We start from the raw sequence: 288,358 nt of genomic DNA, 5'->3' as shown, positions 1-288,358 counted from the left end.
TGTTTGTCAAAAATTCTCATGAATTCGTTTAATATCGTTAATAGCTGAAAACAAAATGTATTCCATTTATATCAATAGCTATCGATATACTAACAGACAGTCTGACAATCGATATATCCAATGCGACCGCCAAAAATCAAATCTGCAAAAGCTTAATTTTTGGATAACACAACGTTGATTTAAATTTCAATACATAGAATGTTTAGAAATAAGTTTGGCAGGCAATACAGCAAAAAGTGTGAATTCAAAATTTTCATTTTACAAAGTTTGCGCAATTAATTAATTTCAAAATTCAAGACACATTACATGAAACCAAATAATGAGAGCGGCAGTATCTTTGCTGCGTAACCGCTTCGGATCTGCGCGAATGCATGCGAAAGCTTTACCGTGGGATCAGTTGAAAATCAATGCTTCCGAATCAATTATCTCATCCGGGCTGGACGAATTTGATATTCCAAAAGGTCGCTTTATACAGTACATGCGGTCGGGCAATGCCACCAAACGTCTTGGTATGGTCTCGGAAAACGGTTCCAAAATGATTGAACTGTCGAGTAGAACCTGTGCCTCTCCTGATATGGTCCAGTTTATACAGCAAAGGTACTGCATGAGTAGTCTGCTCGACAGCATTCAATTTATGGATGTGGACAATGTGAGTCCGGATCTAATACTACTACCTCCAATACATTCGCCGGGCAAGATTATTGGTGTCAGTTGCAATTACTATGACAGCTGTTCGGAGCGACGCGAATGTGTACCCAAGGAGCCCGTTTTTTTTGTCAAATTTAATACTGCCATCACAGGTGCTATGGATAATATACGTGCCCATCAAATAGCCAAGGTAACCACCACGAATCCAATATATTATAATTATATATTTATATATATATGTATATATGCATGTATACACATGGGCAGCGCATTGATTACGGCTGCGAGTTGGCCGTGGTAATTGGCAAGAAATGTCGCCACGTCTCTCGGGAAGCGGCAATGAGCTGTGTGTTTGGTTATATGATTGCTCAGGATATTACCGCACGCGACTGGAATGTCCTGCTCGGCGGGCAGACTTTATTGGGAAAGTCTCTGGATACGTTCTGTCCTTTAGGACCGGTCCTTGTACACAAATGCCATGTGCCAGATGTGGATAACTTGTGGATTACGACGATCGTTAATGGTGAAGAGCGCCAAAGCGGCAACACAGAAAATATGATCTTCAAAATAGACTACTTAATAAATCGACTCTCTCAGTAAGTGTATTGCATAGTTACAATTTTCATTCTCATTTAATGATCATATATTTAACTCAGATTCATGACTCTTTGCCCGGGAGATATAATTTTAACTGGAACTCCAGCTGGCACTGGCGCCTATCGCCATCCATCAAGTTATCTTAAGCCCGGCGATCTTGTCGAAAGTGAAATACAAAAATTAGGCAAGTTGAGAAATAAAGTCGTAAATCCTTATGCGTAAAAGTACTTTCATTGCCGTTTCAGACCTCTATATTTGTAATTTGTATAATTGCTTCTAAAACAAAATTTCACAATCAATGCCCTTTTTTAAGTAAGTTCTCGTGATTGACTCTCAGCGGGTAAAATCAAAAACAAACTGTTGAAAACTAAACCGGGGACACAATGGGAGACATAATTTACAAATACATTAAGCCGCTAGCTGCGGCATGAGCCATCAGCGTGTTGGCCGCCTGTTGTGTCTCCAGCATTAGACGAGCCTCCTTCATCCAGTCGCTGGCAACTTCACGAGGCGCACCTTGTAGTAGGTTTAAGTATTTTAGCGCTTGGAGGAAATCAGCACGATCCACATGGTACCTGACAAAAACCAAAACCAAAATCCCGTCTTGCATTCACAAATTTCATATAATAACTGCTCAGTGCGCGTACCTGGCTCTATTCAAAATATCATAGGTGTCCAATTTGCTATAGTCGAAAGGCTTGTTTTCTAGTTCATCCTTGGAGACGGGACTATCCGGTCGCATGATGAAAATCGATTGCAGAAATGAAAGGAAATAAATGGGCAGGCTGCCACCATTTTCGGGTACCATCGCCAAACGACGAGCAATGCGTTCCACATTCAAAAAACGTTCACGCAATGCATCTTCAGGAAAGACACCACGCTCCTGGGCCTCTTTGGGCATGTTTTCCAAGACCGCGATAACCAGTTCGTCGCCCTCTGCACAAAACAATCACAAATATTAGCATTAATTAAACACGCTATCAATTTCAGTTGCAACTCACCAGCAACCTTAGCGATGGCTTTTATCTCATTCTTGAGGGGTCGCAACTTATCCTTGTAGTGCACACCGGGCGTGGCTGTGCGTACCGATGCCCAAAGAGCCTGGCAGGCAGCCCACAAGGCCTGTGCCTGGTTGGCCGTGCGCTCCGTTTCGGCCCGCTCTATGAAGGGTTAAACAAAATATTGGTTAAATAACAGTTAAATGATGCTTGAACAGAGTATTAAAAGCTCGGGTTATACCTTGAAACTTGTCCTCTATTTCTAAGCAAGCAGCATAGGAAAGCAATTTGGGTGTTTATAATATTTAAATACTAGCCAGAGTACTAAGTATCTATTTTTATAGCTGGAAAACGATCGGTGCCCTTCAAATGTTAAAATGCTATTCTATTTTAAATATAGAAGTGTGTCAGTTTCATACATTTTATATGAGTAAAATTATTACGAACGATTTGTGCATCGTAATCGGAATCATAGAAAATCTGAGACTTTAAGCAATCCAATATTATTAATAAACATTAAAAGATTCTACTGATAGTTTTCCAGCTACTCGTGTCGTTGTCAACTAAATAAAAATGAAGTCCATAGAAAATGTAATTCACTTACCAGCCAGTGCAGCATCCATGCCGCGTAGCTTGCCCAGCATAGCAGCCAGCTGAAGTTTGTAGTTGGCCTTCTCGGCGGCCAACTTGTCGTCCAACTCGCGCTTGAAGGAGCGCGTCAGTTCCGTTTCCCGCTGCGCCACAACATCCTTGATGTGGTCGACGTGAGCTTCGGCCTGCTTTTTGAGCTGCAAGCGCAATTGCTTGTCGGCTTCGGCATGGATTTGGAATATCCTTTTCTGATTTTCCACGGCCAGCTTGCGCTTCTCCGCCTCCAAATGAAAGTCTAGTTGGGCGCGAAGCGCTTCGGAGCTATTGTCGCCACGCAATGAATCGATGGCACGCTTCAGACGCAGCTCGCCGTCGGTTTGCAGGCGCTGCAGCTCCTTTTGGTAGGCGACAACGTGCGAGTAGGCGTGCAGTATGAACAAATCCAGATCCTCTTTGGATAGGCTCAATTTCTTTTCAGAAAGATTGATGCCAGGAAAGATGGACTCGATTTCATCGATGAAATAGTTGCGTGCCTGCTCAACACTGCGCCAATATTTATCGGATACACTCGCCGTATCCTTATGTCTATACAGATCATCCTTGACTTGGCTAATATGCGAAACCATCTTCTTAATTTTGTTGCGCAACTCCTCCACCTGTTCATGGTTTTTCGCTGTGGCCGCTTTGCTTAATGCAACTTCACAGCGCTCTGCAATCAAAATGTAGGGATTGGAATGACCATTAAAAGGAATGATGATCTCTGATGAAGAGGACTAACCGATCTTCTCCTGTGCTTCACGTGCGGCACGCTCTGCCGTCGCAACGGCTGAGTCGCGTGCACTCGCCCGATTCTTCAGCGTTGCCCAGAGCGAGTTCTCGCCATGCTCGACAGCCTTGTCCACAACTCGTCGCACATCTTCATTGAAACTGTATTATGAAAGGTGTGTGTAAATATCGAAATATTGATGGAATATATCTATTATTATTAGGCACCCCTTTAAAATGGCAATAGCTGCATTGTATTCCTTGATCGCCAGCTGCGCCGACAACTCTATTGCCTTCTCCAGGTCCACAACCTCTTTTGGCAATGGTTCCACCTTCGGTGGTGGTTTTGGTGCCGACGGCGCTGCTGTGGCCAATTTGGTGGCAGTTTTCTGTTCACTCTTCGCAACGGCGGCAGTGGTGGGTTTGGTCTTAGCGGCTTCCGATTGCTTGGGTTCCTTGACTTCGATTGGTTTGGCTGCACCAGAGGGTTTTACATCGGGCGCGCTGTTGCCGCCGAAGAAGCCTGTCACTGTGCTGGTGACTGAGCTCACCGAGTCGGAAACGCTGTTGAATGTCGATTTGACTTTGTCGAATTGATCGTTCACATTTTTGGTTATACCCTGGAAAGGTGCTTCCTCTTGCAGCGCAACCTTAATGATCGATTCAGCACCGGGCACATTCTTCTCAACCATTTGACGGAAATCTTTGTTGTATCTGCAAATCGAAGCAAAGTATACACAAGGAAATAGATAATTGGCAGATACATAAAATAGTGGGCACCTATGATACTGGTCAGGAGTGTGGAGAACTTCAACTGCCTGCCAGTGACTTACTTGGAATAGGTAATAACGCCGCCGACTGCAGCCAGTGGTGTCAGCAGGACCATCACTTTGCCAAAGCCAGCTTCTCGCATGTTCGGCGGTGGAGGCAGGCTACTTTTTTGCCAATGTTGTTCTCGTTGTTGCTTTCCACCATTTCCGTTGTTGTTGCTTCTGTTGTTATTGTTACTGCTGCTGTACTGTCTGCTGCTCGTTGGAGGCAGTGTGCGCTAGAAAGAGACAATCGAGAGGATTCTAATTGGAAATGGGAAGGCATTCCCAGTGTCTGACTGGAATTTTGGATCATTTTTTTGCTTATTAACTGCATTTGCTAGATGACATAACACACAAGCGCTCTGTTTTTTGCACTTGGTTTTGTTTGTGGGCGCGTGCGGGGCGAGCGACGTCACCGACACACAATTGATTTTCACGCGACGATTGCCGCACACACGTTTCGTATTTAATACCTGCATCGCACTTTTGCACTCGAAAGCTGCTAGCCGATACATGATGTAGCCACAGAATTTTGATAATTTAACTTGATGGTGCCTGCTGCAGATTTGAACCGGCGGCGAGAATAGTTTTCCTGCCCAATTTCTCTCCAACGACAAATACTGGCTGCTGTTTGTTCGTCGCTGGCCGTCGACGTTATTTGTACGTTCACAAACGAATGGCAATCGATTGCTGGCAGCTTCTCCCATTCGTGCAGTAAGTGGCTACGACAGATAAATGAAATGTGTGCTTAATATTAAATCAACATAAATTTCCAACATTCATTTGAGACAATTTTATAATATTTACAAATCTAGTGGTAAAAATAAAAATTCATGAAGTTTATAAATTGTGTTTTTAAAATGTGCGCACACTGTCGCCGTAAAATGGGAATGGCATCTCAGAGCATGTGTTAATGTCAAACAGCTGATCTCCGCTGTTACGCGACTGAATAAAAGTTTTGATATCATTGTGGTTTATTAAAACTAATAATAATAATATGCTGCGTACGCTAGTGAATAATGGTAAGCCTTAAATACCTATGTAAATATATAATATTTCTAAATACGTATTTTTGACAGCGCTACGCAGTGTGTGCCGTGTGCAGCCGGCATTCAGCGTACAACAAACTCAACGTGCATTTTTTGGCCATTTGATTTCCGCATCTGCTCCTGCCCAGCGCCAGATAAATCTTTTACCCGCCAACAGCCTGACGCCGATGCCGACACCGAAACTCTTACAGCTACCAGCTACAACAGCACAATGCTCCGCTCGCAGCGTCACCAAGTTCTCGCTAATCAAAGGCAAACGCAAATCCGTCAAGGCGGTGCTGAAGCGTTTCAAACGCCTGGATTGGGGCGCCTGGATTCGCACACATTCAGGCCGGCAGAAGAAACTGTTTAAGAAGTCCGCCGAGTTGCGCCGCCGTCTGCGTCAACACGTCTTCACAAATGCCACACAGAGCTGGCTGCTGGACAAGATGGTCACCAGCTACTGGCGTCGCCCCAAGCACTATATCGATGATCCCTATGCTCCTTACCACAAACGCGACGAGTACTTTGCCACCAAATCGAAGACGTTCAAAGTCTAATTAAATGCGAAACGTTTTTGCGTTTACTTCAAAAATAACATGGATAACAATTTTTTGAATGCATTGCTTAGGGTGCAATAACATTGTTGATCATTGTGCCCAGGCCAACAATCTCCGTCTTGATCACATCGCCGGCCTTCAGAAACTCCGGCGGACTGCGATGCATGCCCACGCCCTTGGGTGTGCCCGTCAAGATGATGTCGCCCGGCAGCAGAGTTATTGTCCTGAAAATGAAGATGAAGTTAGAATCAAATGTAAAATTTACGTGGGACTTGTAACTCACTCTGTCAGCCTGTTGATGACATCATCAATTTTATAGATCATATTGCTCGTATTGCCATTTTGCTTCTCAACGCCATTTATCCATGTCTTGAGCGGCAGATCGTAGACATCCTTGATCAGGCTCTTGTGCACTACAGCTGGACCCAGTGGACAAAAGGTGTCCATTGATTTGCCCAGCAAGAATTGGCCACCATTGCGCTCCTTTTGCCAGTCGCGTGCCGAAATGTCCTGGGCAACGCTGTAACCAAAGACATAGTCGAACGCCTCCTCCTTGGCCACATGGCGAGCAACCTTGCCAATAACCACAACCAATTCTACCTCCCAGTCGAGTTTCTAAGGAGAGACGAGAATTGGCTCTTGATCTCTGTGAATAATGTATTTAGCTGAGTCATACCTTGGTGGCCTTGTGAGCTATCACATTGTCGTGGGGACCGACCAAAGTATTGTTGTACTTGCTGAAGAACATGGGCTCTTTCGGCGCCGGCTTGTTCTGCTCGTCGCAGTGATCCTTATAGTTGAGGCCTATGCAAATGATCTTGCCCGGCTCGCTGAGTGGAGGCAGCAGTGTGATGTCATCGTTCAAGGCCAGCTTCGGCTGCTTTTGAGCCTTTTGCGCAAGCTCCTCCAAATTGGGATTCTGCGCTATCAAAGTTTTCAAGTCACTTGGCACACCCTCGACACCGCTCAGCTCAACCACGGACTTCTGATCGTCGACCAGCAGGCCGAGACGCTTGGCGAGATCGCCCTTACGCAAATATTGCACGAAACGCATTCTTGCAGCCAACATTTATTACTGATCGATCGGCAAACTGATCCACCTAAGGCTTTAGCGTAATTGTCAGTGATGATGTTACGTGACGTAAATGCGCCAATAAATGGAGACAAAATCTGACCAACACTGTCATATTACAGTTTGGCACGCTCTGAATGGAATTTTTCTCCAGAGGGGCAATCACGTTAGAGATGGACACATTTCGTGCTTGACACGCGGTGTGCGCCCATTTGAAATTTGAATTTGTTTCAGCACAAAACCTACAACACTTTGCTGAACTGTAATGCTAAAATATATTTAATATTATTTGTTTGTGCATTGTATGTATGTATTCATTTTTATGCGAATTAAGCAATTACAGATCTGTTCGATAGGTGGAGGCACGAAATTTGCTAGGAATTATCAGCGACACGTTAGCGAATTCCAGTGGCAATCAAACCCTTGGCCAGTGTTTTTCTCATGTAGAATTATGAGTTGCTTTTCATTTATTTGATCATTAAATAGGAGTAATCGCAGACATTGCCCAAACTGAGCAGCACGAGTCTTTAATAAATAAACAGTATTCATCATTAATATTAATTTAAACACGAAATAATGTGTTAATTGCAGCACTTTAATGGCAACAATGCAACTCAAACTGTATATCTTTGTTTTGTCGCTTTCGATAATAACTTAAAACAGATTTTGTACAATGGCCGATAGAAGTGCTATTCGCTGCCAGCAGTCACTTTGCTGTTGACGCCCAGCTTCTCTGTTATTTCGAATCTCCAGCGCATATACGCGACTCGCATACGATCCCAAACATTGTCCACAGAATCCATAGCTGGACGCACATCCAGCAACGCAAATCGGTAATCCTTGTCAATAACGCCGCCGTCGTAGTAGTCAATCACATAGCGCACATCCTTGCCACAGCGATCCACAATCCAGTCGTGTCTGTCGAAGGGCAGCTCATAGCTGCAAAAATGAAATAAGAATTAATATTATATTATAAATAATATTATATTATAAACAGCAATCGTTTGAAAAATAAACGTTCAAATCACATTTATACTTAAATTGTAGAACTTTTATATAAATTTATATTTTTTAAAATATTAAAAGGCGGAAAATAATATAAAAAGATTTACCAAAAAGAATTTTAATTTCTTAAAGATCCCACATTCTTAAAGAAATATTTTTTCACATTTAAAAGATTAAGAGGGAATTGTAAATTTCGACTTTCAGCACATGATAAAATATTCAATCTATTAATAATCGTTAACAAAATAATCAATAATAATTAAAAAACAATTTACAAATTAAAAAATATGCGATTTAAGACGATTTAATAGATATAGAAAGCAAACAAAATATGTACCACGTTTTTACTTTTTGGATCGATCGATTACTGTTTAAATATATATATATATTTTTTATAACTAAAAACTTACCCCAGCCAGCTGCGAAAACGGGCTCGCGGACTGAAATCCTTGGCCTTGCCGCCAAAGCTCTTGAGACGTGGATTGCCGCACTCCTTGGCGTGGAGCGCCTCCCATTTGAGGACCTCCTGCCAGGCCTGTTCATTGTTGGCATTGTGAATGCGGATTATGTCGCCCATATCCTTCTGGGAGATGTCCTCATTCTTCCAGCGCCAGCCCTTACGCAACATGGCGTTCCAGAACATTTGTTGACTGGGATATTGCCAGAACTGAGCGCTGCCATCCTCGGTCACCTTGGGTATGGACGATGTCTGACGATCTGTGGGCAGTGGAAACGGTTGATCCGGCGCCGGGTTCTGATTAGCCGGCGGCATCATATTCAATGGATTGACATCGGCGCTGTCATGCTTCACAGGGCACTCGGAGGCCTGCATCTTTGGATGTGGGGGCACAGCAGATGCGGACGACTGATTATCGCCCTGCTTCTGGTGCATGGGACATTCTGGTGGTGGTGCTGCTGCTCCAGCATTTGTCATATATTTGGCATGGTCAGCTGGCATAGCTTTAGCAGCCTCCATGTGGACTTTGGAATACGCCGAGTTGCCCATTCTTCAACTATTGCTACAAAAGCAAACAAACAAACAAGGATAATAAAAATTTGTGTCACGCGTAAAATTGTTTCAGTTGCGTAACTGCTCAAAAATTGCGAGTGTTTGCAACCGAAGGATGTGGTCCATGTGCAACTTACTTGTATTTTTGATTCGATTGCGTTACAAAATGATGCGTTTTTAAATTACAAGTAAGCAAAATATTTTAATTGATGCTTTTACATTTCATTGCGAGCTCCAGTTGCGAGCAGATAATTCTTCAAGTGCAGCGAGGTTAAGCACAGGGCTGTCACAGCATCTCATAAATAACTAAACTAAATTTGCAGATCCAAATGATTGACATTATATCGAATTCAATAATAATGTACAAAATTGAAAAATTATGCAAGGGACACTTTTACTATAGGGAATATTTCCAAAAATTATAAAATTAAACGATAATTATTCAGAGAGCATGTCAACTCAGTTCTTAGTGTTGGGTGACGCCGCAAACGTTGATCGCTTACCAACACCAAACGCATAGGCCGAAGTTGTTATTGGCTAAATATTAGGTTTTTGCTTTAAAAGTGAGTAAATCAACTGGCAAATTCAACGATTTAACACATTTAGTAAATGTTTAGTATACAATATAGATAATTAAATGCAGTCGGGCTTTTAATGTCGCTTTGCTGGACAATTGTAAATGCAAAATGCAGAATCGCTTGCATAGCTCGTGTGATGTAACAACATTTCCCGACAATACTCGAGCAAATTAATAATTAATATTTATTTTTATGTTTATTGATTGTGTGGTGTTTTCTGTGTGATTGCAGCATGACTGCCGTGTTTCGTGTTGGCCTGGTGCGGCTAGCCAGCCGCGGCGCCACTGCGCCCGCCACTCTGCTGCAGGCGCAGACGAATGCTTTGCCCGCCGCCTTCATGCAAAAATGCAACATCTCCGGAAAGACGATGCGTGGAGGTCCACGCGTACCCAAAGTAGCTCCATATCCGTACAAGACGAAGAAGTACAACTGGTTCAGCGCCGTCTTTGACAAGACCTCCAAGCGCTTCGATGAGAACTCGAAAGTAATTTGCGTTGAGGGTCCGATTGCGGCGGGCAAAACGAAGTTCGCTCAAGAACTGGCTGCTGAACTGGATATGCAGTACTATCCGGCCGTTGACCTGGATCTTATTTACATCAATCCGTATGGCTATGATATGCGCAAATTAGATCCGGAGTTGCCGCCCAGCTGCCGCAGCTATGACGTTCGCGATTTCTGCAAGAATCCCAATCATGATCTGGCTGCTCTGTTCCAGATACGCATGTACATGCTGCGCTACTCGCAGTATGTCGATGCTCTCCAGCACATTCTGTCCACCGGGCAGGGCGTTGTCCTCGAGCGCAGTCCCTACTCCGATTTTGTCTTCATGGAGGCCATGTTCCGTCAGGGGTATATCTCGCGCGGTGCTCGTTCCGTGTACAACGAACTGCGCCAGAACACCATTGGTGAGCTGCTGAAACCGCATTTGGTCATCTACCTGGACCAGCCCATCGAGGCCGTCCAGCGGCAAATCAAGACGCGCAACTTGGAACACGAAGTCAAATCGAAAGTGTTCAGCGAGGCATATTTGCGGGATTTGGAGTCGCTGTACAAGCAGCAGTATCTCAAAGATATCGTCGGACATGCAGAGTTGCTCATCTACGACTGGACTGCCGGTGGCGAAACTGAGGTCGTCGTTGAGGATATCGAACGCATCGATTTCCAGCAGCACGAATCAGATCCTCACAACAAGAAACAGCTCGACTGGCGCTTCCCGCTCGAGACCGAGTGGTGCGAGGCGCGCATTAAGTACTGCCACGAGAAGCCCGATCTAATGAATTACTTCAATGTGCCACGTTACGATGTGCCCGAGCTGCTGCGCAGCGCCGACGACAGCAAAGTCTGGCGTGACGTCTGGTTCAATGTGAGTCCACTGTTAACACTTAATCCAATACCCAATCTTATAAATCGTATTCGTATTTTAAAGGCGCCCGGCATGAAGTTTCGTCCCGGCTACAACGCAGATGTGGGTGACAGCGGTCTGTTGACCAAAAACAAGATGGGCATTAACGAGGTCTTCTAGACGGGCCATTTGTTCGCATTATAATTCAACTGGCAAAATGTGTTAATTGTGTAATAAACAATCTAGAAAAATAACGATCATCTTGTCATCTTAGTTTGGAAATTAATTAAATTGTGGAAAATGAACTTTTGTTAAAAGTTAACTTTTTGATCTTGGCTTTTCCTGAATCTACTTCATATTCGAAAAGTATTTTAAGTGGAGAATGTGTTCCATTCTGCAATTATGAAGAGTCAAGTGTAGACATAATTATATTTTACAAAACACAAACAGATAGTTTACCAATTAAGTTTACTTCAAATATATGTAGGTAAGGGGAAATTGAAAACGCTGGGTTCAATGCTATACTTGTAGAATAAGTAATTTGTTCAGTAATGTAGCGTTGTTGTTTGGGTTTCGCCACCTGTGGAACATTAACGCTTAAATTACGATACGTTCAAACAATTGTTGTTAATCGCTGTCGTAGTCATTTTTGCCAGCGCCACCCACAGAGGTGAGGGGACGTCGCGACTCCTCGTCGGAGCCGTAGACAACATCCTCATCGGAATCGTCAATCATTGAAATGGCCGGATTATCCTTGGTTACAGCCAAATCAGCCTGGGCAAAGCGACCATCGGGCGAATACACATACGCCATGGTGTACAGATAGAAATTTAATAGCCCGTAGAAACACATAAACTGGGCCGAACTCCGATAAGTGGTGTTCAGTGTGGCCACAAAGTTATCCTCCAGTATGCCAAAGCCAAAGCGAGAAGTTGTCACCGTTATCGAAATGGACAACACAAAGAGCATCAGCAGCGTGAGAAACTTTAACCGTATGTCTGAAAGAGTAAAAAATGTGGGTTTATAGTCTGGAGGAGTAACATAAAAGGGGATGGAATGGATGGAATGGATTTCTACATAAATAAAGCCCCTTGATTTCTATTCCAAAAAGTTGCTTTTTCGAATGGTCCAAAACTTTCAACTGCCATAACTTAAACAAAAGTAAACCAATTTTCAACAACAATGGTGTATTGGTCATGGTTATGCCTGAATATTAATATCTGATTTACTTTAATAATAATTAATAGAATTTTGACATGTTTTGTTCTCGAAACCCATATTTCAATCAAGATCAAATATACAACTCTACTTTCTATAATTTATGATTTATATAGATCAGAATCAGTGGGTTATTAAATATTTGTATTTAAAGGGAAGGTCAGCAAATTGTTTCTCATGGCGATCAATGCTTGGTGATCTCTATTTATAATTTAAATATGTTTATACTCCAATATATTTCGAATCACGATGGGAGCCAGAGAAAAACAAAGCTTTCAATTATGATAAATATTTAAAAACAGTTTTTATATTATTATACAGATAATGCTGTACAGAAATGTATTAGAAATCTGCAAAAGCTTACCAAAGTAGGGCATGGAACGGAGTTCTGTGTAGGCACGTAGCAGCAGCAGGCCCAGATAAATCACATACATGCAGCAGGCAATGTAGAAGAACATCTTGAGGCCCTGCAAAGGATTGATGATATGATTAGGATGAGCATGCAAAGTACGCATTTCAACTGCACTCACATTGTAGTTCTTAGTGTCCACAAAGTGACTGTATGTGGGATCACGCAGCTCGTTGCACTTCTCCCAGGTGGCGAGCACAATGGCGCACAGCCAAATGGGCAGGACGACAATGATCTTGACCAGATAGAAGCTAACGAAGCGTCGCTCATTCTGTCGTAAGCCGTGATAGATGCACAGCCAGAACATGAGCAGGGCGCAAAGGAATGTCGCCTGCAGCACCGCATCCAGCATGCCAGGCAGCCACGAGTTCATCAGGAAGATCAACGGAAAGAACGGATCTGCAGAATGCTCATATATCAGAGTAATTCATTCACATATAGTAGATTTAAATGATACTCACTATCGTAGAGCAGCAGAAGGGGCAGCAGCAAGGATATCCATCTCTGCTCAATGGACCAGTCGTAGACAGGATACTTGCGCAGAGTGTGTGCATACCAGCACTATAAAGCACCAAGGAGCAATGTTAATGTGAATGTTAATTTAAAAAACTTAAACTTACTATAACGATAAAGGTGAAGAGCAGAAAGATGAACCGAAACCAGATCTCAATCTGTGTAAATTCCGGACTATATGTCTTGAACTAAAAGAAAGTGTTAGTTTAAGTAAATTGCACATTAAAACGTTTTACCTTAAAGTTTGAATTAAGATAAAAAATAAAAAAATACTTGAATAATATTAAATTAAATTGTTTTATGTAAAATCCCAACTAGCTTCAAAGTTTAATAATAATTTAATAAAGTTACAAAAAGTTACTCACATAAAAGGTTATGGCCCTGATATTGTACTTCTGATGGAACGATTCGAGGCCCATGAAACGCACCGTGATGATGTAGTGGGCATAGTCCAGGAAGCCCAAATGCATCACAGTAAACTCCTCGCAATCGTTGCGCACGCAGAGCAAGTGCCTCGTCCGATTGTGAGCCGTGCTGGCTCCCAGCACAGTCAGCGGTTTGTGCTGCTCGTTGATGCCATCGATGGTGACGCTAATTTGGAAACTCTTGTCATAGCGCTCATCTGGACGGGAAAGAACACTGAGCAATGGTCTTTAAATGGAGAAGCGATTCGTACTAACCATCATTGTTGTCGGTGACCAGCTTGGCAATTAGCCACATCTGCTGCGAATAAGTCGTCATCAGGGGGGATTTCATGGCAAAGGGACCGGTGGCCAGCACCGTTTTACTCATTGCCAGCGTTGTATTGGCCAGAATCTGTTGGGCGGTCAGAGCATCTGTTGTGGTTATTGGCGGCCCAGTTAGACCGATAATAATGCCCAAACCGAAGCAGGTAAAGAAGCCGAGGAAGACCATCACGAATTCGCGCTTGTGCATGGAATACATGCGCATGTGGACGGATCGCTCGCAGCGGTCGTGAAAGAAGGCAGGTGAAATGTATTTGTTGAACTCGCTGAATAAGTCGCTAAACTGCGATAACGAATTCTTGAGGCGCAACAAAAGGCCCCCGGATGGCAGATGGTAAGCATAGCCCAAGCCCGAGGTGTCCGTCGGTGGCTTGGACATGGTGCTCTCTTTCTAAATTGAAAGTGTTCGTCTCTGCTAGCTGCTCTTCTTGTTGTTGGTTAAATAATCTTTTGCTTAAAATTGCGCTTTACGCATTATTCCAATGGCATCTAAACTGTAGGCTGCAATTTGCATCTATTTGCATCGGCTTAAATTAAGTTTTGTGCAATTGTTTTTGAGTTTTTAATGAACATACACAGTTACTGCGTTGTTTGGCTGGTCTTGTGAAAAAGTATTGATTTTAGCTGGCAATCGCATATGTTTTGCGCCCAATTTGGTGGTGGACCCATATTGTACAGTTTGGCGGCCACTGCGCATGCTCCATTCTTATCAGCAACCAACAAACAGCAACCCGAATGTAAACAAAGACAGATTGTGTGGATATATGTTGTAGAAAGGAGTAAAGGATTAAACGTTCTTGTTGTTGTTGCTCGTCAATTGATTACACTACATCGTACATGTACTGCTTAAAAACCTAATATATCAATATATCTCTATTTTGGTAGGCATTCTCAATCCCAATATTTAATCTGGCCATCCCAGCCGGCGGTGACCAGTTTACTGGCCTCATGTGGATGCCATAGGGCACTGATGCAAACGCCCTCGTGCGCCTGCCACTTCTTGTACATTTTCGTCGTCTTCCAGTCCCAAATGTAGCACTTGCCATCGCCATCGCCCGACACCAGGTAACTCATGTCCGGCGAGAAATCCAGCTGGCAGGCATAGCCGGAGACCATGTGCCCGGTGAAGGTCTTCTTGCGGTTCATCTTGAAACGATTGAGGGCGGAGAATATGACGATTTTGTTGTCCAGCGACTGGCAGGCCATCCACTTGCCATTGGGTGCCAGAGTAACGGCCGGCATGGAATGCATCGTTGGATCCGCAATGTACTTCATATCGACGGGTATGTCCCACTCCCAGATGCGCATCGATTTGTCATCCGAAGTCGTCACAAATCTCCGATTGTCATCCACAAAAGTGATGGTGCTAACTGAACCCAAATGACGATCATATTCCTGTACAATATCTCCACTGCGAGTGTCCCACTGTGGATCAGATAAAGCTTTAGTAAAAGTCCACAAATTCAAATGCACAACTTACACAAATGATCTTCTTGTCGGAGGTGCCGGCGACAAAGAGATGCTGCTTGCTGTTATCCGGATGGAACTTGACGCAGAAGGGCATTTTGCGAGTGGTGAACCGAGAGACAACATCGCCCGTCTCCGCATCCCACAGTTTTATGTAGCGATCATAGGAGGCGGAGAGAAAATGTGTTCCCTTATTGTTCCACGCAATATCCTTGATGGCCTGCCGATGGCCAGAGAAGGTGCGCACACAGCGCCGATCGCCATAAACCTCCCACAGCTTAACACGGCAATCCATCGAGCCGGAGAGCAGCAGATGTGCCGTCTTAGGAAACCAGCGTATCGAGGAGATGCCCTTGTTGTGACCCGTCCACGTGTGTATGTGCGCCTTGGGCAGAAAACACTTTGGTGGCGGCGCATTCGAGCGCAAATTCACGCCCAGATCGTGCGGAGCATGCAAATAAGATCGGCCCTGATAATCGTAGGCATCCTTGACTGCAATTTAAAAGTTCATTCTTAATTTATCTGCTAACAATTTAATAGTTTTTTATGCTTACTGTGCAAAGTGGATTTTTCCTCCAGTGGCTTATCCTCGGGAATGCGTCCGCGCTTGTGTCGCTTGGAGAGCAGCTCATCCAGCTCGGCGCGTTCCTGTTCATTTGGCTTGGCGACGGTTATCTCGTTTTCGAATCTGCCCCATGGTCCGAGGAAGCCCTCCACATCCTCGGGATTATCGTTTTTATCCTGCTTGCGCAATTTCTTCGGCTTGGGCGCCTCGAAAACCGTTTTCCCATTGTCATCGTAGGCGGACTGGAGATCACCCACATAAGATTGCCCATCGGCTGTAGCATCCACAGTGGGATCCAGGGCATATCCGTAGGTGTGAAATGTGCGACGTTGATTCTCAAACTCGAAGGCATTGATGTGCGCCTTCTCCACATAGCCGGCGAGGGTGTTTCTCGGCGCCCGCTGCTGCATCGTCAGATTGGGATGCTCCGGTCCTAGGACGGGTGCGTACATCTCTTCGTAGCGTGGATTGTAGGCGACTTCCTTGAGCGTTGGGTCGAGTGATCGCTCAACGGCTGCGGCGCCCATCGGCACTACATCGGGCGCCGCAACAATCGCCAGGGATTTGGACAACGAATGGGTTTTGTCCAGCGGCTGCAGATGCAAAGTTTGCTCCGCATTTGGGTTTTGCTCGTTGTCCGAGGCGTCGGAGTCGGAGGAGCTGGCGTAGGATTGCAGTCCCAGCATGCTTACTCGAACATGCGCACAAACTCCGCGTATCTGTTGACAAAGTGTTGCAAATAAAGAATCAAAAATGTGTAAAAAATGAAAATGAGAACGTCTATAGAAATTTCCATCAAGTTGGCGTTTGATGCGAAATTACCAGTTCGTTGTGACTGGCAAATCAATGGGCATGCCAACTGTCGTCAATTATGTCTTTGTACAGTTATCGAATGTGTGAACGTTATCGATATTTGCACTCACAGCTGAATATGTGAATATTTGCACGCACAGCTGTTTTGCATTTGTCGCCTTTTCGATGTGAATGGCAATATCGTGGACTTCAACACGTGCGAGCTTCTTTTACTATACATTTTTGTACATTTTTGTTTTATATCTGTTTAAGGAGTGCAATAGCTTAAAATGTCAATACGCGAGAAATTGCTGATGAAGAAAATAGTGAAGCGCGAAAAGATGAAGAAGGAACTCTCGCAGAAGAAGGGCAAAGGCAAATATACAGCCCCTCAGCCGGAGCCACCAAGAAAAGCAGGCCAAAGCAAAGGGATGAATCCGAAAAAGCAGCCAGCAAAGCGACCTGTTCTGGATGAAGAAGGTATGTTCATGAATTAATAATAACTTCTAAAAAACTAAATATATAATATGATTAGCAGATGATCTGGATGATGATTTCCAGCAACAGCCGCAACTGAAAACAAAGCAACAGCAAAAGCAAAAGAAAAAGAAGCCACAAATTCAGGTGGCAAATTCGGATTCAGATTCCGATGAAGATGAAGAAGACTTAAACGAAGAAGAGATGGACAGCGAAGCTGAGGAGGATGATCAAGAGGACGATGAAGAGATCGATAGTGAAGGTTTGTGCACAATTGTGATAAGATGCGTGTGCTCACTTTTATACAGGGCATAAACTAGTCGAGCATAACCCAGTAAACTTCACTTGCTGAATGATGATTTAAAGGCGAATTTGATGTTCACTCGTGCAACGCGTTAATGTTGCTTCGTGCAGAAATGAGATCAATCTAAACAAATAACTGAATCCCAAAGTGTTGCTTTCATTTGTTTAATTTGTAGAATTCCTTTTTAATATATTTAAAACATTTTGCAGCTGCAGATTCACCCGAATCGGAGGAAGATGTCGAGGATGATGAACCAGCGCCCGCCAAGAAATCCAAACTGCAAAAGACAAAAGCAGCGAAAAAGGCTGCAGCAACAAATGGAAATTCGGCAAATGACGTTGAAACAGCATTTTCACTGGAATCTTCGTTGTCGGCATTGGATCAACGGGATTCGGATGATCGCAGCTTTGCCTCATTAAAGGGCGCCGTTTCGGAGGCAACCTTGCGTGCAATCGCCGAAATGGGCTTCAGCGAGATGACCGAAATTCAGTCGAAATCGTTGACGCCCTTGCTAAAGGGTCGGGATCTGGTGGGCGCTGCTCAAACGGGTTCAGGCAAAACGCTTGCCTTCCTCATTCCTGCCGTGGAGCTAATCAATAAGCTGCATTTTATGCCACGCAACGGCACCGGCGTCATTATCATCTCGCCCACGCGGGAGTTGTCGATGCAAACGTTTGGTGTGCTCAAGGAGCTGATGGCGCATCATCATCACACCTACGGCTTGGTTATGGGCGGCTCCAATCGTCAGGTGGAGAGCGAGAAACTGGGCAGGGGCATCAACATTCTGGTGGCGACGCCAGGACGTCTCTTGGATCATCTACAGAACTCGCCAGATTTCCTCTACAAGAACTTGCAGTGTCTGATTATTGACGAAGTGGATCGCATACTGGAAATCGGTTTCGAGGAGGAGCTCAAGCAAATCATTAATCTGTTGCCAAGTAAGACTTCTCTACGATTTCTTTTGGATACAGCATGGTAATATATTATCACCTTTATTCGTTTAGAACGCCGCCAGACCATGTTATTCTCGGCCACACAAACGGACCGCATCGATGCTCTGTCGAAGCTGGCGCTAAAGAAGGAACCCATCTATGTGGGTGTGCATGATAGTCAGGAGACGGCGACCGTTGATGGATTGGAGCAGGGTTATATTGTGTGTCCATCGGAGAAGCGTTTGCTGGTCCTCTTCACGTTCCTCAAGAAGAATCGCAAGAAGAAGGTGATGGTCTTCTTCTCGTCGTGCATGTCGGTCAAGTATCATCACGAGCTCTTCAACTACATCGATCTGCCCGTGACTTCCATCCATGGCAAACAGAAGCAAACGAAACGCACAACAACATTCTTCCAATTTTGCAATGCCGAGTCTGGCATTCTACTCTGCACAGATGTCGCGGCTCGTGGCTTGGATATACCCCAAGTGGATTGGATTGTGCAGTACGATCCGCCAGATGATCCACGCGAGTATATACATCGTGTTGGTCGTACGGCCCGCGGCTCGGGCACTTCGGGTCATGCGCTACTCATGCTGCGTCCAGAGGAGTTGGGTTTCTTGCGCTACCTAAAAGCAGCCAAAGTGCCGCTCAACGAATTCGAGTTCTCGTGGCAAAAGATTGCCGATATACAGCTGCAGGTGTGTGCATTGAGAGAATATATATATAAACCGAGATTTAACATTTATCTTTCTCTCCCGAGCAGCTGGAGAAATTGATAGCGAAAAACTATTTCCTCAATCAGTCGGCCAAGGAGGCGTTTAAGTCGTATGTGCGCGCCTACGATTCGCATCAGTTGAAACAGATCTTCAATGTGAACACGCTCGATCTGCAGGCGGTGTCCAAGAGTTTTGGGTTTCTGGTGCCGCCCGTTGTTGACCTCAAGGTTGGTGCTGCCAAGCGAGAGCGCCCCGAGAAGCGTGTGGGCGGCGGCGGTTTCGGTTACTACAAGCAAATGAACGACAACAGCTCCAAGCAGCGCGTGTTCAAGCAGATCAATCGCGATCAGGCCAAGAAATTTATGCGTTAATTCTTTTACTTTAAGCCATGTATTCTTCTATATATAAACCACTATATATGTGTTTACATGTAGCAAATGTGTACATAAGTCTCTTCATTTCACAAATTTAGTTCAACTCTTTGGATTCGACTCGTCATCCCCATCCCATAAGAGGTTCCATCCGCCCACACGGATGTCGGCCTGCCTTATTCGTCTGTTGTTTGCTTCAAATATTTATCGCCGACTTATTTTCTTTTTTTTTAATGAGTATTTAGCGAGGCTTGCCCAATATGGAAAATGTGTGTTTTTTTGTTTTTTGGCCAAATATACATTTATTTTTTTTGTTATTCATTTTATTGTTCCAGTTTGTTGGCGGTCATGTGATTTGGCAATGCCAGCAAAACTGTGGCTACAGTTTGAGAAGTGTGCGCTGCCCAAAAATTGAACTCAATTGAGTAATGATCACAGTGACTTATTATTGGCGCCCACTAATAATGTTTGCAGTAAATTGAAACAACATTGAAACGGCCTGTAAACAATTTTCTAATAAAACTCGTTTAAGCCACGACACCCACAACGCGCAGTTAGTTTTTTCTTTTGGCTGGGCCAACGCAACAGCCAAAGGCAGGCATCAAGAAATTAATGCGCAGCCTAATCAAACCAGCCAACCATGCTGGGCTGGATAGCAACAAATTAATAGTGGCTTATAATATGTGGGTAGGCGAGCAAAGTGCCGAAAAATACTCAAACACGCCCACTGGCATTACTAGTTGCAGCACTTGTTACGACGTATCCAATCAATCCAGCGAATCCAATGCTTGTGAATGAAATCAAAGTCGTTGCTAATATTAAACCAGATTCATTTTCATTCATGCGTCGCTATTCATAAATGCATGACTGCCGTCATGTGTATAATGAGTTCGTGCATGTGAAAATACACATTTTTCTTGAATGGAAATTGAAGCGGAGGAAAAGTTTGTGACTCTCTTCAATATATATTTCCGCAAAATTTTGGTGGAAAGCCTGTAAAACAGATTTATACGATTTAGAAGAAGTTGTGGGAATTTGCGAATTTCAGTTTCCAAAATTACATTTTTTAAATTTTTATTGTGCAAGGTATAAAGTATAAATACATATAATATGTATATATATGAATATATATAGATAATTAACAAATGCTGATGGTTATTCATTCATATTTTACTCGCCTTGACTATTAAAGTTTTAGTTTGGTGAAATGGAAAGACGACTACCACCTTGAGGATTTTAATATTAAGACCTTCAAGCAGTCATGTTTTGTTCTGATAATATAATTCATATATACTTTGCAATATGTTATAATAAAGTATTTTCACTCATTAATTGCTAAATGATTTTTGATCAAGTTATAAGATTTCTTTATATTTCTTATATCGTCATTGCAATTTAATTTTGTTGAAATTGTTTTTCCCTTTCACGAAGCCCACTGCATATAAAAACAAAAATAAATGCTGAGTAATAGATGCATTCTTTTAAATAATCATTATATCAATAAAATTCTAGCGACTGAGTATACAAATGAATAATTCTAAAATTATAGAGAAGATAAGTAATTGGCTCAGGAAACGTCATTTTGAGTTAGTAAACAATTTCGTCAACAAGCAAAAATAACGCTTCAAATAACTAAAAATATACCGACTATTCTACGAGTGTTATTCAACCAGCAATATTTAAGCATGTGTATGGGTATGAGTATGCATATGAGTATTGAATATTCATTCATGTAGAAATACGACTACCTGTCCAGAGCTGAGGAGAGATGTGTGTGTGTGTGTGTGTGGGCGTGTGTGAATCTGGTTTTATTTGGCTCATAGCATTTGTCTTCGCCTACGCAACAGTTGCATGCGTAATGAAAGCCACTGCAAGTCGTCGGTTTAATGGCTAACAAGTTGGCTTTTAACCAACATGTCGCCGCTAATTATACAAAGGGGCCAAACACACGAAGTGCACAATTTGTGTGTCAATTGCACAGCAAGTGCATAATTTGTCGGTTATCGTCAAACCCAAAATTGATGCCATCAATGATGCCCCTCTCTGGAAATTTGTATACAAAATTGGATTTGGATTTTGCCGGACTAAAATCGAGCGTAAAATAATGATTCTATGGACAACTGATAGCAGTTGCAAAAACGAGAAACCAAGTGAAAAATGATTAAAATTGAGAAAGAATAGTGCTTGTTAAGATTCGTAAAAATATTGAATTGAATAAACACAGGAGATTAATATTATTTTTTAATATAAGCCTAAACATTTTAGTATCCTTAAACATTTTCATTGGCTTAAATCTATTTTTGTATTGGTCACCAGAAAAGTAAACATTTTACCCTTTTCAATTTGGTTTTATTCTCTATTTTTTCTTTTTTAAATTGTAAAGAATACCTTTCTATTATTGTATTTGTATGTATTTTGAATCACTTGTATTGGGACAAAATTGACAATCTCTCTGTTGCTGGGTATTTATTTATTATCAATGCACCTTTCGTCTAGGTCTTGCTCTTTGGCTACCCAATTTGTCGAAATAAATAACTAAGTAGTCCGTCTATGATTTCCAAGGGTTACCTCGATTTAATATGAGTTTTTACTTTTTTTTGTCAATATTATGCCTAGACAAATGAATAATAAGTCGTTGGTCCAATTTCGGTCCTTCAATTCATTGCATTAAATTTCAGCTACACCACCAAATAGTGAGTGGTGGATGGTTGGTGTTTAAAGTGCTAACTTTTTAATTTTGTTTTGCAATCGGCTGTGAAGCGTTTCCATAATTTGAAAACTGAAAGTGCTACCCAAATGGACCAAATACACAAAATTGTGCCCTAAAGATTAGCGGCCCACGGCTGAATGATGATGTGTCTCTTTATCCAGTGTTTATTGTGTGTAGCTCTTGTGTAGGTGTCAACATCGAAATAGGCTTTACACTGGCTGTAAATCGAAAAGCCATAATCATAATACAATGTCTAAATCTGTGACACATATTCCGCATATATTTCCAATGGTAATAAAATGTACATAATGTGACTTTATAGTTATGCCGGCTTCGGCCCACTCACACACACACACACACACACACTCATACACACCCAAGGTGTAGAGTGAAGTTGCTGGTCAGGTCGGTGGGCGCCTGCTTTCCACTGTGGCTGTGATTGAAAACTTTCACGACTTTTTTTTTTAGGTGCATGCGGGTGCTGTAAGTGTATAGCGGTCTTTGCTGGCGATGCCGTTTTGTGGCATACAAGGAAGCCCAAAGCAGAAAACTACACTTGGCAAAAAAAAAAACGCGTTTGTTTTAAATTTGCAAAAATTAATGTTGACTTTATTTTCAAAAATAAACATATACCTTTTGTTATGTTGTAAAACAAAGTGTTTATCTTAGGGCATTATATATTACTTAGGAGTTTAAAAAAATTTGAACTTAAAGCTCTAAGAAAAACTTATATTTCTACTTTTGAGAAAATGTTACAAAATGTGGTGAATTGAAATCTAAGAAATCTACTGAACATTAAAAATGTATATCACAAAATTTAAAATAATTGTTTCTGTTGTTGACACCGACTTTGATTTAAGGTAATTTTTCCTCATTCAAGGACATATAAGTTTTCCTGAGTGTAGTACAAATGAAACGCATTTGCAATGGAAAGTAAAAGTTGTTGCTGTCCAGGGCAGCTTATATGGTGCGCAATGTGAATACGAATACGAATGCGAATGCCAATTTTCCCACATACATTTTTGAGTGCCAGGTATTTGAAGGCGAGTTTAACACCAACATTTGGTGGCTTTTGGCCGCACATTTCCATCTCGGTGAGCAGTGCCCGGTTAGTACGGGCGCAATTTGCATAGGCTTTTGGCCAAATGCCCACATATCTAACACAACAACACACAGTACATATATTTGGTTCTAATCGTATTCGAATTCGCATTCGCATTGGTTGCCTGCTAACAATTTCCGTACGTAATAAATGCCTCCGCGCTGAGTTCCATAATTTAAATTGACGCCAACGCGCCAAATATGCTTAGACAAACGAGTGCAAGGGAGATGGCTTCTGTGGGCAGCGCATGATTGACAGACTTAGTGCTGCCACATAGCCTCAAATATTTTGTGTAAGTATTAATCACACATTTTCTACGCATTAAAAGTGCCAAACTAAACCAAAACTTGTTATATTCAACAAATATCGTTATGTATACTGAACTATTCACGGAAAAACTCAACTTTTAAGCTAAAAATCTATGATATGCCAAACAGCTGCGCCATAGCTTAAGTGTGGCAACGCTGTTAACTGATCTTTAACGCTGTTAATGCACTGTTATACTCAAAATGGCATGCTGGCTCTCTTCTTTTCTTTTTCTTTCGTCAGTTCGCTTTGCGATCAGTTTCTTTTTCTCTGTCTTTGCGTGCGGTTCAGTTTTAGAAGTAGAAAGAATCGTTCAAGTAGAGGCGAGATCCGTGCGTTTTCCTTTTACCCGACTCGAATACAAATTTTAAACAAAACAAAAAAAAAGGAATTCCCAAATAGTTATCAAATGCAGTGTGCAACAAATGCAAATGTATGCAAAATTTTAAAACGCTCTCAATGTGAAAACCTAACTGAAAGCAATAAACCCCGCTCAAAAAGTATAGCAACAACAACAAATAAAATATAATCAGCGACAACAGTAAATTGTGCATATTTATTTCATGCGAATTTTTCAACGTTTTGCAATGGCTGCTGCAGCTATTTAGTTGTGGCACTGAGCAAGTTGAATTCCAAAATATATTTAACGTAATGCTCAAGCGATTCGCATTAATTTCGCTGCAAATAAGAAATATGTTAATTTGCATATTAAAATTAATTTCTTTCTTTTTTGTTGTACTTCTTGGGGCTGCAGCAGCAGCAGCCACACAGAGGGAACCAGAAAGAGAGAGAGAGCAAATGAACGAACGATCGAATGAGCAGCTATTTTGACATTCTGCTTTCATTCATCTCCGTTGCTCACGATTACGCTCCCAGCCACACACACACACACAGACACACTCACACACAAGTACAAATAAACTGTCGCTGTGTGCGTGTGTATATATGGCAAAACGTTGACAGCGACTGCGCCGTCTGTCTGCTCTTCCTCTTGCCCCGATCAGAAGCAGCCGTTTGCTGCGCTGAGGAATTTTTTCAGTCTTCATTTTCAATTTACTCTCTCATTGGTTTTGCTTTTGTTGTTGTTGTGTTTTTCGTTTCGTTTCTTCTCTAAATTATTTTTTTTTGGGTGGAGTTGTTTTCAATCGGTTTTTCTGTATTGCGCTCTCGCCTACGATTTTTATAGAGAATTCCGCTCGTAACGAAAACAATATTCTGCTTTCATTTTGCAGTAACTATAAACTATACAAAAACAACAACAACAACTATAGCCTTTTGTGTGTAGCAATTGTGCAATACGTAAAATAAAAAAAAACAGAACAGATAAACAGTCGAAAAAGTTAAATACGCAACGTAAAAAAGAATCTCAACAACAACAAAAACATTGTGAAACAAAGTAAACAATTGTTAAAGCTTAAAAAAAAACAAAAAAAAAGTAAAATTAAAAAAACACATACATACATACACACAACAACATGAGTATATGTGAGAATAAGACCGTTGTGCAACAGCAGTTGCAACAACAAGCGGCCGCTGCCGTTGCGGCTGCCGCAGTCGCTGCTGTTCAGCAGCAGCAGCAGCAACAACAGCAACAACAACAGCAACAGCAGCAACAACAACAGCCCCCGCAAGTGGTGCCACAGCCACAGCACATGACGCCCCAACAACAACAGCAGAGCACACAAAGCATCGCCGACTATTTGGCACAATTGCTAAAGGATCGCAAGCAGTTGGCCGCCTTCCCAAATGTTTTTACGCATGTCGAACGCCTGCTGGACGAAGGTAAGTCATAATTACAAATATAAAAAGAAAAAAATATGTATTTTTTCTCAAATTACGACCCTCTTGTGTTGTGTGTAGGAGGTGCGTGCATCTCTCTCTCTTTCGCTCCCCCAATAATCGTTACTTTGTTGCTCTCTTTGCTGATGTTGTTTTTCTTTCTATATTTAAAGTCGCTTCTCTACTTGATCTTGAGTTCATTCCACCTTGCACAGAGAGAGAGCGAGAGAGCCCAAAGTCAGCACTGCCAGCGTCGCTGTCGACGTCAGTTGTTTGTTATTTTTAGTTACTTCCTTTTTGTGTGCCACTTCGTCTTCTCTGCCTCTCTTTCTGTCATTGAGGAGGAGCGCTTAAACTTGTGTTTTGCCTGTTGCTGCTATATTGTTGTTGTTATGTTACTTTACAATTCACGCTCCGCTTTGTCTTCTACTGCTAACAACGGGACCCCCACGCATGTGTTTTTTCGGGTTTCTTATGTTTTATTGTTCACTGGATCAATTGCAGTTTAACGATTTTTGTTAAGAACATTGGTAAATTTTTTGTCATACTATTTGATGAATGCATTAAATATTAAATATAGCTTAACATAATTTTTTAATATTCATAATCTGATTAAGCAGGACACAGAAGATCTTCTATATGATCATTTATAATTTGGCTTACAAATAATTATTATTGCACAGTTTAGAATCCAGTCTATTGTCGCAGCGCTCTTCCAAAATCCGTTCACAGTAAAAAACAGAATTTAAATGAGACGCATTCATTCAGTCATATTGCCTGTCTGCCTGCCTGCCAGCACCGTCCCGCCCCGCATTGCCCTAGTTCCTCCTTTCCGCCTGCCCACGCCCGTATGCCGCCTTAGAAAAAGGCAAACACTTCACACAAAATTTGAAAAAGAGCCGAAAAATCAGCACGCAGCAGTCAACAGAGCGGGGGGCGTGGTGCAGGATCAGCAAAGAGAGCTGACTACGACTACCTGGACGCAGCAAACAGTTCATAGCTCGTAGCACACAGCTCGAAGTCAGACGCGCTCGCTTTGATTCACGTTGTTGTTGTTTACTTAACATCTGTTGGCCATATGCATATATGCATGAATCTGTATCGGTGTCTGTGTCGTATGTGACGCCCTGCTGCTGCTCGGGTAATGACAAAATTATGTTGCACAGCTCGGTAGATACTTAGATACAACTCAGAGCAACGTACATTAACGTAGCTAACTGCAAACTAGTTTTTTGTCTACAAATCGTATTTGCCAAAAGCAAAGCAAAAGCGTTGACAATTTGTAAAACTCGTTCGACCAGCTACAAGAAAAATCTGTGTGAATGTGTTGTTTTTTTTTTCTAACCGCCTTTTGCCACCACACACGCAACACACACACCCACCCGCAACGTTATCAGTAGATGTGGGCGTTGAGGAGACGGCGGAGGAGGTTGAAACATATACTAGATACACATGTTCAGTGTAAATGCAAAGATCAGCTTAGCTCTCTTTTTTACACTCGAACTCTAAATCTAACTGTAACTCTGAGTCGCAGCAGCAGCAGCAGGGTTTGTGGGTTGAGTTGTTGACGGCTTTCGACTGCGCTCAACTTGCTAGAAGTTTTTTGGTTTTTGTTTTTGTCGCATTTGCAACTTTCTCTTTTCAATTGCTTTTTTGTTATGGCGGTAGAGTGTCGGCTTTTTACATGCGGTCTGCTGGCCAACTTCCCAGTGTTGAAGAGCCCCACGTTCTTAATATTTTATGGCCTTTTTTATATGTGGCTTTGTAGCACACAAAATGCATTGCATATATATGCATATTTATGTTCGGCATATTATTAACATTTACAATTAGCTTTTTGGGTTGACTCTGTGAGCCAATTAAAAAAATAGGATTTGGCAAACTTGAGATAAAAAATAAAATAGAATTCATTCCAATGAACAAAATCTATTTATTATTTATTTGATTTGTCATGCCATTAAATGCCATTTTGAACCAGTTGATTTTGGTTTATCGTAAAATGTTTTTTCGTGCTACAGAGCACGATTCCCTAGCACATCGCTACAGATGGGAATATACTTTGAGCTCATCGCTGTTGCAACCTGTTGGACGTTCATTTGTATTGCATAAATGTGTACAACGTACTCGTGCCTCCAACACACCACAAATACAAATAAAAAATACATGCCAACATGCAAAGCATACCAATACTAATAGCGTATGAGTATTTTTCACGGCTTTTGTTATTTTCTGTACGTTTGCCTCTTTCTCATTTAGAATTTCGTATTTATTTATTTGCCGCTTGTTTTTATTGTCTCTATTCGCCCGTCGCTTTTGGCACTGCTGACATAAATTTAGTTTCTTCTTTTTTTTCTTTTTGATTTTTGTTGTTGGGGCTAGTGACTCATGTCTAAAAAAAAAAGAAAGAAAGAAAGACGAAATAATGAAATTAAGCAGCAAAAATTCAGAAGAAGATATTGTGCGTATTATCAACAGCAGCAGCAACAGCGTTTATTGTATCTGTTAGATACATATGACACATGCCGTCCGAGCACGTTTCTAGCGATGTTTTTTTTTTTTTTTTTTTGTATCTTGATGCATGCTGAGCAATTTGCACAGTTGAAGTGTGCCTAGACTGTGGAAAGACGTCGGCAACGACGACTACGTCAAGAAGACGCTGTGTGCTCGGATTACGGCGACGCAGTCCAAGCATAACTTCACGTACTTTATATCTGCGAGATACATATAGTTGAAATACAAATATATAACCCGAGATGATCTTCCGTATGACGTCTGACGTTCAACGGCTAGATTTGTATCTCTTGATACCTGCATCTGTAAATGTATCTTCATGTTCAGCTATATCTGATGTACCTGCACCTGTAAAAGTTTCTTCATCTTTATTTGTATGTGTATTTGTATCTGTTTCTGCATCTGATGTCTACATCAAAGCAGACGGCAACAACGCACCACCTCTAATCAAATTATTATTTAAAGGTGTATTTATGCCCACGCATTGGCCGAAATAAACACAGCAACAACAACAAAAAACAACAATTCTAATATCAAAGTTTCGTTTGTTCCTCTGTTTCGTTGTATCTGTGCTGTGGCACGCAACGCAGCAGCGCGATCTTCTAGATACACGAACTGTTGTGTGTGTATCTTGCGTTGTGCATTTAAAAAATCAAATTACGCTTCGGACTACACCCGCTACGGAATATATCGCGCAAATGTTTATGTAGTCACCCGGCTATATATAAGAAACTTTTATGCATGTATATGTATTGGGGGGCCATATATATGTAGATATCTATGTTTATATGTATATATACTTGGCATTACTCTTGGATACATACACGCAGCAAAATTTTCAACGCTCGACATTTATTTATTTTGTTTCTTTTTTCATGAAAAATTTGAAATGTGTTTCATTTCGTCTAAATTTAGATGATTGGAAATGGTTTTTCGGCCTGAGTGCGCCCGCCTGTGGAATTTCTGCTCTCTATTTGACCGTTTTTGGGGCGTTGTTTGCTTATAGATTTAGACTTGGCTTTCGTGCGCACAAAACAAGCAAAGCAATCCTAAAATGCATACACACATATATCGGACGCTTCATCGATCGTTCATTTGCAAACCAATTTAATTTTAAATTAAAAATCAACAACAACAACAGTGCGCAATGAGCGCTTTTGAATTTCAATTTCATATTAGTGCTCAGGCGCAAGTCCGGCCAGTTCCCAGTACCCAGTTTCCAACCCGGAGCACAGAGGCAATGTTTTTAGTAGTTGAATTGACGTCGTGCTCATAAATTTGTTGACAATTGTTATGCGGAACGCGTGGGCACAGCTGGCAAACCCTCTGCAAGGGGATAGGGTAAGGGGAGGGGGAGGAAACCTATCTACACGTTCCATTGCGTTTTTCAAATTCAATTAAAATCTTTTGTCATGGCAAACCATTTTGCTGTTTTGATTTGTTGCTGTTGTTTCTGCTGCTGTTGTTGTTGTTCATGCCCATGCGTTTTATATGATGTTGGCTAACTTGAATTATGGGCGCTACCCAAAAAAAGAAGCAGCCAAGCGTTGGCCACCATCGGCACATGTTGACCATGGCCAGGAGCTGGCTAACTGCTAACTGCTTGCCTGCGTGTGCATTATTGGCTATTGAATAATTGTGCAGCAAATGAAGCAATTCCTCATTCAATCAAACAATTGAAAAAGGGCATTGATCGTCGTTGGTCGCTGGTCTATCGTTGATCGCTAATCGCTGACAGGCGAAAGTTGCAAACTAAACTTTGATTGGTTTTGTCTCGATGGTTAGCCAGCATGGAAAGTGGGGATGGTCAATTGTTGCTAATTATCGTAAATTATAAGGCAAAGGGCTATATTTATTACCCTTGATGCATTTTTATAACTTGACTATTTATTGATCATAAATCTTAGCTCATAAGGTAAAGTAATCAAAATACAATTAACTTTATATAAAAACAGTAAATAAAATAGAAGTAGAAAAATAAAAAATAAGAAGAAATCCCTTTAAACCCGAAGTCACAATCCCGACACTTGAAATTTCGATTCTAGTAAGTCTAAACGGTTTCTACCTGCTGTAAAAAGACGGATGTATAATAAGAAATCAACTAAATATATGTATATTAAGCAAATATAAATTTAGAGCAAATATGCATATGTGCTGACCAATTTTGCTACAATTACAAATTGAGAACTCATACTCTGCAATGTACTTTGAATACTGCCACATTTCTTGTGTGCAAACATTTGTGAACCTTTTAGCCAAATGTTTTTAGAGACTAGGCCATCAATTAGCACGTTTTTGTTTTGTTGTTGTTTCAACCAACTTTCAACCAACCGACCGGAGGAGATTTCATAGAAATGCGCTCATCTCGACTGCCAAACTTGATATCGCCCAACGAGGCAGGAATGACTCAGCACATGGCAATCCCAGAGATACAAAAAGCCATGTGTGTGTGTGCGTGTTTGTATCTTCAGCCTTCAATTAGCATTTTCAAGTGCCATTCCAGTGACTTCAATTTCCCTTGCCCCCTTCGACGCTGCCGTCTAAAATTTTAGATTGCGTCATTTGACATTTGATACAGACACAGGCTGCAACAATATTGTTGAAGAGAACACAAAAACAAAACACACAGAAATTTTGACAAAAATAGCGAAAAATGCTGAACAAAATGCTTGTAATTAAAACATGTTTCGCGTGCTCATATTCAACGCGCGCACACACACACACATTCATTCTGTTGAGTCCCCATTCCCCAGCCTCCATGCTTCCATGCCATGGCACGCGACCACCAGCAGCAGCCGCTTCTCGCTTCGGATCTCAACAGCAACAAGCAGCAGCAGCAGCAGCAGCAGCAGCAACAGCGACAGCCATGTGGCATTAGACAATTGCTTTAATATGCCAGCCAGCAGACAGTTGTTGCCGCACAAATTGAACAATTTGATAACAAAGCGCAATACTTGAGAGTGCGAGAGATGCAAAAGGCAATAAATTTCGCTTTGAAGTTTGTGCCATATGGTCGGTCGTCGGCTCGCAACTTTAACTTAAACTTTAACTCGAACTGCCTGATTGTGTTTGAGTTCTCTATATATGGGCAGGCTGACTGGCTGGCAGGCAGCCGATGGCACTTGAGGCAAGCTGTGGCAAGTGAATCACTTTTATTGTGCAATGCAACGATATCGATTTTCGTGGCTGATCAATTGTATTTTTCAATTGCCAAGCGCCAAAAACTGTGCGTGAGACTGAAAAGTGAAAAACAAGAAAACTAAGTCTAACTCTCGTGTGAAATGCGGGCCGAACAGAGAAAATGAAAGAGAGGTAGAGAGAGAGAGAGAGAAGAGAGAGGGAGGTAGACACCCCTAGAACCATTGCAATTTAATTGGTAGATCATTATTATAGATACCTATAGAACTGGGTGGCAGATGAGGGATGTCGGCTGGCTGCCACATTGAAAATAAACTTGAACGAATGTGCCGCAGATGCATAATAAATATAATACACAGACGCGTCATTTATGCAACGCACAATCAATTTAAAAGCGCTGCCAAAAAGTTTAAATGCTTCATTTGAGATACACCGATTTTAATTATTATTCTCCATTAAATTTCGATTGAAATTAAATAGGTTTCTTCTGGCTTTTTGTATTTTGTTTTTTGATTCGTCGTTAGGAAGAGATTCAGTCAGCTGCGGAGTCAGAATATTTATTTATTTAGTACGCAATCGATGCATTAAGCTGGCTGTTTGTTTACTATATCATTGGATTACTCTGGCAATGCCAGACGATATAACCACATAATTCTTGAAAATTTTCATTGACAGTTCCCAAATCTGGACAGTTTTCAGATTCCAAGCAGCCACTGATTTTTTTCTTCTCTTAATTTTGTTGTAGTTATTTATTTGTCGCTGTCATTTAGAACGATAAACAGCTATGTAAGCTATGATATTTATCTAACAGATACAAATGAGTGAACATAATAGATCGTGCGAGGCATATACGGCGAGTACTAATGTCAGCAGCTGATAATTAAAACGTGGCATAAACATAACATTACATATCCACCAACTACCAACAGCTCTCAGCTGGCTGCTTTTATAGCTTTTGTATCTTTTATCTGTCTGCAATTGAGAAATGTAAGCGAATGACGCGTATTTACTTGTGCAGCATGAATGAATGTTGTTGTCGTCGTCAGCGTCAACGTCGAAGTCGACGTCGTTGTCACGTCGTTTTACAATGTGTGTGTGTGTGCGTGTGAGTTGGCATTTTGGTATTGGTCGCCAGCCGTTTGAGTTTTGCGCTATTTTCGCATTTCGGCTGCAGCGAATTTCACGCACTTTCTTCTCGTTCAACTGTTTCGATTGAAAGTCTTTAGTATTGCCTAAAATTTGGCAGCAAATACGCCCCATTGACGCCGTAATTATTGCATTTGCCATCAGCTGTTGCGCTTCAGGCGGCTGTGCGTGTGTTTGTTTGTCTGTTGCATGTTGCTTTTGTCTTTGGCTTATGTTGTTTATATTCATTATGGCACTTTTTTGAATTGACATACAAATTGAATTTCGTGCGGACACGTTTTATATTTTGTTCATCTGCGGATTTGGGTTAAATGGCAATTTTTTGTTTTGTTTTGTTGTTATGGTCGCTCCAATCGTTAAGTGCGTGGGTGGCAGCAAATTGCCATATGCGGCAACAAATGATTAGCAAGCCAAATAAACAGTAACAGGATATATTATGCAAGCTAAGCTTAAAATACTGCGTTTTTCATTTAAATCCATTTGAAAATAGTTTAATACAAATTTAGTTGATTTCAGAGAAGGGTAGAATTTATTCTAATACAACTAAGCTGACATTATCTGCAACATTTTAGACGCGTTGCTTTCTGGGCATAATAGGCCACAGAAAAAACATAATGAACTTTTTGTCAATTTGACGTCTTGTATTGTCTGCTAAGTATTTATTTGCATTTTAGTTAAATATACAAGCCCTTAGATCTGTTAAAATGAAATCTTATTACAAATATTGCTTCCGAAATTCAGTAAAATATATTATTTTTATGGAGCTTCATACAGTCGGACTTATTTTGATTTATGGCGCTTCTTTCTGAACCTGAGCCAAATAAATCAATCAATTAATCACCATCATCATCAATCTTGCACGACTTCAAGAATTTTCGTCGGCTTGAGGGTTTCTACTTCTTTGCAGTTGATAACATGTTTCCCTAAGATACAATAATTTATTCTTCTGGCTAAGGCGATGTAAGCTCAAAATTGTTAACATTCTGTTAACACTGTTAACATTCGGCTAAGGCTGTTAACATTCTGTTAACACTGTTAACATTCGATGCTACAAACCCCATTCAAAAGCATATATTCTATTTGATCATTTCAAAAGTAAATAATAAAAATATATCGCTATGGAACATCAAATATGTCTGTTTTTGATAGTTTCACGTTTAAAACGAACTACAGCAACAATATCATTATGCACAGCATCTATTTACATTTAGCAATGCCATTTAAATTCCGCTTCACTTTCGAATAGTCAGCTAGCTTCCCACTCGCTGTGAGAGCTCATTGCATCTCAAGGACATCTTGCGGCTTATCAGATGGAGTGACAGTTGGATGAATGTCATTGGCATAGGCGATGGCCATATAAACGAGTGCACTTGCATTTTCTAAAAAGCCAGTTGGACAGCCGAACAGCTTTCGGTCAGCTCATATAGACGTAGGCTTTTCCGGTTTTCCACGCACAAGCCCACACCAAAAACAAATTTCTTGTATTTTGTCATACAAAGCGACAACAACAAAGAGACAGCTAAAGGTAGAAACAAGGTGGGAGCGAGAGACAGATCGCTGTTGCCAGTTGGTGCCAGTTGTTGCTGCCTGCCGCCTTTTCACTAAAAATAAACGAAATATGTGGGCGCCCAAAGGTGTTAAGAACAAGTTGCACAAGATACTTGTAATATATAAAAATAAATACTAATAAATACTCGTGCAGGCGGCAATAGTCGACACTGAGTTACCCAGTGTCTCTATTTATTTGACAATTTCTAAGATTAAAATGAGCTTTACAAATTATGACGCATTTAAATAATGTCATTAACTCAACTGGCGAATTACTTGGCTATAAGTCAATCGTATTTGCTTAGCCAATTTGCATGCCTGCTACTCAAATACGGAATGTTAAAGTAATAACATTTAAAAGTTATGTCAAATGTGTTATCAACGTCAAACACCCTTGAGCTTATTGACACACGCACACACACACACAGAGTACAATTGGAAAAGCAAAAGCGGTAACTCCTCGACTTTTGTTTGAAAACGAGTTGTTGTATTGGACACTTCAGTCTTGGTTTTGGTTTTGGTTTTGGTCAAGCATATTACGCTACATATATATATGTATAATTATGCAGATACGTTAAAAGTGCGCATGTACTCTGCGTACATACATAAATGAATATGTACATAAACAAAAACGTATGTATTTGCGTCGTAGTTTTGGTAACAAAAGATATATAGACGGTGACAGTAGTGGGTAGGTGGACAAGTAAGTGGTAGGCAGTTAAGCCAAGACGGGCTCTGGTAATAATTTATAGCAGCGAGAGCTCTTCATGTATTGTCTTTGGCTTTGGCTTTGCTTTGGTTTGGTTTGTCTTTGTTTTGCGCCCTGTTGCTGCCACACAAATGTATGTGGGGGCCCTGTACGAAGTGCGTCACGTTGCGTATGTGCGATAAAAACATTAATTATACGCCAAGTAAAAGGCAACACGATCAAGTGACATGCTGCTGCGTACCTACAAATAATGCATGGCCCATTTAAAGCGCTTAAGACGCCCACAGCTCACATACATATTACCTTCTCTCACACATACAAATATATACATATAAAGATGTGTGTGTGTGTGTATTTATGTTATTTCGAAATCTATGTTGGTAATGAATTTCGTTAGCCTTTTTTGTATGTCGCTGCGATTTGTTCGCTATTAAATTAACATTATATAGCCAAATAGAGACGTTACGAGTATCTTGATATTTTAGCTAATTATAGTAAAAACATGTGACATAAGCGACAACAACTCTTGCTAGTCGAGGATGTTCCCAACTCTGGCAAATGCAACTTTCTCCCAGCTACAAGCACACATAACATACCGAAAATAAAAACAATATTTAATTGTTTGTTTAGGCATTTGAAACCAAAATGCTGTACACAGAAAGGTGTACATAAGTGTACTTATGCATATAGAAGTATTTTTAATTTCCGCTAGACCACGCGCACCATTCTCGAAACTAATAACAGCTGTAAGATTTCAAACAAAAATAAGAATATATTTTTCTTAAATGGAAACAATGCTAAGGCGTCTGATGAAGCACAGGCTTTAGAGTAAATTTGTTTACAGCTTAAGCAAACTTTCGCAATCTCATCGACCAAAACAATTTTAATACGATATATTTACAAAATTTCAACACCATATCTTTTTGCGCGTCATATTTGAAAGCCATTTAAGCTAACGATATACAATATATATAGATATTTTGATATGGATCCAGATAGAACTCGAACAGTATCGAGGCATCGCTGAAATTTAACTAGGAAATAAAAGAACGCTAAAGGTCATGAACCTTGCGGTTCGTTTGGCTCTCCTCTCCTCTCCGCACAGACACCGTCTCACCGCACTGTATTCAATTTGGTGCGTGATTTGTGGGATTTGGTCTTCTGCTTTTTAGTTGTTGTTTTTCTTGTTGTTGTTGTTGTTTGGTCGTCGTGGCCGGGCAGCGTCTGTTTATGTTCCACACACGTAGCAGGGGCTCCGGAAAAGTCATTCGGCTACTCCAGAAATAAACAAGCGTTCGCTCACTGGCAGCGTGGCAACAACAGCATTGCCTTCCCGACGTTTGCTGCTTCTGCTGCTGCTGGGGCCTGACAGAAATTGTATCTTTTGGATTTGTTTAAAAATAGCTAGCGGGCACAAAAAAAAGATAACCTAAAAAAATTAGAGAAAACTAAAATATATAAACCCTCAAATATTGAATGCTGGTGCAAGCCGCTTTTCAGTTATAAAAGAGAACCGCCGCAGAGAATGCAAGGTTTGGCCCCACACGTGTTGATTGAGCTGCTCTGAAATCAAGTATGTGTGAGCAATGAGTCTTTCAAGTTTCTATTTGAAAAACAAAAATTATTCCATTTCTAATTCCATTGCACAGCTGCAGTCAATTCTTACGAGAAGTCTTTATACAAGTTTCCGATGAAATCGACTGATAGTAACTAATTGAATCGATCAAAAATAACTCATTCTAAACAGCAAATTTTTGCAGAAATTAAAATTATTTGCAATTTTAAAGCTTTTAGCACCGGGAAAGAAAAAAATATTACTAAATATTCAGTTTTGTAACGAAATGTCAAAAACAAGAATAATTGACGCTTATATTCTTTATAAATTACGATTTTAATTTCTGGATTATTATAATTTCTGAAAGTCTTTATTTCTGTCGCTCGCCTTCGCTGTACTGTTATTTATATTATGGTCCACATATTTATGCACGTTTATCAATTTTAGTGTTGCTAGAACTTTATCTTTTGTATATTTTAAAAACTGGTTATCTAAACTTGACTGAAGATTGCACGAGCTAAAGATCTGGGTATTTTTCTTATGCCTTTTGTCCAATTTGAACTTGCTGTTCATAAATTACAATACGTTTAATTCGAGAACGTAAACGAATTCAAACGAAACGAACCAAAACAAACCGAATCATTTGTATTTTCAAGTAATCTTATCTTTTCTACCTGTCTTGCTCTTGTTTCAGGTGAGTGTTTGCCCAAGAGGTTATCAGTAATGCGATAGCGATAAAACGGTAGCTGCTGTCCATTGGTAATGCCGACAACTGTTGAATACTGTTGCACAAAATGCCGTCGGCGCTGCTGGGCCAAAGTAACCTGATTGGCTGAGTACACTAATTGTCTATTAGCTATACTATATATGATGTTAATTTTTAATTGGCTTAAGCAGCCATCGCTATAAACTGAAAACTGAGCACAGAGCACTTAACAAATTAAACAGCACGCCAAGAGAGCATATCAGAGAGGGAAATATAGAGAGAGCGAGGGAGAGAGAGAGAGAGAGAGAGAGAGAGCCATAGAGTGAGAAAGGCGTCTCATCGATAGAGTCGAGCGTTCAGTTTATTTAGGTGGGCTATAAAATAAGCTCAGTTACTCAGTGTCTGACTGACCCAACTGGCTAACGGCCTGATTGACTCACTGAACGATTCTAAATACGGTGGCCCAAAGCTAACAATTTATGCATTTTCCTTGTTTTCAATGGGACCCTTCGCTCCCATTGCGCCCCTGCGCCGCCGTTAGATCCTCTACTAGCTTCATTGTGTGAATCTTAATTAATTTTGAAGTATTGACATAATACGCAAAACGAGGCGTCGCGACGCGTCGTGACGGTTTTTTTTTTTCTCTTGTTTTGTTATTATTATTTTGTTGAAGTTTGTTTTGGCTCAGTTAGGTTTCAGTCGGTTCGGTGGTTTGGGGTGTGGCTTCCTGCCTTTCATCTTGCCATTGTTTTTAGACTCATTAGGAGCACTTTTTGTTTGTCTGCGCGTTCGTCCAAGATTTTCCACAATTTCACAAAATGTAAGCATTAAATGCGTTAGTTGACGTTTTGGGTTTGGGTTTTTCTTGCCGATTTTTTCTTAGTGCGTTGGCATTTTGTGCGAAATTGCGCACATGGGAACTGTTTGATTTGCGGCCAATTTTGTTTGGCTCGATGCCTTGCGCCACTTTGCCCACAGCGACAACAAAAACAACAACAACAGTAGCAGAAGCAACTACAACAACTGTTAAACTGTGTACAACGACATTTGCAACGATTTTTGGCAATGACATGTTGCGAAAAACTTTTTTTTTTGGAAAAATTGGCTTACAATTTACGAACTTGTTTGCAATTTTCAAACATGTTTCGTTTGCTTTTTGTGTGTAATTATAGCCAGTTTTTACCTTTGGCTATAGAAAACAACGATTTGTCATTTCGCTCAGTACTTATTTTCATTATATATATATTATAAGTGGCTATCCTTAATGAGTGTGTGAATATATTTATAAAATCGAAGTGTCGGATGTAATTCAATTATACATACATTCGAGAGTTCAAAGTTTGCAGACGAATATCGAAAAGCGAAATCGAATATTTATTTAATGAGACAATTGCTCGTTTGTCATTTTTCTATTTTTAAACTGAGAAATATTCTCAAATTTCAGCAGCCGCAAAAGAGACTCAAATATTGGTCAAGTACGAGCCAAAATTCCAAGGGTAGAGCTGTAGCATTTCCAAAAAGTATATCTTGTTACTTGTTAATTGCTTGCATTACTGTCGCTCTGACAGTAATTTGTTGTTATTTTGATGTGGCTTGTTAAGCCACGCAAATTGACGCGCCTCCATCGAGCTTTGTGGTTGCGTCGGCTCCCGTTGGAGTCGTTGCTATTATGTTGTTATTGTTGTTGTTTTTCTAATCTGAAAGCTTAATGTCAAGTTGCAAGGTCTGAGACTGTGCTGCATATGGTTATACAGTTATTTGTTTTTATTGTGTGCGTGTGAAAAATTGTCGTAATGCTGTTAATGCCATTGCTGCTGTGGTTGTTTTTGTTGCTGCCACCCACACGCAAAACATGTCACATTAAAACATCATTTGCATTTTCATTTCATTTGTGGTCTCAATGTGTGTGTTTTTGTAATTTTATTTGTCTTTTAGATGCTTCGAGCTCTCGGTGTGCCACTTGTTGGCAGCAACTAGCGTGGCTGGCTTTCCATTTTGGCCATTGTTGAAACTGAAAGTTTAACAAATTCACGCCGCGTTGCCTTCCACATTTCACTTCCTTTCTTCAACGCCCTTAAGACAATAAGCCAGCCAGCGTCAAGATCAAATAAGATTCATGTGTAGCTGCCTTTTTGTTTTGCGAAGGCATTCTGGCGTGTCGACCACCTTCACTTTATGTACTTCTGCGAGAGTGTTTGGATATAGTATGTGAAAAATAATATATGTATCCACATTTGTGTCGCATTGTTTTCTCACCAACGTTGACACATTTTCATTTGCTATTTTGTGAGATTTTTGACCCACTGGCATATTCTTGTTGCCAGTTGAATCGCAAACAGCTGGTGTGTGGCATGAGTTTAATATGCCTTTGTTTTGTTGTTCGGCGGGTCATTCGTCAGAAAATAAAGCTGACTGAGTTGCTAAGCAATCTTCTGGTGGTGCTGGGCGTCCCTTAAAATTATCTCATTAACGTTTTAATACATAATTTTTTTTGTTGACCACCGCTTGTAATATTTTTTGTGGCTTATTAACTGAAATCGGCTAATAAAAATGACAATAAAATGTGCTAAGAACCGAAACGAAATTAGTCACGATTTTCAAGGGGGGCTATTTGAGTGAGGGACAAAGTACAGCGATTTATAATTTGGCTTGTACAACAACGTGTTTGCTTATTTAATTTGCAACAAATTTAATTTAATTGAAATACATTTTATTGTCAAATTAACGAGTATCATTTGCTTGTTATCGCCGACAGTTTTTCATTAAAATACTCTTGCCTCTAAGCTTGAGTTTCTGTCAGTTTTAATATAATTTAAAATTTATTGAAGCATCTGTGAATGACTAATTTTTATTATTTCAACTTGACGGGTAGTCTAATAATAAAACATATTACTTCATCTATAAATTGATATGCGTCAAAAGAGATATTACCACTTAATGAATATCTGTGTACATATTTGCATGCTTTTAATGAGAAAATTATACAAATTATGGCATAGTTGCATTGATCTGTCATTCTGTACATCTATTTATTGTGCACATTTAATTAATTTGAAACTATGCAGCATTTTCTGGCAAACGCAATATGATTGTTTGGATTATTTTGTTTCTATTATTTTTTCCGGTAATGCAAAATTTGCTGCAAAAAGTGGAAAGTTGTGTTTGTTTAACTCACACAAAATAGATTATTCTGTGTTATTCTACGCTTAGTATGCACATTTGTAGCATTTATACAGTTGTTTATACGGCAGCCCAGTGAAAGAAGGCAGACAGCGTGCCAGGTGTGTTTCATTATTGCGTGTTTTTTTTTTTACCTTTTGATTATGGGCACGTAGCTGTGATTTGCAGCAAGTTGAATTTATATATCTTATTCAAATGAACAAATATATTAATACATTCCATATGCAAATAACAGCTCTTATGTGTTATGCCCATGGCTGGTAACAATTAGGCAATATAGGTTTTAATTCGCTAATGGACTCTAAGCCCCGAAATTTGTACTTAATACGGGCAATAAGCAGTTTAGTATTGTAATATGATTTCAATCTACTAAAATGTGCTACACAGTAGCTCCTAGTCGATCACTATCGGTAGCAGAAGTTTTGCTTGTTATTACTTTTGAGTCAGTAATAATTTTCGAGTTTTTCACTTGTATTGCTTCAGGCTTGTTCTGACCCAAATTTATGAATTAATGTGAATCCATATGTTCGCATATATATACTATATATACGGGTATATAACAAAGTTGACCAGAATAATATCCCAATAATAATATCTTCCCAAATATAAATATGTATTTTATAACATGTGAGAATAGATTCCTTTTGTACAACATTTTTAGGAAACTTTTTGTGTAGTAGAGAAAAGAATCAGCTTATTAATACAAGCAGCTTGTTGATTTCACTCAAAAGCTGTTTACGCGGAATCGCCTCGTCTTGCACTCTTAACTGAATTTAACTTTTTTAGTGGGTACAAAAAAAGAAAGTCGCCTGCGCTTGCATATTTTGAAGTGCATATTTCGTAAAACGAGCAGTAACATTTAACGCATATTTTTCTTTATCATATACATATAGAATAGTGTGTGTGTTGATTGCCATTATTATGTTAAGCACTTTTATATCTTAAATAAACATGCTGATATTATTATTGCTGTGAAGCGTGTGAAATAACATGTTAATGACAGCGTTATGATATGAGAATATTTTATCAAATAAATTCAAGCGTCATATTAAGCAGTCTTTATTTGGTATGCGGTAAAGAAAGCAAGCACTGACAAAATACATATAACATATTTATTTTATTTTCATATCAATGCGGCTGGCTGACCGCAGAATACATATGCAAAATTTAAACAAGTAAATGAACTTATTTGAATGAATATATATGCATATATATATACATATATACAAAACAGAACGCAAAGTGATTTAGTACGAATTCTCAAGGCCGGCCAAGGCATTTGTGGAGTTCATGCCAAATGTGCTTGCATTTGGTTTATTGCCGGAGGCGAACGACTTAATTGCAATGGCTGTGGATACCAAACAACCAACATTCGAGCTAAGCTTTAAGCGATTTTTTTTTTTTTTTTTAGCATTTGTCATTGGTGTGACAATTTGTTAAACTCGGCTCTTGTCACCCACACGATCAGCTTTTTGGCATTGTTAAGGCCAAAACGCTGACAACACCCACGCCACCGAGCCTCCGTCGGAACTCACAGCGAGTCATCTAATTCGTGTCATGAATGCCTTTGCATTCATAAATTAGCTGCCACATACTTACACATTTTATGTAGCGCAGTTGAAACCGAGTCGTGATCCAATGCAAATTACTGCGCCCCATCGCAGCAATCAATCAGCTGAGTTTGAGCTTGAGCTTCCCGCATTAGCCAAGATGTGAGCTGAACTGAGCTTGTTATTCATTTGGTAAAAGTGTCAACTGGCCTACCTGATTGCCTGCTGCTGCTTATAAGATTGACAAGCTCAGATTAGATATTTGGCGTGAACAAGGTTGTCTGCGGTTTTGTGGAAGCAGCAAATAACGTGTTTCCACATTAATCAAATGCACCCGAATCTTTAAGAAAACACAAATTAAATTTTATATGTAGAATATGAGCTACACAACTCAACACAATCTTTACAAATGTATAGGAACGTGCTCTATTTAAAATCAAGCCAATTTCAAATACAATTTCTAAGTATTTTGTATTTTTGACATTTTACTTAATTGAACTTTATGTTCATCTGAGCAACGCCTTTGTCATCAGCGCCTATATAAATTGCATGCAGAAAAATCATACGTTAATTTCCCAACAAAAAAGCAGCCGAAATGAAGTGAAAAGTCTTGCGAGTCTTTTAAAATGTTGCACATATTTTAATTTGCCTGGCAGCGGAGAAAAAAAGCAAGCTATTTTTGCTGCTAAGAAGAAGCAAGAAAAAATTAAGCGAAACAAACAACAAGACAACATAACATGGCTTGTTCGAGCTGTCCAAGCACATCAAGAGTCGGCCAAAGAACTCATTAAGAGGCGACGCGAGTGAAAACTGAAATATTGAATACAGCATGGAAATTGTCGCAATAAACAAGCACAAAATATGAGGTGGCAATTTGTGTTTGCTTCAATGTGCTTCTTGTGCGTTGATTTTAATAGATGTTCAAGACGAAATTAAGGGCAGTTCGGCGAAAAGCTTTTCATTTAGTCGCAAAATCAAAAAAAAATAGCTTGGGGCATGCAACTGAAAATTCTTTGACCTCAATTGCAATCATGAAATCTGCGCTTCAGATCTTTTCGAGCATAAATGCAATCATGACAGCTGTCAATTTTAATCGGTCAAATGTCAAGCGGACTGGCAACGTGACTGATGTGCGCCACACGACGATTGAGGCAGATTAGATGAATAAGCCGAGCCGAATTTGTGGAAAATTGTGTTGCATTTGCATATGACGAAGCCATAGTTGGCTCAAGGCGTGGCTATTATCATCAACATCATCATCATCGAATCGGATTAGTCACTGGCACAACTCTAAATTGATAGGAGCATTTAGATAAATTACAATAATTAAGCCAGCCAAATGCGCAGGCGGCTTAATTAATAGCTAGCCTGTTTTGTCTATCTGTCTTTCTCTTCACATCTACATATCTGTATCTACATCTATATCCATTTTGTATTCAGTATTTAGTATATATGTGCTGCGTCAATCTTCTATATATAATTAAACCCCATGTCCGTTGCCAGCTGACCATTTAAGGGTATTCGCTGAGTTGGCGGGCAGGTTGAGCGAGGCTCGTCTATCTATTATGTAGGTGGCGAGCAGCGTTGAGCGCGGCTTTTGCCAATCTAATAATTATCAATGAAAGATCTTTTTTATTCATTAACAAGTTCTCGGTATCTTGTGCTTATAAGGCAGTCAGTCAGTTTTACTTTTGTGTGTGTGTGTGTAACGCTCATTCATTCAAATGCCGCCTCAGTTAATGCAAGTCAAGTTTTAGTCATAATTTACATGTGTATGCTTATGACTTTATCTAAGAAATTCAAATATGCGAACTTCTAAATATGGCACAAGCACTGCTGCCAAATTTGGCGTCAAGAACTTTTTTGCAACAAAGAACTTGACGTGCTCTTGCGTGTGTGGGCACGCACACTGTACGATTATTATTATATACGTATATATATATACATATTTTGTAAAATTTTATAGCCAACCCCCGCGTGCTGGACTTAAGTGCTTTTGCTTATTGGGTTTTAAAACAACTTAGAACAGTTGAGCTTGTCGATATAAGATAACCCCAAAAGTCAACAAATCTTATGAATACTCTCTGACAGGGTCGACTTTCAAGGGATTTGTCACATTTTTGTGATGGGTTTGTGTTTGTTTTTTGTGCCTCTGTCTCATAAAGTTTTTGCATGTTAGGCAGATGGTTGCCGCCTGCACAACATCATAGAAATAGAGACAAACCGCCTGCCTTTTTGACTACTTATATATCTAACACTTTGCGCACATAATTTGACGGCTTTATGCCCCTCTAGGTTTACGTTCAGTTGCCGTTCACTGTCCGTGCAACATTTTAAATTTAGATTTGTGTACTTTTGCAGCGTTGCTGCACTTTATGGGCAGCAACAGAGCGTCAATAAATTGTCAAATTTTATGCATTGCGATTTTGTATTTGGCAGGGATTTCACATTTGCCAGCCAGCGACGGGCCGTCCACAAGGGACAAGTGGGCCAACAAGTTTAAAGGAAGCTGTGGCAACAGATAATGGCTGGCGCTATAAGTTGAGCTCGAGGCTGAAAAATTATGCAAATTTAAGTCTCAATTAAACACAAGTGTATTTAATAGCTTGCTATTCAATGTTAAATTTCTTAGAAAGTTTCCATAGCTTTTCAGTAACTTTATGCAACATCCTACCTTCACTTTCAATTCCGTTTATTCTCCGAAATATGCGTTTGAAATGCACACGCTTCAAGTGTTTATTATGAGGAAACAGAAAATTCAATTCTTAGAATCAAATATAAGTAAATGAAAATATTGCATTTGGTAGAAGAACAACGTACGAATCTATACAATAATGTTTGCTAGGCAGGCAACTCAGCTCAAATTGATGACATAGCCTCCACTGACTGACGAGATGTGCACAACAGTAGCAGTTTCTTAAGTCATTCGAATGACATGTGCCTAGCACACTCCCACAGATATACCAATTTTCATATATATCACATCTCCCTATCATTCTGGTGACAAATTATCGGCAGCCATTGTGTGAGGCAGCTAGACGGGCACATTTCAAAAGGCAAACAATGCAATTCAACAAAGCGAAAAAAAAAAAACAAAGAATCCAACAACCAACAACAACAGCAACAAAATGTTGATCATATCAATTGTAAAGGCGCTGTCAACTGGCACAGCTGGGGAGAGACAGTTAGTTGCAGTTGTCTACGCGGTAGTCCAAACGGCAAATGTGTGAATTATGACCGACAATGAGGCGTATGAGCAGTTTGGCATTGCTTTATTGCACATATGTACATACCACATACAGCGCACAGCTCCTCGTTCCTGCCCTCTCTCCTGGCAAAAGCATGCCATAATTCGTTTATATATAAACCAAATGATTTCATTAGGTGGAAAAAGCGTTGGGAGGCCTCACGAATAACCAACCTGTCGAGTTTTTTTTTTTGCATTTAATAAATTAGCGGCATTTATTTAAAGTAAATATTCACATGCTTTTAATGGCATATGCTAGCACAATTGTTGCCGCCATTAGCCGGAGTTACGAGTCAAATGAAATGTAATTTAACCAAATAACAGCTTGCAATTGCGGCCGAGATTGATGATTATCGGAGGCGCCACTTGACAACAGCATTTAAAATAGATCCAGGATTGCATTATTGTTATCAATATATGAAATACAATTATTTGCATTTGATTAGATAACGTGAGACTTAAAATCTCCAACTAATTGTATTTTTTGGAGCATACTTTCAATTTAAATGGATATTTTTATGCCAAGACGAATCAATACCATTTTAGTTTTTCTTCTTGACTGTTTTATTTTAACAGAAGCTTGACTCAGAAGGGGATCCAATAGATCAAATTAGGTCGAATTGTATATATCGCCTGCAATAATCATAAATTTAGAAGAGTTTATTGTTATATATTTTTTAATTATTTTTTTTTACTCTTATTATTTTTGGTAATTATATATTATTTTAATGCATTAATAATATTTATTTATTTTGATAATTGTATGCTTACAGAAATTGCACGAGTGCGCGCCTCCCTGTTCCAAATCAATGGCGTTAAGAAGGAGCCGCTAACGCTGCCCGAGCCAGAAGGCGCCATGGTTACGCTGAATGAGAAGGTTTATGTGCCAGTGCGCGAGCATCCAGATGTAAGTACATATAGATAGATCGATAGATGTATGTTATGTATGTAATAAATTGCCGATGATCTAATTTATGAATCGAAGCACATTTGAAGCGCTTCCGCTAATTAGAATTGACAGCACGGCCTGCCCAATGAGCCCCAATGAGCAACTGGTACACCGGAAATCGCTTTAAGGTGCGCCCTCTAACAGCCCGCAAAGAATACGAGGCACTGTTTCTGTTGCTGCTGCTGCTGCTGCTGCAACAAATGGGCGGTTAGGCAACACACTTACATATAGATAGTGTAACACACCTTTAGACAGCTGATGGAATCAGTCGGCTGTTAAGTTGTCGAAAAGACATGGCAAATGCTTCAGAAACGGGGCTCGCCTTAAGACTTGCCAAATGCAAAATGCGTACCAGTTGCTGCTGCTGCTATTGCGTCTGCGCTGCCCCTCGATCTTAGCGATACACATACATATACCCGTATATATATTATATGGGTTAGACAAAATCAGTGAAGCGTTTTAGGAAGTCGCTTGACGTTGTCGTCGTTGCGTTGTTGTAGGCGTTTTGTTTTGCCGCCTAGCCAAACGCCATGGCAAATTAGAATTTCATTTAATTTTATGCAATTTAAAATTTGGATTTTCACTATTATCTTTTTTTTGTGTTTTTATTTTTCAAGTTTCTGCTCTTTTTTTTTAAATGTTTAGGCGTTGTTTGGCCTTATTTATCGCTGACAGCAAACTTATTTCATTGCTTGACACAATTAACGTTTATGTCGCTCCCTCTCGCATTTGATATATATATACTTATATATATATATACACATTAGGGATTGAGTGCTCCAGTTAAATGCATAAATTTAAATGCATTGGGGCTAAGATGAAAGCAGTTGCAGCACAGCTGTTCAAATATTTTGGCTTGGCAAATGGCGCCAGCTATTTGCGGTGACAAGATGACATTTGTTATATTTTTTTTAATGATCAAAACTCCAATTTAAATTGGTGAAGTTTTTTCAACTTTCATTCCATTTAAGTATTTATTGCCTTGGACCAAGCTTTGCTATCACTTTGGGCTCTTAATATGCAAATTCACTAGAAGCTAATTAGCTGAGCTCGCATAGATTTGTGGCAATTTCTACCTAGGGAACAGAATCAGTAGGCATTTGATGTCAATAACTGGACTATGCAATACCCTGTAAATGCAAATCATAACATTAAATTGGAATTTAATACAACAAATTTTTAGACAAGCTCTATATTTGCCTTTGATAATATACGATATACGAATTAGTTATAAAACAAGCTACAAAATTGGTCATCAACGTCATTCAGCTAATTAATAACTACTATAGCATTGCATAAGTCTTAAACGCTGAGCCAGAAAGTCGAAGCAGCTATGCGGAGGAGCATTAGCATAAAGTTTGAATTTATTAAGGCTGCGCTTGTCAAATGTTTGACTCCCTCTCCTGCAAAGAGCAAAGCGAAATGAATCTAAAAGAGTTGCGTCATAAACTAAAATGAAAATAATTTGACTCTGAAACAGAGCACAAACTGAGACAAATCTGATTTTGATTTTGCTGCTGTTCTTTCGGATGATTTCCAAATGGAAATTGCCACCGAACAGTTAAGATTTACGACCATAGGGTAAGGTTTTTATAGTTGTTTCAAAACAAATACATCGAGAATATTTTTATTTAATTATTTTTATTTTTTTTAATTTTGTTGTTGGCTTTTGATATTTCAGGTGTTCTGAGTATTTGGGCTATTTTTATTCGTGAGAAAAATGATTCGGGTTTCGCTGCTTTTCTTTTCGAGCGCGCGGGCGTTTTCATCATGACAATAAATCATTTCATTTAATTGCAATATTTCTAGCTCGATAGCAAACACGAAAAATCGCCGAGCATTTCTGACATTTTCATGCCGTATGGCAAAAGCCAAATGGTTATAAGTAAGACAAATTGCGTTTCAAATCGGCAAGCGTACGCAAGAAAATGCAACCAGTTTGCACAATGTTTATTGTTCACAAGATACTTATACACAAAATATATATATAAATATATATATGCGTATAAATCCACCGATTTATGTTTGCTGGTGCCTTTTGAGCAGCCTCGTCATTGGCCATTAATATCCCAGGCATTATAGCCGATTTGACTCTGAATCTGACTCTGACGCAGCAACAGCAACAGCATTAGACAAAATGTATAATAGCAGTACATTATTTATACCATATTCAACAGTGTAAATAATGATTTGTCAGCTGGCTGACAACCATGCCATGTAAATAGACAACAATTTGTCAACACTGGGTATGGAGCTATGGGTAGAGAGACAGGGAGGAAGGGGAGACGTCAGTTAGAGGGGAAAGTGTATTGCAATGCAACGCAACGCATCGCATGGCTTCAAGACCACAAACGCAGCCTTTAAATGCGCTCAATTGCAGCTAGTTGCTGTTGTTGTTTTGGCTGTTGCTGATGTGGTTGTTGTTGCTGTGTCCAAAACATAAATACAACTTAATTAAAGTCAACATCTGTTGCAGAAACTGACACAACAACAATATCACTTAACAGTTAACTATTAATTACTGTGCAACTATTAACTCGCGTAGCTTCATTTAGCTGCCCAGCAGCATTGCCACAATGTTCATTTCAAACAGATATTTGTCTGCCTCTCATAATCTATCTTTGTGTCTCTTTTATTGTTGCTTGTTGTTGACACATTGCTCATACGCCCTGTGGTGTGAGCATCACACATGTTGCGCATTTGACCCACTGGACTGAACTCCGAGTAATCTATTGATATTTGTTTTTAATTTGTATCAATAGATCAAATATGAAACAATTGCGTAATTGTTCTCATTTTTGTTGGCTATTTCTAATAGTTGTTTGAAATAGGTACAAAAGTAATTCATTCATAGCTCTTACCTAAATACCATACAAAGTTGGATTATTACACAGATGAATTGATTGGTTAAACACAAATTACCTAGCTGCTGTGATTAAGTAATGTATAAGAGGATGAATGTAGATCAAAAGTTTATAGAACCGCTTATGTGTCACTTCGATCGTGTTTAGATTACGAAATACTCATTATGAATGTGGATCTTAAAATATTTGAAACTGAGTACTTTCAAATGTGCAATTTTTATTTAGAATTTAAAAACCTGCTTAGTAGTTGTAATTTATTATTATATAAATAATATAATATTATATAAATCAGCAATTTTAAAACACTAACACCAATCGCACAAAAAATGTACAAAGCAGAACAGCGCTTTAACAGCCTGTTAGAGGGGCCTTCAATATTGGAGTCCATTGGCGTTGAACAATACTAACTGCTGAAATACTTATGCTAAATTGTTTTGAACTACAAAAGCAACAACAACAACAACGGAGAATACCTCCACTTGTCGCAACATTTTGCACATTTTATGTGTTGTGTGTGTCATAAATAAAGTGGCAATTAATCTGAGAACTGCAGCGAATCGGTCATGAACATAAAATGCTAATTACGTGCAGCTAAAATGCTCATTTTGTCTATTGAGTTATTTAATAAGTGCTGTAAAAAACAAAAACAACTGCGAATGACTGTTTGCTTTTTTGTGTAAAATGTCAAATTGTGATTTATTTTTCCGCGAAATAGACACACTTTTTGTGTTTCATTTGCCCGTAACTACATACATACACATAATACAGATACAGATATGTATATATATATATATATATAAGATGTATATGTATGTATATGTGTACGGGATGTATGCATGAGTATATTGAATGTACATATCTGTAATCTATTTGATCTGCGCCGACTGTTGCTTAGTTTTGCATTTTTCTACTTAACTGGCGGCTAATATGAAAAGATGTTCTGCTGTTAAAAACTATGTGTACAATTTTGTGTTCATTGCCACCAGTTATCTTTGAAATAAAATATGTACTGTAATGATGGTAGACAGTACCTCTGCAGTAGCTTGACTTTTATGTCTAAAATCTTTGCAATGAAAAATCGCCACGTGTTCATAAGCGGCTTTTTGGCATGGTAACCAATTTCCATTGAATTTTTCATCAACAACTTATGATATGGGTTATTCTTCCTGTCTTTGAGGCCTTCTGACTTTTAAACTGCCTTTTGTTTGACTTCAGCTGGCTTATCAATCGCTTCTGCCTTTTTGTTGTTAAAGAAAAATACTTACAAATTGATATATGTAAAGTACATGAGCTAATTTTGTAGTGTGCGAGTGCGTTCTTATCGCTGCTCACAATCTGTAATATAAGCCAGCAGCCCCAACACAAGTAGCTAGTTGTAGCTTCCATTTCTATCCTCTCATTTCTCTGGCCTCGTCTTTTGTATGTTAACAGCAAATTTTGCTCAAGTGCAGCAGCTGCCTGTAAACAACAACAACAATAAACAAATTGTTTACTTTTTATCATCGTTGCGGCATTGCGGGGTCTGTCTTTAATGGCACGCGTTCCACTTGACTCGCATAATTGCTGCGGCAAACACTTCAAAATTGAATTCCAATAATGATAAAAAATAAACCAACATTTTGAAATGAAAATCATTTATAAACGATTTGACTACCCATCTTTATTTGCCATCATTAAATATTTATGCGTGCCACAATGTGGTCTGTGAATTCCATTTCCGTTGCAGAAACACACACACACTCACACATACATGTATATATGTTTGGTGACATTAAGTGAGCTTGGGCTGCTTTTAATTAATATTCTCTGACCAAAGATCAATAAATGCAAATAGTTTTCAGTTGAGAACACTTTTCAAGAAGCATAAATTGAGAACTGGATGCGTACAAGCTTTTGTCATAAACTGCAATAGCCACTATTGGCTTGGCTTCATTTGGAAACCATCTAAGGAATTATTATTATTTTTTGGTTTTATCAAAATTTAATTAAAATTCTTCGGCAGCCATTAAACAACTAACTGCATGTGGGCATCTGCAACAATTTTTAATTACCGAGAAATCTAAACGAAGCTCAAACCCTAACATATATAGGTACAGATATAGATATAGATAAAAATAGAGATTGTTACGTAGATGCCAACAACAAGGAGTGCTGCTGTTGTAGTTGCTGCTGCCGCAACAACAACAACACAATCACATCATCGGTTTTGAATAGAATTTTTCCTATTTTTTCTCTTACCACCCCTCCAGCCCGGAAAAAACAAAAAGACAAGCTGGTGGGTGGTCGCCTCTGGACAAGCGTCGAACTAGTTTGCACAGTCATTTACAATATAAGATACATATAATTCAGGGGAAAAATTGTTTTGATATGTGCCCCATAAATCTACAATTTTATCAGCTAATTTATGAGCAGCGAATTACGCTTGAGGGCGGGCGTAGTTAAAAAAAAAAATGGCAGCAATATATGGTAATTGGTCACCCCATCAATTACAAAACTGTTGGCCAACTGGTCAGCTTCCATCACTGTGCTATCACTGACTTGCTATTAGGCATCCCCCTCTGCATCCCCTCCACCAAAAACAAAAAAAAATAATAATAATAACAGTTTTGAATGTATTGCAAATGGCTTTGACTGTCGCCGCCGGTTGACGGCTGGCTGCTGCAGTTGGCAATCTGCTTGAGTATCTGGCTGATTGGTTTATCGTGCCAAATTCAGGCGTGTCGCCTTAGGTCATATTACGTTTCTGTCCGGTTGTGCACTCGCTATTGTGATTTGAAAACTACGATGAGAGGGGGAGGGGGAGGGGTCCCAACAATATAATAATTTTGACTTTGAAAGAATGTTTTGTGCATTGAATGATTTGGTCCATGAGTCAACCTTCTCATTTGTTTGGCATTAATGCGATTTAAATTTTCATCAAATCAACTTTGGCATTAAGATTTTACTTAATTTGCTATGTTATTTAATAATAATTGTTGCTCATTTCCTGTGATTTCTTCGACATATCCATTTCAGTTCAACTTTGTTGGTCGCATTTTGGGACCACGCGGCATGACTGCCAAACAATTAGAACAAGAGACTGGCTGTAAGATAATGGTACGCGGCAAGGGCTCTATGCGTGACAAGAAGAAGGTAAGTAATGCTTATATATAATATAATAAATATGTATATGTAAATGAAATTAAATCCATTTGGCTAGGAAAGCTGCGCAAATCACAAAACCATTTTCAAGCATATCAACAATTTTGTTTCATTAGCACATCAAATACCAATCAGCAGTCGTCATTCCAATGCTCTGCATACTTTGCATTCCATGCTAAGAGCCCCCAAAAAACAAGAACAACCACACACCCAAAACACACACACACACATACTGACGCCACTTACATTTAACTAGACAAAAACTAAACCGCAAACTATTTGGTATCCAATTTACTAAAAGCTTTTACGTTAAACTAAAGTGTCGGTTGACATTCGATTGCCCTGTCAACATGAAAATTATTGTCAATTAAAGAGGGTAATTTAAATTCATATTTAAACGTCACAAAAAGTTTTGTCGTATAATGTTTTGTATTTAAGTCGCCTGAATCCATTTTGTATATATTTGACAAGATGAATCGTCACTTCTTAATATATTTTGGTAATATCTTTAGATCTTTCTATTATATGGGTAATCCGATTAATATAGTTGATTGGCTGCAAGAGTGTTTAGTATTCGGCATGCCAGAATAAGCTTCTGATTTATATTGGATTTATGTTTTATATATATTTTGGTTATATACATCAGTATGACTACATATATGATATATCAAAATCTTGGCACTCCAACACTCATGATCATTTAATTTGGCGTGAGGCAAACAAACAAAAAGCAGAGCTAAGATGATTAAGTGTATTTTCGTAAATTGCCAAAAGTGTAGCGAACATTTGAACGGCAGCATGACAGACAAACAAGACATATAAAAATGTTCACTTTTATAGCGTTGCAATATTATGATAATTTAGTAGCCGTGCTACAAAGACCCGACACCCACTCAGGTGCTCTGGAATAACGTCAGCCATAAATGTCGTGAGTCATTTCATAAGATTTTTGCTTTTGTTGCTGAAGCAAATGACAAGCGTAAGACCAGAGCACAACCAAACGTAAATGTTTACTTGCATGCAGGCCAGGCAAGCAACAGATAATTATATTGAGACAAAAATATGTATATGTTAGTCATAGTTGCTAGAAAGAACCTTATTAGTGCCGTTGGGGTCCATGCAGTGGGCACACAGAGCTATTTACACTACATGGCTCACTGCCTGGTTGACAGTTCTTAATTTGACAAGTGGTGTCTCGGAATTAGCCAATTTGGACGCTGACGAGGCAACTTCAAAAGCCAACGAAACTGACAGTTCTTCTGCCACTTTTAGCTTAATTGATTAGCAAATTCAACGAAATTATATTTAAACGTTAAAATAAATATATATATATATATATATATATAAATGTTTTGTTTGTTTTTTTGGGTCAAAAGTTAATGCGTTGACCGCCCCCACAGCACTTGACTCACACAGCCTTGGGCCTCCATAAATATTAAGTATTTTCCCATATTTTCATCGAGCGTGACAGCCAAAAGTGCTTTCGGGTTTTTGGTGTGGTCAAAAAAGTAACAGCTAAAGCGGAATTCTGAAATTACAAAAGTGCATTCCGTGTTGCAGCAAAACGCCCACATTTAATTGTTTGCGGCCATTAGCAAACACGCGCAATGAAATGTCGTCTTACAACTTGCATTCCTAAGCATTTTGCTGCCCCTTATTTTTATAGCCTCCCAATGGCGAAATGAAAGAAGAAGAAGGACTGGGGTGAAGTGAATATAGGGTAGTGCGCAATTTTATTGGCATTCACGTTTGGTTGGCTCTGTTATTACGCGCATCATCAATAAAATGTTGCAGTCATGAAATATGTACCGTATTTAAATACTTGTGTAAGTCATATGTATACGGAGAAGAAAATGAAATTACTTAAAGCACACCTTGAAACCTTGAATATTGGTACAAGTTGCACTTACTTATCCCTTCGTCTATGTCTAACCTCATCTAATAATAGTATATTTATATTTCTATTGTCATCCACAGGAGGATGCTAATCGTGGCAAACCAAACTGGGAGCACTTGTCGGATGATCTGCATGTCCTGATCACTGTCGAGGATACTGAGAATCGCGCCAAAGTCAAACTGGCCCAGGCTGTTGCCGAAGTGCAAAAGTTGCTTGTGCCGGTAAGTCAACAATACGTTTTCGCAATAATATACATATATGTATGATAGTCTGTCAGTCCCTTAAATGCGTTTCAATCCCTACTTTAAATAAAAAATTATTGTATTAATGCCAAAAAATATACAAACACAATCAAAAACTCATCACTGCATCATCGACGAGAGCAGTAAAACGTGTGAGAAAAAGAAATAGCAATTTCGACTCGCATTAAATGCCAATTTACCACCTTTATGAATATTAAACAATCACAATTAAACAAAAATGTGTGCGAAAAGATGCGTTTGCTGTATCTATATCTATATCTGTTTAAAATATGTAAAATACAAATCGCATTGCTAAAATTGTTAACCTCAATATTAATAATGATTTTCTTTATATTACTTTCATTTCTCTTACCAATCTAATATGCTTTAATGTGTTTTGTTTAATACATTGAACAAAAACTGTACTACTACTACTACACAAACAACACACACACATACACACACACACACACACATGCGTGTGCGTACTCGTACTAACAGCAAGCCGAAGGCGAAGATGAACTAAAGAAACGTCAACTTATGGAATTAGCCATTATTAACGGCACTTATAGGGACACAACAGCGAAATCAGTCGCAGGTATGTCTATAAAGCTCTCTACCTATCTAAATTCAATAAATTCATTTTTACTCAACTCATAAACAACACAGAAAAAATATACCAAAATATTTGTCTAAACCAACAGCTAATCCCAGTACTGACTAAAATCACCCGGCTCTGAAAGCAAAAGCAAAAGCAAAAAAAAAAAATAAAAACGAAAGCAATTCAAGATCTAATACATCTAACCAATAATGATATAATGAATGTTTTCTTTGAATTTACATGGATTTTCTATACGGACAGCTTTCTCATGCGTTGGTTCTCCTTCTGCTTCTGTTCTGTATCCCGCAGTGTGCGAAGAGGACTGGCGCCGTTTGGTTGCTGCATCGGATAATCGCCTGCTGACGCCGACACTGTCCGGACTGTCCCAGATACGCACATCCGCCAACGCACCACTGGGCGCCCCCTTGATACTTAATCCACGCATGACCGTGCCCACAACAGCGGCCAGTATACTGTCCGCCCAGGCAGCGCCGACAGCTGCCTTCGATCAGACTGCACATGGCATGATCTTTGCGCCGTATGGAGACTACGCGAATTATGCAGCACTGGCCAATCCTCTGCTGCAGGATTATGCTGATCATAGCGGTGGGTTGTTTGCTAGATAAACTTACTTACATACATAATGCATATACAAACCAAAATATTTAAACATACATACGTACAATCTATAATCTATAATCTATATAACTACAAACTATGATTTTCGATCAGCTAAATATTGATTCGATTCGATATACTCTTTAACTATATATGCGCCATAACTGTTGACACAAGCAAAACACATGCACATACACACACACACACACACCATCTCAATATCGTTTCACGTTCTGAAATTACACCAAACAAAAAAAAAAAACAAACAAGCTAAATATCAGTATATAATAAGCCAGTTTATGAGGCGAGTTATCGATCAGTTGAGTTCTGGTTAGCCATTTTTTTTTTACTTTTGTTGGCGTGCCAAATTACGAGCAATAATACTTAGGAACACTACTTACAAACACTTACAACATACATTTTGGGTTTTTCTTTTTAATAGGTCCCTTAACGGTTAAAAAACAATTTTAATGTCTTACCTACATTATATAGGAGGTATTTTTCTCAACGTTAAGACACCTGATTGAAAAAAAAACCACTTTAGTTATACCTATTATATTTGCGACAGCACTTTGAATAATTTACGTAGTATTTTGCTTAAAAATAATTTAGTTTTGTGTTATAATTCAATTCCAAGCTTATTAACCACACATGCGCATTTATTTTATATACCCTTGCAGAGGGTCATAAAAGCATTTTCCTGCTAAAACTAGTCGAGTCAATTTCCGGTCATTTGTCTGTTTCTCGGTTTTTTAACCTGTATAAATCGTTACCAATCTTTTCTTTCATTAGATCGAACCGGATCTGTATACCCCAAAGTTTGCTGGACCGGTTTCGAGTATGTTAGATTTTGATGAAAATAAGAAAACTGTATAAACCTGTAAGGGTATTCTTCTCATCGGCATGCCGAAGAAAGCGCTTTCTGTTTTGATTTGATTATTATTTCTGCAGTGCCATAAAGTATGCAACACAAATTTGATTAATGCACGCTTTTAACCCTTGACTGGCCTCGCATGCTTAATTTTTCTCCATGCCATTCACAGCTAACGATAAATTCTTAACACTTACTGTATTGTTTCATAAAAATATATATTTCTTAAATTTTCTTTGTCTTTTTTTACAAATAATTTTATCTGAAATCTCATATATAAACAAATATTTCCAGTTGGTCGATATTTGCATGCCGGCTCCGTCTTTTGAACTTTTTTTTGTTTGAGTGCACCAAGAATTTATTGAAGTCCATAAATTGTTAGTTTTAGTTCCAGTTAAATGCAGTCTGCCGTTGACAGTGCACAACACAGAACAATCTTAAACATATTTAATTATAGATACATACATAAAACAAAAAAACATATATATATATATATATAGATATATATTTATTTAGCAACAACAAATGCAAAATGGCACAACAACAACAAAAAGAACAGCAACAACAAATACTCAAATACAAAACTGCAGCTTTTGAAAGCTAAACAAATGATAAACAAAAAATACATAATTAAAAATAATTATTGCTCGTCAAAGTTTTTGTTAGTTCATAGGTCGCAAACATTTCTACAAACTGGAAAACTGGTCGTAACCGTTTCAAATAAGTGATTCTTAGGCGTTTGGACGCAAATTCGTGTTTACAATTTTATTTAATTTTATTTTTCGGGTGTGTTTTGAGCTTTTTAACCAATTGCAAATTTTCTACTTTTGAACATGAGTATATTCTAGTTGACAACAACAACAATACAGCGGAGACAACAATGACAGCAACTGCCTGGGCAATTTGTTGGTTGTTGTTTGGGAACGATGAGTATTCTACTTACATAAATAAATACATACATATTACTTAAAGCCTTCAACATAGTTGTGGAGTTATCTAGCAAGTTATAGTAGTGTATTTACTTTGTCTATGTTTTCTAGTTTTCTATATTTATACAAATACTCTACGCTTAGGAACTTAAATAACTTGTGTTATTTATTTTATTTTATTTCATTATGGTGTGGGTCGCTGTTTATTTTATTTAGAGTGTATTTTTTTGTTGTGTTTATTCTATTTAAGTGCAATGTTTAGCTGATAGCTAATTAGTTTTGTGTAGCAGTTAAGCGCAGTATTTATGCACAAATGTACCTTACGACAAGTTCATTTGATTTCCGTACCGTTTGATTTTTTTTCCAGCCAGTGCCATTTTTGAGCAATTAGCAATCGCCTCACTTTTTGTAGCATTTTAATAAAATAATAAAATATATAGTATCTTATTATAATTAGATGGAGCCTTGAATCGAGTTGGTGCTTAAAACATTTGTAGACCTAAGTTAGTTGAGGTTCAGGCAGCCGTCCAACAATTTCTTGCACAACTAGTCAGCAGAAGCGAACATCAAATGTTTGACAGACAGACCAGACAGACACTGAGACAGACAGCTGGAAGAATGCTAAAGAACTACTACTACACTAAAGTTATGAAAAAGCATATTTACATACTTATATACCATTATACATTTAAACAAACATAGTTGTTTAAATTAAATGTTAGGCTAGTTTGAGCTGCTTAAAGATCACTTATTTCGACAACGGCATCCTCCAGTACCAATCAATAAGCAATCATATATACGACTCATTCCAAAGAAACAGAATTTAAATGTAAATCAACATGCAATCGCAATTAATTATTAACATTTTATATTTTTTAAATATACATATATATATAATGAAATTGGTAATTAGCGAAAACAGTGTCAGTGTTCCAACAGCAGTAAAAAAAATTGTGTATTGTTTACTACAACAAAAGCAAAAGAGCAAGCATAAATATATATTTCATTTTATTAGCATATAAGTATTGTAGACAATACACATATATGTATATATACACTTATCTATATATGCATATATATGTGTATATTTATTGCCTTGAATATATAATCTATATACCAATACATATATATATACTTCAACTTTATATGCACATATCTACATGTATCGTATCGTATATTTTAGTAGGCGCCCTTAAGCAGCAACGTCGTTTGGCGGCTAACAGAGAACACCCATATCAGCGTACAACGGTCGGAGTGCCAGCCAAGCCGGCGGGTTTCATTGAGATACAGTAAATGCCACATGCGACATGAATTTCGTTTCCCTAAGAAACAGAACGTTTACCCAACAACATCATTTTATTTATCTATCTAAAGCAAATTATTCAATTTTTTTCAAAATGTTAAAAAAAAAAAAATTAGAGAGAACGATGATCGTTATCGTTTATCTTGCACACACAATTATGTGGATTATTCAATTTAGTTCAATTATGCTAACGATTTTGTATTTATTTGTTTTGCATTCTATATAAAATTTATTTCATTCTATACTTGTTTAAAACGTCTTGTACCAATTGCCGCTGCTGTGTATACAATGAAACCCTGCCAGTCCAGTTGGCCAGGCCGGTCTGTGCAGCTCCGTAACTCAGTTAACTCAGTCCAATATATAAATCAAGCGCCTCACAGGTTAGTTGTGTTTCTACTCATCTATAAATTTCCTTTTTTTTTTTTATTACTTTTATTTGTTTCACATGAAGTGCAGCTGCAATTTCAATCACAATAAATGGTAGCTGCATTCCATTTGTGAATTTTGGTTAATTGACCAACACTCACAAAAAAAAAAAAGAAGAAAAGAGAAAATAAAATGAAAATTTAAAAATACATCAACACTGACAGACACATGCTGCAAAATACTAGTGCAATAGAAACAGAAAAGCCGCTTAAAGCTGCTTAATTTAAAAAAAAATCAACTTGTTTTTATATATTTTTTGTTCGTTTATTTTATTTCTTTGTTGAAGACGTTGACTTGTGCCTTTAATGTTTTACAAAAACATACAAAAAAAAAAACATTAAAAAAATTACAAAAAAAAAATAGGTAAGAAATTCGATAATCAATTTCTACTGCAAACTCGAAAGCAAAAGCAATTTAGTACTTTTTGTATTACTTTTTCTTAAGCCATTTAATTATTATTATTATACATTATTATCTATGAATTATGAAATATGAATTTTATATGTGTATTTAGAACTTAAGGCCCTGTTAGTCTGTAACGTTTACCTTGTATATCATATAAATGTATGTTGCAATTGAACCGAAAGTGTACCAGAATAAAGATCAATGACTTTTGTTGAAGTGCAATCCAAACACAGAAAACAAAAACCAACAAACAGCATACCAAGTCTTATGATTAAACTTCAAAAGTATGTGCGAATGCGTTGGACATTCGACATCTTTCAACTTCTTTCAGTCGTTTGAACCTAACGCTTTCTGAATTTAACCCAAAACTTCTCCTACGTCTCACATAACTCATTGATCACCTCAGAGAAAAAAAAAAAACAATAAATACATATTATATAATATAAAAAAAAAAAAAAACGAAAAAAACACTTAACTTTTGTTTGCAACTCTTAATTTAAGAATTTAACGTTAGTTCTAAGCTCTGTGTACGCACACACTCGTAGCCAACGTGGGGCCTGATGTACTACTACTACTACTACCACTACCACTACTACTACCAAAAACCACCACCAAACCACAGCCACTACCACACCTAAGTCCGGGGCATAACTCTATGCTTAACGTCTGTTTCACCCACCACCCAATACTCGTACATAATACACAAACACCAACAAAACAATATTTTAATAGTATTTTAATTGATAATAATGCCTTGTCGCGTCCAAAACAGTTACATCATCAAATGAGAATATATCAAAACCACCTACTTACCACGTATACATATTTATACCTAAAAAAAAAAACAAATCTTGATGTGTATTTAACAGACTTACTCCTTAAGCTTATTGGTTCTGGTATCAGTAATACATATGTTTAATATCTCTCTAGCCTAGTAAGATAAATACTTGTGTAATGTTCTATAAAATTGCATTTGCATTTGCTTACAACTCCTGTAATACTTACGCGCACACTACAATACATACACAACCAAATATATACACACACACACACACACATTTACAAAGAAACGAATACATCAATACATTTACAATCCACTCGTAAACAGACTTATACAAATACAATTACTAAATTGATTCTAATGCCATGCTGAAGAATGTCTGATTTTGATATTAAAATTTAACTCGTGATATGCACAAAAAAAAAATCCCTTTGGCTCATGCTAAAAAACAAATACACAATTTGTATGTAAACAGAAACAATGTAAATAACGCTTTACCTTGGCATTTTCGTAAAGTTATTATTTAAACAATTGACAGCCAATGCACTTGCAATTTTATTTTTTTATATTTTCTCTAATCTCGAAATTTGATACTCTATAGCATTTACATATGTATAAAAACCATATAAATATCAAATGATATGTGATGTAATATTATTGCTAATTTTAACTAACCAAAGGCCAAGTTAACTAAACAAAGAAACAAAAGTAAAAACAAAACAAAACCAAAAAAAGAAAACAAGCAAAACTAGTAATTAAATAATCAATTTTTTTTACATTTTGTAAATTACTCGAAAAATTCCTGAAATGATTTCAATAACCAATAAATGTTTCTTTAATAACGTATTAAACAGTTTGACATATACAAATCTATAAACATTTAATATACATATACTTAGATTTGCACTATCTACGATTTTTATTACGTATGTGTTTGTAATTTTCAACTCAAATGTTGTAATTAAGTACAAACGCTTTTTTTCTTTTCATTTTATATTTTTTTTTATTAAAATTTATTTTCTTCATTTTTGTCAAATTTGCCAAATTTTTGGATAGTTTTTTTTTGTATATTCGAAAAAGAAAAGTTACTAAAAGTCTGTGAGCTATTGAAATCTTGGCCTGCATGTCGTGTGCCCTGCTCATAACTATTTATTGATTGTGTTCACATTGCATACATAAATAAGTACATACATATATTATATATGCCCGCTTTCATTTAGTAACTTTTTGTGCTCATAAATCGCATATTAAAACTTCAGTGTTACTGCTAGGTATTCAAAATGAAATGAAACAAGAAAAATAAATAACTAACTTCTAACCTTTTAATAAAACTCAATTTCCATTTCTATGACTCTTTTTTATTTACATGCTAACCTAAAAAAACAAAAAACAAAATATAAAATCTAAAAAAAATCTTCCAACAACACATCTCAAATACACATCAAAAATGCATTTCAAAACAACCACAAACTCCACAATAAATCCTTTAACCAACGCTTGCCCGTTTACCGACTGCGTTACGGTAGAAGACCATGAATTTGGGACACAGCCAGGAAACAGCAGAAAGAGATTCGCATATGATGTTCAGAGCTCCCCGTGCAGTAGCAGCCGCAACAGCAGCATGACTGCAACACCAACAACAGCAGCGGCAACAGGAGTCGGAGCAGTGTGGCAGTGGCAATAGACGTGCATTATGCGCCACTTTGAGCGGAATGTGAAAACTGTGAAATGATTGTTAATAGTAGCAAGTAAAGCAACCAAACCACCAACACTTGTCACTGACAACTACTAAAACCACAACAAATATATCTCACACACACCACTGTCTCTTACACACACACTTACACACCACGTTTATGGCCTGTTAACTGTGTGCCTGCAATTCTCATCAATGCATCAAACAGCGAGTGCAATTTATGCACTGCAGCCTGCAACATAAAAAAAAAAAACAAACAAACATGAAGAAAATAATGTATTGAATTTTGTGGCCATCTCTGTTGCGTTTTGCCAGCCAGCAAACAAAACAAAACAAACAATTACAATAACAAATCAAACATAGTTTCTAAATTAAATTAAAACATAATTATTACGCACTTTTAAGTTATAGAGCATAGTAAAAAGTTCAGCGAACAAACATTACTTAATTCAAATTCAGCGGCTTGCATACAAATCATATGCATATCAGTTTCTCTACATATGCCGTGAGAGCCATTAGTTTATATTTTTATTATTTTTTTTTTTGCAAAACAACGACAAAAAGGAAAAAAAAATAAAAACATGAAATCAGAACGAAAGAATATCATATTTTTTAGAATCTCATCCAGAAACTGCTAAATATTTTAATCACATTATATTTTTTCTCCAATGCAAAGATGAATCTTTTTGTAGTTTGTAAGCTTAAACAATTGTTTCAACTGTGTAATAACAAAAGCGTAGGCATATATACACACACGCCCACACACACACACAAACACATCCCCTCATTATGCAGCAATCTGCAAATGTTTTTAGTTTAAAGCAAAATATTCATCATACGAGTATATATATATATATATTATTTTGTTAAATTGACGAAAATTCTTGTTAATGAAGTATTTCGATTATGATTATGTTATATACTGTATACACTCAAAAGAACCCACAATCACACACCGCACACACACACATCAATATTAAGTATATAGAAATCGCGACGCGTTTTCGTGCAGATTGTGAGTTAACGCAAAAAACGCGTGTGCTAAATAAACGATATTCTTAAAAATAATACAAAATACAAGTAACAGCCATATTTAGTTAATGAAAACTAACGAATATCATGCATTAATAATGTACAAGCTAAACATAAATAATTTTAATAATTAATTTTAATATTGAGCTCATGCACAATGTATTATACACAAATAAAATAAAAAAAAAATTAAATTGAAAAAAAACACGAATTAAAAGATGTTTGAACACACAAATATTTGACAAAATTATCAAACTAAAACTGAAATAAAATTCTTTAATTTAAAATAAATGTTTCAAGTTATAGAACGCAGGATTGTGTATAATTTTTATACTTTTTGTTTTAACACGAAATCATACGAAAAAAAACTCGCTTATACATTTTGTTTTTTACCAATTAGCAGCTATCTATCATATATGTATGATATTTCAACGAAATGCATATAATAAATACAGTAAATGTAAAATCGAATAAAAATTGCATTTAAATTATGGTACAAAAGAAAAACCGCTACATTATTTTAAATTAAAGAATTTTCCTTAATGCAGCTGAGCTTTATATAAAGCTATCAATAAATTATGCTTACGATAAACCAATTGAAACTAATATGTTATTAGTGTGCCTTTCAAACATTGCATCTAAGTTAAATGTTAAATTAATTTATAACGGCACAAATCAAAAAAAAGAAAAAGAAGAAAAATATTGAAATTTCCAAAATCATTGGAGACCAAGCTAAGGAATTAAGCATTAACTAGGCAGCAGCCAGTACAGTTTGAAATTATAATATAAATCATACTCATACCTACAACAAATTATATAATTAAATTATCTATTAAATGATTATAATATTTTAAATAATATTTATGATAGAAACGGCAATCGTGCAATCGTAGCAATGAGCACCGCCAAAATTTTCAAATCTTTTGGTGTGCTGCCTGAAAAATAATACTTTTTGATGATAATTGATTTCGTGTTCAATTTCGAAATTCAATTCAATTGATGATTGTGAGTAACGTAAAAAAAAACACTATTTAACATGTAGTGCATAGTAATTAGCTTAAGCACATGGCAAATATTGAATGTTGTATGTATTGTGTTAATGGGAAACATTTATTTCAAACAATATTCGTTCATTCAACATCATATATAAAATATAATTGCAGATTCGTTGAATTCTTGCAAGTCTATCCACATATGTTCAAATATAAAATATATACGCAACTGTAAAAAAAATCAAACTAAATTATGTACAAGTTTTTGCATAAAATAAATGTTTATATAAAACCAAAAATTAAATGTTTCAATCATATAATCTTTATTTAATTTATCTAAGCAGAGGCGTACATAACATGTACCCATACACAGCATTGAAAACATGAATAGCTAAATATATTCATTATTAAAAAAAAAAAGACAATTGATGGCAGATGTACTGCTTCCATCGTGTTACAGATCTGTATGCTTGTAACAATGGATGTGTATACGAATAACAAATCCAAAGCCACTTGTGGATGAGGAACAAGGACTTGCTGTTAATTACGTATCTATGCAGCTTTATCCGGGTTTCTTGGAAATCATAATCTGCAATGAATGCATAATGAAAATGAAATAATACAATAATGTTGACTTCATTGACAAAATATGTTGGTAGAACAAAGCATTTCTCCAAAGGTTCATAGCAAAGCTACGTTGAATAAAAGTCGAAAACGACTAATGAATGCTGGTGGACTTTATTTATAATATTTGTACTTATATAAGATTGCATGGGTAGTCTTTAAAGTTGTGCAAATTAAGTTTGAGGTTAGAATCTCAGGTTATTTTAGTGCATTTGGTGTATAAGTTAATTAAATGCTAATCCTACAATTCTAGGAGTATATTAATGAATATGAATATACTTCACTTCGCAAAAAGGACCATGGCCTTCCGTCAACCTTATAAGCAAAGCGAAGTACACGTGCAGTTGGCGTCAAGGCGCATGTGCAGTAACTAAAAGCGATTTAACAGCCCGCTGTTAGGCAGCAATAAAAGCAGTAAACATTGCCGAAACCAGTTCAGTTCTTTGGTAACAGGCGACTTGCAAGGATTAAAAGTGTGCGAGAATCGAAGTCGATTGTGCGATTGAATACGGCTTCGTAGCAACAAGTGTATCTAAGTTAAACAGTTGAAAATGTGTACGGCAAAAATATTTCTGTCTGTGTGCTGCTTTTGTGCGTTACTTGTTGCCATGGTTGATTCACGAAATGAATCCGAGCAGCTGCCACCGCCATCTTTGGCTCATATGGATAAATGCGGCAGCACCGAAAAGATGGTGGACGAATGTTTTAAGGATTTACCGCCACATCTAATGGAGTTTTTACAGAGCACCAAGATTGTGATAAGCAAGCAGGACATCATAGCCAAGTGCAAGTAAGTCTCTTCTAGATCTCAAGCTAAATCATGCATCACATCGCGTGAATGCCGTTGCTATAAATAAAACACCTGGGCATTAAATGCCAACTAAGAAGTTGTATACATTATTGATTACCCATCCATCAATCATGGCATGGATACAGACTGGCGTCACCTTTGGGATGCTTAGAGTTCATAATTAATAAGTGTCTGCGTTTTCTCTTTATTGGGCTTAAGTGCTAAAAACAAAGTTTTCTGCCTTTTTTTCAAAGAGTTTTCTCAATCATCAAATTGCGTTAAATTAAACAAAAAAGTGCAAAGTAAACAGAAACTTTTTACTTATATATACATTCGTATATATACCTTTCGCATTATTCTCCTCCAATACTGCGTAATTTGATAACCAATTAAAAGTTAAATCTGTTATTGCGAATCTTTGAAAGTCCACAAAGTTAGTTAGTAGAAATAAAAATTGTCAGTGAAATTGATATGGTGATAGTAAAAAAAGACCATCAAAGGCGTTTTTTCTTAATTTAATAAAAATACCTGAACATTTTTTTGTTGTCTGTGCTTGCTTGCTATGTGCCTTATTTACCAATATAATTTTTTTAGTGTTTTCAATCGCGGAATGCGATGCTTTGATGCCTACTCAGCTCGTTGTCTACAAAACCGAAAGCTTGGCATGTTTAAAAATAATGTGGACGGCGCTCGCAAATTTTTCAAAAAGTTTTGTGCCGATGAGGATTTTCAACGAGGTAAGAGAGAATCGAAATGACGAAAGACTTAAAAAATACAAATAAAATGGCAAAATAAAATGTATGACAGCAAAATAGTTTTGAAATTCCTGTTAAACGGTTGAGTGCCTGGTATTCATCATAGCATGGTCCTCGTTAATTAAATTGTTTTCAGGCTAACTTCCTAGAGTTGCATAATTTAAAAACAAGCTTTAATAAATATTTTCTTCCTAATTAAAATAAGTAAATATACATAAAAACATTAATTAACGATGGATTAAGTTACATTTTCAACTCATATTTCGTGTACCCAAGCTCATAATCTGTTATGTAATCTGCATCAAGTTTTAATGGCAATCAAACAAAAAGTTGTATCCGCTAACGTGGTAGATATTTAAAATTATTTACTCTCTCTTTACTAATTATTTACATTAAAATTTATGTACTCGAAATTAAATATTCAAATTAAAGTTTCAAAAACACTAAAGAGAGCTTAACAAATATATGATTTTTAGATCTGAGTGTTCCACTGTGCTCTACTTTTTGGACTTAAGGCAGATTATCTTATTATTATGGCACGTATCCATTTTAGATTATCTGCGTCACAAGGATTGCTTCACATATATACAGGAAGATTGGATTAGCTGTACGACTTACTTCGAAAACATACTCACAGATGACTTGCACGATAGCACGCGCAATGTGAGCGATAAATTCATGGAATTTTGTTGGTAAGCTTCTTTTCAGCTGGGTGGATTTAAATAAAAAATTAATTTTTAAATTTTCCTTGCCAATTGGTTGCAGCGCAAGGTATGCATATGAGAACTGCATCTACAATAGCGCACGGTACAAATGCTACAAACACTCGGCAGAATTTGCACGGGAAACAGCGAAAATGCTATCAGATGAGAAGCACTTCAGCAACTGCCGACATCTGGAACATATATGTGCGAACTCGGTGCGCATTGTCTGGATGCGAAGCAGTTTGCTTCCCTTGGCTGCGGTGCTGGGACTGCGATTTTTGCGGTATATCGTTAGACCGTGAAATTGCACCGACCTTGGTAGGTTGTGTGGTTTGGATGTCCAATTGAAAATGCATAGCATTGAGCTTTCCGTATGGGCGTGTGATTCTCTTTCGGGTGGGTACTGGGTCGGACAGCGACACTTGCTAGACTTTAAGTTGAATATAATAAATTTCTATGTATATTTGTGTTTTTAATAAACTTAACTGTAGTTGTGCAATATTCGTTAAATTGGCACGCGAAACATAACCCATATATGTACACATTATGAATGAATGCTATAAATAAGAAAAGGTAAGTCTCGTCTCGTGTGCAAAAACTTTGAATTTATAAGTTTTCCAGATGCTTTTTTCCCAAGAATTTTGTTTGGTTTTTGTTTCTTTTTACATTCCATTTGAAGTCTGACGGCAAACTTTTCGCTTAACAAGCTGTGTGTTTGCCAGATGAGAAGCTTAAGCCAGTGAATGTTTGCACATACATAACAAATAACACGTGCATACATAAATGCTTTATAAGTGTCCTCTTAAATATCTCGTATAAAAAAGTTTATACCAAGTAAACTTAACTAAACTTTCATGCGGTAAATGCTTCTTGTTTATTTTTCCATATTTTTTCTTTCAATATAGATCAATATTTATTTTGTTGGCTCGCTTTTAATGCAATTTAAGACAAATTAATTTTGCCTTGAATATAACAAAGGCAAATTTGAGCTGCACTCCACATAATAGTCATTTTGCAAGAGAGCGCAAATTTAAAACTTATTTAACCTTTCCCTTACAGAAATGCCATCTTAGGCATTTACTTGAATTGTTCATGAGTTAGGCGAAAATTCAATAAAGGTGCCCCTTACAATTTCAAATTTCTCCAACAAGTATGCAATATATTTATGCGAAATTGCCCTAAATATAGGCTTTATATTATTTCTTTCACCGATCCCAAAGTTCATTTAAATTCAACTTCAAAGGTAAAATTTAATCCATTATATTGTTTGCCGTGAAATACAAAATCACCACATATATTGTTAACATGCCAGTTGCCGGATGATTGAACTGCAAAAGCAAATTAAATGCTGCTGAAAACACAAAATTTCCATTGAAAATAAGGCTTACGAGCATAAAAATCATTGGTATCTATAGCAGATTGGAAACATAATATGTACACCAGAATTTTTAATGTTTATTTAATTGCATTAAAAAAAGTGTAATGAAATTATAACAACAATTTAAAGGTAAAGTTAAATGTAAATACTTTAATTAAATACGAATACAGTAGCCAATTACAAATTCATTTTGTTAAATTGTGTTTGTATATACTATCGTTTTAAGTTCAATCAATTAAATGCCCAAGTTCCATAATTAAAAGAGTTCCATGTATGTTTGGTGACTTAATAATCTCAATAATCCGCTTGCTCTTCAAGTCTGAATTTAATTGGACATAGTCTTGATGCTCCTCATACTATGAATGCATGGAAATAAATATGTTGTGCTATTTTTGGAACACACGATTTATTTTGAAGTAACCCAAGTTTATTTGCATTCATAAGCGAGTTGCATAACTGCACAACGAGGCTTATGCATTTCTCATTGCTCATTGAAATTTGCTAACGAATATTAGTTTTCATTGAAACTCAAACGCTTGACAATGCCTTGTTCGAAATGTGTAGACTAGCCAGATAGTTGCCATTAAATTTGTTAATTGAAGTATGAGCATCTTCAATGCCGAACGAATTTTATAAATCGAAAGCAGCTTATAGAAAAGATACCACCATTCATAACAATACCAAAACAATATTTTCCGTCTTTCAATGAAAGTTTCATGAACCTAAAGCAATGAGGTGCAGTTGCACTAAATAAAAAATAGATTGGAAATTCAGTTAAGAAAAGGGTATTATTGAGAGGACCACATGTATAGCTATAATATCAAGGGGGTTTTAATATAATAATATTAAACAAAACTATTGGCAAGCTGAGCTCACTGAGAACAAATTCGTGTATGAAATGCCCTCTACACAAATCTAATCTAAATGCCGAAGCTATACTATATTTTAACGCGAAATGTGTAACGCATTGAATGAGGCATCCACAAAGTTTCTATATTCTTGATCAGCGTCAATAGTCGACTCGAGATAGCCATTTCCCTTCCATTGTTTCTGTGAATATTTGTATTTACATATTTCCCCATATAATAGGCTCAAATTAATACAAATATGCTTATGATCACAGGGTATTGAAAGTGCATTTACTTATCTCTTATATCAAAAAGCTTAATTGCGACATTCCGAGTATGTATGAGAGAACGTAGATTAAAATGGTAGACAACAATTAACCTCAGGGGTAAAAGCCCCACCTTATGTAAAGAAAACAAAACAAAGCTGTTGAAATTTTGCGTTGGTCACTATTTTGTTTTGTTGTTTTTTTTTTTTTTTTGCTTACAAGTGTAGTTCATGGAGCAAACACTTTGTAATGCTTTTCAAGGTCAATGTTGTAGTCGCAAAAGTTCTAGTTGCGATGCGAATGAGCAATGTATATACTTCACTTTGAGAGCGTACTTAAAACTCATGTTATTTGTGTTACTTTGTTTTTATATTTTTTTTTTGTATTTATTTACTTTTTGTTTTTGTTTTTGACAACTAAACGACGATTAGCCGCTTATGATTTGCGTGAGCCCAGTATCATAATCCGCACCGCCACCGCCACCGTAGCCACCGCCACGGTAGCCACCGCCACCTCGTCTACCGCCACCTCCACTATAGCCATTTGGTCCAAAGTTTCCTGAGTAGACCGGACGTCCGCCCCCGCCTCCATTATAATAGCTTCCGCCTCCTCCTCCTCCTCCTCCTCCTCCTCCTGCTAATCTGCCACCGCCACCGCCGTTAAGGCCTGTATACACTCCTCGTGCTTGACCACCGGGCGGATTACCTGTGAATGCCGTTAGTTATTTGTTATTATTTTGCATCGAGCATCTTATTTGCGTTCGAATCTCTTACAGTCATAACATCCGCCGCCAATATATACAGCCGCCTGTGATATTGCCAACGCGCTTAGCATGAAAACCGCAAAAGCCACACTAAAATTTGCCATGTTGCTATTGCTATTCCTGTTGTTATTGTTCGACGTTCAGTTTAGTTGTTGGCGTGTTAAGGTGCAAAACTGGAATGGCTTGTTGCTTCAGCCTGTTGCGACTTTTATACATCGATTGTTCGATGTCTGTTGCTGTCTCTGCCATTCCATGATCATCATCTCTCTCAAACTCATATACAGATAGTGCTATACGCATATACTATATGTACTATATGTACATAAGCGTCAGGAATTAATCAAAGTGGGGAAATACCCAGCCTCAAACATATATATATGTATAACCAAGCAAAAACCTACTCTGTATGTGAAGTGTTCATTGTTGGTGGTGATTTGCACTACGTCGAGAGTTGTGTGAATGTTTTGACAGTCACGACAATTGACTCGAAAGTGATTTGCCTGCCTTTTTATTTTAACTTTAGAATGGGAAACTGTGACTTCGTTGGAATTACAATAATCATTCATGTTCATAAACAACGATTTCGAGTATTAATTATGTAGATTCACTTTTCAGTTGAATTTTATAGACTTGTTTGTCATTCACTTTTATTTGTGGGAGAGTCGTCGTTGTTGTCATAAATCAACATACGAGTATACCATTTTGGATTATTTTCATTAGTGTTTGATTATATAGTTATCAATGTGTGGGGTTTTCCTAATGCGCACTCTACTAAGTTTAATATACGGCCAAATACATATGCTTGATTCTCTACGAACAATACTATATTCAGGTTTTAAATTTAACAATAAATAGCTAGTCATCTAATATTAAAGTCTCAGTAGCGCATTTTATAGCCGGTGCATTGTTATCATGACTGAAATGCGCACCTATTGAACCGTTAGCGATAACATTTAGTACATACTATATATGCAAATTGTTTTTGATTTATATGGCATATATAAAATCTGTTTAAGCGTTGAATGCTTTTATAGTTCACTGCAGCTGAGATGAAGTACTTGACGTGTGCATTGCTCTTGTTCGGATTGTTGCCGATGTTGATCAGCGGTTAGCCTTTACAGCGATTACTTTCTGATTAAACCTAATTAACCGCATTGAGTGTGCTCAATTTACAGCTTACCCCAGCACTGTTGTGGTGAATGGCGTATGTTTGACTTGTAAGTATCAGATGCATTCTTGCCGTTAGTCTTAATGCACTCATGAAACGCTCCAATAGGTCCCAATCCAAACGGGGAACCGGTGTACATAAATGGCCAGGAATACCGCAGTTTTTCAGGTTCAGGTTCAGGTTCCAACGGTAACGTCGTTGTCACTCGTCCGGGCTATAATAACGGACGTGGTACGATTATAAGGCGAGGTGGTAGCACTATCGTCAACGGCAACTGTGAGATATGCAATGTGGATGTTTAAGTATCGACTTAATTTTCAATAAAGTGCTCTAGCAGCGTTTCAGAATGCATTAATTATATCTAAAAAAAAATATTCATGAAAGCACTAACAAAAGTTAACAAATGCTGTTCCACTTAAAAAGCTTTGACAGATCTCTCAACTAGTTTCCAGTGCCTGTAAACTCAAATAAACACAAGTAAATACAAATAAACCCAAGAAAACACAGTGAAATATTTAAGTCAATAAAATATTCAAGATGTACACATGTTTTTTTACCCATCATATACCAACAACAAATACCAACACAGATATCCTATCACACATTTCAGTTTTGTCTACATCGATTTGCACAAATTGTTTTTGTGGCCAAAAATTGCATTTTAAGCGAATAACAATGGCGGGTTTGGGTTTTTTTTTTGTTTTGTTGAAGTAGGTTTTCCAGTTGAACCGGATGCCTTTGTATTTGATTTTGCGGAAATTCAACTGACATCGTTATTTGAGGAGAAATAAAAATGCTGCCGTCGAGAGCAGATGACTGCTCTATACTCTGTTCCCGGAGCAGCTCAAAGTATATTGTTATAAATACGATTCACAGTGTTGTTGGTCCCATACAGCAATAGTCAATAGTTTTTAAATGAAACGAACTTTACTTGCCGATTATATTAGCAATAATAATAATACAAAAATCTTTATCTTCATCTATAATGATATTGATTAGTAGTGGCAAACATCAAGTAAATTGGGTAAATTTAGTTTTCGCATTGTGAAAACTTTAAGCAAATTTCTATGATTTTCTCAGAAACAGAAAACTAAATAAATATAATTTGGATATTTAAGGATTTCAGAAAAAATAAAATTAAAAAAAATATACTTTATTTCACTTTGGGTACAGAGCATACACACACAACAAGCTATAAAATAAATAATACAAATATTGACAAGGTAATAAAATAAAAAAATCGCAACGAAAGGAGCCCATTGAAGAAATTGGTTTGATATTTTAAAAGTGTCGCAACGCAATACCTTTGTAACAATACAAGAGTCAAAGGTAACCGGATACTGCTGAAAAGTAAAAGCTGGATAATATATTTTGGTACTAGTCACACGTACGCATATACACACAGACATGCAGACATATGTACATACGTACGTACCGTTAGCAGGCAATCATGTGCGTATGTTTAATTATGCATGCAGCTGATCATATGTACGTACATATACGAACATTGCAATTATTAGTTGGTAAACATGTTGTTTGGTAAATTTTAAATTTGAAATTCCTTGGTGCAACTTTGATATTTATTGCGCACATAATATTTGTGTCTTAATTTGGTTGTCAAAAAAACACAAATACAGTTTAATTATAATTATTTTGCTCTTGATTTCATTTGCAATTATTAGTTAATTTACACATTTATTTGGGCTTGGGCCAACACAGCTTGGATGTTAGAATTTCATGTCATGTAAAGGTTTCTCTTTTTTTTATATATATAATTTGTTTGGTATTTAAATTGCGCTGTGGCAACATTGGGGGTTGGATTTTTTGTTGGCTTTGCCGAATTCAACTGAAAGTATACTCTGATTTACTGTCGTTAATTCATTTTGAATAAAGTGTGGGTAAGGTTAATGCTAATACAGTCACGATTTTGATATCCTTGTCCTACTGTGAACTCAATTTAATTTAATAGCAGAACACAGTTGGTATGAGCATGATTAATTTATTGCCATTCGTTGATTTCAAGTATTCGTATTAAAGTTGTTTAAAGGGCTTGTGCAAAGTACAATTAAAATGCAGATGACAGCATGTCAATAAAACGTGGTTACATTTTTCTATATATGTATATATATATTAAAATAACTTTCTTTGATTTCTGTGGTTTCTGAAAAATGGTTCATACATGTCTCGGGTTGATAAAAAATCTCACCACAAAAATCATTTCATGTGAAAGACAATTTAAACAGGAGACGTGAAAATACTAATTTCCTACAAAATACGATACTGTAATTTGATAAATCTTTTCCTGCTTATTGCTTTGGGATATATGAATGAATGTTTTTCCTTTATATCTAAACTAAATTCAGCACATTATTAGTTAAGGTCACAATACAACTGAAATGTAAAGGAATATGTAAAACTAGTTGGCAGGTCATGAACTGGCCTTGATGAGCAATTGTTTTACCCACAATATGAGCGACACAATGCAAATGAGATTTATGTAAGCTTAGACAAGGACAACAATTTTCACTATTCATGTTACAGAGACAATAAAAAAAAAAAAAACCTGAAGAAAACGTCACCGACCCCAATTTTTGTTTATTTTTTTTTATTTATTTATAAATTTTGGATTGCAATAAGAAATAATAATAATGTATTTAAAACAAACAAATATTTTCATTTTCAATTATTTCCCTGCAGCTTTTAGCATTGGGAATTATTTGTTTTCTGGTTGGTTACAAATGTTGACGAGTTGCTTTGGGAACTATGGAGTGCACACTTGGCTTGGAAGCTGTGGTTGCCCTTTGGCTTTACTTCTTTTAACCAAACCATTTGTAGCGTACTTCATTAACGAAGGCATTTGATGTATTTTGCTATGTGTTTATCTCTTAAGTTTCGCGGAAAGCCTTAAGCTAAGTCCCTTTCTTCCTACACAACAGCGTCGAGGTCTAATTAAATAAATCGTTGGCAAAAATAATAGCCAGAAATTTATTTATACAAGTATTTAAAGCTCTTTGATTAAACAATCAGAGTGAATAATTTCTTAAAATAAATTAAATTTTGGTTTGGTGCTGTATCGAATGTCTGCTGTAAAGTTTTAATGCTTCTAAATTGACTTTCGATCAATGACGTAAAAGTTACTTTAAAATAGACTTACAATTTCGCTAGACCATATGAAAGTCAAGAATCATTTTAAGAGTCATCGCAACGTAAAATTCTTAGCTCATTAAATTTTGTTCAACTTGAGTGGCTTTTCATCTACCTTATTTTATTTTATCAACGCTAAAAGAATTCGCCATCTCAACATTCTGTACGAGCGCCTAAGCCCTCCTCACATTGCTTCTGGCCATGTCCTGTTGGTCTTTTGTGAAGTGTAATCACTGCTGCGAAGAAGGACATTCTAACACTTAACGACAGAATTTAGTGACTATAGTATTTCCGTGTCATGTTTAAGTGTTTGGTTAATTTGTCAATTTATGTACCGAAATATAATCTCAAAGCAAAAACATTTCTTACCTGAAATCCCTTGCCAATCTATTTAACATTAAGCATTAAATTTGTTAAATAATGCTTATATGTACTTAAGATTCATTTTCTATTGGTCGCGTACAATGCGGGTATGCATAATTTAAGTGACTGCATTCTGATGATTAAGAATTAATAATGTGGCCTTAAGTGAGTATCAAATTAGCTGTCCATGATACAGTTTTCTCTGTCTTCTGTTCAATATGTAATTACCAAGATGATTGTGGCGACTCTAACGCGCAGAATACAATCTGCAATCAATCTGTGTCAAGAGCAGCAGTCTATTAAGTCCATCTACTTAATTATTATGTTTTCTAGTTATTTATGAAGCACATGGACATGCTGGTTGCTGGTGTCTTTGCGCTAATATGGCTATTAAATGATTTTGCATACATATATTGTCACACAACAATACTTACTCCTTATGCCTGCTTCTGTTTTTAATTAGTTTTCGTTTTCAGTCACTGCTCGCTGCTTACAAATAACAAAAATATGGACAGTTGTGATGAGACCTGTGCGCGACCTGTGTCAAAGTTATTCAATTATTTCCCTAATGTCAATGAACAGTGTGTGTGTGTGATGTTGAGAGTGTGCTTGTGTCTGTATGTGATGCCAAGTTGTGGGCTTTAACCTGCTGCCAATGACCTGCCCTGTTCCTATCTGCATCACATTGGCAGACGCATTTGTTTTACAATTAATAGCCTGACAGCAAACTGGGGCAGACACTCATTTCAAAGCAAAAGCAGCTAATTCATAATTGTCTATGTGATTCAGAATCAAATGATGCGAATATAAATCAATTTGTTATGTTGACCATATGAGTGTTTTATTTGATTAATTAACATTTAATGCGAGACTGAATATCCAGTCAGTGGACTTGAGTTGAACTTCTGTTGTGACAGGGTGAATGAAATCAATAGATTCAATTGATTTAACAGGTGTGCCCAGGAGATAGATGTCTGTACGTGCTTTGCTTTATTTTGTGTGTATTGTGTTTATATCATGGCTACAAAAGGCAAAACGTGTAAGTGCTCTGATTGACCAAAATATAGTCTACGGCCAAAAAGAAGAAGCTTCTATTCAAAGCGAGGAATGCTGAAGACATAGAAAGCCACCTGCTTCAGTTAGTTGCCAACTGCAGGTTCTTAAGTATTAAAAAACTTAACTTAAAATTGAATTCAAGTTTCGTGTTATCAACTACTTAACTTTAACATCTTGAGTGCAAACAATTTCTGAAATAACTTTTGCTAACCAGTTTGCTCCACCATCCAACTTTTGACAGTGCATTTTAAGTTATTACCAGGTCTAGGAGATAAAGTGCTGCATATTTAGTTGGTCGTAGCTAGTTGAATGTATGGCATCGGACAGACTTTTGATATGCTTCACTTACTGTTACATTTAACAGCCAGTCAACGAAATTAAAACGTCAACCGTTTTACCTCTTTATGGTCGCCAAGTCAGTAATCATGCTCATGTGTATTGCGCTATACGATGTCTATATATTTATTTATAAATCTCTGGCTTACCACTGCCATGTGCCACATTACGCAGAGCCATATATGTAGGTGTACTTAGTTATCTATACGTACTTACACCCGGAGAAATATGTTTGCTTGCATTTTCCACTGCCTTAACTTTGTCACAACCCAACTGATTTTCGTGACTCTATCCCAATATATTTAGACAACTCGATTTTCGTTGTCAGCTTCGATTCGTCTACCACTGAGATGGTATTTGTTCGAGTGTAGGTTAAAATGTTTATTGCTTCAACACTTTAACTCGCACTCCACTTGTGGGTTGTTGTGGCGCATATGTTGCGCAGAGAAGCTCTTTTGATATGTGAAAGCAGGCATGCATATATCATTAATTTGTTAGAGCTATAAAACAAATGGAAACAGGACCGTTTGCAATATGTTGATTACGTTTAGAATACCATGCAATCTATTTTGCACAGGTGCATAGACAACACACATAAAAAACGAGCCGTATCGCCAGCAATTGTCAGTGTTATTATGTTAATATTATTAGTGTACGGAAAGGGACTCTCATCCTCCTTTGGGATGTTGAAGCAATGTTGGCGCACACAAGCCAACCTTACTAATGAAGTTTACCAGTTTCTTGCCAGCCTGTGTGAATGTGAAATGAGTGAACTCGATGTCTGGGAATATTATGCTTCCGCTGAGCTCAAAAAGTTAATCAAAGTGCACTTTAATGTGCTTGCCTGGCACAGTTTTCAGTTAACCTTTGGCAGGTCTGGCTGAAATGTGTGTAGAGAAAAAACGTGATTCATTTTAGCTGATTTTGTTTATGAATTCCACTTAATTATTTAAGTTGCGAGTACTTTACTCGCATCGAATAAACAAACATTAATTGCAGTCCTTTGTAAACTTGTATTTATAGCACAACAAATTATCTGTAAATCCTTTGACTATGGAGCTTAAATAAGATGAGAGTTGTGTGTTTAACTTAAATACAAATAGAGAATCGGATACAACCAATACACTTTTCAATTTGAACTTTAATGATGTGCAGGCAAGTGTAAATATTTAAAAAATGAGGAAGAAGAGTAATTTAATCTGTCATTCGGGGGTTGTTAATAAACCGTCTGCGAATTTATATTCGTTTCCTGTCAAAACAAGGCAATGTTTGATGACAGCCCGCTTTTTCTGGCTGCCTCTTATTAACATACTAACGTGGTCCTCTAATCGATAAGTCTGCCAATTCCGGTGAAAGCGCACAGTGCTACACATCCAAAGGAGGCAGTACATTCAATAACATTGCATATATTTGTGCGCCGCAAAAGGCTCTGGTTGTTTGCTGGACTTGTGCGGTTTATTGGTGAACAGAGTCTTTAATGTATGACGTCAATAATCACGCAATTAGTCTTTCGCACATAATTTCACTTTAAACGGAGCACCCTTGAACCATCTTGCGTTGGGCTGTTCGTGTTTCTGTTTGCATTGGTGTAGGCTCCTTATGTATACAATATGGTCAATGCCAATGCCTCGTGGCTTTGAGTGTTCTTGTTAGTGGTTGGGCATTCTGTATTTTGGCATTCGCTATACTCTGTTCGGAGAAAGCGGAGAAAGCTGCAGGTGGTTTGTGGTTCAGGGTGCTAGTGGAAGGACTCTTATGCCATGCATAGTTTAATAATGGACTTTTAACAACTTTGTCTGCCAGGCAACAAGCAAAACTTTCGTTTCGATAGCTTTTCACTAAATGAGTTTGAAGTTTAGTCTTTAATTGACTACTCAGAATGTAATTGCGAATTTTATAGAAAAGCATGCTATTAATTATTTTAACAATCAAATTATACATTTAATTCAGTTTTGAAATGGAAATTTACTGTATGTACTGTAAATGTAGTCGTAATTTCTAATACCCGTCATAAATTATTATATATCATAATATTGGTCGAATTGGTCGGATATTTAGTCATGTAAAATATATGTTTCTTTGCCGACCTTTATGAAATTTGTTTCATAATTGGAATACATATATAAATGTTGAAATTGTTATTATATTTGTTGTATTGATTTTATAAAAGATTCGATACACTCAGTTATTCCACATAAATAAGTTGAATTTACATTATTGAAAGTTTTTCCTTAACACAATTGAAAGTAAGGAATAGTAATTATAATTAACAATCATATCACGTACGTGTATGTATATAGTTTATTGAAAGTGTCTTTGCTAAGTTGAGGAGCAGCTTACATAAAACTTGAAATAGAATTCGTTAACTTATGGTACATGCACTCACTTTAGGTACTTTCGTTAAGTGTGGAGTGCACTTCGTTGAATCGGGACTCTGGAATCCAGAACAACTAAATGTAGTCAATACCCAAACCTGGCAGTACGCTTAACAGAGTAGACGCTAGGTGTCGACAGCACACGCTGCTCTTTGGCGCTAATTTTGTTCATTCTAAATAAAAACAGGTATGAGCGTTTTTTTTTAGACGGCAGACATATTTTGTTTAGCAAAGCAGACCATTTCATACATGGCCCATGACCCACCACAAATTGACGGAAAGTGACCGACCCGCTAAGCCAACTGGCAGAGTTGTTGTCGAGAGTTGGATTCGTAGGACTAGCGAGTTGGCGCTTTTGTGTGACACTACAAAGGCTGCAAAACTGCATGCGCCGTCCGAGGAATGTGGGCTGTGGGCTGTGGGCATTGGCAGAAGGGGGAGGGAGCTCCTGTTGTATTGCAGTCAACGCCTTTGATTTGATTAATTGATGCATTAAGCTCATTTACGCATAATTAATGCCACTTAAATGAGAATTTGAATTTGTATTTTGATAACCATAAATTTCTTTTTTTTTTACACATTTTCATGCCCCGATGCGGCATAATCATAAATTCAACTCGTACGACAAATCAGCAGCGGAGACAAAAAAAAAAAAAGATGAGAAGAAAGGAAAAAAATTATTTGCTGGCCTCCGGCGCTGCCAAAGAAGCGGAAGTACAAATTCAACTGCATATGTTTGTGTTTGACATGTGTATGTGTGTGTGTGTGTGAGAGAGAGATATGGTTGCAGATAGCATGTACAAGAAAAATATGCTGCATACACACACATACACACGCACGCACCTGGGTGTGGCTGCAGCTACGTGATTGCTTGACAAGAAATACCAAAACTGAAATAAATGTCGATTTCTTGAAGTTTGCCACAAAAACTAAAGGCAAAGTGACAGAAACAGAACTTGCCGCATGCTAATGCAAAAAGTTTTTAGCCAAGCCAAGCCAAGCCAAGCCTAATTTGGGTCATTTCCTTAAAGTGCAGCAGCAACGGGCAAAGATGCCAGCCGACAGCCCCTTGAGAAAGCATATTTGTCGCTTGTTTTGTGCCAAAAAGCAATTACAGATAAGATCGACTCATTTCAGTTCGGGCGGCTCGCTGGCTCTGTTTGCCAACTGTCTTAAGAATTTCGCTTTTCACACTCTAAGCTATGCAGATAGCCATCATTAGGCTGCATTGCATTGAGTTTCGCTTTCCGTTTGTGTTGTACACTGACACACTTTGATCACAATTCGCAGATAGCTCTCAAATTTGCGTCATAATTTTCGTCTCTCTCTCTCTCTGTTTTTTTTTTTTTTTGCATCTATTGACCAGAGATCCCTAAGGTTCGAAAACAGGAAGTGCAAGGCTCAAGGTGCAGTCGTTGAACTCGAGCAAGCAAACACATTCATATTAATTAGTTGATGTACACAGTTATTAAATACAATTAACATAAACTAAACAAAACTGCTTGTGAATTTCAGCCATGTTCGCTGCTGTGTGGCCTGAAACGACAGCATCAACTTTCAGCTTGGCGACCACAAAACTCAAAGCCAACACCAAACTACTACCGAAAACATCCACCCTTACACTTCTAGCTCTTTGCCAGCTCTGCTGTGAAGTGCACATTGCATTTCGCTGATGAGGGTAATTAAAAAGTTTGAGACTCAACCAAAAAGTGCTGTTGAATTGGATGGGCTTGGAGTGTGTACGGGGGGTTGTTGGGGACTGTAATGCATAAATCAGAAATCATTTCAAAATCAAAAATGTGGAAGTGAAGAAAAATCGACATGCATCATGCCAAGCATAAATAAGACACATTAACTTGGCTTGTTTGCCAGCTGTCTTATTATTTGATTTTTGGCTAATAGAGTTTTTGCCAAACCAGAAACATCCACAACTTTTTCTGTCTGTCAAAAGTTTTGTGACAGATTTTTGTGATTATGCGTGCCGAGCTTGCTCTTTAGATATCCGCAAGAAAACTGCTGAAATGTTTTTGTGTGCGTTCAAAGTTGAGATGCAAATTAGATTTTAAATAGTTTTTTTCTTTTTTAGCTTGATTGCGTTGGCATGGATCAAATATCTAATGGCAAACCATTTCAATTTGACTAATTTGAAATGCTTTCTGCGCATTGCTTTAATCTGTTTTGCAACCCTTATGACAAACTTCCCCCTCCCCCCCATCCCCCGCAATTGCAATTGCAGCTGCTCCTCCTGCGCTCCCAAAGATGTTCGCTCAAGCTACCACAAAGGCAACTAATTAAGGAAATTAAAATAAATAAAAAAAATATGCCAAAATAAAAAAAAAAACAATCTGGAAATAAAGGTTAAAATAAGAATGCAAGGGGAAATGCACTTTTCATGCCAATTTTATAAAAAATTAAGCAACAACAAATAGTATGCAGCATGACGGCTGCTGCCGCTAAAAAGTGCAACTCTTGCAAAAACGCCTAAAAGCCGGCAACGTGCAACGCGCAACGTGCAACGCAGAAGGTAGCAAAGCAAACGGCAAACGGCAGACTGACCCCACCAACAAAATGATGACAATGACAAAAACAAAAAAGAAAAAAAGATTTGCTATAGGTAAAAGCAACCTTTAAGCAGTCGGGGTGCCAGAACAAAGGCCAGCAAGCCCCATACCCCTCCGCAGGCTACATAGCCAAAAACATCGCATCAACGACAAATTGCAAACAAAATCCCCCACAGTTGCCGGCAAACGGTTAACTGCAGTGCAATGCAACGGAAATGTGAATGCACCGTAAAGTGAAGTGGAAATTTGTACTTGAATTTTTCTATTTTCCAAAACTGTTTTAATCGTTCCCTTTTTGCATTTTTATTTTATTTTTTTTTGTTTATTGTAATTTTTGAAGGCCGAAAAAAGACTAAAAAATAGAAATGGAAATTAAAATGAGAGCTCAGGCTGCAAACAAGGGACAACTCAAACATCATAATTTCTAGCTGCGCCTGAGGCAAGGTGGGGCGTGGCATGTGCATCCGTAGCACCAGCAGCAACGACAACAACAACAACAACAACAACAGCAACAAGGACAACAAGAAGGACAACAACAACAATGTACGCGCCCACGTACCAACACCAACGCTGAAAGGTGCATCAGTTCGCAAGGTGCTGCCGAATAGGGGGGCAAGTGGCACGGGGCAAGTGGAGAATGCTGTCGACTTGTTAGCGTGCCGCTTGTTCATGTTCATCAACAATGCGGCGCTGACGTCGCTGACGCTATCGTCTTGCAGGAAAATTTCATTTCCAGTGAGGGTTGCGCAAATATACAAGCAACAGCATCAACAGCATCAACAACAACAACAATAATAACGACGACAGCTTTCAGCAGGCAACTCCTGGATTTTTCTTTAATTTTTCTCTCGTTGCTTTTTTTTCTCTGCTACTGCCCAAAAAAAAAAAAACAAAAAACAAGCTCAAAAAATTAAAAGAATTTTTGTTAAAAAGCGTTTCAAGTGGGTACTGCGATGTCGTCGCCATCGTCGTAGTCATTCCTATGTGTGTGTCTCTCCAGTGGGCGTGTTTACATGTGTGTGTGTGTGTGTGTGTGTGTATGGTACAAAACACCTCATGTGTGCCAACAAGCACACGTTGTTGGGTGCAGTGACACGGCGACAGCGACCGACAACGTCGCGCATTTTGGCTTTTGACGCTGACGCTGACGTCGAGTTTGGCGCTTGATTTTTAGCAGCAGCTTTTAATTTTTATTTTCATTTTTAATATGCACATTTTTTGATAGCTATGCGGCAAGAATATATTAATTTTATTGGAGTGTTTGTGACACGTCAGTTTTCCATAATCTCCTTGCCAATAATCACAAATATCGAGTGCAGTAATTTGATGATAGTTTGCTAGTATTCATTTAAGCATAACAACATTTTTAAATTAGTTTATCCTCAGTTTTGAAATTACTTGGATCTTTTCAACTTGGAGGGCTCTAACATGAATGTGAAGCATGCTGATGGTGAATCATTTTTAACTACAACTTTACACATAGTCAAATATTAGATATTTGTTTTGACTTTAAAGTTTTGAGTGCTTTTGTAAAATATTCCAACTAGTTTTGAAATGATTGACAAACAGACTTAAAATACATGGAGATAATTTATCTCTTTGCCTCAAATAATCCGATTACTGCCGATTTATAGTCTAAATTGAATCGAGTTTCAAATGCATGTAGCTGGCAATATAAATGGAGACAGATTCACATATTTCAAATATACCCTACAAATTCATGCTGGTTATCTGTGCACAGAGTATATTATTCAGATTACTATAAGATTAGGCTGGGCTAGCCCGTACGAGTAGGCACTAACTAATTGGTTTCGGAGTTGAACCGAAACTTGGAACGCTGATGGTTGAAAGTGAATTATGATCTTAGAGCTTATGCAAAGGCCTGTAGTTATGCGATCTGTATCTTTATCTATTTAACTATATTTTGGTTTTGAAATTTTAACAGATACGTTTTACCCATTTTGTAATCACATACATAGAGTATACAAATGTGCTATGCTTGTGAAATGAATATCACTTTTTGTTTTTTATTTCACTCCACTTTATTCCATTTTATTTTATTTTATTTTATTTTTATGTGGCTTGTACTTGGCTTTTATATGCACAGACATCCGCAGTCGCGTGTGTGTGCCCCTTTTTTTTAGGCGCAGTGGTGGTGCTGGTGGTGTTGCTGCTGATGCTGGTGCTAGCTGGCTTAGCATTTTGCGATGCATAATTAATCTGTGTGGCCGGGATGCCCCGTACTCCCCATTTACTTTGACAGCCACCTTGGCACTTCAATAAAATTTTCTTTATTTTATTTTTAGTGGAGCTTTTGAAAAAAATGTTTTCATGTATCTGATGTAACTTTTGGGCGCCACGGGGAACTTGGCCACATAAAAGACAAAAAGTGCAAAAATGTGACAGGCACGCTTGAGTGCAGCCAAACGCTACCACGCCCCTGCCAGCAATGCCTACTGTGTGTCCTTGTGTGTGTGTGTGGGTTTCGGTATTGTTGCTCAAACGACTTGACGCTACCTCAACCACTGCAAAATGCCGGCTCCAAAATGGGGGTAATGACTTATGGCTACCTGTTGGAAGGGGACTTGAGTTGACTGCGCCCACAAGAGTTTAACGCAGCAGCATTTTCTTTTTTTTGGCACTTGGCGAGCATCTTAGAGCATAACAGATGTGGCTCATTATGAACCCTTTTTTCTATTGTTGTTGTATTTTGTGGCTAAGTCGCCGAATCGTTGAGCTACTGCTAAGCCATGCATGGACGGTCGCCTTGGCCATTGTTGCGTGGCCTTTTTAATTGGCCAGCTTCCGCAGCTACCAAAAATTCGCATTTAATTATGTGCAAAAAAAAAAAATAAAAAAAAAATAGAAGAGAACGCATTACATTTTTAATTTCAAGCAGCCCAAAAACAAAGCAAAATAAATACACAAACACGCAAAAAAAAAAATGAAAAAAAACTGCTTAATTTTAGCGAGTGTTTGCTTAGATTATTTCATTAAATTGAGCGGGGCGACAAAAGGCGGGTTGAGCGCTTGGCCTTTGTGCCGAACAATGAAGACACACAAAAGTGTTGAAACTAAGGAGCCCCGAACTAGACGTCTGCCATAAACGGACAGCAGCAGCTGCTCCTTTGCCTTTGCCATCATCGTCTTTGGCATTGCCTTCGCCTTTGCTTGCGTAGTGGGAACGTGCACTTAATTAAAGATAAGAATTAACTGCTGATTAGTAGTTCTTCTTTACACTTGACACTGTGTAGTGGCCAGCCAAGCCAGTCAAGGCAGCCAAGCAGCCAAGACAGCCAGCCAGCGAGTCAGCAGCAGTGGCCAAAGTCCAAGCACGTAGTCACCATTGAGTCCAAAGCAGGAGCAAAGCAGAAGCAGCACGACTTGCTGTATTAACGAGTTTTTATTTTTGTTTGCCAGTGCTGGCCCCCAAAAGTTTTGCGCTAAATGTAGCCAAATGATTTATGTACGCCCGCACTCACACACACACACACACACACACTCCCACATGTTTGCGTAAATTCAGCTAATGAATACAGATGCCGCCTAAAATGCTGCAATATTTTTACAACATTTTATGAGGTTTTGTAATTTTGTCGCGAAGTTTGCAACGCACTTAATAAGGGATGATCGCTTAAATAGGCTTTCACATGATCCACATTAATAATCTAGTTGATTTAGAAGTGCTCTAATTCAATGTTAACTTGCCTTGATGAAACTTGTATTCCAAGTTCCTCATTTTATTACAAGTAGCCGAAATCGAACAGATCACATTTAAGTAGTCGAAATCGAATAGATCAAACCACGAGACGATCAACAAATTATATTTATTTCTTCGAAATCTTTGCTGCAAAGAGTATTCAAACTTCGATATTTTACTGGAGAAGAATGCACGCTTTTCATATACGTTAATTGATGTGGCTAAAATGCGCTTCTAGGCCTTGGCTTGTTTTATAATTTAATGTGTCTACGTGTTAATCATAGCCATTAATGAACGACCTGGCGAGCTGCCATGTTCCTCGACATAGATAGCTGCAAATACAGATTCAGATACATATACAGATGCAATCAAAGACACTGTTTGAAGTGGGGTTGGAGTCAGAGACAGACAACCATAAATATCCAAATGCTGGCTGGGCACGTTCGTCTAGTGGCTTGGGGCAAAAGTTGGCTGGCACTCAGCTTAAATGCCTCATTTTCCAGTCATTAAATTTTGGTTTGTGCCCGCTGACCAATTTGGGGGCGCCATACGAGCTTATATATATATATTTGTATATATAGTTTCGATGGTCGAAAACTACAATATGTAGTCAAGATTCACACAGCTTATTATTGAGTCTCAGGCGGCTTGAAATATGTTGACAATGGCGCCAGCAGACGTACAGCAGCCCAAGCTCTGCCCCCTACCAGCAATATGCCCCCTGCCTGCTTAAGTAACTTGACTTTAGCCATGATTTTTTCTCTGTTCAACCCCTCGCGGCATTTGAGTTCTTGACTTGCCTTGCGCTTTCTTTTTTTTTTTTTTTTTGCTTATTTTTGAGCAAATCAGCAAAAGTTTTGCTCTTTGGCTTTAGTTTCTTTTTCAGTTTGTAATATTCTGTATGTTTGTTGCTTTTTTTATTTCCTGAGGGGCGAGGGCGACAAATCAAAGCGTAACAAAGGACACGCAACATGGCAGTGCAGCATTTGACAATTTATTATGTGCTTTTGACTTGTCGCTTGCTGCTGCTGCCTGCTGCTGCCTGCTGCTGCCTGCTGCTTGCTACTTGCTGCGGAAATGTTAAATATTTGTTATTGCAGTCAAATGTCTTCCTGTTGGTCTAAGACAAAAATGTTGTTGGCATTGAAAACTATTAGCTGGCTGCCATAAATCTCTAACGTTGGCGATATGAAATCTGTACGCACAATAAAGCGAGCCGCAGCAGTTGTTGAATGCAGCCACCAGCAATAGCAACAACAACAATAACAACATAAACAACAAATAGAAGATGAAGTAGAAGAAGAACTGTAACCACATGCACGCCCAGACATGCCACAATTATGACAATTTCTGATGCATAACGTTGAACGACGCTTTTAATGCAATAAACCAGCGGCTGCAACATAGTCATTAACACTGACAGCCAAGGGGAATGGGATAAAGTGGGTGTGGAGAGGAGGCGTTTGATAGTCAGCCTTTGTCGTGCACTAATTGTGTGGCTGTGTGGCCAAAATGTGCATTGCATGCAATGCTCCAATTCAGGTGTGTGTCAGTTGGTCGCCCCAACACCGCAAAACACTTTGCACAGGCAATTGTCAGTTTGCCCCGTGTTGCGTTGCACACTTAACAGCTGACAGTGACAAGTAGCGGGTAAGGGTGCCAAGGGGGGTGGGTGGGGTCAGTGAATGGGTCCATTTAGTAACTGACAAACGCTTTTGCAGTTGCCTAAGCAACTCTGTCACTTGCGGTTGCAGCCCGAAGCCGGTTGACTGGTTGGTTGGCTGCTACTGCTCTTGCTGGTCTTGCGGCAGGCAGTTGGCGTTGACTTTTCGGTGTCTCAGCTTATGATGGTTGAAAGCGAAAAACATTGCATTTGCAGCAATAGGCGTGAGTGTGCGCCGGAAATCAATTAGCGCAATAAAATTGCAAATCAAACATCGCAATGTCCTTTGGGAATATGCAATATCAGCAGCCGCAGCAGCAGCAGCAGCAGCAACAGCCGCAGCAGCAGACGGAGGCGGAGCAACAACAACAACATCCGCTGCTGTCAGCCATTTCCGGAAATAATTATGCGTAAGCAAAATGACAGCGCGAGATTTATGCGACACAACAAAAGCAAAGAGACTCATGCCTCTTGCCTCATACCCGATACCTCTCTAACTATGTATTTACCTGGCTGGCACTTTGGCCTAGTCCTTGTTGTTTGTTGCACTTACTCACACTCTGCTCTCGGCTGTGATTTGAATTCCAGGAGTGAAACGCAGAGAGCCCATTACCCATGGCAGCATCAGCTACACCAGAATCCCTATCTGCATTATGAACGACCACTGATGGGCGTTGCGAGCAACCACAACGGTGCTTATGCCAGCGCCAGCAGCGGTCACTCCGGGTATGGGTAAGTTCAAAATCTAAACCAATCCAGCCATCCATTCTGTTGACCAACGCTAATGCAACTTTAAATTAACAGCATGGATCCATCGATGGAGTACGAGACGCCATCGTCTGGCAGCTATTCCTCGTATCATCCGAGTGGTGGCAGTGCGCCCGCCTATCCACCGCATCCCCCACATCCTCAAACTCAGCCTCAGCATCCGCCCCAATATCATGCGCCCAAGCCGCCACCCACAAAGCCAGCACCGAAGAAGAAAAAGAGCAGTGGCTCCGTCATGTCGGCGCTGACGCTGCTCTCGTTCTTCTTTTTCGTAAACATGCTGCAGAGCTGCATCAAGGAGCACATCTCTGACATGAACCCCACCGTGATGGTGCTTACGGCGGTCGGCAGTCGCAATCGCTTCAATAAATTAGCTGAAATGAACTCACGTGAACAAACCTCTACAACAACATCCGAGTCACAAGCAACGGCAGCAGCCGCAGCAGCCGCAGCTGCAGCAGCAGCAGCAGCAGCATCTTGGCAGCAGGCATCATTGGTGCCAGCACCCAGTACCGCCGTAGTTCCCGTTATTGTTACGCCATCTGTGACTTTGCATACGCCATATAGCAGTGGATTGGTGACTAATAAGCCAGCCTCGCATGTCCAGTCGTATCAGCCGTCACAGACGCCACATCATCAGCATCACCATCACCATCACCAGCACAATGATGCTGACGATGATGGTGATTATTATAATGGGCAACGCGACCCCTCATCACACCCTGATTTCTATCCTAATCGCACACACATTGACCAGTCGCAGTCGGTTGGCAGCGACTCGGACTACTATTATCAGCATCAGTACTACCCAGAAAGGAAGCGACATCATCGTCATCATTACATGGACAGCGGCAGTAACGTCGAACCTGGTTGGGCGTATGGTAACTTGCATTCACAGTCAGAGTCACATCCACATCCACATTCAAATCTGCATCGAGAGTCGTATGCAGCTGGCAACAAACGTTACTCATCTTCAGCTTCGTTGGGCGCTCAGTCGGGCGTGAGCTCTTACACGGATAATGCGCGGTCCAGGCATGTCGATGATGGTGATGATGATGACTTTGATAATGGTGATTATGAGCAGCGCTACAAAAATCGACATCATAATGGCGATGAAGCTGATGCGCATGCTGACCGTGGTCCACAACGACGCACTGGCGATTCCTTCTACACGCATAATAATTGAATGCAAAAACACAAAAAAAAAAAAAAAAAATGCAACGCAGAATTGTATACTATATTTTTCATATTTCTTTTTATGACATTTAAAGGCCTTAAGCTTTTAGCCCATTGATTACACTTTACAATACAGTATTAAAGGCAGCAAGAAAAACGTTTAAAATAACATGTTTTAACTGAATTAGTGCTAAATTGAATTTAAAAGAGTGCAAAAAAGTTCGTAACAAGAAAATAGAAAAACTTTTCATTCATATTCAATATGCAATAAATGCAATAATATGAATGACTTTTATTTTAAACAGAATGCAATAGTTGACATTTAAAGTAAATATTTTGTAATTGACTCTATTTAAATAAGTCCTTAATTAAACTGTCCCATCGAAAGACTTCTTGTAGTTGATGTATATAAAGTTGTCTCAAAGATTTTGCTTCTAGAAAATCAATAGCCAATTTAAATTATTTTGAACAGTCGAAGATATTTGACGGGATTTGGGTAAAGATCAATCAATTTAATTAAATAGCGGATATAGTTTAAGACATGTCATCAAAAATATAGTTTCTGGTTAATTTCAAATCGTTTGCAACAGATTCAAAATATTTTGAGAGTTTAAATGGGTTTCCAAGGATGTAAACATATCTTTTCTTGTAATTAAGGGCAAAAATTGAACCATGTATTGCACACAAAAGGATGAAGAAAAAAAAAACTGGCAAGCTGAAACTCTAATGAAAATAAATGCTAATTTGTTGCACAACAAATTAAATGTGGCAAGTTCTGTGAACTGGGAGCTTAGACTTTATTTTATTGCCTGACACAACTAAGTTGCAATGTGCGCTGTGTGGCAAGCAACAGCCATGGCAACGTTTACCTTTTGCTCTACACCTTCTACACTTGCCACAGATTGGCTAATGCAAAGCTGTTGCACTTGCAGCGCCTGCTACAACTCCAGCTTATTTATATATTTATGGCTTTTCCCCTGGGAATGGCAAAATAATTATTTCTAATAACAACACACGCCTGTGTGTGTGTGTGTGTATGTGTGAGAAAAGGACATTGAGCCTTAATTAACACAATTTTGCGCACTTTAAAATGCAGCACGCAATATATGCGGCAAGTAAACAATGCTATCAATTTCAACAACTTTGATTAAACGTCATTTACAGCTGCCGCATGCATCAGCTGAGATTTGGAATTCGAGTTCCGAGATGTCTGTGAGTAGTGTTTTGTTGTTGTTGTTGTTGCTGCTTCATTTGCAATTAAATGCATGATAAAAAGCCAACATACAGAAACTGCAAATGCAACTGCAACAGCAGCTGCAGCTGCTGCTGCTGCATTTCGGCATCGATGCCACTCGCATCGCCACTTAAAAGCGTAATTTAAAATTCTCTTCGCTGCCATTTGGACCGTGGACGAGCCAATCCCGCATGCCCCGCCCCGTACTGCCACATTACCTTTCTTTGGTCGGCGTCAGTCATATGCCTGTTGGAAACTTGGTGCTGCCGACACGCGCCGAGACTCCTGCGTGAGTCCTTACCGCTGCGGTTGCACACGGTGCGTGTGAGTTATGCCACGACTGCGTGGCAGCCAGCACAAAATGAAGTTAATATAAATTTTACTTTACAGCGCCGCCCATCGCATACACACACACACACACATATATATATATGTCTGTACGTGTGCGACTTATACATAAACATTTATTGTAAAGGGCTCTTCCCCCATTTATTTGAATAAATTTATGACTTTAAGTGCAAACTGGCAGCTAATGCGTGATTTTTGGAGTTTTAACGAGCCAAACGCCTGGCGGCGATGCTGCAACACACACGTGGCTTGCAGAACCATTTGCGTTGCATTCACAGAATATCTAAAACCCAACAGAAAGCAGCTGATATAAAAGTAGAAAGCAACTGACATTAAAGCAGTACAAGCTTGTCAACGAGATAATGCATTTGAGCAGCTTGTGATATGAAACATGAATAACATTGAAGGTATCTCATGTTAAAAACGAGAAAATTGTTGATTGGCAATTTCTGATTTAACAGAAATGCTTTACTCTGTTTCTTTCTCTGTTGCTTTAAATATTTAAAAGTATGAAACACCATCTTAATTCATATTGCGTTTATAATAATGTGTTTAATCGGAATTCAGAATCGGAATCGATATTAGAAGCTACATTTAAAATTTTCTTAAAATCGAAAAATACCGAAAAGGGATTTGAAATGCTTTCTTCAACAAGATTATATCAGAATGCCCTATTAATTAATTTTCAATGGGTTTTGAATATAAAAAGAAGAACACTTGCAGACCAGAGTCACTTTAATTTCATTATAAAACCAAGCAATCGACCAAGTTTTATAATCTAAGTATTTGTTCAATGTTGATACGTAACCGAATACCGTAAAAAAGCTTGGAAAAATATCGGAATTCTTTACCAGAATCGTAACTGAAATTCGTATTGGCTTTAACTATACTGGCATTAAATTCTTTGCTTTCACGGCTCTAATCACCACAATCATTATTCAATCCTGTAAATTTTGTACCTTAATTTGAGCAGCTATTATTATTGTTTGTATTTACAAATTGGAAATAGTAAGCTGAAAGGGAAAATATTAATTGTACGCTGTTGGCTGAAAGCATATCAAATGTCCTGACTTGTGGCGGAGAGACATTATTATGCGTATTACACATGCAATAAATTCACTTGAAACACGCATAAATTCATAGTGAGAGGCATTGTCTCTTTTTTTTAAACATTTTTTTTATGCTTGTACTTCATTAAAAAATAATTAAAAACTTTACATCGACGTACAATTTGTGCCTGCCTTTGCGCAATTATTTATGCCGACATAAAGCACAAAATTAAACGGCAATAATTTGCTCGTGTCAACTATAAGTGTACAGTAGATAAATTAAAATATAAAATAAGTAAAAAAAATATGCGCAAGCTCATTTTTAAAGTACATTTAAAGTTTTAGTTGTGCGCAGTGCGAAAAAAAAGTGAAATTCTTTTTTTGCATTGCGACAGCTGGCAAAACCGAAAATGTACAAAAAGCTATAAGAACTGCCAAAACAACAAAAATAGCTACAGCAACAACATCAACAACAACAAGAACAACAACAACAATCACAACACAAAGCACAGAAACAACTGTCTCGATTTACGCTCAACGCCTTCACTACAGTTTTATATGGTGAACAATTACGGTAAGTAATTTATTTCTGCTCAACTGAATTAGAAATCTCTTAGCACTAAGCCAATGCCAAAGCATTTGCTGAGACAGTCGGTCCCACAGGGGTTGTCTCATTCTTAGTGTGTGTGTGTGTGTGTGTAGGTGTGTGTGTGTGTGTATGTCTGTGTGTCTGTATGTGTGGGTGGGTGGGTGGTTGGCTTGGTGTGTGCGTGTCTGTTTATGAAGATACTATAAGATATGCAAGAAAATTAATAGTACTACATTTTTTACAACACGTTTGTCTCGGCTACAGCGGCGCTGCTACTGCGATAATTCATTGCTTGCTTCTGCTTCTGTTTCTGTTTCTTCGGCTCCTTCTCCTTCTTCAATGTTTTCTGCCTGCCACGCACTTCCTGCCAGACAGCCAGCCATCCTCTGACCGGCTCGACTACTGCCTCGCCTCACCCCTCTCCAACACTTACTTTCGTTATATTCGTGCTATAATCGGCTTAGTGTACGCTTACGGTTTGCTTTTTGCATTGCCTGCGCATTTGTATGTGCGAGCATACTAGTTCCCCCCTATCGTCTCTTTCTCTTTCCCCTTTCCCACTCTCTCTCTCTCTCTCTCTCTCTCTAACTCCCTCTCTTTAGCTTTTTCTTTAGCTCCTCCCCATTCTGTTTATTTGCCCCGAAGGTGTTAAGTTGTTATTTTATTGCAATTCATTTCATTTAGCTGAGAGCCATTTATATGAGCAAAGACTTTGATTGGGACTTTCTTTAATAATTTTCTAAGTTATTGCAATCAAAAATCATGAAATAAAGTATTACCAACCAAAATGTTCATTTCTCTTATCATTCTTTGAGATTATTTAATATTAATCAGATTTCAATACAGAATATGTTGTCAAAACTAAACTGCTTTGCTTCAGTTATTCATTTATTATAATTTGTATTCTTTTATGAAATGTACACGAATTTTCTAGTTGTTGCTACCAAAAATTGTATTATTCACATTCTTTATTATAAAACGAATTTCAATACAGACTATTTTTTATTTTTTATTATTATTATATTATTTATTTATATTATTATTTTTAATGAATATCCAAAAATATTTTGAATTCTGTAATTGGGGCTGCAACATTTTGAAAATATTTCAATATAAATAAAATTATATTTAAATATAAATTAGTACAGGCTCTTTTGAGGAACTAACTTGCAATTAAAAGCAATTCGTTCTATTTTGTTTGCAGACTTGGAAGTCACTGTTACAACTTCATCAAACCAATGCAATGGCGTCAGACCACAACAAGGAACGCGTAAAGTTTAGACTGGAAACTGCTTGTAATTTCGATTAGATTAATGTACAAATTGATCTGAGTGTAAAATACTGGCAAAGCTACAGTTAAGCAAGTTATCCACACTTGACCGACAATGCTCCTATACCTGACTTCTGCTGCTGCTGCTCCTAACTACTTATTTATATACACCAATATTCATCATAATCTGGTTGCACAGTGCACCATCAAAACTTGGAGAGCATCTCTGAATAGTCAAAGAGAAAGCAGGCACCAATAACATTGCCAATATATTGGTTTTTCACTCAACATCGCATTTCAAAGATTCGATTTTTGTATATCGTCTACAGCCATATCTGATGCAAATTTGAATGAATGAGAAATCTTTCCCAAGATGTGACTTAAGTTTAATGGAAAGATGGCTGATAGTTTACCAGATTTATAAAATCTATATTGCTTATCTGACAGTTTTATTCTTGAGTTTTTAAAGCAGCGTAATGCGATGACTGTATTAATAAATATATAAAAAAGTTACACTTAATTCGTGAACATTATATCTAAAACGTTGCATAAGCATTATATATTGTCGTTGTGCTCTCTCAATGAATGTTAACAAGAAGAAACAGATGAATTCATGGACTTAATCATATCTCACAAACCTCAGTTATTAGAAAAGCTTTAATATTCTTGAAGTTGTCAATTTTATACTGTTCGTTCTTCAATTCTAATTTTCTTTTAAATCTAATGGGAATGTCAACACTTTATGAAATATTTCATCAGTACATTAACAGTCGACACCTGCATAGTATTTAGATTGCAAACCACGATATAGATACGCATTAGCGCAATTAGAATAATGTACAAATTAATAAGAGTACAAAATGGCAAAGCTACAGTTCAGTCAGTCTTCTACACTTGGCTCACAATGTTGGCCTTCTATTCGATTCTGGTTTTGCTGTCTCTGCTACCAGTTGGTTTCCAATTGGACACTTATCTAACACCAACACCACAAGAGGCTGGACCTTCACAAATAATCGTTGTCAATGATATCATTAAGAAAGTTCACAAGGAAAGAGTCATCGAGATGCTGTTGGTAATGAATCGACGCCAGGACATCAATTGTCCCTTAAGAGATATCAATCCGTTGGAGCTACCAACTCTACGCCTGGATGAAGAACGCAATATAACCATAAAGAGGCACTTCAATAGAAAAATACTCGCTTTAGTTTGTTTATCTGAGCTACCAGATACCAGACTGCTGAGTGCCCTGGCAGATAATCTTCATCGGATGAGAGAGACTCCAATTATAATCTTGTTAAATAGTGTGGCGTCAAATCTAACAAAGGACCTGCAAATAATTTGTGAAACTACTGCGAACTATAACTTCATCCATTTAATTGTTCTACACTTAACGTCGAACCGTATCGAAGAATCGATTGTAACATATCGATTGCAACCATTTCCGAGTCCAACTTTAGAGCGCATCCGAAATATAAGTGACGGACACATATTTCCCAAGATGTGGTTAAATTTTAAGGGGAAAACGGCATTGTTTTTACCAGATCTTTCTATGCCTCGCAGTATGTTGGCAACTGATCCACGTACTGGAGAGCAAAAGCTTTGTGGCTCCTCTGACAGACTGATCCTTGAGTTTGTAAAAGCACGTAATATTCAGCTACAATTTCTGAGGCCATTGGAAAATTTGACGAAAATTGATAATACTGAGATCCTTAACTTGACATCAAGTGGCAAAATTGACATATCCCCCAAACCATATACACTTTCGATAAAGGAAATATCCTCAAAAGTCGAACCTACACATTTTACAGGGTTTGTAGATGTTTTAATTTTAGTTCCATGTGGTCAAGAAATGAGCATAAGAGATGTCTACACAGGCCTGAAGACCTATTCCATAATAGTTCTGGGAGCATATTTTATCTTTGCGGTAATTGAAACCTTAATTGTAGCTTCGATTAATTGGATTTTTCGACGTAGACCTTATTTAATATATTCCCCCTTAGTTTTGAACATGCGAGCATTTGCTGGGGTCTTGGGATTACCAATGCCTCCAAGAAGGAATAGAACCAGTTTATCACTACAACAGATCGTAATCATTATGAGCATATTTAGTTTAGTTTTCTCCTGTTTTTTTAATGCCAATTTGAGCACTTTATTAACAAAACATCCTCAGAATAAACAGATTCAGAACTTAAAAGAGCTGAGGGATAGTGGACTACCAATTAAAACTGATAAGAGTGCGAAAATGAATATGGAAAATGCAATCAATGCTGAGTTTTTAAAAAATGTTTTACCCAATTCTGAATATCTGTCGAACAAAGAATTTCGAAAACTACTTTTCACTTTAAATTCTAGCTACGGCTATCAAACATTTACAACTGCATGGAATGTCATTGACAAATATCAGAGGTATCGTCAACAAAATGTTCTTTGTACATCTAGTGGCCTACACGTATCTAAAAATATTCCAACGGCTTACGTGTTGAAGAAAAATTCCATTTTTCGCCAGGCATTCGATGATTTTATTAATTTAACTTGGAGCTACGGACTTATCAATTACTGGATAGAGCAGGCAAAGGAAATTATGATTCATTTGGCTTTCGCCAAGGAAACTACACCAAACAATCAAGAATCAAAAATCACACCATTAAATATTGAGGATTTAAAATGGCTATGGAAATTGCTTGGTGTTTGCTATAGTTTAGCAGGTTTGGTTTTCATGGTGGAAAAATGTGTAGCATACTTGCAACGTAAACGATTTAATAGGAAAATCTATCCAAATGTATGAATCGTTTTTAAATATTTATTAATTTACTGCTAAAAATCTATCATAAATTACTCACGAATTTGCTTCTATTTGATCGACGATGCCTTGTCATTTTGTGATCCTTGTCATTTTGTGATCCCAATGTTAAATCTAAATGTATTTGTACTGCAATGAATTCATAATCAAATCTTAAAATTATGTGTTGTGAAAATAAATAAAAGTTGTGTGTATTTTTATGACTTTTATTGAAAGACTTAAGGCTAAAGTTTGGAGCAGCAGCAGCTCTTCTGTGCCCTTGCCTGATGTGTTTCATTTGTCATAGATGTAGATTTAAATGTGTCAACTGCTGCTGCTGCTGCTGCTGGTGGTGCTTGAAAAGGCATAACTCATAGACAAGACACTCGAGTGTTGACCAGTGCAATTCGTTGGTCACATAACTGTCACAGCATGTGGCGTGAATGTGTTGCAAATGTGTTGAAATTGGGCCGCAAATAAACACGTCACAAACTGTTAGCAATGCGTTCAAGTGCAGCCGATTGTATATATGCAACATTCACGATTCAATTACCGAGTACGCAAAAAAAAAAAAACAAAATAAGAAGATGAAGAAGAAGAAGAAGAGGTTGGAAATAATAGTATCAGCAGCATCGCACACAAAATATCTATTAATGCTCATATATATCTAGCTGGGTTCTTAAGCTTGCTACAAATATTCAATGTGTGCACACAATTCAGTGCCAAATGGGATTTTGGGCTAACAGTAGCAACAGCAACAGCAACAGCAACAACAGCGACAACAACAACATCAACAACAAGAACAGCATCAGGAAGAAGGAAAAAAGTAGCAACAAAAATTGTACAAAATCGACTAAACTTTATGTGCATGTTAGGAAAAGTGCTGGAAAACAGCAGCCATGCAGCAGTAGCTACTGCCAACACACGGAAGTGAAAACGTTTCACACTCCAATTGCTCTATTTACCCACCCAGCACCTCAGCTCGTTGCATATCCCCTCTCGCCACTGCCTTCAATCCTTTTGGCTGTTGCAATTCTTGCAAAAGTTTACGTTGGAGCAGGCGGCACATAAAATAGTTTTAAATAAGAAAGGCGAAGGCAAATAAACAATTCTATTTTTCTTGCTGGCCAGCACTAGGGCGCAAGGGGCGAAACATTTTCGGGGACGTGACAAGGACAGTGTGCAATAAATGTAAAGCTGCTGGGCGCATGAAACTGAAAATTTCCAGTAGCATACTTTGCGGCAACAGCCGCATGCATTGGCACACTAACACACAGCGCATGGCAGTGTGTGTGTGAGTGTGTGTGTGTGTGTGTGGGAGTGTGTATGTGTGTGTATGGGTATCGCGGTTTCCGTTTAGTTGGCCGTGTGAACTATTTACATGCACATGCACACACAAACACAAAGTCGCATGCCATTTTTAAAGGCATTTAAAGCTTTTATTTCATGCGGCACGAGTATATGCGTAGCGGCAACTGACATTGTAAATCACACACACCCGCCCACACACACACACACCACACACGCACACACGCACACATTTGACCAGTTGATTTAAATTTAAATACGCTGTTTGTAATTAAATTGACTTTTCCATGTTTGGCCTTTTGTTGTTCACAGTGGAAACTCAAATACCAAAAAATATGCAACACATGCGAGTGCGCAAACAGCTGTTGACATATTCCGCCAGCGGCCATTTCATAGCCCGCAAAACAGCAAAAGTGCAGAAATTATAAAAGAGATATACATATATATATATAATATATAAGAAGTGAGGAAGTGAGAAAGAGATAGATGCCATTGATATGTGCATTTTTAACACTTGAGCGCACAAAATGGGCACAGGTAATGCAAAATAGCATTGGACGCATTCGAACTCCAAATAGCTTATGACAACATTTTAATATGATGTCAAACATGGTTTGCACACTGCCAAATTCAATTTCATAACCAATAATGAATTCCTCATATAGCGCAAGAACTTTTGCCTGCCTTTTATGCATTTATTTGCCTATTTTTGGGGCAATGTTTTGGGGATTTTTAAGAGCGTTATTTTAGCCACAAAATGGTTTATTATAACGCCGCCGCCATGACTGTTGTTGAATTCTGCGGTTGCCATCGTGCCACACACGCACCCACAAAAACGTTAAAAAAAATGGAAAAAAAATGAGAGCGCTAGCGACAGGCTGCCATTTGCATTGGTCCATGGATGCTTTGGTTCAGTTTGGTTATAGGCATAAATTCTATTATAAATACCATTTAGCGCATGGGAGTTTTGCAACTGTCAGCAATGGAAATTGGAAAAAATGAATATTGAGAAATATATACACATATATATATATATATATATATATATATATAAACTTCTGTATATGACTATTGGAGGACAAAAGCTGGTTGCAAAACCAATATTTGTGGTTTGTGGATTGAAAATAGTGCCACATACATATATGCTATTGGAATGTATGTTGTGTGCATCTGACGCATAATCAGATTTGAAATTAAATTTGTGGTTTTTGATTTTAAGATATACTTGGCAGTTATCCAGTGCCTCTAAAATGTCCAGCAGTAAATTAATCCACATGGTTAATAAACAAAGAGCTTAGCTGAGCATCGTGGCTTATATAAAATAAGTGAAATTAAAAAAAAAGAAGATTTATGCCTTCTGTATTGCTATTTGTATCTATTTAAAAGCAACTGAATAAGAGTTTTGTTTTAATAGGTATTTTGGGAAGCCAAAAGAAGCTATATGTTTTTGTTTAGTAAGCTAAGCGGATTTGAATATAATCCAAGTAGGTCATTAAAGTTATTTTGAATTTAAATTTACTATAAATGACGCTAAATGTGATATCGATGCAATGGGGAACATATCCAGTAGATAAAGAAATGCGCATTTCAATCATTCATTTTCTGTAATCGGTCTGGCCGTTTGTAAAATCTCACGGATTTCAGATACTATAGGAGCAACAGTCTTCAAATTTGGATTATAAGTTCTCGTATACCCCGCGCCGATCAAGTTTATGTATTTTTTTCGACATTTGCTCCTATTTCCCAAATATCGATATATACCGATGTCCGATAATAATAAAATCCACAATTTTATGTTAACAGGTTTCCGAATTATATATAATATATCATTATATACTATGGATCAACTGTAAAGATGTAATCCAGATCGGATAAGAAATTCTCATATTGAGTTCAAAAAAGCGCGAATAATGCGCAAATTTTTGTCGGGTTAAGGATTTCAATGTCATCTGAGCTTAAGTCAGGATACTGTATCATCTTCTGGCCAAGGTGGCACAATCCACTCTGCAGTGCTTTGAGTATACCTGCCATTGATTATAAATAGTTCAGATTTGTAACCCCAAAAGACCGGTGAGTATTGCAAGTTGTTTTCAACCTAAACAATATATAAATATACTCGATAAATTTGAAAGCCATGGATTTAAATGCATTGAAATTGAGTACGGCACTTAGCAATTTTAATTTGCTTAGGTCATATTTAAATTTGAAATTACTGCTTTAATATTTATGCAATGTATGCCATGAAAATCGCTCGAGCAGGCATTCGCCTTCAAGATGTCCTCATCTCTAGGGTCGTAACGACATTCCGCAATTGATGGCACGCTCAATCAGCATAATGAAAAGGACGTGCTTGTTCAATTAACTTGGCTTGACGACAATAACAAGCTTTAATTAAGGTTTAATAAACAGCTGAAGCGCGCGTATTACATACATTACACATCCGACACGTGTGACTGTTAGTGTGTGCGGCTGTGGGCATTGCAAATTAATCAAATTAGCATCGTTAGGACTTGGCATGAGTCTTGTAATTGTCTTGAGGTACAAAATATCTAAAACAACAACGGCATATCATCTATGATTATTTACACAAGCGCATGGGGGATTGAAAATGCATTAAAAAAAACTTGCTAAATTTATATTGAAAATCGGCGCCGCTTGTTAAGATTAATCAACATGATATATATTTGGTTGTTTTCGCAATTCGTTTCAGTTTTGGCTTTGGCAAAACAAAAGCATTTTCGTGGAATTCAACTGGTCATTAAAACACATTGTTTATAAATTAGATGCATGTTTTTACGGATCAGTTGCCGCTCCAGCTGTGTGAATTAATTATTTGTTTTTTAAACAATTAACATTTTAAATAACAAATAGCAAATGCCTTCGAGCACATAACTATCATGCATATCATATTAAAAAAAAATTCAAAATTCAATGAATATTTAAGACTTATAATTATAATAAAGAAAATAACAATTATTAATTTAATTTTTTTTTATATATATATTAGTATACTTGCGTAAATACTGTAGGAGTTATAAGAACACATAAATAAACGCTAACAAGTATCTAAATCTAACAACGTATTAACATTTAACAGAGCAATTAGTGAAAACTAATTAATTTAAAATATATCTTGATGAAGCTCCATCACAAATAATCAATATAATCATAAAATTATCAAGTGCACTTATCACCAGCAGTCAAATGTTAGGGAGCTCATTTAAAGGAATGTTAAAATTAATAAGATTAATTAATGATATGGCCAAACTAGAGCTCAGTTAGTCAGCCATCTTCGCCTGCTTCTGCTTCTCTTTTCCCAGTTTCAGGGAGGCCTATCCAACATTATTAGAGGAAAGAGGAAAGACGCCGATTGTTTTACCAGATTTGGTGTCACCTCGGAGTTTCGTGGGAAGGGAGAGCAAAAAGCTATATAGTTCCTCTGACGTATTTAACTTCGAGTTGGCAAAGGAACACAATATTTGATTACGTTGGCTGCGATCATTAAATGAACTGAACTGGAAAATTGATGAACTTTTAAGATTGACAGAAAATGGAGTGATTGACATATCTAGCCAACCTTTCCCAAATAGGTGGAGGTATTTGAGTACACATATAAACTATAATTTTTTATTGAATGGTCTTATGGCTTTGTTCTTGTTCCCGCTTGAAGGGAAATGAGCTTCGGAGATGTGTTCACGGGCTTAGGAACCTATTCTACGATAGTTTTGGAAGCATATTTGATTTTCGTAGTTATTGAAACTTTAATTGTAGCTTCGACTAATTGGATTTTTCAACGTAGACTTTATTTAATATATTCCCCCTCAAATCCTCAGAATAGACAGATTTGAAATTTTGAGGAGTTACGTTATAGTGAATTAAAGGTTTTGTTTCCTTAGTTGCTTAAATTAGATAATGAATTCGGACATTCAGCAAATGCTGAATTTGTGTCAGATGAGAAATATATGAATATGATATATACTAGTACTGCTTCTCAATCATTGCCGAATTTGTGGAAAATCGTGGACATTTATCAGAAGTTTCGTAAGTTTGTAAGTCTCGGATTAATACTGTCAAGTAGGACTCAAATAGGGCTTATCTTAAATAAAAATTCAATGTGTAGAGAGACTTTACAGGATTTATTCATTTGACTAAGAGCTTTGGCTTTGACATCTATTGTACGGATTAATCTAAAACGATGTAACAAAAGAATCATGCAGTCAGTTTGACATCCAAAAATAATAATTAAAATGTGGAGATCACCTGGTGAGTGCTAAGGTTAAAGCCTCAATAGACGACTTAAGAGTACAATATATATATACTTATATTATCTCAAATGTATAATTAAATAATTCGTTAAATAACTATTAACTAATAACACAAAAGTTTATTAACAACAAAATGAAATGAAGATCACTCGCCGTATCTTAAAGCTTAGTGGGAATTTCAGGAAACTTATAAGTTCAATATATATACTCGAATGATCACACATATACATATATTTAACATCATTACTTGAATAACAAATCACTTATGTGATGTAATAAAACTAAGTAATCGGAGAAGTTTGTGCTTTACGTCATAATAGGAACAACAAATAAAATGCTCAGAATAAATTCCTAAACGAAGCATTAAAAAAATGTTTGATGTGTTGGCGCCATAAAAGTATTCCAACGATTTTGATTACCCCAAGACTATCATGCTATTAAATGGAGTCTATTGCGGTCCATTCGGGTTTCGTCTTTGTGCCTATCGATATGCGATTGTTGTGCCACCGAATTTCACTTGCACGACAAATTTTCACGTCGCGACGTCGACAGCGCTGAGCAGCTGGCTTTTCAGTCGTGAAAAGTTTGTTGCGCCGCTTGGAACGAGCGCCGTGCGCTTTTATTGTGTGGTAAAAATGGTTTTTCGACGTTTATTCGTTCGTTGCGCATACGCCGCATGCGCCGAGTGTTTTCTGAGCGTTTAACAAGTGTTTTCGTGTCTAGTGACAGTTGATAAATGTATCAAATTGTAAAGGGCAGCCCAGATGTGCGCGCCTAAAATGCTAACAGAAATGACAAATATTTGAATAATATGTATTATCAAAATAAAATTGTAAAATAAATAATATGTGTTGTATTTAAGCAAATCAATGCTGAAAGTGTGTGTTAATTATTATTGGTGACTAAAACTATCCAACGTTCGTTGTGCTCCTTACAGGTTGATTATTGTTTTTAAATACTTTGCCTAGGGCAATTAATTTGTCTTTGTCTGCGCTTCAGTCGAATGCTCTATTAATTAATTTACTCAACACCTTTAAAGCAGTTTAATGCCGCATGTCGCAATAATTTAGATGCTGTCACACGCTTTAATAGTCTCAAATGTGTTTCACTAATTTTTCCAACAATTTATGCCAGTCACAATGCCTGCCTGCTCTTCACCGGTCCCCGTCATGCTTTACAAATCTGTTTGCTACGCATTCATAATTCAGACGACAATTTTTGATTACCTTTGTGGGGCCATCTTCATCTTTATTTAGCTACAAATGATATGTAAAGCTGGAAAGCGCACCGAAATTGTTTATAAAATCACAATATGCTAAGCGCTAAGAGCTTAACAAAAGTCAACAGAATAACATTAACCCACACATGCCGCCAAACATCAGATCATCTGATGGAACTCGAAGAACTCATAGAATTCTGCCTGACTAGATGCCTGCCTGACTTGGCTATTTGGCTGTTTGGCTGTTTTGCTGGCTAACGGGTCTCGGTTGAGTCTGGCATCAGTCAATGTCAGTTGGCCCGCTGCCAAATCGGCGGGGGCGTACATAGACAAATAAAAGGGAAAGTGTGCGACGACATGGACCATGGACTGCAGCCGTGTGGATGAGGAGTGAAGTGGAAATTTTTAGATGCGCTACATAGTAACGGCAAAGTTGCTCAACGCAACTAGAAAAAAAAGAACTTTTCCAAGCAATTTTCAATTGTTTTTCTTTTTTTTTTTGGGTTTTGTCTGTTTTTCCATGTGTCAAGTACGAGTATCAAGTGGCAGGCCACAATTATGGCAGATGAATATACTCTGCTGATATTGAAAACATATGTTGAGCAACAAATATTTCTCAAGCTATATTTCATCTTTTATTTTAATAATTATTTTTAATAATTTCTCTTCTTTATCACATTTTTTAAATACTTATGCCTACTTAGGCTGGTATGGCATTGAACGAAGTGCAAAATTTATTGCTCCATTAATATATTGGACGTTTTTTTTGTATTCACTCGTAAATACTTATGAAATCTTTTTGGAATTGTGCAACAATTGGCATTGATTTACTGTCTTCTTTTGTAAATAAAACTTATTTATTCACTACAAATTATGTTGATGGCATCTGCCGAAGGCTGTAAACTTGAACGTCTTTAAAATGTGGGTCAGCGGTTGCTTGGACTATCGTTGGATTCCATAAGCCACAGCTGCACATCCATAATTCTTAAATTATTTACATATTTGTATATTGTATACATATCTTTAGATCTTCTAATCCGAACAGATTGCTATTATATTGTTGCTGCATCATTTCCGGTTGTCGGCTTTGCTTATCTTCAATTTAATGCCAAAAACCTAGCCAAAAAAAAAAATTAAATAAAATCCCATTCTCCTTTTACCTCTTCATGTCTTTTACTTGTTGTCGGCCGTTTGACGTTTTCCAAATTTTGCGCAAATTACGTGCAATGAGTATTTTTAGCATTTATCTATTTTCAAAATAAATAAAATTCAATGGAAGACGTAAATTGCGCCGCAAAGTTCGCGAAAATTCACAGGCCCCATCAATTAGGGGCACAATCAAATGCAACGGGTCTGGACACATCTTGTCTGCCTCCTGCTTGTTGTTGTTATTGTTGTTGTTGTTATTGTTATTGTTGTTGTATCTACTTATAACACGCGCACGCTGCCGTTTCGCATCATTTATGGTGACGTCAATGTGTTTCCCCTTGAGTAATGGGCCCTACAAAATACAATTCGTATTCTCGAATCTGGCTCTAATTTTAGCGATATATTCTCTGTCTTTCCTTGGAGGAACGTTGCCATTTTCATTGCTGCCTATAATTGGTCTGTTTATGTGCAGAGGCTTTCGCGCCCTGAACTTGAAACTCTTTAATGTTGTGGCCACATTCGAGTTGGATTGGAGTTAACTCTTTCCTATGCCTGAGAGCATGAGTGCTGTAGTTGTTTTTTCTGGAATTATGATGTTGTACATCAGGGCACACTGATTAGTTTATTTTTGTTATGCTGCTGCAATTTGAACTTTTGGCGGAGTGTTCAAGTGCCAGCTGACTCAGTGCACTGGAAAAAATATCAAGCAATTGCCTGTAATCGAGTAGTTTTCTATTAACATATATAAAGAGTAGAAATTTAACAGGCACTTTAAATCAATTCATAGAAATAGACAGTGTTAAAGCGTAGAGAATATTATTGTATTATAGTTAATTATTAAAATCGTCTTTTTCTGATAATAATAATAATAATATATTATATATATTTAAGTTGTGAGAAAAAGCGTAATACATTATTGTATTTTGAAGTTCAGGTCGTCAAATTTACATACTTATTGTAGAAAAATGCATAAAAATATAGCTTTTACTATCAGCGAGTTGCAAAATAAAAAATTAATAATTATACTCTGATTAAGTATTGTTAGAGATAGGAGAAAAAGAGTAAAGTAATCCTTAATCTTTCATTGGTGCATATTTATATATAATATATATATTCTATTTTATATTAGATATTAAATAAATATAAACTATTCTGAAAATTATTAAATTTGTAGTTGCTATACTTATTTGCTTGACTACTAAGTGGCCTTTGTGTCGAGTCAACTTTTACTTTCCAAATTGAATCGTCTTCAGTTTATCAATTGCGAACACAAGTGAAATATGCATAGCTAAATGGGCAATGAGTAAAGCTGAAGCAATTGTCGCTGATGTTCTGATGACACATAATGGCCTGCCACACATCAATTAATATTCATAAGCAGACACACACACACACACACACACACACACAGACATGCATTTGAGAAGCGCTTAATCTAAACCGCTGGCCGGCTTACCATCAGCAATATATATGTATAGATACATATATATATATATATATGTGTATGTGCCTAGATATGTATCTGAACAATAGAATCACAATTAAAATTAATTATGCCATGTGTCTTTTTGTCAAGTGTAGTTAGCGAGTGTTGCTCATATTTGTCCAGTGTTTTGTCATCGCATCGGAGCAATCGCATTTCCAGTTCCAGTTCCAGGCCAGCCGTCAGCCCGATCGCAGCACTGAGCTCGTCGAAGATTAGTGGCTGTAAGTAAACTAAAAATAATAATGCTAATTAGCTATATATAGCTGAACATGAACTCTGTCATCATCGGCAAATGTCATATGTAGATGCAAACTAAATGATTATATTGTGTATTTATCAACAGGTTAAATGCGATCAGATGTGTTAACACTGAAATAAGCGATAAAAACGATTTGTTTATAAACGAAAAACAAACGAAACAGAGCAAAAGTGAAAAGCTGTAAAAACATTAAGAGCTGACAGCAACAGCAACAGCAGCAACAGCAGCAACAGCAACAGCAGCAGCAACAGCAGCAGCAACAACAAAGATGCATATGCAAACAGATGATATATAAAATTAAATATATACTGCATATGTGTGTATAACTAAAACATCGAAAAGAAATTAAGAAAAATGTTTAATTTGCTGCGACGCACGCGACAGAGAAAAGCGCATAAAAACAGAAACTACGATGTGAGTGACGATGAGGAGAAGGAGAAGACGACAGCAACAGCAACAGCAACACCAACAGCAACAGCAACAATTTCAAGGAGCGCTCCGAGTACGGGCAGCAGTAATAGCAACAATGAGAACCGTTGCGTATTCAGCGCCAGAGCGAACAGCGACCAGTGCCAAAGAGATTGTGAGCAACTGAGGAGAGCTGATCGCTTGCCGCGACGCGCTGTCATCGAAGAGTTGGAGGACTTTGGCAGCGACGCCAGCGAACTAGACGAAGAGTGGCAATGTGTAAATTTAGCAAAAACAGCTGCTGTTGCTCCGACTGCTCAGAGTGCTCCGACTGTTGCTGCTGCTGCTAATGGCCATTCAGCAATCTGTTGGCGGTCGGAGAATATGTTGAATATAAATAACATGGGCGCAGGCAATGGGGCGACAGCGACAGGGAGGACAACGACGACTGTTGTTAGTGGGACGGCGGCTGCTGGGCATCTTTCTGTGGCGGGCAGTCAAAACGAGGCAAACAACGGAGGCGGTCATTGGCTAATTGGCAGCAGCAATAGCAACGGCAGCAATAGCAGCAATAGCAGCAGAGGCCAAACGAATTGCGACAACAACAATATCGATGGCAATGCTCAACAGCTCAGGCAACAACAAACACAAAACGCTGGCACGGTAATTAATGTAGAAACGGATAATAAGGTGACTTATCGCCAGCAATCGAAGCAATCGAACGAACAGAAACGACAATCGCGTCTATCGCTTGGCAATTTAGCGCTGCATTTGGGTGGCAATCGGGAAGGCGGTGCCGAGACGACTGCAACCGCAGAGTCCGAGGAGTCTGTCGTGTCGTCCAAGAAGCGTAAAACACTGCAAAAGAGTCGCGATTTTTTGAGTGAAATTTTCATGGCGCGTGGACGTAATCATCATCAACGGAATCAACAGCAACATCAGCAGCAGCAGCAGCAGCAACACCGCCATCAACAGCAGCAGCAACAGCAACAACAGTTAAAATCGAAAAACGCTAACGACGTTAACGTAATCAGTGTTGGACAGGCGCTGGCAGCACGACCAGCGGCGCTGGCATCCGCACACCTTGAAACGAACTCCGACCCCGCCGCGACCGCGTCCACAAATAGTTATCAAATGACGATGTCTAATAATAGCGCACAGAGTAAAGAGCGAGAGAGCGAACGCGATCGAGAGAGGAGCAATAGCAGCAGTAGCCGCAGCAGCAGTAATTCAGCTGGAGCAATGCGTCAGCAGGAGCAACAGCAACATCAGCATCAGCCAGAGAGTGAGAGAGATGTGCGACGAGAAGATGAGCAGATGAACAACAGAGCAGCAACAGCAGCAGCGAGTGCCAATTTTATTCAAGCGGCAAACGTCGAACTGTGCACTGTCGCGGCAGATCAGCAAAGCGATGCAACTCTGCAGCGCAACAGCCACAACAACAGCAGCAGCAACAACAACAGCAACACTGGTGACATAACCAACAACATAACAACAGCAGCAGCAACAACAACAACAACAAGAACAACAGCAATCAGCATGGGCCAAACGAGCGCCAAACCCAACGAATGCTCGCAATCGGCGGACAGCTCACGAGCCAGCACGCCGCGTGATTTTCGTGAGTCAGTCGTGAGCGAGCCGGAAGAGCAAAGTGTGCCCATAGCGCCGCCACGACAACAGAAACAGCAACAACAGCAGCAGCAACAGCAGCAACAACAACAACAGCAACAACAACAACAGCAACAACAGCAGCAGCAACAGCAGCAGCAGCAACAGCAACAGTTGCCCAAAATTACAGTCGTAGACTGCAGCCTTGAGCAAAGTCGCAGTCGGAGTCCAGATCAAGCGGAGATATTCTACGAGAGCAACGAGTTGAATATTGAGGAATTGAATGAGGCGCATGTGGAGACACTCGAGGATGAGGTGTTTGCTGCGGATATACCCACAACTGTCTATCAGCAGGCAAATGCCGGAATTGGCGGCCGACCTTGGACACGTCTAACCAATGTCAAGCTGGAGAATGTGCTGGAGGAGGAGGAGGAGGAGGAGGAGGGCGAGGAGGAGAATGAGGATGAGGATGAGGACGCCGAACCCGAACCGGAAGATGATGAACTGGATGAGGCATTGGATTTGGATCATGATGAGCTGCACGATTCGCGGCAATCGGCGAGCAGCGAGCGCAGCGCTCTGAAAAGCGATTCCAATTTAAGCAGCAGCTATGCGGATTCCGGCATTGGAATGAGCATGGGAATGGGACAACAGCAACAGCAACAACAACAGCAACAACAACAACAACAGCAAACGATGCGCTGCTCATCAACGGTTCCGTTGCGCTCGCCCTTCATCCGTGATGGCAAGTCAACGTCAACGGACTGCGACTGCGACGGAGATGAGTTGTTGCTGCTTCAGTGCGACGAACTCGATGATCATCATCAGCTTTTTAGTGAGCAGCGTTTGGTGTGCATCGAGAGCATTAGCCTGCCCGATGTTGTTGTCGAGTCAACGTCCGCGACAACGGCAACAACAACAGCGGCAATAAATGCCAGCAACAGTGGAACTGCCAACAGTAACAACAACAACAACAGCAACAACAACGATGATGGACATCTCAATATCAATATACAAAATGGCGCCTCAGGCAATTCCTTGGGCAATGTGCATTTTATACCCATTCACATAGAGGGAGCTGGCTCGCCGCGCAGTCGCAGCAGCAGTCCCAAGCAGCGCAGTCAGGACGATAGCTGTTTGGGGCGCAACGTCGAAATTGTTGAGGATGGCAGTGTATTGAATAATGCGGCTGCACAGGATCGCGACGAGGCGACGCTGGAGCTCAAGTAACGTATACGCCACATATGCCCCGCAATCCAGCAGCTAAACAAAAGCGATGATCTAATGCCTGATTTAGATTCTTTTTTTTTGTCTGACTCAACTGCTCAACCAGCTTTGGCCTCTTTTGTTTATTGTTTATTGTGTGTGGCGCAATATTTGTGTGTATTGTTGCAATTGAAGTTTTCTCCTTTGTGCAACGCATTCGCTTAATTAATCCGTTTGGCCACACAATTTTCCATGTCATTTTCTTCGTTCATTCATTTAAATCTTTTGTCTTTTTTTCCATTTTATCCCTCACTCATTTATACATTTTATGTGTACATTTTGTGGCATTATTCCAGCGAAGGCGCCTATTTTTAACAGAAAGAAAACCACATTTTTTATAGCTTGTATTTCATCTGCAAATATGTATTGCTCATTAAAATTTTCCTTTTTATTTTCTTTATTTTTTTTTTGCATTTTCATATGCCAATCAAAATTTCATACACAGAATATTATACATGGAAATCAAGCCTTGAAATTATGCTCAGCATATGTTAAAAGTGCATAAATATTGACAACTACAAGCTACAAAAAACTTATCAAAAATATTCATATGGAAGCATTTAGCAATTGTTTTTTATTTTCTTATGTATTTTCGCTTGTTACTTGAAAGTATATTTTTAATTTACTAATTGAACTTTATACTGTAGTCTAATTTTGTGAATTGAAAGCTGGCCATGAACCAATATTTAGGCACTTATTTGTTTTCTTTTGGTATTTACTCACTTGTCTTCCCTCCTTTAAGCAATTCTTTACCTAAGTACTTAAGTTTTTTGTGTATTTTCTCTGTCAGTCATCCAAAATACTAGAATCATTTATCTAAATACTAAGCACACATTCTGTTCAACTTTCACTATGCTCGCTCTTCAATCACTTTTGTTCTTTTCTTTTTTTTTTTTTGCATATATAATTATTTGTATTTTAAATGCACTCATTATGCATACGCAACATTTAAGCAATGTATTTGTATTTGTGTATACACATTGTATGTATCAAATACCATATACCAAATACCACTTGACCATTGTTTGGCCTTCAAAAATGATGATGGATTGTGACAGCCGGTCGACAAGTGTCTCCGCCCCAACTATATATGTATATCTATATATATATATATAAATATTTACATATTTATCCGGCCACTAATTATTCACAGACATATTTATATACAGTTATTTAACATTTAACAAGCAATCCAATTGAACGCCATTCAGTGGCCTGGCAGAAACATTTCCATTTTGGTCATTTTCACGATGCACGTAAATCATCTGAAAATAAATTCGCAATCGTCATTTCTTGGCAACATGTTCGTTCGCATTTTTCCCACGCCAGTTTTTCAATAAGTTTCATGTTTTCATATATTCACGTCGTTTTCAAAAATATGCATAGAACACGAACCGACTCTGCTCTACTTTTTCCGGTTTATTTTAGCTGTATTATCATTATTTTTTTTTTTTGCCTTTGCCACCGGACGCCAAAATGCAAAAGTTTCAAAATTAGACATGTCGAAGCACTTTTGTTGTGGCTGCACTTGAGTTAACAGATTGGCGCATGGAAATATGGCCAAGTAAACATTATTTTGGCCCATCAATTGCTTGGCAATCTTCAAATGTTTACACTTTGCTCAGCACAATGGGGCGTATGCGTAATCTCTTTAATGTGCATATAACTTATGTGTGTTGTTTAGTTAACTAAATTCATGAACAACTTGAGCATAAACAAACGCAGCACACTAAAAAAGCATTCTGCGCCCAGCAACAAACTTATGCCAAAATAATTGAAATAACTTTGCAAGATACATTTTTCTATGTGTGTGTGTGTGTGTGTGTGTATCTTTGTATATTGTAACTGACAACGAAGAATCGCGTGTCCGAATTTTGATAAATCTGTCGCTGATTGTCGCCAGTGTCGAGTATCTTTAACACTTGCCAAAAGTGCCCAGCGTTTCTCATTTAAAAATAGCTGGGCAACAAAATCAAAATGAGTTACATTCAATTAAAGCGTATTTTATTTTGCGTTTAAACAAAAGCAAATATTAAATAAGTGCGCATGTCTTTGACTACGTCGCCAGCGAATTATGGCATGAGGAAGACATTCCCAGCATGCTCTTTTTCAGTTTTGGCATTTTCTTGCACCTCATTTTCATTTTACGAGTCTTTCGATTCAAGTGCGTCAAACCGTTTGCATATATACAAATATATATAAATATATATGTGTTTACATAGTATTTGTGTGAATGTCTGCTTTGGATAGGTGTGTTGTTCAATTCAAATACGCTATATCAATTGAAAGTGATTGACAAGCAGCTCATAACTGAAAGTGAACAGGCATCTCTGCATATTCTTCAATATCCTCCTCAACATCAAAAGGACAATCGATCGAACTATGCTCGTCACTCTGTCTTCCTGTCTGTTCATCTATTTGTGCTCAGAATATCATTTATATTTGTTAAATATTCTATCGCAGATCCAACTCTATTGTTGCTTTTTTTTAATACTTTCCCAAATCGATTTAAGTGTATTTCTCGAATGAGATCAAATTCAAAGATCATTTCTGTTTCAAAAATCGATTAATATGAATTTGTAGTCAGAAATATCTTAAAAATTACTAGATACTTAAACTATAAAATTCTGTGTAAAATAAAACAAAGAGCACTGCAATTATAAAAGTCACACTTTATCTATTTGATGGTTCCAAAATATAAGCAAGTCTAAATTAAATTTTAAACGTGACTTGAATTTCATTGTTTTCTCTGTTATATTGCAATTAACAGATGAAAAAGTCACATTTATCGCATTAAAAAATATTATTTCATAATTAAGAAACGATTCTTGATCAGTTTATTGATAGATATGCTCAATTTTTCACCAAATCATTTACCATTATTTTTTGAGTAAATCTGTCTTTGTGTTTTCCCACTTTCCGCCGCTAAGCCTTTCGAGACTAGTGTACAGGGTATCTGTCCCACTTGCCACACTTGTTTATTATTTTTTTCTCTATTTATTTATTTATTTATGTTGTAGCTTAGTACAAGAAATCTAGCATAAGACATCAGTGCGTGTGCTGCTCACGTCTGCTCACGCCTGCTCTCGTCGCTGAGTCATTTTGTTTTCTAAAAAGATTTGTTGTCCAATTATATACTATATACATGTGTGTGTATATGCTCTGAAATGTATAGAATATTTTTGTGTCTTGTCTCTTAATATCCGAAGAGCTATGGCTTCACAAAATGATTAATAACGAACTACAATTTGTTTTAAATATAAATTACAGAAAAGAGCTCAAGCTGCAAAAGACGCGTTTCAATACACAGCTCGAGAATGCGCACAAAAATCTTCAAAGTCTGGAGGCCAAAGCGAGTGATATGCAGGTAAAGATACAAAATCTGGAAAAGGAACTATCGGTTAAACAATGGAATGTGGATAGTAAGTGACGTGAAGAGATGTGAAGACAAGCGTCAAAAATGTTCACTTTATATTTTTGAATTCTAGGACTCCAAGGTGAACTGACGGCGGCCCAAAAGGATGATGAGTTTGTGCGCAAAAGGCTGAAGCTGCTCGAGGATGAAAAAATAAATTTACGTCACAAATACAGCGACGATGAGGATGAATTCCGACGCAAATACAGTGAGTTCTCCGAGCTTCTACTTGGCCATTCAGTCAAAATGAAAACAACTCTTTTCAGACGGACTGGAGGCGGAGTACACCGAACTAACCGAAAAGTACAAAGAGACACAGAGTTTGGCAAGCCACCTGCACACTCAGGTGGCAGATGCTCAGATTGAGGCGGAGGCGTGGCGCAAGGAGGTGACCACGATACGCGCTGAACTGGAGGAGCAAGTACGCATCCTCAAGAATGCGTTCGACAATTCGGAAGCGGAGCGAAAAATCTGCGAGGATAAATGGCAGAAGGAGTTTGAAATGCTGCGCACCCAAAATCGAGGTGAGTGCAACCTACACACACAGACACACACACACACACACACACACAGATGCACACACACATTGTAATAGAAAACACATAAACACATCCGTTCATCTGTTTTGATTGACAGAACGCGAGGACAACTTGATGATGGACTGCGAGTGGCAGATGCGTCAAATGCAGCGCCAGTGCAAGGACAAACTTGACAAATCCAATTACGAACGCAAACAGGCATCGGCCAAGGCTGAGGAACTGGATCTGGAGCTGCAGTCGCGACGCAAGGAGGCAGAAAGCTTGCGCATTTGCCAGGCACAGGTGAAGTCCTTGAGTGGTGTTGTCAGCGAACAGGAGCGCTCCATAGAAACGCTGATGCAACGCATCGATAATCTGAAAAGTGAGCTCGAAACGGCCAACAGCAATCTGGAGACCCAGATCGAGGCTGTGCACAAGATTAAATATCAGTGTGATAAGTAAGTGTCACAACTTTATTTTGTTATATATTTCGATTGAATTCGAACGGTTCTCAAATGCCAATTGCAGCGCCATTTATGATAAGGAGCGTCAAATGATCTATCGCATCGATGAGGTGCGCAACGAAGCTGCCGCCTTTTGGGAGAATAAACTTTAGTAAGTGATAAACATTTAGAATGAGAGAATATATACTTAAAAATATATGCAAACCGTTTGAATTTGGAATATTCTATATCTATTTATCAATATATGCACATCTTTATATAGATGCAAACAAAAGTTTTCCTTGCTATAATTATTGAACTTTGGTAAATTCGATTTGACAAAGTTTTAATGAAGTTATGAAAGTTTAAAGTGAATTTCTAGAAACATGGAAAGTCAACAGACAAAAGCTAAACACTTTCACAGTAGTCATTCCTATTTGCTGAATTTTTTACTTTTAGAAATATTTTCTATTATTAATAAATAGATATATAAAAAATAGAAAAGAAGTCTTTCTAATTTTAAGAAATTTTTTTATTTATTATTATTGTTATTATTATTATTATTATTATTATCATTATTATTATTATTATTATTATTATTATTATTATTATTATTATTATTATTATTATTATTATTATTATTATTATTATTATTATTATTATTATTATTATTATTATTATTATTATTATTATTATTATTATTATTATTATTATTATTATTATTATTATCATTATTATTATTATTATTATTTATATTATTATTATTATTATTATTATTATTATTATTATTATTATTATTATTATTATTATTATTATTATTATTATTATTATATTTATTAGAAAAGTACAATTTTTACTAGAGCAAAATAAGTCGACAACTGATTGCTAAGATTATGAGAAATAAATACAAAATGTTAACTCAGCTATAATACATATTGACATTCCCATTTATTATATTCACAGCACAGAGATGACAAGACTGACTAATGAACTGGAATCCGTTTATGTGGATGAGCGTCGCGATGCTCTAGATAAGCTGCAGGCGGAGCACATTGAGGAGTTGCGTGCGCTGACCAATCGCTACACGGCCAACGAGGAGGAGCTGCGTGCCGAGGTTGTCCACAATATATATATATATATATATATATATGTTTGTTAAAGCTCCATTAACACTCATTGAAATTGCAGATCGAGGAGCTGACTGAGAATCTGGAGCTAAAGAAACAGGACTTTCTAACGCTGCGCGAACGCTCCGACAATGCGCTGCTGCAGACGCGAATGCATCTGGATCGGGCAGATCGGGAGTATCAGAATGCGATGTGCCGCGAGGAGGATCGTCGCTTGGAGCTGGAGACGAAATACAAACAAGAGTTTGAGGAAGAGAAACAGGAAATGGAGGAGAAATTCTGTGAGCGTTTGGGTCAAGTCAAGGAGGAGTTTGCCAAGGAGCTGCAATTGTCCACGCAAGAAATGGTAGAGACGCATCGCAAGGACATGGGTAGGCGAAACAAAGACAGAAAGAGAGAGAGAGAGAGAGAGATAGAGATACATCTATAAAAGAAACAATAAGCTCACAATTTGATTTGCTTATAGAAATCCAGAAGGCGAAGCTGCAATCCGAAAAGGAGGAAGCTCTCCAGGAGCTGGTCGAGCGACATCGCGCCAAAATGGCTGCTGCCGAGGAACAAATCAAGTGAGTGGCTCTAAATAATGCCTGCACCCTGTAACTGTACCTGTACCTGTACCTGTTTACCTCAACCATAGCCAACTGTAATAAAGCTAATCATTTTTATGTAGTGCCTGTTCGCAAGCTCTAATTAAAATATGCCCTTCATACCAAATTCAGAAAATCGCCCTAAAACTTCAAGCGTCATTATCAATTTTTCATTTAAAAATATATTTTCAATTTTTTTTCATAAAATATCTTTCTCATCTTTCCATTACTTGAAATTTTTACGATTTTAATTTGCATCCTAAATTAAACAAAAACATTTCTTGCATATCGATAAACTTGACGCTAATCGATAATCGAAATCTCGCAAAATAATAGTAGCAAACTTAAATATTTTTAAAATTCTTCAAAATTAGTTGAAATTTTTAAAAATGTTTAAAAGTGATGAAAATTGTATTTGAAAACAAACAATTAAATCTGATAATAAGTAAACATTTAAAGATGGGCAACATATTTTTTCAAATTTAAAAAGTTCCAATTTTTGAGTAATATTTTTCTGGAAATTAGAAACCCAAAAAATTAAAAAAAAACAGTAAAATTAGAAAAATTCTAAGAAATAACTTTATTGCTAAATTAACTTCAACAGCTTAAGACAAAATACCTCAAATAAATCTGATTTTTAGGACAAACTGAAGCTGTTTAGAAATGAATATTTTGAAAAGATTTTCTGAGTTTGAGGGCATGTTTTTAGCCGAGTGTAGAGCCTAGAGTTGTCCTCTTGTTGTTGTTGAATGCCACCTCATTTCATTCATATATTGCCTGCATCGATTCACTTCATTTACTTGTATTTTGTTCTCTTTTCTATATATTATTACGTTCAGCTGCATTGGTTTAGTTGGTTCGAGGACAACGCCTCTATTTACCACCGCCTTGTGTGTGCTTGCGAAGGGGGCGTGTCCGTATATGCCCACACTATATGTGCTATATCTGACAATGTCGCCACTGATTGCATTAGCATGTTTAGTGTTCAATATTATCGCTGTGCTCTATATCAAATATCGTCATCTGTTGCGCGATTGAGTGAATCATTTACAGTAGACTTAAGTTTTATCAAAATATAGCAATGTGTTAATCAATCAATCAATCAATCAAACAAACAAACAATCAATGCCTGCTTTGCTACCAACAATATATAGTTATATATATATATATATCTTATACTTACTTTCTCTTTTTCGCTATATACCTACGCAATCTCTCTTTCTCTATATATGTATTTGTATGTCTGTGCTTGTGTACAACCTCAACCCAACCCTAACACCCAAATCAATCAACAGCGATGTAGAGCTTCGGCATCAGCGCCACCTGAAGGATCTGAAGGCGGCCTACGATGCCGAGAAGGCGGCGCTGGACAAACGCGACATTAGCAATGCCAACGAGATCGAGCAACTGCATCGCAAATGCCGCTGCCTGACCAATCTGTAAGTCCATTACACTCAACCACAACAACCACAACAACAACCACAACAACAAAAACAGTAGAGAATTTCGCATTCAAGGCAAGTGCACTGGCAGAAATACAGCATCCAGCATCGAATTTATTGACCAACCATGATGTGAGATGGCATCAATTAAGATACGATGCATCTCAAAGATGTTGAAGAAATTTTTAAATTAATAGTTCAAGTGCTTGAAGTAAGATATACTCAATGAATTCCGATATCATGTTAAGATCTCTTTGAAGTTAAGCATTTGAGTTAACAAATTCTTGCTCAATTGTTATTAATTTATATAATTTTGAATTCATTTATAAATTGTATTCTTTGCCGCTGGTACTTGCCTTTAGAAGAGCGTTTCTCTCTGAGTGTATAATCTATCTACCCCAATCTGAGATTTATCTAATCCCAAAATATATCCTGTCGTTGCTTAGCCATGTTGTAAATGTTGTTCGCTAAGCTTTGTGCCAGTTCTGAGTTGCTTTCAACTAATCAAAACCCTCTCGAAAACTCCACTTACAGTTTCGAGGAGATGAGAATGCGCTATGAGCGACGTGATCCGCGTGCCGAGGATTTGCGTGAGATTTCGGAGCTGCGGACGCGCTGTGATAGCCAGGAGCGGGATCTGTTTGTGCTCACCGATCGGCTGCGCGAGATGCAAATCCAAATGTCCGAGCTGCAGCAGAATGGCGATGGAGCGCCACGGAACAAGACCGTGAAGAAGCCACCGCCCAAAGCGATAGCCACCAGCTGTGATGTCATCTACGAGGAGAACGAGGAGCGCGAATCGCCCGAGCACGGTTCGAGCTCAGCCTCATCCAGTCAGGACGATACCGAGGAGGATGCGGAGGAGGGGGAGCAGGGCGAACAGGAGCCCAGCGATACCGAATCGAATCACACAATTGAGGTCAACGGCAAATGCAACAAGGATCGCATCAACGAGGACGATGCCCACATGATCTCCACTGTGTGAGCTCCACAATTACGGATCTTCTCCTAGAGATCTACGATCTGGCTGTTTTCTTATTTCTATCTAACAAAATCAGGCTCGAGGCAGCTGACGAGCTGAGTTGAATACTTTGCCGCAACTGCTCAGCTGATCTTTTGTCCTTTTATTGCAACATTGATTGAGACACCTAAAAAAAGAAGAAAAAACTAAATACATAAAAATTGTAAAACACATGCAATGTAATTGGTTTATAAAACCGTCTAAGCAAAATTAAAAAAATAAGAACGAAATAAATGTAAATATTTTTAACGAAGTTTTAAACTGAGTTTTTTTTTATTGAGAGTTTTCAAAACACATGCAAAACACCTAAAAAAAAAAACTAAGCTTATAAATTGTAAAACAAATGCAATGAAAATTAACAAATAAGAACGAAATAAATGTAAATATTATTAACAAAACGTTAAACTGTGTTTTTTTATGCTAAATAAAATCCAAAGTCGACTGATCTGAACAGATTCTTTAGAATCTTTATCTATTTATTTAGTTGCATAAATTTACTCATCCTTCGACAAGGCCTAAACCAATCATTTGAAACTATTAAAATGATAATAATGATGATATCAGTAATAGTTTTTTGGGCCACTGCAAAAACATCACCGATACTCATTTACTTGCCACAGGGCAACACATGCCACACAGAACGGAGAGTATTCAAAGTGATTTGTGGCAATTCGAATATGCATCGGCAAATCCATTTCACCATTCGAAACCATTTGCAGGATTATCCAGTTTATTCACATGGCCATCCCAAGGACTGTTGACCTGTTAGCTGGTTGGTGGTCAAATAACTGCCAAATTTTGTTAACGCTTTTTTTGTTCTGAAAATTCTGCCAGATTCGTGGAAAGATTTCGACGCCTTTCACATGATTGCAAACCAGTTAGGAATCGTAGAACTCTGCTATATAAAATAAAGCCAGGACCTCGTTATTGTGTAGCTCCTTCAGGGATATGTTGGTGTCCTCGTCGAGACCCAGAGTTGGTGTTCCAATCAAATTGATGTCCTTCAGCAGGCAATTTAACCCCCCCTTCTTTACAACCTTAAAAACAACCGGCCAAGAATATGCGGACTTATGGCTATCTGCTATGCTCCAAGTTCAATGACGAACTGCATTCAGGAGAATTGCCATTTTACACTTTCATTAATTTCTACTCTAAAATAATTGTCAAATTTAGATATATGCAGATAAATACAGTTAGAAAAAATTGTTGTAACTAAAGAGAAAATTAATTTTTCTTAACTGTTTGCAGTTATTCCTACATCGAACTTAAAAAAAATGGCTAAAAAGAATACGATGAAGTTGTGTAAGAGGTAAAAATCTTCCATCTTCTTTAAAGTAGATAAAGCCAAAATTCTTTTATCAAGTACGATTATAGCCATATCAATCCCTCTGAAATTACCCAATTTAAGGCACTTCAAGAGCCAGCGATTTAAATTTTTAATGTTACTAATAACTTTGCTCGGTTTGTCATATATCGATAAAAATCGATTACCAATGCCATGAAAATACATACAACTAGGTATCAATATTCCATAATATACATTATTGATTAACTGTAGAAATCACATTAAGATTGAATAAAAAATATCTCCAGGGTATCTCCTAGTCCGGCTCTCTCGTCTTTTCTGATTAAAAAAGTGTCTTGAAAACTCATTTGTCTAAGAGCAAGAGAAGAAAGTAAAAATTACTGCATGTTAAATTTTAATTTTCTTAATTTTAGTCTGTCTGGAAAGACTTTCTGTCTTTTTTTTATTATATTTTTATTTATTATATTTGTTGCCCAAATGGAAATATTCAAAATTTTATTTATTTTAACTTGAGCAGTCCGTTTGTTATTATATATCATGAGTACTTAATTAAAATAGTATTTATTCAATTTATGAGTGAAAAAAGGGAAAGAATAATTTTGAAACCAAATCGTTCAAAAGTTAAAATACAATCTATGATTATTAAATGAATTCCTTTCCAAGTCAGTTAAGTTTTCTTTTCTTAATTCAGTTCAGTTTATTAGTATAAATTTTAATTTTATTACATATGAATGAGTTATGATCAGTGTAATTAATTGTGACAACAGGTGATCAAATTTATCGGTCTGAGATTAAAACATTTGTGTCTTAAATCACCTGTGTGAAATATTTCGTTCAGTGTTTGCATATTTTTGGCTTCGTTGAGTTTTCTCTTAGTTTCAATTCACTGTGTTTCGTTCAGTTTGCCTGCGCGCTCAGTTCGCTTTGGTCTTACTCTTCGGCTCTCTTTTGTTTCGTTTGGCTCAATTTATCCCCTGGTTTTGTTCAGTTCCATGCCGTTCGTTTCGTTGCGTCTCGTTTCATTTCTTTCATCTGTTTGGGGTTTGTTTCACGGCTGTTTCAAGTTGCGTTGCTGTTGCCGAGCAACTCTTGATGAGAGCGGACGTGTGTTTTCTCGCAACGGCAACGAAACTAAAAACAGGCGATAAAATACAAAACTCGCCAACGCTGGATAAAACAAATTATAAATAAATACATCTCTCTCAATATCAATTCAATACTTTCTTAGAACGGACGAGTTGTTTTGGTTATTGCGTTGCATTTAATAAGAAGTGATAAAAATCGGTCATCCTTTTAAATCTTTTGTGGTGCATCTTTTTTTCGTTCAGCTCGGTTTCAAATTTTTGGGTTCAGTTAAAAATGTTGAAAATGCAATTGAAGCCAGCAACAACTAATTTAACGGTGCGCGCGTGTGTTAAATGATAATAAAAACAAAAGAAAAGCAGAATCAGAAGCAGAAGAAGAGGCAACGACAATCAAATAATTATAATATGACAAGCTTGAGAGCTTCCCGTGCAGCATATTAAATGAAATCGTGATAACACACACAAACACACACATACAGCATCATAAGCAGAAGACGAAGAAGAAGAAGTAAAAACAACAACAGCAAAAGTATTTTGTCTTGTTGTTGTTCTTGTCGTGTGCACGCTGAAAAATCGCCGTTAACATCGTGTGTGTTCCCCACAGCAGCAGGAGCAGCATCTGAGCATCAACAGCAGCAGCATCATCAGAACGCAGTAGTAGCAACAAAAACAAACGAGCAATTTTCGTTGCGTCGACGGCGCTGCTGCCGGCGCTGCCTGCAATTATGTTAGCAACAGCGACGTTTTAAATGAAAGGTAGACAGCAACAACAATAACAACAACAGCAGCAGCAGCGACGCAGGCAGAAGCTGTTGGCTTTCCTTGCATGCAATTAATGTACACAGTTCTTTTTGCATACATAAATAACAGCAACAACAACAGCAGCGTTTACAATTTGTGTGTGTGTGTGTTTGCCGGCAGACGCCGCCCCAAAGGTCGTTGGCGTTAAGGTCACACTCGCCAGAGCGAGACAGGGATAGATGGATAGATAGAGAGTGTGTACGAATTTTTTGGTGCAAGTGTTTTTGCAAGCTTTACGACTTTTGTCGCGCCATCAAACGGTAAATCCTCAATACGCGCGAGTGTTTCAAAGTTTTTTTGTGTTAACAATCAACAACGACAACAACAGCAATCAGCAGTAGCAGCAGCAGCAGTAAGCAGAAGGAGAAACAGCAGGAGAAGAAGGAGAAGCAGCAGCAGCAGCATCAGCAGTTGGAGCTACAAAAATCGAATGTAAGTGCCGTTACTTTTATTTCCCTTTTGCCTTTGATGCCCATTCGCATTAGTTGTTGTTATTGTAAATGTTTTGCAGTCCCACCTTCAACGCTGCCTAATGCTCTGCGTCTGCCTATCTCTCTCTTTCTCTCTCCCAATCTTCAACTGTTCGCCTCATTCTCACTCTCTACTCTCTCACACTCACTCTATTGCGCTCGCAGCATTCTTGAGAGCGGCGCATTTAAGGATATTCCTAATCCGTTTTATTGATTGCAGCCAGCACAGCTGGAGTGCTCGGTGTTCGTGCGTGTGTGTGTGTCCTGTTGTTGTTGTTAGTGCTGCTGGCAATCTGTGTTGCCCTTTTTTGTTTTTTGTTTTTTATGTTTTTACTTCTTCTTTAGCCACTACTCATTTGGAGTTGTTGCTGTTGTTGTTGTTGTGCGCCTGCTGCGCTGCTCAGTTGCTGACTTTGCTTTTCCGAGTTTTGTCATTCCATGTTATTTTTATCAGCTGCCATCGTTTTGTTGGCTGAATTTGCCGGCTTAAAGCGCTGATAAGCCTCATCTAATACATATCAAGATAGTTGTAGTGAACAACACGAGAATTGGCCTCTAATTATAGTTTACACAAAAATAAAATATTTTATAGATTTTGAAGAAACAATTAATTCAAATAAGAGTTTCAAATGCACCACAATTTTAAATGTAAGAAGCAAATTGTTATTTTTAGTTATATTTTCTAATTCTAATTTATAAAAGCTAGTTTTTGTCAAATCAAAGTTTGAATATTTAATTCAATATGTACTAAATTTTTTGGTTAACAGAAAATAATCAGATACATATTTTGAAACCTTCGAATTTTTTATTAAAATTGGGGGGAAAAAAATGGGAATTTCAAATTCCAGGCATCTTATCACTTTTTTTTTTGATTTGTTGCTGCTGACACATAAATATTGTGAGAAAACGAGCTCATATTTCTCGAAAAAGAAAAAAACAAATACAGAACAATTTGATGAAAAAATTAAGAGAAATATGCGAAGAAGCTGCCCCCGTTGGGCATAACTCAATAATCACATCAAATGTCTCACTAACCGCATCGGCAGCAACATCAGTGGCAACACCTTTTCCAGTGGCACACACAATGTAGCTGGAGGTGTGTCCTCAATGGACGTGGCATCCACTGGATGCGGTGGCTCCTCCCTGGCCTCTTGGCTTCTTGGCTGGTTGGCTTCTTGGCCAAGCTAATGCCGCACAGCTGCGCGCCATTTAAGTCGCTGACAAGTGTTTTGCCGGCATGTCCGGAATGCGTCTGCAACAGCAGCAGCATCTGCGGCAAAAAGTGGCAGCAAACATTGCTACCAATTATGCGATAAGCAGTCGCCTGCCTTTCGGCCAACTCGGGGCGCACTTTAACCATGGCCTACACAAAATAAAAAACAAAACAACAAAAAGCAAGTCAAGAAGTTAAAGTCTCAACAAATACTTCTCGCAAGCCAGCGAGCATAAAATTGTGAGTGCAATGAATACAAATAAAAATACTAAACTCAAATATTTAGCAAATGCTGGAAGCAAACAATTGATCAACTTTGAATACCCTTTGCAAATTTTGTGCATTTTGTGTCTCAAATTATTTAATGTGCATTTTGCATGCGCTTGAAATTTACTCAAAAGTTTCTATATTATTATGGTACAAATTTTGTAAGGGTATTAAAACAGATTATAAGAAAATTCTTTCACTTCATTTACCATGGTTATTAAAATAATCGCTTTTAAAGCCTAAAGTTCAATAAAGCCCAAATCGAAAAGTTTTGAAACAAATTATAAAAAACATGTTATTTATATCTTGTATATTTTTATATATAATAAGATTCAAGTGTAAATATTTATATTTATATTATACAGCAACCAGCTGCAAAGAGAATATAAATTAGCGTTTAAAGTAAATGACTTAACTGCAAGTGTAATATTAAAGTAATTGGGCCACATTTGCGAAGGGTATATATACATGTGGGGTTGTATGTGTGTGTGTATGTACAAATAAATAATAAAAATAGCAATAATAATGAAAATGTGCCTCGGAAAAACTAACAAAAGACCGCGTGCGCGCGGCCATCAAACGAAACGAAAAGCGTGCAGGCGCGGCAACAGCAACAAGGAGTAACAACTTGCAACAACAGCAACAACAACAAGAACCGGGAGTAACAAGAGCAAAGGGAATGACCTTATGCATTGCAAAACTGCAACGCAAACAAAGAGCCGCTAATGGGAGGGTGGTAAGGAGGCAGGCAAGAGGGAGGCAGAGGCGCTGAGAGATCAGCTTGCTCCGCGAAACCGGTCGCCAGTGCCTCAGCCGACTGGGCTACTGCGGGGCAATTGGGCCAAAAGCATAAAAATCAGTCAAGAGTCGCCTCCGCGCTGCGAACATTAAAAGCGACAAACAAACAAACAGACATACAGGTCCTGCCTGGCAACCAAGCAGCCAGGGGAGAAATCGGGGTAAGCGCAACTCACTGCGGCTGCGAAACCCAAAGCGTGCAGCAGCAGCAGAAATCGATTTTCTCGCAAAAACTTGGCCAGAACACAGGGGCAGCGTGGCACAAGGGGACAGACGAGGCAAGGCAGCCGCAGGGCTCGAAACGCGCGCATTTTTCGGCCTGCTCTTCAACGCGGCCCATATCCCATTTTGAGCTCGAGCTCGTGCAGTAATGGATACGGGTAGTCCACTCTGCTCCACTCCACTCCACACCAGGCCAGCCCAGGCCATCCCAGTTCCAATCCACAACCACGTCGACGTTTCAGGTCCAGGTCCAGATGATGCTGCAAGTCAAACTGTCGTCGCTTGGGCGTTGTTTAGTTGTTTTATGCCACGCTGCTGCGCCACGGCCATCAGTAATTGCAATTGCAATTTGGCCAAAGCCACAGCCAAACACAACAACAACAACAACCGTCCAGTTGGCCAAATCAGCCAGCTAGCCAGCTCAGTTGGCCACTTGGCAGATGAGTTTTGTGTGCGCTTAGTAAATCTGCAAATTGCATTCGTTGTTGCTGTTGTTGCTGTTGCTGCTGTTGTTGCTGTTCTTGCCCCAAACGGTGACTCGCGAATTGGATTATTTAATTTGTGTTATAAATAAATTTGTTAATGCTATAATTCCAAAGCAATGCTCTCTATCTAAACCCTTGCCTCCCTCTGCTCTACCGCCCGGCTCTCGTTCGCTCTGTTTATCTCTTGGGGATTTGCTGATTTATCACTAATTGAAATCATCTCAACTGAAGCCAAGCCCTAAGCAGCAACAAACAACAACAGTCAGTGCATATTGCAGTCGACCGAGCGATACTCTGTTCAAGAGCGCCACTCTCTTAAGAGATTGTACTGGCAATAAGTTTACATCATTTTGGATTAAGCTGGGTGAAACATAGCTAGCATATATTTATAGCTAATTATATTATAATTTATGGCATCTTTGAACCTTAGGAGGAGGAAACGCTGTTTTGATGGACAGGTTACCTTCTTCTTGTACTCCTTACCGGATGTTATCGGCTTCTCGGATTCAGTCAGATTGGATCATACTTAATGAGCTCCATCCTTGGCCGCCTTTCTGGCATCATCTTGTAGAGATTTCTCAAAATCTCTTCAAAATGAATTATATATTCGTAGCAACGTTTTTTTACTCCAATAAATCATATTCTATGATCATAGCCAAAACTTTAAAAAAGAATGCTAATACATATTTTTTTATTATTCATTTTGATCTTTGGAATAAATTAAATTTGACGAAAACAGTTTTTTTTTAGCCAAGAATAAATCAGGTTGTCAAACTAGAATCAGACACGGAACCGCTATAAGCATGCGGTCTTAAACCGGAACTGATATTATTGTATAAAATCTTAGCAAAGTACTTAATATTAATGAAACATGATTTACTCCAAGCCTTAATTCAAAAGCCTTACTGTTAATATATTAACTCTATAATATTAAATAATAAATATGTATAATAAGCGTAGATATCAATATATTTCTAAAATATAACGCAATTAAAATTAATTAAAAGATATTAAAAAAACAGATTCAAAATCATTTACGAGTAATCCCCATATACCTGATTTAAGTTTACGAGCAGCGAATGTGAAAACAACTAAATTCTGAAAGAGTACAACATAATTCGAAAACTCAAACTGAAATGCTGATGTGAGAGGAGGAAAGGGGGAGGGGCGAATGGGGGCTAGACAGTCAGTTTTAAGAAATATATGGATGTATGTGTATAAAGGAGGCCTAGACACGCAAAGGCAAAATTTGCATGGACGTAGACCGTTCAGCAATTACCGCTGCTACTGCGGGGCACATCAATTGCTGTTGTTGTAAGCAATTGTTGTTGTTGCTGTGTTGCTGTGTTGCTTGCAGCCTTTGCCACCTGCTTGTCTGGGAAAACTGTTTGGCCAAAACTGCGTGTGTGTTCCGCTGGCTAAAATGATGTGACTGTCAATTGAGGGGCCGCTAGCTCAGCAACATTTGGGGGGGCAGATTCCACTTCTGTTGCAGTCTGTCTTTGCTTATTTTTTTCGTTCAAGTAGTCTACAGCGACACCCAACCAGTTGACGGGTTCTGGAGGATTCTTGCCGTGGCTTGTACTCAACTTTTGCTCTGATTTATTTTTTTTTTTTGCTGCTGCTGCCTTGGCTCATCAGCAAAAACAACAAGTCAACGCAGCGGCATCAATGGCAAACAACAACAACAACAAGAGCAAGAACAACAAACGACAACTGGAACGACATGATTTTGTTGCAAGGGGTATCCATCCATCCGTCCACCCATCCGTCCGTCCATCAGACGCATATCATCCATTCAAAGTTTGAGGAGCTGCTGCATTTTTGCCATGTTGTTTCCTTCTTGTTGTGTCCTCATTTTGTTCTTTTCTTCTTGTTATTGCTGTTGATTTCGCTTTAATTATTGTTCCGTTTCGTCTGTCATTTGCAGCACTTTGTATCTGTGTGCTTGTGTGTGTGTGTGTGAATTTCCATTTGTCTTATTATGTTTTTCAATTGGTTTCAGTTTTATCTTTTTCAATACGCGCAATAAATTATTGAAATCATTCACAATAGTTATTAGGTGAAGAGCTTTATAATATTACAATGTAAAAACATTCAACATTAAAAGATGAAAAACTAAGAAAATCACTTTCGGAAAACTCTTAATGTTAAGAATATAATAAATAAAGAACTAAATACATTTTTTTATTCAAAGATAAAATCAAAATTCCTACTTTGAAAAAAGGTAGCTGAATGAATTTTTTTATGATCTTACATTTTGTAACAGTATGTGTTTTTTTTTAAATTACTATTTAAGAAAAAAATAATCAGACTACATAAATTTGCAATGTTGCCAAAAAAATAAAATGCTTTAAATTTTAGCTGGTTTCAGTTCAGAGTACAGCTCAATATAAATGAATATTTTTGTATTTTAGCTACACTTTCTCTTCTGAAATACTTCCATTATAATATTTATATGTTTTTTACTTTTGTTGCTTCTAATTTGATTGCCATAACAAGCCATTCTCCCAGTACTGATTGTTGTTCTTGTTGTTGTGGCTTGGCAATTGCAATTTCATAAATTCCATACAGATATTTTTCCAACTTGCATTTCACTTTCTTTTGTACCGATGCCCACTCCAAAAAAATAACTAAAAAAAAAATAAATCCTTTCGAAAAGTTCACAAAAAGGCAATTCTAACGCAAAAACAAAAACAAAATCGAGAAATATGCGGCATGCAGCCTAGACAAGCTTCAGGAGTCGGCTGCAATGTTCTAGATATTTTTTATTTCGTATTTTTTTGTATATTTTGTTTTTTAGTCGTTTTGGTGGGACTTAAATTGCATTTTATTTCTGCAACGTTGCAAAACATTTATTTACTTTCATGGTTTGTTGAGTATTTGCGAAGCCACAAGGAGCCCCGGCAAGTTGCAAACTGGCAACACAGCAGCAGCGTCGCCATGGAGGTAACAACGACGAGCCATGAAAATCGCTGAGAATGGATGACGACGCGTCGTCGCTGAGTTTTCCCAAGCTGAAGCTGTTGACTGCTTTTGAACTTGTCTGTAAATGTGTGCGCGTGTCGCATCCTTAGACTCAAGAAAACAACTGAGAATCCTCGTGTCGAGCGAGCTTGACTAGCAAGTACCCTACATTCCAAGCATTTCCCAATCAATAAGCCGTACACATCTTAGATAATCAGATAAAAACACCGAATGCGCTTACACTCATTGTGTGTAGGTGTGTTTTTGTGTGTATGTGTGTGTACATGCATACAGAAAATGCTTGCCTTTGTTTGTAGATATGAAAAACCGATTTTGTTGCGTGTTGCTCAAAAAAGTCTTATGTAATTTTCACAGATGTTCAATATTAAGTCAAGGTAAATACAAATCCGATTGGAAACATTTACCACAAAAATGGTAGCATTTGTGCACTATCGGTGAGCGATTCTGATCGTTAAAGTGAACAATATTGATCTGCTTATTATATACGAGTACTTATATTACAAATTAGAGTTATCTATCTATTACAATCTCTCACATCGGCCACACGGACTTGGCTGAATCGACGATCAAGAATATATACTTGGGACTTGCACTGTAGAACCTTTGTCACAGCTTCATTATGCAAATTTTCAGGGTATACAAAGGAACACAATAATAGATAAGAAAAACAGGGAAATACTAGCGTTACATGCCGGCAAGGAATGGGGGATAAGTGATGGGGTATGAGGGAGAGGGAGAGGGGTCTTGGCAGACATTTTGACATACGTTGACATTTGTGGGGCTGCTGCTGCTTCTGCTGCTTTCTTTCGCTAAGTAGCAACGGGATTAAGTCCAAAAGCTTTGTCTTTGTCAGTAATAACGAGTGAGCTGAGGTCGCTGCAATTATGCGCTAATTAAATGCTACATAATTTTTCGAATGCCGAAGACAGCTAAAAAATGCATAACATATGTTGCACAGTCCCCAGCCGAGTGGAGAGGTTAACGTATATCAGAATATTGAGGCAGCAACAGAAGCAGATCAAACCCAGACCCAGACCCAGAACCAGAGCCAGGCAAGACACACAGAGATCGGAGACTGTGACGTTGCTGGGGATGGGGGAATGGAGACCGCTTTTCTGAGCCGCAGGCGCGGTCACAAGAAACAATTTTCAGAGAGACGGCAAAAGCCATAACCATAACATGTTTTGTTATTAATTATAGTTTACGCAATGCAGGGGACAGGCCGAAGACAACAACAATAACAGTCACTCAGTCTGTCAGTCAGTCGGGCAGACTACCAGGCAGGCCAGGCAGGCAGGAAGCTACATTGCTGCTGACCATGTGCCACTGACTCTGCTGCTGCTGCTGCTGTTGGTGCTGCTGCTGCCTCCTTGCTTGCAACACACGAAAAAAAATAAAAAAGAGTTCACTTAATTTGACGCACAAATGTCAGTCACAAGATGTTGTTTGCTGGCCAGCACTGCTAGCTGATTCACTGAGGCTCGTCAGTTGCTGTTGTTGTTCGTTGGCTCGTTGCTTTTAGTTTAAAATAACTTAATAACTAATCCATTTGGATGGTAAAGGACGATGATGGCAAGGGTTGTTTGCCCAGGGCCAAAAGGGTTCCAACATCCCATACAACATGTGGCTTGACAATAAAAATTATCATAATTATATTTAAATTAATATGCAAGCGACTCAAATACGCTGAACCAACACTGCTAGCCCGGCGAGAGCTACCAATTTTCTCGCTCGACAAATTACAGGAAATGCCAAAACAACACCAGCAACAACAGCACCTTCAAGAGCCCTGAACCCTTGCTCAAGGTATTTTTTCTTGAAGTTATTTTACTTATTCGACAGCAGCATTAATTAGAGAAGACACAGAAAATCAACAAAATTTCACACATTGCGCCCACGCTGAATATAAATGCTTTCCAAAAAGACTTAATCTACTTTTTGGTATATAATAATGCTAATTTGAATTATTATGCGATAATTTGTATATTGAGAATCAATTTAAATATATAAATACTTGGCAAGCATTCCTACTAGTAATCATTGAAGTATTTCATTATTCATCCTTCAGACTCTTGAGAAAAAATCCCTAATTATTAATTGAAAGCCACAAAAACAATCAAAAACCTTAATTATATTACAACTTTGCTTTTAAGCCTCGTTTCAAATGAATCAAGGAAACTGAAGGACTTAAATTAAACACAAGAGAAAAAGAAAACACAATTAACAACTTTCGCACTCAATAAGTAAAAACAGTTGTGCACTCTATTTACCTTTAAAAAAAAAGAAGCAACTTTTATAGTTGTGTACTTAAGTGTATGTAGTATAAAAGTTGTGCAAGTTTATGTGAACCTCAACACTTGTGCGAAAAACTTGGAATTTCTGCTTTTCTTTGGCTTGTATTTGACATTTAATCGTCAGTTTTATGACTCCCACGCTGTGTAGTTGCCTTATGAATATTTTAATTAATTTTTATTGTTTAATATCTCGCTGGCGTTTCTTTCTTTTGCTCTCATTAATTTATGCAAAATTTGTGCATAGGAGTTGTAGTTCTAGTTGTTGCTGGAACAGGCTCATTTATTTATAATTTATATAGCAATTAAAAGCTAATATTGTCGCATTGTTGCTGCTGGCTTTTTTTTTTGCTAATTGTAATTTATGCGCATTTTTAATTGCAGTTTCGAAATTCATTCGAACACACATTACGAGATTCCATTGGCTTTGTAGTTTTTTTTTTATATTATTATTTTGGGTTGGCACGCACATAAATTAAATAATTTAAGTTAATTTCGTATTTCACATACGATTGTATTATTATTTAATTATATGTTTTGCATAATTTATGCTAAATTGTGCGATATTCCATTTTATTGATTGCCCGCAATAAGTTTGCCATCACTCATCTGGTTTTTAGCATATACCCTGGCTATATTTGATGTGTGACACAAAGGTGTATGTGTTATTGTGTGGTGCGCAACTTATCCCACATATTATGTTATCTTGATTCCGGATGTGCAGTAAAAATAACTATTTTTTTGTATTAGGACTAAAAGCTAGTTGCGTAATATTAAAATTTATTAAACAAATTCTTGAATTGAATTAGTAATTTTGTAGCCGCGTACAGGGTATCTTTGAATCGAGCACTCTTGCCACTTATTTGCTGGTTGTCGCGGCTCATCAGACCCAATGATAAATGGAGTTTAAAATGCTCTAAACAAAAGACAACTGAATGATTTAGTTGTTGTTATTGTTCGTGTTTTTTGTGCTGCTGGCTTCTCTCTTTAGCATAATTAATGCTGTACACATTATTGTTTTTCGGCGATTGTTGAAACTGACATTTATTTTGTTTTATTTTTGACAAACAAATCAATTTACCGTCATATAATTTAGTTATTGTATTCAACTGATTATTAGCCTAAATGTAAGCAACCCGTTTTTAGCTTGGCAAGCATAATAAAATTCGCTTTGAGTTAATAAAAATCGATTTAAATAATATATGGCTGGCAATAAGCTCGCTGAATACATTTTGTTTGGTAAGTAGACTAAAATTAGGTCTATTTTTAATCCATTTAACTAAATTATTTGTTCATTTATTTAAGGTCGTTTTCATGCCAAAAGCTTTGTTAATTATTTATGTGAACATTTTGCTATTCTTTTGGGCCGGGCTCTTCATTAGGCCAACTCAAATAGCTGGTAAAACAAAGCTTTTACAGCGATTTAGGGCTTTGTATACAATTATTATTATTATTTGGTTTTTTGCTTTTTGAAATTGGTAATTATTTAATACGACTAGAGTTACAATTATTGTTGACAGTAATAGCAATAACAAAAACAAGAATAACAAAAACCACATTATTTTCATAGCTTTGGGCTATTTAGCTTAATTTGTGTAAAATACATAATGGGTTTAGTTGTTGGGTATAGTAAATTGAATGCATTAATGATATGCATATGCATGGCAAAAAAACCCACTGAAATATATGTAGTTTGGGGTAGATGATGGGGAGGGGAGTAGATTATTGCTACAGGCCATATGTAGATTAGAGTTAAGCGCTCTAACATTTAAGTCCCGTTGTTGAGTCGAGTTAAGAGTCAAATTAAAATCAAATAAAAGCCAAGAGACAAGCCAAGTGGCATACGTAAATGGCCCGGTCAGCGATTTAGATAGCAATAAAATGCAGCTCGCTCACCTCTGCTGAACTGCACATGCTCCATTACCAATTCAGAAATCTTGGCTCGAACAGCAGCAGCAGCAGCAGCAGCATGCAACAACAACAACAACAAAAACATGCAGCAACAACCACGTCGACTACATTGGAGGAGTCACGAACTGCAACACGGCACAACACAACAGCAACTACAACAGCAGCTAAATTGTAAACATAAACAAAACATTTATGACTATTTACAGTTGAGAGCGATGAGGAGGTGCCCACAACAAACACACACACACACACACACACACACACATAGCATACACACACACACACACACAGCTAGCTAAGACTAAAGAACTGGCTCTCGGTACGTGAGTTGCTGCTGTCGAAGTTCAATGAGTTTTTGGTGTGAAAGGGTCAATTGTGTAAATAATAACGAAAAACTGTGAACAGCACATAACAAAAACAACAACAAATACAACAACATCAACACCAAAGAAGAACAACAGCAGCCCAAATCGTAACTTGTCTATCAGTTATTGAAGTGTGAGTGTGAGTTTGAGTGTTTGAGTGTGCGAGTGAAAATCCATAAAAATATCACACGCATAAGCGTACGTTATTGGAAAAGCATTTGCGATAAGCAATGCGACTAAATAAACAGATACAGATACAGATACACATGCACAAATACATTTATGTGTATATATATTTATATATATATAGATATATGTATAGATACATTTATATATAAATATATTTGTGTATTCACTCGGAAAAAACAGTTGTCCCGAATTTTAGAAACTCTCCTTACTTTTGGCGGAAAGCGTTACACTTATTATTACACAGAAAAAGCAGAATTTTCTTTTCTTAACACCATGTTTTTCTTATTATGAATTATAATTCTGGAAAAAAGAAAAGCATTCTTTCCCATTTCAAAAAATGTTTTTTCGTATACCTGGAAATTATTGCTTAAAAAACGAAAATTGTTCAACATTTCACGGTGATTTGAAATATATTGCGATTTTCTAAAATTCACGACGACTTTTTTCTGAGTGTATAGAGTTACATATTCGGCGCGTCCAATTGCATTTGGTTGGCAGACAGTTGGACTGGCATTCCACATTGTCCGCTGCGTCGACTCGTCGAGTTTTTATGATGCAATTAAATATGGTGTTTAATGCATTTGTAAATAATAATAATAAATAAAATGCATTTACTGTGCAGCCATCATGATAATGAAGTTGAAGTTTTAACTGCACGAGTTGTGCTTGCTTTATTTGCCTACAGGAAATAAAAGTGTCATAAAAACTGTCATGGCTGCCGCTAACAGCGCCCTCCCCCCTGCTGCTGTTTACCCCTCGTGTCCACCGCTCAACTCGTTAAAATGCATATGAATTATGGAGCATGTGGACGAAAGACAAGAGGGACGGTGTTGGAGGGGGCGCGGAAGTCAAACAAAAGGCTTTTTAAACAGCTGCTTAATTTGGGCAATTTCACTTTATAGGCAAGCGTCTATTTTCATTTTCATTAGACATTTGTAATTCAGCATTTTATGGCATTTGCATTTGGTAAGGCTTAGCGCAGTGTTTTTGTTATTATTTTCTTTTATTTATTTTTTGTTTTTGTAATTTTAATTGCTTGCTAATTGATACAAAAGTGACTTTGCTCAACGAGTATGAGCATTAATTGGCTTTGTGCCATTATTATTAGATTAGCTATTGATGGCTAAATAACGAGAAATACATTATGTAATGCAATTATGTCAGTAACGCTTAGAGTATTTTATGGTTTCATTAAACTTGCGTCAGCAATTTTACTAATAGTCAAAAGATCTTATGAGTATTTTATATGACTTTAATTTAACTATTTTTTAAAGCGAACAGCAATTTATATGAAATTCTAATCGTTAAAATATTAAATGATAAAAATGTCGCTATAAGCAGGCGTTTCTCTCTATCCAAATCAAATATAAACGCAAATTAAGCCTTCAGTTTATCTCGCTTATGATTATCACAAGTACAGCAAATGTATCGAATTTTCAAATTGAGCTGGAATTTATTTTGCTTGGCTTAGATGCCTTTGCATTTTTGCATATGCTTGCAGCTCCGTTGACTTGGCTACCCTTTTTATATTTCTACATATTTTATAAGCCCCTTATAAGTGAGCTTGTGCTGTATGTGAGCTGATTGCATAATGCGTATGCAAATTGGAAAACAACAACAATGAGCAGCTGCAAATGTCGAGAGTGGAGAGTTGAGAGTGCAGAATGCGTTCGCCCAATTGATTTGCTCGAGACAGCAAAGCCGGGGTTTTCTTTTGATGAATGCCATTGGCTGGGAAAATGGCAGACCCTTTTTTTCCGCCTTTTGTTTGGGTTAAGTGCGCTTTAAACTCGTGATACTCAATCAAATTAACGTTCAAGTTGAGGCAAGTAATTAAATCTAAAACTAACAATTGACTACGCAAACAAAAAGGGCAAGCAAAACACACACACACACGCACGCACATAAGAGCTGGCATGGGTATAGCAAAAGGAGGGGGATTCATAATAGCAACAATTTTCATATTAATTTTCATAATTTCCCAATGTTGACAACAGAGTAAATATAAATACACGCAGGCAAACAAGCCACAAGGCAAAAAGAGGGCTAACGTTGACAGCGTCGCAGCGTGCTTGAAAGAAAAAGAAAAAAAAAACAACAACCTGAAAACAAAAACAAAAGGCGAACAGTGAAAAGGATACTTTACATGCCCAGTACAATGGGGTGTAGGCAACTGGGCACTAGGCACACTGTCCACTGTCCACCATCCACCATCCGGTGACGACTCTTGACTGGGCACTGGTCACTTGTTGGTCAGCCAAACGACAACCTGCTGAGTATCTATGTGAGGCAATTCGCCTAATAACCCCCAGACCAATGACAGGGAGGGCAACTCTAGCTGTGTTTGTGTGTGTGTGTGTTTGGGTGTGGGTGAGTGTTTGCCGCCTTGCGGTTAGCTTGAGCTGTTGACTCTGCGGTAAGCACTTTAAATTGATTAAGTTGAACTTGTCTCTAGCGCTAAAATCGCGCATTATTTGCGGTTAACCCCTCCCATCCCCCTCTCTCTCACTCTCTCTCTCTCTCTCTCTCTCTCTCGCAATCGTTCTGTCTCACTGTGCAGCTAAATATGTACTCAATGCCAAAAGTACTGCAGCTGCCTTTTGATTAATTCATGGCGTTACACTTTGCAAAAAAATATGGCCAATTAAATGATAAATTTAGAATTTATGTTTATAAATTCATGTTATATTTTATGTACAAATGTAGCAATATCTGAATATCAGAATATCATATTATTCGTTATCTTCTATGGAACTTATTGTCAATTTTACAAAATTTAGCAAAGCTTATAATTTATTCTTTAGATATATAAATTGAAATTGTTTTTAAATATCAAAATAGGTAAAGTATTTTGTGGCAAAAGTTTCTACTTCAAAGCAATCATTCTTCTTTCTTTTTTTTTAACATACAACGCTTTTTTTTAGTTTTTCCGGGCAATTTCAATGTTCAGGCAATTTAGTACATAGTTGGCCACAGTTTTTGTGGAGTGTAGCTCGTAGTTTTTCGAGAGCGTGCACTCAAATGACGTGTAAAACGGCTGGCAAAGCAAACTCGTGAGACATTTAAGCACTTGAATGCCAAAAACTTGAAGTAATTTGTGCCGTCTAAAAGGCTGCCTCGGATGCCTGCGACTTAAAGCGTCGACTGTCACTCGCGAAAGTTGGCCAAGTTAAGCGTTGAAATTAAACTTGAGCGCCGAAAAAAACGCTTTACAAAAGTTACAAGTCACACAAGAAAGCAGGCAAGAGGCTGGTTGTGTGGGGGTTGTAATTCAGAAGATGGGGCGGTGGAAGGGCGAGAGGGGGCCTGGTAACAGCTGTTGTTCTGTTGTCGCCAACAGCACCCAAAATTAATTTCAATATCAAGAAACAAGTGAGAAAAACGCTATAAACTTGAGCACAAAGTCTGTCTCAACTTTCAGATACTTTATGCGAAATTCTGCGAAATTTGTCGTGTTTTTTCTACCTCTTCTTCTTATACACACACACACACACACACAAATATGTATACACACAAATATACCCAGAATTTACTCTCCATATTTTGCCTGGCGTTGAACTTTTCTGTCAGTTGCTCCAATTTAAGTTTTTGCATCTTTCTTGTGGTTCGATTTTATTTACACTTTGCCCAGCCGCATTTTGACATCAGTTGCGAGTCTTTTGCAACAGGCTCAAATTGATGTACCAGCCATAGCAATTTTGTGCAGCGTCATTGGTTGCCTGCCACAAAAGAGACCACAAGGCACAGAAGTTGCAAACTGTAGTGCAATCATGCCAAAAATGCCACACAAAATGGGGGCCTACACTAAAGTTTGGCAGGCACAGCTGGCCAGCTGGTCAGCAGTCTGAAAACTGAAGTAGGTGTAGTAGAAGCTGCCCCAGCTGCCACTGCTGCTGCTGCTGCTGCTGTTTCTGCTGCCGACCAGTAGACCGCAGATCATGCCGCCCAGGCATGTGGCCTGAAATCATATCAAAGTGTCAATGTGCGTGCGAGAGGAGTCTCGATTGTGCACCCTGGCAGTGTCTAATGCCAGCAAACTATCAGTTGGCAGCTTGTGTTGTGGTCAGTGCCTCTTCTTCTTCATAGTCTTCTTCAGCACGTTGCATTCCACAGATGCACTTTGCATTTTGGCCAGACGGAAAGCATTGCACCATATTGTCAATGGTGTAGCAGTATATGTGTATGTGTGGTGGGTGTGGGTGTGGATAGGGAGCTGTAGAACAAGTAAAGATAGCGTTAATCTTTACCAGAACACTTACGAGTACTGACGGTGTCAGACCACACATTGGACAATTCACAATCGATATTAAAAGATGATTTAATTGTCTGTTTTTGTATGCACATATAAATAAATTCTTGGTAAAATATCCATTATTCAAATTAAAGAAACATATAAAGAAGATAAAGCTAAAAATATCTTATCTGCCAAAAATAAATCATATAATTTAAAAGTCATATTTTGATTTAGTTCAAAGGCAAGCTTCATGCTCTTAAATGCTGGTATTAAGTGCTAGATTCCTTTAAAATTACTTGTATAATATTTTCAATATATATTTAGAAATGCTTGTTAAGGAATGAATGAAATTCTTCAGTTAGACTTGACAAACTTTGTGGGCATACCCTCCGTATGCATTAAAGTAAGTGCATCTATATTATCAATTTAACTGTGGATCAACTTCTGCTTTTATCAATGTCATCCACTGCATTAAACTCTATAATATACACTGCTTAGCTGTAGCTGCTTTCCATCCTTCGCTTGTCCTGATTCCCGCGCTCAGCTGCAATTGCAATTTGTGCACTTTACGTTTGCCAGTTGAAAATTGTGTCTACACACACACACACACACACACACCTAAACAAACAAACTCACACAAACACAAACGCACACACTCTCACATATTGTTTCAGTTTGAGCCGCTGCGAAATTGTATCTTTTGCCAGTTTGTGGTGTGGCAAGGCGGCACTGCAAGTATCTGCTAGTCAGCGTCATCAACGAGCGTGTGGTTGTTGTTGTTGCCGTTGTCTCTGCGACGCCTAGCGAAGTGTGTGTGCGAGTGTGTGTATGTACACTGAGAGAAAAACAATGCATTTAAAAGTGGAATAATTTGACCAACTTTCCTTAAGGCTTAAGGCTTTTTATTTATTTATTTTTTAATGACATTATAAATGAATAATTACAATATAATAATAAATAAAATACATATTGGTAAAATCATGGGATTAAAATTTATAAGTTTGGAATAGAGTTTTGAGTTTGAGCTGGAGAAAACAGAACAGATTATAATCACTTTTGCTCGAGTATATGGAGTAATACTTTTTTTTTGCTTGTTTCTCCGTGTACTGCTTGCTGGCGCACATAGTTGCTCCTCAGCTGAAAAAGTTGCTCATTTTTACACACTTTATTTTTGGTGCAACGATTGGCAAGTTGCTGCTGCTGCTGTTGTTGTTGTTGTTGCTGTTGTTGCAATTGATGTTGTTGTCGTTGCTCTTACAACTTGAAACATTGTTTCAGCACTTAAGCGACATCATGCGCCCAACTAGCGAGCGAGTGAACCACCAAACCAACCAGCCAACGAACGAACGAACGAGCGAGCGAACGAGCGAGCGCAAGATTGGAGAGTCACTTGCTCACCAAATGCGCCCCCCACAGCGCCACAGTTCCACAGCGCCACAGCGCCGCTGCTCAAATGCTTAAACATTGTAGTCCACAGTCCCAGTTGCATACACAGACACTGACGCAGACAAAACCAATCCGAAATAAACGAAAAACTCAAACTTGATATTACTCGGCTCGGTTCGGTTCGGCTTTGGCCACGTTTGTTCACATTGTGTGTGCAAGCCTTTTGTTTGAAGTTTGTCTTCGAATGGAAAACTTTTGTGAAAATTAATTACGAATTCGTGAGGTCAATCGTTTTTCGGTGATAATCGAGTGGGTGCCAAACGTTGCAGGTTGACGGGCCAGGCCACGACGCAGGCGACAGGAGCGGAAGAGTGGCGGGAGAGGGGGGCACTCAAGTTGTTTAAATGCGTTTAAGGCAGCAGTGGAGAGGGGTTGGCGGTAGAGTTATGGGGAACTGGTTGGTTTGCCATGGCTGGGACTGCATGCTGTGTGCGGTCGGAGTCGCCTGCTGCATCCTCGGGGCTTTATGGCTGTGCCAGCAATGTTGTCGTTGTCGTCGTCATCGTCATCATCATCATTGCTTTTTGTTTATAATTTGGTAATTTGCAGTTTTGTCGTTGCCAGCGTTTTGCGACCAATGTCGTGCCAAAGATTTTATAATTTTTACTTACATTTTCGGGAGCTGCTGCTGCTGTTGTTGCTGCTGCAGCTGTATTTTGCATAATTTTCCATTTAGCTTGTTGCGTGCCCCGCCTGCCAGCTTCCAACTGCTTGCTACTGGTCGTGAGGCGTAATTAAAGAGTTTATTTCATGATTTGGCTTGGGTTCAGTTTGTGCTGCTGCTGGCACTGACGGGTGGTCAGCATCATTTTCCAGCTGAGCGTTTTCTTTGCAAAGAAGTTGCCTCAAAGCTACCTGCTCGGTCTTTGACATTGTCAGCAGCAAGTGGCAGCAACATCCTTCGCTGTTATCCTTTGCCAGCGCCTGGAGCGCACTTTGCTGTGGTGTCTGTCGCCTGTTTGCTTTGCTTTATTGAAAGGACATCCTCGACAGCACTAATTTTAACTAAATAGCTCTGATGACTGCCTAAGCTAGCAACCAAAATTCTTGAGGGGCCCAGCTTAACCTTTGTTTAACCTTTTTGGCGACCCTTGCTCCCCACAACATCGATTTCATATTTTGCATGCCAAGTGGGAGACTAGTGGGGGTTGGCTAATAACACATAATCCAAAGGCAAACCGTTTTTGTGGGTGACATTCACATTCATATTTGTTTAGGAGCTGCAAAACGCAAAAACAAAAACGTAAAAAAAAAGTAGAGAGAAAAACGACTAAAACTACAAATATATTTCAAGCGTTCGCTGATCCTTTTTAAAGGCTTGTTTGTATATTTAATATATTCCACGCACATATGGCGTCAAAAATTCAACATGCATGCGAGCCAAGGATTTCGTTAGGTTAGGTTTCTGGACACCCCCGATTCTCCCCGGCAGCCCCTTGCCAACAAACAAAAAAAAAAAAGAGGAAAAAAACAGAAATGCTTTAATTAAATGAAATCTCATGGTTTTTGTGACGCTCGTCCTTTCGGACGCTGAACATTTCGGTCCGTGCGTTGACTCCTTACACGTTGTACAGTAACACGCACAACTATGCGAGCCTCTATGTGTGTGTGCATGTAGGTGTGTGTGTTTATGTGTGGGTGAGGGGTAAATGAGGGGTGAGATTGAGAGTTTATGCTGGAGGTCTAACATTCAAAAATTGAAAAACCAAAATTTAAGCTGGACAGCTTTTTGAATTTATGACCAAATGGCACAAACATACACACACACACACACACACACACACACACACACACACAAACACACACACACTGAGACATAAATAGTCTGGTTTACGCATGGGAATTGATGCAGAGCGTGTGTGGGTAGCTGCTATAGGGTGCGTAACTGAAATGGGGGAATTGCACACACACAGATAAATATATATATATATATATATATATATATATATATGGGCAACAAACACATTACACACAGTCGTAATGCCATGAGAATAAACCATATATTATAATGGTACCTCTCTGTTTAATACGTTGATGAATTGCACAGTTTTGCATGACTAAACGCATGCCAAATGTTTGAATGAGTACACGAAAAATACGGCTTTAATTAAAATCAATTTCCTATGTTTATACTTTTCTAATATATAATGATATTATATAATCCTCATCAGCATAATTAGCCGAGTCAATATAGCCTTGTCCGTCTCTCGGTTTGTTTCTATCCAAACTAGTTCCTTAGTTTTGAAGATATTTCGAACAAAATCTACATATTTGCGTTCTTCATACGAATAATCTGTAGGTTTTTAAATTTATAGTGAAATTTAGATGTTAGAAATTTGACTCTCTCTGTACAAGGACATGTAATCTTTGTTCGACCTTACCGGACCAATAAAAATCGACCGGAATTAAATAGCAATCGAAATTCGGGTTTCCCTTATAATCTCTATGTGTTTTATAATCTCCTCTGGCAATCTCAGTTTATTTTGAAACCATTTGAGACATTTTCATTATGGGTTCATTACCATTTCGTTACCTGCACAAGAATATATGGATTCTTCCGCTGTGCCAAACTTGGCTCACAGGTATTTTGCATGGTCTGAGTTTGAGGAATACGGGACACCCTTTAAATCCGTAGTTGCCTGTCCGAAGGGCATGGCAATCTAGTTCTTACGCCGGCTGTAGTCTACGCACGCATAATGCGACACGTTTCGGGGTTGTTTCTAATCCCAAAAGGTACACAGCAACACACACATACACACAGGCAAACACACACATACGTACGCACAATCGATTGTGGCTAGGTAGGTTTGAGGAATGTCCATTCTATTCTTTGTGCTCTCTCTCTCTGTTTGTGAGAAATGATGTGGCAAAAATTGTTTGTGCTACTACCTGTGGCCAGCAGCAGCTCTAAGCAAGTCCAGGGGGCACACAAAAGACACAATTATTCATATATGCAACAAGGCTGCAATGCTGCCGAACTTTCCGATTCGTAGTGTGGCAACATCAACATCGGCGGCATCATTTCACTTTGCATTATGTAAAACATTTTCACAGGCGACAAACATTTGCATGATTAACCATAATTGAAAATTGTGAAAGCGCCAAACACTGAAGCCAACTGACAGGCCGACATTGAATGCGGATAGATATAGCTTCTGTAGCTGGAGCTGTGGCGACAAGTCTAAGATGCTGCCAGCAGAGAGACCAATCAGTGGCGTTCCATTCAATTCCATTTATCAACGCATACCAGGCACCCATGGATTTTCAGTGTCTTTCTCTCTCTTTCTTTCTCTCCCTGCCTTTCTTTTCCTCTTTTTGCCACATTTTTCCTGATGTTGCTTGCGTCAACTACTACACTCAAAGCAAATATTGCTCACATTGAAAAATAGACATATTAATAGATATTTACAAGATTTATAAACTCAATTTAAATCTTTTTAAGAAATGTAAAAAAGAGAAATATAAGTTCCCATTAAAAAATTCTCATTTAAAAATTTATTTAGAATAATAAAAAAATTAATATTGTAGTTAAGAATTGTTCGAACGTTTTGAAAGATAATTTCTCAACAAGAGGATTAAGGTCTGTATTTTCAACTTAAAAGAAATTTATAGAAATTATTTGTTAAATATGCATTAAAAACGAGTTTTCGTTTTCGTTTTCAGTGTGATTTGTGTTTTTTCTCAGTGTGCTACTTGGCTTGGCGTTTCCTTTTGGGCTGGCTGTCAACGAACGCGGCTTGAATTGGTGGCAGCCACGCCCCTGCTTTGCTATACGTTTGGCATCTGATTTGGTTTGAAGTTGGCTTCGTGTTTATTATGGCCACATGATGCTGTCGTAAGCAGGCAGCCAAGTCAGAGCTCAATAGGCTTAAGCATTGTTGTAAAGTTGCCAACTCGCTCAGTAACTGTAATTCAAGGTGCTCATTCATAATTGAATATGGCAAGTGCGGCCAGGAAGCAAAAGAGGCTGCTGCTCCCTGCTTTACTTCTGCTGCTTGTTGGCCTCATTAATGTTGCAGTGGGGAAAAACTCAACTCTAGCCGTGGTAATCATTCAACTAAAACTTTTCCCTGTCTCTCACTCGCTCACTCTCTGATTTTTCTCTCGGCTTTTGCCGCTTTGTTGTTGCCTAATGTGCGGCTTCCTGTTTTTACGGTTTTTGCTTTAATTAGTTGATCGCACGTGATATGACCGACCTGTTCGACCTGCCTTGCCTTTTGCTCTCTGTCTCTCTCTCTCTCTCTCTCTCTCTATCTCTGTGCAGCAAGTACTTAAGCCTTTAATTTGCTTGCCATTGTTGTTAAGATCTGTGTTGTATCTTTACCTGCTTCAGATGTAGCTGCTGCTGATGCCCCTGCTGCTGCTGTTGGCATTGTTATATTAGCACTTGTCTAGCTTTAAATTGCTTGTAAAGATTATCTACGGCAAACTCACACTCAATTTGCGCGTCTATTTTAGCATATATAATATAATCGGTGCAAAATCTTAAGTAGCTTACAATGAGCAACGTTCATTCGCTTGGCTTGTCCAGCCTTTTTGCCAGAGGCCATGATTGAGGTCGGAAACAACAACAACGACAATAAACAACAACAACAACAGCAGTAACAACTTGGCTACAAGCTACAAATGACCATCTATCCTTGTAAGCCAAAAGATACATAAATTGCAGCCGTGCACGGGGCCAAAGATTCAAACACAGCTACAGATAGAAATATATATATCTATATATATATATATATAGGTATATCTATATACCATATAGATACACATGCAAAGCGCTTTGACAAAATGGCCGTCTGGCTGAGCCCACAAAAGTTGCACAGCTGTTGGCGACAAATCTACAAGCGTTCGAGTGAAATAACAATAATACACTCAATACACACACATACACACACACGTTTACTACACACACACACACACATATATATATATATGCACAGTTGTTACTTCCGCTTCATGTCGTTGTCACTCTCTGTCTGTTGTGGCATCCTTGTTGTTGCTGCTGCTGCTGCTGTTTGTTTGTAATTTGATGCGCGCTTTTAGTTAATTGTGGCAGCAGGACATGAGCATTGCCTATGCACAATAACTAAGCCCATATGTTGTAGACATACACACACACATAGACAACTGCAAATAGTCGCTAGTTAGAGCATAGGACATGACCGCTTAAGTGACATTTGCCGCAGTTGTTGCACGCCCCCTCAAATCCCCCAGGCAGGCTACATATGCGACTCATATTTCTTGGTTTTAGATAACTCTGTTTAAGTGCCCAGGCAGCCATGTACTTATTTGTTATGTGCATGTGTGTGTGTGTGTGTGTTGTTGTTGTTGTGCGTGTGTGCATGTCGTTTGGATTTTTGGCAGTCGAGTGTGCTTCTGTTGTGCAAATATCTGTATATATTTTAGTTAATTAATTTTCCGGTCAAGTGCTGGCCAATTGCCTGCACATCAATCCCATCATATATTTATATATATATATATAAGTATATGTGCACATAAATTTAGATTTGTCATGTATGTAGATGTGTATGTAAATCACAAACATGTGGCTTGTGGCAAGTAGCATCAAATTTTCACCTGCATGCCTCTATTGTAATTCAGTTAAATTTGATTGCAACACAATTGTGCACCATTTGCAACACCTGGAACACCATGCTTTTCATAACAATTTAAAAGCCGAGATTATGTCCTAATATTTCCAATTAAAGAAATTGCGTCGATTTAATCAACGGGGGAAAAGTTATGTAAATTAAAGTTTTGTTTCTTTGGTTCGCACTGCCAATATTTAATACTAATAATTCCTGAAATGTCATTTTTACAAAATATAATCAATTTTAATCAGTATACGTAACGCATTTGAGAATTTGTATCTTTTGGATACCATTTTGCGTTTAAATTCAGTCATATTTACTTTTACTTTAGCAAGCTTTTCATTTTTATTGAAACTGAAATGTTCTTAATAAAACTCTTTATTATTTGTATACAAGTTGTTGTGGTTAAAGATAGTTTTTATCTTTTTCATTTTGACCTAAATCCCACTCTTAAAACTTTAGAATTAAAACCCGATAAAGAAAATATGCTGAGCTAATCCTGATTATTTTACGCTCGATGAGTTTTAAGTGAATTTCAAACATCTTTTCAACAATACATATTTAATGCGCTTATATAGATTTGTCGTAAACATTTTATGTAATGAATTTTAAAATCATTGCTTTTGTGTATATATATATATATATATAGATGTAGTCAACCCTTGTTATGGGCACAAAATCAGGCCGAAATGTTGAGCTCCACTTAGAGCAGGAAGCTCTTATTATTTATTAAAGCACTTCACAAGTTACAAAATTTAACAAAATTCGCTTGAAAATCTTGTAATTATGCAAGACATATGCGTACATTTTAGTAACTTTTCCAATACGCAAAACAACTACAACTACAGCTGCAGCAGGCATGTAATTGCAAGCCACCCCAGTTCTGACTGAAATACGTTCAATTCAATTGGGGTTAAAACTTATTGAGGCGCAAAATATTCAACAAGCTGCAACAACATCAACAATAACAACAACAACTGTAACAGAAATCGGCTTTGGCTTCTCTTCATCAGTCAGTGCGTAAAAAGGAAAATTAATTGAGCACCATCACCGGCCAAGCATATGCACATACATATATACACACACAGATACACATACTTACATATGTCTGGGCTGCGACGCGTTGCATGTCAATCTGCACACTTGCCACAAATGCCATGCAAATTTATGGAATTTCGCTTCATATAATAATGCAGCACAAGTCGGCCAGAGATGATCAGCAAGTTGTTGTTGTTGTTGCTGTTTTTGCTGTTGTTGCAGTTGCTCTGTTAACATTCATTTAACTGCCTCCACATGCAGCCCAGTCAACCCACTTGACCACTCGCAACAACATGCTGCAACGTGCTATTAGTCATCTTTGGCTAAACGCTATTTGAGTTTTGTATTACAGACTCCCTTTCCCGCCAGCTTTGCTTGAGTTTTTATTGGGCCGCCCGTCGAGTTTGCAACGCAAAGGGAATGCTATGGTACGGGCAGACGGAGAAGTCAGAAGAAGGGGAGTGGCTCGGGTCGCACACTGATTAGCGTTTTGCATGCGAAATGCATAAATCAGCCAGAGAAGTCGACCCACAGCAAGCAGCCCAGTTGCAATTGGTTGTGTCCGCTTGTGGCGACGCTGTTGACATTTTTATTGCCCGAGAAAATAGAATTTTTGTTATATTTTATTATACGAGTATGCGCTCTTTATTTCCCAATCTTCTTCATCTTCCCATTTTGCTGTTGCATTTTGTTTGTGTGCATAAAAAAAGATTTTAGCCTGCATAAATTTTGCGCTTTTATCGCAAATTAAATTGCCTCAAATGTTTCGCGGTTGATGTGGAGATGCAGTTATATAAAATAAATAATAGTCAATAAATAAAAAGCGATGTGAGTGAGGGCGTTTTGGCTTGCACTTAAGCCAAAACCCATGCAATAAAACTTGCATGTTGAAATGAATCACTTAAATAAATAGTTCGAATGCTTAATACTCTGAAATGTCAAAGCAAGATTCATGCTCTTAAAGAATGACAGTCGAAAACAGTGATTTTTTGATCATAGTTTATCCTCTAGATTGAAACATATTTCGTTTCGATTTAAATCTGTAAGTTCAAAGTTTTTGATCTTATTTTTATAGTAATAGTGTTGTGTTCTTGAATTTAATCAGAAAATGCTTGCCAAAAGATATCTATCAGAAGAGCTAAAAGCCAACGCTAAACGTAATAAGGAAAAGAGTTTTACTAATTGGGGCCAAAAGCAACGAGAAAATACTGAAAGACGCAGGAAAAACAGTTAGGAAAAACTGAAATTATGAGCACGAAAAGAAAATAATAATTTTATTTTACTACATCCCCAATCTCCCCACACACACCACAGACTCTGTCTGCTTCCTGCCTTGGATGCTTTCTTAATAGCCGGTAAGATTCTTGGAAATAATATAAAGCATGCGGCGTGGCAAAAACGAAAACCCTTTCGCAGGCTCAGCCTCGGCCTCGGCCTCAGCCACAGCCACAGCCTGCTCCAAAAGCGCGCAAGCGTTGAGCTGTGAAAAGGCACAACAATAACAGCAACAGCAATAACAGCAGCAGCAACAGCTACGACAAGGAGCTGCAGTCAAGTGAAGTGGCGTGTGGCGTTAGCGGCAGCAGCAGCCGCGTCATCATCAGGTTGCTGCTTCTGCTGCTGTTGTGGCAAAAATGCGTTCTACTTAATGTTGCATGCATTTATAGCAAATATTTCCCATGCCCAGGCCCACGCCCGCCTTGGCCAGCCCACAATTGCTAATGATGCAGCAGCATCAAGTCAAGGGTGCACTGAGCGAAAAACGTATCTATAACAAAAAGCGAGGGCGTACGCATGGCATGCAGCTGCCCCGTCCAAACTTTGCATTAGACACAATGTGGCCTAGATTAAAATTTCTGCGAAAATTCTATTACGACTTTTCCTCACAAAAATCGGTGTACGCTCTTGAATAAAAGTATGTCTGGCATAGAATTATCATCGATTTCTTGCGAAAATTATAAGTACAAAAAGTATCGAGCTGGAACCAGCGAATGACATATTCCATGCTCCTGAAGCAAGCACATAATCGCTGGACGCGCTTTAAGTTGTGACTTACTTAACTTACATCAAAAAGTCTAAAATTGAGGAATTTTTAAAGCAAAAAAAAAATCGACATAAAATATGAGTCTCGATCTTTGGACAGAAAATGCTTGCATTTTTTTTTGTCAGTGTACGCGCAGCTGAAAACTGCAAGTTTGCTGCGAGTCTCTGCTGCAGCTGTATTCTTGGCGCTCTCTTGTCATTAAGCTGCGCCACGTTTACAGTTGCTGCCCGTTGGCTGAGGCTCAGGCTCAGGGTCGGTCTTGGCTCAGTCTCTGGCTGGCTTGTCTTGGTTACTGCATTTCGATTTAACTGCTGATAGCTTTTGAAGTTAGACTAAAGTTACGTAGTATACTGGCGCACACTTATCTATCATTATCATCAGTAACATACACACACACACACATATGGCCTGTGTGAGTATCTGTGTGTGATGGCAACTTTTCTATTACATTGTAAACTGCAAACACTTATCATCATCGTCATCTGCAACCGAAGAGAGTCAGTAGTGCGTCCACTCTAATCACTATATGCATCAGCTTGATGGCATTAGTTGGGATGTTGCCTTCTGCTTGCTACTTGCTTGTGCGATGAGCTATGTCCCCGTTTCCCGCCGTTTCCCACCACTTGCCACTACCACTTGAGTTCTTGCTATCTCAGCTGATGATGACTACTTGGCCTGGCAGCTGTTGAGTCTTGGGTTTTGCCCAGTTTTTCTATTTATTTATTTTTTATTTTTTCCTTTTTCTTTCTTTTTTTTCGTTACATCTTCCACTTTGTGTTTAAGTTTTTGCTAATTTTTTGCTTGAGAGTCTTCGTGAAGCCGTCCTTAATTTTTGTTTAATGCCAGTTTGTGTTGCCAAACGCCTGCGGCCTGTTTTTGTATAATCTATTCGTTGTTATAAATTTGCTGGAAAATTGCAATTTGTGTGCAGTTCGTTTGCTGCGCTCGTCGGTGGCGGTATTAAAATAATTTAATTGCTTATTAAATTATATTTCTTACTCATTTTACTTACTTACCCTCTCTCTCTCTTCTTACTTCTCGTTTTAGGTAAGTTTCTGGCTGCATTGCGAATTTGGGATCTGGGCCGCGTCTAATTAGTTGGCTCTGAACTGAGCGCAACTTTATTAACAGCAGGCATCCGAGCTGTGCTGTCATATTAAATGAAACTTACAATATACCGTTAAATTGCCAGGTACGTTGGAAAATTGTTCAGTCAGTCTATAAATGTTTGGGCGAAAAAAAAGAAGTAAACCTGCCTCTGAAGCCTTTAAAGTTAACTGCAACGTGCAACGACTGCCTGCAGCATCCGATTTTGACACAATTTCACAGTTGGGCGGTCGGCATGAATACAAACAACTAAATATGTAGTAGTAAAAGAAAAATAGTTATACACAGTTATGTATTATGCATCCAAAAGTTCTCAGTCTATCTCTCTCTCTCGGTTTATCCCTCTCTCTCCCACTCTCTCTCTCTCTCTCTTGCATTTTCAGATTTTGTATTTCGCATTTGGCTATTTGTAAACAAATGGCGGCCATCCCTTGCAGGCACATGCCTCAATGCACTTTGCACTGGGAAAGAGAGAAAAACTCCATTATTTGTTGTAGTTTGGTTGCCGCAGTTGTGTTTTCTTTTCTTCTTTTTCTCTATGCCCCTTTCAACTTGCAACTGCAACTGGTTTTTTATGCAGGCCCGCACTCTGCAAATCGAAAAAAGGCTTACAGCAAATGTAAAATGTAAACTTGCAAAAAATGGAAGAAAAATATTGCTTGAATAAACTTTGTTTTTCATTTTATTTTTTTTTTTTGCACAGCATGCTCCTCCAGGGCGGAGGTGGTGCCAAATACACCGAAATAATTGTAGTGCAGCATAAACTAAGATTAGTCGATGCTCAAATGGCAAAGTTGGTAAGCGCAGCTTGACTCAACTTGAGATGAGACAGATAATTGAAATTGATTTGATATTATTAGATGCATAGATAAGAAGCTTGGCATAAATTGTATGCTGTGCAATTGGCGCTTATTCAAATTATACAATATTAAACTTATTTAAACTGACGCAGAATTTGTTCAGAAACAGCTACTTTATCAAAACTGCTGACAATACTTCGCTTCTCTATTCACATAGACACCACAAAAAATATAAAACCGAAAAACATATTTTTGAATTTTATCAAAACCATTAAATTGACTTAATTAGTTTAGATAACCTCTTAATTCTGTTCAAAGTTGGTAGCACAGCCTGGTCAACTTAATCGCTATGCCCCCATGACACAAAGGCAAGCGAAGTTCAAAAATCGTGGATTTGAAACTGCAGTAAAAATATGATGCCAAAGAAACAAGGATGACAATCGTTATTCTGCCTTCGTGCCACAAACTGCTTGTGGGCTTTATGGAGTTGGCTGACTGGTGCAACAGTCTGTCCGTTGGCATTGTCTTTGCCAGCCGGCAGCAGCCAGCCGCCACCGCAGTCGACGTAGTTGCAGTTGCACTTGGCGTTGCTTTTGGTGCAGCCGCCTTTTGACCAATACCATGTTGCGCTGTTGCAAGCTGCGTGTTGCCTGTGTGCGCGCTTGTTGCAGCGATATATATTAAAAGCGGCAAACCAACAAACAAAAAACAGAAAAAAACGTAAAAACACTTTAACAAGTTGTGCGCATTGTTGTGCTACATGTTGTACAATAGTTGTACATGCTATTTGCATACATCCAGTTGACCTGATTCCTACTGTGCAGCTTAGCTTAAAAGTTCTCATACAACAAAAAGGTTTCGTTTTTATGTTGCATGCTTTTACATGTGCAACATGCGGTTTTTTTTTGGCAAGCTGTGCTGAATAGTTATGTGTTTTAAACGAAAATATAATCGAAAAATGCACTTTGTCGCCAGTGCCTCAAATTAGCAGCAGCCAACCCAATCAAAGCCAGTGAAGAGACCTAAACAAACATTGTGGAAAGTGTCAACAATTCGGAATGTGTGTTCAGACTAAGCATTTGTGCAAATATTTTTGATAAACTGATTTGAAGACACGTTTGGGGTGCTGCTAATTTTCTATGACAAAGTAAAGAAACAACAACAACAACAACGAAACAACAACAATATGTAAATAAACAACAACTGCAAATGTTGACACCAAACATGAATTCTTCTTTTTGGTGTACGCAGCAGAAACACAGCAACCACCGAATTGTTGAAATTTGTAATATCTTCTTAGCACTCCCTCTTTTGCCTACTACGGACTACCCCTAGTGAAATAAATAGTACGTGCAACTGATTTTCAATACCCAATGTTTGTCTGTGCGTCTTTCTGTCCAGCTGCTGTGGCCGTGTCCAAGCCATCAATACTTGTCTGCGGCGCTAATGCACAAATCCTTTTGCACCCCGCGTTTCTCGTCGACTTCATTTATTTTCTGTTTAACAACATTTAGGGATTTCCATGCATTGTTCGTATTGCTCGATTCCAGTTTTGCACACCCCAAAATTATACCAAAAGGGTAGGGGTGCAGGGGAGAGTGGATGATTAACAATTTATTGTGCGCATATACCCTTGCCAAATAGTTATTAGCCATTTGTCGCGGCGTTTGTAATGCTGAGGAAACAAATCAAGACATGCTTTTCGGCTTTGTTATAATCGTGTTATATTTATGACTAGGTATTAGGATACCTATTTTTTAAATTATTTGAACATTTAAAAAAGACGAAGATATTTTTGAAAAATATTATTATAAAACAATAAATGTATTACTTTCTATTATAAAGAATATTCACAATAATTTAATTTGAATCACTTTTCGTTTATTCTTAATATTTTATTTTAGTTACGAGAGTGTATTTTATTTCAATTTTATTTGAAAATATAATACAAGAAGACCCATTAAAATTTGTGAATAATATTTAAAGGATAATATTTCTCATAAGTATATAAAAGATATTCACATTTTTATATTTTTCACTTCAATTTGGGTTAACATTTGCATTTCTTTAGGAAAGTGTATTTTTTCTTCGAATTTTTCGAAATTTGTTAAACTTTCGATACTTATTTGGCTGTTGTGCGTCGTTATTGTTTCAGCCCTCGTCAACTAATCCCTTTCAAGTGCGCTGCCAACGCGCAAAGACCTCTTTAGGCTCGCAATAATAACGCTTTGGCCTTTAATGATTTGTCTATGGATTAATTCGGCAACCCTACAACATTTAGATACCTTATTTATTTGCTCTGTTGCTTAACTGACCACAAGCGAAATTTTTTCGGGCAGGCCTAAAATATTTTTTAATTTTATTTACAACAAAAAACAATTGAACTTCTTTTTGGAGTTCGACGGAGTTGCGTTTCAGCAAATCAAAACTAAAAAAGTCAATTTATAGCACGAGTCCAAGAGGAGGAAAAGTCACAAAGCCAAAAGGCCGGGACCGAGACTGGGACCGGGGTTAGGGCCGAGGGCCGCATCAAGTTGCCAATAAATCCGTAACGAATCCTTTGTCGAAGCGGCAGCAAGTACAACAACAACAAGAAGAGAGAAATGAACGGTAACACGAAAGGATCTACGCTTCAGTGCATTTCTGATGGACGTATCCGAGCGTAGCATATTGATGGCAACTTTTGCGCATTTTACGGATATTGCACAATTCCCTTTTAGCCCATGAGGGACGAAAGCGTTGACTTTTAACATAGACAGAGACAGGGAGAGAGAGAGAGAGATAGATAGAGAATGAGAGAGAGCATAAGTAATGTAATATAAAATCAGTAAAAATGATTAATTACACAAGGCGCTGAATAAAAAAGCGGGGCGTGAGGCGCTGTTTTGGTTGTTCTTGTTCTTGTTATTGTTGTTGTCGTTGCTCGAGCACTCTAGCATTTTTTTTGGGTGCCGCTTGTTTGATTGTTGCACAGGCAAAACACTTTTAATTGGCTTTTGAGCCATCGACAAAGTTGGCAACGGACATTGCCGGCTAATAAAGATTAATTGTTTTTTAAAAGCAAAAATGCTCGCAATGCATGTAGTAAAAAAGAAAAAAAAAATAGTAACTGTAGACAGTCAGGATATGCCAGTTTATCTATGTCAGCGCACCACAACACCACGCACTCAATTGGAAGATTAAATGCTAGCCAACACCCGCTCTTCCTACCACCCCCCCCCACACCCCTCCCCAAACGTCCTGGCCTGGCCGTTGCAGACACTTCAGTTGGGGCCGCCATCGACGACAACGGCGACACTTTAATTTTATGTTTTTACCATTGCCATACAATGTGTTATTGTTATTGTGTGCTCATATGCGTGTATGTGTGTGTGTGTGTGTGTGTGTGTCCTTGATGCTACAACCCACATAGCCACAAAGCTACGTGGCGGCTACCGTTGCCCTCCAGGCCAGACCAAGCCAGGCAAGCCAACGAGCCATCCGCATTGCGATTCAAATACGCCGCTCATCCATTTTTGCGTATGAATTGCAAAACGCCGCACATATTTCAAGTTATTGTTTGCCAGGCTGAAACTGAAACTGCGACCGTGATGGGAATGGGATCGGAGAGGGGAAGGATCGGTATTGGGTGCCAGCAGCAGGAGCAGCAGGTAACTCAGCCTTTACCCTTCAGGCCTGAGCTTGTGGCTATAAGGTTTTGTCTTTCGCTGTGTGTGTGTGTGTGTATGGTGTGGTGCCTCTGCCGTTTCAAGTCGTGCCACACATTTGATATATGTTTTGGTGTCGAGCATGAGTTAACTGTGTCACAGGCATCGTAAATTTTCGCAATGTTGCAGCAAGTAAAAAGACGGCAGGAAGAGCGGCCGGCTGGGGGAAAACTGTCGAAGCCCTCTGCCAGAGTTGAACTGCTTTTGGGGGTCTCGCTCTGAGTGAGTGCATTGAAATTGCTAGAAATAATCGTTAAATGATGAAGTCACACACACTCACACACATACTTGCAGTTATATGAACTCGTGCTGTCTGCCTGATTCCAAATAATGATATATGGTATTTTTGGGGGGCACAGCAACAATTTTTGGGTGGCTGCCTTAAATCAAAATTTTAAGTGAGTTGTGTGCAACGTTGAGATGCGTCTTCATTAGCATTCGCCACGTGTTGATTAATGTGCGTCTAAGTGTACAACAAATTTTACAGAGAGAGGGAGTGTGACATTGATAGACAGAAAAAATGAGAGCGAGAGAGAGAGAGAGAGAGAGAGAGAGAGAGAGAGAATGAGAGAGAGAGAGAGAGAGAATGAGGCTTTGAGAGTTAGGTAAGAAACATATTTACTAGTAATTAGCTGCAGCAATTGCACTTTTTGAAGTGCCTGCCAACTGTGCGACTGTCAAACCATTGGACATATCAATGCTTATATGTACGTGTGTGCAAGAGTGTGTGCGTGTGTGTGTGTGTGTGTGCATTTGAGTAGCTGGCTGTCATGAAAAATGATACACAAAACTCGCCTGCAGGCTCTCAAGTCGGGCAGGCAAACAGCCAGGCAGGCAGGCAGGCAATGTACTGTCACAGCGGCAAGATGCGAGAGAGACAGGAATAGGCACAGGAACAGTGAAAGACAGAGAGTGCGTGAGCGAGTGAGAGCGACAGACAGAGAGAGACTGGATACAGGGGACAGGCAGCTGCCTTGTCAGCCTTATGCCTTTGGGCCCTTTTGTTTTATGCCGCCGTTGGCCTTTGTTGTGTCGCCTGCGTCTGCCAGTTGAGCCGGGCAGGGGAAGTAATACCCATACACATATATTATATATATAAATACATACACACTGACAAACACAAGTATACAATATATAGAGTATAATTTCGTTTAATATTGTGCATTTTATTTGTGTAATTGTTGTCGTCGTCCTTATCCACGTTCATCCGTCTTTTTGGTACCGGCTTCACTTTCCTTTTTCTGTTGTTGTTATTTCTTTTTTTATTTCTGAGGTTGTCAATTTTTCATTTCAACTGAAATTTCATTGTGCCGCGTGCAGAGGATCGGTTTACAGTCAGAGCCGGACAGTCGTGTGGGTCGGCACATTTTGGCTGCTATTACCTTGTCCTGCCACAAATTCTCTCCCCCTCTCTCTGTCTCTCTCTTTAGTTCTCTATGATCAACGCTGTCATATTGTTGCTCAGGGCAGCGCCACAATTTGACATGACATTCTCAACCTTATATATATATGTATATATATATATATAAATATATATAGATTTTGGTTTTTTTTTATTTTTATATTTTATCTGATCGTGCGTCGTTTGCAGTCAGTTGGAAAATTTTTATGCCCCGCTCGAAGATGGTTCGTAATTTTTCATTAATGGCCTGTTTGGAGTTTGTCTTTTATTTTTATGGCATATGCCGCAAGCATAAATTCTAGACGACAGCCAGAGCTCTGGTTGCTGTTGGCGACAACCTAATCAGAATGATGAAATTTCAATTTGATTTTTTTTCCTCTCTGTTTGCCTAATGTGTGTGTTTGTGAGGTTTTATGTGAAATTTGAGCTACTCTGCTTTTGTCGAGGTCGAGTGGCCATTGTTTTGATGGGTTTTTAAGTAATGGGGCTGGCATTGATTGGACATGTTCTCAGCGCATAAGGGCTCTGACAGGTAAATAGATATTGGGAGGGCAAAAGATGTTGTCTGAAAGGTTGTCAAATCATTTGAATTGCGACAACAGCCAAAGACAACCATTAAAAAAGTGTATCAATTTTTTTTGCAGATCGCTGCGAGAGTCTACTGATAGTGCATAGAGTTTGGATGTGTTATAGCTGTGTGTATATGAGTTATAGTCAAGCTGAGCTGAGCTTATTCAAGGCCAACGCCTATTGTAAACGAGATTCTATTGGACTGGATTCCATTGCCCCCTGCTGTAGCTTTTTAGACCAGCTGCCAGCCTCCTGTGGTGCGTTGTCGGCCGCAACGCACTTCGATATCATTAATCAAGGCCCACTTAAAGCTAAACGCTTACGAATTGTATCGCCTCGCACGATTTAAACGATAACGATTTATTTATTATTATTTTTTGTTGTTTTTAGTTTTTCGATTTTTTGTTGTTTTTTTTTTATTTATTAATACAATGCCGTTTGACTTTACCGTTCCCATAAATTTTCAATACGCATGCGCCTGTGACACAATGCGCACAAAACTTCCGATGAAATCTCAATAAGCCAAATGGCCGATTCCCGCCTATATTCCCCCAGCTCTTCAATTCCATCGGCAGCTCTCAAATTCCCCAGCTCCCCATTCCCAATTCCCCGTCTGGCAACACACACACGCAAAACGGAATGTAAATTTTGTCGCTTCTCTGGAATTGATTTATATCTGTGGCACTGTCGGCTCCGCTCGACTCGCTGTACTCCACTCTACTTTATTATTCATTGGAAACACAAGTCAACGACGATGATGACGACAATGATGAGGAGGTTGGCAATGATTATATAGCCGTGTTCTGTACAGCAAAGTGAAATTAAACAGAAAACCGGCAAAAAAAAAACAAAAAAACAAAGCAGCCCAGCTACACTCATAAAACTGAGACAAATTCAAAGCAAAAGCTTTGAATTTCAATTAATTGGACTCGCTCAATTCGAACTTCAGAACTGGGGGCTGGGGTTGAGTTACGATTAAATGTGGGCATTTTCATTTTATGGGTTAATTGCCATTGTGCGGCAATCAGAGCCAATGCCAAAAAAGAGATGCTGTAAAAAATGTTTTATTTGCCTGCCGACTGTGCGCTGTGATTTATGAGTCGCGGCAAATTGAAAAGGGCAACCAGAAGAAGACCAAATGAAAGCTATGAAAGGCAATATATGACACATTGACAAAATGCTAAATACCCAAATTGATCAATGAAAGTTTTCGTTGAGTCACTTAAATACCCTGCACATAAATAACAAAACTGGCTGGAAACTTTAATGACTTAAGAGAAAAATAAAGCGAGACAAAGTAAATAGAGTAATAACTGATGTCAAGCAAAGGAAGGTTTGCAGGACAAAGATTGAATCAGAGATAATTAGGGAGCATTAATGCCATAGGTAATCTATGAAGGGAAAAACTATATTCTAGCCACAACTGATTATCCATAGTTTTCGTGCACCTCAATTCAATCTGAAATAAAATCAACTCTGTCTTATAATAATAATATTTTGGAAATCTATTTTTAAATTTTATAGCTGCAGGGTATTTGAAATGATGATTTTATTGTAAGTTTGGCTAACAGCGCTGTCTGTGACATGCTTAATTGAATGCCAAATTAATATTTATGGGCAAGTTGTTAGCCAAAGTTTAATTAATGAATGGCCCAAGAGAAGGCATACACTATGTGAAGCTGCCTTTATTTAAATGTAACGCTTAAAATATTTTACTTTTAACGTTAATTGAGTGCAAAAAAGTAATGTGATAAATGCTAAAGAATTTAATAAATGCTCAGGGGGGGTAGAGTTTTGTATGTGAAGCACAAATATGTTTTAAATTGCCAACCGTTGACTATTGACACTGGGCCTGAAAAGCAATAATGCAATTATTTTGAACACAGCCAGTTGGCATTTAAATATAAATATACGAATGTATATGTTTGATGTCGCTGCTGTGTTTTTGAAGCATGCAACGCATCAGCATTATCGTCAATGGCTGTAATAATAATAATAGTTGGGCTCTCATAATAATAAAAATAAAATTGTGAAAATAGCCATGAGCGCTCGACTGGCTGACTGGCTGTTTGGCTGGATGGCCCAGTAAATTGCCCAACGGTCTGCATAAAAATTATGGCTGCATTTAAGTAATTGTTGCAACTGATGACAACGTCGCGTTGCATAGCTGGTGCATCTCCATCGCCATCGGCCATCGCCCATCGGCCATCAGCATCACCATCTCCAGTGGCAAGCGGCGGCAAGTGCCTGTCAGTTGCATTGACAATGAAGCGTTAAAATACGCAAAAAATTGCATGCAGCCCAGCTGCCGTGGTAGACAGACGGCCGAGAGGTGCTGGGGCTGAGGCGGCACAGGATTGTGGCAGGCAGTTGATCAACTTCAGCGCAGCGCAGCGACAAATTGGAGTAGCCGCGAACAGAGCGCAGAATTGCAGCAACAGTAGGAGAAGCAGCCAGTGGCAGAAGCAGGGGCATGGGCAGGCACTGAGGCAAGCGAAGCAGACGTTCATAAAACATGCAGCTCCACGCCAATAAAATTTTATTAAACGCCATAAAAATATTTATGAAATTGGCGCAAAACGTCGTGTTTATTTGCCTGTTGTGCTGCATTTTAAAATAACGCGAAAATTATGCGAAATATCTCACTGATAATGCGCAAAATAACTGTGCACTTCTGCGGACCAGATACTATAAAGATAGATGCCCCCAATCGACAAGAACACTTAACGCAAATATCTGTTAAGTTTAATGTGCATTTGATTTGTTTGAGTTGAGTGCAAACAGTGAATACATTTATAGTTCACTTTGATTTTGTGTATTGCTTCTGTGCTTATCATTTTTGATTTTGAGCTTTAAACATATTATCCAATTGCTCTACAAATTTCAAAGTTGATGTTTTAAATATAACATCTAACTGTTAATAACATCTCTTTTTGTTGAAGTTTTTAAATATATAATTTCTAAAGTATTCTACCAATTGCATAACATCTTTTAAGTTATAATTGAAGAATACTTTCATTACTTATAAAATATATTCTTTGATAGCCTCCTAAAGCATTTATTCAACTTGTATTATTTTCTAACTTTGAAAATATATCATCTCATTGTTATAAAAGTTGAATAACGAATATGTCAAAGAATTGGCTCATAACATATAAACATACTTGAGAATTACATGCTCTGATATAAAATGCTTTGCAGTTTCCAATGAAGTCCTTGACATATTTTAGCGCAATTTCGCTTGATAAATCTTGATGTTGCTGGTTGCACACACTTCCTTCCATCCGTTTGGTTTTCATTAGCACTGACTCATTGCGCTGTGGCTGTGGCTGTGGCTCAATTCAATTTCCAGTTGAAAAACCAAAGAGTCGGGCCCACACACATACACACACACACTCACACTAAGGCACACACACAGAGACTCTCACACACTGATAAGCTATCCTACAATTTAGCAGTGCCCCATTTTGGCTGTGATTGCATTGTAGCTGCGGCACGCTTCATTGCATGCCAAGCATAAAGGTGGAATACGAATGGATGGCTAAATTCTACACACACACTCACACGAATGTCGGTGGTGGTGGTGCACCACTTTGACAGTTGAACGCATTTTCGATGCTTACTTATTTAATTTAACAAACAGGCGCGGGTGCTTTGCCCGCCAGCTGAAATTGCGTGAGTGTTGCACGTGTCGTGTGCTGCGTTGTCAATGGCCGCATAGCCGCGAATTGAATGCCTGGTCACAGCATGAGGCAAGTTGGTTCGCATCACCATTATTATTATCAATGCGGGGCAACAGGACCAAGTTAGCAAACCAAGAGCTGAAAGCTGGCAGCAGCAGCAGCAGCCAAAATCATTTCGCCCCCGCTGCAGCAGCAGCTGTCTGGCAGTTCAATACTCGCACGCAATTTGAATTGACTAATCCAAAAAGCATATCTGACATTTGCTCTCGCCTGTTACTAATGACTTGGCACTTTGCGTCGCACAACAGGACATCGAAGGATCCAAACGAAACCAAACCAATCCAATCCAAACCGTTGCGCCACTGAATGTGGCTGCAACCTGTGCCCGTGCTTATTTTCAGCTTGGCTGTCAGGCATTTGTCATATTTCTGTCAAATAAGCGCTTTTAATATTGATAGCTGCTGCTGCTGCTGCTGCTGCAACAGTCGACTGTCAACAGGATGTTGGCTTCAGCGCTTCGTTCCCCGGGAGAACTTCAGCTTTTGCCGCCACAGCGCGCTGTGTGCAATCAGGCGTTTTATGTGAGCGGCTTAATGTGAATTTATTGCATTTCATTGGCACTGGGATTCTGTTTGGGATTGGCCATGGGACTCGAATTGGGAACCGGGTACGAGAATGGGCAATTGGAATGGGAACTGTCGGTAATGAGCCTCAAGTAAGAAATATATTTATATATATATATGTATATATTTTTTTTTTGGGGGCAATACCAATCAATAAAGACGAAACATATGTATATAAGGTTCTTGCCTTGAGCGACAAGAAAAAGAGTCGAAAATCAATGCCCACATTGCTTGATGAACTCAATAATGATAATGTTCATGGTGATGATGATGATGATGTGTAGTTACTGTAGGCTGCCAAATAAATATTATGGGGGCATATCGCACATTTTTCATTGTTTAAACAATGGCGATATTATCGATGGGTTCGCTGTGCGTTCGTTTCGAATGTTGTAGTTGTTGTTGGTGTTGTTGGTGTTGTTGTTTTTATTGTGGCTGTTGTTCCTGTTGATGATGATGATTTATAAGCGGCTGTTAAGTAAACTGTGGCCCCGTTTGTTTGCATAACAAATTGTAGAAAATACAACAACACAAATGTTAAATTATCGGGCATTAAACATTAAGCAGAAAACACGCTTAAAGCACCAAGACAACTCTGAAGCCACCTGCGCTCTCTGACCACCCGCTGCTCTTAGCCAGCAGACAAAAACAAAACAAAAAGCTAAACAAAAAAAAAAATAAATAAAAAAAAGACAAGAGAAAAAGAAAACGAACGACAAAAATAAGAAAAAATAAATGATATAAATTTATAAATTTTTGACTTGACTTTTGCACAGCTCCAGGCCTTGCCAATATTCATGTACACTATTCATACACACATATGCACATATATGTATGTTTGTATGTGTGTTTGTGAATGCCAAAAGGTCGTCAGTGTGTGCGCAGCATGAAACTTTTGCTTTGGCAGATCTCAGCTCCATCGCTGGGAAGGCGTTCAAAATTGCAACACTTTGGGTTCGGTTTTTGAGTGCACACCCAAAAAATATATACATAAAACACTTTTTAGCTGCCCATGCAGATGTATTCTAATTAAACTATAACTAAGGCAACAACATCAATCAATTGGATTTGGGCGTGACTTCAATTAGTTTCAATTGCTCGTAAAATTTGTATAAATTTCTGGTTCACTTTGTACGGCATTAATGGCTGATTGATATAATTCAATATATTGAAAAATATGAACGCAACATAAATGTTTTTTTTTTTTTTTGTACTATTAATGGCGAAATAAAAATTATAATGTGAAAATTGATTAAAAATGATGTTGTAAATAAAAAACCAGTTACGCATTAGATTTAAAATTCTACATTCATCTTTTGTAAGCGAATCATTTCCGTCAGATTACACATATTATTATTGTGTACAGCAAAAAAGCGGATATTACAAATTAAAATAAAATAAGCGATTCTTCAACTCATTTCAATATAGATTACTTATTTCCCATATTACAATTTATAATTAAGCTATTATTAATGACCATATTAAGCGATATGTGAATACGGCTTATAAACATTTGGTTTAATTGCGCGCTTAAGGGCTACGAATGTTATATGTGAACAGATTGCCTAATAAATCACATTTCTGATTATGCAGAGGCCAAATTGACCAAATAGTTTAATGCAAATGGAATTCGACAACTTATGGCATTAAGCATTTTGCCTGTTGACATTTGTTGGCCCAATGGCAGTTAACATCAAGTGCAATTATTGGCGAATGATCAAATTGCTGAGAAATAGTCGTGTTGCTGACAATTTGCCTAGAGAGTCTACCAACTACATTTGTAGACGGAAAATGGCTTTTAATTTATTGCACAATTGTGGTTTTAATTAAAGTGAGCCCAATACAAATACTGGCACATTCATTATTATTATGTGCTGTCAAAATGGCCGAAACACTGAGAAGGCCGCCCCTTAGAAGACTGGCTTGACATTTAAGTTGGCTTTCAAGTTAATTTATTAAATACTTTCAATTTTTTGTGTGCCACAATCAGTTGGCGGTTTTAAAATTTTAATGTGTCCGTTCATTATCTGTATTCGAAAATCTAATTACCAAAAGTGACTGCAGTGGCGTTTAGTCTGTCTGACCGTCTAGCCTGCCCAATGAATTCAGCAATTTCAACGTTTCCACCATCTCCCCCGGGGTCCGCTGCTCAGACAGTAGTCGCTCGCGATATGTGACCTGCTCGACTTGCAGCTGACGTCGTTCAGTTACTTACGTACCCGCTTTTGTATTGTTTTTTTTTTAGACGCAATTAAAGGCGGCCGAAAAACCAACAGCGAACAGTGGATAAAAACAAAGCAAACAAAACTTATTCGTTGGCCTTTATTATCTTGATGAGCGGCCAAACTATTTTACGAGCTCGACAACAAGTTAATTAGCCATTGGTATTAATGCGACCAAGGCGCCCCGAACAGTTGGCTGAATCCAAAAAATGCTGCTTTTGTCAAGTGTATTTGACTTTTATTTGGCTGTGACTGCCTCCTGTCTGTCTCTCTCCTTCCTCCTACTTCCTATCATTAATGAAGACGCCTTGTTCTTGACTTTTTTTTATACTTTTTAATTTGATTTGTTTATTTAATGTTTATTACTGCCCCAGTTGGCCCGCTTCCTATGGCGCAAAAAAAAAAAGGAAAACAAAAACAACAAAAACGAAACGCTTCGAAAATTGCTCTTCTCCGGTTTTGTGTTTGCTCAGCTAATGACAATAATTAAATGCTCAAGTGCGTTGAGCTCGAGTTATGCATATTAATTAGCCAGCGGCCCATAGCGTGTGAATATTTTTGTTGTTGCTGTTTCCGTTGCGCACCTGCACAAAAAAATTAAATAATAAAAAGCAGGCAGGCAAGAAAAAATGAGGCATAAAAAAATGAAGAAAAAATCAATGTAGCCAAGCAATTGGCGAAGCTGTGCAAACAATTTTAATTAAATGGCAATCGCGCATACGCCGCGTGTGCATACGGCGTGCAGATTTCCGATAAAGCGTACCAAAAGTGCCAGGTGACAGCTGTTGGCCGCACCGCAACGTGTTGCAATAATCGTTACCTATAACAGCAACACCAACCGCTACAGCAACAGCAACAACATCTCGAATTTGCTTACCCGTTTTATTGACGCTCAATTTGATTTGGTCTCGCCTGTCCACCTCTCACAATTGTTTCTTGCTCGGAGGCCAAAAGTCAACACGATCAGCGTAGGGTTCGCTGTTGTTGTTATTTTTTTTCTTCTTTAATCTCTTTGAATTGCTCAAATGACACCGTTTAAAACAAACGGACGTGCTATAAACAAATTAAACTTGCCACAATACGGCAACAACAACAATAATAACAAAATACATTTGTATATAGAGTCGACTGGAAACATAATGCGTTGGGACGACGCCCACGAAAACGTATTTTGAAGGCATTGTGAATGAAGCAAACAACTGCAACAAGTCAACAATTTATTGTTGTTGCCTGTTTTGCGGTCGCTGTCGATGATGTTGCATTAAATTTGTTGCCCCTGCTGCGCTAAGCTGTTCTGCGTTGGCGTTGAATTTTTGGTGGAAGACGACCAAAGCAACAGCAACAATCAAGCTAACTCTAACAAACTTTGACCCAAAAAAAATAAAATGCATAGGTAATAGGTCGGAAGTGAAAGGGTTTTTATTTATTTTTGGGGCCCTGTGCACTGAGGTGCTTCATGCTGTTGTTAGCGCTGACAGCGCCACAATTTTGTGGCATTTTGTTGCCATACAATTTAAGCATTTACAAGGGGCGCGCCCAAAATAATGATTACGGTTATAATATGGGTGTTTTTCTAAATGAACAATACAAAGAATGCGCGATATGTTGAACTTCAATTGCAGTTTGTTCAACAATTAATTGGTTTCTATTATTTTTCTTATAGCTACAAAATTTAACGTCGGTTTTCTTGTGGATGAATTTTGTTATTTAATCTGTTTTCACTTTTGATATATTTTATTTATTTTCATGCAACTGGAAAAGGATTATTACTGTTTTTGCTCTTTAATGCAATTCACAAATGGAACGTAGAGAATTATTATTTTGAAGAAAAGCCACTTAGAGCAATTCATAATAAAGATTTCGCTTTAAATATTATGCTAGCAGAGTTGTTTATAATAATTGAGAATATTTAAGCAAAATGAACGTACATTTAGACTTGAGTTGAATTTTGTATACAAAAGCTCAACTCTTGACATTTGGTCGACAGTTTTATTGGTGAATAATTGCGTATCACTAAACAATTTGTACGGCATGTCGACCTGCCATGATTGATCTATTCAATGCCAAGGAAAATGGAAATAAAACAGCTGCCAGACAAAGAACAAAGAGAGAGAGAGAGAGAGAGAGAGAGAGAGTGAGAGAGTGAGAGGGAGAGGGTGCAGCTTAATCACAGAGGCAGGAACAGCGGCACATACACATATAAATTACTTATATGATGACTCCCTTTGCAATGTGGGGCGTGGCAGGGCGCTGCGTGACGTGGCGTGGCAAGACAACGTGGATTATGGCAATGATTTTTGTTATTTTAGCCTCGCTGCCAACCGCTAAAATAATCCATTAAAGATAAACTAAAAGCAAACACTAAACTCTTGTGCTAAGCAAAGAAAACCGCAGCGCACCCACACGCTGATAATCAATCATTTATCAATAAGCGACGGCACACGCCCAAAACTGCACTCGATGTAGATATTGTTGTTGTTGTTCTTCTTCTTGTTGTTGTTGTTGCTACTGCTGTTGATTGGTTGCTCTAAGCTTTTAGTTTGCGTTTAACGCCTCATAGATTCTCTAAAGCGCACAGTTGCCGTTGGGCAGAATGGGGGAGAGAAATGCGGCCCACATGGGAGACGTCACTGTGTCTATGATAAAGTGATATACAGTGTGTGCATGTGTGTGTGTGTATGTGTGTGTGTGTGGCACGCATTATTCGCTGTGGTGTGCCCTGTTTTGCTGCCTGAATGACTGATAAGGCGTTGTGAGAACATGAGATTTGTGTGTGTTTGTGGCAAATGGAAACCACATCAGCTGCCATCGGTTTAATTAATTTTGTAGAATTCTGAATTTGATTTGAATCTGAACAGCAGCTATTGATTTGTGCCAAGAGGGGCAGGGGCAAGTGCATGCCCTATGCCAAGAAACTTGTGGGAAATCGCTTCAAGTCAACTATGCGGGCACATTTAATTGAAATTTATGCAATTCTATCGTTTTCATTAACACACCAACAATACTAAACATCTTGACTTTTCCTTCTATATTTGCAGCAGCAGGCCAACACCAAACACAATGCAAACGGCAGCGGCGGCAACAGCAACAGCAGCAGCAGAAGGAGCCGCAGCAACAACAACAGCAGCAGCAGCAACGATTGCAGGACATACAAATAGCAAGACGGGGCATGTGAAAGTGCAAAAATGTGAAATCAACTTTAATGTGTGTGTGGCACGAGGCATTGAATTTTAACGAGTTCACATTTAAAACAATACGCAAACAGTGTTTAAAAAAAAACGGGCAAAAGGAAATTGCCAACAACTAAGAGCAGCAACAACAATAATAGCTTAGCACGTGACGCGACGCCACGCTAATAGACGCTCATTTTGCAACGGTAATTGGTGGCACACACGTCAGCATTCACAGAACACTGTTCACTGTACACCCAGAGTTTAAAGTTCTTCAACTTGAGAGTGCACTCTTTGTCAACGAAGGTGGCAAAATGGCCGTTAGCAACATTGTTTGCGAGTGGCTGCGCGCCCTTGGTCTGGCACAGTATGCGGAAAGTTTTCTGGACAATGGCTACGATGACTTGGAGATATGCAAGCAAGTCGGTGATCCCGATTTGGATGCCATTGGCGTTGACAATCCGGCCCATCGGCATAAGCTGCTGAAGAGTATACGTTCGCTGCGCGAGAAGGGTGCTGCCTCTGTGTACTTCATGTTAAACGATCCGAACTCGTTGTCGGGCAGCATGGAGATCCTGTGCGAGACACCGCCCAGCAATGAACTGGAAATGGTGCTGGCCGAACAGCTGGAGACGGACGGAGTGCGTCTGACAGCGCATCCATATTCAACACCGGTGAGTACTGAATACCAATTTAAAATGGGCATTGGGGGCTTAACTGCCTACCAGCCAGTCGGCCTGTTGATTAGAGCTGGTTGTTGTCGTTGCTGTGGTGGTGCTCCTGTTGTTGTGGTGTGGTGTGGTGTGGTGCCACCACCCGTCGAGCCCACCAAGCTGTCAACTGCATTGATTAGACATGGGCTGTCAGACAGCGCCTAGTCCTCATCAAGCTAACAAGCTCACACTCTCGACTTGTCGTCGTACAATGCTCAGTTTTCATTAAATGTTGCCCCGCACAGGCCCGGCCCCCTTTGGCAGGAAAACCTATTCAAACTCCATTTTCCTGGCAGCTTGAGCTGAGCTTTTTATAATACAGAATCCAATTGCAACCAAAAATGGGAAAAACTTAAAATTGTTTTAAATTGCGCTCAGGTGCCCCCTCAACTATTCTATTCTGTTCTATTCAGTTCAGTTTAGTTTAGTTTAGTTCAGTTGAGTTTTAGTTTTAGTTTATCCGAATTCAGTTTCTAGCCACCCACAACAAAAGGTAGACCGATGAAAAAGAAGGGGTCGAAAACCATTCAATGTCAGTTTACATACTTAAATTAAAATTCTCCGACAAGCCAAGTGGGCGACACAGGCGACGGCAAATAGTAAATGAGAAAGAGACCAGAGTGCTCTAATCAAATATGTACGACTAAGAAATACTCTAGTCACCACAAAAGATTCATACTTTGCTTCGCTTAACACTTCAAAATCGCGTTATATTTTATTTCAAATTATCGAGTCTTCTGTTTTCTTTTTCAAAATGAATATTAAGTTACTACTTAATCGAACTTTAATTCATTGAATTATTCTATTGTTATTATTATACTTCTATGCAGTTAGAATTTCTGAAAGAATATTCTGCAATATTCGATCAAACTCAAACTCTTCTTTTTAAACGAAGAGAGTTAGATCGTAGTGCAGTTACTGCTGCTGGTGCTGCTGCTGCTGCTGCTGAATTGCATGGCACCGTTTTCAAATGTCAACCCCGGTTTCTGCACACTTGACAGTAAAATGGAGCACATTTAAACGGCAGCCCCCTATGCTTGCTGCTTGCCGGCGGTCGCTCATTGCCGGCCAACATGTTTGTGGCCCTGCCGAACGGACGGCTTTTGTATGCAGCTTTTGGTGCTTTGGTGCCGTCTCGAGTGTCATGATGTAGCTCCATTGTTTTACTGTTGCTGGGGCGGGCTTGTAGCCTTTGTGGGACTCTCAGGTAGAGGACATATCATGTGCCATTATATGTACCAAAAGGCACCGACGCGTCGCTTCGTTTGTTTTTGGCCAGCAATTGTGGAGCCAAAGCTCTTGAAACGTTTTTCGGCAGCATTTAAAAAATGCCTTTTCCTCTGTCTCTGACTCTGCCAGTTACTGTGTCTCTGCCTTTTAGCTTTGTGTAATTAAAGTAATGCCCAAACAGCAGACAAGTTGCAAAATAAAACTACAACAAAATTAAAAATGCGGACACAGTTGATGCGAATCCTATCCGCTGACGGCTGAGTGATTCAGCCGCTTAAGAAGGCGTCCCCAAAGTGACTTTAAGCCCAATGTGATTTATTATGCAAAGAGCTCAAATTATAAACTGACCCGCCGCCTGACAGCCAAATATAAATATCCAGCATAACTCTGCACACTGTGTTGAGCAAACTCTCATGGAATTTGCACGTCAATCTGTTGCAAAATGTGATTTATATATGAGACAGGAATCTTATACAACATCCTGCCCCAATAATGTTTCGACTTCAACTTCAACTTCGACTTCGTTGGCGGCGATGCGATGCGATGCCGCACAAATCACGTCATTGAGTTGTTTTCATCAAAAGGGCAAGCATGCAGCTTCTCAGTTCTGGCCAACTGTTCAGTTGTTCAGTTGTTCAGTTGCTCACTTGCTCAGTTCTTCAATGCAACAAGTTTTGGTTGCTGATGAGTTCGAGACTGTAGCACAAGTCTCAAGTTGCCAACTCGATGCCTCATTCATTCATTCATTCATTCGCTTGCTCGCTCGCTCGTTCGTTCGTTCGCTCGTTTTGTGTATTTTTATCCGAAAACTATCTTGGCTGCCTGACGACTTCTTGCAGTTTTGTATCTGCGTATCGCTCTGGCATACAATTTTTATTTATTACTCATTCAGCTGCAAAATTGTTCCTTAATTGCCCATATCAGCTGAGAAATGAAATTTATTACCTGGCGTGTGTATATCGCCAGTGCCAGTCAGCCAAACAGACAACGTCCTAAACTTTTGCTGCCGCATCATTATCAGCCTCAACCTTAGCCCCAGCCTCGTCTGTGGCAGCCACAGCATCCTTCGACTACGACTGGGACTCGGACTCCGACTCTGACCAGCAGCAGCAGCAGCAGCAGCATCGACATCATTAGTTTTGTGCGCCGCGCCGACAACGTTTTGTATATTTACTTAATATTGCAATGGTCTGTGCACTGTGCGATTGTGTGTAGTATGCGTACACCGAAAGAAAAATCGATAAATGCGTATGATACACTTTGCAACTGTATCATAGAATAGACTTGTGATGCTGGAGCTTGCCTGTAGAAATCCTATATAACCAATCAACAGCAATGAGTTACCATATATGTTAATTATTGTTCAAAAATTTCTGCTGATTCCAGATCTCAATCTCAATCAGAATTATAAATGAATACTATTAATAGATTGTTGCATAATTTCATAATTGTCACCCTGGGGGTAGATTTTATATAAAGAAAAGCGAAAAGGAATCCAAATAATCGAAATATGTTGTCTTTTGATTGTTGGCTTATTAACTACTCGCTTTAGGTACAATCTTTAAGTCGATAATTATCTTTTTTTAATTTATTATTAAGAGCTATAAATGTTTTGATTAATTTCTAGAATTTGAAAATTGATTCTAGTAAGACTTATTTTGTTTTGTTTTTTTCTGGCTGTGTAGTTTGTGTGTGTTTGTTGGCCATCGTCCAGTCTGGCGATGCCATTTATCTCAGAGTGCGCTTGCGACTTGAAACGTGGACAGCAACCTTCTGTGATTTCTGATTTCTTATGCCAATTTACTCTCGGCCATAGCGGCTCTTGACTCTGGACTCTCGACTCTAGAATCTGCTCCATATTGAGCCCAATCATCATTATAATCATCATCATCATCATCTCATCATAGTCATCAGCAGCAGCAGTGGCATCGCATTGCCTCTGCCATAGATCAAAAGACAGTTTGCTTTAGTAGTTTTATTTATTTTTTCTTTCTTTCTTTGCCTTAATTCTCTGTGTGTTCTCTCTCTCTCTCTTTCTCTGATTTGTTGTATAATTTTATTTTATGTGCTTGCAGCCTTGACCAGGTCAAGTTGTTTTTGGGGTCGAACTGTGCCTAGATTGCCCTCAACTCAACGCAACGCAGCTCAACTCAAGTCAGCTCAACTCAACTGGACTCGACTCGGCTGGACTTTAGCTGTTGCCTTCGGTTCGCCTGACTTCGGCTGAGTTTAAGTTATTTCTGCGCTTGGGCTTTATTGATTTGTCCTCTTTGATCTTCTGCCTGAGCTGTGGCATGATTTCATTTTTATGAACTTGACTTTTGTGCATTTTCCATTTTGATTTCAGTCCGCCTGCCCACAATGTCGGCAAACATCTTATGCTCCTCACTCGTACTTCTTCCACATCATCATCTTGTTCTTCATCTTCTTCGTCGTTCGTTTGTTCGTTTTGAGCATTTTCTGCGTATCGTGGCAAGTAATTGCCGCAATTCAATTTGCTCACGTTGGCTACGTGTAATGTGGCTTTATTATTGTTGTTCCTGCGCTCACAAATTAGCTTTAGCCGAGGGCATCTTTTAATATCATATTTGTGCAAGCAGAAGACGATTACTTTGCCAAGTCAATGATTTTAATTATTTACAATAATTGGCGATTTGCTGGCAATTTACACAGTATAAAGAATATGCGCTTCATAAATTATCCTTTTTTTTTCCTTTTCCTAAATTCTTATTACAAATGACTCAACTTTATTTAATGACAGACTTTGACTTTATATTTACTCATTTGCCCTTTTGCAGATGTTAAGGGAACTTAATTATACAAGCATAATTTCTGCCAAAAAACTTGTTGGCCAATTTCTCTTTTATGTATTTATTATGTACACATTAAGGCACACATTCTTTTGGCCCGCATGTTGGTAAATATTGCAACTGGCCTATTATCACTGCGGCAATTACAACATAAGCAATAAGCACCACCCAGTATGCGACATCAAAGCTGGCCATTAAGTGTGCATGGCCTCGAACACTGGCCAGGACCAGCGCCATGAAAGTTAATCAAGCATTTAACAGCAAAATGTAAAACTGCGAAAGCATTCATTGCTCATAAAAAATTAAAGTCTAATTGTACACAAAGAGCAGTGAAAAAGTGAGCCATGTTCGCTTTTCGGGTTTGCTTTCAGGCTGGTTCACGTTCACGTTCACGTTCATGTCCTTTGTGGCCCTAGTCCAACGGGGCGGATACACGTTTTGTTTTTCTTTTGACTCGCCCCATCGCGAGTGGGCGAGGGACATAGAGAGACAGAGAGAGAGAGAGAGAGAGAGAGAGAGACCGAGAGACCCTAAACTAAACGTCGAAGCAACCCTCTTCAGCTGAGCTAACGGCAATCGGCTGCGTGCTTTTTAATTAATTTAATTGCAATTTAATTACGCTTGCTATTTAATTAAACACATTGGCAACATTCAAGGAGGCGTTCGTGCAAATTGCATGCAAAGTTTTTTGGCAGCACTCGACATACAGTTTGAGAAATTCGATTGCTTGTAGTTTGGCAATTGTGGCTTAATTAGACATGCAGTTAAATTGATTTAGCCGATAGCTACGACTACGTGCTGGTTGTGTGGAGGCACTGGCAACCGCACATTCAATTTATAGACGCTCGCTCCCAGTTGCCCATTGATAATTGACGATTAATTTAATAGAATGTCCAAGTTTGGTTGCTGCTGCAACTAGCTGCGATTCTCTGACTCGGACTCGGACTCTGACTCTGACACTGACACTGACTGTGAATCTGTGTCTGTGATTCTGACTGGCCTTTAGTTTGTCGGCATGCTCAATTGTGCGAAGTTATTTCGCATGCCGCAAAGTGGCACCAAAATGCTGTCGTCGCCTGTCTTCTGCAGGCGCTCTCTTCACTCGTTGGCTAGCTAGTTGGGATTCTAAACAACTTGCCACATGCTTGAAAGTTTGCGCCGCCGTTGCACGCCGGTCCTTACTTGGAGTTTATCTCATATTTCACATGCCGCCGCAATTACTGCCGCCATGGCGGCTACTTACTGACTGGCAGCTGCACCACTGTTACACTGTTGCACCACTGCTGCTGGCTATGTCAACTGCCTACACAAGTAGCCTCTGTGTCCGTTGCCTTGAAATGTTTCATAAATACTGCTATACTCTGGTATACTCTCTGGCCCCGTATGCGGCAACATTTTGCTTATAAATCAAAAAAACAAAAAAAAATAAAAAAAAAATAGCCACTGCAACCACGTTGCAAGCTACGTTGACAGCCGCTTATAAATCTTGTCGCGCACTTTGCCAACTTCGAGCAGAACACAGAGTTTCGAGACTCCTTCAGCGTTTTCACTTGTGCGTTTCGTGTAACCAATTACTAAAGACTACGCAAACGAGAAAGAGAGAGAGAGAGAGAGAGAGAGAGAGAGCGAGAGAGAGGGAGGGGGAGGGGAGGAGCGAGCTGCTATCTCGCTTTCAATTTGTTGCTTACATTTATTTATGTTGCAAAAATTCTCATTGGCAGTTTTCGAGCTAAACAAATCGCGCTCGACTTGACATAACTCGCTGTCAATGTGTCGTCTGCATGTCTCAAAGTTGTTGTTGTTGCTGTCATCGAAGTTGTTGTTGTTGCTGTTGTTGTTATTTGTGTTGTTGTTGCAGCAATTACACATCTCACAATTGTGCCACGCTAATGATGGGAGTCCCACGTCCAGCAAAGCAAACAAACAAACGCTGACAACTGCCTTTGGGCTTTGTGACATTTTGCCAATTGTACAATTGCGTGGAGTGGCAGTGAAAGGCGGTCTATTCCAAACTACCTATTACAGACTCAATATCTCTTGTCTACCCCCCACCATTAACTCGTCGACTCTTAACTGCCAACTGCAATCGACGTGTCCCCAGTTGGTCTTTTGCCTTTGGGGTGATTGTGCTGTCCGGCGCTGTGATATGCCCGTCGCTGCTAAATGTCAATTAATGTCATCAACTATTTTTGCAACGTTTTCGCTTTTAATTGGCGTCCGCATCTAGAAAACGCCCACTTTCCACTTCCAGCCTTATTGTTGTGGGCGTTTTCGTTGCGTTTTGGCTTACTGCTCTTGACTTCTTCCGCAATTGGAGTAGCAGCCATGCCAACACCACAGTAAATGACTTCTTGGACTCTCTAACATTTTTTTTTTTCATCAGGCAGCTTCCAGTGAAAGTTGTTTACATTTTCCTCGTGGCAGAATGCTGCTGCTGCTGTGACTGACACATTTTAACAGCCATTGAAGCCTTTTCAAAAGCTGCCGCCTGCCCTGACCTGTGCCAGTTTGCCAGCTAGCCAGTTAGCCAGTTAGCTGTGCCAGCTAATTAGAGCATCCTAGAAGGGGACGACATGCATACATCAAACATTGCACAAGTGCATCAGCAGCTAACGGGATGGACGACCTGGACGGAGCAGGGAAACGGGTTTGGATTTGGGTCTGAGTTTGATTAGAACACAGCTTGTTTGCTGTAATTAACAGGCAGCTGCAGCGATTAGAAACAAGTTCGCACCAAAAAAAAAAAGGGTCAACACATGAATAATCGATTAATGCGTTTGGACTTTGCGAGTTAATTAAAGCTTAAGGGAAAGATGGAAAGTCTTTGTTATATGCAACATTTTACAAAATGTTACAAAAATTATTATTACATATATAAGGTAAAGTGACACTGTTAATAAATCACTTGGAAATTATTAAAACTTCAAATGTTATTAGCAAATTAACACTCGATGCTGTTATTTATATTTATACCCTGATAGAGCGTATTATAATATTGTTGTGACATGCTTAACGAATTAAAGGCACCTATAAAAAAGGTCATAAAAAATGATCTAACGGAATAGTAAAAGCAGCTAAGGTAGCAGCTCCGGTAGCAGCTCCGGTGGCAGCAATATTTGATTACTATAGTAGTAGCAAAAGCTTAATAGTTCGGCTACAACTACAGAGCTATTGTTACTAATATTGCTCTTACAGAGCAGAGTATTTCAGTTTTCTGATTTGGGTCTGGTATTGCTCTGATCAAACTCTCAGCTGTAGCAACAGCAAATGGACAAACTGTAAGAAAGCTTACTTTTATCAAATCAAATTCTTACATAATGCCGTTAAAGTCACATTGCCTGCTCTCGTTGATGAACTTTTACGGGATGTGAGTATATATGTTGAAGTGATGCTATTAGAGTGATACAGTTCATATATTTTTGTGTCTGCAAAATGGATTATTCTATTACGAAGTAAAAAGAGCTAAAGATCTATGCTAAAGATGATAGGCGAACTTGTATTTCTGCATCTATTAATAAAGATATTTTGACACTTTCCGGTACGTATCACTCACTTTCTCCAGCGAGTGTGCTACTTGAGGGAGTTGCGCCGTCAAACAGGATGCAACTGCTGTGCAACCAACTCAAAACATAAGTGTTGCATTTACCTGAAGGTAAATGCCGCAATAAGTTTCGGCCGGTTTGCATTGAGTTGCACTTTGTGCTTTTTATATTTGGAGTCGACTCCTTGTGATTCCATTTTGGGGGCACAGTTGTCAAATTTTGCATGCGCTAGACGACAACCGCAACGAGTGTGGTGTGTGTTGTGGTATGTATTGTGCTGTGTGGTGATGAGGCTGAAGACGAAGAGGCAGCAGCAGAAGACAAAGTTGGCGATGTTGCTGGCTTACACTAAACGACATAAGCATAAATCTCACTTACCTACAACTTGATTTACTCACTGGCAGCCTTGTGGCCTCATGCCCCATGGGCTCATGAGCTTATGGCTCAGGGCTCCATGCGTCATGCCTCATACCACATGCCACATGCGAAACATAGCTCATGCCACGTTACGTTGCGACGTCATAACGAATGTGCGCCTGTCAGCATTTCAACTTTGCGCCATTTATGTTGGTCAACCGCCTGAAGTTGCCGATTCCAACTCGGACTCTGGGGTTGTGGGTGCTGTTTTATTTTTGCATGTGCAGACATTTTACTCAACCAACCTCCCTCACACCCGCCCTGCTGTCTATCAGATACATCTACTGATTCAGTCAGTCTGTCTGTCTGTCTGGCTGGGGGAACTGTAGGTCTTGGGGGTCTTCAATAATACTGTAGGCGTAGCGTTGTCTCTTTCCTTATATATATTTTTTTTTTCGGGTAGGTGTATCCACATCGCATTTGTGTTTATTTCCTGTTTCGATGGTGGTCCTCACTTCTTATGATTCATTTGGCAATTTCGAGCCATATGACATTTGATATAAATGCTGAGCGCTTACCTCGAGCCTCAGTTGTTGAGTGATTGAGTTGGCCCCGGCATGCGAACAGGATTTGCATAATATGTTACCCACTGTAATGATGGTCTTTGTGGCCTCCAGTCCACAGTCTAGACTAACAGATGAGCGCAGCTCAATGCTGGCAGGCACCTTTCTCACGACACGCCGCATCGCCATAAACCACGAGAACCAGAGAGTTGTTACATTCGCCAGTGGCCAGTGGCCAGTGCTAATCATAGTGCACAGACTTTAGCTTGTTGCCACACCTCCATCTCACTAAATACCTCTGGCCATTAGAAGCACACAAATCATCTGACAGACATTGCTCTAAGCCGAAAGCTTGCTGAACACACTAACAAAAAAAAATAAAATAAGAGAATTGTAGAAGTGAAATAAAATAATGGCACCATTCGCAAATGAAATACTCAGTTTTTGTACACTATTCTAGAATTTGTGTGTTTATTTTTACTACATTAACTTTAAAAATATTGTAGAAGGACTTGTACTTGAACAAAACAGTAGTCATATTTTTCTCTGAGTGTAGGAATAGGAGTTGAAGTTGTAGAAATCGCAAGGCAACCAACACCTGCAAAATTTATCACCTGGCCACTGTGTAGTCGAAGCAAAAACCAATTTGGAGCACTTTTGTCTACACACGCACACACCCCCACCAATACATACACAAACACACAGTCTCAAAGCGACGACTGGAAATTTAGTTGTTAAAGTCAAACAATTTCAACAATATTTCTGCGCATAAATTGCAGTTGCAGTCGGAGTTGCAGTCGTCGTCATCGTCGTCGTCGTTGTTATTGCTGCTCTTGCTTTCCCCCCACATTGACATTGTGGCTGCAACAAGAGCCAGAGCAACAACAACAAGAACAATAAAAAAAACTTTTACAACAGCAGCGTCCTTTGTGACTGTTTTGCGACTGTTGCTCCCCATTTGCGAGTTTCGCTGCTTGTTGCCGTTTTGGGTCATAAATTTCGCCACGGCGACATTTCGGCATTTTTCCAGCATGTTGTACTCCGTTGGAGCAGCTTCCAAGTGAATTATATGACACATATAGACACACATGTATATATACGTATATATTGGCTTAATATCGGTTTGTAATGCCGCCCTGCGGTGCTTAATTACTAGCATATGAGACAAGCCAAAACGCCCACAAGCCACGCCCCAACCCCAAGCTGGTCAGATACGCAAATGATGATGATACATCATCAGAGGCAGTGCTAATGAGTGGCAGATAGTGTATGGATAGGGGAAGGTGGATGGGGGGCAATATATTCAATGACAAGATTCTGTTTGAATCTAATTACTTGCAAATAAGCCCGCAATGTATTCGAATCAAAGTTGGAGTCGGAGTTTGAGTGTGCTCACTTGCTGATGCTGATGATGACCGGCATTACATTTTCATTAGACTGAGTGTTTTGCATGCTGTAGATTGCAGCAGCAAGTTGCATGAACTGTGCCACTGCCAGGCTTAATTAATTTCCAAGTGCCACGTGTGAGTGTCCAATATCCGTATGCAATCAAAACTGCAACCACAATGTGCTTAAGCGCCAGATGAACGTATCTGCAGCAGAGACCCCAAACGGATGAACACACACTTCCTTATCTCTCTTTCACTGCCCCTCCTTCTCACTCCCTCTCCCTCTCTCTCTTTATCTCACTCTGCCTGGCGGCTGGTCAGCGCCTTTGAAGCGCGCTCATCAACGGGTTTTCGCAAGCATATCAGTTTTCATAATTGGCACTGGCAGCACTGACATTCTCGTCTCATCATCAAGCTCTTGCTTCTTGGTGTTGTTGTTGTTGCAGTTGTTGTAGTTGTGCGTTGTGTGTTGTGTGTTGTTGTTGTGCAAACACTTCATGTTCATGCTACCCACTCGAGTGGACATTTGAGCCTTGCTCTTTATATATGTACATATATACAAAATAAATATGTATATATTTAAGCCATTGCCAATGTGCAATGTGTCTACAGCCGTGTTGCTGTCTCTTTGTCCGTGTGTGTGTGTGTGTATGCTGTTGTTGTATCTACGTCTGATACTTGTGCATGTGCAGCATCATCACCTCATTTAGATATGCGATATGCAAACCTTTGGCAGGCTTTGCTTTGCAGCTTTACCTTTACAGCTTCTTCTTCTGCTGGCGATGCTGCCGCTGCAGATGCTTCTTACCTCGCTTGAACTTGACCCTGGGGCTAAGGCTAAGGCTGGCTGGAACATGTACGCGCCTTAAAATGCCAGCACTTCGACTCAGATACTCGGCTGCCTCAGCTGCTATTGCACTCCAAGCAATCCAAATGTGTTGTCCGGCCAACGCATTGCACTCAATGAAATGAATTGGTTGACATTACTTTTTGTTGTTGTCTCTGCTGTTATTGTTGTTGTTGTTGTTGCTTATGCGCTGCATGTTGTTGGCTAGGCTTTGCTGAAATTGTAGACGGAGTCAGCGATATGACGAAGTTGTTGCCAAAAGGTGCGAGAATTGAGACAACAGCTGCAGCTGAGCTGCCTTTAATAGGCATATCTGTCGGATTGTTATGCAAATAATATGGCAAAGGAGCTTTAGGTAGCCAGCGGAATTGAGTCGAAAACGTTTACAAAACAAGTTGAAAATATACGCATTGAGCACATCAGCAGGAAAGCGAATCAATTTCAGTATTACGTTAAATGCAAATGCTTTGGCAGAAAATGGCTAAAGTGATGACCATTTAAGTTAACTAAAGGAAAAATAAATAATAATAAAGAGAAAGAAAGAATGACATTTAATTAGAACATGTTCGATCGTGTAGTGGCAGTGGTTTGGGAGTTTACCAGAGAGAAGAGGCTGCTTGTGTTTAATTAATAATATTTTTGATTTCAATTAACAAGCCACAGGAATTCACATTAACTCATGTTCAGAGTTGTCGCACAAGCATTTCCAGCTGTGCGACCCCATCAAAGAGTTGTCGTTCTTACAGCTGTCTGATCTGTAACTCCAAACAATTTATATCAATTTCTCAGGCACCAGTGGGCTGCTCCTCTTTTTTCGGTCCACCCCATGTCACACTTCTCTGGTAGCTATCTCTTTCTGTTTTGCTTTCGATCTCTCTGTCACTCGTCAAACATTCCCAGCACTCAACGCTTACTAATTTCGCTTGGAGGGGTCACTTCATTTGGGGGATGCGGGGCGGCGTAGAGCTACACCCAAAGCGAGACAAAATGCATATGAAACTTAACACCCCCTTGACAACAAGACCCCGTCCTCCACTGCTCGACTCCACTCCGTTCGTTCCCGTTCACATGAAGCCAGCTCCATTTGCGCACAAGTGCGCGTCGCTGCTCAACCCAATTTCATATGCATATTGCGAACTTATGTATGTATTTATGTCGTTTGGGGATTCGCATCCGCAGTATGTTAAAACGAATATAGCGAATTGCGACCCGTCGTATTTCCCATCCCACTGCCCAGCCCCGCCCAGCCCCGCTCCAGCCCGCAAATGCCTCAGCACCACGTCGCACTTGTCTTAAATGACATAATTTACGGCATAGCGCAGCGCCCGTTACGCCCACCCAACTGACGTCGCTAAAAATTATAAATAATAATTCCACTTGTACGAAATTACCAACATGCCCCACGCACTCACACACACACACACACATGGATACACACACTCGCACACAAACACACAAGATACAGACAGAGCCAGACACGACTATAACCATTCGTATTCATTGCGCCATTTTCTTGACTGCCTCTGCCAGCCTATTCCTCTGCCAACTGTCTGTCTGGCTCTGGTTGCTCTTATTGCCAAATAAATTCGTGCAGCAACAAAAATGAAATGTGTAAAATATGTTGCCCCAACTGTGCAGCAACAGCAGCAGCTAACTCGCCAAACTGTTTCTCAGTCTCAGTTGCAGCCTCATTCCTGGACTTTGGCTTTATGCCTTGGCTGTTGGGCAGTTTGGCTGCTTGCAAGTATTTGGCTTTTTTTTTTTAAATACCCTTGCTGAAAGGTCGCTGCCTCTTGATGTGTCTTTGAAGAGTATACAGATTTAATATAATTAATTATATGCTTACTTAATTACAACTTATAGCCGTTGTTATAGACACAATATAGGTCACAACTCTCAGTTTGAAATCTTGCCAATATAGATCAGTTATATGGCTGCAAAGGGCATTTAATCTTCGCTAATTTCAAAAGATAAAACTTCATGCTTCATTTTTTGTTTGTATGATTTTCACTTTTTGCCTGCTTGTAGATCTGAGTCTCTGTGTGTGTGTGTTGCATAGTTGTTGGGCTGCGACGACCCCAGCTCGGCCTTAATTAACTGCTTATGAATCTGCATATGCAGTCGTTGTCGTCGAGCCCCTCCTCAGTACATTTATATGTATATATGTTTGTGTAGGTGCTGCTTGTTGCGGTGGCGTGGCACAAACAAAAAAACAGGATGCTCATTTAAATATATAATGAAGTGCCTGTGTTGCTGCAGTAGTTCCCATTGCTGTGCCAAAAAAAAAAAGAAGAGAAACCACCAACAAAAAAAAACAAAAAACAAAATAAAGCTGGCTAATCATGCCCAAGCTCCCAGCCCATTATCCGCATATGTATATCATCCAGTTGTATCTAGTATGTGTATTTTTGAATATATATAAGGCACATGTAACAGTTTTTTGTGTAGTTTTCATTTTCAGTTTGGGCCTCGAGCCACATTCGGTGGCGCCTCTTGACCCATATTAGTCCGCTCTTAAAGAGCCAGATGCGTTGGGTTTGATTAAATGCCTCTTTGTCCAGCGAACTGTGGTTTATACACACTGTAGACTCTAAATTTGGCTTTGGGTTTGGGTTTTGGGTTTTGGGTTTGCCAGGCACGTCTTTAATTAGAAAATAATTGCAAGAACCAAAACAGTCAGACACACAAATACACAGAGAGACGAATACACATGGTCTTCATACAAGAGGAGGACAACGGCGCCATAGTCAGCCTCAATTGATGGACATGCTGCTGACTGCTGACTGCTGGCAACATTCAGCGTTCGGCTTTCAGAGTCTCGTTGCAAGCCTTGACACATGCCAAAACAGGCAATGTCCAACTAGTATGAGGCAGCATTTTTCTTCTGTGTTGTTTTTTTTTCTTTCTTTGTGTAGTTGCTTTTGGCTGACCATCGCCGCCGTTGCTCTTCGCATTACATGGCAACATTTGCAACACCTTTCAGTCAAGCCAAGTCCTATCCGGCCCGGCCCTGCCCTGCCCTGTCTGTTTGCCATTGTTTGTGGCAGGCACTGTCTTTTCTTTCCATCGACCGCCTACACAGCTTTGCTGATTTTTGCGAAATTTATATTACTTGAGAGACAGAGATAGAGACAGAAACAGAGCCAGAGACAGAGACGGGGACCCCATGTTGTTATCATGTGACATATGTGCATCAACGCCCCATGTTTGTTTTTGGCCACGGTGCTGTCAACAACACAGTCAGTCAGTCCCCCTGTTCGGGGTGGAGAGATTTATGCTGACAAGGCGGCGTTTGATTGGCAAATGGCGATGCGTAGACAACACGACGTCTGTATGCGTAATTTGGCACACAGTCTTAAACTGTGGCAGCTTCAATTTAATTTGGCCAGCCAAGCGGCAACTTCCGCGTGCAGCTAATTGGCTGAGCATGGCCAAAAAGGTGCTCGCAATTAACCCGCTCACAGTACACAGATCACAGAAGCTCAGTTACTTAGTTAGGCCAAATGCCTTTTGTCCACTTGCACAGCAAAAGGCAACACACACACACACACACACACATATATATATATACATGCCATGCACATCCTTGTGCTTTCGCAATGCAATCGGGTGCTTGAACTCCGGGCTTTTGTGTTTTTTTTTCGGCAATAAACTAATGAGCGACAGAATGCAAAGAGCCAGACACATAGTTGCTAGTTGCAAGTTGCCGGTTGCGAGTAGCATGTGGCAGACACAGGACAGATATTCACACTTGGCACTAACTGTATCCCCAACTACACTCTCAAAAAAATCTGCGCATGAATGTAGAGAATTTCTATTTATTTTGGTGGCTTGTATTTAATAAGCAGAAGAATTAAAAAAATGTTGTTGGAGTATAAATAATGGTTATTTAATTTATTAATTTTGAATTATATTTCCAAAAGCAGAAGAGTTATTTAGGATTTTAAATTAAATTTATTCTGAACGAGAGAAATATAATTTTTAATATCATAAAAGATATTTTCTCAATTTTAAACATAACAAATGCCAAATATCTTTTAGTCTTTCTCTCATACGTATTAAATATTTCAGCAAATAACTTAAAATACTTTCTTTTCACTTTTAATTTATGAATTTCATACATGATAAAACTGTTTCTTAAGATAGAAAAGAAATATGTATGATATTTAATATAATATTCATGGCATATTTCCATTTTCTGAGTGTAAGTGTGCTGCTGTGCCTGTCTCTCGACTGGCTTAATTAGAAGCCTAGGTTAGTTAGACTTTGCAACACAGTGGCACCATGCAGTTTGCACTATTAACCCCTTATGCGACTGCTACTTCACACTCGCTCTCTCTCTCTCTCTCTCTCTCTCTCTCTCTTTCTATCCTTCTCGCTCTCTTTCTATATAACTCCCTGCTTCCTGGGAAGTGAGTGCCTGTGTGTGTGTTCTCTGCTCGAAGGAGCTGGCCCGTATCCATTTAGCAATTTAGACGCACACCCACTCACTGCAAATGCCTTTGCATTGCATAGCGATGAGTTGGGGCACAGGCGAATTGAGGGGTGAATGGGAGTGAGGAGTGGGGTGCACCATGCGATACGTCCATCAGTCGTTTGCTCGTTTGCCTGCGCGCTCATTTAATTAACAGTCGCGCGCCACGCCAAGCCAAGTCAGCCCAAGCCATGCCATGCCACATCAGGCCGAAGTGAAGACCACAGCAAGCTGCATCATCATCAGCAGCAAGCAGCGAGCAGCAGCAGCAGCAGCAGCAAGCAGCAACATCCTAAGGCCAGGAGGCTGGGCCAAGAAGGCGTGCTGCATCTTTGGGCGGGCGCGGCAAGCAATTTTTTCTTTCTGTTTTTTTTTTTTTTTGTATTCAACTGCCTTTATTATCTTACCTCTTTTTGTTCCTTTATATACGTTCCTCGTTCGTTCCTCGTTCACATATATTTGTATGCGCTGTTTTGCTCATCTGCAGCAAACTTGCATGTTTTTTTAATTATGAATTATCGCTGTGCTCTTTGGCTTGCACTGAATATCAGTGCAGACTGACAGACTGACAAAATGGCTGGCTGACTGAGTGACTGGCTCATTGTAGAGCTTGTTGCATTTAAATGACATAATTATGGCGCATAAAAAACTCCCACTCAGCAGCAGCCGCTGCCGCAGCAACAACACCGGCGATGGCGGCAGCAGCTCAAAGCCAGATTCAACTTCAGCGGCAGATTCACTTCCTTTATTTTTGTATAGCCCACATACCCATCGCTTAAACAATGGGCCGAAAAAAAAAAAAAACGCATTTGCCCGCTTCACTCTCACGGAGGCAAATTAAAATTTCAGAACTTGTGCAGACAACTTGAAATTGCAGCGCGCACGAACAAATTGTATTTCTATTTATATTGTATAGCAATTTTTGTTTGCACGTCAACCACTTAAGTGGGCCCCCTTCCCCTGTGCACTCGACAAGCCAAAAATAAAATATAAAAGAAATAAATGAAATTTGGACAATTGAAAGCGTATTTGAGCGTTAAGGTGCATATTACGTGTGCAAATATCAACATTTTATTTCAGTTTTTAGCCAATTTTATTTTCATTCTTTTTGCTTTTTCATTTTTGTCGGCTTCCACTTGTAAAAACCATTTTCATTATGAGTGGCAGCCACAAGAAAAAAATTTACAAAAAAAAAAATATATATATATATATGTTGAAAATCGCAAGCGTTATTACTGAAAGAGAAGGCACAAAGTTTCATATCGATTTACACAGTCAATGGCCTAAACAAATAAAATGATGAGCGTCAATGAAGCGAGCAGCAAAATGTTTGACTCTCTCCTGCCAAAGTGGCGGAGGGAGGCAGAGGGACGCTTTTTGCGGCAAGTGCTGAGTTTGCTACCAGCTGTGTGTGTTTTGCTGTTCAACAAGTACAGTAGTCTGTGGTTAAGCACAACAACTCAATTAAAGATAATTGAGCAGAACCAGTAGCTAAAATGTGTCATACAGTCTAGCCTTGACTTAATATAAGTATATTAAATCCATCTATTGAAATGATTTAGCTCTTTTACACATGGTATACAGTTGCACTTAAGCAGAAACTACTCTAAATCAATTAAAATATGTACTATGCAGTTTTTTTTTGTTGCTTTGTATTGCATTTGAGTGCAATTAGAGTTGAAGCATTTGGCTTAATTGAAAATGATTTGGCTTTCGCAGTGCAAATGGGAATTTTGTCGGACAAAAAAATTGCGCATAAGAGAAATAAAATTCATGCGACAAAATGGTCGCTTTTAAAGGCGTTCGGTTAAGCTAAAAATGTTCAAGTGTTGAATGTTTAGTGCAGTTAAAATACCACTTAATTACTAACATATTCAATGCCCAGATCTACATGCATAAACACGATTTTTTAATTGCAATTAAAATACTTTAGCTTGGCGGTTAACTATGGCAAAAAAAAAATAACACGCTAATTAACTATCGATTGGTTTTTATGTTTTGGATTTTGTTGCTGATTCTTGTCAAATGCTGCATAACAATTATAATTATTGAAAATGGTTTGTAATTAAGCATGCATGACCACAAATTTGCATTAAAATCGCTTGCATTATTAGCAACAGCTCTGCCAAAATCCCTTGCTAAATAATGCAGAATATTTTTTATTTCCTTCATGGAAATATGAAAATCGCTTGCAGGCTTGGTCCCTTTATTTAGCTTACTTAACTCATTGCTTAAGCGTAAAAATTAATTATTAAAATGGCAAATGAATGCGGTGTTCAATTGGAAAAGTTACTCATGCAGCACATAGCTATGCCAAGTAATTGAAATACTACTGAAATTGAAATAATACTGCAATTATTCACACTTTAAGCAGCGCTTAATTGATAATTAATTTTATTGATTTGTCTTACGCTGCTCCTGTCATTTATGTTGCGTTAATTGCTTGTGTTAAGATTTAGCAACAAGATAAATGGTTTGGCCAAACTTGAATACCCATTAACTAAACTTGACACGGATATGCTCTTCATCGGCATTTGGCAGTAATAAGCTACATATTATATTAAGTTTACATGGCATAGCTGAGGTTGATATCTTAGCAAGTTTTTCGCTGCACTCAGTTCTTTGAATTTGATTTTACACGTATATACCAAAAAAAAAAAAAAGAAAAAAACAAACAACATAACTTGAACAGCATTCAAAAACATTGACTTACGTTTTATTCAGCTTTAAGGGTATCTTCTAGTCGAATTAGACAGTTAGCCATTTCTTAGCCGTATGTAGCTTGGCTGGCAAACACCATCCATCAATTGGCATTGATAAAAGGCTGTGAGCAGATTATGTTATGTTATGCATGGGGGGTTTAGCAGCAGGCCTCCACCTCCACACTGCCCACCACATTGCTAATGAGGTTTAACGACGACAACCAAAAAGTAGGCAACACTTTGTGTGAATTTTAATTTGCCTACACACGCACACACAGCAACACAACAAGGCCAAAGCAGTTGGCTGCTGCTGTGCTGGCCGTTAACTTGTCTACAACGCAACACCTACGCGGCTTGATTTATGAGCCACTAACGGCATTCTACACACACACACACATACACACACACACACACACACACACACACACACAATCACTATAAGCACGGCCTGTCAAATCTGCAGTGAAATAAAGTTTTCATCCCTGCTGGCATTTTTATATGCCTTGCTATAAACTAACATTTAATGTGCACCAGTAGCACCAGCTCCAACTGCCACACCCCCCACAGCAGTCACACACACACACAGACCTAACCAAACAGCTTATCTGGAATTCTCATTGTCGTAATGCATAAAAACGCACTAAAATGTTCCCACGCAATTAATTCAGAGTTTGTTGTACTTTTTGTTTACTTAATTGGTAAACATTTTGTTAGACATTTTTATGAGCACCAAGGTGAAGCACTTTTAGCGGCAACGCAACTCCCAAAAGCTCTCTCTCTCACACACACACACAGAATCACATACACACACACACACACACACACACACACACACACACACACACACACACACAGGAACACTTAGAAATAGCTCCATTTAATATTCCATTTTTATTGTTAGCTGCCGCCTTTGCCTTTTGTTAATTAAAACACAAAAACACGTGCGCAGCGAATAAAAAATTTAACAAAATTTGGCCAAAAAGCGTCACTTGCTTACTGCCAATAAAATTACCAACGAAATGTTGTTTGTTTTTTGTCTTGTTTTGTTACTGTCCATAAATGCAATGTGAATTTAATCCTTTTAACGCCGCGTTTTCATTACATTACTGTAAATTTGGTTTACAAAATTGTAAAGCCCGCTGCATTTTGGCTTTTACTTTTATTCGTCGAACTGGCGGTTGGCTAGGGTGAACAAAAAAAAAAAAAAAAAAGAAGAGGAAGAAAACATGCGAAAAAGAATCCTTTGTTTGTCCAGAGAAGGGGTCGGGACTTGGCCATAGCACATACATGCACACATAGCTGATGTGTACATCTATGTGGATTTTGTGCTGGTCTTGTTTTTGTTTGTTGCCTGCCTTCAGCATAACTGAAATTGTGCGCCATTTTTTTATGTTATGTGTCTGACTTTATTTTCGTATTTCTGCTACCCTCTAGATATGTTTGTTGTTGCTTTGGTTTTTTGGGGGCTTTTCTCATTTTTCCCGTTGCGCTATGTTTGTTTTGCTGTAGGTCGTTATGTAGAAAACAATTTCATGTGCTGTGCCCTTATGGGTAGCTATTTTTTCTTGGTCATGTTGTTGTTGGTAATGGCGCAAAATTTTGTGGCTGGCAAAAATATGCGTGTGCCTGCCAGTGTGTGGTGTAGTAGTGATGTAAAATATATATCAGCATTAAGGTGATTCAAGCGCCAAAAAATTATAAATTACAAATTAAACAAAGGAAGTTGCAAAATTGTTAGTCCTTCAATCGGGCTTCAAGTTGAACTTGTGTTGCAAACGAATTAAATTACAATCCAATGTCTGGTGACTACTACTTCAGCAGTTTGGATATATATTCAAATGAAACACCCTAATGCATATTTAAAACACGCAAACAAGAAAAAGGTTAATATGCGCTCAAATGCGTCCTTTGACTCTTTGTGTCTCTTGGCCGCATTAAAAGCCAAAACTATGTAAAAGCTCGGTTTCCCACCAAGCCAAAAGCTAAAGAATGTTTCGTCACACAGAACACATACTCCCAAAAAAAAAAACACAAAAAACACCACATCCCAGCATATTATAAGTGAGTTGCAACACGGACAGGAACCGTACAGAGTTCAACCGACAAGTAAAACAGCTATTGAAAAAATCAAGTATACGCATCGTTGCGGCTGAGCATAAAAAATTGAGATATTTATTAGTGGGCAGAGTGAAGTTCCAACAGTAGCACGTGTTGTTATTGTTGTTGTTGGTGCTGGCATTCTTATTGCTGACGTGCATATTACAACAAATCGCATCAAAATTAAAGTCGTCGCGGTTGCAGTCGCCCTTTAAAGCACTGAAAATACAAATTAAAGTTAAATGAGTTTTGTTGTTGTTGTAGTTGCTGTAGTTGCTGTTGCTTTTGCACTCCCGGTGGTCGCCGCATGTCACGTTGAGTGCGGTTTATGCTGAAATTTACCTTGAATGCAGTCAACCTGGCAGGCGCTGGCAGCTGATGCTGCAAACAAAAAAAAAAAAACAACAACAACAAGAAAAAGTAACCACAGTCCGCAAAAAAAAAATAAGTCCGCAATAAAAACAAAATAAAAAGGCAACAAAAATAACAACGAAAATCTTGATGCAATTATTCATACATGCACGCACAGTCAAATGTAAAGGCGAAGGTGTGTGCCTGCCGGCAACAACAGCTGCCACCAAGGAGCAGACGGGGTGAGGGGCATGGGGCAAGGACTTTGGTTTGCGGGATGCACGCAATTGACTGACAGTTTTCTGGTCGGCTCAGACGTTTTAAATGCGAAATTCATTTGTCTTGCTTATAATTGTCTCACTCGACCAAATTGCACTATTCTCTTCTTTTTTTTTTTGGTTTGTGGAGGGGGAGACGAACTGTGCCTGTGCAATTTTAATGAAATCGTTTCCAGTCCAGTTCAGTCTGCCCGCCTGTCTGCACGTCTATCCCGTCCGGAGCGGAGTGGAGCGCCTGTGTGGCCGCCTCGAATTGCTGTCAGTAATTATGCTTAATTTTTTGGGCTGTTTTTCGTTTGCTGTCTGGCGTCAGTGAAAGGGCATTTGTGGAAACAGTTGAAACATTTATTTTTATTTACCGGACTCGAGAATGCGTTTCTTCTTTATTCTTGGCAGATCCCAGCACACCCTACATCCCTACCCCCTCCTGTTTCCCTCCGTTATCCACTTAGAACGTTAAGAGCTGCTGTTTTGCTTTTGTATTAAGTTGTTTGGCAGCTGCTGCGTTTGCAGTTTAAAATTGAATAATGAACGCCCATTTGCTTTTATGACATTTCGATAATGATGATTATGTTTTGTTGTTGTGCCTGTTCTCTGTGTGTGTGTGTGTGTGTGTGTAATGCCTTTGTTGTGGCATTATCTTTATAAGGCAAACAAATTGTTGTTATTTGGCCATAACCGCGACTGATTGCGAGAGCAAGACAGACAGGCCGACAAGAAGCCACAGATACAAATACAGATACAGATACAGATACAGATACGGAATACAGCATACAGCATACAGCATACAACATACAGATACACTTCACCACAAGTCATTCAGTTGTTGCGCTCGACGCGGTAATTCAATGCGTCGAGAAATCGTATAAATCTTGCACTTTAATTCCCAGGCAGCCGACGCAGATCAAAAGTAACCTAAAGTAAAACAAACTGAAATCGATCATGATTGAAATCGAGCAGAGCCAGAGGCAGAGGCAGAGTCAAACACAGACACTTACATTCACAGGCACGAACACAACACAACACTCCGAGTGCCTCTTGGCGAGTGTTTTGTGAAACATCAACATTTTGACAGGCACACAAATCCTCTTGAAATGAGATTTATAAAACACTGAGCAGACGCAGCACAAAAAAATAAAAAAAAGAATACATATATCTATCAGAAGAAAAAAAAAAAAGAAAAGGCAAAAAGAGCAAAGTCATTGTCAGCGTTGCGCTTGGCTGCGAAATCAGAAAAGCAAACAAAACAAAAGGCTCCACATTCTGTGGCAAAGAGCTGCGTCGCAGCTTTAATGTGTAACATGTAGCCAAGTTGCCGGCCCGTCGCGTCGCCTCGCATTGTGGCCGAATGCGCTCTTGTCGTATTTATTTTCATTTTGAAGACATTGTAGTGTCATTTCAGCAGCGACCACAGCATGAAAAGCAAATAACAAATAACGAAACAAAAAACGAACAACATGCAACGAGATGCGCCGCCGAAAACCGAAAGCGAATTCGAACTCAAACTCAAACCCAAAGCGATCTCATCCAATCCGTGTAACAATCCAGCGTGTTGCAGCTTTTAATTAAGCCAAACAGCAACTGGTTGCTACAGCTTAATGCCCCTCCACCTCACCCTCCTGCTCCATCTGCCTCGTTTCGAGATTTTGTGTTTTTGACTTGGACTTGCAACTAAAAAAAAGTGAACAAAAAGAAGAAAAATAATTTATCTGCGCGTAAGCAGCATATATGTATCTGTATCTGGCGGCCGTATCTGTATCTTTAGCCGTATCTGTAACTGCAATATGTATCTGCGCGCCTCGTGTTGCTTGATTTCCTTCTTGCCTTTTTCTCCACTTTTTTTTGAAATTTTTTATATTTTTTTGGTTTTTTTTTCTGTTGTTTGTTTAAGTCTCTCACGACGCGCTGCTGCTGCGGCGGCGGCTGCCCCGCTGAGCGTCAACACCCCAGCCACTGCCACAGCCGCAATCGCAATCGCAGAGTCACGGCTCGCAGAGTACTCCCCATGCTGCCCACTGACTGACCCCTCCTCTTCCCCCTACAGCCCCCAACAACCGTCCTCCCCCCGTCAGCTGCTGTTCGCCGCACAGCATCACGTTCATGCGTGGCCACATTTTTTTGTGCCTGCGTTTTGTTCGTTTTTATGGCAATAATTGCAACTTGATGACTTAATTGCGGATGCAACTTGTTTTCCAACCTCCGAGGCGAACGCCGATGCCGATGCCGCCAAGTTTGGCGTATGGCCTGGAAATTGAATTTTTCCACCTGGCGTGGTACGGGCGCACTCTTAAGCAGGATATGCTTTCATTATTATAGATACGGATAGCTAGGCAAGTTCGGTTGCACTATAGTGCTGCAGTGCAGGGATGTAATTCTTCTCTCATTGCATAAGCAAATAAAATTTCATTAATTTATGACTGCCAGCGGCGGCGGGGCAGACGAGGAAAGAACCTCAACACAGCCTCAGCCTCAGCCTCAGCATTCTCAGTCTCAGCATCAGCATCAGCATTCGCGGACAAGACTCCATTAGTTGGAGTTCAGTTTTGGAGTTTGTGTGTGTGTTTTTTTTCGTTCAAGCTATTTTTGTAATCGCAGCAACGTGACATTTATGCGAGTGTTCATGTAAATGATTATTACGTGCCGACTAGGCCCCACCCCCCCTCTACCCAGCTCCACTGCCCCTTGTACGATGGCCAACACTCAAGAGTTGTTTGCAAAGTAGATTTCATGATTTATCGCCAGCTGTGTGTGTAGTAAAATGTTGTGTCTGTGCCTGTTTCTCTCTGTCAGTCTGTCTTAGAGTCGGTCTGTCTGATTGTCTGACTGTCTGCCTGTCTGCTTGTCTGGCAGCGCAAAAGTAATTTTATGTTTAATTAAAAAGAATTCTGCGTCAATTGCCTGAGCTGCTTTGATGGACATTTGTGCTATTCACGCTGTTTGCGGCTGTTGTTGTTGCCTTTATTTAATAATAGTTAACATGATTTCTGTAGTTGTGCGTATTGGCCCCGTGTTGTGGTATGTGCCTGTGCACGACTTTGATGTTCGTTTGGTAATAAGTTGAAAATATGTTCGCGTGGGCAATATTCAAATCAGCTTGACATGAGTTGCAGCTAAAAGCGAGAGAGATTGAATTGCCTCTTGTGGGCAAAGACAGACATGCGATACATTGTATGAGATCAGAGCAGGGCTCTGCTTTACTTTGAAGATCCCAAGTACTTGACAGGCGCTAAGATCATCAGCGATGCCAGAGAAAATGATCATAAGCCCATTTGCCTAAAGCAGGAAATTGTGATTATTAGATCTACATAATTTAAAGCTGGGATACTCACAAGATTTTCATGTTATTATAAATTAAAGCAATTTTCACTAATATGTTAATCAAAAAATGTGTATAAATGTTTTATATAAGAAATATGAATAACAAAATGTGAAATTTAAAGCGACAAGTCGTTAAAGAATAAAAGAATCTATAGTGTACGGAAACATTTTAATATTCAAATGTAATGAAGAAAGAATGTTCTAATATATCTTAAGTATTTCCCATAATGGTCACATTCGTAAATCGTATTTAGTTGATGAATCATTTCATTTTAAATATTTAATTGAAATGTATTGACTAACATTAAAATAGATTTTTAATGTTTTTCTAACGAACTATTCTTACTTCGTTGACTTGCCCGCATCTCTGAACCCATTTCATTTAATTGTAAACAAATAAGCATTTGCTTTAAAAACGATTTAATTAACATTTCTTTGTTGGCTTCTTTTTATTCGTTTCAGGTAAGTGGCTTCAACCAAGAATCCAGTTGAACTTCATATCCGCAATAAAATCGAAGCGTTTTGTCTGACGTGGGTTAAATGTAAAAGTAAGTGGCTTGAAATGCTCAAATTCAACTGCAACTGCAACAGGCAGAACCAAACTTCACATTGGACAGCAACAGCAACAGCAGCAGCAGCAACAACAAGGGAAAAAATTGATAAGGCCCGCCCCGTTTCGTATGCAGTTTAAAAACTCATTTAGTGTCCAATCAAGCGGCCATAAAATAAAGTCAATAAATCAAGCATAAAAGTAACAAATGCACAGCCAACACTCAGATAACACACACACTCGCACGCACACACACGCACACACATGCAGCGCTGCATTTCAATAAAATTCGATACGTTTTGGGGCATGGGGCAAGCGTAGTTGTGATTCGGGATTCGGTTTCGGGTCCGGGTCCGGGTCCGGGGATCTTATCAAGGTGTGATGATCACTTGCGTGCCAGCGGCGCCTGACTTGCATTTCAGAGACCCAAAGAGTCCCATCGCCTCACCTCCAAACACCTCACTTCACCTCACCTCAACACACCCCGCCTCGCTTCGCATCGTTTGCTCTTGAGAATCAATAAAAATAAATCGAAATGTCACAGCGCTGCATGTTTTTTAATAAGTGTGGGGTCCCGCAGCTCCAAGCTCCGAGCTCCGAGCCCCATAGCTCGCCAGTATGATACAAAACTGTAAATGACATTGCAGACAGTTCAGTGGAAGTGCAGCTCATCGGCCTGACAAATTTACATACTCGCTTCTAGTATATTAATTTCACGGCATTCGATATTAGACACTAAAACATATTGAATTACATAATCACACAAAAAAAAAAGAAGAAAAAAATCAAACAAACCCCATAAAATTCAACAATCAATTGTATGTGCGCATAAATTTCAACATGAGAAATGTGACGTTGACTTCTCAGTCGCCGACGGCGTCGTCGTCGTCGTCGTCGTCGTCTTCGCAGTCGGTGCCTCATTGCGGCCAGCCAGCGGGTGGGCAATCCAGACTCGAGTCCCGGCCAGTCTTGGGGCGCGTCATTTCCAGTTTTGCGGCCTGCTTCAGCCGCCTATCCACAAATTGCTCGTGTTCAGCTTTAAATCGTTTTACGTAGTTTTGAGACAAGTCCACGTAAATGTTCGCCAAATGTGGCGCTGTTTTTAAATCACGCACGCTGCACGCAAGCGTTGAGTCGCCTGCGACGACGATGCGTCGATCGATTGGGCCGGTCACTGGCAATGTTTGAGCCCCACACCACAAACCCCAAACTACACTCAGCAAAACAAAATATGATAGTTGCACTACATCAAACTAGAAACGCTTTGAGCAACGACAAAACTAGACCGGATTACTATAATTCTTAGTTCAAGAAGGTTTCTGTAATTTCGATATTCATAAATCTAAACTTGTACGGCACAAGTTAAATACAACTGTTCTCAATTTAAGTCAATTATATTTTTAATACAAGTCTAGATGTTTCTTAAATTAAGCACTTAATAACTTGAGTTAAGATATTTGTTTCTAATTTCAAGTGCTCAAGTTTGTGAATCAATGCTTATATCATTATAAGGTTGAAGGTTTAGTGTGGCAACTTTTTATAATTTAAAGATATACAATTTTAAGGAAAGAATTTATTTTTAATGCGGAAACGTTAGGAAACGAGTTTAGATCCACACATTTCTTCGAGTGTACGAGTCAGTCAGTCGTTTTGGCCGAGTATGTTAATCTTGGTCCGCATGACTTCGTCTGCAGCGCGGACTGTTGCAACTGGGACTGTTGCTGCTGCTGCTGCTGTTGCTGCTACGGTTGGGACACTGCTTAAATTTATGCGCTGTTCAAACGGCGCGTAATAAATTTGTTTGCTCTTCAACTGTGCTCGCGCATGTTCATTGAATTTGTTGATGTTGTTGTTGTTGTTGTTGTTGCTGCTGCTTGGCGATGCCCAGTACAAATCCGTGTAACCATTTCCCATTTGACTGTTGCCCATTCTCCAGTTGCCCATTGCCCGTTGCCCGTTGCCCGTTTACCCAATTCCACAAGCCGCCAATGGCCACTTCATTTTGTAGCTTTTAACAGCATTTCAGCATTCTTCTGTATTTGTTTATCTAAACGTTTTATTCATTTGTGTGTGCTGTGCATGACTGTGTGTGTGTGTGATTGTGTGTGTGATTGTGTGTGTGTTTGTATGTGTGTGGCTTCTGCCTTCGTGTTGTGGCATTCGCCTTATCTCTCGCTCTCTGGGCAATTCGTGCTGCCGTTTCTGGCCGCCTGGCGGTCTAATTGATGCGCAGTGTTCTCCACGCGGTTGCTGCGCATGCGCAACATTCACACTTTACCTTTCGCCAAAAAGTGGAATGGTAAATGGGGGGAATCAGAGGAGTTGCAAGCAGTTGCAAGATGCCAGTTGCAAGTCGCCAGTTGCCAGTTGCCAGTTGGCAAGATCTCAGTGCGCCATCTCCAGTTGATTGCACATTTTATTTGCGCATTTATTTGCATATTTTCTCACACGGCAGTCGCGCTGCTGTCTTTCACGCTTGCCCCTCCCTGCACCGCCCCGCGCTGCAACCACCACCACCACCGCCCCCGCATCCCGAACTACCCGCCACAACTACATTCGCAAGTTGTTTATTTGTTTATGTGTTTTTTTCTTTTTGTGGCTTGCTCTCTCTGTTAGGCGCAATGCAATTCAATTGTCTGTTCGCGAATTTCTTTTGCTTTGGTTTGCTTTGTTGCTTTTGTTGTTTTTGTTGTTCTTTGCGGCAGAAGTTTTGTTTATTGGTTTTACTTTGTTTCTCATGTTTGCCGCCGCCTCTTAATAGTTCATTTAGTTTGCATTTTTATGAAGTCTTTGTGTGGGTTGTGTAATAAATTTAACTCAAGCTTATTTATTTGCCATCTTCAAGACATTTATCACTCAATTTGAAGGCGTAATTGGGCGCAAAGCGACAGGCGAACGTTGCCACAATCCAAACCAGGAGGAGGCTGCCTCTGTTTTGCTGCTGCTGCAGCCACAGGAGCCACACAGCCGCTTTGGCAGCTGTTGCATATTTTGCATATCGTTATGCAGTTGTTGTTATTGTTGTTGTTTTTGTTGTTGTTGTTTTTGTTGATATTGCTGTTGCCGCAGCAGTTGTCTTCCTCTCCATGACTCTGGTTTGATTGGCAAGCATCCGACTGCTGATGGACGCCTATGTCGCGCTACTCACATGTACGATCTTGTCAGCCACAATGACCAAAATTGGTAGTCCACAAACAAAAAGAGATAGAGGGGCAGCCAGTGTGAGTGTGAGTGAGTGAGTGGGACGATCGAGTGTGTGGGACACATTTGGCTGATGATCTAAACTGTTCTCATTGCATTGTCGATTGTGTTGTCATTGTTATATTTCACTGAAATTCAGTATGCAAATCGTTTTAAATCGATGCTCAAAGGAAACTATTACCAAAACCAGAAAGGGAAAGACACTTAAGCTCTTTGAAGCATAGAAAATAGTTATCCCAAAAAATAATTAAATTAAATTGCGGCAATTTTTAAAAATGGTGATATTTTCAGAAAGCAAAGAAATTTGAATTTTATTTTATTAAATTGCATAAAAATTGATATTGAAAAGAAACTATTACCAGAGATAAAAAGAGCCTGCCCCTAAACTAATTGAAGCATTTAACAAAGTTATCGAAAATTATAAATACAGGAAAATGGATTTTTTATTTTTTATTTATAGATATTTTCATAGCTGTTTGAAAAGCATATAAAATTGATTTTATTTTATATATTTATATATAAGAGCCAAGAATAAAATTCAAAAATTATTTTGCAATATTCAAGTCGATTTTGGCACACTCATAACTGGGAAATGTTTTTGATTACAACGTTTTTCTGCTTCCTTTTTTTTGTTGCCTTGTTATGTTGAGCATAAAATTGCGCATCCAATTCAATTATCCGAATTTAGCATTTTCAACTTCATTTGAAACTTTATCCAGCATTGCGCACTGCATTGTTTTGCAGTGTTTGGTCATGAAAAGGCAGTTGGCAAAATTAAGAACTCATTCAGCAAACCAAAAATCAAACTGCAAAATGGTATATTTGAATTTTGTTTACCAGGCAACCAACACAGTTACACAAATAGGTGTAGGTATAGGTACACGTATAGTTATAAATGTATGTAGGTGTGTATGTTTATGCAGATATCCGAACAATTTTACCAGTTTTCAATCAGAAAATCCAACAGACTGAACAATGGATGCAATTCTGTTTCTGTAGGTGAATTTCGAATGCTGTTAGCAATCACACTATTAAATAATAAATAACCAATTTGTTGAACAAAAGTGTGCGGCAATGTGTTGGCATGGGCGTGGCTGGCTGGCTAGTTGAGTAACATGTGTAAGCAGCGGACTATGCAAAAATGCAGCCGCAATGCTACTGGAACACATTTTGTAATTTAATTTCCTTATGCTAGAGTCAACTTGTTGTTGATGGATGGACAAGCGAACTCGATGAGTGAACAACTGAACAACTGTCTGACTGCTGACTGGTCTGTTGAATGCTGCTGGGAAGGATGCCAGAATGCCTGAATGCCAGAATGCCACGATGCTTTGGGGCACCACTTGGCATCTGAGCGATCAGCACGTAGAATGTCGAACTGTTATCCTTAATTTTTTCTTTTCTTCTCATCTTTTTTTTCTTTGTTGCTCCTGTTGCTGTTGAGTGTATTTGTTGATGTTTTGTGTCGAAAACTCGCGCGTTAAATTACATTGGTGCCTGCTTCCGTTCCTATCTCTCGCTCTCTCTCTCTCTCTCTCTCCCTCTCTCCCTAACATTGCCTGTCTGGGATGTGAGGCATTTGTTGCTGTCTGATTGCCCGCAAAAGGCAGCACAACACACACCAAAGAAAGAAAAAAAAGAAGAATCGAATTTCCCGTGCGGACTGATTCGATTTGCCGTTGCAATTTCACGCTGTGTTATTGCAAAGTGGCTGCAACTGCCCCAGAACTCGAGAGCGAACTTCAGCGCCAAAAGCCGCAGCACCAACTTCCAAAATAGCAATTTCAAACGGCGCACAACAATGCCGACATCAGCAGTAGCAGGAGCAGCAGCAACAATTTTGAACAACAACAAAAAAAAAAAACGAAAAACAACAAAAATAGAAGAGGCACCCAAAAATCTCATTTAGTGACGAATTAAGCGCCAAAACAGACCGGCGATTCAGTGTGTCAGAGAGACTTGGCCCAAACCAACTGACGGGCCGGGCCCACTTCAGTTGTGGCCCAGGCGCATTGTCAAGTGCAGGATGCGCCGTTGGCCTGTTGCCCTGGCAACAAATACCCGAGCCGATGCCGGACGTGGACTCAGGCCCAGACCCAGACCCAGACCCAGACCCAGAACCAAACACATATTCGTACACGGCCGTGGCTTAGATGACTATGCACGCTATCTATGGCCGGGCATCGATTGGTTTTTCGCCATTGTTCGTTAGCCCGTTTGGTGTTTTGTAACGGCCTTTAACGCCATTTTGTGAGCGCTCATTCACGCCATGTTGCCCGGCTTTCTCGCATTGTTTGGCGCAATACCCAATAGCCTTTCATTTAGTGCGCTACATTTTGACAGATTGTGTCTGCAAGGGCAAGTGCAATATTAGAGCATGATTTATTTATGCAATTTTTCCCAGTTATCCCGTCTACTACCTCTCCACAGACACACACACGCGCACACACACACACTCATACACCTAGCATTTGGCATTTGTCTATCATTTTGGCAGTGGTTAGCAAATTTGCTGTTGTTCATTCCTGTCCATCCTATTTGTGCCCCACCCACCCACTCTTTGGACATAAAGTACGTGTCGGCACGTCAATTTTGTTTGTCTGTCTGTCTGCCAGCCTCCCTGAGTCCGGTTCTATTGGCTCTCAGCTTTGAAATTATGATATGTAGCAAACGTATCAGGTTGCGGCTAATAACTGTATACCAGTATGAGTTTATGGCTGGCAATTAGCGACCAGTTGGCAGGCAGCTACAAATAGGCCTCTATCTAAATTGTTAACAGGTTAAAACTGAAGTGTAGTCAAGTAGTTGAAATATGAATGCGGTTAGAAAAGTGGCAACTTCATGTTTTAATATGCAGCAATTAAGTATAGCCGAGTATATATTGAACAAATTGAAGCTTAATAAACATAAAACGAAAAAATCTTAAACTACCAATTTTATGTGGTTTTGCACAAATTGGAATGGTCTTTAAAAATGAATTATTCAAAATAGTTCATTTAATTGATTACTTAAAATATTTATATTTTCTCTTGAAGATTTTATTTCATAGAATATATTATAATCATTAGCATTCAGATGGTAATTTTTTGTTTCGTCTTATCTTATTTTCAAGTCGCACCAATTAGAATTCGCAATCTTTTGCATTGTAAAATGCGAAATAAATTGACCATTCTACTTGGGTTATTTGAGTCTTAGCCGTGTTACATTTCGCATTTAGATATTAGAGCCTTACATCTGGCCATGGCTCATTCCTTTTGAAATGCCCCATCTGCTGTATGGTCTCTGCATCGCCGTCCCACTTATCCTCAAAGCAATCAGCGGCAATCAACACCACGGCCAAAAGCAATAAAATGCATAATCAGCATTTTTATAATTTTTATCGTTGGGGAGGAGGATATGCAAAGAAATATTTGAAAAGGCGAGATGCGAAAAGGAACGCAGAAATAAATGAGGCACATTATAAATGCAAAAGTACATGCTAACTACAACAATTATCCTTAATGTTGCCAGCAACTATGGACGCCATTAGTAGCGACCCTCCGCGTTTAACTCCCCCCCACCCCACTGGACCCTAACCACTGTCCAACATACTGCCAGACTGGATGGCAACTCCCAGTTCGCATCTTCAACGTTGATCACTTGCAAAGAAATTCAAATTAAAATGCTTCCAATGCTATGCAAAATAGTTTCAATTTTGTGCCAGCGCGGAATGCTCATTACTCATCCGGGCATCCAGTCAGCCAGCAAGCCAGCAAGCCAGCTAGTAAATAGGACAAAAATATGGAGATAGAGAGAGAGAGAGAGATAGAGGGAGAGAGGAGGAAAGAGAAAATGAGTGGAGAGTGGCAACAATAAAATGACAGCCAGCAAATAAAGACATTGATTCCCGAGCGAACCGTCGACGATTCGTTGAGGAAATTGCAGTTAATTATCAGGCAACAGTTTTCAATTGAAACGCATGTGCGAGCCTACAAGTCAGTATGTGTGTGTGTGTGTGTGTATGTATGTATGTGGTTGTTGCTTATTGATTTACGGTAATAAGGTAGGCTATGCTGGTAGCTGTTGTTGTTGCTTCTGCTGTTTAACGGGGTGCCATTAAAAGGACAAACGCATGTTAACAAGGCTTTGCACGCGATCGAACAACCCTCAATTCAACAGCCGTAATCAGAGCCAGCTGTGGGCAAAAGGACATGACTGCATTCCATTTGCACCATGCACACACACTAAAAACACACTCACAATTCTTGCTGCACACAGTCATTTTTCAATTATGTTATTAAAACAAGGCGCAGGAGTTGAAACCGAAAAAAAAGAAAACATACTGGTAACATTTTCTTGTTTGCGTGTTCAACGCTTTAAGCATTCCCATTTTTTTCTTTTTTTTTCGAAAAACTACTCGAGCTCATAAGCGCGGCAGCAAACATGGAAATTCAATTATGAATACTCGGAAGGTTGACGCCCTTTTCATTAAGTCGCTTTAACGGTATTGCAACTTTTGATTTTGGGCCAAATGAAAATCAACGAGTGTAAGCCAAGTCTGTGGCTTAAGGCAATTTGCATGAGCAAATATTGCAAATCTATTCGCAATTCGAGTATATGACTATCATTTGCATTCGGTTACACAGATATACCCAAGCACACACACACACACACACATATACAGTTGCAGAGATACAGAAGTCTAATTATGGCGAGGAAAGTTGCAAACAAATTTTACCCCGGCAATGCGGCTGGCAAATAAAAATAAATATTTACATTCCATTTGGCAAAACTCGCTGCTGCTGCTGCTGCTGTTGCTTGCCAAAGGAAAATTGTGCGTAAAAAGCGTTGGCATATTTGTTAACCTCAAGCAACAGAACCAGAATTGGCGAACCCACCAAACCAGCCAGACAAAATCGATTACCAACTGATTGACTGTATGTACGGGATGATCGCCGGGGCGGACTCAATCTAATAGTGGGTGGAGGAGGTGTAGGAGGAGGAGCAGCAGCAGCAGCAGCAGGAGGAGGAGCCATAACATCATCAGCAGCAGCAGCAGCACCAGTCGGCGCTCTTTCTGTTAAAATGGTAATTGACTTTTTCGCGTAACCGCAATGTGTTGGTAAACTTGTTGCCATGTCTCTATAAGCACACACACACACACACACATAAATAAATATGTGTATCTAGCTATCTAGCTATCTTCAAACTCTTAAACCTCTCCCCCTCTTGCTGACTACTGTGCCATAATGCGCTGCATCAGCAGCAAAAGCTACTCAAATGCAATTTTTACAAAATGCTTGCATAAGCCAAGGCTGCTGCTGCTGCTGCTCCACAATGTCGTATTAGAGTTTATCAACTGACAACGCTATGAAAATTTAGAGTTAGAGCTAGAGCAAGGACAACAACGAGTACGACTTCAACTGCAGGATGCGGGATGTGTGAAGGGGAGTGACTAGGAGTGGCTGAAGAGCTCGCTGACGAACGGTTGCAATTTTCAATTTCGCGCACACTTTGCACAGATAATAGAAATTTCTTTCTTTGCCGCATCTGCTGCAACGTTTATTGAAACAAATCGCAAACGCATTTGACATAAGTGCCGCCCTCTCCAAACCACCCAGCTAGCCACGACTAAGTAGCGCACAAGCCCTGAAGCGCCCAAGTTCTTCTTCTTTTTTTTTTGTAGAATATTTAGGTTATGAGTAGCTTAATGGTAACTCTTTTGTAGACAGTCCAACTGACTGTCTGTCTCACTGTCTGTCCGTTTGCCTATCTTTGAGCTTTGAGCTTGTTTAGTTTGAGAAAGTTTTTTTCTCCAATGGCTTGTAAGCTGCTTAACAGCTGAAAGCGAATGGACAATTTCCTATAAGAATTTCAGCAAAAGTACTTTGGCATATTTAAATTTCTATGCGAAATGCAAATAAATGCGAAAGTTTTCAAGTTATTTGAGCGATAAAATCCTTGATGTTTTGTAATTCGAAGCGTAAATTATGTTGCTTGGAGGGTGTAGAGGCATTGGCATCATCCATTATATTAAGTTAATATATTAAAGTTGAGTCGATAAAGTCAAAGTCCATATGTCCAATATGCTAATCCATATTTTTACTGCTGTACGTAACATCTGAATAATATATTTTGTAATGCGACTTGGAAGAGTATTTAATTGATAGCAAGACGAATATATCTCTTGTTTCTGCTGCTTCAGCTTGTCGTCTTGCTAATCAATTGAGTTTTGCCCCATAGCTGTGAACGGCACATTTTACTGATTAGCTTCTCAGCTGCCACTGCAATCGGTCTTCTGTCCATCAAGGACAGACAGTGACACCCCGGCAACCCAGGTCCACAAACCGCTCGTAGAGTGCTCAACAATGAAATATATTTTTAATCAAGCCAAATCGAATTCAAGGCAATACACCGGTGGCTCATTATTTAGGCAAATGTGCAGCCATTAACTACATGGGGCATGGGGCATGGTGTACATAATGGAGCATTGGCCTGAAGTGTTTTTGGGCCATTTGTATTGAGAAACGGGCTGGGGACGAGGACGAGGACGGGGCCGGAAAAGTTGACCCAACACAAAACGCAAATTGACAAATGTGGCCACTTAATGTGCTACAGGGCAAATGTTAAACAATTTTCTGTTATTTCGTATGCCAAAAATACAAACTAATTAATATGAGAAAATGTCGAGGGAGTTGGCTATATTGCCACAGTGGCACAGTGCCACATTTGACGCATTGCCACATTGTTCTGTTGATGCTGACGCCCGGCACGCATTGAATTTTATTTGATTTTGTAAAAATTTAATTTCAACAAGGAATTCTTGTCAGCGTGTTACAACAAATCGCAACAAAAACAACATCAACACTAGGCGGCAATTTCTCAATGTTGTGTCGGGAGGTCTTGACTGAAAAATGAAATGAATGAGCCAGAGCTTAAGCGAAGAGTCACTGAGTGAGTGACTGACTGGCTGACTGACTGACTCGACTTGGCTGACTTCCTACAGTTTGTTAAGGGAATTTTGCATTTTGTTTGAATTATTGCCTTCATTAAGATTGCGTTGTTGATTTTTTGCTGTTGTTGTTGGTGTTGTTGTTGCTGGTGTTGTTGTTTTTGTTGCTCTGCGCTTCCCGTCACAGGCTGCCAGTCGCAACGCTGCGTTGTAAGCGACAGCGTGATTCCCAGCCCTAGACTTGCCGCACACACAGTTCCCACACCCAAAGACATCGTCACGCTGTTGTTGTTGTTGTTATTGTTGTTGTGCACACCTAGGCGCCCCGTCCGTTACACATCTTGAGCCGTTGTGACTGCACTTGACAATAAATTTTATTGTAGCTCTACGCACAACATGACGACGACTACGACTACGACGATGAAGATGACGATGATGATGACGACGTCTGTCTTTGGTGTATTTTTAGCATTAATTGTAAATGGAAAATTGTTCGGGGGAACCGGCATTTGCCATGTGCTGACATGTGTGGCGTCCCACCCTCAAAGCCCGACCATACCCTACCCTACCCTACCCAACCTATGGTTAATTGTGCGAATTTCATTCATATGGAAAATTTGCCAGACTGTAACCATTTGAAGTCTCGTAATTATGCGATTGGCCACCGAATATGAATATGTATGTATATTATTGTGAAGTGGTGCACGGACCATTGCCAGTGTTGGCAAATGTTTGACAGGTGGCTAGCTACTCGCTACTCGCTACTAAACTCCACTCTATTTGCGTTGCATAATTAAAGTTCTTGCTATTTTTACGCTCGTCTTGGCAATTTCACTTTTGCTTCACTCAAATTCTGTCAATAGCCCACGGGGCATGCCCCGGCGATGGCAAACTTTCCAAATTTAACGCTCTGCACAATGGAAATTGGATAAATTTTTTTTTTCTTCTCCAATAGCCGCTGCAATAACAACAAGCAGCAGAACAATTACAGCTAGGGAATCCTCGGGCAGGAGCTGGCCTGAACGGGGGTAAGGGGAACTGAGATGGGTCTGATTTTGGGTTTGGGTATGCTCTGTACAGAGCTTAAGCAAACAGGAAGCGCATAATGAACACGCGGCTCTTGCAAATGAACGGTCCGGCAACGCCGTCAGCGGCACACTGACTCACTCCGGTGCTCAACAATGACTCTGACTCGAATGGCGATACGAACTCTGACTCGCAACTGGGTTTCATTCATATTTTTTGAGCGGTTTCGTGGTTAACAAGCGCTTCCTTATCCTTATTATTTGAATGCCTGCGGCTGCATTTCATCTTACTTACTTTTTTACCAACGAACTTTTTATAGCATTTTCCATGGCATTTTCCTTGCGCGCTGTTGCTTAAATATTTCAACTACCACACGTAGTCGCCGCCTCTGTCTGCCTACTAGTTGTGTCTGTCTCGCTGGGTCGTTTCTGTTTGGGCTTTGTGCGCATAATTGGGGTTAACTACGGCCAGGTGCGGAAACCGCCCAGGTGCAGTTATTTCCCCTCCCAACTCCACCCAGATCCTGCTCGTACCCAATTCCGGTTAACAAAACGTGGCGAGGAAGACCCAGGAAGCGCATGGCACGCTGCCACCCATTGTGCCAAAGTGTGCTGAAAAGGAAAAGTAAAATTTTTGCCGCACTTATAAATTGTTGGCGCTGGACTTCCTTATTTTGCTCTTCAGTTTACATTTCGTTTATCTTTTATTTTTTGTTTAATTCGCTCTTTGCAATTAGCGCGAGTTGAAAGTGAAATTGCAGTGAATCACATATACATTTTGTGCGTCCTCAACTAAAACATTTTGTTATATTTATGTGATATTTTTTTATGTTGTATATAAAAGTCAGGAAAGTTGACACGCAAATTGTGAAATTCAATTTGAGAAAGTTTTTTCTTTTATTTTTGTTGGCAACACCCCAGGGATGGGAAATGGGGCGGGGCGAGGCCAGGCGTGGCTGCGGCCGTGTTGACACGGCAAACACACGCACACACACACACACACATGTGTGTGCCACATCATCTATATGTGTCTGTCTCTGTCTCTCTCTCTCTCTCTTTTCGGGAGTCTCTCAGGCATTCCGTTTTCCATGGCATTCTGTGGACTCATCATCAATTCAGTTGATAATTATTTTTACGCGACGCAGCGAGTGCATTAAAAATGCAAATGGCAACACTTTGCCACTTTGATGGCGTTGCCAGTGTTGTAACGTTGCTGTTTTATTAATTTATTAAATTAAAAAAAAAAAATAAATAAAACAAAACGCAAAAGGCGCAACCTCTCGCATTCGCAATCGCATCTGTAATTGTAAATTTATGAGGCGGTGCGCACGCAAAAAAATAAGTAAACAGTGAAGTGAGTGCAGGAAAGAGTTCTGGTTCAGCTGGGCGCACTGTCAATCGTGTGCCATGAATTATTAATTATTTGATTTTTCGCACTCACACACAGCGAGACAAGCAAAGCGACAGATAGATAGACAGGCCGTCACACACACACACACACACACAGCTGGCTAGTGTTGCATTGCGCCAAATGACCATCAGCTACTTCTGACAGCCGCCATGCAACACTGAACGTCGGTCGCTTCGTTCAATTGGGTTGCACAGCTGTGTGTGGGGCAAAGAACACTGCCACACTGGAAACAGTGCCTCAAGGGAGCGAGGCCAAATAAAATTATTAACCAAAATGCGCAAAGCGTAACTGACGAGCCTGATTGCTAATAAAAGCAAAATTAGCTTAATCTAATTACCTGTCACACATATTATTTTGCGTTGCGTAACGAAATCTAAAAACTTCGTCTCTAAATGCGCCTCGAAATAATTCAGCTGCTGCCTCGATTTCTCGCTTTTCGTTTTTGGTTTTTCTCTTTTTGCCAACAGCCCCCGCTTGAGGGGTAGATCTTTACGATGTGCATATATATATATATAGTATGCATAGGTAGATTCTAGCTGGACTGTAGCAACCCTGTGGCCCACGCAGACGCCCCTTTTGCTGATTATTATTGTGCGTGCCCAGGGGATTGGATTGGATTGGATTGCCTGAATGGAACTGTACTGAACTGAACTGACTGGCAAGCTGCATACATATTTGTACCATTTGCTCGGTGAATTATTCAGTGCTCAATCGATAAGGCCAATGGCATCTTGTTCTGGGCAAGGATAAATCTCCCGGTCCCAGTAGCCCACAGTTGCTGACAGTTTATTTGGCAAATTGCTTGCATGTAATATGAAACTTTACTTCAGTTCACTTCTCTTTTTCCTGGCTAATTTTTAGTTTGCCAATGAGTCACACACACACACACACACAGAGCAAAAAACAAAAAAAAAGTGTGTGCTAAATCGAAAATCTGAAACACGCGTCACGCATTGCTGCAGCCCGCATGGGAAGAGGGAACAACGGAACGAGGGGCCGAAGGGACCATAAGCCGCAATCCAAAATCGAAACCCCAACTAATATGCCATGACTATGACTCACTGATTTTTTAGCTTAGCTTCTCTCTCTCTCGCTCTCTCTGGCTCTCACACTCCCTTTTGCTCTTTTGCCTGGCTTATCTGCTGCCTGAATCCGGCTTTGGTCCTTGCCAAGCCGAGTCCTGTCCTGTCCTGCCCTGCCCTGCCCTGCCCGTAGCCACCCCTTTTAGTTCGGTGTGTCATCTGTTCATGTCGAGCATAATTCAAAAATTTTAAATTTGAAAATCTCTTGGCACAGCAGCAGCAACAACAACATTTCTGTTGCATTATAAATCTAATTAGAATATGTGTGCGCCCGCCCCGTATCTGAATATAAACTCGTATCTGAATATATATATGTATGACTCTCGCTCCTGGCGCTCATTTCATATGCTCAGCGCATCTGGCCGCATCCGCAAACAGAAAATTGCCAATGGCGGCGCCTGTGCGTCTGGGCAATAAATTTGATTTGTTTCGAATTACAGCCAAAAAGCAATGAACAATTTTTATTTCTGTTACTTTCTTTTTTTTTTGTTCCTTGTGCTTTTCGGATTTTTCGTTTTGTTGGCTGCATTTTGTTAAGCCGCCAAATCGAATCTTACTTGCGGTTACTCTCTGCGGGCAATTTTCATAATTTACATAAGCAAATCAAATTGTAAATGGAATTTGGGCGCTCCAAACTGGTGCTGGTGCTGGTGATGGGTGATGGTGATGGTGATGCTGGAAGCTCTTTTATGTCACCCGGCAAAGACGAGCTGAGAATGGAACTATGTCGAGTGTTTGACGTAGATTTGCTAGCAGTTTTTTATATTCCACATCCTTGCCACAAATTGTGTCAGCTTTGGCTTTTTGTTGTACTCGGTGTGCTTTGTGCGTCTTTTGTTGTCGATGCGTCAAAGAATTTGGCTCAAGTGATGCTTTAGACGAGCTTTGAAATGTGTCTTCGTTGGGTTTGCAGGGAATGTACAGTACATATACACATATATATACTTTGGATCAGCACAGAAATATAGTATAGTAAAGTAGCACGAGTCGCAGAATATTTTGCTCAAGTAGAGATATTTAAATGAGCAAAAAGCTGAATTGCCAATATAGTATAGACATATGACGTGCATGAAATTGCTTACTTTCTTTTATCATAAAAAGCCATAAGCATAAGTTGCGCATTTATCAAGAGATATTAAGAACCTAGGCCAAGACAACATAAAATTTGATACCCTGAAATAATCTCAAAACTTATTGCTCTTAGTCACTAAACTTTACAATTCTTATTTGCATATATAATATGCAAATAATATAAATATTGCTATTTTCCATTTAGAAATGAAAGTTACGCACGTTGAACAACATAACAAATCAGCAAGTTGTAGTCGAGAGAGCCCGACTACGCGATACCCTGAACCCAGTGGCTAAGAACAAATAGAATCGACCCTATTTCCAGGAACCTATTTTTTGATTATTTACCGAGCAGTTTGACGTGATTGAGTTTTAATAAAGCATAATTAGCATAATGCTAATTGACAGTTTAACAGGTTGCATTAAGCAAATTATCGATATATAACATTTAACAAATTTATGTTAAACATTGCAGATAGAGATGCGCATATTATATGCGATTATTAAATCATAAATTTAAGTTTATAAACAATTTCGAATTCATATTCATAAATAATATTGTTAAGTGTAACCTGCTGTATTCATTCGCCAAAAAACTATTGAAAGTTATGAAAGTGTTTGTTACTGAAGAGTTGCCTGCTGCAAGCTCTTTTTTATTTGTTACTTACTCAACACTGGCAGGCAACTCGCTGACAGCACCTAAAACGCGATTGACAATTGACTTTTTGTGAACGTGAAATTCATATTGTAATTTTCTAAAAATTTTGGAAAACCTAAAAGAGAAACATTGAAAAACGAGACCTAAGCGAGCAAGTGACAAATGTGAAACGGAACACAATAAATGCATTGGAAAATGCTTTGGTTAATTGAATCGACTTGAGGTTAAATTGTCATTTCTAAAGCACACACTATTTATATATAAATATAAATATATATTTATATATATATATATATAGTGACAGGGCTTTCTCAGCCTGTGGCTGGTGGAAAGGCGTGTAGTTAGCTGTCAAATATTAGCTTATTTTCGAGGAACATTATAAAAAGAACACACAAGTCTAGAGCAATTTGGTTAAGCACACGTCCGCGCATTAGATTCTATAGGATTTTTGTTTGTGGAAAATTCTGTATTTGCGTGAGCATTGAACTATATGTCGTTTAATTTGTAATTGCGCCGCACTCGGTAGCAATGTCAACTGCGCTGGCAGCGGCGGCAAGTGCAACCAGCACGTCCACAACACAACCGCCAGCACCGATCGCAACAGCAGTAGCAGTAGCAGCAGCAGCAGCAGCAGTAGCAACGACCCCAACAAAAACGGCCACCATGTTGCTGGAGCCCATGCCGCAGTTTGTGGAGCAATCCTACACTGGAAACAATGAGACGAGCGCAAGTGTAAGTTTAAGTCAAACATTGCCAACTGATTAAAGACCAAAATGCCAAAATCAGCAGCAGCAGCAGCACCACCACCTAGAAGAAGATGAGGAAGAGTTGCGGTCAGAGCAGCAGGCGTTGAATGTGTATACTGACTCGGAAAATAACTCGGAGTTTCAATCGGATTATCTAGATCCAAACGAGTTTCCGCTGCCTGGCGAGAGCAGGAGAAGGAAGAAACTGCTCCCGAAAACAATCACGCATGTGTTGCCGCGACCGCCCGGCGGCTACAAGTACTCGATGGGCTTCCTTTATGGCATTGGTAACCATATGGCTGGCGTTACTCTCGATATACCCACGCCCACATCCATAACGCCGCGTACGCTGCGCACATCGCCACCGCCGCCCCTGCCCCCTGTCTTGCCGCTGATGCCACGTTCGGGAAACGCATCACCAAGCACGGCTTTTGGCGCTGCAACAGTTGCCGCCGCAGCAGCTGCTGCAGCGGCGGCTCCAGCGGCATCCGCTGCTATCAATGCAAATCTCTCGACTCAGCCGCAGCAATTCTTGTGCCCTGGGTATACGGGTCCGCAACGACATTTGTGGCATGCGGAAAATGCCGTGTGGCAATTCGATCGCAGTTATCCGTACAATCAGGTCTTTGGCTCACAATATGGCATACCAATGATGCCGCTGGGCTTCGATCATCATTCGCATGGCGCACAGCGTTTCATGTTTCCCAATTACAACTATAATAATCCAACAGCAGCAATGTCACGTGGCGGCAATTATCGTCGTGGCACATCAAATCAGGTAACTGCCGCCGAGCAGCAACAGACACAACAGCAATCGGCTAATGCCGAGCAGGTTGTTGCCCCACAGGATGGTTATACAAATATTGGCCACAACTATGGTCAAGCTGATCGCTTCAATCGTCAACGCGAGCGCTTTGGCCCGGGACGACATGCTCACAATCCGATGTCCTTTGCCCGCGAATCGAAGACATTCTACAATAGCAATAGTAATGGGACATCGGGTGCTCCGGGCACACGCATTCGTCATCCTTTTGATCCACGCACAGGTTTGCAGCCGGTCAGCAATAATAACATGAGCCGACGCGGTGGCCATCAGAACAACAACCCTAACAACAACCACAACGGTTTTCAATCGGGCAGACAGCCAAAAAGTTCGAGGAGTCAACAACTGTTAGCAGCGCGTAGTTCACATTCATCGTATTCGGTGTCACCGTCGTCCTCCAAAACGAAATTCGAGCAGCGGGCGGAGACCAGCTCCGGAGTCTCTCTCCCCACCACCGACAATCATCAGCCGCGCAGTTATCGCAATCGAGCCCGCTATATGAATCTGAATGCACAGCAACGTGGTCAGCAACTGGCATCATTTGATAATCGCATGCCAAGATTTGCCAATCCGATACAGCAAGCGCACTCCTATAATTTTACACAATTGGATAATGCTGTTGGCTATTCCCTGCACTATGTAGAGGCTGGACAGCTTGCTGCGCTTCAGGAACAGGATGTACAGGGCATATCAGCCACAAGCAGCGGCACCTCTGACGGAGAATATGCTGGAAATCCGATTAATGCCGAACTCTTATCGGATGCAGATGCACAAAGCAATAGTTTACCGAATCGCGGTGGCGATTGCGATACACAATCCTTTGAAAGTTTTCCCACTTCGTCCAGTGATAGCACGGAGAGTGAGCAGAGCGATGCTTCGCTGAAATCCATGGTCCGCAAGATAACAATGAGCTGTTTGGCGCTGGCCACAAGTGCCCAAATGCCGAAACTGAAGGGACCCAATCTCATACCCTTCGGGGACATGCGTCATCTGCGTGAGTCTGAGTGCATGGGACCCCAGAGGATACGGAATGGATTCAAGTGCTCATCGCACTGCTGTGGCGATATGCTCGTCGAGCCGAAGTCACAACCCTTGCACAGCAGCGATGGCGTCGATAATAATTCCTTAGAGTCATTAGCCTTATCCTGCTCACCCTCCGCTCATTCTAGCAATACGGTTCTCGCTAACTCTAATCAGGTACACATTGATAAGGTATGCATCAACATAATTTCGAATTGATTCGATTGAATTGCACATCGATTTCGTCTAGGATGAAGCGTCTGTGGAGGATCAGCCGCTGACCATGCAGAATCGCTACTGGCACGAGTTCTTTGGCTATACGCCAGCGGATCGATTTCTCACGCGTTGCAAACACGTCGAGATGAAGCGTCCGCCCTGCTCCGAGTCTATTCGCCACAAATGGGACTCACTCACGCTGAACATTTGGCAAAAGTTTCGCGAGGCGCAACAAACGCGTACCATATTCAAGACCAAGATGCGTCTCTGGCGCTTCATATACAAGGTGACCATGGTAAGTGGTCAATGATGAGTAATTAAACTCTGTTCCCAAAGCGAAAATGCTAAGTTGGTATTTTAGGGACGAAAAGATTTACAGTGACCAACATTTGGGTTAGTCTTCCGTTCATCAGTTTCAACTGTTATCGAACTGGGAACAGAGTATTGTGCAGTCGGTCTGTGCCGATTTGTTATTTGTTTGAACTAACTGATAAATTGGCATTAAATATCCTGGTACAGGCCGTTTATCCGCGCTATGGTGTCTATTTGGTAGGCTCATCGATTTCATTTTTTGGTTGTAAGTGCTCCGACATGGATATTTGCATGCTGGCCTGTACCAATGCCAACATGGATACACGCACGGAAGCCATTTACCACTTGCAACTGATGCGCGAAATGTTGAATGCCACCGAACAGTTTCAGGACTTCAATCTGATTGAGGCACGTGTGCCCATTTTACGATTCATGGATCGGCGTCATAACGTCGAGGTGGACATTAATTTTAACAACTCGGTGGGCATACGGAATACTCATCTGCTGTACTGTTATTCGCAGCTGGAGTGGCGCCTCCGTCCCATTGCGCTGACCATTAAGCAGTGGGCGCAGCATCATAATATTAATAATGCCAAGAACATGACCATATCCAGCTACTCCTTGATGCTGATGGTTATACACTTTCTGCAAGCTGGCGTTAATCCACCGGTGTTGCCCTGCCTGCACAAAATGTACCCGGAGAAGTTTTGCATATTGCAACCCAATGATTTTGGTTATGTGGACATGAATGAGATTATGCCACCATACAAATCGGAAAATCGTCAGTCGCTTGGTGAGCTGCTGCTCGGATTTCTGCAGTATTACAGCATCTTTGATTACGGCAAGTTTGCGATTTCAATTAGGATTGGCGGAATGCTGCCCGTGGAGTCGTGCCGCGCCGCAAAGGCGGTCAAGAATGATGTTCACCAGTGGAATCAGCTGTGCATTGAGGAGCCTTTCGATCTCACAAACACGGCTCGATCAGTTTACGATGCGGAAATTTTCAAGCGCATTCGTGCCATCTTTCTGACCTCGTACAATCTACTGGAGTCCACGCACAATCTCATCTCCATATTCGATGGCTACGAGGGACCCGTTATAAAACACCCGGATGATTCCGATAACGATTCGGTTCATAAGTTAAGAGGTAACGCATCATCCATGTCGAACAGTGTACAGACATCGCCCAGGCAAATGATGGAGATGACATCCGCAGCACTGTGGAATGATATTCGACGCAATGTGGAGCCTACCGTTATGGAGGAGCCAGTGCAACTGCATGGTGATAAGGATGCCAAGCAGAATGCAAATGCCAGCAAATAGACAGATTTGCAATCATTTTTAAAGCACAAAAAAAAGTAACAAATGTAAAAATCCCCACCAGCTTTAAACCTAAGCAGCTGATGTTAGTCTCTTACTCCCGATTAGGTAGTGTATCACATTTAAATGATAGCAGTTAGACATTTAAATTTTACGTTGGACACTTGCCCTTTCGATTCCTAACATTTCTGACATTCCGTCCCAAGTGATTTAATTCAGGAGAAGCGAATTAGTCCTTAGCAAATGTGGTTGCAAAAAAATAAATCACTTAAGCATGTTTCCCACAATACAATTTAAAAAAAAATGCCTAAAAAAAATATAAAATTTGAAAATGTAAAAAAAATATATAAAATCAAAAGGAAACGCAAAAAAAAACAACAAAAAAATCGAGCCAAACGGAAACATAGGAATACAAAATTGTACAAAAATATATAGCTTACAGTAATTTAGCACCTGCCAATGCCACGCACATTTTATACTTCTTATACAAAAGCACTTTTTTAGCCAAACACATTTATACTCTTATAAAAAAAACCAACAAAAATGTAAAAAATGCGCTCTTGTCTAAACAAAATATGCGAACAGCAGCAGTTATAGCTGAAAAACTAATGTACAACATAGACAGCGCTCAAAAAAAGAAAGAAAAAAAAAAGAATAAATAAATCATAAAATGAAATAAAAAATTAAAAAGCATAAAATAATAAAAAAATTAAGAGAAATTTTTAATGTGTCGTATAAAATACTCGATTCTGTCGGTTGAAAGATTTACCAATACTGGATGCAATACTTAACATATCATTCTCTTAAATATTTATAAAAGAGCTTTTGAATGGTCTGTGCAAGGAGTTTTTTTTTTCATTATTATATACATAAACACATATATTTATAAATATTTTTCGTGAGTGGCCGTGCCACGAGATATGTTCAACTCTAGCTGCGAATTATGCCTGATATAATTTCTCCCCTGGGGCCAAAATTGTCGCACATGCGGCACCAAATCAAATCACAACTGCATATGCAGCCGCACATCTGGTGTTCCTATTGCTGTTGATGGGTGATGTTGAGTGTGTGGGCGTGGCACTGCCCCCCTCCAGTAAATGAAGGACGATTTGTTACATCGAACACCGTCGAACACATCATCAATAGCCCAAAAATGTCAGTGTGTCCAAATTATTACATCAAATGCAATGGTCGCTATCAGTGTGTGCGTGTGTGTGTGTGTGTCGGTGGTTGGTATTGAGTAATTGATATAATGTCACAGCTCGGCACGCAGACGTTGTCGCCCACTTAATGTCCAAATTGTCATCAGGATTAGTGACCATTACCCTATGCGTGGCTAAGGGTGATGTGTTCGTGGTCCTGTTGGGGGAGTTAGTTATATGTGAACGTGCTCTAACACCATATCCGTTGCATTCGGATTGCACTTCTGGCATTGTTCTCGATGCGAGGCATCATTATCATTATCACAGCGTAGCATTTTGTTGCTGTCTGCACAATTGTCGTATTAATTTGAGCATATGTGCACAAATTTTTGGTAATTAAACGAAACAAGTTGGCAGCAGTAATAGCAACGTGCGTCACATCAATTTTTCATTTGTCGCATTTATCGACGAAAAGTAATTAAACTCTCCGCACCTCCCTGTGGAGAGCATTATTGTCAATGGCATTGCATTAGCATATTCGCTTTGCCCAGGACAAAAGCATATTCAACACCTAGAAAAATACCATTCAATTGCTAAAGCAGAAGAAAATTTGCAAAACAAAGGCCTGCCCATGAATACCATGTTAATGGAAAATGGCTCTCAGTCTTTATGCATGCATTCAAATTAAAATTTGAGTAAAAATTAATTTGGCCAGCAATTTGCGGCATTTCCCCCGTTTCTGCAGCAGCAGTAGCAGCAGCAGCTGCAGCTGCCATTAAAATTCCTTTTCGACTACAGTTCTGAGCTCTGATCTTTGCACAAATAATTACTCATTGTCATTGTAATTGGCGTGCGGGCGCTAAACGGATTTAAGGCACAGAGCACGAGGCACATAGGCAAAGGGAGAGAGTGAGAAAGAGAGAGAGAGAGACAGTGTGTGTGAGAGAGAGAGAGAGGGGGGACTGTGCTACAGGCCTTTTGACAACTTGTGACATTTTTGCTTTGGCCCCTAACTTGATTATTTGTGAACCGTTCTGAACGATGACTAAGCAGAATAGCAAGGCAAGGCAGAAAGAGAGCGCGAGAGAGAGAGAGAGAGAGAGAGAGAGAGAGCGGGTAGAGAGTAGAGAGAGGGCCATAACGACAATGATGCTGGCCACGTTTTTGTTTTTGTGGACCCCTCTTCCGCCTGCTACTCGATTACTTACTGCTGGGGCACTTTTTCATTATGTGTACTTTCACATGTCCATCCCGTATTGCAGTAGTATCCCAGTACGCAGATGCTGCTGATCCCCAATGGACATTGGGCTATATATACATATATTGTGCGCACGTACTGGAATTTTCATTTTATGTCATTTCAATTTTCCTGCCTTCAGTTTTTATAGACGCAACAAAAATGAATCGAACGGAAAAAAGGGTTCAATTGAAAGATGCAGCAACAACGGCAAGCAATTGCTCTTTGTCTCTATCCATTTTAGGGTATGCATGTGTATGTGTGTGTGTGTGTGTGTGTTTGTGTGTGTGAGTGCCTTTGGGACTTTGTTGACGTGCCATGAGATTGTTGTTTGTCTGTTTGTTGTTGTCTGTCTTTGTATATTTTTTTTTATTTTTTTTTTTTAGTTTTTTGTATTGCGCTCCTTTTGCTAGGTGGACAAAGTCCAGAGACCGAACTTGTCCAATCTGGGCCCATTGTGCATTAGTCATGAGCAACAAATTACCTGTGGCATGTGAGAACCAACTACCCGAAGCGTTGACAGCTCTGTGCCGTCCCCTTGGGTCGCAAAGTGGCCGCTGATCAACTTCAGTTGCTATGGTGTTGAGGTGCTTCCCGGTTTGCAGTGCCGCTAACAAACTTACAATGCAGCTAATCATATCATTTAATTTTTTCCCATATGTTCTTCTAATTGCAGGTAAGCTTACTACCACATTAGTTCCAAACAACAGCAACAATTAACAACACACAGTTTGCGTAAGTGCTTGTCTACAATTTTAATTAGTATTAAATATGTTTTGTGCTCCACTGTTTTGGTTTTTGGGGTTTGGGGACATCATCTGTGCACTTAGCCAAATTCAGAATTGTCTAAAAACTACACATGCAATTTTAATTTTAAAACAATAAATCATTTGGCAACACAATTCCAGGCTATGGACTTCTCTTTGCCGTGATAAATGCCATACCAAATGTTTGGCTGCATAATTTAGGAATACATATGCAAATGCCTGTGGGTGGGTGGATGTTGGTATGTGAGTGTGTGGATGTGGGTGTGCACATTGCCGCACAATTAGAAACACATTAAATATTTAAAACGCTGGCACATGAATTATAAACATTGTTTTCGTCGCTTTAGGTAAACATTTGTGTTTACTTGGCCGATGTCCATGTAAAATCCCTGATTAACGGATTGAACCACTTCATCATAGATGAAACATTACTAAAAGCAAACACAACTAACACGAATTTAATTAAATGTGTAAACAGACCAGCTTAGTTTTGCAAACATTTATCATTTGCTTGATTTTTGCACATTTTTGTTTCGGGCATCATATAGAATAATCTATAAACACAAACCGACGACTGATAAAATATTCTTTTATAAATTCGTACAATAATAATAATAATATTTTTCCATACAATAAATATTCCATATAAAATATTGCTAATTCGTTCATCGTTCATTGTACATTGAAAAAATCGCTTAAGTTTTGGTTTTTTAGTTAAGCTAACATAACTTGTGCTCGAAATTCATATTAAAATTCCACTTAAATATAACCAAAAGAAGCAATTTGCTTTTCTGCTTGTGCATATTCATTTTTAATGTCATCTTGTCTCAGTCAATTAGAGCATTGCTCCCACTTTGATTATCTTCATGTTCTCATTGCAATGATCCGAGTCTGATGACACATCAAAGCTGTTTCGCATTTTTATTACCCGGCTTTTGATATATGTATATGTATAGCAATCGTACATTCATTTTATGACTCGCCTTTCGTATTTTTCGACTATTTTATTTCCACAACAGTTACTATTTCAGCACTATTCATCTAGTTGGATGTCAGCCCCGTTTCCGCTCCTCGCTTTTTGCTGGTGGATAACGCCCCAGCAATAGCGCCAAAAATCAATCAGCCAATGTCGCCAATATCTATAAAAATGTATAAGGCCGAAACTCGAACCTAAAGCTGTAAATGTTTGCTACACTCTCTTAGGGTATGTGAACATGCCACACAGCACACTCACATGCACACACACACACACACATACACTCACACACTCTCACAGTCACACACAGCCCGCTTTGCTCGCCAATCAAGCACATTTATTATGCATTTTTCATATGACAATTTTTTTTAGCACTCCAAGTAGACACATTTAAAATCGACCGCATAAAAAGCATCGCATTTCCCATATATCTATGGGATATATATACATATAGAATGCCGTTGCAGCCTTTATGTCTACACATGACTGAAGCTGCTGCATATTTGTGGTTGTGCGTGTGTGTGTGTTTGTGTGTGTGTGTGTGTGCGAGTGCCAGCAAATAAAAAACGCAAATTACCCGCATTTTTTACAAGTATTTTATTGAAAATTGAAATTTATGCGTCGCACCGTGCGAAGCAACGCGATGATGTCCTGCGGTCCTTGCTCATATACAAGTATATATCCGCTGCTTATCCCTGCCATATCGCTGTCATCTCTAGCAGATACTGCTACTTCACTCAGCGTATCGATAAACGTGGCGCGTTTTTTTTTATTGATTTTCGCAGACAACAGACAACAGAATTCATAAATTTAAATGGCCGTTTCACATGCAACAGAGAGGGGCACTTAAAGCAGCCCAAAACGGAGGCATAAATCATGCAGTCGCTGCCAAAGCTTTTATTTGTTTACATGCCCCGATCTGTAGCTTTATACTTACCGCTGCAGCTGCACCTGTAGCGAAAAAGGGTTGCAAGTAAAACTTGTATCGCGTATCGCTTACCCACCGAGTCAAGTCACGCCCAATGGCGACATGCACCACGAAGTTGTCCTTTGGCTTTTCACACATTTGCATAAGCGGAGGAACGGCTAAAAGGGGGGCGTGCCACGGCTGCTTATCGCTGCGACACTTACAGAGCCGCCTCCTGCCCCTACCTGCAAAGGGTCCGCTGTATTTCCGTTGCCCTTGTTAGAAGCGAAGCGGAGCTCTTAACGATTTCGTGTCATTTTTTGCATTTCCTTGTGCATTGCTTTCAGTTTTTACTACGTTTCGCTGTGTTTTTTTTTTCTTTTCTTTTCAATGGTTTCCCATTTTTTTCTTTTTTTTTTGCGGTTACCGCCCTCAAGTGTGCGGCCTTATCGCGTGCTCCGTAGTGGCACCTTCAGACACTGGCAGTAGCAAGCAGCAAGCTGCCAAGTGATTTTGGCCAAGGCAGAATTAAACTCTGTTGCCGCAACTCGCCAAATAAATCACACAAACTAGACAGATAGAGCAAGCCAAAGAAAAGACAGAGAGAGAGAGAGACAGCCTGAGTTATAATAAATAAGTAGAATGCGCACTCGCAGAAAAAGGCGTTTACAAATTCAAGGATAATGAAAATTTAAATTCCTATTTAAAATTTTTAAATTTCAATTGCAAATAGTTCACAAATATTCTGTGATGAGTATAAGCCATTCTTGATTTATAATTTAAGTGATGGATTTATGAAATATCCGTATATCTTTGGAAAAAAAACGCCAATAGTTTTAAAATAAGAACAATCATTCTTAACTTTTACAGAAACAATCTTACGTTTTGGAATTTTGGGTTTTTAAAAACCGTGTCGAAATTGCAAATTTCCTGCGCTGATCTAGGACTCTCCACCTTGTCGGTACTAAATTGGGATTAAAAGTATCAAACTTTTTTGTGAGTGTAGTTAATATTAATGCAACTCATAAATTTGAATGTGTACGTGTTAAACATTTCTCACGTGTCTGTCGTTATGCCATGGAATCGGCTTTATCTGCAATGCCGCAGCAGTTGGTTGCAGCATCGATTGAAGCGGAGAGTGTTTGGCTGGCGTCTTGGGTCATATCGTTTGCATTTTCTTGGCCGATTATGCAACATGATGAATGCGCCAAGGCAGCGCCTGCAATTAGTGGCAGGACACTCGAGTCGCGGCGCATGCATGTCAAGTGTCCGCGCAGCTGAAAAGCTTGCTATGCTTAATGCCAGAAAACTTCGACTGCTCGCTCCCTCAATTAAAGTTTAAAACAGCAATTGCAACGCCATGTCTTTGCCCAAGCCCAAGCCCAAGTCCAATCCCAGTCCCAGCCCCGGCCACGCCCCCCTCCCTGACTATAATGCAGTGTGATTAATTTCAACGCCTTTCGCATCGTTCGTAACCCATTTGCATGCGCTGCTCGTGCTCGTGGAGAGTCGTGACAGGATAATCCCCAGCTCGTTGTCCTTGCTACAGCTCTGCCTCTCTATCTCTCTGCGCTCTGTCTGCAGTTCGTCTTCATCTTGTTGTTGTTGTTGTTGGTATCTGCTGTTTTAAGTAATTTTTTAAGGAAACCAAAGAAATTAAAAAAGCAGTACAAGCGCATTTTTTCTGTTGTTGTGTCCCTTGGCAAGGATAAGACTTAAGAGTCCGATGCTACCTGGCAGCCGTTGTGGACGCAGCGCGACGGACATGGACATGGACATGCTGGATGCTGGGTGCTGCAGGACTCGTCGCTGGCAAAAATATTACAAAAAACGTGCCAAACGTTTATTTAAAAGGATTTATGTGCGTTACGTGCTAAATGTGAAATAATAATTTTTCTTATTTTTTCCACTCTTTTTTTTTTGATTTTTCTATTTTATTTTATCTCTTCTTTTTTGTGTGTGTTATTTTTAATGCCATTTTTAATGCCGTACAATGCAATGCAGCCAAAGCCAATGTCTGGGTGGGTGAGAGTGTGTGTGTGAGGCGGAGAAAGAGAGAGAGAAAAGCATTTTGTGGCTGGCATTAACTCAAGTTCTTTGCCATTTTTATTGAGCTGGCCAACGCGTGAAATTGTTGTGGGCCCGCATTCTCGAGGAGCAAACTCTTTGGTCCAGGCTCTGGCAGAGATTTCTCTGGTCGAGACTTAATTGCATTTGAAGTTGCTGCCAGTTCTGGCCATGTGCGCACAAGCAACTGTGCGGCTCTTAAGTGCTACGTCTACAAACTGAAAGGAAAAGTTTATTTTTCCTCATTTTTGTTATTTCCTTGTTGCTGTAGTTTTGCGGCTGCCATTGCCAATTTATGACTCGTATATCTCTCTGCCTTACGCTCTCTCTCTCCCGAATTGAAATCGAAAATGCGTAGTTACCAGCTAGGGAATACTGCATATATTCCTCTATATACATATATACATATATATATACTGACAAACCGAGAGTTGGATAGGCAGACATTAGCTGGCCACAATACAATACTCGAAACTTGCTTCAGCTTCAGCGGCTGCTGCTGTTGCTGCTGCTGCTGCTACAAAATTTCCCCAACTGAGTTGGCTGTCTTATTATTATTATTATTCTTATATTTTGCTTTAGCCGGCACTGGACTGGTTGCCATTTCTACGTTTGTTTTGCTGCCCGCACGCATATAGCATAATAATTAGGAGGGTGTCCTGCAGACGTTGTGGGCCGTTAATGCCAGTTCGCAGTCAGACAAAGACATCCCAGACACATTGTACAGTTCATTTTGCGGTGAACACAAAGTTTCTTAATTTTTTCCATCTCTTACTCTATCTCTCCCTCTGTCCTTCTCTCTTTTTGGACGCTTTGTCCCCAGCTGAGTGAAAAAAGTTTTAATATGATTTGAAGCAGACATTGGCGCCTTGAGCAGAAATAATTAAAGTGCCACCACAGCCGGCACATTAAAGCCAAGTGGCTGCAACAGTGTGTGGCAGTTGCATGAACTTTGCCAAGCATAACTTATGCATGTGCAAATGCAAACGAAAAGGAATCGACTCGTACACAACTTTACACTCAAAAAAATAAATATGCCTTAGCCCACCTTTTCTTAACTAGCCCACCTTTTCTTCTTCAAATTTCGAGTTTGTCCTTCCATCAAAACATCGTTCCTTAAGAATGCAAAGTGTTTCTAATATTTACAAGACAAACGTTTCTGCTTTTATGAAACTAATTTCCTTAATTTTGAAATTATTTATTTAGAAAAATATTCAATATTCTATTGAAAATTAAGTTCTAAGATATATTTTTTTAGAGTGTAGCCTCAACCTGCTTACTGCCGCAAGGCCCATATGTGTGCATGTTTAATGTTAAGTTTTTACCAGCGTCTTGGCAACTTATCTTTTTTTTTTTGCGTTTTGTGCCAGCTTATTACCTTAAACTTGGCTAAGGTTGTTGACTGCTGCAATTTGTTGGCACAGACGGGCAGGCGACCCCTAAACTGTACATGTGTGTAAGTGTGTGTGTGTGTCTGCGGGGGCTTTTGTCCTTGGGGTGTGACTCTTAGACATGTACAGCGTCGAGCATAAATTGAAATTCATATTCAAAAGTGCGCTTTGGCTCTGTATTTTCCTCTCTCTCTCTCTCTCTCTGCCCCTCCCTCACTCCATCTCGCTTTCTTGCACTAGCTGTCTACTTGTGCATTGGGGACGCAGTTTTCTTCTAATTTTCATTAGCCAACAATGGACATTTGATGTCCCCAGCTGATCGGCCCTGCCTGCATATCCTTTGCAGACAAGTGTCGAAAAGCTCTGGGAAGTGCACTCAAGCGAAAGTAATCCCGAGTCGACGACGCGCCGCACAGGAGAAAAAAAGTTCCCTTTTCCTTTTTATGTTTTCTAATTCAATTACCAAAATGTTAAGCAATGCAGTTGAGTAGAGAGAAGGAGCCTTGGGTTAAATGCATTGTCAGACAGCTTAGGCGGCAAAAGTTCTAAGAACCATTGAAAATAAATGCAACTTGTTAGAAAGAAGACCTTATAATAGTATTGCTTAGTATTGTTTAGTATTAAGACTACGCAAAACACAAACTCACTTATTTTATTGTAGGGGGTATTGTAAAGGGATAACAAAATCCTTCTATTTTTCAAACTTTAACCGCTTGTCGTGTTTCGCATTTGGCTCGACTTAGTGCCGCAACGATGCATTCAATAAAACTTCAATTAAATTAAAATAAATCTCAGTATAAAAATGCGCCAGTTTCACAGTTTACAGTCCTTCCGCTCGTCCACGACCAGTTGCAGAGCAATCAGCCAAACAGCCTGCGGTCATCATTAAATGTCTAATTTATTTCAAAACAACAACAACTACTACTTCTGCTCAGCAGCAACAGCAGCAGCATCAAACTGAGCAAGCGAGAAAATTTGTTATTACCAACAAGATTTTACATTTCACTTTTTCCATTTTCCATTTCTCTATCTGTATCTCTCTCACTCTCACTCTGTCTGTCTATCGGTGCATAAAATGTATTTAATAAAACAGGCACGTTTTCATTTTAAGTGCTGTAAATTTTAATTTAGTTGTTGCTTGCGCACATCTGTGCCGCCAACGCCCACTTTGTGGATGGATGGACGGGTGTTTCATGGGGGTGCATCATCAAAGCCAAAAAAAACTTTCGATAGAGATCAGCGTGGCGGGTTTTCGCCTTCATTACCAACAACAACAACAACGACAATAACAGCAATAACAAAAACCGAACTGACTTGTAATGAAGCGCAAAGCATTCGCTTGACATTTTTTCTGTGTTTTCTTAGTCTTTTCTTGTGTTTTTTTTTTCTTTTCGTACTCCCATATCGTGCGATGGAAGTTTCGCTTTAATGAGTTTTATCAGGGCGACAGTTTTGACAAAAATTGACTGCCATTTGTTGGGCCGCGAGCTGTAAACAAAACTTGGCCCTGGCTATCAAACAGAAAATATGTTTTACTTAGTGCTTATTTATGAATATTTATGAATGCGACAAAAGTTTGCTTGCTCCCCAAAATCCCATCCCCCTCCCATAGCCGCTGCCTCATTTACTCACCAACAGCCCCTGCTACGTGTTTAGTTTGTTTATTTAAATGCGCCTTCAGCTATGCAATTGTATATTAATTCAGTCGCAACTTGGACGACACGAACTTTAAGAGGAGAATGAGTAGAGCGGGGTGGGGTCTGCTCCGGCGGCCAAAGTTGAGCCGAGACAACGACAAATGCTAACTGACAAGCCAATTTCGCTATTCCTGGGGTTTACTCTAACAAACTTGTGCGGACCCTTTGTAGCTGGCAAACGGGCAAACTGGCAAACTGGCAACTGGCAAACTGGCAGCTGACATCAGCAGCCACAACAACTGACACACGTCGTCGACGTCGTCGTCGGTGGCATTATGCAAAACTGGCAAAAAGCCGAATTAAAAATGCAAATTTTTGTGAGCCATTCGAATGACATTTGGCTTTTTACCTAGCTAAACAGCTCAAACCTCCAAATTTGGCAACAATTGTTACTCATAGAACGCTAAAGCCAACTTTATGTACAGTCTATGGTGGCTTTTATTGTTGTTAGGCTTGTGCATATTTATTTTGCTATCGATTATACGCAATAAGTCATAAATAAAATCATTAATGTAAAATCATTTAAATTAAAAGAAAATTATGCAATTGCTTATAAATAATTTAAGTTGTTATTGCTTGTCCAAAATTAATTTCCTCAACATAAAACCAATTAGATAAGTTTTGCCAACAACAAAAAAATAAATAATATAGTAAATTTCAAATCAAGCCAATTGTTTTCAGCATTTGTTTTTGCTTGTATTTAGTTGTAAAAGGAAACCCAATAGCATTGGTAGTGGCACAAAATAAAACATAACTATGATTGTCCGATGTAATAAAGCCATAAGCTACACTGCCTCCATATTTGTAACATAAATCTGTTGACTGAAGCATTTATGGAACGTCACTGATATATGATATATTTGTCAATAACAACAAGAATACCATCTTTCTTTATGATATACGTGTAGAAAACTAATATAATAATATATACAAATAATACTCCAACTTCGGATATGAAAGCATTCTGGTTTCTAAGGCATTTCGTGTGTTTCTTAGCTGCTTATTCGTTTGGTTATTATTCGAAGGAATATTTTTTTTTTTTGCAACGCATTTCGTATGAATTTCATCATTGTTGAGCTTTTGAATGGTAAAGAAATTGAAAAATGCCTGTGGTTTGTCGCCATGCTTTGCTTATATTCGAGATATTTTTACTTGATTTTTCCACAGCAACAAAATTGGTACTTTACAGTCGTCTTGTCGCACCGACTGCATGCCTCAATAAGTATGCAACCTTTTGTGTCCCAAGCATATTGTCAAGTTGCGTAGCTCGCATTACGTATACGCCGTGTTGTGCCGTGCCGTGCCGTGCCTCGACTCTTATTTTATTTCACTTTTTTATTGCTTTCGATTTTCATTTCGACAGGGCGCACGTGCGACACTAAGACGAGGATGCTCCACTAAACTTTTAACGTTGGACGGCGTAAATTTCCCTTAAGCATGATTTTATTATTTATCTGGGCCCGTTCTTGCTTTTGCGTTCTCTTCGATTGGGTTTGTTTTCTCTGCTCTGCGTAAAATTCAATTTCCCATTTTCCACAGCAATACACACACGCACGCACATACACATATATATTTGTACGTGTATGTGTATGTGTATGTGTGTAGATGGCCAACTATGTTAGTGCCTGGTAGCCGCATGGCGTGTAAATAATCGTGACTCTATTGAGATATCCTGGGAAACCTTTTTGCATGCACCGCGTACATACACGTATATATTGAAAATCCCAGCATAAAAGAGAGAGGCCAAAACAAATGTAGTTTAATCGCTTTCTGCTTTCTACGCTTTCAGCTGTTATCCTTCGTGTGCCTTTCAATGGCTGCGCTTTATCAGCAGACGCCATCGACGCCGCCGATTTACTTTTCCGTTTTACTCCTGCCAAGTGTTTGTGTGTGTGTATGTGTGTGTGTGTTTGTGTGTATATGTGTTTGTGTGTGTAAGTGGCTTCCTTTGCGGCAAAACTCATGGCAAATATTCTTGATTTTTATTGCGTTCGCTCACAAGTGAAATTGCTTAAAATCTATTTGTAGATTTTATTATTATTTTTGCAACGGCGACAGTTCCGCCTCTTTTTTCATGTCTCCTCACAATATTATTGCTGTTATTGGTACTGTTGTTGTTGCTGCTGTTGTTTTTCTTGGCATGCCATTTGGCTGCAAAACAATTTGTTCCCTTTTTGCTTGGATACATTTTGCTTTTGAGGCATTTTGCAGTTTGCGACTTGATTTTACTTATATATATATATTTTCTATATCCGTTGTCGCATTCTTTGTGGGTTTATTACTGTCTGCCTGGATGTTTTGTTGTTGTTGTTGTTTTTTTTTTTTGGGTAGCGGATCTATTTAAATTCATTCAGTTTATTTGGCCAGGACATGCAAACATTTGTGCCGTTCGGTCGCATATCTTTGTCCAGCCAGTCTTCGTATTTTGCTATTGTTATAGAACATAACTGATTTTTTTTAAAGCATTTCTGACATATTTTATGTGCATTAGTACTCTATCATGCCGTTGACAGTTTTGATTGCAGCTCTGACATCCATTTATGTAGTTCAACTTTGTTTTTACAATGTGCTTAGCCAGCCGCACAGATTTCAGAGTGCTTTAATTGCAGGGTATTTACATTTGTTGTTGTTTTCTTGAATCAATTTTTGTGGAGAAAGCAAAAGCAATTCCCGTGCAGCGCAAAAAGTAAAATCAACATTAAGAACATGAAATGGCATTGAATAAAAAAAAATAAAACGAAATATAAATCATACGCACCATTTAACAATAAAAGGCATTGGGTATTGCCCTTCCGTCGTCGTTACACAATACAATGGCCCATAAACGCAACGCTTTCAATATCACTTATAATGCCACGCCACCCACAACCACCGCGCCACTCTCCACTCTCCAACCAAACACACAACCACTCATCCTTTGAGTTTTTTATGCAGCCATTTGCAACGGAAATCAAGTCGCACATGCGAAAGTAAAAATTCAAACATTTTGTGAATACAACAATATATATATATATATTGGAAATAAGAGAAACAAAAATGAGCGCAACATATTTAAAGCGAAATTCTGCAACATTTAGCATGGTCTTAGCAAGTGAAACAAGAGTGAAATGATCCTATTTTTGCCATTGTAGAAAATGAAAATGCACAACAATGGAGCAGAGGGGCACTCTACTTGCCTGTGCCACTGGAGGTCAGTTGGCACAAAGCAGCCAAAGCCAAAGCTAATGAACGTTAAAAATCAATTACAAAGCGCCTTGAAGCCAAGCAAAAAGCTAGCAAAGAAATGGAAAAAGAATACGTATATATATATATATATCTATGTATGTACATAAAAATAAAAGTAAATATGCTAAATGTAAAAGAGAAATGTTCATGATGTTGATGATGATGGTCATTTGCAGAAGTCGCTGCTGCGGCGATTTCCGTTTGACAATTTTAACCATTAGACGCTGTGATGCGCTAAATTCTCGATTTAAAAGGACGAAGAAGAGAAATCAAAAGAAATGTATACCGATAAAGAGAAAATAATAGAAAAACAGTCGTAAAATTTAACAACTTTCGATTTTCAATTTAATTTTTTTTCCTTCTTTACTTTTGTTACGCACCTTTTGCCGTTTTATCTCTGGCGAAGTTAACTGAACTTTAATTGCATGTGTGTGTATGTGTGTGTGTGTGTGTGTGTGTGTGTGTGTGTGTGTGTGTGTGTGTGTGTATGTGTGCATGTGTGCATGTGTGTGTACTACGCCCAGGCATTTAGCTTTGTTTACCTATATTTAGCTATAAATGGCGGGTTTCATGCACTTTAAAAAATCTTACTGTTGCATACTTGCAGGCGAACACTCACTAAAAGTAAGCTTAATATAATGATACGTCTTATGATTGCATTTACTTGCCAGCCCCTCCCATTCTCCACCCCCAATGCCACTTAGCATTCAAGTTGCAGCTGGTCAAACTCACGTAGAGCTGCTGATGGCATTAAAAGAATGCCCGAGTACAGAGTCAGCAAATTGTGGCATAAGGCGTTGCTAACGAGCAACGAATAGAAGGCGCACCACCTACCTGATCCTGCCTGGCCCTGCATCGTCCTGGCTTGTCGTGTCTCCTGTAATGTTTTGTCTGTTGTTGTCTGCTTGCTGCTCGCTGCTTGCTGCTTGTCGATGGCTGGCGATGGCTTGTCTTGGTATTGTGCCAGGCTTGTCTGCATTGCCTTGTCTCCTGCTTGCCCATATACACAATTACCGGCTAAGGCGATTTGCAAGGCACAACAATAACAGCAAACAGTAAAAACATCAGGTGTGGCTACCTGGGCTGCACTCAAGTGCTGTTATTTCATTGTCCGTCGCAATTTTGCTTTGTCCGTTGCCCAGGTCGCCGCTGCTTGCTTGACAATGTTTACAGGTGCAAATTTCAAAGTGAATTGCTTTTCTATCGTTTTGGAAAAGTGCTGCAGCACGCAAGCATAACTAAAGGCTTTCATTTCCCACTCTTAGACAAGGGCCAAATTAGTTCACATACATAAACACACACACACACACAGCTATGAGGCGAAATCTTCTGCGCCGCTGGCACTTAGTAAAATTGCTGGAAAAGCTGAGTTAAGCGGATTTCTATATATTGTTTTTAACCCGTATTTGCCTTTGCTTTTAGCTTTGTGGGCGTGACAGTTTGTCATACAATACCTGCCACAACTTCAAGTGGCGGCTTATGTGTGCAATGATTGCCACAACCTGGCTTTAAGTGTATGTGTGTGTGCTTGTGGCACGGCACGACACGGCAATTGACAGGTCATTGTCAATGTGCGTGTGTGTGTAACATTTTAATTGAATTCTGTGCACAGAACATTTATTAACAATAATTGCATTTCAAATGCCAAAAACCCGACTGTCCACAAGTGTCCAAGTCTAATTTATCAATAAACTGTACCAGACAGCAAACACACACACACACACACACACCCACACACTCACACACGTGTACCATTTTAAAGAACACACTCACACACCCACACACACTCGTTTAAGCAAAAAGTTTTGCAAAAATAATGAAGCATACCTTGAGGCGGACAAACAAAACGTTGCACGCACGCAAATTGCAAACAAGTGAAGCAAACAAAACACATACAGCAACAGCAACAGCAACAACAATAACACCAACACCCACCTGACCACAAAAAATATGCATGCAGAACTCCCAGTTTGCCTGCATTCCCAGCTCCCGTCTCCGCTCACGCTCCTTGAGCTGCTGCAGGCCAAAAATAAGCGCAAAGTCACGCAGCTGTAAAGTTTTGCATAAACTGCTGACCAAAAGTAACAGGCAACTCTCATTGCACACACACATACACACACACACACACACAAACGAAGAGAGACACAGACAACGTGGCAACTCTGCCCACATTTTGACTGATCAACCAAGTCGAGCATTTTTGTTGAATTTTCGTTACTACCAGGTACCCTCGGTCTATCTCTCTGTCTGTCTGCTGACTACCATTGGCTACTGGGAACTGGTGCTGGGCGTGACCGAGCGCTTGTAGTACCCAAAGGATTACCAGTACTTGTGCTTGTTCCCTGTCACAAAGTCCAGTTCCTGCTGGTCCCGCCTCTCCTGCGCCTGATGACACGCACTTGCATCGAGAGCTCGTTTGCTCATCAGAGCGACAGTTGCACCTACTCCTCGACCCACCTCGTGTGCCTTTGAGTTTCTTTGGTGAAAATGCAATTGCCTGATGCTTGCTTTGTGCCTGACCAGCAAGTATAGAGTGGAGCAGCTGCTGCTGCTGCTGCTAAAGCTGATTTTGATACGGTTGTTGTTGCATCAGGTCAGGTAACTCTTTCTCACATTTCGATTTGATTTTGCAGCTGGACTGCTGGATTGCTGCGCTGCAGTAAAGTTAACAAAAACTTGTGCATATATGTACATAGCATCAAATGCACCTATTGCTCTTTTATTGATTTGACTTTTGTTGGTGGCTTTTCAATTTTATATATGTTTGTATGCAGCAGAAACTGCTCTTAGAGTCTTTCAGCGTATTCTTTTGACAAAAAGTTGTCCGAGAGCAAGTTTTGTGCACCCACCTCTCTCTCTCTCTCTCTCTCTCTCTCTCTCTCTCTCTCTCTCGCTCTCTATCCGTCTTGGTCTTTTTTTAAATCTCTCGAGAAATAATCAATTTTTGTTTAGCTTTGCACATAATCAAATTCTGTTTCAATTGTTGCGGTTGTTGCTATTTTTATTATCATTTGCTTTGCATATTGTACAATTTGTGACTTGAAATGCAATAGACTACTAGTATTAATAATATTTTCTTAATTCTCTTCTCGTTGCAGGTAAGCTTTGGCTATATTAAGAGAAGTACTTAACAACCTTGTCACTCAGGTTTGCGTTTTTTTACAAATAGATATGCGTATGTTGTGAGCGTAAACTTGATGATCTAACTTTCAAGTTGACTTGCCCAGTAATTTACACTAATTCACCCATCAAGCCCCAGAGTAAAGCTGAAAATGTCAAGTACAAGTCGAAAGATCATAAATCTTGCCACGAAGCACAACAAAAGTCTAGAATACACACAGACACACACACACACACACACACACCCACACCCATACAATCACACGACAGAACCACACTGGCTGCCTTTTGGACGCGTCATAATTTAAGAGAGCGGCAATGTGCCAGGACATGCCACAGGATTGCTGTTGTTAATATACTTGTTGTTGTAGGTGTTGCTGCTGCTGGGAGCGAAAAATATAAATGTCCAATTTGCGCAGCGTCTGTGCAACTTTGGCGCCAAATGATTAACTTGATTTATGCGTGCGGCGACAAAACTTTCAGACTTCTACACAGTGCCACGCCCACTTGACTACCAGGTGTTGTGCCCTGGCTGCCTTTTGAGGCCAACAGAGTCAACAAAATATATATACACATATATATGTATAAATATATATATGTGTATATAAATATATATATTTGGTCGCATAAAAAACTCATTCGCACACTGGCAATCATTTACAGCAGCGTGGCGTTAATTTCCTTCATGCCACTAACTTGCTTCCTCTATATTGCCACACTTTAACTCAAGTCCTAACGTGTGCCCCTTAACAAGCTGCTTGTGTTTTGGCTGTGCGCAAAAAAGAAAAGAGAGAGGAAAAAAAGGGAAAAAAAACTACGCATAAGTCGTCTAACAAGCGCCATTAGTTTGGTTTGCCCCAGCGTTCGACAGCTGGCGACTTTCTCAACGGTCGCAGTGGCCTCATTTGTTTTAATGTGTCAATTTGTTGACAATACCACCTCTCTCTCTTTCTCTTTCTCTCTCTCTTATATATATATATATATATATATAGATGTGTGTGTGTGTGTATGGGGTTATCCTGGGTCGTTTCGGTTTAAGCCAAGTTAAGCAAATGCACACACACCTGTAATCTGTCATTTGGCGCTTTAATAAACGTTTAATGCCAGCTGCCAGCAGCCATTTGGAGGCGTTGCCCATTTGCGGCCCACTTTGATTTAACATATTGTTTATAAACTTTGCAACATATTTTTTATGCTTATGTTCGCCTTTTCCGTTATTTTTTATTTATTCTGTGTTTTTGTTAGTGTAGTTTGGCGGCTGTTGCTCTTTTTTTTTTGATGTTTATCGCGTCGCCGCTACTGCTGTTGGCAACAGTTTTATGGCTTGCAAAAAAAATGTTTCTGGTGTTTTTGGCCATTTTGACATATTTCACGCTTTGCTTTTATGCTTCCTGTTGGTCCATCCAGGCTCAAGTTTAGGCCTTCTGTTTTTCTTTTCTTCGTTATTTCGATGTTGTTTCTTACTCTTTATTTTGTTGTGTCCATAAAATTGTATTTTGTTTTTCCGCCTGCGCCTTGAATTTATTGCTTTTGATTTAGGCTTTGAGCCAACATCAATAACCACATTTTTATGCATTTATTTATTTATATGTATTTTTTTGTGGCTGGAATCTACAAGTGCATATCTTCCTCTTATCGATCAAACAGACAAGTTTACGCTGATTTGATGTTATTTTCGCCACATTCATTAAATTCCACTTATGGTCATAACTTTAGTCTCGTTTATAGCTCATCTGGCTCTATATGTGAGATGGCCATTAAATTTTTGTATTTTCTTTTATTAGGTGCAAAATGTATTTTTTCCATTTTCCCAGCCTTTAAATTCAGTTTGTTAAACTTTGTTGAAACATAAATCTCCAGCTTAACAAGAAGAACATATACATACATACACAGACATAATAAAAGATAACTTTTATGACCGTGAACTTTGAGCTTGACCGATTTGTTTACTATATTGAAGAATATTTCTCATTTGATTTAAAGAGTACTTCATAGGTTACCTATTTCGATATAATTCACACAATCGTTTAAAATAAATTTTTAGTTTTTCACATTTTGTTAACTCACAACTCCTAACGGGTATTTTCTTGTCGTGCATTTAAATTTTAAAAAATACCAACTAACTTCAGTGTATTCCACTGGAATTGCACTTATTAAAAAGATTAAACATGCAATTTATAAAACACATTTAAGTGCTGCTTGTTGCTTTTAGTTGCATTTAGCAGCACGTAAGCTGCATTAAAGTCGTTGCTGTTGTGTGGCGAGCATTACAAAATGCTTTCCACTTTTTGGTAATTTGAGGCTGATGTTAATTGAGTTGCAAATGCCAAAAACGAAACGCTATAAAAACCTAATTGCTGGCCATTGTTGTTAACGTAACGTAATGTAACGTAACGTAAGCGTAACGCTCGTTACGTTGCACACAACACATAACATAAATTGTTGAGCTTTACCAAAAACTAAGTAAATAAGGGGTCGTCACTTAATGTGCAGCTTACCATGCTCAACACCTGTTAGCATTCATTAAAAAATGTGAGACTGAGTCACTCCGCAACGTGGCTGGCATCCTAGTTTAGTGTCGCTACCTTCACAATTTCCGACCCAATTTTCCCAATTTCATTGACGCGCCCACATATGCAGACATGGCTGCCTGCCTCACAATTTTTCCTCCTGTTCTTCTGTTTGGAACGCTTCAGCATCGTAAAAAAATTCGCCAGTGCTCACACTTGAGTCGCGCACTGGTCGGAAAAAAAGCGGCAACAGCTAACAGCCAACTTACGACCCCTGACACCAAGTACAAAGCTCCGTGCCTCCCTCTCCCATCGGTGTTCCAACTGTAAGTTCGCCTCAGTTTGTTTAGTTTTTTGTGGTTATGCGGCGTTTACATTGTCTAAACGTCCGGGCACGGCCAACAAGCGCACGGGATCTCATTTGGTAACAGCAGTGGCAGCAACAGCAACAGCAGCAGAAGCAGCATCAGCCACCTTATTCAACACCAGCCACCCCCAACCCCCACATGTGTGGCATACCCTCCCTCTCCGAAGAACTTTTTGTTGCGCACTTTTTTATGGCATTTCGTTGAGCTGCGCAAGCTACTCGCCTCACTCCCCCCGCATAGGTGTTTATACACCCAAACACACACACACAAGCACACACATGTCGAAGAGTGCTTGGTGTGTGTGAGTGTGTTGCGAGTGTGTTGTGAGTGTGTTGTGAGCTTACCCCCCGTTGTACATTTAATGGCGTTGATATGGTTTTATGACCTTTGTGGCCTGTTACACATACGCCCCGAAAATTGCATTGTTCGCCGTTTTCTTTTTGCTGTTGCTCTGTTGTTTACTTTTTATTACATTTATTTTATGTTTTTTTATGATTTTATGCTTTTGTTTCTTATGTTTAATTTTCGTTCTGTGCACCCACCAAGGACTCATAATTTCTAAGTTGATTTTCTTGTTTGCTCCATGCGTGTACCGGAGTGAGATGAGGTGTGGAGGTAATATGGCATTAAATCGCATTGATTTGCACTGTGGCAAGCTTACAGTGAGTGTGAGTGTGTGAGTGTGAGTGTGTGCGTGTGTGAATTGCGTGTGTCGCATACTTGAGTACTTCAGTTCACTCGGATATTTAACATTTCAATGGTTTTGATGCAGTTGAAAGAGCTGAACATTTGCACAAAACGATGTCAACCCTAAAATAGAAACCACCTAACATCCTGCCACACGCCCCGCTCCAGACATCCCCCATCCTCATCCCGGTCGAGTATTATTTCTAAAACAACGCACGCCATTCGCATTCGCATTCGCATTCGAGTTTCTCGTTGAAGTGCAAAGCATTTGTAAATAAAAATGCAATTTGATTTCGTTTTGTTGTGTTGTGTTGTTCAGTATTGGGTTTTATTTTGTTTGTCATCGTATTTCAAATGTGACAAATTGAGTGCCCCAAAGCCTGGACAAACAACACCTGCGTGTTGTGCCTGCGCCTGAGTGTTTGTCTGTCTGTCTGTGTCTGTCTGTCTGAGTTTTGCTGCTGCATATAGATCGAAATTTGTTTGCATTTTTATAAGCAATGTCGGGTTATTGATGCCACTGCACAAAGTTCACCCCTCCAACTCACTTTCCCCACCATCACTCACCAAAAAAAGAAATAACCGCAAAACGGTAAATAGACACACACAGACAGACAGACAGCCAGTCAGACAGAAAAATATGTTCAATAAGAGCGCCGAGTGCGAATTACTGTCCAGTTTGGAATTTCAGTCTCTTTTGACACTTTGCGAAATTGACATCAATGGGTGCCTGCTACTCTATTAACATCGCAGCTTACAAATATAAAATGCAAATGGATAAGTTAATTATTGTTCCACTTCAAAATTCATGACTAACACGTTTCGTTGGATTTTTGTTAGCTTGATTTCGAATTAGTATTTCGATTTCAGTTTACGGCAATGTTCCAAACCCTTTTATGAATAACCACCAATTGATTGTTATCAGTGGCAGGCGCAGTGACTAATAGAAAACGAATTAGAAGAATTATTTAACGCGCATAATACGCAGAAGAATATATATATATATATATGTATATCTGTATTGAATAGTTTGTGGCGTTGATGATTTATGTGAGCATGGCTGACAACTTTATAAGGAAATTGCGTGACTGCTTAATTGAAATGGGAGCGCACTGCAGTAAAATCAAATAAAAATGAGTGTTTTAGTGATGTAAATGATATCAGACTCACAGATACCCAGCCTTAAAATCAATTAACTCTACTCCACAATTCAACCAGCTATTGTTTATTGTTTGCGATTTATCTGAATCATATAACTTTCCAAATTTAGTTATACTATGTTCGGTTGTTTTTTACGATTCAATATAAATAGTTAAATTGAGAATGCATAACAAAATTGAGAATGCATAACAAAATCCAACAATTTAGTCAAATGAGTTCTAAATTGAAGTATATTTATCAAGATTCAATTTGACCAAAGTTTGTGAAATTAAAAGGATAGATATTTTTGGCATACCTTATGCACACCGACACATCCAATAAAGAGTATTGAGCAAAAAACAAAAAACAAAAGTGAAGAGCCTGTCAAGGCAGCCACTTAAAGCAGCCCAAAAGTAGACTACAGAAAACTGGCGCAGACATTTTACGAGCGCATGCAAAGCCCAAAAGGAGAATACAGAAAGCAAGACGGGGCGAACTGGGGCCGCCAGCTGAGTGAAGTATGCTCCGAAATTCATGAGCCACGAAAACGCATAAATATCCAACTTTTCGTCGTTTTTGTTTTTGCCCATTCGCTTTTAGGTTTATTTTTGTTCCTTTTTGGCTTTATTTTTGTAAATGTTTTTTTTTTGTTTTTTGTTTGAGACACGAATATGGCAAAAAGCATGGTATTAGCTAAGCCGAATAAGCGGGCGGCTGTGTGTGCGCTAAGGAGAGAAAGAGAGAGCAGACAGCTAAGCAAAAAAAAAAAAAAAAAAAAAAAAGAGCGCACGGCAGGCAATTTTATGAAAATTATGACAATAATTGTCATTAAATCAAAAATGCTCAGTAATTGTCTCATAAATTTACTATGCAAATTGTGTGGCAAGCAGGCAGGCAGGCAGGCAGGCAAAATAGGCAGAAGGAAGGTACGAACGGTGGGGAAGGCGGTGTTTCGTGTTGGTCGTCGCAATTTTACGATATCAATAAAAACGTCGACAGTATAAACTTAACTTTGGCTTTTCGGCCGTTTGGGCTGGGCATTAAAATTGTATACATAGCATATTTCTAGGCGCAAGTTCTCCTGTTGTTTGCTTGGGAAGCGAGTGGCACAGAAGTTTTTACGATGCCCTATAAAAACGACCAGGCACTGGCCTTCATCCTAAGCAGTCGTCAGGTAGCAAAACACAGTTTCTGCAAAGGATTAGATAAGCAGCAACTTGACTAACATTAAACTCAAACCCAAACCCAAAACCAGAACCAAAAACCCCAGCTTGACTTTGGATTTTTATGCCTATGCACTTGTAGTTATGTGCACATTAAGAACTCCGCCACCTGCCAGTTACTTACCTGCCCTTTTAAAACCCAGCCAACGATTAAAGTGACGCCCAGCGCACTTGCTGCCCACAATGGCACGCAATGGGGTGGTGTTTGCAGGAAGCCGCAAAGTGGCTTTTTAATGCACACAGCAGGTTCTGGCCACACCAGGCGGGAGTGCAACAAAAACAATAATAGCAGGAGTAAACAACAAGAACAACAACGAAAATAATATATGCAATTATATAAAAATCAGACAGCACTGTGCAAAAAATTGAAAAAATTGCTTACTTTGCTGTTTGGGTAAGTAAGTGTGGGTGAGTGTGTGTCGGTGTGTGTGTGTGGGTGTGCCGGTGTATCGGTGTGTGCGGTTTGTTGTGTTAATTTAATTAAAGCCTGGGCGGTCCTGCCTCATTCCCTATGTGTGTGTGTGGACGGTAAAATAAGCGTTATGAAGTGCCAAATTGTTGGCCATTTGACTGCACAAAAGATGCTTCAGCAAAAATGACACCTTGACGAAAATTAACATAATTACAAATGGCTCTGTGCAGCATTCAACATTTTGCTGTAGTACTTGTTCAAGGTCATATTAAAGTCGGAAAATAAATGCTACACTCGAGTGGAAGCTGTGTGTGTGTGTGTGTTATGTGAGTTAAAAAATGGGTAGCTGTTGTCGGCCATTTTGGCATTGATCCCCTGTGTCAAATTTCAAGCGCTCCAGCAACAATGTATTATTTTCAAGTTGTTGTTGTTGTTGTCGCATCTGATTTCACACTGTGCTTGGGGGGCTGCTGTGCACAGTCTTCATTAATAATTCAAGAAGAGTCAGCGCTGGAAACCTTTTTTGGCATCAATAGCTAAATCCTTGCATATCAATAGGCATATCACAATACATATAAGCATGTGGAGAAGGGGTGCCCTCTGACTGTCTGTGGACTTGAACTTATAAGGAGACTCAAGTGCATTAAAGTTGTTTTTTTCTATTCTTTCTATTTTTTTATATTTTGTTTTGGGAACAAATCTCGCTAAGCATCAGCTGATTTATGTACTTATTGAAACCTCCACCTTTGAGCAGCTTTATTAATTTACACTTTATGCCTGGCTGACTTGTTTTTGTTGTGATGCCTCTGACAGTTATATAAATTATTATGTTTTGCTTTTAGCATGATTGAAATGAAATTAAACTGCCTTTGTCAGTGGTGTGTATATCGCAAGTGTGTGTCGTCTAGCAGCTGCCAAGGACATGTGCAGACAACAACAACAACAACAACATTAGCAAAACGAAGATAAACTAGAAAGCAGCGCCTAAGGGGCAGGCTGAAGTGGAAGCCGTTGTACGCTGAAATTTCATTTGGAAAATGAAAATTTAGTAAACGGCTCACAAAGTAAAAAAAAAAAATGGAAAAGCATAGAGAGCGAAAGAGAGTGAGTTAGACACGGCCAGCAAAGTGGGTGATAAACATATTTTTTCCACGCATAAACATACACATACATGTACATATATATACACATATATATGTCTATATCCTTATATATGTTTTTATTATTTTTTTTATACATTTTAATCATGTGCGCCTTAGTCTGCTTGACAAATTTTTGGCGCGATCCATATGCTTGCCGCTTTTTGTCATACGCAATATATTTTTTCATTTTTGTTTTCTTTATTGTCAGCCGCATTGCTGCGCGTTTTTTATTGAGGCTTTTTGGGAAGTGTGTGTGTGTGTGCTTGACAGCCGAAACCTTTTAAATCCTTGTTAACTTGTCTAAATGCGCAGGTTTTTGGCGCCCATTCATTGCCATACAAGTATATATATATATATAAATGTATATATAGAAATAAGTATGTATGTATGCTCCATTGCACATGTACCCGCATATATCTAAATATATATATATTTTTCTAAATTCAGGCCTGCTCGTGAGCGTTTTTTGTCATCAGCAGCTAAGGAGCAAACAAATTGAAAAGCATTCGAGTTCTTTTCATTTCATTTTTTTGTGGGCTTTAACATAAACGGAAATTATGTTGATTGTGTTGCATGTCGCGATTTTAGAGGCAAAACAAACGTGGAATTTAAATGCGATATATGCAAGTAAATTCGCATGTTTGCTAAAAGCGGCTTATGGATTTAATCGGATGTGGCTCAAAGCCTCATTCCTCACGACTATAATCTATGCAAATTAGCAGCTGTTTAAACACATAGCAGTAAATGCACTTAAAAGCTATAGACATTTATTTAAAATTAAGACATCTGGCTAATTTTAATTTACAATTAGTAATATAGAAAGCTTTGGTTCGTTTAATGCTCTTTTGCAATCTGCTTATCTAGACAACAGAACAAGGACAAAGAGTTGAAAACCACATTGCAGGGATTAAGTAACTGTCAGGACACAATGAAATGCAGCTTTGTTTCTGTCTGTTTCTGTTTCAATCTTGTCCTTCAGTTGGCATTTGGCCCCCAAGGCAAATGCAATTGCTGCCATCAAATAAAAGTCTCTTTCTCTCTCGCTCCCAATGCGGCATATAAATGAACTCATTATTATAAAACCCATGGACAGTAGAAAAGACAATATTTATGCTGCGTCTTAGGCAAATTTGCAATTTAAAGAATTCTACGAGTATTTTTCATTAATTTCAGCATTTAAATATTTACACAGTGGCACATAATTAATTGTTTGGCGTCTGAAGTGGCTACAAAAATGCGTAAATTATGCGCACGGGCGGGCGACGCAATTCACACTTAAAGCTGACACCCAAGCGACTTGCCTAGAGATGAGAGGAGTGGTGTGGGAGAGCGGGAAAGCGGTAGGGAAGGGGAGATGGCGGACCATTTGAATGGCCGAAGGTGAAATTTATGCGTCGAAATTAATTTCATGCAAAAACAATTAAGTTAATTTAGCAAAAGGCAACAGCAGCAACAGCAACAGCAACATCAGCAGCAGCAGCAGCCAAGCAACCAACAACAACAGCAGCAACAACAGAAAAGCAGCCAGCAAAAGCGCAGCACAGGCAGAAAAATCAGGCGAATGAAATATAATAAACTTTGCAGAAAGGCAGCGAGACAAATGCTAGGGCGTGGCGAAGGGGTGAAGGGGTGAAAGAATGAGCTGCCAAGCTGTAAAAAGGGGGATGGTGGCAAAAAGGGCTTTAAATTTCCATTGCTATGCTAGAGGTCTGCGTGCGAGTGTGTGTGTGTGTGTGTGTGTGTATGAGGGTGTGCGTGTAATACAAACGCAATTAAAACACACTCAAGAGGCGCAAACAACAGACAACAGTGGCTGCCAACAGAAACAGACTGAAACGACACCGTAAAACATTTAAATGCCGAAAAATAGACAAGCGAACGTAAAGAGGCATCTGAAAGTCGAGCAGAGGACGAGGAACGGATGCGAGGGATGTTCTACAAGGGCTGGAATTTCGCTTTCAAATTGCGTTGGCGCGTGAAATATCTGAATGTTTGTATCTGTGTCTGTATGTGTGTGTGTATGTGTGTGTGTCTGTGTGTTGTCGTGAGGTTGCGAAAGGATTGCGAATTTCGCCCAGGCAATGCACATTTAAAAGGCAACAATAATAATAAAAAGAAAAAATTGTAATTTGCTAGAAACAAAAAAGTTAAATGTAAAACGCTTAAAAAGAAATGAAAAGCAGATGCGCTGACGAAAGCAACTGAAAGCAGAGAGAAAGTCAGTCGACACTGTTAAACGACTCATTGGACGCTGTGCTCATTAATCAGGCGAATGTCAAGTCGACCAAGTGCTCAAAATGCTTTTTAATTGCATTTCAAATGACAGCCAAGTGCCTGGACCAGCACTACAGCGCCATCTAGTGTCGGCAACCTGTATTCCAGTTGAGGTGGCAGCATACACAGATAGAGATAGAGAAAGTAAGTAGAGTGTGATTCGAATGTGCGGCGGCGGCGGTAGCATCGGGGGGTCTTTGGATAGCATTGACATTGGCACAACCCCTAGGCATTGAACAACCCCTGTTGGCTTGACTTCCCTTACACTTCATTGCCCCCTTCTATGCGCTCTTGAGCAGGTTCAGCTTGCAACTCACAAGCGTGCAATAAATTTTTCAATGTCATACGTCTCGTGCGCGCAATCTATATAAAACAAGAACAACAAGGGCAACAACGGCAACAACGGCAACAACGACAACAACTACAAAGCAATCGCACATGGCAGTCAGACAGGGCAGCACCCGCAACCCGCAAACCGACCAGCCCGCCCCTTAATTCTGCCAATCTGCAGACCGCTAAGCACCCAACAGCAAAACAAACTTCCAATCAGACCCAAGCCAGGCTCCAGCTCTACATCTATAGCTCCTGCCTGCCCGCCTTGACTGCTGACTGCTGCCGACTTTGTGATAAATGTGCTACAGCTTTTTGTCTCTTTACTTCATTTGAAGTTGTTCGTTTGGTTTGGCTTGACTTGGCTTTGGCTCTCGGCCTGGCCAGCAAGGGGGTAGCCACATGCCAGCCCTATCCAACAATCGAAATACACTAGAAAAAAATGTAGAGCATCGTTCTCAAGGTCAAACATGCTTAAAGAAACATCTCAAATATTATTTTAAAACGTTTTTTGTTTTTGTTTCGCTGTAACTTAAATTAAAAACTTTATAACTTGCCACTTAGCTTACTACTACTACTACTACTATCTTAATTTTATACCAAATATTTGTTTAATACTGGTTTTTCTGCGAGTGTACGCTTGTTCATCAGCTCCAGCTCTTGCTTAGTTTTTGAAAGTGTTGAAGCAGCACTTTGGCAGCGCATCAACGCCACCAACGAGCAGAGCTCGTTCCTCGTCCCACGTCCTTCGTCCCTCGGCATATTTGCCTTTTATCTCCGCTTTGCATGCGGAGAGAAAACTCATCTTTGTCTGCGCTTTGCGTAGTTTTTCTTGCGAGCACAAGTTACATTTTTAATCGCGCCTTTGAGACTTCATTAGTGCGAGCAGCCAACGAACGCAATATGAATGGCTAAAAGCAGCAGCGGCAGCAGCAGCAGTGGCAGCAGAAGCAGCAACTGGAACAGAGACTGGGATTGGTTTAGGGATTTTTGGATTCTGGGTTTGGGCAGCTCGTCTGGAACATGTGCGGCTCAAGAGCAGTTGTCATGCTGTTATTACTTGTTGTTGTTGTTGTTGTTGCTGCTGCTGTCTGCCAAATGGCGCATGAAGCGGCTACAGCTGAAGCTGAAGCAAAAGCTACAACATCAACTCGTAGCCAAGTTCTCTTATAGCCGCTGTCTGGCACTTGAGTGCTTCAAGTGTTTTTTATAACTCCTTTTCTGTTCAGGTTTAAATGAAGTGTGTTTGTCTTGAGCTTCAAGTGTGGCGTGTTTTGATTTTTATTTTAACTAGAATACGAGCAACAACAACACCAACATCAACAACAGCAACTGCAAACAACTTTCATCAGCAGTGCGCAACTCACTAAATGCCACTCGAATAATTTATTGTTGATATTTGCTTACGCACTTGATGCTTGCCGCTCTGCTTGCGTCGCAGTCGCAGTCAGCGTCGCAGCTTGCGTTGCAGTCATCGTTACACCTTTCACTTAGACGCGCTTGAGAACTTCGTCATTGTTGTCGTCACACATGTCGTATGCGTGTTACGTGACTTTTTTCCTTGCGCCAAAAACATAAAATATGTATAAATTCCAACATGCTTTTCCTGCTTCAACTTCGACTTCGGCTTTGTCTTGACTGTCATAAAACGCAAAAAAAAAAAAGTCCCAAAAAAAAAAAAAAAAATACAAGAGACAGAACCGAATAAAGTCGAAAAATATTCCATGCTGCGGAAGTGCAAATGTTTTGCGACGAACTGGAACAAGCTACATCAAGATATAATATTTTCATTTCATTTGCAGCTTATTGACAATTGACATGAAAATGTGCTATGCCGTTTTTATGCTTTTGTTATTCGACTGCAAATAAAGTAATAAAAGAAAGAAAAAAATACGTTGAACAAAATCAGAGTAATGAAAAAAGCGAACAAAAAAAAAAAAATATATATATATGTATATAAATATATCCAACAACAACAACAAACAAATACGCCTGGGAAAATATCTAAAAAATGTTTAAGCTGCCGACACATAACACTGACATTTGATTTTTCACTTCTGACTCATTTTCCGCACAAAACGATCAAAAAAATGTGTGGCATTTTTTGAATGCATTTCATGTTGCGTGCTTCTCGGGGTAAATATTTGAGTTTTTGCACGAACCGCATCGAAATATTTTATGAAACCATTGTAACCGTTACCGTTCCTATAAAGAAATTGCAACATCGTTTGTCAGACTGAGGCACCACTTAAGGAAAGTTGATAACACTTAAGAAATGTTTCAATGTTTTCACTCTCAACTTTAAATGCATTTTATGGCATAAATAATCATATTGCATTGCACATAATAATTCAGATGAATAACCTTAGACGCAAATGGATCAAATTTGTTCTTATTATTTATTTGTTCGTATTAAATTATATATATATGTGTATATATATTTTTTTTTTTTACCACTCGTGTCTTATGTTGCAGTACGCTTTGCTTTGATATCAAATATGCGAGCAATCTGTCTGCATTTTAAATGAAATCCAAGAAGATTTATTGTGCATGTCCACCCCCTTCCGGCCCACAAACCGGTCCCCAACCGGCCCCCTGTCCTTGGCGTCGCCAAGGTGTCAAGTTGTGTGCAGCGACGCGTCGACGACTTGCAGCATAAATTATATTTTATTGAAACGGATACTTTGACAGCAAATCTGAGCGCAGACTTTTCAATCAGCGACTGCAAACTGTTGCTGCTTCTGCTGCTGCTGCTGCTGCTGTTGTTGGGTCTGCTGAATGTTGTTGTTTGTCCGGTAGCAGTAAATACATAAATCACAAGACGTCCCGAAGCGCTGACTAACTGCCGCACTGACTAGCTGAGCTCCATAATTAATTAGCTTTTAATGCTGCCGTCTGTCGGTCGGTTGTCGGAGATGGGACATCGGAGATGAGACATCGCAGTCTGTTGGCAGTTTGAGTGCATTTAGTCAAACGGAAAATGATGCTGAGGAATGCCAAGTTGAATGCCAAAATCCTCGAGCGCAGAGTCGTGATTCTGACAAGGCAGACAATCGCATAGACACACACACACACACACACACACACACACACACACACACACACACACACACACACACACACACACACATACACATACGCACCCAGTCGGAATTAGAACTGAGAGAGAGGGCAGACATAATGCTTGATCCTTTGTAGACATTTCGTTAAAAGTTAGCTGGAGCAAAGCACTGCCAACAATCAAATCAAAAGCAAACAATGAACAAAAATGTAGGAAAACATAACCAAAGATAAGCGGCTTGCAGCGCTCAAGCAAAAAAGATGGCGACAACGGCAACGACAACGACAACGTTGCTGTAAGCGGAAACGCAGACATGGAAAAAAATGGCAGCTCCAAAGAAATAAAGAAAGAAAGCACCAAAGCACGAAATAAAGAAAACACTGGCGCACAACCCAATTGGGTGCTTGGCATCAGTGCCAGTGCCATCTCCATCGCCAACGCCAACGCCATCGCCAGTGTGAGTATGAGTGCCGGCGTGTCCTTGTTGTCCTGTGCTGCTGCTGTGGTTGGGAACTGCCTGTTGTCTGCTGCAAATACCGCAACATGTACTCAAGCAGATAATGTTAAATACCACTCGAGGACGTAGCAGCAGCTACAACAACAACAACAGTTCGAGCCATAGCCAGAGCCAAAAAGGAAGCAGCAAATCCATGTAACAACAAAAGACATAAGCGAGAGAATCAGCAGCAGCAACAGCAGCCGTAAAAAGGACACCAGCAAAGGACATGACCAGCGAATTGCGAAATGCGAAAAACGAAACCGAAAGCTCTGCCCAGTCAGAGAGGCGCACAGACAAAGACTGGGACCAAAAACTGTTGCAAGGGGGGTCTTGCAACTAAAATTGGGGCTGGAGCCGGAAAATTTAAGCGCAACATTAAATAATTTACAAACAAACGGCGCAACGGTCGCCTTAATCGCCGGAAATACGCCACAAAAAAAAAGAAATCAAAAAAAATGAAATGGAAAAAGGAGCAGCGTTAAGAGCCGCAGCAGAGGGGCAACAACAACAACAAAAAACGAAGCTTGGGCGATGGTCGACGCATGTGCAACTGGCATCGTCCGCCGCGTTGAAAGGAAAATCAATAAAACGTGCGAGGCAGCGGCTAAGTGCGTCTCTCTCCCACTCCCACTACCACTCTCTCTATCTCTATCTCTCTCTCTCTCGCTGTCTCTGCTACAGCCACTTTTACTTTTTTGCAATGATGCGACACGGGCAACGGCTGCCAGAACAAGCAGCTTCCGATGCCGACGACGCCGTTTTGTCATTTGTTTAGCCTGCAGCTAAACTCGCTTGCCTGTCTGTCTGTCTGCTTGTCTACCCGGTCTGGCTGTCTGTTCGCGTCGCCTTGCTTCTCTAGTGGATACACATACAGGACTCGAACTGCCGGCTTAGGTGTGGCACATGGCAGCTGTTGCCCCTCCAGCCAGGGGTGCAAAGTGCAACAAACCGAATTGAAATTGTCGAGAGAGGCATTTTTTGCATATTTCTAAAGCAGCTAGTCGGACTGTCGGGGCGCTGACAAGCGTTAATCTTGAAATAAAATATGTATTTGTTTTGCCAGGGCAGAAAAATAACCCAAATGGAAAGATTTCTCGAAAACCGAATTCAACCACCAAAAATGCGTTGCATACTTTAGAGCGCAAGTCGCGCTCTTGCGGCATTTTGATTATCTTTGACGCAAAGCGACTTTCCATAGACTTTGCATAAATTTTAGGCGAAGCAGACAACATACAAAAAAAATTCCACTTTCTGCCAAAATACATGCAAGTGCTCGTTTGTCTGTGTGTGTGTGTGTATGTGTCTGTGTGTGTGTGTGTGTGTGTGGTGTGTGTGTGTTGTGTGTTTGCATATATTTTACTTAGCTACACACTTCTAAGCTCTTGCAAATTGACAAAGAACTTCACATTGCCTTGCCTTAAAGCCCAAACTCCTACTGTCTCTCTTTCGCTGTCTGTCGCTTTCTTACTCACTCTCTCTCTCTCTCTTTCTCACTCTGTTGCCTTCTCATTCGCAAGTTGTGTTTGATTTTTTGGGCTTCTTTTTTGGGCAGGTGCTTGTGCTCCGTTTCTTCGTTTGCCTCGCAGTCAATGTTATTTGCATTTTAACTATGGCTGTGCTTGCCTGCATATGCCAGCTGCTCTTCACATACATACATACATGCAGACATACATATATATATATATATATATATATATATATATATTTATATGTATATATATATATGTGTGTGGGTGTGTGTCAATGTGAACGTATTTGTGCCGCGTGCTAACATTTTGTTTGTATTTCATTAATATTGCAGAGGTGGCGTTGTTTGAAATCAAAACATAAATATTAACATTCATGAATTGAAACTGTGTATCGCCGTGAGCGCATTTTCCTGTACCCATAACACACCCACACATACACACATACTCACACACACGCCATACACAACAAACCAATCGTTATCCCCCCTCGCTCACCGGCAACTGCCAAACAGAGTGCAAAAATGATATAAATGCCGCCGCACAAACCGCAAACCAAACAAATAGCAGACAGACATAGATATACATACGCAAGCAAACACACACACACACACACACTGACAACAACATCAACATTTTTAACATTTTATACAAAAAAAAAAAACAACAACAACAGCAACAATCAAAATGAATAAAAAAAAAAGGTGAAATTTAAATTATACTGTGAAAACGCAAGGCAAATATTTTCGTCTAGCCGCGGATCACTCAGATGGACAGCTGCTCGTACATATGACAACCATTCCCTGTTCTCTTGCAACATGCAATTGTTGGCGTGATTTGCTTGTTTTTCATTTAACAACCACAGTTTGTGGCATGCAAAAGTTTTGTTTTATAATTTTAAGCAAATATCAGAGACATGATTTGATGATATCCCCTGATCCAACAACCATCGTAACGTTTTTTTTTTTTTTTGATTAAGCAACAGCTGAAACTCATGAAAATTAAATATTTGCCTGGCAATTGGAAAATTCCAAAATTAGCATTTAGTTTTTATAAGTAGCCATTAAAATTGTAATGAAATTTTCTTATTTATACATCACACAAAAACTCTTTAAAATGTTCTTCTTTTCGTTGCAGGTATGTGAACTCTAAATCAATCACTTAACGTCCAACTATCCGTTCGATGTTCCATCAATGTATTTCTCTGCACTTCAACAACATTCATCGTTCTCGTATCATTATATTTTCCGTAGTTTGATTTTGCTTTAAATACTAACCTAACACGTACAATTTGGTATGTATGAATTTGGTATTGTCTATGTGCGTCTTTTTGTATGTGTGTTTTTCTCACTTACTCATCAACTGTCTATGTGTCTGTTTAGCTGTTGTTATATTTGTCTGTGTGTGTGTTTGTGTGTCTTGTTGCAAATTGTGGTAAATATTTAAACGTTTTCATTATCATTTTGTTTTATGCCAACGCTGACAACACAAATCTGTCAGAGATTTTGAAAACCGCCGAAAACAATTTGTGTGCTTAATTAAAAATTTAAATTACATCAAATATGGGGCGCACGAAAGTGGGCATTGCCCCTCGTTCCCTCAACCCATAGAGGAGCAATTTGTGCGTATGACAAATTTACGGCAGAATTGCGGGCCCTATGCTGCCAGCCATTACAAGTATGACATGCATTATAACCAAAATCCAGGAGGCCAGGGACGAGTCGTGGCCACATGCTGCCACACTAATTTGTGCATTCCCAAGTTGCAAGTGCGAAAAACAAAACGCCACCACTCGAGTTGTGCAGGCTTGCAAACTTTGCCCTCGTCCTAGTCCCTATTCCTAGCGCCATTCCTAGACCTAGTCCTACTCCTCAGAAGCTCACACTTCTGCTGCTGCTGCTGCTGCTCCTGCTGCCTCGTTGTTGAGTGCAGAAATTAATTGCATTAGAAAAGTTGCACAGAGTCGCACATGTGGCAGGCGGCAACTGGCTCCGCAACTCGGTCCGCCAAACTTGCGCTTATTTAAGTTTAGAAATGTCTTGGCAAAAGTTGCCAGCTCTATAGTCTCTCAACCTCTCTCCATCACCGCCACCTCAACCTCCGCCTCAACTTCCTTCCCCTTTTACTGTGCTGGCGTCCTGTACAAACGTTTGTCAGCAAACTTAATTTCGGAACTTTTTCGTAGCCAAGGCAAAGCAAATGGCATCCGCTGCCGAACACTCACCTCCATCCCCTTCACACCCCTTTCTACAATCGACGGTTACAAAATGCTCGTCACCAACTTGGTCGCTTATTCAACATCGTCCTCCTATGAGGAGTACGGGTCGATGTTTTCGATGATGGTGCAAGTGGTGTTGGTGCATATTTTAAAGCATTGCCGTCGCCGCGGCACAAAACTTGCCAGACGCACATTTTACATAAATGTTGCACTTAAATGCACATTTTGTCATAATGCGCCAAAGGAATTCCTGCTGGAACAACAACAACAAAAAGAAGCAAAGCAGAAAAGAAAAGCTAAGAAACTTGGAAGCAAATTAAGATTCTTGGCTGCGGCACACGTCCATAACAATTTTCAATAAATAACACTTTGTTGATTTTCCACGAGCACTCAGCAAAGGAAAATTCGTTGCCAAAAGGTAAAAGCAACTGTTGAAATGTTCAATGGAAATGTTGTGCACTCGCCTGAAAGCTGCTCATGCCTGTATGTGTGTGTGTCTGTGTGTGTGTGTGCAAGTGTGCGCTTGTTAGTGCAATTGCTCAAAGACAAATGCAACTTTGTCTCGCTGGCAGCTGGTTGTCAAAGTTATTTTGTAGTGAAATTAGACACATTTGCATGCATGCAAAATGCCAAAGGCTGCAATGACTATTTGCCCATTGATATGCCAATGCACAGGCATGTGAAAGCAAGTGAGAAGTGGCAGGCAGTGAGGCAGACAGACAAGACAGACACAGACAGACTGTGAGTTGGGTGCGCGCGCTGCAAAGTATGCTATAGATTTTTAGCTCGAGCGCTTCGCACATCCTGTGCGTGTCCTGTGACAACGACACCCGGCGACACTCGCTGACATTGGGGCGACAATGCGTCAAGCTGGCGCACCCCTTTTTTACCCACACACACCCACCCACCTCGCGGGCACACACACACACACACTCACACTAATTTGCATATTTATGCAATTATACGCTACCTTTTGTGCCCCGTCTATGATTTTTTTATATTCTTTTTTGTTTGTAGCTCTCAGCTCTCGCGGCTCTCAGCCGCACTCAACCCTTCTGAACTTTTTTGTTTTGGCTGCTTTTGCAAATCAACCCCCTTCACCTCTCGACCTGGGCCTGCACTCAACCTCAACCTCAACAGTTGGTCGCCGTTGGGTTGCACAACACACATAGCACAGCATGTCACTTGTCACGCCAAACACGAACACGTTAAATGTCAACAATGAAGTGACGCAGCAACAGAAACAGCAGCAGCAGCAACAGCAGCAGCAGTCAACGTTAACGGTAACGGTCATTGTCCTGCGTCCCGCGTCCGTTGAGTCCTGTGCGCCTATGCAGCGAGACAAGAGCAGACGTTTCGGTTCGGCCACTTCCACTTGCCACTGACATTTGACACTGTCACAGCGTTTAGTGATTTATTTCATGTTGACATGCGTCGTTGTTGTCATGACAGAGGATATTTCCCCGGCCCAAAAACCAGTAAAGGATTAAACAAAAAAATGGTTCTTAATTTTAGCTTCCATTTTCATTTGCAATCATACATAGCTGCATGCAAATGAAGTTATGAAAATTGCTCAGCAGCCGCCCCATTGCCCAACCACAACATGCTTGCCACTGCCGCGTGTCGCAAACTTCGTAAGGGGTTCCGTCTTTTACATTTATTTGGTATCTTTAACAAATGATCTCTGCTTCTCTCTCAATCATGATGAGCATTATGAAAATTGCATAATTTTGTGCTCTATGCCCGAGGGGTTGCACCCACCCCCAAATGGCACTTCAATTAGAGCCAAGTAAATAAAAGCAACTGTAAATTATCAAAAATGGGAACAATAACCCCAACACAAGACTTATCAGTGACATATCTTTTAACAAGTGAAGGACACCGGACAGGACAAGTGTTGCTTAATATTGTCAACCGACGTTAACGCTAGTCTTTCACTGGCTATCGCCTACACAATTATCAACTCAATCGCCTTTTGTGTATTTCGAGTCAACTGCAGTTCTGTGGACTGCAGCAACAGCAGCAGGACATATCCTGGCAGCTCCTGTGCTTGTCGAGCATTATTGACCATTTTTGGCATTTATTGTTTGGCGTGGCATTAAGGTTGTGATATTAGCTATATGCTCGTTCGATGCTGTCGACAGTTTTATTGAGCAAGCTGCTTGCTTGACTTTAGATATTAAAGTCAATTGCCCTTCCATCAATTTGGCTGGCTTGTTCATTTTGGCCGTGTCTGCCTTTCAGGGCCACATGTTCAGCGCCCCCGCCATTTTCTCAATCCTCAGTCCTCAGTCTGTCTGGCTTGCACCAAAAACTTTCTTTTGACAGGCAGAACAGACAACATCCTTTCTCTCTGTTTGTCTGCGTGCGTGTGTATCTATGTGTGTGTGTGTGTGTAACATTTTCTTGTTAGCCGAAAAATGCTGTTGTTGCTGCCTTTGACTGACATGATTATAAGTTGTATGTGTCTTTCGCTATGTTTCTCTGTCTACAGCATGTGGCTTGCTTGTCTGCCATCCTCTCGGTCTGTCTGTCTGTCTCTCCGTCCGTCAGCCGGTCCCTGTCTGGGACTCTGTATCGCTCGGCACGTTAACTCAAACGAAACTAATTTAATGCGCTGCAAAAAGAATTCAAACAATTGCACAAGGCGACGCCCAAGTGAAAGTCGAGCCAAAACAAAAAAAAATAACAACACAACAAAAAAAGTCGTGAGCACATCAAACGGCGAATTCCATTTGCTGAGCGTCAGCGAAAAGGAAAAAGTTTCTTCTTAGCTCGTTCTTAACTCAGAGCTCCTTTTTTGTTATTATATGTTATACCCTGTAACAGCTCTGACACATATCTTATAGATACGATTTTAGGTATATTAACTAGCAAAGATAAAAATATCGCTGACGAAGCCAGATACATATAAACAATAAGTAAATGTTTTTATTAATTTAAATGTATCTTTACTGTATACTTTTTTCAAAGCAAAACTAGACTAGATCCTTGATCAAATTAACAGAGTAGTTTGCAGTCACATCTATATTCTTCAATATTTTATTTTTTTTTTTGTTTTATACGTCTCTCTTCTTTTTAAGCAAATTCAATTGTTGGGGCGTGTCTGGGCGTGGCACAGCGCAAAATGTTAACAATTTTATTTATGTTGGCTTTGAACTTGCGCTCATTATCTGAGAATACGCGAGAAACTGCGAGAAAATGCGAGAAATTGTGATAAATGTGGCGCACAAACAAAATTGCGAATTGTTGCATCTCTTTTTATACCAAATTTCATGTTTAAAATATGCCACTATGGGGGGCGGGCAGACAGGCGGGCAGACCTTAAATTCACATTTCATTTGAAATTAGCTTAAAAAGTTTTGTGGCCCTAAAGCTATTACTCACACACACACACACACACACACACACACACACACACACACACACACACACACACACACACACACACAAGAAAGACAGAGCCATTAGGCACCTTTCAAAGTGCGCCTGTCAACCCCTTCCCTCTTTTGCGAGGCAGACTATTAGTTTGGCCAATATTTCCTCGCAAAACTAAATACATTTGTGTTAATTTTCTAACACACACTCACAACCGAATGCGTAATAAAAAGGCTTAGTGGCGGCATTCTGACAAGGCAGCAAGAACCCAATCCCAAAACCATCCCCCCTTTCTGCACAGACCTTGTGAAATTTGCATATGTGTGGCTGCCATATATGCGACTCATACATCAAACTATTAAAAGCCTCATGGAAAGGCCTCCAGGGCATCGCAGTGAGCAAACCCATACCCCACATACCCATCCACCCATGCCGCCCCCACCATCCTCCGCCATCCTCCATCCATCCATGGCCACCATTGGCACAAAGAACATGCTGAGCTGTCCTCTGTTTTGAAGGCATTTATCAAATGTTGCGGGGCTTCAGCTGCCTGGCAAAACAGCAACAGTTTCTCGGGGCCAAAAAGTTGTACAACATTGTTGCGGCCACGCCCACACTAGCTACTTTACCACCACCACTCTCCCTCTCTCTGTGTGTGCTTTAGTAAAGTTGAAGTGTATTTTGGTTACGGTAGTTGCAAAAGCAGCCAGCCGAATGCTTCCCACATTCAGGCAGGATCAGCAGCAGGTGCATATTTACATATTTTTATATATGCAATTTTTTACCCGTATCCTGCGGTCGTCGTGCGGGTTTTTGTCTTTTTATGCGGGCTTTTGCGGCTTAATGATTTGAAGCCAACGGCCCTGCTTAGATTTTGAGCTGTTCACTAAATTAGTTTCATTAGTTTTTCACCCTTCACTCTCTCTCTCTCTCTCTCCCATTCTAGTTCGCTCGATGGTACCCCGACAAAAGTTGGCAGTGCATTTAGCAAGTTTGAATTGCCTGTGCGAGGGCAGGATCTGTTGAAAATTGTTGGAAAAACTCACGTAAATTCTATGGCTAGACAACATAAACAATATGGTTGAGAGCCATGCCTTCAACTCCACCATCATAAATTGCTTTGGTCCAGGTCATTTTTTAATGCCAGCATCAAAGCGTTTGCCATGAGCCATGTCTGAGCTATCTGGGTCTTTGGGGGCAATTAAAATAAATTATGAGGTGCAGATTTACGAAAATTAAGAGATTGTTTTTCTCTCAACACACACATACACACAAACACACACAGAGACCGACACACACGTAAACTATAGAATTGCATAATAAGAGCAAAGCGAAAGTAAAGCAGAGCCAAAGATAAAGGATAAGTGAAATCAACTTGCAGGTTAAGCGCCGCTGCTGCCAAACCCCATTCTAATATCACCTCTGTGCACACTCCCCCTCAAATAGCAGCCAGCACGTGTTCACTCTCCCATGTGTGTGAGTGTGGAGATGTGTGTGTTCGTATCTGTGCTGTGGCTCATCAGCAGTCAGCACACCTGGTGTGGCCCCCAAACCACACACACACGCACACGCACACACACACATGCACACTCCGAAATTGAAGCCTGGGGGTAGAAGGTTTAGGTTTAGGTTTGGGTTGGATTTTTAGTATCCTTAAGCATCCAGTTGGGGGCGTACAGGCTCGCAATCAAGAATTCAGGTCATGTGCATGTGAACTCAATTAAGCAGCACATAACTTACAAACCGGATTACAATCATCATCATCAACAACAACGGGAACGAGCGCCTTGAACCTTTTCCCCACCTAACTTCGACTCCACACCCAACCCCCAACCCCCAGCCCACAAAACCCGTCACCCTCCTTAACGTTCTGTCCTGGTGCGCATGCAAAGTAGCAAAAACAGCAGTAGCAGTAGTAGCAAAGCACATGGCTATTGTTGACCAAGCAAAGAAAACTCCAACTGTAACTGTAACTGTTACTGTTACTCTGACTCTGGCTCTGAGTTTGACTTTGACTCCAACTCTAACTCCAATTCTAAGTTCGAGTTCGACTTCAGCTGCTGTCAAAAATGTTGACTTTTCAACGAGCCTCAAAATATGTTACTCATTCGCCGCGTGTTAACCTTTTTTGGCCCTGTTGCCGGGTGCAAAACAATTTGCAACCATAAATTTGCCACAGCAAACAAGGAGCTGTGTCCCTTCTTTACTTCTCTTCGATCCCATCCCCCAAACCGGAGATGCCCAGTCATTTGAGGTAAGGTCAACAGCTGCCGAAGCGGGTGGGGGGTGAATGGTGGGGTGAGGACCTGCCTGACTTATTTTGTATGTATCGCAGGATATGAAAATTTTCACTTGAATAATTAATTGAACAGGCAGTTGGCCACGTCGACCCTTGCCGCATGTCCTTGTTGATTTTGTCTTGTTGCGGTTGGCATTTTGGGGTCTCGCCAGCAACAGCATCCAACATCTCTTCATTTGTCGTCGCTGCCGCTGCTCCACCTGCTCCTTTTGCTCCTGTTGCTGTCGCTGCTGTTTCCTGTTTGCTCTGGTCATGTCTTGCGGCGCACAGCTACCTTCCATCTTGGTTGCGTTTAATTAAGCAATACATTTCGACCTGGCCCGCCGGAAGTCCATTCTGCAATTGCAAAACATGAGTAAATACGAGACGACTAGCGGAAGAAAAAACGCAGATATATATTTGTAACGTGTATTTATACAGTTGCGGGCTTGTCGCATTTTTTTTGTTGGTGTTTTTTTTTTTGGCATTTATAAAATCCACAAGCTGTCGTTTTTATTGTGCGTTTGTGCATTACATTTTTCATTTTTTCTTTTATTTTGATTTTAAGCCGCTTTAAACCGCCGCCGCAACAAGCAAAATAACATTTAAGCCTTTCGTGATAAGCATTTAAATAAATTAAAAAACCCGTTTCCCTCGGGCTATTGTGGCTTAGGTTCACAGAACAACGCAACGCGTTCCCTTTCTGTCACCCTTTCCTTTGTTTCTCTCTTTCTTTCCCTCTCTTTCTCTCTCTCTCTCTCTCTCTCTTTCCCTCTATCTCCGTGTCTCTCTATCTCTCTCTGTCGCTCTCACAATCGCCACCCACAGCCGCTTGTCAACAATGCAGCTAACCACACGCGAGCTCTAATGAAAAATAACAAGAGCACGGCATATAAAAAAGAATACATCGACTTTGTAATACCCTATTATTTGCTTTGTTGTATACATATTTTTCTAGATTTGCTAATCATACAACTTTGATTCCATCCACATAAATCTTCTATTCAATGCATACAAAATGCATTAAACTATTATTTTGTTATTTTCATTGAATATTTTAATTATATTTATAACTCTTGAGGTCTTAAGAAGCATTCTATGACACAATCTCAGCCAGACTTAACCCCTGCAACCCCTTTTGAGTAATGGGTATATAATAAAAGCAGAAAACAAAAAGGATGAAAGAGAACAGGCGATTGCAAAATGAAATGAACGCATAAAGATTTGTCAGCGTTGATAAACAACAAAGCGAGCGACGCGACTTTGCCACCAACGCACCACGCAACCACCACACCACCCAACCACCCACTAATACAACCAGTCAGCTCTGTCATTTGTTATGACTAAATCGGTTAGCGGGAAGTGGAGAGTGAAGAGTGGCAGGCGTTGCAAACCGGCAAATGGCCAAATGTGCAAGTGTTGTGGCTACTGTTGCTTTGATGAGTATCGACTGGAGCGGGGAACGAGGACAGGGAGAGGCGGGAAATAAACGTGGCATTTGGCCAAACCACAATGGTCACTGGCGCTGCTAAGTATGCTATATTAATTTGCATTGTGGACATTTAATGATGGCTTTGTCTGTCTGCGGCTAAAGCGTTGCAGGTTTATAGCCGCTAAAACAGTATATCTACTGTTATTATATTGCAATATTAATATCAAATTTACTGTTTAATTATATATTATATATAATCAAGCTGGTGGACGAAGTGCACTTCTGCTGAAGTTCAATAATGCCAATGGAGCGGTTATAACAACCATTGCCAATCGTGACAATCTCGATGCCATTTCATACGACAATGGCCGCTTGACAAAAAGAATAAATAAAACGATTCGGTTTCTGAGATGATTACAATTATCCTATTCATTTTTGAAGACTTATGTTCTATTCACCGAGCGAGCACTGTTCCCGTATTTGTTGCCATAAGGGATAATCACTTTTGCATTCTATAATGCCGGCAGTAAATAAAATGAAATTGCAATTGCAAAAAGCGTCAATGGCTTAGATAAGCTGCAATCAACCATGCCCAGTCCAGCCAGTCGTGGGAGTTGGGAATTGCAGTTGCCAATCGCAATTGGTATATTAGCATAATAAACGCGAGAGAGTTTCATAAAATTTTATTAATTTGCTACCCCCACCACCACCACCCTCAAAGCTGGCAACTAGGGAGGGAGGGCCGAGCAGCACTCAACAGCTTAACAGATTTACGGCACAAAAGCGACGCCGTAAATAGCCGACAACAAAAATAACAACACAATGATAAAAACAACCAAATGAACACTAAAAACTGACAATTGACTATAAAAGTGGACGAGAGGATTGGTGCAGGGCTTATTTCTAGGTCAGACAATTGGCAAGTGCACTAAAAGCCAAACAACTGGCAAACTGTGTGTAAACGTTGCCTGTCGTCGCACACACTCACACACACACACAGAGATACAGGTATTCGCAGGTGGGCGTGGCATTCTGTCTGTCAACAATGTAGCTAGAGACAACTGACAAGTGTGCACGCCTCACAGATGGCCACAGAGACATGGGGCAAATAGCACGGCCTGTGTCGACTGACTGACATACACTCAGAAAAAAATGTTGCACTTGGAGCCACTTAGGAAGTCACTCACTTTATTTTTGAGAATGTGACTTTTTGATTTCTATTTCTAAAAATCTGAGTTGCAATTCGTAAGTTACTTAAAAGAAAAAGTATATAAATTTTTAGATTATTAGAAATTACAAATTCATATTATTTATGGCTCCTATGGCGACTTGTTCAGATTTGTTGTATTCATTTTTCTGAGTGTACATTTCTCGATCTCCAACCATCTCTCACTCTCTGTGCACTTTTCGGCGGTCGCCGTGTCGTCTGCTTTTTGGACTCGAATGGGTTGGGTTTGGGTAGCGCCTTTGGCTGGCTTCATTAGGAACCAAGCCATGTGCACTTGTCGGCTGTCTGTTTGTCGTCTCGCTGTCTGGCTGACTGAAAAGTGGCAACTGCCTGCTAACTGCTGCACTTTCTGCTGCAGCTGCACAAACTATTTACGTTGGCGCACACGCCCACTTTTCATTTTGTTTGTGTGCCGGTTGCCGCCTTGGGGCTGTCGTTCTTGTCATTCTTATTGTTGTTGTTGTTGTTGTGGTTGTTGTTGCTGTGGCTCTTGCTGTTTGCGGCAATGTCTGTTTTTTTGCGCGACTCTCTTAAAAGTTCAATGCACGCGCTTTTGTTTTGCCTACACAATTTTGTAGGCTAAATGTAGCCAGTTGCCAGTTGGCATTTGCCAAACGAAAATTTCTTGTCTCGTCTTGGCTCTCAGCAGCCTTTAAGCCAAGCCTCCTATGAAGTCCGAAGCTACGTAATTTGGCCAAATGCCAGTAAATAAAGTTGGTCTTTGGGTTAATATACACACACACACACACACACAGCCAGAGATTACTGAGCTCATCCTTCGTTCCCAGAGCTTCGCAGTTGATAAAAAATTAAGCATAGTTTTAGGCGGCGATTTTCCCAAAAGCTGTTGACTTGATCAAGAAACTTTTATTGGCCAAACTCTTGAGAGCTGGCCGCTCGCCGCTCGCCGTTGCCGTCATTTGCCTTTTTAATTTTGTACAAATATTTTGGTGGCAGTTTTGCGCTTTTCTTTTTGGTGTTTTGGCTTCGAACTTTTATTAAAATGTTGACAGCTTGTTTGGCTGAGCAAAACTTTGTTGCTGACTTGCAACACTGTAGCAGCTGAGACTGCTGAAGTTCCAGATACAACGAACACTAATTGATGCATAGCCCACGCTTCATAGTAGCAACGCCAAGCTAAATCTATTGCTAATTTATAATTTGTCCACTATGCTTGCATGTACAACGAGTTAGTGTTGCAAAAAGAATGATGATCGATCACAAACTTTGCTGTTAAATAAGGTGAAACGGTTATTCCGCTAGTTCATAGTACAAATTGTATATTTTATATCCGCTAAGCTTTAAGAAACTATGAATTAAATAACTTTTTGCAAATTGTTTGTAACAATCATTGATAGCTTTGTAACATAAGTGTTGAGTAACAATTCAACGTTCTCAGATAAATATAACGTTTTATGCTCGCAACACAATTCCCCTCGAATCAATAAACAAAGCTCTTCATCAGATAATTCCATTGATGGCATGTCGCATTATAGTTAAATATTTTTCAGCTACTATTATTATTCATAATTTGCGCATTAAGCAAACAACTTAACGGCCGCATTGTCTGCCACATTCTGGGGCGGCTCTGCGAAAGGCAAATGCGCAAAATTGGGTAAATAAAAAGGAAATAAAGAGAAAAGGCAGAATGACAAATACTAAGCATGAACATGAGACAAGGACATGGAGCTTAACTGCTGGCAGGCTTGCTGGCTGGCTGGCAGGCTGGCTGGCTGGCTGGCTACCACACTGGTGGTTGCAGGCCAGGCAGTCAGCCAAATCTTGCCACATGCCTGCGCATATTAAGTGGCACGTGGTGGTGCCAGCAGCAGCAGCAGCAGCAGTGGGAACGTTCACATGGCCATATGTGCGGCATAATGAGGACGTCGCCAAGGCAAGTCGTGCATTCAGACGCCGGCAACGCTGACAGCAAATCAATTCATATGCCTAACACCCGAACCCACATCCCGCCCACATGTCAGCCAGCTGAATGGGGTTGGGTTGATGCAGAGATGAATTCATCAAAACGCTGCCTATTGTTGTGTGTGCGGTTAACTGCAAATATGACTCGAGGGTGCGACCAGGACATTATATAGAAAATGGACTCTGTCCAGCCAAACCTTAACTCAGATGCCTTCGGGCGCTTTATCATTTAGTCTTTTGCTCTTTAGCTGGCTGACAAATGAAGTCAATTGGATTGTGTGCCGTGTGTCTGGACGGACTGGACTCATGGCTTAGGGCCGCATCAAAGAAAATTGTTTTAAGCGTCCAGAGCGAAGAGCTCCGATTAGCATCTGCTTACGTTTGGCCCAAAGCGTAGGCAGGCAGGCCAGCCAGCCAGTCAGCCAGTCAGCCAAGCGTTGAGTGGGGTAAAATCTGATAGCCTGCGCCGCGCACACGGCCCTGGACTTAGCAACAATGACAAAGAAGTTGGCGGCTTAACAAGCAAAATCCCACCACCCATCGCTTTTGCCATTAGCGAGCTGTGCAAAAGTTGCGGCTCGTTCTTAGTTTGTCTGGCAATTGCAGTTTATGGTCAAACTTTGGCCCCGCTCTTTTTGCTCTATGCCACGTTTATTACACACTCATTTGTTTTGGGGCCCCACTCCACCCCTCCCCTCTCTCGCTCCCACTGCCGCTCCTTTTCATCACTGCGCTGTCATATTAAGCAACTTTGGCCATTCCGTTGGCCAGCGAGTGAGCTGAGTGCGTCCGAACCCCGATAGAAATCTTTTTGTTCATTTCATTTTATGTCTACTTTGCTGCACACACACACACACACACACACACACTGGTGCGCACACGCACATATTTTTCTTGTTGTTGTTGTTGGCAATTTCCTGGCTGCTCATTCGACAGGACTCTGCCGCCTGTCCGAGCGATGCCTCAATTCGACATTGATGTGCCAAATGTGAAAATTCTCTTTCACTACTTTGGCCAGCCGAGAAATGCAAAAAGTACAGCAGTGAAAAAAGAAATAAGAAATTGTAGTTAAGTTGCACAATGCCGCAGATTTAATACCCTTGCAGGCAAACAACATCAACTTTCAGATAGACTATCAGAGAAACACGTAGTTTCGTTCGCTTCAATATATTTATATTGATCCATTTTGACACAAGGCAAATGGACTTTGTCACTTCGATCCAGCGCTTAAACATTGTATTTTGTTATTAACTCTTTCAGTGCCTAACACAGTGCGTTCTATAATTACAATAGCCAATAAAGCAAGGGTATGCCACACAAAAAAAAAAAACAAAAAACAAAAAAAAACTGAACAGAACATTGTAACTGGGCAAGCAAAAGGCCGTGTTGAAATGTAATTTGGCCAAAATTGTTGCCGCACTGCATTCGCTTGGCATTTGCTTCACTTCTGTTGGGTTCTGTTCTGTTCTGTTCTGTTTGCCACTGAGTTCGGTTGTTTGATTGTGTCCGTTACAGGCGAATGAAACCCAATCTGTCTGACTGCCAGTCATGGCCATTCCATTGACGTTCGCATCTATTCGCAGTAACAGCCCCAAAAACCAAAACACACGAAACTCGTGCGTTAGTCATTTTGGCACTTTCTCATGCTGTCAGCTCACAGAGTAACGCCTACTTGTCTTCTTCTGTTTTCTTTCGCTTTTTTGTGTGACTTGTTATCGTTGTTGCTGTTGTTGCTATTCCTGCTGTTGCTGCTATTGCTTCTATTGCTGCTGTGTGGCAGATTAGTATAAGGGTTTTATTTTCAGGCTTGTCTTCTCAAGTTCGATTGTGCATTTAATGTCAATTTGCGGAGATGCCATGGCAAATGTTTTCCAAAAAGGGAAGATAAATCATTGAGCTGGGAGGCGCCAAAAGTGGGCGTTTGGGCCAATTACAAGGCGTAATTAGCCACCCTTTTTTCAATGGGAAATTCTACGAATACCTAAGTGAAGGGTAGTTCATTAGAATTTACACTTTGGACAGCTGCAAGAGTTGCGAAATTCCAAAATAAATTACATAGTACAATTGCTTTTCTTGTAATTTGAAGGTTATATTTTACTAAGCAACTGGTAGAAAATAGACGGATTAACTTTAATGAAATTTACTTTTATTTCAAATAATTGATCGGACTTTTATATAAGTTTTGTAAATACTGAAAAATATAAAACCAATTAAATAGTTTAAATTGGTTTGCTTGTTTTTCCAGCTACAAAGTTTGTTATTGCAATTAAAAATCACCACGAGAAATTAAAAATGATTTATAGCTGGTTTTGAATAATTGAAAATGTATTTTCACAAAATTTAAATTCCAAACCAATGTGCCATTCCAAACTTTTGAGGAGTATGGCTGTGGCTGGGCTGGGCTGTCTGTTGCCCATTGCAAACTCATTTACAATTAAAACAACATTAATTTGCTGCTAATATGACCTCAAGCAGTTCGCCCACAAAATTTAAATTGCTACACAAATGGCAAGAAGCGCACAAATGGCCATGAAATGTAGCAAAGGCTATCCCTGCCCTGCCCTGCCCCGTCCTGTCCTGTCCCTGCTGCCCCCTGGCCACAGAAATGTAATTAAATTACGCTGAAAAGCAAAAGCCCAACTCCGCCTCCCCCCTTCATCGTGCGGAAACAAAAACTTAAAACGCTTAGCCACGCCCAGCGCTTTCATGCTGTGCGAAAATTTCGCATAATTGCGTCAGCAAACGCATAAATTGCCAAAGACAGCAGCCCTGGGGGCTAGCGACTCACGCAGCATGTGGCATGTGGCATGCGGCATGTTGCACGTAGAGAATGCGGCCATCCATCGAGCAGTGACAGACAGGCACAGGCTAGACAGTAGACAGCCACAATAGCACTGATCGAGCGTGGCAACAATCAAACGGTGCACTTTGCCTCCGCATATGTCAAATGGCAGCGAACCCTTTTTGGACCTGGTCCTGAGTCGAGTCGCAACGGTTGCGGGGCATTGTTGCATTGTGCTGCCACGTTGCGTGGCATGAGACGAGAGTGTTGGGCGGTTGTTGCTGTTGCATGGCTGTCACTCGAACATAGCTTGTCATGCATTTAATTTTTTTGCCAACTTTAATTACATTAAGCATGAAATATTATGCTAATTATGACTGATTTCATTCCATTTGTGCTGCACACCATGCCAGACAAAGGACTTGCCACACAGCGCAAAGAATGCGTCGCGTGCAATATCATAAAAGACAATGCAAATGAATTAAATTTAAATAGCAAAATGAAAGAAACAAAAAAGAGCTTAAACGAAAACGGGGAGAGTTGCAAATTGAAATGTAATGCAGTATCGCCCAAGGCTGTCTGGTGCCAGCTGACGTTGCACGGTTCCCATGCCGCGTTGGACGCTATTGCTTGCTTTGCTCACTGCCTCGAGTTGTCATTTGCTCATTTGACTTCATATTTGCTCTGATGACTCTTCGCATCAGCATGCGCAATTTTGTGTCAAACGTGGCGTATGCGTAATTTTTAATTTGTCCCCACCCCACGCGCTCTTTGAATGATTTTTCGCCCATCTACTTTACACTGAAAATGGGAAATTAAATTATTTGCTGCTAATGTCTACAAGAACGCTTGTAAGGGTTGTATGCGGGTTGTATGCGGGGGGTGGGCATTGTGGACTGTCAGTGGGGTTGGGCACTTGTGTTACTTGTTTTCAAAGTGCGCTACGGAAATGATACAGCAAAAGAGAAACGTGAAAAGCAACAGCAGCCGGCACACAGACATACAAGCAGCGGGCTAAAGAACTGAAATGAAAACTAAAACTCATTTCTGCCAAATTAAACTGAAATGTGCCCCAGTCGCAGCAGCAGCAGCAGCAGCAGCAACTAATATGAGTTAAAAGCAAAATGCCTGGGCACATGTGTTGGCAGCGTTCGCATCTCAAATGTAAAATTAAAAGGCATTTCCGCAAAATTTCAGCGTCATATTGTAAAACATGAGTATTTAATTAGAAAATACTTTCAGGCAGCAACAGGAAAGGCAACAACAACAGCAACAGCAGTCAGGACCTGTACAGTTTCCGTTCACCCCTTCCCAACCCCAAACCCAAACCCCGAATGCCCATCCCCATCACATATTGTATAGGGGCGTGCTAATGAATTTCGCCAGTGCACAAGTTTGTGCTTTTTAACAACTTAACATAGTCGCATATGTTGTACAAAATACCTTTTTCCTTAGTGAGGCATTAGGCAAGAGACCAGGAGACGTGAGGACGCGACGCGACTCGACTCGACGCAACGCGACGCGACTCGACGCGCAACAGCTGAAAAACTTTGCATGTATGCCGCATATTAACACCGAAAAACTAACGGCTACAACTACAAACATAAACCGTGTCGTCCGTGGCAGTGGGGGGAAGGGGGGGTTGTGTGTGGCAAACACACAAAGTGTGTTGCCTTAAATTGCCGACTATAACAACTACAACTACAACTACAACGACTTTGACGATAGCTATGCTAATGGCCACGCATTATTCAAAGTCTCGTTCTCAGATTGTCAGATGGATAAACAGCTAGAGTGGGTGGAGTGGGTGGTGGTTTGTGATGGGGCGGTGCGGTGAGGTGCGGGTGTCTGGGCACTGGGCATGTCAAAACTCATTTGCCGTTAACGAGCAGCTATTGTGCTTATAAAAGGATTATTTACAAATCACTGACTTTCAAAAATTGTCAACTGCAGGGCAAATGCCGGCATCAGAGCCCAGCTCTCGGGCCCCCGTCAAGCAATTTTAGCTGCTGGGCAAATGCTTTGATCTACAATTTATGAAATTAACCCTTAAGTGCTGCTCTGCCCCTGACACATACACATAGACATAGACATTTTCAGCATTTTCAATGAATGAACGCATCACTTCAACTTGATTTCTTTTAGCTGATTACGCGCTGTCAACGGAAACAGGATGCAGTGCCACTGATTGTTATGACTTCTGCTCCCAGGAAAATAGTCAGAATATATCTATGTGTGTGTGAGTGTGAGTGTGTGTGTTATGAATGTGACTTCAAGCGCAAATTGACTTGCATTCCATTTGGCCTCGAGCTGCGTATACTTAAAGCCATTTAAAGAGACTCACCCAGGCTATATAAGATTAAGGGGAAAGAGCTTAAGGAGGGAGGAGCACTGACTGACTGGCCCTTAATTGATACCTTTGTTTGCATTGTGGTCACTCTAATTGGTGTTTGCATGCGGCTTGAAGCCTTGTGTAAATACGGGCTGACCAGACAGGCAGACAGACGGTATTGCTTCTTTGTAATTTTGCGTGCGTTCTGTTTGCTCATTAAACGCTTGCAGGCAACAACGAAACAACAACAACAACAACACCAACAACAACACCAACAACAACGAACGAGGCAACAACATCAATGACCGCAACAAGAGCAATGTCATCAATTAGCAGCTGGCCGCCGCTGTTGAGTGCCAAGTTTGCGCAAAAAATTGACAGGCATGAGCGAATTTTTGTGGCATTGCTGGCACCTAATGAGCAAAAGTGAAGCTGGCTTACCAATCTACATGACACGCCTTAACGCATTGCACTCCCTCCGCCGCTCAACGCCCCGGGCTTCAACTGCTTAGTGGCACTTACAAGCGCATGTCAAAAGTTATTAGCCTCAGCTCAAATAATTTGTGTTGTGCCAAAAAGCTGATTACTAAATGCTTACAACATATAGAATAAACAAAGTCATTTGGCCAGCTCAAGGGGTCCGACAGCAATAACAAAAATTCGCAACCAAAAAAGAAAAGTTTTCGCTGCTGCTGCTGCTGTCATTGCCAAATCCTAGCACGAGCATGCGCTTAATATAAATATATATATATATATAAATATATGTATATATATGTGTATATATCTACACTGCTCGATTCGCTGTCAATATATATCCTGGTGGTGGCAACATATTCTTGCCTCATAAGTAGACAACTTTTGCAGCTGTCCCTGTCGGTACGTGAGGGCGTTAAACTCATACATCACTTTAGCCCTTATATCCTATCTGGCAGCCATTCTAACTAACTGCCGCCCATGTGGTGTATCTGTGTGTCTCTCTCTCTCTCCCTGTGTGCCTGTGTGTCTTGGTCTGCCACATTTTCGCACATTCTTTTAGTGGGATGTGTGTCAAGAGTTGGCAAGCTTCTTTTCTGCTGCTGCTGCTGCTGCTGCTGCTGCTGCTGCTACTCTTGCTGTTGTCGAACTGTCGAACTATTGAAAATAAATTTATAACGCATACGTCATGTGAGCCGCGCACAATTTTGCAGTTTATTGCATTTGTCGCTGGCATTGCAAAACTTCAATAAATTATTTTATTGCGACAGTTATTTTGCTTGCTTTTTTATGTTGTGTTTTCTCCTCTCTTATGAAATCAGTCGAGCAGCACACTCATATGTACCATATATACCATATATACCCATATAAATTGGTAGCTGGCTGTCATGTCGCATTGCCTTCGCTTTTGCAGCAAATTGCAAATGATTTTATGAATTTTGTGTAATGCGTGCTGAACTGACAAGCCGAGTAAATACCAAAGGCACACAAATATATATATACAATTACATATATATATGTATATATATATGTTTATAAATATATCCGCTTGCATAATAAGGCGACGTCGCTTTGAAATTGATTCACATAAACTATGAATTGCATAATAAATTTGTGCAGAATGCATAATGAACGTTTCGTATATAAATTATGTGTCTATTGAAATCAATACTCGTTTAGAGAAAAGCTCTTTAGCGCAATAACCAAACAATAAAATTCGACTTAAACCCATGCCTATAAATGCGTGAGTCAAATTCAAGTGTCCAGCTTTCGAAATCGATCTGGCAACATTGTTAATAAATACACTCCTTTAAACGACGACTGCTCGAGCCTTGAACTGCCGCATAAGAGCCAGGAAAAAACACTTTGCTAGCCCATCAGAACTTGACACTTTTCCAACAAACGACCACCCTTAATAAAAGAAATAAAAAAAACAAGTCAAACAGTCAACCGGCAATAACAACAACCAACACCTTTGACGCCTAAAGCGCTCATTGTAAAATTACCCATCAAAGGAAAGGAGAAAAACGAACACCTAAGAAAAGGAAAGGACCTCCGCGGAGGCAAAACCTAGAAAATAAAAAGGGCTTTACGCGGGCGCCAAGAGGCAATAAGTAGCAAAAATTACGCTAAACGCAGCAATTTCCTGCTAAATTGCACAATACACACACATATACACATATACACACATTTAACCCACACAGAAAGAGAGAACTGAACTGTGTTTATGCCTAGGAACCTGGCCAGGTGGCAGCTAGCGGCATTAAATTCAACTATAAATAAGGCATAAAACACAGTGCCGAAGACATTTTATAATGCGCGGCGTGTCGCATCAATGACTCAAACTGCGGGTGTGGGTGCCTACGGTGGGTGGGTGGTTGGTTGAAACGAATAAATGTGGCAGCCTGTCAATTTCCGTGCAGCACACGCATGAGTCGCAGCATGAGAATTTTAATGTGTGTCATATTTGATTGATGCCACTGCGCAGAGCCGGGCTTCGCCTGACAACGCTGGCAACAATGTCAAGAGTTCAACATTGCCCCAAGCGCCACTTCCAACTGTCGCGGGCCATGCAAAAGTGGCCCCTGCAGGTATGCAATTTTCGAGTGTGTGGGGCCAATTTCAAGTCTTTGGATAAAAATCATTTGCTTGTCATTTCATCTCGTTCTCCCGCCCTCTCTTCTTCTTTCTTCTTATGTGTACACTCGACGAAAAACCCGCTCGGCATAAGAGAATTATGACGTTCTTAAAATGTATAGATCTTAAGTGAGTTGAACTTTTTTTTTTTATTGCAAAATGGAACTTGTTCTTAACTTGATTTGGTTCGGTCTTAAATTTCTCTCAAATTTAGCTGGAATAATGCTGGCAATGCTTGAATCTCATTTGAGTTGACTACAATTCACTATTATTTTTCAGAGTGTGTGTTTATTGTGAGCATGTTGCGTAATTTAGCCTCGCTTCTTGCCTAACAATTTTATCGTTCTCTTGTTTTCGGCTGTCTGAGCGGGGGATGTTGTAGGTGAATGGGTGGGAGGGGGAGAGCGGGGGCGAGTTACGCAATTTACTGCCACTAGGCAAACTGCCTGCCAAGCTGTAAATATTTGCACACAAACACACACACACACACAAATAGCAGCAAGCAGGGGGTCTTTTTACAGCTGTGCCGAGACTAGAATACACACAAACAACCGCACACACACACACACACACACACTCATGCTAGGGCCAAGTTTTGTGCCATAATTTATGCGAAGACAAACGATGTGCGCTCCTGCAGGCTCTGGCTGGCTCTAAGTGCATTAGGCGTTCGCTTTTAGTGCCCTAAGGGGGCGTCGACTTAATAATTTGCGCGAATTGGCGTCAAGCGGCAAACTAATTTGAGTTAAGCGTATTGTACAAGCATACACACACACACACACACACACACACACACACACACACACACACACACACACACACACACACACACACACACACACACACACACACACACACACACACACACACACAAAACACACATACAACACACTGAGTACAAACTGTAATGATGACTATAAGCAGTGCCTGCAGCTGATAGCGCAACCACCGTAATCTCTGTAGTTACTAACCCCGTTTGATGATTACTAAAACCCGAATTTAATCAATTATTTAGCTAGCACGCCCTTAGACCACGCCCACGCCAACATCAATAACATCATTAACCAGCTCATATTAATCGTTTATCGTTAATCGCTAATCGTAATTCCCATCCGCAAAATGACAATTTGAAGTGCTTGTGCATCAACAAATCCCTTCAACTCTTGCACCAAATCGCATTCCTCCATACAAACATATGTAACTGCCACACCCACCGTCCACCTCCTCACCACGACCCAGTTGGATACGTATACATATGTAACTTTCATTTTGGTGCTGTTTTGCTGTTTGCTTGCAGGATGGACAACGCGGCCATTTAGAGGGTCTTGCATCCGTCTATTGCGAATTGTTAATGGCTCCCTTTGGAGATATTTTAAGTGCTTTAGAAAATGCTAGACAAGCAGCATGGGCGGAGCGCAGTCCGCTCCATCCCGCCGGTGGCAGCAGCGGCGGCGCCAGCGGCAGCGGTGGCAGCGGCCTCAGCGGCAGCGCCGGCGGCAGCGGCCTCGTCAGCATTATGCAACATCGCCAGCAGCATGGCCATCGCGGCCATTCAATGCACGGCGCCGGCCTGCCCAATAGTCATAGTCAGCCAATTTATGTGCCAGGAAAATACTCGGTATGTATGAATCCACCACCATCCTCCCGCACAATCAACAACAAACAACAACACAGTCTTGGGCCCATTTGCTGCACAACAAAAAAAACCAACAAAAAAAATGAAAAAAGAGAAAAAAATAAAAATATTTACAGAAAAACGAACATTTTTATTGATGTTGGCGTTGATTTGGCAAACAAAAAAGAACCACAAAAAAAATAACAAAAATAAAAGAAAAACCCAAAGATAATTCTTATAAAATGTATTTAATGATAAAGTGATTTTTGTAAATATTTGTTGAGTTTGTGTTGTTTTATGTTTTGCTTTTGCTTTTGCCGCATGTTGCACGCTTACACATTGAATACTTTGTATATATGTAATATACATATTAATTCGATTATTTAATAATTGGCCTTTTTTTTCTTGCAGCCCTCCAGCTGCTTGTCCGACAAGGAGGAGGATGAGATCTATGGCTTTGGCTATGGCGTCTTTGCGCCGCGAGTGGCACGCGGCGGCTTGACACAACAGCAGCAGATGCTGCAACAGCAGACGCTGCAAACGCAGCAGAGTATACAGCAGCAGCAGCAGCAACAGTTGCAACAGCAGCAGCAGCAACAACAACTACCAATTGTGCCAGGCCAACAGGCGGGTGGAGGACAGCCCGGAGTTGGACCACAACAGCATCAGACACTCCCGCCAAATGTAGCGCATCTCAACTTTGTGCAACAAAAGTGAGTAGCGCAGAGACCGAATAATAAATAAGGAAAAGGAGAGCAAAAATATAATTTTAATTTTGACTACATTTAAGAAATTCTTTTGCCAGACAATTTGATAATCAAGCGAATTTCTTTATACTTTTTTTTCTCTTGCTTACAGCTGCCTGAGTCCACGTTCCGCATATTTCTATGAATTTCCACCGACTGCAGGTGAGTTTATCTCTGAAGTCTTTCAACTTATTATTCCCAGTGCTAATTCAATTCTTCGGCTTTCTTTCGTTCTTGCCACACACACAGAGGGACGCGAGACGAAGAAACGCACAACGTTGGCGCGACTGTTGAAAGGCTTAAAAACTGTCAATCGAAGGGATCGCAACAATCAACAAAATGGCGCCCAAGCAAGGGTAAGTTTGTTTGTACTTGTGTTGTACTTATATAATCCCCCTGCCCCCGCTGCGAACAACTACAAGTGAAACTCATTTTCGAGCTTGGCTTTTATGACCGCAAGCAAATTGTTTGTCCTTTTGCCTTTCATTTAAATCAACTGCGGTAATTCTTTCAATTTATTTGCGCCAAGTTATTTTTTCCCGCCACATAGCCCTTCGTTCATTTCATAATATTTCGTTGCCCACACCAGCCACACAGCCTCCTGTTTGTCGTCGTTTTATGACTTTCTGTTGTGACTGCTGCGTCTTGACTGCTGCTGTACTTAATCTTGGCCCCGGGGACATGTAAATTTTTATGCGCGCCTCGCGCTCACAACTGAAAAGGTTAAAAATGTGCTCCCGCTGCTCCTGCTGTTTCTGCTTCTGCTGCTGTTGCTTCTGCTGCTGTTGCTTCTGCTGCTGCCGCTGTCATTGCCTGGCGGCCATGTCTCTATAGCCTCTTCTTTCTTGGCTCGAGCATAATGTTGTACTACTATAAAGTACTATGCCAGCATGTAGTCGGGAGTTTATCTGAGCACTCTCTTTCACAAAGGCCACATTCAGGGGCTGAGCGCCTTTGATTAGAGCCCAGCCACCTTTGGGGAGCCAAAGAGCATCAGCACCAGCATCAGTTTGTACTGTAGACTTTTTCCACTATTCTTGAGGGAGTGGATGGAGTGAATCAGGGAGGTGGGGGCACAACAAAAGGGGCTTTGGCAATGAAACTGTGGCCAAAGATAACGCTGCCGTGGCAGGACGTCGTCGTCGCCGCTCATAAATAAGCAAGGACATGCATAAATTTTTCAAAAGCAAGGAGCGCACGAGCGAGCGAAAAAAAAATAAGAAAAGAATAAATAAAAGAAGCTGCCAGCTGAAAAATAAATAATAAAGCGAATGAGTAAAGAGAAGTGAACGAGCCAAAAAGGCAACATAGGGTGGGGAGAAATGGATAAGGGTTGGGGATGGGCTTGGGCTTGGGCTTGGGATTGGGTTGAATCGTGCAGCAGATAAGCGCAGGAAATGACTAAGGATATGCGCCTAAGTAGCAGCATCCTCATCCACACCCCCACCTACTCACCCAGTCGCCTTTCAAAATATAATTAAACAGCACTCACCTGGCCGCGTGGCCATGTGTTTTAGCCATTTACTTGTGTACACCCAGCTGATTTGCTATTTATGATAAGAAAACAAACGCATTAGTCGGCCAGCATCTGGGAGAGGGAGCGAATGAGATGCAGATAGAGTTATGCAGGAATACCTTGAATTGGGTTGAATGGGGCTATTCATTTTTTTGTTTGTATTTTTTGGCTTACACACAACTCTTAACACTTGGGTCGCGACCCTCGTTGCCCCTGCTTGTTATTAATTAAAAATTAAAGCCCAGCTGAAAGGTGTGAAATACAAAATGGCGTCCCGTAATGGCGATAAAGCACGTGAACCCCGCCACACTGATTTATGAGTCTCTTTGCATTGGGTCAACTCTTGGCTAACAGCTTTCAGCGCCCGTTGGCGGTCGTTGTGAATATTTTAAGGGCAGCTAGCTTTGCAGCTGGCTTCAAGTTTTGCGCCGAGTTAATAAGCTAGGAGTGCAAAACTTTTGCTTGAGACGCAAAGTTGAAAAATTGAAAATATTTAAATTGAAACGTTTTGTAATTGATTTTGATACACTTTCAACTTGCAGGCGGCTAACGATCGTCTGCGGCACTTTCAAATGATAAACGGCGGTGCCGGGGTGCCGCAGCAGAGTTTCGAGGAGACAATCCATAGGGTGAGTACACGGCGCGTATACGCAATAAATATGTATGGGCTACCCACTTGCTGCAAGAGCAACGGCAACAACAACAGTGGCAGCAGCATAAATATTTATGCAGTGTAACGCATTTGCTGTAAGCGGCAACAGCTGCCACAGCAAACAAAATTACTTCAAAATTGTTTACAACAGCAGCAACAACAATAAGAAACTTGCACACCTACTTATGCCACACACCCGCAAACACCTTCCAAAACATGCTGCTGCCGCTGCTGCTGCTGCTGTTGCATTTGCAATGCAATTTCAACACGAAAGCTGTAACCGTTGCTCGCGAGCACGTTTACCTGCAATGGCAGCAGCAGTAGAAACAACAACGGCATAACAGCATAACTGCGGCACAAAGTAGATGCATGCAACATTTAAAAGTTCATTGCCGTCAACATTCATTATTAATGACAGCGCGAGCAGCGCGCACGGCAACCAAAAACAAGCAACAAAATGCAATCAACGGCGACAACAAACCGACAGCAAAAACAACAGCTGCAACAACAACAGCAGCAGCGGCAGCAGCAGCAGCAGCAACACGACAGCTGCAACAGCAAATCGCTGCATAATGCATACAGCCAACGCCTAGTTGTGCCATTGCACGCATGAATTTCACACCAGCCAACTTCTGCCCAAGCACCAAGCACCTAAAAGCAAACTTTAAACTTTGAAATACTTCTTCACGATGTTCTTACGTGTTCTTTGCTGAAGTTGTAAGCATAGGTCTCGAGTTCAATATGCCCTGTTTCCCATAAGCAGCAGACAGCACTTGAGAAACATTATATTATATAGCATTAATATTAACTATTATTATTATTTTGTCTCCTCCAGCTAAAAGTACAAGAAGCAATGCGCAAAAAGGAAAAATTTCAACGTGAACACGAGGAGGTATGTACATCAATACATAAACATATAAGTAAATTGAAATATTTCTACTGCTTCATCAAATCAATGGATCACAAGAAAGCCTTAAAGCTGCACTAATTGAAAGTCGTTGCAGTGTCAGATAAAATGTATTGCAAATAAAATAGTAATTGCAAACGAAATGTAAGTGAAGCGTACAAAACATTATACGACTATTCAGTTTACCAAAAGGCACTTGCAGCATTTTGCTTGTGAAAATAAATAAAATAAACATTAGCAGCTATGGAAAATGCAAAATTCAAATCTATGGCACTTACTTAGTAATATTAATCAATCGTCCCCTTGCAGTTGGCCGTATTATGCATATTTAAATGCTGTATACTCTTAAATGCGCAGCTTCCATTTTAAAAGCTATCAAAATATTTCTTATGAAAAATAGCAATTATTTTTGCTGTTGACTGCTCGGGGCGAGACGTAACGTTTAGCAAAACAAATGTACAAAACATGCAAAGCAGACACAGACAAACATTCATTTACACACACAGCACACACACACAGACACACACACACACACATGTAATCGCACTTAAGTACTAACACTCACACAATGGACAAACAACAACATCCAGCTACAAAAACAATGAAGTGTAACGTGGCAAATGATAAACTTTTTGTCTGTCATAAAAATTATTTTGCACATTTTGAAAATTGTACACGACACCGGACCGGAGAACAAGGCAGATGATATACATATGTACACACACATACATACATAAGGATTTAATATGCATATATATGCTCTAAAGGTAGCACACTAATTGCCTGAGTGTGAGTACGTGTCGAAAAGTTAACGTATAAACGTATAAACCTATAAAGGTCGAGTTTAAATGAATGGGCGTGGCTGGACTTGAGCAAATGTTTTTTTTTGGCATTGCACAAAGATCCCTTTTGCGGGCTCACCTAAAATGAGTTTTATTTACCGACATAAATTTGCATGTCAATTGTGTCGTAGCCCACTGTTTCTCAAAATCATCCTCAATTAACATATGAAGTATAGGGTATAAGGAATAGCTCTTATCTAAGACTTTCCATATGATAATAGAAATTTATGTCTTTAAGCTTTAAATGTTAAAGTGGCAACATTTAAAGATACGAATCTTTAAGCGAATAGGTTTTTATATAAAATAATCGTTTTCAAAACTAAAGCAAACTGTGGAAAGTAATTTGATTAGTTATTTAAGCAATTATTTAATCATATTATGTGTGGTGTGCTATGAATATGTCAGTCAAATTGATCCACAATGCGAGTTCAGAGCACAGATAATAAATATCATGTGCAAAGCTTGAAAGGAAACCAATTTTCTTGTTTCAATTGAGTTAATGCAGCCACAAAGCTCTCATTAGATATTTTCTCTTATTTCTGACAGTTTAAAATTCAATCACAACTGACGATTGCACTGGTTGAACACATACGTTTTCAACGGATCGAAACTGTGAAATGTACTTCGAATATTCACAGTTAATTATACAAAGCCGAGTTATCAGCTCTCGCAACGATGAGCCAATTTTGAATTTTCCATACTAAGCCCATAGTCTATGCAATTCTGTTGCCTGCCTGCCTCAGTGCTACCTCAGCCTGCTGTTGCAGCTGGCCAAACTGAAGTACACAGTTCTTGAAAATACACACACACACACACACTCATCTGTGTATGTATGTGGGTAAAATGCGTTGCTGTACGACAATTTGTCCGTTTGCCTGTCGACGACATGTCCGCCTAAGCAAAGGCAATAATTTTTGTGCATAAATGAAAAGCACACACACACCACACACACACATACATACATGAAATGTTTTGCCGTCATTGTTGTTGCTGCTGCTGCTGCTGCTAGTGGTATTCCAGTTGTTGTAGTTGCTGCTTAACTTGGGCAAACAACTTGATGTTTGTCTAATTGTAATTGCTGTTTTTGTTGCCAGTGCCTCCAACTGAACATCTGGCTCGGCCAGGATGCTGGCTACTCATTTTCCAGTTGCGCCAAGGGCAACAAGAGCCAGAAAAAAAACACTTAATAGAACCAGAAAAAAAAAAGAAAAAAGACAAGCGAATTGTTCATGCTTATGAAATATTTATAAACGAGCATGGCGACAATTTCGGACCTGACCAAAAACAAATGTTTGCGAGCCAATAATTTTGTGTCAGCTATCGGGCAGTCAATTAAGCACGGCTCTGGAGCAATGTGATTAGCCTTAAGCAACATGTTCGCCTCTTGCCACATAAATTTGCAAATTGCTATGGCAGACAGAGTCAATTGTTGTTGCCGTTGCCGTTGCTGTTTGCTGCTTGCTGCTGTTGTGGCCATTTAAATGCATTTTTAATGCTGCTGCCCCGAAAAGCTTTTAGCTAATTTTTACACTACTTTCCGCTGGCAACATTTCTGCTGCTGCTGTTACTGCTGTTGATGTTGCTGCTCCTATTTCTATTTCTCGACAGCCTTGCCCTGGCATCCTTTTTAGAATCACATACATAGTCTTACATATGGCCCCGGCATGTTCTTAAATTAGTATGCAGCATATATTGCGCTATTATGTTGCAGGACATTCAACCAAACAGCAAGCAGCAGCAATTTCGTTGTGCTTCTGAACTGAAAATTGTTTTAGTTTCAAATGGAATTTTGTAATTTTAACGCCTTTGCCAGCCAGCTGCAGCTGTAAAAAAAGCAAGCAGACTGACGAATAAGCTGAAACTTCATCGCCTGCCAATGCTGAGTCCCTTTTATTGTGTACAGCAGTCACGTATCCTTTACGTAGACAAAGTGCCTCCAAATATACAAAAAGCGGGTGCTGACTGTGACGACTGTCTTTTTTTTAAAGTCCCCAACTCGCATTTGTTAGTGTTCATATAGTGCACTTTTTTATGCATTTAGCTGATGAGACTGAACTCAATACTAAAGTTGAAGTGTATTTAGTGTTTTCCTTTGGGCAAAAAGTATTAGCTTAGCTCAGAACTCTCAAGAGATAATTTATTCACTAACTATTGCATATGCAGCTGTTGAAAATATTGAGTATAATTTCCAATTTATAAGTAAAAAATATATATTTTCATATATTTCCATTTAATTTTTGCAGATCTTGCGGGACATACGCCAAGGACTGCTGCAAATGAGTCGAGGGGAGGGACGCACGGGTAAGTTGTCTGCTTTCTGGGACAGCTCTAAGCCAGGCAAAAATATTTCAATTAAAAACGGGCAGCAGCAATTACATGGCCAACAAAATTGCTTGTCGTCCCTGGCCCACATTAGTGTTTTATGTGATGGGCTTTTTTTTGAGGAGGGAGGGGGGCGGTTTTTTCTTTGGGACTGGGTGCTTTAAAATGTGAGCAGACAAACATTGTGTGCGCTCGAGTTGCTGCTGCGGCAGTAGGCGTGGCGCCGTCTGGCGGGCGTCACATGCATAAGCGAGCATAAAATCTTATGTCCGTTTCCTGTTGCCTTTTGCAACAACAGCAACCAAAATTTCAAGTACCAACTATATGTGTGCAACGCTGTGTGCAACTTTTTGTGCAACTTTTTGTGCAGCGCATGTGGCAAATGGCATTTCAAGTTTTGTGTGCAGCGTTGCGTATAATAATATCATGTAGCCGTTGCACATCATATCGGATGCCTGCCTGCCTGCCTGCAAAAGTTTAAGGCACCCCGCACGCCACCATGACGATGGTCTAGTATGTTGCCACCCCTTGCCCAACCAACGAAGCAACCGACTTCCCGACTAACAGTCTATCCTTTTGCAGATGATACGTACATGTACGATGAGGCACTGAGAACCGGACCGATTGGTGCGGGTGGCGGCATCATTGGTCTAGGCGGTGGTGCACACTACGCGGTCAGTGCACTGCATCATCAAGGTCATTGGTACGATGAGCCGCCGTACGAGAGCGATCCCGATGACTTCCTTATGGCCGGACTCAACTGTGGACCAGCTGCTACCATTCAGGTAAGTCTTCCCATATGTATGTGATTATGTGTGTGTGTGGGTGTGTGTGTGTGTGTGTCTCCAATTGTAAGCCTTACAATTTAGCTGCTTGTCTGTGATTTATGAACGCGGTTTACCAAACACTTGCGCCCACTTATTGGCATGCACTTGCATGCAGCAGCTGAACCTTAGAGCAGTAAATGCCACAAACCAGAAGGATATTTGGCAAGGCAGCCGCCATCGCAGTCGCATGCACAGTTATCAGCCAATTTCTTGGCATCGACAATGTCGTCGGCAATTCAGCTGCTTATTTCTTTCTTCTATTCGATGCACCCATTAAAATGTGCAAAAGGGGTAGCATAAATTGTGTACTAAATGTATAATATATAATAAATATATAGTCCTAATCAGCATTACCGATCTAGTCGTGTCCCTCCACATTTACGTAAGTGTTTTGTGTATGTGAAGATGAGGAAACTAGAAATGAATTGTAGACCTGGTTACAGGGTATTTACCTGTCAGGCACTCTCAACTGGAGACTTTTTTTCTTGATTTATGCAGCACATTCGTCTTCGCTGTTAATCCTGGCGCAGAGGCAAGTGCCACGCCTCATTGGTCGCTCCGAGTTGTAACTTTGATTTCTCTGCGGATTCGCCAACCTTCGTGCCTGGCTCCTTCTATTTGCCATTCTCTTTTTATTTGCTTTATTAAATTATACGCTGAATATATTTTGCTAGCGCATTGATTTCCAACTTCGATTTGTATGTCCTTTGGCATTTTTTCTCTCAACTCCAGACTCGACAACTCTCGAACTGTGACTGCGACTGCGACTGCGACTTGAACTTCAACTTACTTTATTTTTATTGACAGTCAAAAAATGCATAATTCTTATTGACTTGACTCAACCCGTCGACGATGACGACGTCGTCTTGAGACTTTCCTCTGGCTTTCCATACACATCTTTTTTATTTTATTTCCTTACTTTCTTCGACTCTTTGTGAAATTCACAAAAGTTGCGCTTTTGTCGCTGCGCCTTTGGGGGATGTGGAAGTGGGCGTGTAGAAGGTGGAAGGTGGAGACTGACTGGATTGTGGGTGTAAAGTGTGTACCCCATTTCAATTTGGCAGAGCGAGCACTGAAATTTTGTTTTCTTAGTCAATTGAAATCACTCAACAGTGGATTCGATATGCTTGAGCCGCCCTTTGTGGCCTTTCAATTTCATGTTTCGCTTTGATGTGGCAAAAAACAACAAAAACAGCAACAAACCAAATTTGCTTAGCAAAAAGTTTTTGCGGTTTGCGCAGCACTTTACCCGGCCTGTCCATAAAAATGTTAAGCGCCCAACTGTCCCAGCTGATATTATTGTTTCTGCTGTTGGATTTGCTCAGTGGACCGCATCTGGCCAATGTTAATGGGCCCAAAAGCTTAAAAAGTATCAAAATGCATAGCATTTGAGTTTGAGACCAAACATCTCTCTTACTTTCTCTCGCTCTCTCTCTCACTGTCTCTTTCTATGTTTGTTCGCCCTTTTGATAATTGAGGCACTATAGATGTGCAACAAATTCATTATCTATGCCCCCATCTTGCAACTTTGTTGTTGTTACGCTACCACTAACTTCATGAAGTATGCAACAGCAAAACCTACACGATACAAAACTTTGCAATTTACATGTTGCCACAAATTACGTCAAACATGAAACTTGCAGCTGTAATTGAGAAGTGTGTATGCGTGTGTGTACTGCTGTTGTTGTTGTGTGTGTGTGTGTGTGTGTCCCAAATGTAAAGCAACAACTTTGCAATTTCCGCTACGTTCAAATAAACTAAATTTAAAATTCCATGCGAAAAACAAAAATAAAAAAAATGAAAACTCAAAAACCCCAACAAGAGAAACAACAACAACAATAACATAAAATCACTGACAGGCAACAAAAGCAACAGCAACAACAACAGCTGAAACAATAATAGCCACAACGGGCAACTCAGCGGCAACACGCGGCACATAAACTTTTATAACTTTGTTAATTTTTCATAATTTGTTGTTGCTTTTCTCGTTTCTGTTGTTGTTGTTGCTGTTGTTGCTGTGCAACAAATTCTACTTGAGCGCTAATCCGCATGTCTTGCTTACATTTCTCATACTCCACTTTATATATCTCTATATACATATATCTTTCTCTCTCTCTCTCTCTCTCTCTTAGGGTGGCCGAGTTCGTTTTTCGAACAACCGCGAACGCACGGGCGTAATTTCATTAAGATCCGCCGGAGATATTTCACTGCCGCAACGCGGTCCGCCGCGACGAGGGCTTATCGTGCCGCAGCAGCCGCCAAATCCGCCGACAATAATACCGTTAACGCATGCCAGGTGAGTGTCTGTGTGTGTGCGCGCGCTGTTGCCACGGGCCAGTCGAACAGTAGCCCGAATATATGGGAATGGGGCATGGGGATTTGCGGCAGAGTCCTGCCTTGCTGATTGCCATTATTATTTGCAGTTGAGTTTATGACTGTGGGGGCCAAGGGCAACGCATTAATAATACAAACGCAACAAAGAGGCCAAAGAGAACACAAAAAATGTGTTATATATATATTTATATATATACAGATATATATACACATCGAAGTCGTGGAGGGTGAGCAGTTATCTTGTAATATTTGGCAATTGCTGGCACAACTTGAACCCTTTGACCACTTCAAAGTGCTGGCCGAGAAACTCAGTGAAGTACAAAATGTGCCACAAATGTGTGCAGTGTGGCATGAAAAGGCCAAACATTTAGCCCTGTAAACAAGCCAACACTAATAGCTGACCGAATCAAACCAAACGCAAACCCAAACCCAAACGCAAAAGCCCAAAACCAAATCGCAACAAATCGAATCGAATCGAATTGAACCAAAAGCAAAGCAAAGCAATCAACCAGCTCAACTGCTACTGCTGCTGCTATTGCTGCCATTGCTGCTGCTGCTGCTGCTGCTGCTGCTGCTCTTCCCTATGGAATCCTTGAATTTATTTGTCAATGTGAAAAGGTGCGCAAAAGGATTGACCCGAGCAGAAGGGCAAAATAAAAAAATAAAGTAAAAAAATAAATAAAAAGGTAGCCTCACTTCATTAGTGCTGTTATCAACATTTTGCAGCCACATGAATGAATAAGCCAAACGAAGGAACGAGTGAACGAAGTGAATGACAAACTGGCTCTTTGAATGTCCTGTCTCACTCAACCATCTGTCTGTCTGCCTGTCTGTCTGCCTGCTGGACTGCCTGACTGCTTGCAACATATCGTAACGCATTGAAGCGAAAGTCATCAATTTCATATTGTTACGCATGCCACAAAGAATAAAACATTGACTCAGGAGCAACAGCAGCTCCAGCAAAAGTGGATGTGGAGCTCTATTCGGGCCCGAAACTAATGGGAACACCACCAGGACGACGTCGTCTGCAATATTGGACCAAAGCATAGACAGCAACGACGACGACGACGACGACACTTGAATGAAATGGCATTATTGCTACTTCAACGCGGCTCCAGAGCGTTCCACACAACAACACGGCTCGTCAATCAGCCAGGTCCAAAATGCCAGGACAAATGTCGAGTTTGCCAGTTGCCAGTTGCCAGTTGTCGGTTGTCGGTTGCCAATTGGCAGTGGAGCACCGTTTTCCACACGTACGCACCGGGCAACTATACAAAAGACGTGCTGAAATAACTTATACGCCCTGTGTACCCTTAGGGCCAAAACAAAAAACTTTCCTTGGCCAAATAAAAGAAACAAAAATAAAAATAAAAATAAATGAAAAAGAAAAAAAAAACCGAAAATACACATTTACGATATACAGCCAAAAGTGAAAATCTCAACAGTGTTAAAGTCAAACGACCAGGCAGGCAACAGCAATGGCAGCAGCAACAAACAAATAAAAAGAATTCGAAGAAAAAAAGGTATAAGATATTTATTTATATATTGAAGCATTTGCTTGCTGTCCCCTGGACCCAGGTCCTTTGTGCCAAGTGTTATTATTGCTGTTCTTGTTATTATTGTTGCTGTTCTTGCCCTTGTGTATACATATTTGCTTAGCAGCAAACCAAGTCTGGTTTGAAATCAAAACGGTTACCGAAAGCCTCTTCAAGTGTACACTAGGATACAGGATATACACACATACCCCAGCCAGGCAGCTAAGCCATCGTCAGCTTTCTTTGGGTGCTGCTACTCAAGGTGAAGATGAACAAATATTTGGCATATAACTTAAATAGTTTGTTCTTATGCATATATATATATGAGCAATGAGAAGCCAACTGCTTCAAGTGAATTGAAAGTACAGTTGAAAGCTGCCAAAATATGAACGGAGAGCAGAATTTAATTGGTTGACTATTTAACTCAAAAGACAAAAGAATGTTTATAACAATCAATGTAAGAAAATGATGAAAATATGCATTCGAGATTTCTTATTTCCACAGCTTTATTTAAATGCGTCTAGAATTGATAAAATTCTAAAGACAACCACTTTGCCCAGACAATGCCGGGTAAATCCAAATGCATTTGTGTAGGATTTTTATGGGGCAAGGAATTCAATTGTCAGGACAAAGACATAAAATACCCTTTGCTAGCCAAGTTTTAAACCTTTAAACTTTAGTAGTTAATTCAAAAATACCCATAAGCAACTGGGTAAATACGCATTAAGTGAAATACATTTTACATTTAAGCACATATCATTCCATTGTTGTTCCATTGCAGGTCCCATGATCGCGAGAGCGGCGACTATGCGGGCTCCATTTCGGATTTACAAAGTGTTACCTCCAGACTCAGCACAGTTTCGGTGAGTGAGCCAAAACCCATTAGACCCCATGAACAGCAAGCCAGCCAGCCAGCAGCAAGCCAGCTCATTTAAGTAGCTCCTCCTTTCAACTTACGACTCCACACAAGGATACACACACACACACACACACGCGTGTGTGTGCGTCTCAATGCGTCGTCTAAATTGATTAAGTGCACTTAGTGACAAACAAAGTTCGCATTTTGCCAAACGTCCTTTGCGCAGGAACACAGGATGAGGATGAGCTGAAGAATAACCAAATGCACGTCGGCACCGTGTGCGAACATAAAAACTCGAAAAGCTTTTTAGCCAAAAAGTTTTCTCTGTTTTTTGTTAGGCAGTCGCAACGACGCCACTTAAGCCAGCTAAACGATGTCGAAATGCCAAATGAGAACCGACTGTTGGCCATTTCATTTGCCAACATGACTTGGCTTGTCTGCATTTTTTTCTTCTTTTTTTGTTGTTTTTTGAGTTCTTTTTTAACGCATTTAACTTCTTACCACCGTTCCCCATAGATTGGCACCAACAATTGCACGGCAAGATACCGGACGCTGAGTGGCGGAATTGGTGAGTCGCCATCGCTGTCACCGAGTCCTTCATCCGATTACGAGGACATTGGCGCCACGCGGCACACAGCAAAGGCCAAAAAGAACGGGCTGCCCCACAAGGCGAATACGATTTGTCAGAAGGCCATGGTGCATCATGTAAGTTAATTAATCTCTGTTGACGACAATCCAAGCAACACGTGAGTGTGTCCTGTGCATGTGTGCATATGTATGTGTGTGTCTATGTGTCTATGTGTGTGTGATTGCAATTGCATTTTGGTAACAGCAACAACAACAACAACCAACATTGAGATTATTGACTCGCCGGAACTCTGTGAGCTGCAAAATGTAATTAGCTTGGCCATTTACATATGCGCCTGATTGGAATTTGTGACCACTCGCTCGCTCTCTCTTTCTCTCTCTCTCTCTCTCTCTCTCTCTGTCTCTCGCTTTCTCTATCTCACTTTTTGTATGTTCAAGTCACTTGCAGTTTATCTGCGGCCTATTCAGAAAACATTGCTATAAAAAGCCCAAAAGGACTCGAAAATACTTTTGCATCATGGCCAACGGGCAGCGTTTGAACATGCACTCTAAATGCAAATGCCAGTTAAATGAGTTTTTATGCGCGCCCCAAAAATGCCGGACACGGAAAGGGGTGGTGGCAAGAGGAGGCAAGAGAACGCATCCCAATGCCTTCAGGACAGACAGCAAAAGTGAAAGTTCATTTTCAGTTTCATGTGTTGGGCTTTTGGCCATGATTGCTTTTCGCTGCGGTTGCCAATGCACTAGAAAACTTCAGAGAGGGAATTTGTGTTGCCTTTGCTAATAAGTTGAAAGTTGCATTATATTATATTCGCGAATATGCTGATCTTAAATACTTAAAATATTCAAGATTTCGATTTTGTTTATTTTAGTTTGGAACTCCGTTTATTTTCAATGTCTTTGATCTCTGAGACAATTTATTTGAATGATCTTTGGGTTCATCGGGTCTGATATGAAAGTTCTTAAAACCATAATCCCTTTTCTCAACAATATGTGTAAACTCAGCCTTGGCAATATTAGAGGCGGGACTGCCAGTGTTTTTGAGCCACTCCCTCATCAGGCGCATCTCGGTGCGTGGACCCTCAATGTAACCCTTGACAGTACCTTCTGCAGTATTCATGCACCAGCCACGCAACCCCAGATTCTTGGCCTTCATCTCGGCATGGCGACGAAAGTAGACGCCTTGCACCTTGCCAAAAACTTCAAATTCACAGGAGTGAATTCCAGCCATTTTGGTGTTTGGGGTCCCAAAATGAATACAATTTTTTATCAACTTATAAAACAACAAAAAAATAGGGGATACTCAAATTTTGAAACATTACTCAAAGTTGGTATCAAAATGTTTATGCGTTCTGACAACAGCTTAGGAGACAAATTCGCAGTACACATTAAATAAGAGGGAAAAGTATGGAAAAACGTATTAAAAAAATATAAACCCAGAAATCAAAACACAGAGCATCAACTTAAAGATTTCTACCTTCTTTTGTTAATTTGAAAAACTGATTTTTCCGCGTCTGCAAAACAAAAATGCAGAAAAGTTTTTTTTTTTTTTGGTTGGTTGCAACAAAAGTTGCAATCGACGCCTAGGCCTGTTGACTGAACAAGATATGAGGAAAGTTTTGTGGCAAGCGCAAGGCAAGCAGCTTAATATTCACTATCAAACTCTCAAAAAGCCAATGCCAAAGCCAAACCGGAAGCATTGCAGCCAAATCCAGCCGAAGACCTAAAAAAAGCATGGCCACCGCATAGGGTTTGTCTTCCACAGACTGTAAGTCTATCCACGTGTGTGTGTGTGTATCTGTGTGTGTGTGTGTGTGATTGTGTGTGTGTATGTGTGTGTGTGTAGGAATTTGTGTGGTAGCATTAAACTTTTTAATGATTTAACTAACAAAACTTTTGGCTCTATTCTCTATGCTCCGCTCTCACCCCGCTTAACATGCAATTTATTGCACAACATGATGATGACGACGACGACGACGATGACTCCGATCTCTAAACAACTTTCACTGCTCTGGTGTTGCAGTCGAGCGAAATGCGTAGCTCGCCAAAGGAAATTGGCGCATTTAATGAGAATGGACGGAACTTTGTTGCCACAAAGGATACATCAAGGGATTTCAGCAATTCCCAAGATAATACCGACCGTGGCAGCATGAGCGATCAGGCGTTTGCATGTTCCGCCAGCTCCGTCGAAAGTTTGCCCAGCGCATCCGGTTCGAGTAAGTATGCTAGCTATCTATATACATATATATACATATATATATCTATACATAGGTATATGTAGGTGTGTGCGATGTGTGTGTGTATCTGATGTGTGTGCTTAAAATTTAGAGCTTTGATTTTGGTTTCTACTTTTGCCTTTGGGTTTTCTTTTGCTCGGGTAGATAGACGCATTCGCCTCGTTTCTGGTGGTTTGTTTATAAAAATTCCCAGACTGCCAACCATTCTGCCAACCCCTAACCACCCTGCTATCCACCAGCTGCATATTGGTCTATTAACAGTTGTAGTTGTTGTTGCGGTTGTTTCTGCAACCGCTGCACAATAACTTGAAATTTTGCAAACTTAATGAATTTTTAATGCACTTGCTCACAGTCAAGTGGCAACTGGCAACTGGCAACTAGCAACTGGTAACGGCAAACTGGCAAACTGGCAACTGGCAATGTGGCAAGTGCTCGGGGTATGGGGCCTTGCAATGCAGCCCAATGTGCAATGTCTGGGGCGTGGTTAAATAAAGGCCAGCCGTCGACGCTGCTGCAGCTCACTTTTTAATGAACAAAAGTTTTCGCTATATGCGCAAATTTCTACTCTAAATAAAAAACAACGCAAAGCAAAACAAAAACCAAGAGCAGAAGCCGAGGGATTGGGCTAAAAGGTGGATTTACTACGAAGAGGAGCAACTTTGAAAAGTGCAAGAAAAAATACTTTATTTTTATGTGGCTGGAACACAAAGCAAGGATTAGCCAAAGCTTTGGCCAAAAACTTCAAGTGCTTATTTGAATATTTTTTGGGCGGACCGGGCTTTGTGCCTCTGTGCCTCACTCTGTCTCCCTCTCTGTCGCTCTCTTACTCCTTTTTTGTGTGTGTGTGTAAAAATATTTGAAAAGTTTTTAATTAACCAAACGAACTGTGTGTGTGTGTGCGTAAGTATGTGTGTGTATTTTTGGTACTGCCAAAAATTCTTCAGCCCTTGGCTAATTGGCTGTGGGCGTATTAATTGGAAAATTTTCTGGGCAAACTTCCATCAGGATTTAGTCGAGACAAATATTTAAACTTGAAACCATCCATTTGGCAGGCACTCAAGCCCTAGTACGTCCTGGCAGCCCCCACAGCTCCATTTCTGCCGAGGATCGCAGTTCGCTGGCGACCATTTGCAAGGCCAAAGCGCTTGTCGACAGCCTGCCCAATCCCTACGACAAGGAGGCGCTTAAGTTCAAGGTAAGCAAAAACTTCAACTAATCGACAACTAATATTTAATATTTAAAATTCCTTAAAGTGTATTTTCGAGCAAGCACTAAACATGTCCAATTAAATACATATTTCTGTATTTATACGAATAATTATAAATGCATTGCCTCATCTCATATTACAGAAGGGCGAACTCATCGATGTGTTGTCTATGAATGCCTCCGGCATTTGGAAGGGCCGCTGTCATGGACGTGTGGGTCACTTCAAGTTCATCAATGTGGAAGTGCTGCCCGAGCAGCGCATGAAGAACTCGAGCAGTAAAACCCTGGCGCCAACCTCTCGATTGGCAAATAGCAACAATGGGAGTGGCAACAGTGGACCCATTTCTGTGGAGGATCTGTTGATGCGCATTGGCCTCAAGGAGTACACCTCGGTGTTCGTGCTCAACGGGTAAGTGGTGTAGATGAAACAAAACTCTCAACAATTTTTTGTTGGATTGTTTCACCTATCGTTCCATTTGCAGCTACGAGGATCTGGAACTGTTCAAGGAACTCGAGCCGGCCGATCTGGATTACCTGGGCATACTCAGTCAGGAGCATCGAGCCAAGCTGTTGACGGCAGTGCAGCTGTTGCATGACATTGAATGTAAGCATTAGAGAACCACCTTAAACCACACCCACTGCTCAAGCAACAATCAATATTATTCCACCTGCCCCCCCGTCCTGAACACACTCCGCACACACACACACACAAACACACTTAAAACAGCTTCAAATTTCGCACGTACAGGCTCCGATGTGGACATTGCCGGCTCCAGTTCAGAGAACGATGAGGCGCGCCTGAATAATATCAACAAGAAGCACGGCGCTTCTCCCTTCGGGCGACGACACTTCCCCCGTGACTCGGGCTGTTACGAAGGATCACCGCTGCCCAGCTCGCAGACGCCAACGCAGACGGTGAACTCGACCGATGAGTCAAACAGTCTGGACGATGTAGTGTCCAAGTGTTCCAGCGAGATCATGAAGCGTGTGGAGAGCGCACGTCGCTGCAAGGATAATCCCTTTAAGGCGACGCTGCCAGCACGTGTGGGCAAGAAGTCCTTTCTTGGCGGCGGCGGGCTTATGGGCGACGATACGCTCACACGTGGCGGACTCAGTGAGAAGTCGAGCGATTCGGGCGTCAGCAGCAGTTCGCTATCGTCGGGTCCGCTGAAGAGCAGCACTTAACATTTGCCAACCATACTCGCCCACGAGCTGCTCCTGGGCGTGGGCATAGGTCAAGTTACTGCTGCCGCCGCCGCTTCCGCAGTGGGCAGTAGCAGCAGCAGTTGCGTAGGCGCCACATCACCCACTACATCAGTTGCCTCGGCCAGCCTGGTGGGCGGTTTGAATGCCACAGCGCCACTTGGCAACATTTGCCACACACTGCCACATGCCCCCAGCTCAGCAGCAAGCAATCCGCTGGGTCTGTCCAGCAATCTGCCACTGAATCGCAATCTGGTGATGTTGCGCAATCATTTGCGCAAAAATACGAGTGGCAATGCGGCGTCCCAGCTGCTGCACGATGACAAGGATCAATAACGACCCATTTATTACATACAGTTTGTAGTTTAGGTTAAGCTGTATTCGATCTATGAGTTAGGTGTACGTATTTCAATTGCTGTGATTCGATAGTGAAAAAAAGGCCAAGACGCGTCTTTCAGTTCAAATGTATAGTGTATAGGGACAGATAGCTAGCAACAGAGAGAGAGCCAGAGATAGAGTTAGAGTAAGATAGAAAGAGTTATTGAGAGAGATAAAGAAAGATAGAGAAAGATAAAGATAAAGAGAGATAAAGAGAGATAGAGAGAGATAAAGAGAGATCAAGAGATAGAGAACACACACACACACAGAGCAAGAGTCAGTTAGTCAGTCAATCCTTCCTCCGATAATGTTGGCATTTATATAAACTGATATACATATATATATATATATATATATATATAAATATATATATATATATTTATTTATATTTATATAAAAAAAAAGAGACAGAGCTATATACTTAGTAATGTAATTGTATTCAAATCGTTTAACTATTTTTAGTTAGCCTGTTGTAAAGTACTTTTTTAATTTGCCACTTGCCAATTGTTTATTATTGCTATGTGTATTTCGCAACGTGATATTGTCAAACGTCCAACTTGAATTGCCGTTTTTAATTAACTAACATCATTTTACTTAGTGCGCGGTCACAGCTAAGTGGCCCCCATAAATAACTCAAGTTGATTCCTATATTAAAGCACATCGTGTGCAAGCAATAGACCAATAACATTTTATAACAAGCAAAAAAGGAAAAGAAAAAAAAAACAACAAATTTAAATATATATTTACACAAAAAACAAATACAAGAAGAAAACACCAACTTGCCAACGTACATTTTAAACACTTAATTATTCTACGAAAACTCATTTGAATTGTTTACTCTTAAGTGCAAATATTGTAAAACAGAAATCAAATCACACACACACACACTCAAACAAAACAAACACACACATGATAATCCGTCAAAATTGTAAATTTGCAAAACCAGCTAAAACATTGTATGCTAAGCAATATAAATTGGAAAAAACGTAGACTCCGTGCAAGCGATATGTACATATTTAGGAATTTTTGTCACTGGAGTGTATATTTATGCCATTTAATAACATATTATAAATAACATATGCATAAGTACATAAGAATAAACACATCTATATATATAAATATATATATATATATTTAAACTATTAGCGACTTGCAAGCTATTATTTAGCGATAATCAAAAGGAAAGGACAATGAAATTAGTCAGGCAGTGCAGGAGATTTTATTGATTTCAGATTAATCCATTAGTTAAATCAATACAAATATTCAAGAGCAATCACAAATGCATTTATCATAAAGCATATGAATATCGGATACACCTTGACTTAAATGTATATTTGACACAAAACAAATCGAGAAAATTCCAAAATGCTTTTAGCCCTTAATGAGCATCAAATAAATATATATATAAATATATCAATATTCATATAATTAAAATCTAAACATAATCCCAAAAATTTAAATAAAAATTAACAGTTAGTCAAGAAACAAAAAAAAAGGAAAATAAACATTTAAAATAATAGCGCACGTGTTAAAGCCAGAGAGTAAACATATACGTATGTAGGCATTTTGAATTTTTATTTATCTAACAAATAATATTTAAGTGTTTCAATTGTAAATTATAATTAAAATTAAAAGAAACAAAAATAACATACAATTGCACAAGGACAAGATGCAGCTTGTGCCAGCAGTTTTCATTCATCACTGTAAAATTATGTAATTAAAATGAATATGTAAGCAATATTAAAGTTTAACATTACAACAAAGAAAAGAATCACACTGCAGTTTCAGGCAAAGTAAAGTTAAAAGTAAAATCTAACATTTCATTAGTACACAAACAAAATGCAGCTAGCGAACTTTAAATCTCCCGAGCATCTCCATACATTTTAGAAGAAATTTTCAACAACAAGAAAAAATAATATAAATAAAAAACCAAAATCCAAAAGGAGCGCACAACATGCTGATGAAAGTTTATGCATAAATCAAGTAAAAGTCTTAAATAAAAATGAACATATCTAAAAAGTAATCACCTGAGTTTTTTTACTGGCAAAGGTTGATCAACAGGTGCGACAAGTGAGCTTTTCAGGTGATTAATGGACAAAAAGGTTAAGTAACCAAAACGTTAACCTTACAAGTTTTTCGAAGTTCCGACCAGTGCTGAATAATTCCTTAAAGCGTCAAAGTGGTGTACTAAAGATTCTTTTTAAATATTTGTTATAGTTTTCTTTAAATGGAAACTTAAGAATTGTTTTGGTTTTTTCGTTTATCACCTCATCTTAAGAGTTTAACGACTTTTGTTGATTGCCACAATTTAAACAACTAGCGAATTTGGGATGGAAGCAGAAGCAGTCAAAGAATAGTCTACAAATAGCAATTCACATAAGACAATGATCAAACAAAAAATACCGCTTAAATCGTCTTCGTTGAGTGTATCTACTTGTGCACCTACAGTCGTATAATTTGACTGGCATTGAATAAACGCTTTAGTTCACATCAATTCGGATGACTGGCCAGCTGATACATAAATGTATGTATGTATTTAAGTACATATGTGCGTTTAGTACGTATGCAAATGTGTATAATAATATATCATAGGGTGTCGCGCAAAACTAAAATGTGAGTGTACAAAATTCATGAACATACGAACTAGGCAAAGGGTGCCAAGCAGATTTATCTCAATGTGAACGACTAGTAACGAATGCTTGAATGGATGCCGCTTGCCTCTGATGTCGATGAGGCGAAACTGCCTCCCGTAATCTGCACTGATGCTGATTAAATTTACGACAATCGTGAAAAAGATATATCTGAGGGTGGGCGGACACACGCATGAATAATGCATAATAATGTTTATTCATATAACCGTTACACTTGTCACTTGCAACTAAGATCATTTTTACAACATGCTACATACTAGTAACGAATTTTATGATGGAATTTAGTATAGTGTTTGTCTCGTTTGCTTTATTTTTGACGTAGTCAGCTGGACCGGGAAATAAATTTGCGCTTAAGTGCTTTAGTAGATTGTTAAATTGCTTTTGTCTTTCTATATACGGATAAGAAAATGAAAATATGAAAATTGATATTATTGCATTTGTACAAACATATGGACTCTATCTAATTTTCTGCTACAATTTGCGCTTACTGTCAGTTTCAGTTGCGGCGCGTTCCGAGTCAGAGCCAGAGCCAAAGTCAGAAAAATCGCGCATTAATAATAAATGCAATAATCTAATAAAAACTATCAAAGACAATAGGCTATGTGTGGTATATACATAATATATATATATTTATATATATATTATATACTTATAAGTAAAAGAAGTGGAGTGAACATTTTATATTGTTGATTGAAATGAAAATTAGTTATCTGTAATTGACAAAAGTTAAGATTCCCTGGCCTACATCGACTCCAAATACGTTGGCCTATGCTTTTGTGAACACGCATTTACCCCCTGGTAGATATCTTATCGCGCTTGAGGTCTAGACTCCCAAGAAACTGAAAATTTCTAATTGCTATCATAAAAAAAAACGACATTTCACAACTTAAACACACGTTTTCTAATCCAAATCAAAATGCAGATCGAAAATAAAATCTTAATCTTTATACCATCTAAAAGTCCCATGTCAATTGTTTCTGAACGAAGTATCTTTGAAATGCACTCCATCAAATCGACTCGGAAATTCCCTGGCTTAGAAGTCTATGGAGATATTTATTAGTGAAAAATTGTTCAATTAAAATTGTACACACAAATGACACAATTTAAAGCTCAGTATATATTCTCAAAATTTCAAATCTGAGCCTATTCAATTAAATATTCTGACGTCAACAAATAATATGAATTTTCTCAAACAAATGATGCTCATGGAGCTTGTGCTTCTTTAATCGTGCTGTATAATGAATAACCATTGTAAACTGAAGACCCTTACTTATCAGTAATTATTTAATAATGCTTATACTCTCTGTCTCTGCTGATAAGCCACCTGATACAAAGCAGCAGAGGGCCCAGTTTTTAACGCCGCCATTCACCCGTGCCGACACTCACAACAATACTATCGAGTGTTGCTGACGGTTGATGAGCTGCCCGACCAGACAGCGGGTGCTTGAGATATTCAATTTGCATGTGTGATGTGAGAAGTGCAATCGAAGAGTCACCGTTTTCAAATATTATCAAAACATTTTCTTCAAATTGAGCTAATTAAATGTTGTGAACATAATATTCGTCAACAAAATTTTGATTTCAAATTAAAGCAATTAGAAAGCAGTTACGCCAAATAAAAAAAAACCAATTCGAATCTTATCAACCAAAATATAAAGCATACATACAAAGTTAAACTATATTGATTTCCTCTAGTGCATTAGTTCATAAAATTAATTTACTACTCAAGAGAAAGTGAATAGCTTATTACAGTGAAATTTTTCTAGTGATTGGTTTACAATTATCGCATGGAAAAACAACTACAATAAAAAGTAAGTACATCATTGAAAGTAAAGTAAATAAAAAAATTGATTGAGTGTGAAAAAGTTCATTCCAAATATAACTTCGTCGTTTTAATTGACTGCCTATTGTTTATAGTACAATTTAGTTTTAGTGATAACTACAAAATAAAACAGTTATCACATTCACAATTTTTACGAAACTTGTGGACAAATTGAAAACCATAAGCGTTGTTTGATAAAATGTAAATTTTATTAACCACAATCAAGTCATAGAAATAAGGCATTTGGCGCCTATGGCGTCTACAACTAAATTTGGTAAAAATCATAAACGTTAAGACTTTTTACTCACTTTGTAATACGATCTGCTCTGTTTACATTGGGCATGGGGCCTTTTAATAAGATAAACTCTAATCATCTCTTAAACGGATTATGTAGATAGCAACAGAAGTTTCAGATCGCAAAGCCAAATACAACACAATGAAAGATAAAGAAGAAGAGGCGGAGGCGAATAGTAGAAAATTATCTACGGCGGCGTCTACGAGCGTTTATGAAATGGATATAGACGAATCGGAGATAAACGATCCCTTCCAGGCGCTCATGGAGAAAGCGGGCAACCATGGAAGCTATCAGACCCTCTACAACTATGTGTTCGTTGCTGGGCTGGCCTTTGCTGGTGCCATGATCTACATGAATATTATATTAGCCCTGAATATACCCGAACACTGGTGCACGGTGCCGGGCAGGGAGTACACAAACTACACAATAGAGGAATGGCGTGATTTGACATTACCCAAGTGAGTTGTTCTTTGCATAAAATCGAACCCGTCTCTAAACATTTCACTTATATAGACAGAAAGACAATCGGAACAAGGAGACGTACAGCAATTGTGAAATGTACGATGCCAACTTTACAGAGCTAACGAATTTCACTGCCTGGAGCAGTAGTAAGAATCAGACTACAGGTGAGTAGTCAAAAGAAAAGATACATTGGCGCAGCCAGGAAGGAAGGAAGGAAGACCCCCTTAATAGAAAGGTTGGCATCCTGGCTACGCCCATGTACACATATGCATGAGCACATACATACGCATTAGATTGCCTGGCTTTGTGGCAATCGAAGCGTATGGAAAAACTTGGGCAGCAGTCGCTCGGCTGTCTTATAAATTTTTACAACTTTGCACTCTAATACGTTTTATGGTCATTACGATTGCCAGTTTGCCAGCACGGCTGGAGCTACGACCGGACCTGGTACGACAGCTCAATACCCACCGACCAGGACTGGATCTGTGCCAAGGATTTGTTCGTAACGAATGTGTTCGTTATTGGTCGCGTAACGGAGGTGGTTGGCTCATTTATATTTGGACAAATGGGCGATTCGTAAGTTGGCTCCAAAACTAAATTATGGCTCTGAGCGCGAGCAATTCGCAATTGGCCATCGGTAATTGAATTTGTATTTTTATTTGGACGCAGCTTTGGTCGCAGCATTGTCTACTACATTAGTGTCGTCTTCTGCTCGGTGGGGCGACTGGGGTCCGTGATGTGCACATCGTCGTACACATGGTTCCTCATCATGTCCGGCATTGTGGGACTCACCGTCAACAGTCTCTTTCAATCGCCACAAATTATTGGCATGGAAATCTCACGGGAGTAAGTTTGACATTGCATACGCAAAAAGAAAATGAAAGAAAATAACTTTTTCCTAACTAACTTTACTTTCGCTTGGGACTGCTTTCAATTGTGTTTCGCCAGGGAGGATCGCAGTCGAATTGCCTTCTTTCAGAGCGTTGGCTGGTCGGTGGGCACAACGTTGATGCCTTTGCTCTTCTGGTGGCTGCGCCACTGGGAATCCTTTATGTGGCTGACATCGCTGCCAACGGCAATGGTTTTAATTTTCTCCAAGTAAGTCACGCAGTCAATTCAATTGAATGAACGCTCCAATTGTTCTCGTTGCCACTGTCAATACCAATACGCAGTCGCATATGTTTCTATTTGTATACCCTTGCAGAGGATGTCACAAATTTATTTGAAAGTTGTAACGCACTTAAGGAAACATCTTTAATATTTAAATGTATACACCTGGCTCGAACAGTTGACTTCTTATAATGATGTCTGCCAGTGTATATATAGAAACTTGTCTATTCCAAATCTATATCGACTCTAATTTACATTTTCCTAGCTATTGCATTAACAACAATACTGTTATCTACTTCATTCTCTTCCTGACATCTAGTGGCATGTCCTATTAACATATATAATATTAAAAAATATAATATAGATGAGTTCCTATAACAATGTCGATACGTCTGTCTGATTCTACTTAAACAAGCGTTTTCTTAAGTTGCGTCAATACAAATTTGTATTTGTCTCAGCTTTTTATGAACTACTTTAATGATTTTCAAGATAGCTTGATTCGCTTATTTATTCACTGAGCAATTATACACATCTCCTGACAATGAATATACTGTAACAACACTATCTTATCTATCCCAAAACCTAACAATATCGAGCCACCTTGTCACAAAGTCATCAACTTTTTAGATAAACATCTGTAATATCGACATAACAATATATTAGACGCATCAAAACATTTGTACATTTTCTGTATGTTGGCTAGGGCATTAAAAGCACGGCTTACCGAAACTATCAATTCTTATTTTTTTCCTCCGTTTAGATACACAATCGAATCTCCTCGTTGGTTGATTAGCAAGCGACGCTTCCGCGAAGCCATTGTGCAGTTCAAGAAGATTGCGAAAATTAATGGGCGAGAATTCCATGTGACCGAGAAAGAGCTGACCGAAATCTATAGTCTGGATGGGCATGAGGTTACATATGGAATGGCATCGCTGTTCGCCGGCTGGCGTCTGGCTCGGAATACCATCATCATGGGGTTTAGCTGGTGGGCAGAAAAGCAGCTGAAAGCTGAGAACCCAAAAAACCAATTTGCATTTCTAACTGTTAGCCATTTTTGGTTGATTTTGGACATTTTGCAGGTGCGTGGTTGCCGTTTCCTACTTCACGCTGGTCCTCTTCAGTTCGCGGATGGCTGGCAATCCGTTTTTGAACTTTTTGTACCAAAGTATTGTGGAAATACCCGCCTACATGGTCGGCAGATATGTGGGTGAGTGTGCGAATTGCAAGTAAGCTATGAATGTAACAAAACTGACCACTGATTGCCAATCATCTGTTCGTGTTTTGGTTTCTATTCGGACAGGCGACAAATATGGCCGTAGGTTTACCAATTCTGTATCCTTTCTCATATCCTTCTTCACCTGCCTGCCCATCATTGTCTACGCAACGGATGAGAAATTCGAATGGATAATGATCTATCTGGCCACATTCATTAAGTTCCTCAATGCGCTCACATTCTTCACGGCCAATTTACAGTGCCTGGAGATCTATCCCACCTGCATAAGGCAGACGGGAGTCGCACTGGGATCCATACTAGCGAATGGGATTGGTGTCCTTGCACCGTATCTGGTTTACTTGGGGACGACTGTGAATATTCGAGCGCCTTATTATATACTGGGCACCCTGTTTCTGCTGGGCGGAATCGGGGCACTGTTTCTACCCGAGACGCTGCACAAGAAGTTGCCAGACACCATCGAGGAGGCAGACAACTTTGGGAGGCACGATGTAAGTAACAGCAACCGGCTATCCATAAGTCTGCCATCAGCTATCGACAGCATCTAATTTATAATTTAAATTATGCAAAGCAGCCGTAGCCTAATTTCATTTTTCACAAATTTAATTTACAGAAATTCTTCAGTCTGCCAAAACCGCCGTTGGCGCAGGACATAAAGTCGAAAATGAAGCCGGAGCCGAAGCCAGAGCCAGAGCCAGAGTTAACCAAGTTGAATCAGCCATCATATGCGCCTTGAAGCTGGCAATTGATTTGGTTTGGTCCCGTTGTGATGTTACCATTAAGTACGCCCCAAGTATTAAGAATAAAGTGTTGTTATGCTTAAATTTGTGTTCGTTGTCCATGTGAAGGTGTACTTATGTTGGCAACTGTAATAAGCCCCATATAAATCACACGAGCGCCGTCGAGAATGAATGAATGAAATCTCTGCAATGAGTTTATCAGCGCATCTGTCAGATATTTACAAATTACCTGCGATACCATTTGCCGTTGCCCCTGGCGTAAATGTGGGTGGGTTAGGTAAACGTCTCTCTCTCTCTCTCTCTTTCTCTCTGTCTTTCTGTATGTGTGGATGTGTGAGTGTGCGTGTCGGTGTTGCTGATGCTACTGTGGCTAATTTAATAAATTGCTTGGCAGACACACGCGTCGTATGCGTAATGCGCTCCACTCGCCTGATTTATGCCAGTTATGTATCAATTTTTATCACCAGTTGCAAAAATGAGCCTGCTCCCCAACCCCCAAGACCCGCACAGGAGCGAAGAGTTGGCAAAGTGTTAAACTGTAAGCAGACACTAACACCGCCAACAATAACAACGATTGTTATGAACGTAAAAAATTTGAAAGTTAATATTACGGAATCTTAACACTCTATAGAAACATATTAGACTAATTTTGAAAATACCCAGGGCCTTAAGTGGAAGCTATTTCCTGTTAAGCGAACCTACTCTTAAATACCACTA

The 288,358-nt window shown here is 39.7% G+C and overlaps 21 protein-coding genes and 2 long non-coding RNA genes across 38 annotated transcripts; 14 read left to right on the top strand and 9 right to left on the bottom strand.

Annotated features, from left to right (window-relative positions):
* The first annotated feature begins 124 nt into the window (after positions 1-124).
* Positions 125-1,472, top strand: LOC6567898 (fumarylacetoacetate hydrolase domain-containing protein 2). The gene is made up of 3 exons (XM_001993629.3): positions 125-838; positions 916-1,244; positions 1,305-1,472. Exons 1-3 carry the CDS (start codon positions 320-322, stop codon positions 1,465-1,467), a joined length of 1,011 nt encoding a protein of 336 aa, XP_001993665.1. The 5' UTR covers positions 125-319; the 3' UTR covers positions 1,468-1,472.
* Positions 1,471-5,084, bottom strand: LOC6567899 (MICOS complex subunit Mic60). Of its 2 annotated transcripts, XM_032739919.2 has the most exons (9): positions 4,885-5,056; positions 4,433-4,647; positions 3,828-4,313; positions 3,613-3,761; positions 2,848-3,543; positions 2,485-2,505; positions 2,247-2,405; positions 1,893-2,181; positions 1,471-1,820 (listed from the first exon to the last, which is right to left on the bottom strand). In XM_032739919.2, exons 1-9 carry the CDS (start codon positions 4,924-4,926, stop codon positions 1,643-1,645), a joined length of 2,235 nt encoding a protein of 744 aa, XP_032595810.1. In that variant the 5' UTR covers positions 4,927-5,056; the 3' UTR covers positions 1,471-1,642. The 2 variants fall into 2 exon arrangements, with proteins under 2 accessions (XP_032595810.1, XP_001993666.1); XM_001993630.3 differs by lacking the exon at positions 2,485-2,505 and having other exon boundaries at positions 4,885-5,084.
* Positions 5,085-5,221: 137 nt separating this feature from the next.
* On the top strand, positions 5,222-6,037 carry LOC6567900 (39S ribosomal protein L35, mitochondrial). The gene is made up of 2 exons (XM_001993631.3): positions 5,222-5,433; positions 5,491-6,037. Exons 1-2 carry the CDS (start codon positions 5,409-5,411, stop codon positions 5,997-5,999), a joined length of 534 nt encoding a protein of 177 aa, XP_001993667.1. The 5' UTR covers positions 5,222-5,408; the 3' UTR covers positions 6,000-6,037.
* On the bottom strand, positions 5,995-7,186 carry LOC6567843 (fumarylacetoacetate hydrolase domain-containing protein 2). The gene is made up of 3 exons (XM_001993632.2): positions 6,676-7,186; positions 6,283-6,614; positions 5,995-6,223 (listed from the first exon to the last, which is right to left on the bottom strand). The coding sequence occupies exons 1-3, from the start codon at positions 7,066-7,068 to the stop codon at positions 6,067-6,069; spliced, it is 882 nt and encodes a 293-aa protein (XP_001993668.2). The 5' UTR covers positions 7,069-7,186; the 3' UTR covers positions 5,995-6,066.
* A 459-nt stretch (positions 7,187-7,645) lies between these two features.
* Positions 7,646-9,456, bottom strand: LOC6567844 (holocytochrome c-type synthase). Its single transcript, XM_001993633.3, has 3 exons — positions 9,223-9,456; positions 8,487-9,095; positions 7,646-8,010 (listed from the first exon to the last, which is right to left on the bottom strand). The coding sequence occupies exons 2-3, from the start codon at positions 9,080-9,082 to the stop codon at positions 7,761-7,763; spliced, it is 846 nt and encodes a 281-aa protein (XP_001993669.1). The 5' UTR covers positions 9,083-9,095; positions 9,223-9,456; the 3' UTR covers positions 7,646-7,760.
* A 95-nt stretch (positions 9,457-9,551) lies between these two features.
* On the top strand, positions 9,552-11,259 carry LOC6567845 (NADH dehydrogenase [ubiquinone] 1 alpha subcomplex subunit 10, mitochondrial). Its single transcript, XM_001993634.3, has 3 exons — positions 9,552-9,648; positions 9,895-11,026; positions 11,090-11,259. The coding sequence occupies exons 2-3, from the start codon at positions 9,896-9,898 to the stop codon at positions 11,183-11,185; spliced, it is 1,227 nt and encodes a 408-aa protein (XP_001993670.1). The 5' UTR covers positions 9,552-9,648; position 9,895; the 3' UTR covers positions 11,186-11,259.
* Positions 11,260-11,456: 197 nt separating this feature from the next.
* On the bottom strand, positions 11,457-14,577 carry LOC6567846 (transmembrane protein 181). Its single transcript, XM_001993635.3, has 7 exons — positions 13,826-14,577; positions 13,511-13,767; positions 13,253-13,333; positions 13,094-13,193; positions 12,754-13,031; positions 12,588-12,690; positions 11,457-12,003 (listed from the first exon to the last, which is right to left on the bottom strand). Exons 1-7 carry the CDS (start codon positions 14,268-14,270, stop codon positions 11,633-11,635), a joined length of 1,635 nt encoding a protein of 544 aa, XP_001993671.1. The 5' UTR covers positions 14,271-14,577; the 3' UTR covers positions 11,457-11,632.
* Positions 14,578-14,654: 77 nt separating this feature from the next.
* Positions 14,655-16,760, bottom strand: LOC6567847 (pre-mRNA-processing factor 17). The gene is made up of 3 exons (XM_001993636.2): positions 15,913-16,760; positions 15,372-15,850; positions 14,655-15,316 (listed from the first exon to the last, which is right to left on the bottom strand). Exons 1-3 carry the CDS (start codon positions 16,607-16,609, stop codon positions 14,783-14,785), a joined length of 1,710 nt encoding a protein of 569 aa, XP_001993672.1. The 5' UTR covers positions 16,610-16,760; the 3' UTR covers positions 14,655-14,782.
* On the bottom strand, positions 16,612-16,726 carry LOC116805753. Its single transcript, XM_032739733.2, has one exon. It carries the CDS (start codon positions 16,717-16,719, stop codon positions 16,612-16,614), a length of 108 nt encoding a protein of 35 aa, XP_032595624.1. The 5' UTR covers positions 16,720-16,726.
* A 128-nt stretch (positions 16,761-16,888) lies between the features above and the next one.
* LOC6567848 (probable ATP-dependent RNA helicase pitchoune) lies at positions 16,889-19,585 on the top strand. 2 transcript variants are annotated; one of them, XM_032740109.1, is made up of 5 exons: positions 16,889-17,195; positions 17,251-17,454; positions 17,706-18,434; positions 18,501-19,126; positions 19,192-19,585. In XM_032740109.1, the coding sequence occupies exons 1-5, from the start codon at positions 17,006-17,008 to the stop codon at positions 19,513-19,515; spliced, it is 2,073 nt and encodes a 690-aa protein (XP_032596000.1). In that variant the 5' UTR covers positions 16,889-17,005; the 3' UTR covers positions 19,516-19,585. The 2 variants fall into 2 exon arrangements, with proteins under 2 accessions (XP_032596000.1, XP_001993673.1); XM_001993637.2 differs by having other exon boundaries at positions 16,906-17,195; positions 17,254-17,454.
* A 4,305-nt stretch (positions 19,586-23,890) lies between these two features.
* LOC6567849 (protein held out wings) lies at positions 23,891-62,005 on the top strand. Of its 9 annotated transcripts, none has more exons than XM_032739869.1 (8): positions 23,891-24,066; positions 24,866-25,415; positions 45,476-45,609; positions 51,531-51,647; positions 53,634-53,774; positions 54,297-54,393; positions 54,706-55,002; positions 58,001-58,987. In XM_032739869.1, the coding sequence occupies exons 2-8, from the start codon at positions 25,109-25,111 to the stop codon at positions 58,105-58,107; spliced, it is 1,200 nt and encodes a 399-aa protein (XP_032595760.1). In that variant the 5' UTR covers positions 23,891-24,066; positions 24,866-25,108; the 3' UTR covers positions 58,108-58,987. The 9 variants fall into 9 exon arrangements, 6 of the variants coding, with proteins under 6 accessions (XP_032595760.1, XP_032595763.1, XP_001993674.1 ...); XR_006246640.1 differs by lacking the exon at positions 23,891-24,066 and adding an exon at positions 61,256-62,005 and having other exon boundaries at positions 25,057-25,415; positions 57,998-58,497; XR_006246639.1 differs by lacking the exon at positions 23,891-24,066 and adding an exon at positions 61,259-61,958 and having other exon boundaries at positions 25,057-25,415; positions 54,658-55,002; positions 58,001-58,497.
* Positions 62,006-63,748: 1,743 nt separating this feature from the next.
* Positions 63,749-66,418, bottom strand: LOC116805761. Its single transcript, XR_004365375.1, has 2 exons — positions 66,237-66,418; positions 63,749-64,038 (listed from the first exon to the last, which is right to left on the bottom strand). It is a non-coding gene; the product is annotated as an uncharacterized LOC116805761 (long non-coding RNA).
* Positions 64,429-66,850, top strand: LOC6567850. Its single transcript, XM_001993639.2, has 4 exons — positions 64,429-64,863; positions 65,458-65,600; positions 66,172-66,310; positions 66,384-66,850. The coding sequence occupies exons 1-4, from the start codon at positions 64,625-64,627 to the stop codon at positions 66,622-66,624; spliced, it is 762 nt and encodes a 253-aa protein (XP_001993675.2). The 5' UTR covers positions 64,429-64,624; the 3' UTR covers positions 66,625-66,850.
* A 1,967-nt stretch (positions 66,851-68,817) lies between these two features.
* LOC6567918 (glycine-rich RNA-binding protein 7) lies at positions 68,818-69,757 on the bottom strand. 2 transcript variants are annotated; one of them, XM_032739873.2, is made up of 3 exons: positions 69,588-69,757; positions 69,463-69,519; positions 68,818-69,327 (listed from the first exon to the last, which is right to left on the bottom strand). In XM_032739873.2, the coding sequence occupies exons 1-3, from the start codon at positions 69,679-69,681 to the stop codon at positions 69,242-69,244; spliced, it is 237 nt and encodes a 78-aa protein (XP_032595764.1). In that variant the 5' UTR covers positions 69,682-69,757; the 3' UTR covers positions 68,818-69,241. The 2 variants fall into 2 exon arrangements, with proteins under 2 accessions (XP_032595764.1, XP_001993676.1); XM_001993640.3 differs by having other exon boundaries at positions 68,818-69,519.
* An 854-nt stretch (positions 69,758-70,611) lies between these two features.
* On the top strand, positions 70,612-71,100 carry LOC6567919 (bomanin Bicipital 1). Its single transcript, XM_001993641.3, has 3 exons — positions 70,612-70,684; positions 70,753-70,794; positions 70,854-71,100. Exons 1-3 carry the CDS (start codon positions 70,627-70,629, stop codon positions 71,045-71,047), a joined length of 294 nt encoding a protein of 97 aa, XP_001993677.1. The 5' UTR covers positions 70,612-70,626; the 3' UTR covers positions 71,048-71,100.
* A 15,197-nt stretch (positions 71,101-86,297) lies between these two features.
* Positions 86,298-87,897, top strand: LOC6567920 (the record flags this gene model as incomplete). Its single annotated transcript, XM_043215231.1, has 3 exons — positions 86,298-86,353; positions 86,535-86,675; positions 86,748-87,897. Coding segments are annotated over 3 exons (1,347 nt in total), but the record flags the coding sequence as incomplete, so codon positions are not given.
* Positions 87,898-93,281: 5,384 nt separating this feature from the next.
* Positions 93,282-95,162, top strand: LOC122322538. The gene is made up of 2 exons (XM_043215230.1): positions 93,282-94,020; positions 94,378-95,162. Exons 1-2 carry the CDS (start codon positions 93,282-93,284, stop codon positions 95,160-95,162), a joined length of 1,524 nt encoding a protein of 507 aa, XP_043071165.1.
* A 5,979-nt stretch (positions 95,163-101,141) lies between these two features.
* LOC116805762 lies at positions 101,142-105,091 on the top strand. Of its 2 annotated transcripts, none has more exons than XR_004365377.1 (3): positions 101,142-101,358; positions 104,679-104,804; positions 104,927-105,091. It is a non-coding gene; the product is annotated as an uncharacterized LOC116805762 (long non-coding RNA). The 2 variants fall into 2 exon arrangements; XR_004365376.1 differs by having other exon boundaries at positions 101,142-101,666.
* An 87-nt stretch (positions 105,092-105,178) lies between these two features.
* LOC6567922 (myosin heavy chain, non-muscle) lies at positions 105,179-116,930 on the top strand. The gene is given in 15 exon segments (XM_032739874.2): positions 105,179-106,661; positions 106,664-106,738; positions 106,741-106,779; positions 106,782-106,903; positions 107,012-108,084; positions 111,395-111,546; positions 111,613-111,747; positions 111,806-112,063; positions 112,176-112,515; positions 112,586-112,672; positions 113,464-113,614; positions 113,689-113,998; positions 114,094-114,193; positions 115,510-115,653; positions 116,191-116,930. Coding segments are annotated over 15 exon segments (4,902 nt in total). The 5' UTR covers positions 105,179-105,196; the 3' UTR covers positions 116,642-116,930.
* A 3,303-nt stretch (positions 116,931-120,233) lies between these two features.
* On the top strand, positions 120,234-279,496 carry LOC6567925. Of its 3 annotated transcripts, none has more exons than XM_043215031.1 (19): positions 120,234-120,301; positions 146,469-146,613; positions 162,574-163,379; positions 260,861-261,181; positions 261,590-261,891; positions 262,037-262,086; positions 262,174-262,280; positions 263,983-264,069; positions 264,928-264,984; positions 268,085-268,142; positions 268,746-268,948; positions 271,123-271,286; positions 273,641-273,722; positions 274,235-274,423; positions 276,330-276,522; positions 277,596-277,738; positions 277,893-278,158; positions 278,232-278,353; positions 278,498-279,496. In XM_043215031.1, the coding sequence occupies exons 3-19, from the start codon at positions 163,020-163,022 to the stop codon at positions 278,932-278,934; spliced, it is 3,141 nt and encodes a 1,046-aa protein (XP_043070966.1). In that variant the 5' UTR covers positions 120,234-120,301; positions 146,469-146,613; positions 162,574-163,019; the 3' UTR covers positions 278,935-279,496. The 3 variants fall into 3 exon arrangements, with proteins under 3 accessions (XP_043070966.1, XP_043070965.1, XP_043070967.1); XM_043215030.1 differs by having other exon boundaries at positions 278,477-279,496; XM_043215032.1 differs by lacking the exon at positions 260,861-261,181.
* LOC6567923 (poly(A) RNA polymerase gld-2 homolog A) lies at positions 203,660-208,043 on the top strand. Of its 2 annotated transcripts, none has more exons than XM_032739876.2 (4): positions 203,660-204,036; positions 204,094-206,085; positions 206,144-206,404; positions 206,629-208,043. In XM_032739876.2, exons 1-4 carry the CDS (start codon positions 203,833-203,835, stop codon positions 207,742-207,744), a joined length of 3,573 nt encoding a protein of 1,190 aa, XP_032595767.1. In that variant the 5' UTR covers positions 203,660-203,832; the 3' UTR covers positions 207,745-208,043. The 2 variants fall into 2 exon arrangements, with proteins under 2 accessions (XP_032595767.1, XP_032595766.1); XM_032739875.2 differs by having other exon boundaries at positions 204,091-206,085.
* Positions 275,175-275,554, bottom strand: LOC6567828 (acylphosphatase-1). The gene has a single exon (XM_001993648.3). The coding sequence runs from the start codon at positions 275,535-275,537 to the stop codon at positions 275,175-275,177; it is 363 nt and encodes a 120-aa protein (XP_001993684.2). The 5' UTR covers positions 275,538-275,554.
* Positions 279,497-283,366: 3,870 nt separating the features above from the next.
* On the top strand, positions 283,367-287,725 carry LOC6567829 (carcinine transporter). The gene is made up of 10 exons (XM_001993649.2): positions 283,367-283,792; positions 284,198-284,556; positions 284,612-284,724; positions 284,974-285,136; positions 285,230-285,406; positions 285,509-285,658; positions 286,431-286,655; positions 286,750-286,877; positions 286,971-287,392; positions 287,515-287,725. The coding sequence occupies exons 2-10, from the start codon at positions 284,240-284,242 to the stop codon at positions 287,635-287,637; spliced, it is 1,818 nt and encodes a 605-aa protein (XP_001993685.1). The 5' UTR covers positions 283,367-283,792; positions 284,198-284,239; the 3' UTR covers positions 287,638-287,725.
* Positions 287,726-288,358: the final 633 nt, after the last annotated feature.

This window comes from Drosophila grimshawi, unplaced genomic scaffold (genome assembly GCF_018153295.1).
Source record: "Drosophila grimshawi isolate 15287-2541.00 unplaced genomic scaffold, ASM1815329v1 contig_311, whole genome shotgun sequence".
In the NCBI taxonomy this organism is placed as follows: Eukaryota; Metazoa; Arthropoda; class Insecta; order Diptera; family Drosophilidae; genus Drosophila; species Drosophila grimshawi.
This window is presented reverse-complemented; position numbering and strand designations above follow the sequence as displayed.

Bases quoted from the DNA above. Each gene is read 5' to 3' on its own strand.
- LOC6567898 (XM_001993629.3), top strand. From the start codon at position 320: ATGAGAGCGGCAGTATCTTTGCTGCGTAACCGCTTCGGATCTGCGCGA. The intron at 839-915 runs GTAACCACCACG...ACACATGGGCAG, and splicing joins GTGCCCATCAAATAGCCAAG to CGCATTGATTACGGCTGCGA. The intron at 1,245-1,304 runs GTAAGTGTATTG...TATTTAACTCAG, and splicing joins TTAATAAATCGACTCTCTCA to ATTCATGACTCTTTGCCCGG.
- LOC6567899 (XM_032739919.2), bottom strand. From the start codon at position 4,926: ATGTATCGGCTAGCAGCTTTCGAGTGCAAAAGTGCGATGCAG. The intron at 3,762-3,827 runs GTGCCTAATAAT...TTCATAATACAG, and splicing joins GCTATTGCCATTTTAAAGGG to TTTCAATGAAGATGTGCGAC. The intron at 2,182-2,246 runs GTGAGTTGCAAC...TGTTTTGTGCAG, and splicing joins AGCCATCGCTAAGGTTGCTG to AGGGCGACGAACTGGTTATC.
- LOC6567900 (XM_001993631.3), top strand. From the start codon at position 5,409: ATGCTGCGTACGCTAGTGAATAATG. The intron at 5,434-5,490 runs GTAAGCCTTAAA...TATTTTTGACAG, and splicing joins GCGTACGCTAGTGAATAATG to CGCTACGCAGTGTGTGCCGT.
- LOC6567843 (XM_001993632.2), bottom strand. From the start codon at position 7,068: ATGTTGGCTGCAAGAATGCGTTTCGTGCAATATTTGCGTAAGGGCGAT. The intron at 6,615-6,675 runs GTATGACTCAGC...GTCTCTCCTTAG, and splicing joins TAGCTCACAAGGCCACCAAG to AAACTCGACTGGGAGGTAGA. The intron at 6,224-6,282 runs GTGAGTTACAAG...CTTCATTTTCAG, and splicing joins GTCATCAACAGGCTGACAGA to GACAATAACTCTGCTGCCGG.
- LOC6567844 (XM_001993633.3), bottom strand. From the start codon at position 9,082: ATGGGCAACTCGGCGTATTCCAAAGTCCACATGGAGGCTGCTAAAGCT. The intron at 8,011-8,486 runs GTAAGTTTTTAG...TCATTTTTGCAG, and splicing joins CGTTTTCGCAGCTGGCTGGG to CTATGAGCTGCCCTTCGACA.
- LOC6567845 (XM_001993634.3), top strand. From the start codon at position 9,896: ATGACTGCCGTGTTTCGTGTTGGCCTGGTGCGGCTAGCCAGCCGCGGC. The intron at 11,027-11,089 runs GTGAGTCCACTG...CGTATTTTAAAG, and splicing joins GGCGTGACGTCTGGTTCAAT to GCGCCCGGCATGAAGTTTCG.
- LOC6567846 (XM_001993635.3), bottom strand. From the start codon at position 14,270: ATGTCCAAGCCACCGACGGACACCTCGGGCTTGGGCTATGCTTACCAT. The intron at 13,768-13,825 runs GTTAGTACGAAT...TTTCCCGTCCAG, and splicing joins GGTCACCGACAACAATGATG to ATGAGCGCTATGACAAGAGT. The intron at 13,194-13,252 runs GTAAGTTTAAGT...GGTGCTTTATAG, and splicing joins TCTTCACCTTTATCGTTATA to TGCTGGTATGCACACACTCT.
- LOC6567847 (XM_001993636.2), bottom strand. From the start codon at position 16,609: ATGCTGGGACTGCAATCCTACGCCAGCTCCTCCGACTCCGACGCCTCG. The intron at 15,851-15,912 runs GTAAGCATAAAA...TTTAAATTGCAG, and splicing joins GGAAAAATCCACTTTGCACA to TCAAGGATGCCTACGATTAT. The intron at 15,317-15,371 runs GTAAGTTGTGCA...TCTGATCCACAG, and splicing joins CCGACAAGAAGATCATTTGT to TGGGACACTCGCAGTGGAGA.
- LOC116805753 (XM_032739733.2), bottom strand. From the start codon at position 16,719: ATGGAAATTTCTATAGACGTTCTCATTTTCATTTTTTACACATTTTTG.
- LOC6567848 (XM_032740109.1), top strand. From the start codon at position 17,006: ATGTCAATACGCGAGAAATTGCTGATGAAGAAAATAGTGAAGCGCGAA. The intron at 17,455-17,705 runs GTTTGTGCACAA...AACATTTTGCAG, and splicing joins TGAAGAGATCGATAGTGAAG to CTGCAGATTCACCCGAATCG. The intron at 19,127-19,191 runs GTGTGTGCATTG...TCTCCCGAGCAG, and splicing joins TTGCCGATATACAGCTGCAG to CTGGAGAAATTGATAGCGAA.
- LOC6567849 (XM_032739867.1), top strand. From the start codon at position 25,109: ATGAGTATATGTGAGAATAAGACCGTTGTGCAACAGCAGTTGCAACAA. The intron at 51,648-53,633 runs GTAAGTAATGCT...TGTCATCCACAG, and splicing joins CTATGCGTGACAAGAAGAAG to GAGGATGCTAATCGTGGCAA. The intron at 55,003-58,000 runs GTGGGTTGTTTG...ATATTTTAGTAG, and splicing joins GGATTATGCTGATCATAGCG to GCGCCCTTAAGCAGCAACGT.
- LOC6567850 (XM_001993639.2), top strand. From the start codon at position 64,625: ATGTGTACGGCAAAAATATTTCTGTCTGTGTGCTGCTTTTGTGCGTTA. The intron at 65,601-66,171 runs GTAAGAGAGAAT...TATCCATTTTAG, and splicing joins CGATGAGGATTTTCAACGAG to ATTATCTGCGTCACAAGGAT. The intron at 66,311-66,383 runs GTAAGCTTCTTT...AATTGGTTGCAG, and splicing joins AAATTCATGGAATTTTGTTG to CGCAAGGTATGCATATGAGA.
- LOC6567918 (XM_001993640.3), bottom strand. From the start codon at position 69,681: ATGGCAAATTTTAGTGTGGCTTTTGCGGTTTTCATGCTAAGCGCGTTG. The intron at 69,520-69,587 runs GTAAGAGATTCG...CGGCATTCACAG, and splicing joins TGGCGGCGGATGTTATGACT to GTAATCCGCCCGGTGGTCAA.
- LOC6567919 (XM_001993641.3), top strand. From the start codon at position 70,627: ATGAAGTACTTGACGTGTGCATTGCTCTTGTTCGGATTGTTGCCGATG. The intron at 70,685-70,752 runs GTTAGCCTTTAC...CTCAATTTACAG, and splicing joins GTTGCCGATGTTGATCAGCG to CTTACCCCAGCACTGTTGTG. The intron at 70,795-70,853 runs GTAAGTATCAGA...ACGCTCCAATAG, and splicing joins GAATGGCGTATGTTTGACTT to GTCCCAATCCAAACGGGGAA.
- LOC122322538 (XM_043215230.1), top strand. From the start codon at position 93,282: ATGTTGGCCTTCTATTCGATTCTGGTTTTGCTGTCTCTGCTACCAGTT. The intron at 94,021-94,377 runs GTAATATTCAGC...ATTCCCCCTTAG, and splicing joins CCTTGAGTTTGTAAAAGCAC to TTTTGAACATGCGAGCATTT.
- LOC6567925 (XM_043215030.1), top strand. From the start codon at position 163,020: ATGGCCGTTAGCAACATTGTTTGCGAGTGGCTGCGCGCCCTTGGTCTG. The intron at 261,892-262,036 runs GTGAGTAGCGCA...TCTTGCTTACAG, and splicing joins CTCAACTTTGTGCAACAAAA to CTGCCTGAGTCCACGTTCCG. The intron at 268,949-271,122 runs GTAAGTCTTCCC...TCTCTCTCTTAG, and splicing joins GACCAGCTGCTACCATTCAG to GGTGGCCGAGTTCGTTTTTC.
- LOC6567923 (XM_032739875.2), top strand. From the start codon at position 203,833: ATGTCAACTGCGCTGGCAGCGGCGGCAAGTGCAACCAGCACGTCCACA. The intron at 204,037-204,090 runs GTAAGTTTAAGT...TGCCAAAATCAG, and splicing joins ACAATGAGACGAGCGCAAGT to CAGCAGCAGCAGCACCACCA. The intron at 206,086-206,143 runs GTATGCATCAAC...GATTTCGTCTAG, and splicing joins ATCAGGTACACATTGATAAG to GATGAAGCGTCTGTGGAGGA.
- LOC6567828 (XM_001993648.3), bottom strand. From the start codon at position 275,537: ATGGCTGGAATTCACTCCTGTGAATTTGAAGTTTTTGGCAAGGTGCAA.
- LOC6567829 (XM_001993649.2), top strand. From the start codon at position 284,240: ATGAAAGATAAAGAAGAAGAGGCGGAGGCGAATAGTAGAAAATTATCT. The intron at 284,557-284,611 runs GTGAGTTGTTCT...TCACTTATATAG, and splicing joins CGTGATTTGACATTACCCAA to ACAGAAAGACAATCGGAACA. The intron at 285,407-285,508 runs GTAAGTTTGACA...GTGTTTCGCCAG, and splicing joins GGCATGGAAATCTCACGGGA to GGAGGATCGCAGTCGAATTG.